A 212,087-nucleotide genomic window follows, 5' to 3' on the forward strand; every position below is an offset into this window, starting at 1 on the left:
GGGTGACAATATACAGCCTTGATGTACTCCTTTCCTGATTTGGAACCAGTCTGTTGTATTAACATGTACACACTATTATATATAAAATAGATAGCCAAGAAGGACCTACTGTATAGCACGGGGAATATACTCTTTTGTAATGACCTATAAGGGAAAAGAATCTGAGAAAGAATACATATAATAAAAATATATATTTATAAATGAGTCACTGTGCTGTACACTTGAAACATGACTCTGTAAATCAGCTATGTATGTATGCTCAGTTGCTCAGTCTTGTCCAAGTCTTTTTGCGACCCCATGGACTGTAGCCCATCAGGCTTCTTTGTCCATGGGAAAATCAAATATGCTTCATTAAAAAAACAAAAACAAATAAGACCAACACTAAAAAATGTACACACAAGTAACAATTACTTAGAAAATGTAATAAATAATCACAATGTAAATCATTATAAAGCTAAGTAAAAACTTAGAATAGATCTGAGATTAAGTCTTAGCATACAGCCTCAGAATGGTCTTAAAAAAAAAATTATGGAAGATCTATTTGAATAAAAGTTTAAGATTTTACTGAATGACATAAAAGTTCTGAATGAAAGGAAACAGATACCATAGTTCCTGATGGGTGGATTTAATGTTAAAAGTGTCTGTTCTTTCTAAAATAATCTGTAAATTCTAGGCCATTTCAATCAGAATCCCAGCATCACTTCTTGAATGGAATTTGACTAGCTCATTCTGATACTCATTTGGAAGCCAAAATGGGCCTGCAGAGCCATAAAAATTTTGGAAGATAATTATATAATGGAAGGACTTGCCCTACCAGAAGTCAGATTGTCTGCAGAACTTCACAGTGGTATTGGAACATTAACAAACATGGAAGAGAGAGGGAAAAGGTGACTCTAGTAAATGGTGTTTGGACAATTGTTTATCCATCTGAGAAAAAAATAGTCACACCTCTGCCTCGTGCTCAGTCACTTCAGTCATATCTGATTCTTTGCGATGCTATGGACCAGGCTCCACTGACCATGGGATTCTCCACGCAAGAATACTGGAGTAGGTCGCCATTTCCTTCTCCAGGGGAATCTTCCCGACTCGAGGATCAAACCCTCAAGAATCAAACCCTCCTCTCCTGCATTGGCAGGTGGATTCTTTACCACTAGCACAGGTCACTCACAACAGAGGCCTAGCCTCCAGGCCTCCAATTGGCTCATTTGTTGTTGAGAGGCCCTGCCCTACCCAGTCATTTACTGTCCGTTGGTACCTCCCACCAGGCCTCCCCTTGGCCCCTGCTGCAGACCAGACAAAACACATGTCCACAAAATCTTGCACATGAATTGTGGATATGTTTTCATTTCTCTTGAGTATATACCTAAAAGAGGAATTGCTGTTACTTCTTGAGGCATCTGTTTTCTAGGGGTGAGCAGTTTGGTTTTAGCACCTTGGAAGGCACTGAGGTGGATAAACTGGGATGTGGGTCTCGCAGTCCTTGTCACCAGAAAGGATGTGGCCTGCATTTCATCTTACATATGTGGAAGGGGCACTGTGAAGTGAAAGTGAAAGTGTTAGTCACTCGGTGGTGTCTTGACTCTTTTCAACCCTGTGGACTATAGCCTGCCAGGCTCCTCTGTCCATGGGCTTCTCTAGGCAAGAGTACTAGAGCGGGTTGCCATTTCCTTTTCCAGGGTATCTTCCTGACCCAGGGATCGAACCAGGGTCTTCTGCATTGTAGAAGGATTCTTTACTATCTGAGCGACCAGGGAAGATGTACATAAGGATAAACCTAAGGAAGTTATTGATTGATTTTGAAACTCTACCCAACAATTATAAAGGATAAAAATGTATGGATTAAAATAGAACAAAAACATATTCTAGTTAAAATCCTGTTTTCCTCAGCCTCTGGTGTGGGGCTCTGTACTGAAGAATTGCAAGGTTTTTATGCCTATTTTCTGCATAATACTATACTATAATATCATTTGGCGAACAGTCTCCTAGTGGAAGAATGGTGTTCTAGACTCAGTGGGTAGGGGTTAAATCAAGGGGCCTGATGGATCTTTGGGGAGGCCAAAAAAAAAAAAAAAAAATTCAGGAAGGCCAACATCCACTTTGAAATGAAAAATTTTAAATACCCACAAAAAGAGGAGTTTACTGAAATGAAACCAGTCGGTTGTTGTTGCCTATAAATGCAGCGTTGTGCTCAGACCTAGGTGAATTGTGGAACACTGAAATGGCTGTCACTTGAATTAAATGCAGTGTCTGCTGCCAGCCCACTCTGTAGTAATTGCTGGTTAAAAATATGCAACCTTCCCCTGGGTTCAGTTTTGCAAAAGGGCCCTTCACTGAAAGCATCTGTTTGATCTCTTGCATTAATATCTCCACTGTCCTTTCCTTCATTTTATTACTTCTGATTTATTAGCCCATTGATGAGACTGGCTGTATGCAAAATCGAGTCTCAGTGTTAACAGGGTCTTAGTACTTGGAAAATGCTGGAGGATCTCCAGTGTCAAAGAGAAGGAGCAGCCAACAGCATGAAGGGTTGGCTGTCAAGTCAGACTTGGGTGCCCAGCACAAGAATCCTGGTGCTGAGATCCACAGAACACCTTTTGTTAATGTTTATAGGCACATACCTTCCCAAAGAAAAAAGAGACGCAAGAAGGCAGAGTGGCTGTCTAAGGAGGCCTTTCAAATAGCTGAAAAAAGAAGAGAAGTGAAAGGCCACTGAATGTAGAGTTCCAGAGAATAGTGAGGAGAGATAAGAAAGCCTTCTTATATGAACAACACAAAGAAATAGAGGGAAACAATAGAATGAGAAAGACTAGAGGTCCGTTTAAGAAAATTGGAGATACCAAGGGAACATTTCAGGCAAGGATGGGCACAATAAAGGACAGAAATGGTATGGACCTAACAGAAGCAGAAAACATTAAGAAGAGGTGTCAAGGATACACAGAATAACTATACAAAAATGGTCTTAATGACTCAGGTCACCATGATTGTGTGGTCACTCACCTGGAGCCAGACATCCTGGAGTGTGAAGTATGCCTTAGGAAGCATTACTATGAACAAAGCTTGATGGAATTCCAGCTGAACTATTTAAAATCCTAAAAGCTGTTGCCATTGAAGTTCTGTACTCAACACGTCAGCAATTTTGGAAAACTTAGCAGTGGCCACAGGACTGGAAAAGGTCAGTTTTCATTTCACTCCCAAAGTAGGGCAATGCCAAAGATTGTTCAAACTACGGTAGAATTGCGCTCATTTCACATGCTAGCAAGGTAATGCTCAACATCCTCCAAGCTAGGCCTCAGCAGTACATGAACTGAGAACTTCCAGATGTACAAGCTGGGTTTAAAAAATGATTCATGTCAATGTATGGCAAAAACCACTACAATATTGTAAAGTAATCAGCCTCCAACTAATAAAAATAAATAGAAAATAAATAAATAAAAGCACAATATACAATTTAAACTAATAATAATAATAAAAAAATAAAAAAGGCAGAGGACCCAGAGACCAAATTGCCAACATTCATTGGATCATAGAGAAAGCAAGGGAATTCCAGAAAACATCTACTTCTGCTTCATTGACTATGCTTAAGCTTTTGACTGTGTGGATTACAAGAAGCTGGAAAATTCTTAAAGAGATGGGTATATCAGACCACCTTATCTGTCTCCTGAGAAACCTGTAAGCGGGTCAAGAAGCAACCATTAGAACTGGGCATGGAACAACAGACTGATTCACAGTTGGGAAAGGAGTACTGCAAGGCTGCCTGCCGTCCACGTAGTGGCAAGGAGTCCAACAGTGTCAGCGAAACCTCCCCTCCCTTGCACTTCCGTTGACTAAGAGCGCTGTCTATACTTGAAGGTACCTGCTTTCTTGCAGCCTTTGTGTTGCCTGGAAACCGTCTCCAAGCAATAATAGTTGATCGTGTTTCCCATTGGCTACCGTTCCCTGAAGCCCTCCCTCACAAGATGCCCAGAGAGCAGGGCCAATCCTGGCTGACTGCGCTAAACCTGAGTTGGAAGCTGTGGGTTATCCCGGCAAGAGGCTACTGAACGTGGGAGGAAGGAGGCTGGCGGGCAGGGGGAACCTCCTCCGGGTCCTTCTGGGAAGTCGGCTCTCACGGGGGATCTGGGGATTCTGGCTCGGAATACTATTTACCACGTAGTGGTAAATTTCGAGCTATGTCCAAGCCCTTCCCGTTTCAAACTGTACTTGGTGGGCGCCCGAGCCCTTTGGACAGATCCACGTGGTTTCCTAGCTTCCAACTCTCAGGGACTCGGGATTAAAATCATAATCGGGAGGCTTTCAGCTCACTTGAGTAAAACACGCTTTTGTTTTTCCGCAGGTGTCTTCTTTTGCCGAACGCCCTGGGAGGGGGGCGGGGGGCGGGTGGTGGCAGGGGGTTTGGGGGTGGGGTGGGGGAGTGGGAGGGTTAGCCGACGGGTTCAGGTTTTATTAAATAAAATAAATTCCTAATTAAGAGTGTGTTAATACTCTGTGTATGCAGCGCCTCAACCTTTAAACAATCCTATTCTTGCTAGTTGTATTATTTAGTGGGATATCTTCTAATAAGTGGTTTTGGGATGTTGTTAAGACAAATTTTTAGTTTTGGTTGTCCTAACAAGTTCTTAGGTTTCATAAAACCTTGCTTAATTTGAGAAGTTGCTGTGAAAGTCACAGCAAGTTACTTTGGACCTTTTTTTCTTTTAAAGGAAAATACATTTCTGATTTTGGTATCATTATTAGTAACGATTCCCAGCTTCTTTAAAATTTTATTTTTTTGGCAGATATATAGAGAATGGCTTTTGTGAAAGGTACAGTCAGATAAGGAGGTTTGAGGATTTTTGTTGTTAAAAAATGTAATCCTGTATGACAAAAACCACTACAATATTGTAAAGTAATTAGCCTCCAACTAATAAAAATAAATGAAAAAATAAGGAGAAAAAAGAAAAAATGTAATCCTGTATAAAACAAGGTCCTACTGTATAGCACAGGGAACTATATTCAATATCCTGAGATAAACCATAGTCGAAAAGAATATAAAGAATTTATATATATATATGTTGTTTTAAAAAATGTAATCCTGTAAAAAACAAGGTCCTACTGTATAGCACAGGGAGCTGTATTCAATGTCCTGAGATAAACCATAGTAGAAAAGAATATAAAGAATATATATATACATATATGTTTAGGTCCCTCCTGTTTCAAATTGAACTTACTTGGCAGGCACCCAAACCCTTTGTTTGGACAGATCCACGTGGTTTCTTAGCTTCCAACTTGCAGCGACTCAGTATTAAAAGTAAAAACAGGAGGTTTGCAGCCCACTTGTGTAAAGCACCCTTTTGTTTTTCTGCAGTGTTAGTTGTTCAGTCGCTTCTGACTCTTTGCGACCCCGTGCACTGTAGCCTGCCAGGCTCCTCTGTCCATGGTATTCTTTAGGCAAGAATACTGGAGTGGGTAGCCATTTCCTTCTCCGGGGGATCTTCCTAACCCAGGGATCGAACTCCGGTCTCCTGAATTGCAGGCAGGATTCTTTTACTGTCAGAGCCACCAGAGAAGCCTCTGTGTGTGTGTGTGTGTGTGTGTGTGTGTACAACATAATCACTTTGCTGTAGAACAGAAATCAACACAACATTGTAAATCAACTATACTGCAGTAAAAAATGCATCCCTGGTTTTGATTCTTTTAATAATGGTAATAAAGCTGTTTTAAGACATCACTTGACAGATCCCTTATTTTCATGGGATTTGGATGAGAGACCCCGTTTGAGTTTTAAGTCCCTATCTTCATAAAGTGTAAAGATTTGGGGGCTTTATAAAGTAGCCCTTATACTCTTTTTTTTTTTTTTGTTTTTTTTAGCCCTTATACTCTTCACAGGCCTTGTCCTTAATTCTCAGCATCCCTCAGTTCCTGACATTGTACCTAAAATTAAATGGAGTTTTTGTTAGTTATGTGAGAGTTGTAGAAATATCTAGCACTAAACCACTGTCTCTCCCTGGTATTTCTCTGCATACTGAATCCATTACTCAAATGGGTGTCCCTTTTCCTGGATCTCTGGAAACCGTAATTGGACAGGCTTCTGACCTCCCTGCTGAGTTATCATTCTTTTTCTCTCTTCTCTCTTTTCTTGTCCAAACTTGAGTTAGTGACCTCAGCTCCTTTATGACCAACCTTTTGATGTCTTTGGCTCTCTCTAACTCAGGAGTCCTTATTCCCAGTTCCATGAGCCAACTCTGGATTTCTACTTATCCCTAGTTCCATGAACCAAGTTTTAGAGGATCATGAGAAAACCCCATCTTAATGTTCATCTATGACAAACCTAGACAGCGTATTAAGAAACAGAGACTTTACTTAGCCAACAAAGGTCCATCTGGTCAAAGCTATGGTTTTTCCAGTAGCCATGTATGGACATGAGAGTTGGACCATAAAGAAGGCTGAGTGCAGAAGAATTGATGCTTTTGAACTGTGGTGTTGGAGAAGACTCTTGAGAGTCCCTTGGACTGTAAGGAGATCAAACCAGTTAGGAAATCAATCTTGAGTATTCATTGGAAGGACTGATGCTGAAGCTGAAGCTTGAATACTTTGGCCACCTGATGTGAAGAGCTAACTCATTTGAAAAGACCCTGATGCTGGGAAAGATTGAAGTCAGGTAGAGAAGGGGATGACAGAGGACAAAATGGTTGGATGGCATCATCGAGAAAATGGACATGAGTTTGAACAAACTCCAGGAGATGGTGATGGACAGGGAAGCCTGGCATGCTGCAGTCCATGGGGTTGCAAAGAGTCAGACACAACTGAGCGACTGAACAAAAATAACTGAAATGGAGTGTCCCTTCCATCCTGAATGTAGGCCACCTGGGTATGGGGCTTTGTTAGCAGTGGAGCCCATAGCAGTTTTCATGTCATGACACAACATCTGCACATAGGCTTGATGGTTGTCCCTGCATCCCAATGATGGTTCCCTATGACAGCCTGCCGCTCAGTGTTGTTGTTCAGTTGCTAAGTTGTGTCCAACTCTTTGTGACCCCATGGACTGCAAAATGTCAGTCTTTCCTGTCCTCCACTATCTCCCTGAGTTTGCTCAAATTCATGTCCACTGAGTTGGTGATGCCATCCAACCATCACCCTCTATCACTCCCTTCTCCTTTTTCTTTTTTTGGCTGGTCAGAACACGCCAGATATTTTCACATTTTATTAACTACGGTATAGACCCTAGAGCTGCCTCATTCCTTCCCCTCCCCCACCCCCCAGGACAGGGTCAGGCCTTCCCAGGAGCCCCTGCCTTTGCTGCCTGCGCCCACTGAAACTCCTGCTGCAGCTGAGCAAGGGTCTCCCTCTGTTGTTCTGACTGCCGCTCTAGGTCCCGGAGCTGGGATTCATATCGCTTAATCTCAGCTGTGATGTAGTCCAGCCTTTTCCCCACTGTGGCCCGAGCTTCCCCCAGCTCCTGTTTGACCAGCACCGGCCCCAGAAGTTTAAACACCACGTTGGACCCATCCAGCAGGGCCAGTTCCTCCTTCACGATATTATTCTCTGTTAGTTGTGCCTCTAGTTTCTGCCTCCCTGACATGGATTTACTCAAGTCCTTCTGCAGCTGTTGATATTTCTCCACTTCTCCCTGCAGCTTCTTCTGGATTAGCTCAGCCATGGCGGGGACGAAAGCGCTCTCTTCAGTATTGGTGAACCCGGAAGTCTCCTTTTTCTTTCAATCTTTCCCAGCAGCAGGGTCTTTTCCAATGAGTTGGCTCTTCACATCAGGTGGCCAGAGCATTGAAACTTTGGCTTCAGCATCAGTTCAGTTTAGTTGCTCAGTCACTCAGCTTCAGCATCAGTCCTTCCAGTGAATATTCAGGACTGATTTTCTTTAGGATGGACTGGCTGGATCTCCTTGCAGTCCAAGGGACTCTCAAGAGTCTTCTCCAACACCACAGTTCAAAAGCATCAATTCTTTGGTGTTCAGCCTTCTTTATGGTCTAATTCTCACATCTATACATGACTACTAGAAAAACCATAGCTTTGACTATATGGATGTTGGCAAAGTTATGTCCCTGCTTTTTAATACATTGTCTAGGTTTGTCATAGCTTTCCTTTCAAGGAACAAGCATCTCTTAATTTCATGCTGCAGTTACCATCTGCAGTGATTTTGGAGCCCAAGAAAATCTATCACTGTTTCTACTTTTCCCCCTTCTATTTGCTGTGAAGTGATGGGACCAGATGCCATGATCTTAGCTTTTTGGATGTTGAATTTTAAGTCAGCTTTTTCACTCAGTGTTGTTGCTCATGTGTTAAAGTGTTAAAGTGGCTGGTCCAGGGACTATGTTGCATAAGAAATTTCACCCAAATTTGTGCCACAAGCAAAATATTATGCTCATGGGTTTTGTAGGGTTAAAGAATTAAGACAAGACACAAGCGTGGCCAGCTTTTCTCAGTTCCACAATGTCTGTGGCCCGCTCAGCAAGGAAAATTCAACAGCTAGGGGCTGGAACATCTGGATATTCATTCCTTCATATATGGTGCCTGGGCTGGGGTATTTGGAAGCCTGGGCTCAGCTGGGACTGTCCTACTGGAGTACCTATGTGTGACTTTTCCATATGGCCTTGGCATCCCCAGAGCTTGGCAGTCTCAGGGTAGTCAGACTTATTACATGGCACAGGGCTCCAAAGGTGAGTGTTGCAGTGATTGATCAAGGTGGAAGCTGCATGGTCTTTTATGAAAGCCTTGTAAGTTACATAGAATCACTGCTGTTCTCTGTTAGTTTCAAACAACAAATCCTCCCAGGATCAAGGAGACAGGTTGTGGACCCTACCTCTTAATGGAAAAAGTGTCAAGAAATGTGCAGCCATTAAATAGAAACATTGCTAAAGTGATAAGTCTTTTAATATATCCCCCCCCAAAATTATGATAGATGCATTTCTATGTAGTTGCTTGAAATCCTATGAATTTCATGTCATGCATTTTATAGCATTATTCTGAGAAGGATTCAAGGACTTTCTCAGATGTCAAAAGGAGTGCTCAGACATAGAAGGGGCTCAGGCTTCTTCCCTGGGGTGCACAGTTTCTTCCCTGATTTGTTGGTCAGGGCAGGACTTTTTTTTTTTTTTAATATTTATTTGACTACGCTGGGTCTTAGTTGTGGCATGTGGGATCTATAACCAGGGATGGAACCCTGGTCCCCTCCATTGGGAGTGCAGAGTTTTAGCTGGTGGACCCCCAGGGAAGTCCCCAGGACTTTCTCATTCATCTTGGACTCAGCAGTGGTTTAGAAATTGGTCTGTGATTGTTTTCTTTTTTTTGGTCTGATTTCCTTCTTCTGTCTTGGATACATTTGAAGGCAAGCTTCCTTCTAAGCTAGTCTTTGGACTCATTTTTCTTGTTTTGTCAAATGGCATTTTCATCCTCATATTGTGTTATGTGTTTTCTTCTTCGACCATTCATCACTTTAAAAGTATGTTTACTTTCCTGAGTTTTCATTTTCTTATTTTTCTTCTGTCATGTCTAGCTCACAGAGCAACCATCAACCAAAAAGAACAACTTGAGAGATGTGGAGAGATACTTTCTTTGCACTTATCACCAAATGATGTTGGCTTTCACTTATTGAGCATTAGGCACAGGCTTGGGAGGTCAATGGCCTCATTTAAATCCCCAATCCAGTCTTTATTACCTGTCTGACCTTGAGCCTACCAGTGAACCTCATCGTAGGGAGAATGGCAGCATCCAGAGAGGCTGACTGCCAGATTCACAGTATTGACCCAGGAGAAGTTCCTGGCCTTCATCTGTTCCTTTGCTGCTCCAACCTTTGCCCTGTTAATTGAAGAAATGCTGTTATGAACACTTCCTGGAGGTGTGGCTGGTATTTTATTCTCCATACAGTTTACAGAAAAGCTCCTTCACATTTTTAGCTTCTTCCCCTGCTTTCTGTCATTCCTAAACCACCCCACTCAACCTGGTATAATCTTTTTTTTTTTTTTTCACTCTTTATTTATTTGACTGTTGGATCCTAGTTGTGGCATGCAAGATCTTCATTGCGTCATGAGGGATCTTTCGTTGCGGTGCACAGACTCTCCAGTAGTGGCACACAGCCTCCAGAGTGTGTGGGCTCAGTAGTTGTCACATGTGGGCCTAGCTGCTCCATGGCCTGTGGGATCTTAGTTCCCTGACCAGAGATCGAACCCATGTCCCCTGCATTGCAAAGCTGATTCTTAACCACTGGACCACCAGGAAAGTCCCTGGTGTGATCTTAATTGTGTGTATTTGCACAGATTCCATTTTGGCTTATGTGTCTCCTCCAAACCTGATGCCCACCCCTGACTTCTACCAGTGGAGTTTCTCAAGACCTACTCCACAGCCGATCCTTAGAGTCTCCTACCCACCTCCGCCCACCAACTGTAACTTTATTGCTTAAACATTTCATGGTGGGCATCTCTTCCTGACTTTGTATTAACTTATATTGGGTCATTGTTCTCTGTGTATCTGTTCTGTGCTATACTTCATGGAGGCAGGTGTCCTGGTAAGAATTTGCCTTCTGCTCCTGAAGGAGGCTCATGAGTCGCTGTTGAACAGAGGGCAGAGACTGGATGGTTGTTACTTAAAGTTTCCCCTCAGAAAGTCAAGGCTGAACCTTTTCAGGCAAGTCTTGGTTTTTTGTTCTTTCAGGTCGGAATTTTGGATACATCTTTCTAGAGGTTGAAGAGGTAAGTCTAAGCTTTCAACATTCACACTGAGAAAGCCCCAGGGAATGACTTGAGTGTGGCAAGTTTGGAGTGGCATAACTGGATAGTAGGAAAGTAAATATAAAAGAGAGGGAAAAGAGAAAAGACCCTCCAAAATCAAGGCAAAAGAGACTTCCCTGGTGGTCCAGTAGTTAAGAATCCGCCTGCCAATGCAGGGGACACTGGTTCTATTCCCCCATCTGGGAAGATTCCACATGCCCTGGAGCAGCAAAGCTCATGAGCCACAACTCCTGAGCCCTCTTGCCTAGAGCTCATACTGCATAACAAGAGAAGCCACCACAAGGAGAAGCCGGGCACCATAAGGAAGACACAGCGCAGCCAAAAATAAGTAAATGAATAAAAGAAATCAAAGCAAAAATTCCAAAGTGTCTCTTTTTCCATGTAATTGCTGGAATGTGGATTCCCTTCCCTCTTCCCCCTCCTCTCTCCCCAAAAGACAAGAGGCCACAGATTGCAATACCAGTGAGGGATAGAGGAGCTCTGGGCATGAGAATTTGATCCCTCATTCAAATGCACACCCAGATACATGTGTGTCAACTCCTGATGTTACCTCACTGGATAAGTGCTTCTCCAGACCTAGCATATTTTGGTTGAGACATCCAGTCTGTGTGGTACCTGATGGAACGGAAGGTGTTGCCTGCCACCCCTGTGGCTGCAGGTGATACAACAGAGATGTGGGTGGCTGGCTGATTGATTCCTAGTCTTGCCTCTGAACTTGAGTTCCCACATCTGTGGATTTAAGCACTGTTTTTCTGAGGAGAGGATGGTGCTCATTTTCCTCATCTCCTCTTGTGGGGCTGTTTCCTGTGTTTATTGACTCTTCATATGTGCCCTCACTTGCTAAAGTTATCCATGCTGCCCTCTGTCTATGCATAGGATGGGAAAGGCTCCACACTTGACTCCGGTTTTTCATCCAATGTTAACTCCTGAATATACCCTCCAGGGGTATATGTCGTCTTCCTTCCACAACTAGCATGATCTTCATGTATCCACCTCTCCAAGGATTGTTTCCTTAAAGTGATTTTATGCACATACTCCACATGTCCTTCCTGTCTTCTGCATCCCCATAAGCACCTCCCCCTGCCCTCATCTAGTTTCTTCCCTCTTTCATATCCTATTGTTTTGTTGATTTTCTGATCTGAAAGTTGACTGCTAGCGTCTTGGTTTTCTGCCTTAATTTCTAAGTCATAGATTACTTTCAGGCTAAAAAGTTTGCCTCTAACCACTGTTTTGGTCATCATCATTCATTGGAAATTAAATTTGTAATAATTTGACTCATCAGTGATTTATTTTTTTAAATATTTATTTGCCTGCATCAGATCTTAGTTGTGGCATGAGGGATCTTTCATTGCAGGGCAAGGACTCTAGTTGTGGCACTTGGGCTTAGTTGCTTGGGCTTAGTTGCTCCATGCCATGTGCAATCTTAGTTCCTTGACCTGGCATTACAAGGTGGATTCTTAACCAGAGGACCACCAGGGAAGTCCCTCATCTGTGATTTAGACTAGCCCTTCCTCCCCAGTTCTGGAGTTTTGTTCTTCTCTTTCGTGATCATTTTTATTCAAACTTTTGAGCTTACTGAAAGTGGAACTTAAGTTTTTGCCTTTTGTATTTGGCACTGAGGTAACCTCAGTGTTTGAAACCTCCACAGGTTTCAATCTGAAGTATTTCATTATTGTTTCTTCCAATGATTTTGTAAATTGCAGGTCAGTTTCTCATTTGACTCATCAGTAACACAGTAGTTTGTATGGCTTTTCATTTCAAAGAATATTTTTTCACTTTTTTTTCTTTTTAACTGATTTTTATCTGATGTTAATTTTAACCAGTTATGTTCCCTAAATAGGCATGACTAGATTTTTTTCCTATTGTGTTTATAATTTAAAGGAATTTTCACATCTCTGAGCCTCAGAATCCAGAGAGGAGTGTGGGAAATAGGACTCCTCAAAGCACAGAGATTAAATCTCAAAGCTCTGAGATTTATTAAGTAAACTCAGGTCCAGGGCTAAAGGGTTTTGTACCCCCAATTTCAATGTGTGGGGATTTTTTTCCCTCCACATATCTAAGCCATTCTGAGACACCAGCTAAGTGTCCTACAATTCAACTCAGTTCTGACACTGTCTACCCAGAGATAGCATCAGATTCCACAGGTTATGGGTTCAGTCCTACAAGACTGTTCCCCACTCCCCCCACCCAAGATACCAGTCATAAGTCCAGGTTTTCACCTGGGCTTCTAACCAACGGGCTATAGATTGGAGGCCCCAAAGGCCCCCTCCTTGTTTAATTTGTTGGAGTGGCTCAGAGAATATCATTTTACTTACTAGAGAACCAGTTTATCATAAAAGATTACAACTCAGTAACAGCCAGATGGAAGAGATGCATAGGCCAAAGTATGGGGAAGGGGTGCAGAGCTTTCATGTTCTCAGAACACGTGCTTCTCCTGGATCTCTACTGACTTGGAAGCTCTCGAAACCCCATCCTTTGGGGATTTTGTTGTTATTGTTTAGTCACTAAGTCGTGTCTGATTCTCTTGAAACTCATGGGCTGTAGCCCACCTGGCCCCTCTGTCCATGGGATTTCCTAGGCAAGAATACTGAAGTGGGTTGTCATTTCCTTCTCCAGGGGATCTTCCCAACCCAGGGACTGAACTGGTATCTCCTTTATTGGCAGGCGGGTTCTTTACCGCTGAGCCACTGGGGAAGAGGCTTTATTATACAGGTGTGATTGATTAAATCATTGGTCTTTGAAGATTGATTCAACCTCTAGTCCCTCTCCCCTCCCTGGAAAAAAAAAAGTTCCCAGAGCCCCATCATCACCCAACCTGCTGTTATGCTTGATTTATTATAGATAACCCATCAGCCTGGATCTCTCTTCTCTGTGTACACATCTACACATATCTTGAATCTTGAAGTTGCTCAGTCGTGTCCAACTCTTTGCAATCCCATGTAGCCTACGAGGCTCCTCCGTCCATGGAATTTTCCAGGCAAGAGTACTGGAGTGGGTTGCCATTTTCTTCTCCAGGGGATATTCCCAACCCAGGGATCGAACCCAGGTTTCCCGCATTGCAGGCAGATGCTTTACCATTTGAACCACCAGGGAAGCCCTTATAAGGATCTGGATTATCTCAGGATCCCACCTCCATGGCTCCCCTTCCCCTTCTAGCCCTTCTCCGACACTTTTCAGTCCCTCCATCTCCTTTGTGCTCCTCTCTGTGCCACGCATAACTTTGGGGTCCACTGAGTTCTTTTACAAGCATTCCACATTTATCGACATGAAATCCTTGGGGAGGGCTGTCAAGAACTGGAATAGGGTGCTGGGCTGATCCTCCATTCTGAATTCCTATGCACTGGGGGAGGCTGATATTAACATGCAAGCCTTGTTTTTTACTTCTTCAGACAAAGGGATACTGGAGAAGATTCTGGAGTGTTAAGATTTAGGAGTCATCTTTGAATATTTGCACCATGATGGTCTAGGAAGTCCCTTTAGGGTGGTACTTTGAGTGGAATGGTTATTAGGGAATTGTGGATGTTAAGGAAGTCAGGAAAGAAAAGGTCACTCACAATTCAACAATTTAGGGTAAGAAAGGCTAGAGCAGAGTGACCCTAAATTCCTAAGACTCACTGTTCTGGAGTGTGTCCTAAAGGACTGGCTACTTAATGCCCAGAAGCCAAGCCCTCACCTCTGCTCAAAACTACAGGCCAGTAGGTGCCAATGAACTTCACTGAGCGTCAGATCTATTTATGCCTTACCTTAATGTGGGAATTTTGAGTACAGAATTTAAGGAAGCACCAAAACCAGTCAGTAAACAAGACAAATATTTTACTGTTATCTTTAAAATGATGATGAGCAAAATCCACCCCCCTCACAACTATGATGAACAAAACTGTCAAACTATGCCTCCTCTTCACCCCTCTCCCCCTCACCATCACTACCACCACTACCACACCCCCCACCCCCCAACAGCTCGGGAAGTTTCCTCCGACTGGTATCTGTTCCAGGGATTTCTGGATCGAGCTCTTTGCCCAAATCCAGAGTCTCCACTTCTCAAAATCTCGGGCACACTAGACCAGAGCCACTCCCACTGCCATTCTGTGAGTTGGCCCAAACCAATCGTGCTCTCTCCAAAAACAGCCCTGTCTATAGCGGCGCACCCTCCCACCGTCTGGGCCGCAAAGCCGGTGTTGCTCCTATCTGGGAATCCCAATAGAGTATCACCCCGCAGCCCTATCCCCCAAGTACTTTACTCCGACCCGCTCCCACACCCACTCGGCTCAGGCCCAGCCCGTGACGACCCTGATTTCAGCTCCGGGAAGCGGACAGCGGCAGAGCCTTAAGTGGGGGAACTTAGATCCCCCGCACCGCTGAAGGTCAGCGCGTAGTCTGGCCACCCGGCTGCAGGACCTCCTTTGCTAGAATCCTCGGGCGTGTCCAAGCTGGTCTGTAGATCTCATTGACCCTCAGCGGTGGAACTTGTGAACCCCGCAGTCGGGCACCTTAACAATGGGCTCCTAAAGTTGGCTGTCTAAGAAGAGGTGCAAACGGTCGTGGCACCTTGCCTGGGAGAAACCTACACCTTCCTCTTCTCTATACCAAGACTACACTCCCGAGAGCCCTCCGCGGCCACTTCCGCCGTCCCTTCCGCTCGCCCCTTAGCGTGTGGCGTTGACGTAGCAGGAACAGTTCCGGTTGGTGGATTCCGCCCGTTAGGTTTGTTGGTGGCGACTGCACCTTGCCATTCGGTTATTTCCCACACCTCTGCTCTTGGTTCCCGAGCTTCATCCTGAGGATTGGCAACGTGCACCCCGAGTTCCGTGAGTGCCCTACAGTCACGGCCTGGTCCATTCAGGACGTTCCTCTGCTTGTCACTGTTTTACTCACGAGGGCACAGGCTGCGTCTGTACTTGGGAGCTCTCATGTAGGCACCTTCAGACCATCCATTTTCCTTTCATTCCAACCCACAGGGATAGAGACAAACCCTTACTCCGCTGCTGGGGGACATGGGTTTCACTCTCTGGCCAGAGCTTGGGGCTGAACTTGAGGGGTTCGGTCACCCTCGGCCCTTTCTCCAGGGCGCTGGATGGGAATGGGTTTGTGCTGGTGATTTCTGTGACACTCCCAACCCCCAGTAGTGAGCCTCTGGAGCAGACCCAGCCTGCACGTGGGAAGGGTTTTCCAACTAGACATGCTCTCATTTCTCTTTACATCCTCAGATTTGTCTTCTGAGTTTGCCCTTCTTTAGGGAGAGCACTCAGGACATCAGGAAAATGACCACGGAGCTCCTGGAAGCCAAAAAAAAAAAAAAGGTGAGAATATGTGTAAAATTCCATCTTGGCTGTCGAGAGAATGAATACATTCCCTTTTCTTGCTTTGGAGGCTGCTTTATTGGTTGTTGGGCGAAGCTCACTTTCCTGGTCCTGGAGGAGTGGCTTATTAATACATGGAGTCCCTCGACATTTCTTTCTGCCCCATCCATGCTTCAGTCGTCTTCTAATTAAGTTAATTGTGAACAGCTCACATGGGGCATAAATAAAAATACAGGGACTTCCAGGCTTAATTGTGCAGTGATAAGGATGAAAGGCAGGGACAACATAGTAGCCTGTGGCCTGAAGTGGCTAAGGAGAATTTCTAGGAGTAGGGCTGTCTGAACAACCCCTGAGAATCTGTTAAATTGAAGAGTTGGTGAAGACATACCAGTGGGAAGGGCAGGCATCGTGGTTAGTCTAACGCTGGGCCTCTAAGCACATTGCCCTTAACACAGTGTGGGAAGATTGTATTTTAGGTTGATTTTAAAATATGTACTGATGAAAATATAGACTAGCCACCTGTACTTGGAACAGAGAGGAGTTTGCTATGGTCTAACCTGAATTTAACATTTGCGAGCATTTTCAGCATCTGGCAGTAGGGAGATTTCACCAAAAGTTCTGGATTGCTTGCCTCTCTGAAAATAAACTACATTGTATTCTGGTGTCAGGGAATTTGAGCTGAATGGTGTCTGCATCATTTGGACAGGTCCTGCAGAGTCTGTTTGTACTTTCCCTAGTATCTTCCATACTGAGGTTGAAACGATTGATAGCTAACATTTTGCGTCTCTCATATTCATTATCTGCTTGGCCCCTGAAGGATTTTCATTTTCCACCTTTGAGTCTGGGTGGCCAGGTTGAGTGCCAGGCTGAGGAGTGTAGACTTTGAGTAGATGGGTTTTGAAGGATGTTGAGAAGGAATTTGATGTAGGAAATCAGAGATATAGGCATATAGCAACTTAAGGGGAAACTGTCTAACCCCAGAGAATGGTGACTGTGATGACTTAGACTTAACTGAATGTGACTAACATTGACTGTGATGACTTAGACTTAACTGAATGTGACTAACATTTATTGAGCACCAACACAGTTGCCAGACTGGTTTACTATCATTGTTGATATGCATTTACTGGGTTTTTTCAGATCTGCCTTCACTGTCTTGATTTATTCTTAACCTTGGTCTCTGTAGTAAAGATATAGTAAAGATATACAATTTCCTGGGCATTGTCAGAACAACTGTGAGAGTTCTGTGTTTCTCATTTGTTAAATAGTTTATTCATTTGAAAAGTGTCAGTACCAAGAATGCATAAAAAATCTGGGGGCATTTCCAAAGGTAACATTGAATCTTTTATGTGTACTTTCTTCACCACTCATAATGTTAATAGGGAAGCATTCTGATTTTCTGGGAAAAGCCAGAAATTTGTATGAGCTGACTTTTTCCTTTTCCTGCCCTTAAGATTAAAAAAAAAAAAAAAGCATTATGAAAACTTGATCAAAGTGCACAAGCATTTGAATGGATAAGTGGTTTAGGATGAAACCTCTGTGCCTAAAGGAGTACCTGGCACACATGATATATTTGCTGCATGACCTTAAATAAATTAACTTGAAGGAACTAAGTCACAAGGGAGTTTCTGTTGTTTGTTTTGATATGTTATTTGGGGCATATAATTAGCCACATTTCAGGGGGGTTTGGATGAATTCCAGATATTCTAACATGCATGACGTCTGAATTCCAGAAAACAACTTAAGAAAATCCACAATAGGATGTTAATTATCACCACCTGAGAGGATAAATTAGAATTTGTAACAAATGAGTTGGATTGGTAGGCAGATGATGTTACTAATTCTTAGCATTTTCTCAGTTGATTCTGTTGAACAAATTTGCTGAATGTATACTGTTTACAGAAACTAGATAGACTACATTCAGTGATGGATAAAATACAGCCTGCACTCCTATGAGTCTTCCATTTTATTTTTAGATTTTTTTATTGGTGGGATTTGGTTTAATTTTATATATACACACCCATGGGACTTCCCAGGTGGCACAGTGATAAAAGAATTCACCTACCAATGCAGAAGACTCAGGAGACATGGGTTCATTTCCTGGGTTGGGAAGATCCCCTGGAGGAGGAAATGGCAACTCACTCCAGTATTCTTGCCTGGAAAATTCCATGGACAGAAGAGCCTGGCAGGATATAGTCCATGGAGTCGCCAGGAGTTGGACGGGACTGAGTGACCGAGCATACATGCACACGTATATCCCTACAGATATACATTTTGACAAATCTTAATGACGAGATTCTATTGTTTTAAAGCTACTGGCAGTGTATCTACTCAGACCCATTTTCTTTCTTTCTTTTTTTAAGGTTTATTTATTTATTTTTGGCTGCACTGGTTCTTCGTTCCTGCGAGAACTTTTCTCTGCTTGCAGTGAGCAGAGCTGCTCTTTTTTGCGATACATGGGCTTCTCATTACAGTGGCTTCTCTTGTTGTGGAGCACAGCTTCTAGGGTGCATAGGCTTTAAGTTGTGGTGCATGGGCTTAGTTGCCACTCTGCGTGTGGGATCTTCCCGGAGCAGGAATTGAACCTGTGTCCCTTGGATTGGCAGGTGGCTCCTTAACCACTGGACCACCAGGGAAACCTGCAGACCCATTTTCTAATAGGTGAAGGAACAGCCAGAATTTATCCCACTGAAAGTGATTTCTGTAATAGTGCTTTGAATGAATGATCCTATTGACTGTTTCCCAATTGAGGGGAACATTTAACTTGTTTGCAGTGTTTAACTGTTGCAGATAATGCTTCTGTGATCAACTTTATGCATGAAATTCTTTTATAGATTGGTATTTATCCTCAAAACAAAAATATGACAAGGTGAAGAGAAATAAATGTTTTAAAGCAGTGACCACTCATGGCAGTTGGAGCTTTGGAACCCCGCCTATTCTAAAACATTTGATCTTGTCAGTTATCTCTTCTTTGTTTGAGATTTCCTTTTCCCATCATGTTTGCTTTACATGTTGCACTTTTTTTTTTTGTTACACTGTGCAGTGTTACATTCCCAGGATAGACCTGCTAGTATAGATCTTTTTCTTCTCTCATGTGAGTGTTCACAATAATGTCCTGATTTGTTTCCCCATGTTGATGTGTCCCTTTGTTACTCCTTGCATCTGTAATCCTCATTCCCCTTAAACATTAAAGTTATATCACTTTTCTGTTCAGGAGACTTTCTTTGGTGTGTCACAACAGTGTCTTAGATATTCAGTGCAGTCGTCACTTCAAATGTATTCTGTTTCTGGCATCATGTTCTAATTATTCATTCTGAAATCATGTTTATTGACACCAAAGTGGAATAATCTCATATACCTCTTTAATTTAGATAAATTCACTTTTTAGGCACTTGGCTGAAAAAAGAGAGAAAAATAACTTTCAGGTCATTCAGATGAATCTACCCTTTATCACCTATTGACTTTATGCCTGAAAGTGAGGGAGAAATGGGAAGACTGAATCTGTTGCTCTCTAAATCTGTCTCCTTGATTCAGGAAATCCTGCCTCTCTTTTAAGATCTTACTGCCCTCTCATGAAACTGTCTCTGATCTCTCTATCCTACAGTGACCTCTCTCTCTTGAGATTCTTCTGACATGGTGATTCACAACCACGACTATTCTTAGGAGCTCTTCAAAGTATAAAAGTCGCATCCCTAAAGAGTCTGATTTTATTGATTTGCAGTGGGACCATGCTTGGGGCACTGGATATTATAGTCAGTTTCAGTCACTCAGTTGTGTCTGACTCTTTACAACCCCGTGGACTGCATGCAGCGTACCAGGCTTCTCTGTCCTTCACTGCCGAGGTCCAGGCCCGGCAGGACCAGGAATACCCAAGGGATGAGTGGCGTTGGCGAGGAAGAAGACAGACACACACAGAAGGTTGCGTAGAAGAGGTAGCTTTTTTTTTTTTTTATTTTTAGGATAGCTCAGTTTTTATAGAATGAACGTTACCTCCCCCTTAAGTCACCACATATTACATCAGATAGGGGTTTGTGCTTCCGTCAATATTTTTTTCCCCATGTTTTTCCCCTATGCATTCATCTAGAATGTTTCTGATTACAGGGTTTATACTTAAAAGTCCCGTACATAGTCTTCTTGCCTCAATGGCCTAACATTCTCACTCTAACAAAAACAGTGTTCCACAAATCTCAGGTATAGTGTAAATTCTTTGGACAATAAAACAATACATGGGAAGGGTCACTGTAACATGTTTGACATTTCTGAGAATAGTACCATGAGAAAAACCTGATATTTTTCTTTACCTGAAACCACAAAATCTCAATTTACAACAATTAACTATTAAACAGCAAAAACACCTCTAAAGCAGCAAAACACCTCTTTTAATAGTAAGATAATGGCAGTGAAGCTGGTTAATATAAATCTTCTATTAAAATCCTATATACCCCATTTTCTAATTTTACAAAAATACCCATAATATCCTGTGTTCTTTAAAGAAAGGGAAACAGTGAACAAATAGCAGCAAGGAAATAGCAATGATGAAAACCCTTTCAACCAAGGAGCAAGAAAACTAAAGTAGTATATCTACTTCTAAATCTAAATACCTCTACTCTTTTCTATTCTAGAACATTATAATCTTTTAAGCAAGCAGCAAAACTATACCTGTGGCCTTTCCTTTTATGACTTGATGTTTATGGTCATGTCCTGAGCCAGAGCAATCTTGAGCATTTCCAAAAAGGCTTGGACTTTTCCAGTGAGGCCTTATTACTATATATTATCATTTCCAAAAATTAACAGAAAGCCCAACAACAGTAAGACAGAAGGAAGAAAGGGACATACCGGGCCCCCAGGACAACCTCGAGGGGAAGAGCTGCCTTGCAGGTTCCTTTCTTGTCCCGGCGGCTCTGGAGGGGACATATTGGGCCCCCAGGGCAGCCCTGTGTGAGGAAGAGCTGCCTTGCAGGTTCCTCTCTCGTCCCATGACCTTGTCACAGACTGGGTGCATCCCGGCAGCTCCTGACACTTCACTATCTCCCAGAGTTTGCTCAAACTCATGTCCATTGTGTTGATGATGCCATCCAGCCATCTCATCCTCTGTCGTCTCTTTCTCCTCCTGCCCTCAGTCTTTCCCAGCCTCAGGGTTTTTTCCAGTGAGTCAGCTCTTTGGATCAGAGGGCAAAGTATTGGTGCTTCAGCTTCAGCATCAGTCCTTCCAATGAATATTCAGGGTAGATTTCCTTTAGAATTGACTGGTTTGATATGATTGCTGCCCAAGGGACTCTCAAGAATCTTTTCTAGGACTTCCCTGGTGGTCCAGTGGCTTAAGAACCTGCCCTCCAATGCAGGGGACACAGGTTTGATCCCTAGTCTGGGAAGATTCCACATGCCCGAGCACACAGCTACAGAAGCCTGAGTGTCTAGAGCCCATGCTCTGCAGCAAGAGAAGCCACCTTAGTGAGAAACCCGTGTACTGCAAAGAATAGCCCCCACTCGCCTCAAGTAGAGAAACCCAGTGCAGCTATAAATAGATAAATAAAAATTTAACAAGAACAAAAAGTCTTCTCCAGCACCACAATTCAAAAGCATCAATTCTTTGGCGCTCAGCCTTCTTTATGGTTCATCTCTCACATCTGTACATGACTATTGGAAAAACCATAACTTCCCATAAGATGTTATAAAAAAAACTTCAACAAACTTTTTGGCCAACCCAGTACTTATTCCTCAGGCTTGGGGAGAGCAAGTGGCAGAGTGAGGGAGGGGAAGGACTGAGCCCTGCTGTGAAGTATACATAGCACTGGGTCATTCACCCTTGCCCTAGAGGCTGAGCTGCTTCAAGTAGAACATTAATGCATAGACCAAATAGTCTTTCAAATTCTTCAAAGTCAGCAAGAAGATTCTATTTTTAGTTTAATTCTTTGTGTGTGATGTCGTCCTCCTCTTCCTGCCTAGATTCAAAACTCCCAATGTGAAAGAACTTTTGTTTTGCTTTTATCCCCTGTAGCAGCAAGCCTAGCATCCTGACAGTGATAGGTGCACAACGATGCTGGCTGGATAGAGATGGGAGAATAATGGTCTCTGAATTCTTGGCACCAAGGACATGTAGGGGAGGAGAAAAATTCTTTTTTTATTGGGTATAAGTTAGACAAAAGACATTTTTATGAGAAAAACAATCAGGAGTTTATTAACATGTGCATCATGCATAGACATGGGAGTACTCAGTGATGGGTAACTCAGAAGGGGTGGTTAGGACTTGAGCTTATATAGCATCTTAACAAAATAACGATAACTTTAGAGATGTGACAAGACAAAGGAAAAGGACTTTGAATTTCCAGAGCAGCAATTGTGGGAAGGTATAATAAATATATGGGGGAACTAATGGAAGACAAGGGCCAGTTAGTAAGTGTTTGCTATGTAGATTCCTCTGGTGGGGTCTGTGGGCCGATAAGGGTCTAGAGTTGTCTCTGATGATTAATTTCTGTCCTTCGTAAAATGGGGAAAAGGGACACCTTTACAGATTAATGTTGTGCTTTTAGGCAAATGGCAAAGGGCAGAGAGCTTTTCTTGTGTCTGCTTACTAATTGCCTTCAGCTCAAAATAATTGTTTTATGCCAAAGTGGCATATTTGGGACTGGTGTATTCTGCTCATCATCCATAGTAAAATCCCATGGACAGAGGGGCCTGATGGGCTACTGTCCATAGGGTCACAAAGAGTTGGACACGACTTAAGCGACTTAGCGCAGCACATAGTAAAGTCTAGAAATCTCCTCCACCTCCTCAGAGATGCCTTTTGATCCCTCATCCTGCAGTGTGGACTGGGTGGACTCCTGGATGGACAGGGGTGTGTTTTGTATTAAAAGGCATTCATGGCATTCCGAGATGTGGCTGTTGGCTTCACCCAGGAGGAGTGGAAATTGTTGAGCCCTGCTCAGAGGACCCTGCACAAGGAGGTGATGCTGGAGATTTATAACCACTTGCTCTCACTAGGTAAGAGTGGCTTTCCCTTAGCACTTAAAATCCACCCTCAGAATATTTTCTATACATCATGAAGAAAGGCTACTCACAATGCAGCTTTGTCTTAGGGTTGAGCTTAAAGACTATTGTTTTTATTTTTTTTTTACTTTATTTTATTTTATTGTTTTTATTTACCTTTGTCCTCACAGTACATCTGGATTCAGTAGAGTTGAAAGCAGATAGATTTATTCATATTGTGTATGCCACTCTGCATTTCCAGGTCTCTTTCCCAAGTCAGGCTTTTTTTCTTTTTTTTTATTTTATCTTGCCCCAAACCTAGCAGATTTTTCATTTAGTAAGTTTTGATAGGCTCTTTCTCTGATTGGAGTCTCCTTTTAGTACTCAACCCTTTGACTGCAGAGAGTTCACTATTCATGGGCCCTTTGTCCCACCCTCTTGGTTTCCCCCCACCCATTTTGGCTAGGTTCTAGAATGGCCCCCTTAAATGCATAATCAGAAGTCTCCTTGTTTTCTTTCCTTATGAGCAGACATTCTGTTTTCCAAACCGGAACTCATTTGTAAGCTGGAACAAGGGGAAGAGCCCTGGATAGAGGAGAGGCAACGTTCACTGGGTCTGTGTCCAGGTGAGTGAGACAGGGTAGTTGGGACCGTCCGCAGCATGGCAGGTAGGGAAGAAGGAGGTACTTTCAGGTACTGGGAGGTAGAGCTTTTCTAGGCCTCTTGGCCCTGGTAAGGCTGCCTGGCATGACCTCCCTTCCAGAATATCATCTTCAGGTAAGGGAGGGGGACTTCTCTGGCTTCTTTGTCTCTTTCCTCCACCAGAAGGCCTGCCTTCCTCTCACTTAGCTTGCTTTCTGCAGGGGACACTTGGGACCAATTCAGTCTGCTGCCATTTTCAGAAGAGGGCTTCATCCTATTTCTTTTTTTCATCTTCTCTATTTGTTTTGTAGTTTAAATATTCACCTGTAGTTTATTTTGTTTTTTCTAAATAGACACCCGTCCCATCTAGGCTGCCACATAACATTGAGTAGAGTTCCATGTGCTGTCCTTGTTGGTTATCCATTTTGAAAATAGCAGTGTGTACATGACCATCCCATACTCACTAACTGTCCCTTCCCACCAGCAACCATAAGTTCATTTTCTAAGTTTGTGAGTCTCTTTCTGTTTTGTAAGTTCATTTGTATCAGGAAATTACAAAAATTCTGCAAAAATAGTACAAAAAACACCATTATATCCTCCACACACACACATATTACATATTCTCCACACAAACACATAAATATATATCGCATATATATTACTACAAAATGGCATCATAAAATCACTTACTATTTTACCCAGTTTGCTTTATCATTGGCGTATGTGTCTCTTGTGAGCGTGCTCGCCCTTCTCCCCCCACCATATGTATGTGTATATATTTATATATATCTTTATGTATATATATTTGAGTATGGAGGTTCACATGTGGGATGTGTGTTAAAAGATTTTCTAAGAATGGTGATTTTTCATATAACCATGGTATAGTTACCAATTTAAGTCTGTGGCTTGTCTTTTCATTGTTAATGGTGTGCTTTCAAGCATAACTTGATGCTTCATGATGATGATGTTCAGTTTTACATTTTGATGATGTTCAGTTTAACTATTTTTTAAATTAATTGTTCTTTTGGTGGTATAACTAAGAAGTTTGCTTAACGCAGGGCCACATACATTTTTTTCCCTTTGGTTTCTTCTAGAAGTTTTATGCTTTCAGCTTTTACATTTAAGCCTGTGATCCATCTTTAGTTTTTTTTTTTGGTCATACTGCATGGCTTGTGATATTTTAGTTAGCACTGAGAGTTCAGAGTCTACCCACTGGACCACCAGGGAATTCCCTGTCTAGTTGTTCCTGTTATTGAGAATAGAATACTGAAATTTCCAATATTATTGTTGAGTTATCTAATTCTTTTTTTTCAGTTCTGTAAGTTTTTTTTTTCATGTATTTTGGGGCTCTTTTTAATTGTGTATACCTTTATAATTGTTAAATCGTTCTGATTTATTGCCCTTTTGTCTTTATGAAGTGTCCATCTTTTTCTCTAGCAATAATCCTTGTCTTGAAACCTACTTTGTCTACTATTAATACAGTAGCCATTCCAGTTCTCTGGTGACTATTGTTTGCATGGTATATCTTTTTTCATCCTTTACTTTTAACCTACTTGTGGTTTTTGGATCCAAAATGTGTCCCATGTTAATAACATTAATGTTAATGTTATTGTAATGTTAATGTAATGTTAACAATAACGTTAATGTTAATAACACGTTGTTTGATGTTGCTTTTTTAATTTAGCGGGATAACCTCTGCCTTTTGTTTGGAGTGTTCAGTTTGCTCATATTTAATATAATGATTAATATGATTAAATCTGCCATTTTGCTATTTTTAAAAATATGTCTCATGTCTATTTTTATATCCCCTTTAATGGCATATTATTATTTTTTAAAAATTTAAGTGTACTATTTTAATTCCACTTGATTTTAAATTTGTTTTGGAGTTATTTTCCTAATGCTCTAGGAAATAAAACATACACTTTAGTTTATCCCAATCTACTTATAATTAATACTAACTTAGTTCCAATAAAATATTTATATATATATTATAAAGCCCACAATATAGTATTATATTTATTGCTTTTATAATAGTTTTATGTGTCTTAGAGAAATTAAGAGAATAATATACATGCATTGTCTTTTATATTTACCCAGAGATATTTAATAGTTTCAGTGGTCCTCATTTCTTCTTGTGGATTTGACTTAGTATTGGTGTATCTGGTGTCAATTTCTTTTCAGCTTGAAGGACTTATTAAGTATTTCTTATAAGGCATGTCTGCTTGCACCAGCTATTCTGAGTACTTGTTAATCTGAGAATATCTTTATATCAGTTTCATTTTCAAAGATAGGTTTGTGAGAGTTCTTCATTGATAGAAGTCTTTCCTTTTTTATTTCAGAACCTTAAATATGTTATTCCACTGCTGTCTGGTCCCCATTGTCTCTGATGAGTTATTGTTCACACTCTAAATCATGTCTGACTCATAGCAACCCTGTGGGCTGTAGTATGCCAGGCTTCTCTGTCCTTCACTGTCTCCCTGAGTTTGCTCAAACTCATGTCCTTTGTGTCAGTGATGCCATCCAACCATCTCATCTTCTGTTGCCCTCTTCTCCTCTTGCCCTCAATCTTTCCCAACATCAGGGTCTTTTCCAGTGAATTAGCTCTTCACATCAGGTGACCAAAGATGAGAAGTTAACACTAGTCATATTGTTTTTCCTCTTGTACATGTTGAGTCATTTTTCTTTTGCTGCTTTCAAGATTTTCCTTTTGTCTTTTTTTCCCTGATGGCCAACATTTTGGCTATGATGTATCTAGCTAGGGCTGTCTTTATGTTTATTTTGGGGTTTGTTGAGCTTCTTAGATATGTAGACTAATGTTTCTCGTTAAATTTGGAACTTTTTAAGCCATAAATTCTTCAGATATTTTTTTCTGCTCTTTTCTCTCTGTCTTCACTGTCTTGAGTTACCATTACACATAGGTTTGGTTTGCTTGATGGTGTCTTACAGGTTTCTGGGACTCTGTTTTTCTTCAGTCTTTCTTTAATTCTTCTCTTCAGTTTTTAGGTGATTTCTGTTAATTTATCTTCAGGTTCACTGGTTCTGTTTCAAAGCCAAATATGCTGTTGTATCTCTCTAGTAACTTTGTAATTTTAGTTATTTTACTTTTTTATTTCAGAATTTCCTTTTGTCTCTTGTTAATAGTTTCTATTCTTGGAACTTCCCTGGTGGTCCAGTGGTTAAGACTGAATGCTTTCAGTGTAAGGGGCATTGGGTTTGATCTCTGATCTGGGAACTAAGATCTCACCTGCTGCATGGTGCAGCCAAAAAAAAAAAAGTTCTTATTTTTTATTGAGATTCTCCATTTTAAGTTATAATACTTACCTTTAATTTTTCACATATTGTTTTCTTTAGTTCTTTGAATATATTCATAATATCAGCTTTGAAGTCTTTTTTTCTCCCTAAATCAGTTTTCTATTGGCTGTAATTTTTTTCCTTAACTATGTCACTCTTCCCTGTTTCTTTGAAAACTGGATATAATAGATATTATATGTAGCCATACAAAAAACAGATTGCAGGCTGGATTTGGTCCACTGATCAAGTTTACTGTTTCTTACAATAAAAATGTGATGCATAAAGTGAAATGCAAAGTAGATCTTGGGAAGGATGGCTGAGTGGGAGACAGCTTGTGATGTAAATATATTATAAATGACCAGTGGGCAAAGCAGAATGGCCAAGGCAGCCCTACCTATGACTGAAAACATTCTTTGTTTAGCAGGATCAAAGCTAGAAATTCAACCTTGTCTCACCTGTCCTTTGGCATTCTCTTTCCAGCAAGCCCTCGTCCAGCCTGTGTGGTTCAGCCATCTCCCTCAGTTATTCTCAAGCTTTTGTGCAGGAAATCATCTCCATTCAGGGAAACACTGTTCAGAAGATCACAGACTTCTGAACTTTCAGAAGGAACACTTCCATTTTCACTGCACAGAAGATCAAGTGCAGGAGCAACTCTCTGATCAAACCTGCTCAAGCCACCAAGCAGAAATTCAAGAGAAAGAAGATTCCAAGCTTTTGTTCAGGAGAATAAGCAGAAGCAGTGCTTCAAAGGCAATCTCCAGCCCCCTGGAAGAACAGCCAGTATCATCCAAGGAAGACAATACAGTGGTGGATATAGGGCCCAGCCTGGCCCAGAGGACAGACCTTGAGGAAACAGACAAAATATTATGTGGTTTAGAAATCTCAAGATTTGGAGCAATCAAATACGGAGAGTTTGGGCTAGGCTTTATCAAGGAGTCAAACCAGCTCAGCCTCCAGAAGACACACACAAGAGAGACCGCTTACATGTACACTGAGTGGGGACAAAACTTCAGCAGTACGTCAGTCCTCATCAAAAACCAAAGGACACATTCTGGGCAAAAGCCTTATGTGTGCACGGAATGTGGACGAGACTTTACCTGGAAGTCAGACCTCATCACACAGCAGAGGATACACTCTGGGGAGAAACCATATATGTGCAAGGAGTGTGGACGAGGCTTTACTTGGAAATCAAACCTCTTCATGTATCAGAGGACACACTCAGGGCTCAAGCCTTATGTGTGCAAGGAGTGTGGCCAGAGCTTTAGCCTGAAGTCAAATCTTGTCACACACCAGAGGGCACACTCTGGGGAGAAGCCTTACATTTGCAAGGAGTGTGGGCATGGCTTTCGCCAGCATTCACACCTCATCAGACATGAGAACATACTCAGGAGAGAAGCCTTATGTTTGCAGGGAGTGTGAGCAAGGCTTTAGCCAGAAGTCACACCTTATTAGACACTTAAGGACACACACAGGAGAGAAACCTTATGTGTGCACAGAATGTGGGCGTCATTTTAGCTGGAAATCAAAGCTCAAGACATACCAGAGGACACACTCAGGGGTTAAACTTTACATGTGCCTGGAGTGTGGGCAGCACTTTAGCCAGAAGTCAAACGTCAACAAACACCAGAGGTCACACATGGGAGAAGCCATTCTTATGCAGGGAATGTGGGAGAGCCTTTACCTGGAAGTCAACCCTCAATACACACCAGAGGACACACTCAGGGGAGAAGCCGTTTGTATGCAGGGAGTGCAGATGAGTCCTTAATAAGTCCACTCTTGTCTCACACCAGAGAACACATTCAGGGGAAAAGCCTTTCATATACAAGGAGTGTGGTAGAAGGTTTAGCCAGAAGCCAAACCTGTTTAGGCACAAGAGGGCATACTCAGGGGATAGCCCCTTTGTGTGCAGGGAGTGTGGACAGGGGTTTTATGATAAGCTAACTTTCATTACACACCAGAGGGCACACACAGGGGGGAAACCTCATGTGTGCAAGGAGTGTGGGCAAGGCTTTAGCCGGCAGTCACACCTCATTAGACATCAGAGGATACATTCAGGAGAGAAGCCTTACATTTGTAGAAAGTGTGGGTGAGGCTTTAGTTGGAAATCAAACCTCATCAGACATCAGAGGACACATTCAGGAGAGAAACCTTGTGTGTACAAGCAGTGAAACCTTTAGCCAGTAGTCACACTGCACGAGACAACAGAAATCCCATCCAGGGCTGTAGCTTCAGTAATAAGTCAGCCATTGGCTGACTCTAAAACAGAGACATCTGTGTGTGATGGGAGTGTTCACGAGACTAATGGTAAGGGTCAGAATCTCCATTCCACCTGAAGGAGAATTGTTGCTGGCCTGTTTCAGGGGCTCTGATTTTCCCTACTGGGGATGGTAGATTTTGGAAGGTCTCTCAGGTAACTTGATGGAGAGAGTACTTAAGTAGGTTGAAATTAGAGAATTGATAGAATTCCAATATCCAATATACTTCCCAAGTATACTTGAACACTACTTCCACAGTAACCTGGATGTTGTAACAGCAGTTTTAGAGCCCATCTCTTGATGTCTGTTTGACCTGAGAACAAGAGACAGAAACCATGGCTGATTTAATGCTGGTTCCACAGAGCATGACCCAGCTGAGTCCACTTCAGTGAAAGTTTGGAACATGGTCAGCTCATGGGGATAAGAGATAATGCATGGGTAGAAGGTTTTATTATACAAAGGGCTGACAGGTAAGAAAGATTGTAAGTATCCTAGCTCTAAGTTTGGGAAGAATTATCCATTTTTGAAATATCATATCCTTGCTTGCTTCCTGGGACTCTCTGGTTTCCAGGCTGAATCCATACTGTAGATACTTTTGTTGACTGAGTGTATTTAGACTAGAAATGTATTATGTTGTATTATAAAGAAAATATGCACACATATACAGAAATGTAAAATGAAATTATTTTCTATTCTTTTTTGAGTTACAACATCCCATTAGTAATTACTAGGTTTAAATTTTTCCAACTGTTGTAAAATATACTACATTTTTGGTTGAGAATAGTCTCTTTTTGGAAATGGCTTTGGAAATGGTGTCCCACAAATTTACTTAGAATCTTGTCCCAAGGCCCAGTTTTTTTTCATGAAACTTGACTAAATGTGAATTATATTTGGAAAATAAGTTTTCTAAGGATAGGCAGGAAAATACAGGAATTGTATTATAACTTATTTTTTTTAATTTGTGTACAGGTATTTAGAATAGATCTGAAAGCCATAGAAAAACAAAGTATATGGGTACTTAGAAAGTGGTGAAGCAGGATTTCAAGTGCAATACTCAGTGCTTGGCTTTCAGCTTTGTTGTTCAGTCATTCAGTTGTGTCCAACTCTTTGTGACCCCATGGACTGCAGCACGCCAAGCTTCTCTGTCCTTCATTACCTCCCAGAGTTTGTTCAGACTTATGTCCATTGAGTTGATGATGCCATCCAACCATCTCGTCCTCTGCTGTCCCCTTCTCCTCATGCCCTCAATCTTTCCCAGCATCAGAGTCTTTTCCATTGAGTCGGCTCTTCTCATCAGGTGACCAAAGTATTGGATCTTCAGCATCAGTCCTTCCAGTGAACATTCAGGGTTGATTTCCTTTAGGATTGACTAGTTTGTTCTCCTTGCTGTCCAAGGGACTCTCAAGAGACTTTCAGTTTATGGAAAAAACAAACAGTGGTCCCAAAGCTTTGATATCCAAAGGAGTTAGAGTTAGGGAATCACTGTCTCAAATAATATGAGGTGTAAAAGTCTTAATTTTTGTTCAAAATCTTAAGTTTGAGTGGAGTGAGCAGAACCTGGTGAAAAATTATGAAATACTATCTTTGATGGAGCAGTTGACCTGGCCTCCACCTCTTAGCCCTCCTCATGGTAAATCCTGACCTCATACTCTTACATTTCCTCAACAGAAAAATATCTTTTGAGTTTTAATCTCTTTAGGTCTTAGAACCTAATTACTCTTTTCCATAAAATCATGTCATGTCACAAACATAAGGACTCCAAAATTAAATATACCTTTTTGCCGGGACCAGCCGGCAAAGAGAACAAGTCCCGATCGCAACGGCACGGAAGCCTGAGAAAAGAACTGATGGTAAAGAATGGGGTCGAGAGGACTGAATGCTCTTAAGGCAAGTCAGTGATTTTATTGAGTAAAACAGCTACCTTTATACTAGTACAAGCAGAAAAACATAGTTCATAAAAATGCCGTCTGGTTTTTGTCACATCAATACAATTCTTTGTCTTAAGTGATTGCAGAAGCTTACATTCCTTTTTTAACATTCCAAGATAAACTACTAAGTGAAGGTCACTACTATGTTTTTCTCAAGGAAGAACAAAGGAGACCCGGCAAATGTTTTACTACTTTATCATGGGGTGGCGGGACAGGGAATGGCCTCTTTCAAGGCTTTCCCAGGGCCTTTTTGGGCCTTGAGCAGGCTGGCTCCCCGCACCTTGTACTAGTTTTTAACTTTCAGAAGGAACACTTCCATTTGCAGTGTAATTGATTCATAAAAATAAAAGATTTTGCCACAAACTGTTTAAAACTCTCAACAGGAAAAAACAGAGCACTGCTGGTGTATGAAGACTTAAATAAATTCAAAATAGATACAAACCTTGGGAAACATTTTTATGGAGCAGCAACCAAACAGAAAGACCTGGAAATGTTCTGAGAAAGGGGTAGAAAGAAGCCCTATACTTTGGTGCTCCCCACGCCCACCACTGATTCTTAAACCTCCATCAGGCCTTCTGCTTAGAACCTCTCATAAGAGACAAGAGAAGACAGGTAACCTGAGGTGTCTGTCTGGGCCTAGCATTAAAATCTGTGCAAATATGGAAACTGATTAGGAGATAAAACACCACATGGTATTCAGATACGGGAATCCTCAGTCTTGTTTTTGCATGTGTGTTTTTTTCTTCAGTCCGTGTCTGGACTAGCTATCCACTACTGCCTCATATTTCATAACCTGAGGTGATAGCTCTAGGTGTTTAAAACAGAAAAATTGCCCCAGAGAAACCACTACCCATCCTGCTAACCTTCTGGTAAGTAGTAGACTACATTGCAGAAAATGTTGAAGGAAAGATGATAAAGAGTATGAAACAATGAATATTGCTTCAAATCTGTAAGTCTGTTATAGTCATCATGGAAATGTTCCATTTTAAAAGGAGTAGCAGTAAATGTTAATGGAACTGTTTAATTCAATTTTGACTTATTATTATGGGTCATTGGTTCCCTAAGTGTGATCAGAGGATTTTTGGGGGGGGGAGGCTTTCAAGTGATCTGCATGGTCAAAACAAATTTCATTATAACACTAAAACATTACTTGCTTTTTTCTGTTTTGTTGAAATTTGCACTGATGGTGCAAAATCAGTCAGCAATCGTGGGTAAAACTGCTGGGCTCTTAGCATGAATCATAGCAGTGACACCAAACTGTTGTTCAGTCGCTCAGTTGTGTCAAACTGTTTGTGACCCCATGGACTGCAGCAAACTGTACTACTAGCATCATTGTATTTTTTAACCACCTCCTATTTGTGGTCAACAATGCAAGTTTCACTTAAGAATATTCTTCATAAAATAGTAGAATTTTGTTGAATCTTGACCTTTGAGTATAGCATTTTAAAAGTATAATTTAAATTCTGAGATAACTAATGCACAGTTGCAAGAAATTATATAGGGAAACCTCATGTATTCTTTACTCAGTTTACTCAAATGGTAATGTCTTACAAAATTATACTATAATATCACAGCCATGATGTTAAAATTTGTATGTATACATCTTTTAAACATTTTGTGTGATGAAAAGAGAAATACATGTGAAGTCCTTCATGCGGAAGTATGAAGCTGTTTCAAGGAGATGCACTTGTTTGATTGTTTAATTTGTGAGCTGTACCAGCTACCTTTTTATGGACACCAGTTTTATTTGAAAGCTCAGCTGACAAGTTTTGGATAAGGTGACTCAGACTTGGATGTTTGGTAGACATTTTGTCAAAAATGAAGTGATTTTTTAAAAAAATTACCAGTGAAGAAAACTGACGGCAATTTCTGTTAATTTGACTTTCAAACAGAGGATTAGAATATTGAAGAACAAGTTACCTGTCGCCATGAACTTGACAGTTTCCCAGTACTTAGCCCTTTGTGATAAGATTGGTGATGATATTAATGAGCATGATTTTATAATACCATATAATGAAATATGATGATGGAAGAGCTGCCTAACTCATTGAACCAGTATTTTGCAAACAGTACATAATGCTGCAAAATCATCTGTGGGTATATTAAAGTATAAGATTGACAAATGGATTTTAACAAGATAAAAGCTGGATTCCATGATTTTTGATGAAGTATCTAAGGATAATGTTGACAGTTACCTGAAGAGTATTAAAACACTCCATTTTCTTACTATATCTACATGAGGCCAGATTTTATTTATGTCAACACATTAAATGCAGGAGCACATATAAAATACTGACTATATTTTATTAAATTGAATATTAAAGATTTGCAAACACATAAAACAATGTTAGCCTTTTTTTTTATGATGGAAAATGTTCAAACCCAAGTGAAAGTCAAACACTTTATTTTTCACCTTCAAGTGTGTTGTTTCTAGATATTTGTGGTCTATAACCCATACTGAAAATACTGTACACACACACACCAGAAAAAAGCTATGTGTTATAGTACCAAACATTTTATTAACATCTGTGCTTTATATAATTTAAAATAGGCATAGAAGAAACAAATGCAAAAAAATGCTTAACACCCACTGACAGATGTAAACCTACAATCTGAGGTATGCTGCTCTATCTAGACAGAACACTGAAATGTGGGGCATATTCATTTCTAAAACTAAATGATATAATTACTTAATGGCTAGGCTTGTGGCTATGTCTCTAACTATTCTTGGCAACCGTTTTTTTCTGTTTTTTTTTTAGTCAAAGAAGCAGCTTTATGCTCTTAATCATTTCTTCAGTGTGTCTTTTATATTTGTTAATATTTACTAATCTCAAGCTTTCTTTTTTGTTGTATTGCTTTTTCAAGCTTGTTTAATTTGGTTTATTTATTGCCTTTTTACTGTCCTGAAAGTTCATTTCTTTTTTTTTTAAATTTTTTAATTTTATTTTATTATTTTTTTTCCATTTATTTTTACTAGTTGGAGGCTAATTACTTTACAATATTGTAGTGATTTTTGTCATACATTGACATGGATCAGCCATGGATTTACATGTATTCCCCATCCCGATCCCCCCTCCCACCTCCCTCTCTACCCAATCCCTCTGGGTCTTCCCAGTGTACCGGGCCCAAGCACTTGTCTCATGCATCCAACCTAGGCTGGTGATCTGTTTCACCCTAGATAATATACATGTTTCGAGGCTGTTCTCTCGAAACATCCCACCCTCGCCTTCTCCCACAGAGTCCAAAAGTCTGTTCTGTACATCTGTGTCTTTTTCTGTTTTGCATATAGGATCAGCAGACGAATGGATAAGGAAGCTGTGGTACATATACACCATGGAATATTTCTCAGCCATTAAAAAGAATTCATTTGAATCAGTTCTAATGAGATGGATGAAACTGGAGCCCATTATACAGAGTGAAGTAAGCCAGAAAGATAAAGACCATTACAGTATACTAACACATATATATGGAATTTAGAAAGATGGTAATGATAACCCTATATGCAAAACTGAAAGTTCATTTCTAAGTGGCATATGGTTTTCACTTTTTATTTTCTTTTATATAAGAATTACTATTTCAGAGTGCTTACAAGTAGCTAGATGGACTATTCAGTTTTACAATATCCTAGTATTCAGCTTTTTATCTTACAGCATTGTAATCAATGTATTTTGTGATTTCTTCCATTTTAGTTCATAAGGTATAGTTTTGAATGTGATTAAGCTTGTATCTTAAAGTATTTAATGTGTGAGTGTGTATATATCTATTTTAATAATATGCCATGGTTAACACAAACTGTTGTAAAATTTTATATTTTCTATATATTTTATTCTCCTTTTGTATTAATGATCTGTCTTTATTTTTATTTATTAATTCATATTATGTTTGAGGGACTTCCCAGGTGGTGCTAGTGGTAAAGAACCTGCCTGCCAGTGTAGGAGATGTAAGAGACGCGGGTTTGATCCCTGGGTTAGGAAAATCCTCTGGAGAACGGCATGGCAACCCACTCCAGTACTCAACCAGTATTCTTGCCTGGAGAATCCCATGGACAGAGGAGCCTGATGGGCTACAGTCCATGGGATCACAAAGAGTTGAACACAACTGAGTGACTAACACTTTGAACTCTTTCACTGGGGCTTCAGCTATTAAAGGACTCTTTTCTGGGGAGGGGATTGGAGAGGATCTCCAGAGATGTGTTTTTATTTCAAGAACTTCTCTTTACTTCCACATACACCGAGATCTTGACTTGGGTGCACCCTCCAGATTTTTTTTTTTTTTTAAACTTTCACTGACAAAGACTCTCCTTGACCTAATTTTAGTCAGACTCCTCAGAACCCTCTTCTCAACTAGGCTTCAACCTTTGGGCTTCAGTGTTTGTCTTCGCATCACCCAGTTTTAGCAAGAATTCCGTCAAGTCAGTTTAGCTCACATTCTTGATATCTGATCACTCTCAGTATTTAATTAAATTCTTCATCCACCCCAATGGTATGTGATCACTCTGACCTTCCCTCAGCAAGAATTCTATTAGTCAGCCTCGCAAGAATTCCCCCACCCCTTTATGTCTCCTCTTTTTAATTTTCCATAAACTGACCACCCCGCAACCCTAACTTGCTCCTTGTCTATAAATCCTCTCTTGCTATATTTGGAATTGAGCCGGTTCTATACTGAAGTCTTTCTCCTATGGCAATAGTTCCTGAATTAAAAACAAAAAAACAAGGCCCTTCAACTAGCACTCAGTTCTTGTTTTCTTTAACATCACTCACAGGTTCACATTCTTGGCCTCTTGACTGGATAGTTTTCTTAAAGCTGGGGCCTAAATAAAGTTGTTGAGATTTGTCATAGCCTTCCTTCCAAAGAGCAAAAGTCTTTTAATTTCATGGCTTCAGTTACTGTCCGCGGTGATACTGGAGCTTTGACAAACCTAGAGAGCATATTAAAAAGCAGATACATCACTTTGCCAACAAAGGTCTGTATAATCAAAGCTGTGGTTTCTCCAGTAGTCATGTTTGGATGTGAGTTGGACCATAAAGAAGGCTGAGTGCCGAAGAATTGATGCTTTCAAATTGTTGTGCTGAGGAAGGCTCTTGAGAATCTCTTGGACTGCAAGGAGATCAAACCAGTCAGTCCTAAAGGAAATCAACCCTGAATATTCATGGGACGGACTGATGCTGAAGCTGAAGCTCCAATACTTTAGCCATGTCATGCGAAGAGACAACTCATTAGAAAAGACCCTGATGCTGGGAAAGACTGAAGGCAAAAGGAGAAAAGGGCAGCAGAGGATGAGATGGTTAGATAGCGTCACCGACTTAATGTACATGAATTTGAACAAATTCTGGGAGATAGTGAAGGACAGGGAAGGCCGGCATGCTGCAGTCCATGGGGTCACAGAGAGTCGGACACGACTGAGTGACTGAACGGGTGCAGACACACAGACACACACACACAAACACACGATATAGAAATAAGGATAACACCAACCATGCCCTGGCCGGGGTGAGAGGTTGGGCAGGCATGAGAGAACAATTGGACCTGGAGACAGACAGACAGACACACACAGGACACACAAAGACTCCTCTCCCACGGACTCAACTCTAAAGACAAGCCCAGAAACAAAGTTCCACCGCCAATTATGGGAAAACCTCTGCGGATCTCTGGACTAAGAACACAGTTACAGAAACGTCATGCCCAAAGTCAGCCACAGTCACATCCACATCCCATTCCCACATCCACAATCACTCTCCCATTCTTGGCGTGACAGATCCACAATCTGTCACACAATGACCCACAATCACGGGGCATGATTTAGAATACACAGGCTCACTACACTGACAGAACACGTCCCCCCGTGGTGCGCAAGCACCAAAGTGTGCAGCGACAGCCACACACAAATCGCCACACCTGAGCACTCAGTAAGTCACGGACGCGCGCAGCTTCAGCATTCCCTCACACACAGTCGCCCAGGGTCACTTAAATGCCCATTCACGGTATCCCAGGTTATTACACAGTTCTGTGGGTACTCGGTCCTGTGGCCGTGGCCTCTTGTAGTGCAGCCATGATGTCGGGGCGTGCCTCGGGGCCCTCTGGGAAATGTAGTTCATTCAGCAAAGAGGCCAAGGCGCAAAGCGTCTGGGACTTGTGGTCCTCAGGGTCGAAATGACAAGCTGAGTCGCTAGTCTAGTTCCTTGCAGCTAGATGTTTCCCCAGCCGATCCCGGGGTCCCGTGAGCGTCAGTCCGCGTCCCGCTCCGCCCCGCGGGGGATTCTGGGAGGCGACGTCGCGGGTCTCGGGTCTCTGGGCGGGTTTCCAGAGCCAGGGACGCCGGGAGGTGAGTTGGGCCTGCCTGGCGCGAGAGCCAGAGATCAGGGCCGGGCTTGGGGTGGACCGGCAGGGATCGGGATGGGGACCAGGCAGGCGCCTCTGGGGAGACTGTGTGTCACCGTGTATGGCTGTGTGACAGTGTGTGTGTGTGTGTGTGTGTGTGTGACAGTGTGAACTTCTGTGTCACACTGTATGGTTGAACGCGGCTGTGACCATCTGTCTCTGGCATAAAACTGAGTCTGTGTTTCTGTGTGACTGTCTCTGCAGGTGTAACTGTGTTATTTGTGTATGGGTTTGTGAGAGACTGAAGGTGTGACATTGTGTGTGTGTGTGTGTCGCTGTGTGGATGTGTGTGTGACTGTTTGACCACTTGTCCCTGTGGATGTAACTGCGTTTGAAGGTGTGGTTATGTACCCATGATCCTCAGTCTGTGCAGGCATAATTTTGTATGAGTAATTGTGGTAGGATGTGTGACCTTGTGTGGTATGTCACTGTGTATGAGATTGTGTGTGACTGTCTCGCTGTTGGAGTAATTGTGTATCGTCTCTCTTTGTGTTAATGCCACTGTGTGTGTATGTGACATTATGTTTGCGATTGTGTGGCCATGTTTGTATGAGTATGATTGGGAGAGAATTTGTATGTGTAGGTCAGACCTAGTATGTGATTGTGAGACACAGAAAGATTAAAATTGCTCACCCACCTTCACACAGTTACTAAGTGACAGAACTGGGACTTTAGCCCAAGCTATTTAGCTCCAGAGTCTTTGCTTTTAATTTTTCAACTCTGTTGATCTTTTCCACATTGTGAGAGTGAAAAATGGGGGCCCTGGGTTCTGAGGGTGTTGGAAAGGATTGTCTGTGGTCTTGGCCCAGGACCTTCTGGACATGGAACTTAATTTGGATCTCTTCCTTCTGTATCCTTGTGAGTCACAGAACCTGGTCTAAAGACATTGTAGTGAGACCATCCTCACATTGGCTGCCTTTGGGGGAGGAAAGCCCAACCTTCCTGTCCTTAGGCCATCAATTTTGAGATTTTAGGTTTGTCTATGTCAAAACTCTTCCATGTTTAGTGCTGAGAGAGGCTAATCCATGGCTTTTTTTCTCACATACTAAGTGAACTCTAAGTTTGGTTCTGACTTTTTAATAAAGATGTTCTCATTTCCTTTTCAAATGTGTGTGTAAAATCTAAATGGCAACAAGGGTGGCACTTCTCTGTGCCAGGAGTTGGCTCAGGCATTTTAACAATGAGGAAAGGTTCTGGCAGTTGGATTGATTTGCCCAAGGTCACCTAGCCAGGGAGGAAAGGACCAGAGAGTCATTGTGTGCCTGGGGACTATATAAAGCCCAAATCTTTTCCATCACCTTCTTTCAGAGACTGATGGTTCTTTCAAACCTGAAAAATATTCGTGATGCACAGCTATTTGAAACAGAAATTTAAAAGATGTTTCTTTTATGCAGATGCTACTTGGAGCTCCCCGATTCTGAAAAGACTTTGTTGATTTTCTTCTCAGGTTGCAAAGGCTTTTGTGGACAATTTCAGGCTGCATTGCACTAAGGAAATAAATAATTTTCTTGGAGATTGAGTTGACTAGTGCAGAGTAGCCCAGAATTAGGGGGTTGTATATCTTAAATTCTAAGCCAAACACAACTGTCTTTGTTTTCAGAGTGAAGAAATGTTGGCTCTGAGAAGACAAGGAACTTGTTTCAGGGTGTGCAGTTTCTTATTGGTTTGGTGTTGAAATTTGGCATGTTTACCTCAGGCTGAATTTCTGTGGAGAAATTAAGGTAACATCTTCCACCTCCAAATATGCTTCTCTAAAAAACACATAGCACTGATTTCTCAGGTTATGTTGATTATTTCCCATGCAAACACTCTGGTCTCTTGAAAGAGAATCAGTTTTTTTTGTTTGTTTGTTTTTGTTTTAAATATTTATTGTTGCTGTTGTACAGTCACTAAGTAGTGTCTGATTACTTGCGACCCCATGAGCTGCAGCACACCAGGCTTCCCTGTGTCCTTGACTAACTCCTGAAGTTTGCTCAAACTCATGTCTATTGATTCAGTGATGCCATCCCACCACCTCATCCTCTGTCGCCTGTTTCTCCTGCTGCTCTCAATCTTTCCTAGCATCAGTGTCTTTTCCAGTGAGTCGGCTGTTCACATCAGGTGGCCAAAGTCTTGGAGCGTCAGCTTCGGCATCAGTCCTTTCAATGAGTATTCAGGGTTGATTTTCTTGCAATCCATTGGACTCTCAGAGTCTTAATATTTATTTTGTTTATTTATTTGGCTGGGCCAAGTTGTAGTTGTGGCATGTGGGATCTAGTTCCCTGACAGAGATCGAACCCAGGCCCCCTACATTGGAAGTCAGAGTCTTAGCCACTTGACCATCAGGGAAGTCTGGAGGACAAGTTTTTGAGTCACACTGCAGTTTGACTCTTATGAATTTGAGTAAGCTGTCTAAGTTTTTTGAACCTCAGATTCACTTGATGGTAAAATGGGGATAATAATACCTACCTTTGCAGTTTTGTGAAGATTAAATAAGATAATGACATATACAATATGTGTAACATTGCTATTTATATTACGGGAGCCACACTGAGGTTTATTTATTTGTTTATCAAATCTGTTTTGAGCACTTGCAGTGGTTCTGGCATTATTCTAGCCCTGGAGATACACAGGGACTTCCCTGGTGGCTCAGACAGTAAAGAATCTGCCTGCAATGTGGGAGACCTGGGTTCGATCTCTGGGTTGGGAAGATCTCCTGGAGGAGGGCATGGCAACCCACTCCAGCATTCTTGCCTGGAGAATCCCCATGGACAGAGGTGCCTGGCAGGCTACAGTCCATGGGGTCACAAAGAACTGAGCAACTAAGCAACTGAGCAATTAAGCACAGCACAGATATACACAGTGAACCCAATAAATCCTGGCTGTCTTAAATCTTGTACTATTATTTGGGAAGACAACAGAAGAAAAAGAAAGAAACGTGTCCAGTAATGTTAAATGCTAAGAAGAAAAAGAAATCAAGATAAGGAAAAATAGTAACTGGGAAGGAGATTCTTTTTAGTTAAAATAGGGAGTTCCCTCCAATGTGATGCACGGACTGGTTCATATAAGGAAACTAGGGACCATAAAGGGCAGAAAACCTCTCTGTGAGTCTCAGATCAGCAGCATAGGGCTGCTGTTCCATTTTTGTTGTTGTTGTTGTTCTTATAACTCCCCCTTTTCAGGACTTTTTTCTCCAGAAGAGAAAATTGAAGAAGGAAGGAAGAATGGCTGTTGGACTGTGTAAAGCCATGTCCCAGGCAAGTTGATGTTTTCACTTTGTTTTCAGAAATTCCATGTCATTTTTTAGGACTTTGGAGAGTCCCAGGTGGTCCGGTGAGCACTCTCTTCACTTCTCCCTGTCCACTGTTTGTTCAGATAATCCTTCTACAAAACATTTAGTATCTTTTTTTTTAAACTCAATGTTGTGCTGAAATGTATAGTGGAACAGAACGTTTCATCTTTAGATGGATTGTGATTTGTTGTGTTGGAATGAAAGGATGGAGTGTGATTATCAAGTGCCCTTTTAACTAGGGAGGTCAAGGATTTTTTTGTTGTGTTTTTGTTTTTGTTTTTGGAAGTGACATTTAAGCAAAGAGAAACCTCAGTGAACATAGGGAGGAAGTTTTGTTGAGATCTGGGAAAGAGCTTTAAAAGTAGAAGGTGTGATGGGGTAGGGCAGGAGGGAAGTCCCAAGAGGGAGGAGATATATGTATACAAATAGCTGATTCACTTCATTGTACAGCAGAAACTAAAAAAGTATTGTAAAGCAGTTAAATTCCAATTAAAAAAAGACAAAAAATGGTAGAAGAATTAGCAAGTACAAAGTTACTGTGGTGGGAGCATGTTTGATGTATTTCAGGGATAGCAACAAGCCAGTATCATCAGAGGAGAATATGCACTGTGAGATTAGGGAAATAGCTGGGGACCAAATTAAGCAGGCTCCTGAAAGTCATGACCAGAGCTTTGATTTTTGTTCTAAGGGTGAAGGACAACCACTAGAGTGTTGGTGATATGATCTGATTTATATTTTAAAAGGAAGGAAAATCAAAAGCAAGGAAGTAAGAGTGGAAGCCTGGATCACGGTGGTGGCATTGGAGCTTGTGAGATTCTGGGTATCTATTGGAGATAGGAAATATGGCATTTGATCAGGGTTTGGTTGTGGAGTGTGAGAGAAATAAAGAAATCATGAATGACTACAAAGATTCTTGACCTGGGCAATTGTGTATATGGTCATGCTATTTACTGAGATGTTGTACAGTCACTAAGTTGTACAGTCACTAAGATCATGGGCTGGGATGAGATAAGAATCAAGATTTGAGTTCCAGATAAATTAGAGAGACTTGTTGGATATCCAAGTGGAGTATTGGTTATATATCTAGAGTTTAGGACTGGAGATGTGAATTTGAGAGTCATTAATGTATTTAATGTATTTAAGGGCTTTCCCAGTGGCTCAGTGGTATAAAAATCCACCTGCAATGCAGAGAGACACAGGAGAAGATCCCTTGGAGGAGGGCGTGGCAACCGATTCCAGTATTCTTGCTGGGAAAATCCCATGGACAGAGGAGCCTAGCAGGCTACAGTCCATGAGGTCACGGAGTTGGACATGACTGAACTGACTGAACACAGTGTAGTTAAAGCTATGGGACAGGTTGAGATTATCTTGAGGGTAGGTTGTCGTGAATATAGGTAGGAAAGAGGTCTAGGGAGTGAGCTTAGGGCATTCAAAGACTGACAAAAGGCTGAGAAGAAGAGGAGGAACCAGCAAAAGAGACTGAGAAGGACTCATGTAGAAGGAAACCCAAAAGAGTATGTGGGTCCTGGGAGTCAAGAGGAGAAAGCATTTCAAAGAGGAGATGATCAACTGAGTTAAATTCTTCCGATAGAGATGGAGGAAGATGCTTGGACCGTTTGGAAGTACTTGGTAAACAAAAAATTTTTCCTTTTCTCTTTTTTTGTCCATAACATATAGTATGTGGGATCTTAGTTCTTTGACTAGGGATTAAGCTCACACCCCCTGCACTGGAAACATGGAGTCTTAACCACTGCACTGTTCGGAAAGTTTAAAGAATTCTTTTTTTTTTTATTTTAATTTCAGGGTTTGGTGACCTTCAGGGATGTAGCTCTGAATTTTTCCCAAGAGGAATGGGAATGGTTGGACTCATCTCAGAAGGATTTGTACAGAGATGTCATGTTGGAGAACTACAGGAACTTGGTATGGCTTGGTAAGGATGTATACCCCCATAATTCAAATCTTTCCTATGAGGTGTATTAGTTTCCTCCATTGGGAATATCTAGGGCATCTGAAATGCTTAGCTGGATTTCTACTTCTTGTTCCCAGGAAATTATTCGAAGTATTTTCAGAGTTATAAATGTAGTTCCTTTTGCTACTGAATGATGGTTTAGGATAGCAACATGAGTATGTCATGGGAATTTTTAAAATTGCAAATCATGGTGTCCTATTATAGACCTACAGTATCTGGGAATAGCCCCAATAGTCTGGTTTTAATGAGCCCTCCAAATGGTTCTGATGCTCATTAATATTTGAGAACCATTGTGATTTCTGATTCGGTAGGGTCTGGGTTGGGGCAGCCTAAGAATTTGCATTTGTTTGGTTTCAAGACAATGGTTCTTTTCTGCTCTAATACTTTGAGAATTGCTGCTATGACAGAAGCTTTGTCTTTCTCATCCTCCTTACAAGCTTCTTTTTATTCTCTGGCCCTTTCTCTAATATCCTTTCTTGCCTAGTGACCAAGGGATTGAGTCACTGGAACAGCAATAGCAAATGGATTTGTTTATCTGTCATTCTCTTGCTTGTTCTCATTTTTCTTCCCCTGTAAATAGGACTCTCCATTTCTAAGCCCAACATGATCTCCTTATTGGAACAAGGGAAGGAACCTTGGATGGTGGAGAGAGAGATGTCGGATGGTCAACATGCAGGTGAGTGACAGGGGACTGGGCAGGGAGGGCTGTTGTAAGGTGGCAGCCAGTGTGGTCATGAAAAGACTGCCCTGCTCTTGAGGAGGCTGCCCTGGGCATCAGCGGGTTGTTCCTGCTCTGTTTCTGTCAAGTTATACTCTCAAGGATGTGTGCATGTGTGGTAAGTCACTTCAGTCATGTATGATTCTTTGTGATCCTGTGGACTGTAGCCTGCCAGGCTCCTCTGTCCATGGGATTCTCCAAGCAAGAATTCTGGAGTGGGTTGACATGCTCTCCTCCAGGGGATCTTCCCCACCCAGGAATCAAACCCAGGTCTCTTGCATTTCAGGTGGATTCTTTACCACTGAGCCACTGGCAACCCCCTACCTCTACCTAAACCCTGAATCTTCTTCCTTTACACTTCTTTCCCCTTTATGGACAGAATTATATTCATTTTTAGATTTCTTTTTTTTTTCACTTCTAGATTTCTTTATAGAGTTTTTATCAAAGTTACACATGCACATTAGTTGAAGAGACAAGGATTCGCATCTAAGTATCCACTTACATGCAGATTTTTTTCAATAAATACTACACAATTTGAGATTGGTTGAATCCATGGATGCTGAACTGAAGATTTGGAGGGCTGACTGTAAAGTTATGCCCCAGCCCCTGCATTGTTCATGGGTCGGCTGTATAGGAAATCACTCCATATTAGCTCTTGGAGAGCTTCTTCATTTTTCTAATGGCTGCAGAATACCCCATTATGTGGATATTATGGTAATTTATTCAATACTATCTAGTATGTGGACATTTAGGATGTTTGCAGTAGTTTACAATTACAAACAATGCTGCAATAACTAACCTTGTACATATGTATTTTCCTGTTGTTGAAGTGTTATTTTCAGTGTTGTTTCTTAGATGTAAGATTGCTAAGTAAGTGGATATGTAGTATTAGGAATTGCCAAATTCCTCCCCAAAAAAGTTGTACCAGCTTGCTTTCTGTATTAGTTTCTTATGGCTTCTGTAACAAATTACCATAAATTTGGTGGCTGAATACAACACAGATTTATTATCTTTTAGCTCTGGAGGTCAGAAGTTGAAAATGGATCTTGCAGGGCTAAAATCAAAACATTAGCAGCCTGCTTTCCTTCTGAAGGCCCTTGGGCAGAATCTATTTCTTGCCTTTTTTATGCTTTCTTTAGGGCCTTTACCCATCTTTTTATTTTCAACTGTGTAAAATCACTTTGATTTAAACGTGGGGTTTACAGGCAGTATAGAATTGAGTTTTACTTTGGGAACCAGTCTGGATATCATTTCAATTTAATAAGTGAAAGTCCAGCTACATTTTTGATATGTTTAGGCTTAATTCTGTGTATTATTTTATATTTTCTGATTTTTACAGTTTTTAAAGTCTTTTAAAACAGTCTTTTAAAAAAGACTTTCACTTGTCTGTTTTCCTAGCCTTTTTTTGGTCATGTAATACTGTAGTTTTTATAATAATTAGATTTTTCTTTTGATCTGGTGTTTACCTTCATGTTTCTTTAAACAGTGTTTAAAGAAAAACATAAAGAGACCTTCATGTTTCTTTAAACAGTGTTTATTCCTTCTATTACTTGATTGGTCAGCTTTAAAAATTAGCCTTTGATTTTTTTTTACATTTTACAGATGAAAAAGGTAAGCTATCCTTCCTTCCTAAAAGGCTTCTTTGATAGCTCAATTGGTAAAGAAGCTGCCTGCAATGCAGGAGACCCTGGTTTGATTCCTAGGTCGGGAAGATCCACTGGAGAAGGGATGGGCTACCCGTTCTAGTATTCTTGGGCTTCCATTGTGGCTCAGCTGGTAAAGAATCTGCCTGCAATGCGGGAGACCCTGGCTTGATCCCTGGGTTGGGAAGATACCCTGGAGAAGGGAAAGGGTACTCACTCCAGTATTCTGGCCTGGAGAATTCCATGGACTATAGTCCATGGGGTCGCAAAGAGTTGGACATGACTGAGCAACTTTCACTTTACAGATGAGTCAAAAAGTAGCCTTATTATATTCCTCACCTTCTCTTCCCAAATTTTGTTAGTTGTATGCTTTTTACATTGTCCAGGCATATTATATTTACATGTTCTGGTGGCTCAGATGGTAAAGAATCTGCTGGCAGTGCAGAAGATCCAGGTTCAATCCCTGGGTCAGGAAGATTCCCCTGAAGAAGGAAATGGCAACCCACTCTAGGATTCTTGCCTGGAGAATTCCATGGGCAGAGGAGCCTGGCAATTTGCAGTCCATTGGGTCTCAAAGGGTCAAAGATGACTGAGCAACTAACACTTTCACTTTCTTTCACTTATTTTTCTGTCAGACTTATCCTAACTTTTCCTTTTGCTTTATTTCTGTAGCTGAATATATTTAGTGTTTTCCACTAGGTTCTTCTGTTGAAGTTTCTCTGGACATCTCTTGATTGACTGAAATCTGTTCTTTAGCAATTTCCTCAAAAAGAGTTCATGCAAATGATGTCCCCTGAGCTCTACCTTGTTCATAGTTGACCATTCTTTTCTTAAGTTTCTTTTAGTGTATTGGTATTGAATGTTGTTACAAAGAATCCTGATGTCAGCTTGATATTTCCCCTTTTGTATAAGTACCTTTATATTTTGTTCTGATCTATTAGAAGTTTCTTTCATTTTAAAGTCATTTTAGTGGGGCATGTTTCAGTCTTGACAATTTTGGGTCACTTTTTCCTAGTAGGATATTCTCTTTCAGGATGGAGATTTGAGTTTTTATTTCAGGAAATATTTTTTTATTTTTTATTGATGAATTAAAAAACATGAAAGTATAGAGAATAATATAATAATATAGTAAAGGGTTTCCTACTGATGAGCAATTTTTGTATTTCTCAATTGCTTACTTGGTTATGTGTATTATTCATTTAATATACTACCTGATTCAATTTTTGGTATTTAAGAATCTTGCCTTTTATCTATGAGACTGGTCTGATATAAGAACAGTGAAATAGGTCAGTGCAACAATAAAGAAATTTAAAAAATACACCCATGTATATATGAGAATTTGGTATTTGATAAAAATAGCTTTTCAAATTAGTGGTACAAGAAGATTTTTGTAAAAGTTATGGATAATATTTGCATAATATTGGATTTTGGAAAAATCTTTCTTAAAATGACTGCAAAGCCAGACTATAATGAAAAGACTGAGAGATTTGAGTTCAAACTTTATCAGAAGCATGACATGTGACATGTGACATGACATGTGACAATAAAAAGTGATGATTTGAGGGAGAAAAATACTTATAAAGCCTTACCACCTTATTTATAATGACTTATATAAACCACTTAAAAGAAGATGCCAGTATAATTATTTTTTTTATATTAAACTTTTTATTTTATTTTATTTTTCATTTATTTTTATTAGTTGGAGGCTAATTACTTTACAATATTGTAGTGGTTTTTGCCATGCATTGACATGAATCAGCCATGGATTTACATGTGTTCCCCATCCCGATCCCCCCTTCCCACCTCCCTCCCCATCCAATCCCTCTGGGTCTTCCCAGTGCACCAGCCCCGAGCACTTGTCTCATGCATCCAGTCTGGGCTGGTGATCTGTTTCACCCTTGATAGTATACTTGTTCCAATGCTATTCTCCAGTATAATTAAAATATATGCAAAAATATATAAAAGGTGCAAAAATGTATATGAAAACGCTCAATTTTCAGAGACTTGCAAATTAACACAATAATGAGGTACTCTTTACTTGTAGGGGCAAAGATTTTTAGAATGATGTTAACCAGTGTGAATCAGTTTGAAGACATGTATTTCATGTTGCTGACAGGAATGTAAATTGATTAAAAAAAAAGAACCACTACTTTCTCCCCTCTTTCCCTCAAGTAAATTCTTTAATTCCTTCTATAATGATTTTCTTTCTCCTTGCAAAGGTGAAAAGGAGACATTTGCTTTCTTGATATTTTTCAGACTGGGAGTCTTGGTATGAGATCAAGGCATTGTCTCCAAAGTGGTACACTGATGAAGAGGAAACATCACAGGGGGTGATAACAAAAAGACTTACAAGTTATAGCCTTGAATGCTCCGGTTTCAGAGAAGCCTGGAAATATGAGGCTGAATTGGAGCAGCATCAAGAAAGTCAGGAGAGGCATTTCAGGCAAGTGGCAACTCTTAAGGAAATCTCTGCTGTGAAAAGAGACAATGAATATAATCATTCTGAGAGAAACATTCTCTTGAAGTCAGTACTTTTAACACAACAGAGAGTTCCCCCAGTAGAGCAAGTACATAAATTTGGTATTTTTAACAAAATGTTTCCCCCAAATTCAGTTCTAATTGAACATAAAAGACTGCGTGCCGAGAAGGAATCTTTGATAGGCAATGAATGTGAAGAATTCAACCAGAGCACATACCTTAGTAAAGATGTAGAAATTTCTCCTGGGGAGAAATCTTATGAAAGTAATGATTTTTCAAACCTCTTAAGTTTCCACTCATTACTTAGTCAACATCAAGCAACTCATTTTGGAAAATCACCCCATGGATATGATGAGTATGGCGATGCCTTTAACTGTTACTCGTATTTTGCTCAACCTCAGAGAATTCACAGTAGAGAGAAACCATATGCATGCAATGACTATGGCAAGGGCTTCAGCCATGACTTTTTTCTCAGTGAGCATCAGAGAACTCATATTGGGGAGAAACCATATGAATGTAAGGAATGTAACAAAGCTTTCCGACAGAGTGCACACCTTGCTCAACATCAGAGAATCCACACTGGAGAGAAGCCCTTTGCGTGCAATGAATGTGGGAAGGCCTTTAGCCGTTATGCCTTCCTTGTTGAACATCAGAGAATTCACACAGGAGAGAAACCATATGAATGTAAGGAATGTAACAAAGCCTTCAGACAGAGCGCACACCTTAATCAACATCAGAGAATTCACACTGGAGAGAAACCCTATGAATGTAATCAATGTGGAAAAGCCTTCAGCAGACGCATAGCCCTTACTCTGCATCAGAGAATTCATACAGGAGAGAAACCCTTTAAATGTAACGAATGTGGGAAGACCTTTGGCTATCGCTCACACCTTAATCAACATCAGAGAATTCACACTGGTGAAAAGCCCTATGAGTGCATCAAATGTGGGAAGTTTTTTAGGACTGACTCACAGCTTAATCGACATCATAGAATTCATACTGGAGAGAGGCCTTTTGAATGCAGTAAATGTGGGAAAGCCTTCAGTGATGCTTTAGTTCTAATTCATCATAAAAGAAGTCATGCAGGAGAGAAACCCTATGAATGTAACAAATGTGGGAAGGCCTTCAGTTGTGGCTCATACCTTAATCAACATCAGAGGATTCATACTGGAGAGAAACCCTACGAATGCAATGAGTGTGGGAAGGCTTTCCATCAGGTCTTGTCCCTTAGGCTACACCAGAGAATTCATGCCGGAGAAAAACCCTATAACTGTAATGAATGTGGGAACAATTTTAGCCGTGCTTCAACCCTTAGACGACATCAGAAAATTCATAATAGAAAAACTCTCTGATTATGTGTAATAAGAAAACATGTGTCACCACTTGGTCCTTATTAAATAAATATCAATGAATTCTTCAGTTAGTAATTCTACTAATATGAATGTAGTAAATATGGAAAAGTCTCCAGTTCACAAGCATCCCTTATCTGAAATAACCTGAGTAGTAGCCATCGATTACTTTTGGATCTGTTGTATGCCGCATTTGAGACTTAACTCATCCTCAGTGCATATCATTCTGATGAAATTATTTAATCAGGGAGAGCAGTGATCTATTATTTTCCTCAACCTAACTAGAAATGAGGGGTTTTCAGATGCCCTATCTAGACCAGTAGAGCCCTAGGAAGATACTGTTATGGGTAATGAGAAAAGATCTTTTCTTTCCGTGCACCTCTCCCCCACTGGAATTGCAAATGTCAAGGATTTGATAAAAACTCACCAGTAGCCTTTCTGTTACCACAACAACATCCTCATATTTCTGTCTATTATCTTCAATCCCAAGATAAATCCAATTCAAAGGAATTGGAGATAATAGAAATATGAGGATGTTGTTTGATCTGGATCCAGTCATGTCTGAAACCTATACCATCTTTAACATTTTCATTTTTGTAATCCAATAAATTTTCTCTTTTTTTGCTTCAGTTAATTTGAGTTTTTGCCTCTTGGAATTAGAGTCCTAACGTGTATATCCCATGTTTGCTACACATGTGAAAAGGCCTTAAATCTTTTATATGGCATAATTATTTATCCTGAGGAGAAGCCTCATAACAAGTATATGAAAGTTAAATACACACCCTTTTTAAAGCTGAAAGAATTGTTATGTTTTATTTGTTGATAAAAAAACTAATCTAGTATTTGTTTGTTTCACACTAAGAATTTTTAAAAATTCACATAATAAAACTTATTACCAGGCTTTCTCCTAGGTAATTAAAATCATTTGTGGCAGGGACTTGCTATAGACCTTTAAAGGAGTATTGGGGGACTTCCCTGGTGGTCCAGTGGTTGAGAGTCCACTTTCTAATACAGAGAACGTGTGTTTGATCCCTAGTTGAGGAACTAAGATCCCACATGCCATGAGATAACTAAGTCAGCATACCTCAACTGGAGAGCCTGTATGCTGCAACTATGAAACCCATGCCTCTGGAGCCTGTGCACCACAACGAAAGATCCTGCATGTCACAATAAAAATTAAAAAAAATTTTTTTTATTTTTGGCTATATTGGGTCTTCATTGCTGTGTGAGGGCTTTCTCTAGTGAGTGGGGGCTACACTTTGTTGAGGTGCTCGGGCTTATTGTGATGGCCTCTCTTATTGCTGAGCACAGGCTCTAGTTGTGTGGGCTTCAGTAGTTGTGGCTCACAAGCTCAGTAGTTGTGGCACAGGGGCTTAGTCACTCTGAGGTGTGTAGAATCTTCTTGGAGCAGGGACGGAACTCATGTCCCCTGCGTTGGCAGGTGGATTCATTGTTGTTGTTGTTTTTGGGCAGGAGAATTTTTATCCATTGCACCAGCAAGGAACTCCAATGAAATATTTTTAAAAAATAAAGATTAGCCAGCTAAGAGAACAGTGGATCTTTCATTTTAATGAATGTCTCTTCCATCTTACAGGGATTATTTGATTTTCTACTTTCAGCCTGGATTTAAACATTATATGATAGAATATAATAAGATAGAATTGTAAATGAAGTCTTCTTTTGTAGGTGGGTTGTAAACTTGGTTTAAGAAGCTTATGGGTAACTTGTTTGAAACTGGAGATATTAGGTAAGACATTGCTGGCAGAAAGAATGAGGCATTTTCAACTAATGGTTAAAGTAAAGCAGTTGGAGCCTAAAATTTTTAGAGTGTGAATCATTTCTATTTAGAGTAACGAGGAACAGAAAGGTGTGGGGAATATATTCCTGTTTTATCTGAGTGGATATATGAAGGTAAACTTTGATATGGAGACCTTCCCACTTTGAACAGTTAGAACCAGGTAGATTCTTGGGCATTGTCTGGAGAGATCTATAAAAATAGATCAGGAAAATGAATTATGAAGAAGTGAGAGATTCACATGTGTATGTATATGCATGGAGTGAAACAACTATTAATGCAATAATTTAATAGTCAAATTATAATCAGTTCGGTTCAGTTTAGTCTCTCAGTCGTGTGAGACTCTTTGCAACCCCATGAACCACAGCACACCAGGCCTCCCTGCCATCACCAACTCCCGGAGTCCACCCAAACCCATGTCCATTGTGTCAATAATACCATCTAACCATCTCATCCTCTGTTGTCCCCTTCTCCTCCTGCCCTCAATCTTTCCCAGCATCAGGGTCTTTTCAAATGTCAACTCTCTGCATCAGGTGGCCAAAGTATTGGAGTTTCAGCTTCAACATCAGTCCCTTCAATGAACACCCAGGACTGATCTCCTTTAGGATGGACTGGTTGGATCTCCTTGCAGTCCAGGGGACTCTCAAGAGTCTTCTCCACCACCACAGTTGAAAAGCATCAATTCTTCAGCGCTCAGCTTTCTTTATGGCCCAACTCTCACATCCATACATGACTACTAGAAAAACCATAGCCTTAACTAGACAGACCTTTGCTGGCAAAGTAATGTCTCTTCTTTTTAATATGCTGTCTAGGTTGGTCATAACTTTCCTTCCAAGGAGCAAGCGTCTTTTAATTTCATGGCTGCAATCACCATCCACAGTGATTTTGGAGCCCAGAAAAATAGTCTGTCACTGTTTCCACTGTTTCCCCATCTAATTGCCATGAAGTGATGGGACTGGATGCCATGATCTTAGTTTTCTGAATGTTGAGCTTTAAGCCAACTTTTTCACTCTCCTCTTTCACTTTCATCAAGAGGCTCTTTAGTTCCTCTTCACTTTCTGCCATAGGGGTGGTGTCATCTGCATATCTGAGGTTATTGATATTTCTCCTGACAATCTTGATTCCAGCTTGTGCTTCCTCCAGCCCATCGTTTCTCATGATGTACTCTGCATGTAAGTTAAATAAGCAGGGTGACAATACACAGCCTTGACGTGTACTCCTTTTCCTATTTGGAACCAGTCTGTTGTTCCATGTCCAGTTCTAACTGTTGCTTCCTGACCTGCATACAGGTTTCTCAAGAGACAGGCGAGATGGTCTGGTATTCCCATCTCTTTCAGAATTTTCCACAGTTTATTGTGATCCACACAGTCAAAGGCTTTGGCATAGTCTATAAAGCAGAAATAGATTATAATTATATATATATTATAATCTATTTCTGCTTTATATTATATATTATAATATATATATAATTATATATGATAATACTTATATATAATAAAAATTTGAAAATTATTTTTCTTAAAGTGAAAGTGAAGTCGCTCAGTCATGTCCGACTCTTTGCGACCCTATGGACTGTAGCCCACCAGGCTCCTCCGTCCATAGGATTTTCCAGGCAAGGATACTGGAGTGGGTTGCCATTTTCTTTTCCAGGGGATCTTCCTGACCCAGGAATCGAACTCAGGTCTCCCACATTGCAGGCAGACTCTTTACCGTCTGAGCAAGACAAATTCCCTCTGAACAACTTAAGAGATTTAGTATAATTGAATACTTCAAACCTTGAACACAAACAAATGTAATGGTTTTAAAGCACTCAAACTTGCATTATATCTAATCTAAAATATAATATTGTAAGCCAAATTCACATCATCATTCCTTTATTCTCATTTTCTGGAGATATAGGAATACTTATTTTAATACTTTTTAAGGATTAAGTTATAACTTATTCCAGAAAAGCTCCCCAGGGTTACTCTACACTTACTTAGGCCTAAAGAAAAAAAAAATTACTCAGACCAGTGATGAATTCACTGATTTTTTATCTAAGTATGGTACCTGATTTCTTCCTCCAAGCTGATATCAATCCAAGCCAGTGATTCTGTTTTTACAGTTAATCTTCACTTATTGTTGTTTATAATATTTCTTTGGCTGAGCTGGGTCTTAGTTGCAGCATGCGGGATCTTCAGTCTTCATTGTGGCATAGAAATCCTTAGTTGCAGCTTGTGGGATCTAGTTCCCTGACCAGGGATTGAACCTGGTGCCCTGCATTGAGAGTGTGTCATCTTAGCCACTGGACCACCAGGGAAGTCCAGTTTAAACTTCACTTGCAATGTTGATAAAATCTTTTACACCCATGCCTGTAGCACAGGTGTTTTTACTTTACACTCTGATGTTGTTCCTCATAATGAGGTACTAAATTTTGTTTATCTGCAACTATACAACCCATTGTCTTATTGTGATATATTGGCTTGATCTTTATTAAAAACTCATGCCTTACTAGTAGTTTGTAGATGTTAGGACCATCTAGAGATTTCCTATCCTAAGAAGATGAGAGTTTGAGTCTGGCTGTTAATTCTCTTTAGGACATGAACTAATTCATTTATGGCACACTGATTAAACCTTTTCCACTTGGTTGAGTGTGATCAGTGGCAATGAACTTTTGGATTTCCTTTTTAATCTGGTTTTTGTGCTGGAAATCTCTTTGCTCTGTTATAGTTTATGCAAATTTTGTGTATCGTGTATAAGATTTTCTTTATTTGCTCTTGCAGAAGATTTGTATTTGTGTTTATGTGTGTGGGTGTGATTTAAAATTTTTGTATCAACTGCCTACTGTGTGCCAGACTTTGTTCTAATCCAGGCTTTAGAGATAACAGTTTTGTGTGTTTAACAGAATTAAACAGACAGAAATCCTTGCCTTCATAGAGCTAATTTCTAGTGAAGAAGATAGACATTTAAAAAAAAATAAGGAAGTCTTATACTATGTAAGAGAGTAAATTCTAAGGAGAAAAAGATGAAGAGCTGGGTGACCAGGTTGACATTTTATATTGTGCAACTGAAGAAGGCCTTTTTTAAAAAAAAAAAAATTGGTTGAGTTGAGTCTTAGCTGAGACATTCAGTATCGTCATTGTTTCATGCGGATCACCTGGGCTCTAGTTGAGGCATGCAGGCTTAATTGCCCCACATTATGTGGGATCTTAGTTCCCCCAGCAAGGATGGAACCCGCACCCCCAGCATTGGAAGATGTATTCTTAACCACTGGACCACCAGTGAAGCCCCTCACTTTCTTGATAATGGCTTTTGATACACAAAGTGTTTTTCAAAAGTTTTTATTTTTATGAAGTCCATTTTACCCAACCAGTGAGATGTGAGCAAAAGGGATGAGTAGTATTTCTGTGCCTGCTTTCTCTGCCCTTCCTCTACCCTATTACATGGGAGATACTGAGAATTTTAATGTTCACCTTTGCCCCAAAGACAGAAACTGCTTGTTCAGGAAGACAGAGCTATCCCACCAGTCCTGGACTGCTCACCCCTAGACTCTTATATGAGGGAGAAATAAATATATGATATTCAGATCATAGTATCTTGGGGTCTTTATCAGCTTAATCTACACCCTAACTTATACAAGTCCAGTGTACCATACATATGTTACCATTTTCTGTTCTTGCCCTGATAAAGGTTGGGAAGCACCATGATCTGCACCACTTCTTCTTTGTCCCTTTTGGTAGCCCCTTCTCCTCTGTGTTATCAAGGGGAAGAAAATCCTTTCCTTCCCATCCATCCAATTATTTAGCTTATTCTGGTCCCAAGATATACACTGAATACCCCTAATTCTAGAAAAGTTGAGCATATAATGGGTGTTGGCCAGAGGAAGCCATTGCCTTGCCTCGGGTGGCCTCTGGGGTAAAGACTGGTGAGACCTGGTGCTGAAAGTCCCCCTCCACCACCACCCCCAGGCGTCCAACACCCATGAACGACTGTAACTGTGTCATGGGTTGCCTTGGCATAGTGTTTCCTCAAGGGTTTCCTTCCTATTTGGGATGTAAACTCTGCCTCATCCAAGAAGACATTCTCATTGGTTCTGCAGCCCTGACAAGTTTTTTTCTCCTGCTCTGCTTGGCCTGAGACAAACAGTGATAACAGGGAATATGAGCCTGTCAAAGTTGATCATTCAACTCTGAGCCTCCTTATACTGCAATGCATTACCAAAATTAACATGAACCAATAGCTCCTCGGCTTGTTGGTTCCCCTTGGACGAGCATCACCTGAGCCCTCCTCTCGTAGGAAGATCCTCCCACCTCTGGAGCCTGACCCTTTTCTCCCCGTCTCACCCCCATCCTCCTCTCCCCCTCACCTTCCTCACTTCTCCAAACAGAGCTCATTCCTTTCCACTTTTTTTTCTAATTTTAATTTTTATGTATGTATTTGGCTGCACCTGGTCTTAGCTGCTGATGTGCAAACTCTTAGTTGTGGCACTCGGGATCTAGTTCCCTGACCAGGGACCGAAGGGATGTGGTGGGGGTGGGTGGGGGGGTGCTGTTCTGGAAGTGCAGAGTCTTAGGCAGTGGACCACCAGGGAAGTCCCCATATCTAATTTAGTAGTTAGCAAAGTATACATAAATCAAATATGGCACTCTGTAAACAATCATTAAACATAGGTGATGAGTATGTGCTTGTTTGTTGCTCTCCTTTGTATATTTGAAAATTTTCATAATAAAAACATTTTTTAAAGGCATAGGTAGATAATTTTCTTTTTAAAAGACTTTTAGAGAAGGTTTAGGTTTACAGGAAAATTAAGAGGAAGGTACAGAGGTTTGTCATATACCCCTTACCTCCGACACATGCATAGCCTTCCCCACTGCCAACATTACCCACCAGAGTGGTACATTTGTCACCATTGATAAACTTACATTGACACATTATAATCACCCAAAGTCAGTCGTTTACATTAGGGTTCACTCTTTGTATTGTATAATATATTTATCCATTGTTGTATAATCATACAGAATATTTTCACTACCCTAAAAATTCTCTGTGATCCATCTACTCATTCTGTCCCCATCCCTCATCCCTGGAAACCGCTGATCTTTTTAGTGTCTTCAGAGTTTTGCCTTTTCCAGAATGGCATATGATTGGAGTCATACAGATTATGGCTTTTCTTCTTTAGATTGGCTTCTTTCACTTCCCTTCATTTAAATTTTCCTCCTTGTCTTTTCATGGCACGATAGCACATTTGTTCTTAGCACTGAATAGTATTCCATTGTCTGAATATACCGCAGTTTTGTTTATCTATTCCCTTATGAAGGTCATCTTGGTTGCTTCCAAATTTTGGCAATTGTGAATAAAGCTGCTATTAACATCCATGTGTGGACATAAGTTTTCAGCTCATTTGGGTAAATACCAAGGAGTGATTGCTGAATCAATGATAAGAGCATATTTAGTTTTGTAAGAAACTGTTGAACTAGCTTCCGAAGAGGCTGTTTCATTTTGCATTTCCATCAGCAATGAATGGTGTTGCTTATCCTTGTCAGTGTTCTAGATTTTTAGCTATCCTAATAGGTGTGTAGCAGTATCTTGTTTTAATTTGCACTTCCCTGATGACATACGATATGGAGCAACTTTTCATGTGCTTATTTACCATCTGTTGTCTTTTTTGGTGAGGTGTCTATTCAGGTCTTTTTGTCTTTTTAAAAAGAGGTGGTTTTCTTATTTTGATTTTTAAGAGTTGTTTGTATATTTTGGATAACTCCCTTACCAGATATATTTTTTGCAAATATTTCTGATGTGCAGCTTGCCTTCTTATTCTCTTGATATAATTTTCCTGTTTTTGAAATAAATCACTTAAAATAAGTAGTATCACTAGGGAAATTATTAGATGATATACACAGCAATAAATCAGACTACCCCAGAAACTGTTTTTAAGTAGTATTTATGGAGAAATGTGTGTTGTTGTTGTTCAGTTGCTAAGTTGTGTCCAACTCTTTGCAACCCCATGGACTGCAGCACACCGAGCTTCCCTGTCCTTCACTCTGTCCCAGAGTTTGCTCAAACTCATGTCCATCGAGTTGGTGATGGCATCCAACCATCTTGTCCTCTGTTGCCCCCCTTCTCCTCCTGCTCTCAATCTTTCCCAGCATCAGGAGAAAAGTATAAACATTTTTAAGGATCTTATAAAGACATGTACTGTGAAACATTGTTGCCCACCTTCCGGTTCTACGAGGATTAAGTTACTGGCAATTGACTGGAAGAAATTCAGGACAAAAAACAGGGGATAAGATACACCAGCCCTGTAGTCTTTGTGGGGGGGTCTTCTCTAGTCCCCACACAGGCCACCAAAATGTTGACCTAAAACAGACTGCCAGATGTTTCCCCAGATGGCTGTATTCAGGATCATTTTCACTTCTTAGATTAAATTTATTCTTTGACTAAGCTTGTTCTACAGACAGAAGGAAGGCAGAGGACATAGGTGGAGGTCTATCCTGGGAAGGCTTTATAGGGTCTTGCTTGGTTACTTTTCTCTGTTTCTTATAGTCCAGTGGGATCAGCAAACATAAACCCTGCTGGCCACAAGAGCCAGGTGATCAGGGGGTGTACCCTGTAGCCATCAAGAATCAGGGCACCGAATGTGTGCACAAGTTCCATTCTGGGAGATTTGGGCTACCTGAAGGGAGACTAAGGGAGAGCATAAAGTTAGTGCCTGCCTCTCAGGTCTCTGGAGAGGATTACAGTCAGCCCTAAACATATATTATATGTGTTTAATTAGAAGCTGGGGTAATTCCCTGGGGGTCCAGTGGTTAGGACTTGGTGCTTTCATTGTGGTGGGACTGGGTTTGGATTTGATCCCTGGCCAGGGAGTTGGGGCTTCCCTGGTGGCTCAACGGTAAAGAATCTGCCTGTGATGCAGGAGCTACAGGAGACACAGGCTCAATCCCTGGGTCAGGAAGATCCCCTGGAGAAGGGCATGGCAACCCACTCTGGTATTCTTGCCTAGAGAATCTCATGGACAGAAGAGCCTTGTGGGCTATAGTCCATGGGTTTACAAAGAGTCAGACATGACTGAAGCGACTTAGCATGCACGCAAGGAGCTAAGATCCCACAGGGTGTGTGGTTCAGCAAAACAAAAAACAACTGGGCCCTCAGGCTGCAGCTGTGAAGATAAGCTAACAGGCCTCTTTCACAGAAAGACTGGGCATCTCAGTCTGCTACCTCTCCACTGTGCCCTGGGGTGGGTGTGTGTGTGTGTTAGTCGCTCAGTCGTGCCCGACTCTTTGCGACCCCATGGACTGTAGCCCACCAGGCTCCTCTGTCCATGAGATTTTCCAGGCAAGGATACTGGAGTGGGTTGCCATTTCCTTCTCCAGGGGATCTTCCAAACCCAGGGATCAAACTCTGGTCTCCTCCACTGCAGGCAGATTCTTTACCGATTGAGCTACAAGGGTCGGGGGGCGGGCAGCTGGTTACAAAATAAACCTCTCTGTTTATTACAGCCCTCTGGGACCTAGGAACATAAGCCCTGCTGGTCATTTGGAGAGTATTTCGGTAAGCACTGGGGACGTGTTAAATTAGGTACCTGCTCCTCAGGCTTAAGCTTTGCAGATTGGCTCCTTTCATAGAAAGTTGGATACTCATTATGTTGTAGGAGGGAAATACCACCATCTTGGGACCTGCAGGAGTCCAAGACTGCCAAGTGAGGGTCCTTGGCTTCATGCAGGAGGCTTCAAGAGTGAGCCCAGAGTAAAGGGAAAACCAGTTAATTTAGAGAGATGCACCTCCCATAGACAGAATGCAGACCATCTTAAGTGATAGTGGCCCTGGGGCATGGGGTAGTAGGTTTCCCATCCAAGTACTAACCAGGTCTGACCGTGCTTAGCTTCCAAGATCAGACAAGATTGGGTGTGTTCAGGGTGATATGGCTGTTGACAGGCTGTAGGTTTTTATAGGTTTAGGAATTTCATAGGCTAATGAGTGAGAGGAACATTGTTATTTTGATGTAAGGTGAGGATTTCCCAGGAATTGGACCACTTTCCACTTTTTTGGTCTTCTAGTTTGCGCAAGAGGGAGTAATTTTTAGTATTGTAGTGAAGGTATAATGAGGGAAAGGTCAATGACCAGACTGTTCTCAAAGTCACCTTGATTTCAGTCACTTCCAGCGAGTCTTTATTGCATCCAAACAGCTGTGCCCCTTCCTCATTATCTGGAATTTGTGTCCTGCCCTTTCACTGCTGTCTCAATTAGGCTCCCTCTGTGCTGGGCCCTGGGAGGTAGCGAGGTGGGTCTGCTGGAGCCCTTTAAGAATTGTTTCTCAGTTTAGGTCTCATGAATGCAAATCCCATTCATTGACTTTCAAAGCTGAGGGTTTGAGGGCCTCATCTTAGATGCAGGTCTTAAAAGTTTAAGATGCCGGATGTGAAGTTCAAATCCTTTGCTCCTCAGGGAGAAGCTCGGAGTTGTGAAGTTTCCTACCAGTTGTAGGTCTTTGTGCCAAGGGTGGGGTTTATGGTGAAATTGTCTCTCAGCCTCTCCTACCTGTTTTGATGTGGGTTTTTTCCTTGTTTGCCAAAAATATAGGAGTTCCTCCCTTGGTTTGGGGTTTCTTTTAGAGGAAATTGTTCTGTGTTAGCTGTAGATGCATTGTGTCTGCAGGAGGAAGTGATGAGTTCAGGATTCCTCTATGTTGCCATCTTAAACTAGATCCTCAGCCCGTCCTTTTTCTTGAGGGATTGCGCATGTCCAACTTCAGATAGGTTGATTGACCTGTCTGTCCTGTGAAATCTTAGAAGTAAAACAGACTTTATTCATTCTTCCCCATTTTCTCTGTTCCCTTTAGTTCCCAGCTGGCAGTTTTTCTGTTGTTATAATCCCATTCCTGGCCCCAACTGAGATGGCTGATTAAATCCACTGGTAAACTCTTAATAAAGTGTCCAGCTATACTCCTGGTGTTGCCTCCAGAACTCATTTTCTCTTTTTTTGCAATGTTGATAGACTGAGAATTTTTTAAATGTTCAGGATCTGGTTCTTTTCTGCTCAACAATTCCTTTATCTCCATGCCCTCTTACATTTTATAATAAACCTTAAGAAGAAACTAGGCTACACCTTCAACACTTTGTTTAAAAATCTCCTTACCTAATACAAGGTTGTCACTGATTTCCACAAAGCATGAGAGTAGTCCTGCCAAGTTCTTTGTCACTTTCTGTTAATTTCCTTTGTTTCAGTTTCCAACAACATGTTCATAGAACTCACCAGAATCACCTTTAATGATTGTATTTCTACCACATATGCACGCACCCATTTCTACCAACGGTCCCATCAATGCAAACTAGGCTTTTTCATACATGAACCTCATAACTCTTCCAGCCTTTACCTATCACCCAGTTCCAAAGCTACTTACACCATTTTTTTTCTTAATGGCATTTTACAGCAGCACTTCTACTTTATGGTGCCAGAATCTGTCCACATCAGTCACTTTCCAGCTTACATCTATTATTATTTCCCTTTATCCACTGAATAAAACCTAACCTTTTCTGTACAAAATGCTTCATCATCTGGCCTCTGATTACATAAAGTTATCTTTGGACTCCATATAATTTTCTTGCAGTCTGCATAAACTCCACTCATTCTGCCACTTCTATGCCACTTCCCTTTACCTCAAATTAAAATATCTGTTACTGTATTCCCAGTTAAAATGGGGTTTATTTAATCTATCTATTCAGAGAAGGCTTCATGCCCTCCTCAGAGCTAGGTCAGGTACTTTTGTTTGCTCTCCCAAAGCCTTCTATTGTCTTAAAAACATATATCTAACTTTTTCTATTTAAAATAATTTTTTGAAATGACATATGCTGTTTGTAGTATTAAAAATACACAAATGTAATTTTTATTATTATTTAATGTAACTTTTACATAACTTCCTTTTATCCTTATCTTGAATCCCTTCAAACTCACCATGTCTTTAAGTGTCTCCTTCTAACAAAATAAAACACAAATGTTACTGTTTTTTGTTTCTTTTAATTTACATAAGCAGTATGGCACAACAGACTTATTAAAACTTTTTTCACTCAGCAAAAACCATATCTAGTTCTTTTGTTTGTACTGCTCCATAATATTCAACTGATTTTATTTGGCCATTCCCTGAGTGAAGGATACTAGATTGCCTCTAATCCCACCAACAAACTTCACTCCTCCAACACCATAACAAACAAGACTATGATTAAAATTCTTATACATATCTCCTATGGAAATGTGAAATTTTCTCTGGGATGTATACCCCAGAGAATGAGATTACTGTATCATAGGGTTCACTTGTACTTAATTTGACCAAAAACTCTCCACTATGTATATTCCTATTAGTAGTGTATAAGAGTTCCTCTTTCTCCACACTACTACCAACACTTGGCATTATCTAGCTTTCTAATTTTCACAATCAGCTATGTATAAATTTGTATCTTATTTAAATTTGATTTATCTGACTATTGAAGTTTGAATATCATTGACTTTCACATAAAATATTTGATTTTTCCTTTCTGCAAAATGACTTCATATCTTTTTCTTGGGTATCTACTTTTTTCCTTTTGATTTGTATAGTTTAGTAGCATATTCTAGTTGATAGTGTAGATCAGCAGTCCCCAACCTTTCTGGCACCAGGGACCTGTTTCATGGAAGATAATTTTTCCATGGAGTTGGGTGGGGAGGGATGGTTTTGGGATGATTCAAGAGCATTAGATTTATTGTGCACCTTATTACTGTTATTATTACATTGTGATATATAATGAAATAGTTAAACATCTCAGCATAATGTAGAATTCGTGGGAGCCCTGAGCTTGTTTTCCTGCAACTAGGCAGTCCCATCTGGGGGTGTTCAGAGTCATTGACACCTGAAGTGTGATGCTTATGTCCAGTCTACTCTGTAATCTTGTTTTGGTTGCTGTCACTACAGAAAACTTGCTTCACAAAGAGGATGTTGGAAATGGAAGCAGGCTTTTCTTTGCTTTTGTGGCAATCTCAGAATATTTTCCCTTGACTTTAATCCAGAACATAAGGAGATTTGAAGTTGTCAGAAACATACTTTTAAGGCCACCATCATTTGCGATTGCAGGCAGTTGATCCTCTTCTAGCATGGACAGTGTTGATTGACCTGGCTTACTTGTAAGTGGGTCATGGATCCATCCCTTCACAGTTCGGGAATCTTTTTTTGGCTGGGAAGTAATGCTCAAACTCTTTCAAAAGCTGAGATAGGTGATCATGCACTGACTGGGAGAAGGAAGACGCTCTTCTCAGTCTCTCTAAATCTCTGCTAATGTTTGAAATGTCAAAAATTCCACTATTCACTAGTTGCCTCCATCATTCCAGTTTTTTTTTTTTTTTTTTTGGTTTGTTTTTTTAAAAGGATTTTTATACTATATTAAAAAAACCACAAAATAAAAAAGGGATCAGTCAACATATCTTAGAAGTCCTCACAGAGTCTCTGCACCCACAGCCAGGAAAGGCCCCCCTGATGCCTTGTTCTCCTCTGCTCACTCTGCAGCTTGCCAAAGGATCGCTGGAGATGACTCAGGCTCTAGTTTTTAAAATCAAACTTGTTCTGCCAAATCCAGGACCCTGAATTTATCCAAATTGTAGAAACATGCTTTGACCACCCGTCCACCAAAATACCTCCCGTTCAGATCAACAACAGCTTTAATTGCTGACTCAACCCTCTCGAATTCTAAAAATATTCGTACTGCTTCATCATCAGGGGCACCAGGAATTTCAAATATCACACATTTTCCAACTTTGCCATATTTTTCACACTCTTCCTTGGTTTCTACTTCCAAGTCTTCATCCACCTCTCCTGCACCAACCATGTTCCTGAGTAGGACCACTTTGGTAGGACACTTAAGTATTTCAGTTAATGGATTCGAATCCGACTTCTTGGCTGCGTCTTTCTCGGTGGCGTCGCCCATGATGATCTTGCCGCCCCGCTTGCTGGTCTTCTCCACCGACAGCGCTGTGCTCAGGCCCCGCTCATGCTTCCCGAGACCCTGGCCTTCCCGGAAGCCGTACTTCTGCATGATTTTATGTGCTACCGTGCCCCCCATGTTGGCGAGGAAGGAGTTGCCAGGGCCGGTCGGGGATCGGGGTCTGTCTTGTTCCTCGTACACTGGGGGAGGGATAGCAGCTTTGGAAGACTGTGAGCGAGGTCGTGAATCCTCTTCATAAGGGAAGTCTCGGGGTAACTCTTTGTCCTTCTCCACAAGAGACGTGGGAGGTGCAATGGCAGCTCCGCCCATACTTCTTTTCCTCCTCTCTCGCTCATAATCTTCATCTTCATCAGAATCTGGATCGGGTCGCCTGGAAAACCCACTAGCTTCATGTCTGTCTTTACGCCTCTTTTCTCTCTCTTCTATTTCCTTCTGTCTTTCCAGCTCCCGCTGCCTCTGTCGCTCCTCTCTTTGGCGCTTCACTACTTTCTCATAATCGTTAGGAAACATGGGATCATATTCATCAGCTAAGGGGATCAAAACTTCTCCTGCAGAAAACCCGCTGGGAACAGGGTCCTTGAGGCCTGCGGCCACGTGCGGCAGAGTGTCCACGATCTGCCGCTCATCTGAAGAGCCGCCTCGCTTTAGGTTGATTACTGGAGCAAGGACTGTACTTTGTTTTGTCCTCTGGCTCTTGGCCTGATTGAGAGCTGCCTTCTTCACCTGGAGCTGAGACTGCAGGAGTTTGAAGTTTTTGGACCAGCCTTCTGTTTTTGAGTCGCTGGTCTCCACTCCCAGGTCATCGTACAGGGACATCTCAGTTCAGTGCCAGCGCGCCCGGCCGACGCTCCCGGGCCGCGGCGGCGCACCGACGCCAAGGCGCCGCCGACACCGCGGGCTGGGCACTCGGCGTCAGCCCCCGACGGCAACACCGCTCCGGCGCCAACCCCTCCCTTCCAGTTTTTTAATGCAACCACTTTATCTGCCAACTTGAATGCAGTTGTCATTCTCCTCTGAAGTGACAGATTGAGTTTGTTGAATATGTTACACAAGTTTTGCCACCTATTCTGTGTCAATGAAATGTGCTGCCAGTGATGACTGTTTTTCTAAAAGAAATCTCTGGAGCAGCTCCTGTAACTCAAGAACTCTGGTCAGTGATCCATCTTTAGAAAGTCATCTCACTTCTGTGTATAAAACATATGTGTTTTGCATCCATCTCCTCAGAGAGCTGTGAGAACAGATGTGAGTTAAGGGCATGTGCTTTAATGTGGTTAATTTTGATCACATCCTGTAAAATGTTTTTAGGTTCAGGTGACATTTTTTGGCTATCCAGCATTTCTTTATGGATGACACAGTGTGTAGATTAACTTTCAGAAGTGACCTTTTTGGCCTAACTAGTGAAACCAGAAAGTTGTTCAGTCACGGCAGCAGTTCTGTCCATATGTATACCAACACAAAATAGCCAGTTCAGTTTTCCTGATATGTAATCATTCAAAGACTTGAATAGTTCTGTGGCTGGGTGTTGATTGGCAACAAAAGTGCACATAACATATCCTCATGCACTTCCTGGAACCTGGAATGTTAGGTCCATGAATCAAGGTAAATTGGAAGTGGTCAAACAGGAGATGGCAAGAGTCAACATTGACATTTTAGAAGAATCAGTGAACTAAAATGGACCAGAATAGGTGAATTTAATTCAGATAACCATTGCATCTGCTACTGTGGGCAAGACTCTCTTAGAAGAAATGGAGTAGCCCTCATAGTCAACAGAGGAGTCCTAAATGCAGTACTTGGGTGCAGTCTCAAAAACGACAGAATGATCTCTGTTCATTTCCAAGACAAAGCATTCAGTATCACAGTAATCCAAGTCTGCGCCCCAACCACTAATGCCGAGGAAGCTGAAGTTGAATGGTTCTATGAAGACCTACAAAAGACTTTCTAGAACTAATACCAAAAAAATGATGTCCTTTTCATCACAGGGGACTGGAATGCAGAAGTAGGAAGTCAAGAGATGCCTGGAGTAACAGGAAAGTTTGGCCTTGGAGTACAAAATGAAGCAGGGCAAAGGCTAACAAAGAATTTTGTCAAGAGAATGCACTGGTTATAGCAAACATCCTTTTCCAAAAACACAAGAGACAACTATATGCAGGGATATCACCAGATGGTTAATACCGAAATCAGATTGATTATATTCATGTGAAATAGTGGGCTGGATGAAGCACAAGCTGGAATCAAGATCGCCAGGAGAAATATCAATAACCTCAGATATGCAGATATGCTATCCTTATGGCAGAAAGCGAAGAGGAACTAAAGAGCTTCTTGATGAAGGTGAAAGAGGAGAGTGAAAAAGCTGGCTTAAAACTCAACATTCAAAAAATGAAAATCATGGCATCTGGTCCCATCACTTCATGGCAAATAGATGGGGAAACAGTGAGACTTTATTTTCTTGGGCTCCAAAATCACTGCAGATGGTGACCGCAGCATGAAATTAAAAGACACTTGCTCCTTGGAAGAAAAGCTATGACCAACCTAGACAGCGTATTAAAAGGCAGAGACATTACTTTGCCAACAAAGGTCCATATAGTCAAAGCTATGGTTTTTCTGGTAGTCATGTATGGATGTGAGAGTTGGACCATATAGAAGGCTGAGGGCCGAAGAATTGATGCTTTGAACTGTTGTGTTGGAGAAGACTCTTGAGAGTCCCTTGGACTGCAAGGAAATCAAACTAGTCAATCCGGAATATTCATTGGAAGGACTGATGCTGAAGCTCCAATACTTTGGCCACCTGATGCAAAGAGCCAACTCTTTAGAAAAAAACCCTGATGCTGGTAAAGACTGAAGGCAGGAGGAGAAGGGGACAACGGACGAGATGGTTGAATGGCATCACGGACTCAGTGGACATGAATTTGAGCAAGCTCTAGGAGATCGTGAAGTACAGGAAGCGTGGCATGCTGCAGTCCATGCGGTCACAAAGAGTCAGACACGACTGAGCAACTGAATAACATGACACTTCCTCCTGACAAATATATCTCACAAAGGCAAGTATTTTTGCCTGTTGTCAACATTGGTAGACTAGTCAACCTGAATTGTGTACCACAGTGACTAAGTGCATCCTAAGAGCTGCACCTCAGTATCCTCTGCTATTTCATCAATCTGTCTAGTTATGGTGTTAGCTGAAAGAAGAACATGTGCCACCTTTTGAACTGCAGTATTTAAGTTACCTGACAAATTTAAAACAGCAATCATAGAAATGCTTCAGTGAACAAATTGTGAACGCACTTGAAAGAGATGGGAAAAAAGTAGGAAATCTTAGCAAAGAAAGGGAGAGTATAAAGAACAAAATGAAATATTTTAACTGAAAAATACAGTAGCAGAAATAAAGGACTTGGTGGATATGCTCAAGAACACAGGGGAGAGGACAGAGGAAACCATCAGTGAACTTAAAGATGGAACAAGAGAAATTACCCAATATGAGCAAAAGAGAGGGAAAATATGCTGAGTCCTAGAAGGAAAGGAGAGAGTGTGAGTCTGAAGAGGAATGCAAAGAAATAATGGCAGAAAACTCCTCAAATTTGGCAATAAATGTAAGCCTCCATATTCAAAAAACTGAGCAAATCCCAAACAGGATAAACCCAAAGAAATCTATAAGACACATGATAATCCAACTTCAGAAAACTAAAAACAAAACAAAACAAAAATTGAAAGCAGTGTGAGAAATGATCTATACCTACAGAGAAACAGAGACTTAAATATTTTTTTTTTTTATCAGAACACAGGACGTTCAGAAGGAAGTAGCATATTTTTCAAGTGCTGAAGAAACTGCCAGCCCAGAACTCTGTACTGGCAAAAAATATTCATGAATGAAATGAAGGAAGACATGCTCAGATGACAGAAAACTGAGAATTTGTCAGGAGGTCTAAGAAGTTCTTCAATATCAGGAGTGAGGAAAGGACAGAAAGTATACATATGCATACATTTAATGTTGAGTTCCCAATTATGTTAGATGGTTCAATAAAAAATGGCTACACTATTTTATGTAGTTCTTAAGGCATATAGAGTTATGATAACACACAATGAAAGGGGGGAAATAAGGTTTTGAACTGGTTCAGTGTTAATGAAACTAGACTGTGATAAGTCATGTATGTATAAATTAATACCTAGAAATTCTAAACTACTAAAAAGTTAACAAAAAGAAATGTACTTAAGAACTCTGTAGACCAAAGTAGAGCGAATTATTGTACCTGCAACAAGTGGAATTGATCTAAAAAGAATTATGTTGAGTGAAAAAAGCCAACCTTAAAAGGTTTCATAGTAATTAGGTAGGTAAATATAATTATTAAAGGTAATACAGTGATTTCACTTATAGAACACTCCTGGTATAGTGAAATTATGGAGAATAGTGTTTGGCAGGGATTAGGAGTGGGGTGCAAGGGGAGGAAAGAAGGTATGACTACAAAGGGATAGAATAAGTGATATTTGTGGTGTTTCAAGTTCTATATTTTCATTGTAGTGGTCATTACAAAAATTTACACTAGATAAAATTGTATGTAACAAGAGACACACAAATGCACACAAAATCAGTGAAATCTGATAAGGTCTATGAATCAAATTAGTGTCAAATTTGATATATAACCATATATATATATATATATATATATATGGCTATAGGTCATGTAAAATGTTAACATTAGGGGAATGCAGATATAGGGTACACACTAAAAGTCCTCTAGGGCAGTGGTCCCCAACCTTTTTGATACCAGAGACTAGTTTCACAGAAGACGATTTTTCCATGGGCCAGAGGGTGGGTGGTGGGGAAAGAAGATGGTTTGGGGATGATTCAAACACATTACATTTATCATGCACTTTGTATCCTCTCCACCTTAGATCATCAGGTATTAGATCCCAAAGGTTGGGGACCCCTGCTTTAGGGTATCATTTCTTCAACTTATATAAATCTGTAATAATTTCTAAATAAAAGTATTTTTGGAAGTTCCAGGAGAAAAACACAAAATATATGAACTATTCAGAGACATTATTTTGGGCTCCAAAGTCACTGCAGATGGTGACTGGAGTCATGAAATTAAAAGCCATGAAATTTCTTCTTCTTGGGAAAAAGCTATGACCAACCTAGATGGCATATTAAAAAGCAAAGACATTACTCTGCCAACAAAGGCCCGTCTAGCCAAAGCTGTGGTTTTTCCAGTAGTCATGTATGGATGCGAGTTGGACTATAAAGAAAGCTGCGTACTGAAGAATTGATGCTTTTGAATTGTGGTGTTGGAGAAGAATCTTGAGAGTCCCTTGGACTGCAAGATCAAACCAGTCAATCCTAAAGGAAATCAGTCCTAAATATTCATTTGAAGGACTGATGCTAAAGCTACCAATACTTTGTCCACCCAATGTGAAGAACTGACTCACTGGAAAAGACCCTGACACTGGGAAAGATTGAAGGCAGGAGAAGGGGATGACAGAGGATGAGATGGTTGGATGGCATCACCAACTTGATGGACATGAGTTTGAGCAAGGTCCGGGAGTTGGTGATGGACAGGGAAGCCTGGTGTGCTGCAGTCCATGGGGTCGTAGAGTCGGACATAACTGAGTGAACTGAACTGATTCAGAGGAAAGAAGTTTCAGTACTATAAATATTTGAGTTCATTTGTGGCAGAAGCCAGCACAATATTGTAAAGCAATTATCCTCCAATAAAAAATTAGAAAAAAATTGAAAGGTATTAATATAAAACAGGTGTGGTATAGAAGAAGTGAACTTTCACATTCACTGAGCTCTTACCTGACACATAACCACCATCTGAATTCCCATTTAAAAATTCAGAAGCCAAAGAAAGATTTGTTGAAATACTTTGAAACTTCTTCTGTCCCAATATGAGTTAACTATCCTTATCTTGATATGTTATGACATTAACATTTTACATTATGCATGAGTGGTCTTTCCCCCTTAGTTTGAAACCAACCCAAATGCAGGTGATCTTTTTTCCCCAAATGTATCCCAACTACTGAATATTTGTTTCTTCACTGGTTTCAAATAGGAACTCATGTTTAAGATAAAAAATGAAAAATTTTAAAGCTCTCTTCAAACAGATGCTATATACTTCTGATTTGTATATGCTAATTAACAGGTGGTAAGCAAAATATCTTAATTCAGGTTTGGCTTATGTATTATTATTAAAGATAACTTTCTATAAATGTTATATCTGATAAAAAATAAGAATCCATATAGGTCCAGGTTTTCTCTAGCCACTTGATTCTTGTTTTAGAGAAACAGGAAAATACAGACAAGAAATAATTATTTAAAAAAACAACATAATTTTGACAACCGGATTCATTATTACTGTCATATTTGCTTTGTCTTTTATTAAAGAAATATTGCAGATAAATATAAGAACTGCCTTCACTTCCTAAAAGGCAGTCAATGTCATATATGTATCCATGATCAACACACAGTACTGTTCTTTGCATTGTTTTATTATAGAAATGTTCACGGTACATTTTGCTTTTTCTGTCAATATTATGTAGTCTATCCATGTAATTATATGTCAAATTTGTATTTTTAAATATTATGTTCTATCATAGAAAACCATATTGTATCACTCTATCCCTCTCTTAATGGAAATGTATGTATTCTATTTAGAGGAATACAAACCATGACCATTTAACATAAAGATATATGTATCTCTGTGACATATGTGGGTGCCTCTGAAGCCAATGCACCAAAAGAGAACTGAATGTTCCATATTTATGTATATTTAAAGAAATCCTGTTACTCTAAAGTAGTAAATATAGTCTATTTTATTTTCATCATATAGAATTTTGCTTTTTATGTTCTAGTCTTCAGTTTGTTTGGATTTTATTTTTGTATATGATAAAAAGTAGAGAGCTAACATTTTTTGTTAATATGAATCTTCCATTTATTGAATAGGTCATTTTCTCTCCAGTGATTTGAATAGCACTATAATACACAAAATTTCCATATCTCCTTCCTCCAATCTTCAACTTGTTTCACTGATATACTCATTAAGAACATCGTTTAAAAACAATGATACCAGCTTTAAATAAATGTGATATCTAATGGTGTATCTTCTCTCTCGTTTTTTGTTTTTTGTTTTTTACATATTTCACCTATTTGTGGCCCTTTACATTCCTATATAAAATTTAAATCAGTTTGTGAAATTCTTAAAAACGTAACTGGTAAAAAAAAAATTTTTTTGAGTGGAAGTACTTTAGAGATTTGTGAGAAATTATATATATATAACTATGTCTTTTTAGACAATGTTATTTTTCTCAAAATTTCAGGTGTTCTTTTGTAACCTTCAAAATGTTTAACTACATATATATGTGTTGTAATTCACTATTATGTTTATTCATAAATATTTTATATCAACCTATCTTCTAATTAACTATTCTAGTATAAAAAGGTTATTTTAAAAGTATTTCTTTTTTCTGCAATGGCTAGGAGCTCAACTATCATGTTGATAAGCTGATAGCAAATATCTTGTTTCAGATTTTAGTTAGAATGCTGAATAAATATCATTAGGTAAGATGTCTGCTGAAGGTTTTTGATGATCAGCTTTCTCATACATTTTGTCCCCTTGGTAAGAATTCTGTATCACAAATGTGTGGCTTCTTAAAAAGGCTTTCCCACATTCACAGTTTTCTGCTCTAGATCCCATTATATAATGTGCAAGGAAATGTGAATTCCTTCTGAAGTCTTTTTCCATATTCACAAGATTTATAAAGTTTCTATTTCTAATAAGTATGAATTCTCTGGTGTCTAACAAGGTGTGACTTTTGGCTGAAGGCCTTACCACACTCATTACAATGATAAGGCTTCTCACCTGTATGTTTTCTCATGTGAAGTGTAAGAGATGAGATTTGGGAAAAGGCTTTTCCACATTTACTACAGTCAAAGGGTTTCTCACCTGTATGACCTCGTATATGTATTGTAAGGGAGGAACTTTGGGAGAAGGCTTTTCCACATTTGTTACATTCATAAGGTTTCTCACCTGTATGACCTCTCATGTGTACAATAAGGGAAGTTCTTTGAGAGAAAGCTTTTCCACATTCATTACATACATAGGGTTTCTCACCTGTATGACTTCTCATATGTAAATTAAGTAGTGAGCACTGAGAGAAGGCTTTCCCACATTTATCACATTCATAAGGCTTTTCCCCTGTGTGACTTCTCAGATGAAGAGTAAGGGAAGCAATTTGAGAGAAGGCTTTACCACATTCATTACAGTCATAAGGTTTCTCTCCAGTGTGAACTTTTTGATGTGTAATAAAGTTTTGCTTTTGGCTGAAGGCTTTCCCACATTCATTACATTCATAGGGTTTCTCTCCAGAATGAATTTTTTCATGAGCAATGAGATTTGATTTCTGGCTAAAGGCTTTGCCACATTCCTTACATATATAGGGTTTTTCTCCAGTGTGAATTCTCTGGTGTCTAACAAGATTTGACATCTGAATGAAAGCTTTCCCACATTCATTACATTCATAAGGTTTCTCTCTAGTATGAATCTTTTGGTGTGTAATGAAGTTCTTCTTGTGGCTGAAGGCTTTTCTACATTCCTTACATTCGTAAGGTTTCTCACCAGTATGACTTCTCATATGTACAGTAAGGGCTGAGCTTTGAGAGAAAGATTTTCCACATTCATTACATTCATAGGGTTTCTCACCTGTATGAATTCTCACATGTATAATAAGCATGGAAAACTGAGAGAAGGCTTTTCCACATTTATCACATTTATAAGGTTTCTCTCCTGTATGACTTCTCATATGAAGAGCAAGAGATGCTATTCGTGGGAAGGCTTTACCACATTCATTACATGCATAAGGTTTCTCCCCAGTATGAACTTTCTGATGTGCAATGAGGCTTTGCTTCTGGCTGAATGCTTTTCCACACTCATGACATTCATAAGGCTTCTCTCCAGTATGAATTTTTTCATGATCAATTAGATTTGATTTCTGGCTGAAGGATTTCCCACACTCCTTACATGCATAGGGTTTCTCTCCAGTATGGATTCGTTGATGTCTAATGAGATTTGACATTTTAATGAAAGCTTTCCCACATTCATTACATTCATAAGACTGCTCCCTACTGTGAAGTTTATGATGTTTAATCAGTTTTTCCTTGTGACTGAAGGCTTTTCTGCATTTTTTACATTCATAGGGCTTCTCTCCGGTATGAATTCTCAAGTGTCTGATGAGGTCCAAAGTTTGATCAAAACCTTTTCCACAATGATTACACTTAAAGGGGGTTACTACAAGATGGGATAAGCTATTGCCAAATGATTTCATAGGCTCCTTATATTCACAGTCTTCTCTTCCTATAAAGATTCTCTCATAATAGTTGAAATTATTATGTTCTAAACACTTTCCAAATAAGTCATATTCATAGACACTTTGACTGGAAGGAAAAAAGTCTGAGTTCAGAGGCAATGCATTTGCAAATTTCTTATGACATTCACTGACTTTTTCTTCAGTCAGTGTTTTTGTGAATTTATCTTCAAGTTGTGTCAAAAGCCTGTCCTGAATTTTCAGCTGCTCATCCATCCCCCATATTTCTCCTAAAAGAAATTGCAAATAAATGTCACTTGTAAAATTTCCCAAAATTATACCTAATTAAAAACAAAAAAATACATGTATGGGATTCTTAGCTTATAGCCTCATTTCCTATTAAGCAAATTCTAGGTTTATATATAGCTCCTATTTCCTAAGTTTCAGTAAATCCCAAGAAAGGAAATATGAGTAGAGGCAGGTATTTATGAAATAGAAATAGCTTTGATTGCTTAAAGGGATCTGAAATAAAAAATATAAAACTGTTGGATAAATTAAGAGGGGGAATTCAGAATATACAAATGAAGAAACATCAATAGAGAAAAAGGTAAAACAGGAAGCTAAAAAACCATAAAAGTATTTTACAAGATTCTATGGAAATAAGCTTTCATAAATGGCTTGACAGAAATAATTTCTGGAAAATATAAATTACCTAAACTCACTCTATAAGATGTAGAAAAAAAAAAAGACCAATTTCCACAAATAAGGAAGAAATCCCCCCAAACAAAACAAATAGACAAGGCCCATAGATGTTTACATGGGAATTTAAACAACTATCTAAAGGACAGCTGTTAAGCATGTGCTATACAAAATATTATGAAAGAAAAATATTTCATAATGTTTGTGTATGAGACAAACATAATAGCAATACCAGATAAAGGTAACAACCCAAAAAGCAAACTATACATCAATTTCATTTTTGAATATCAGTGTGAAACTCTGTATTCAAAATGACCTAGAAGGAAAAGAAAGTGACTCAGAAGCATATTAAATATAAGACATACATATGTTGCTGTTTTCCATGAATAGAAGTATGTTTCAATATTAGAGAAATCTATAAATAAATAATAGTAATAGTAAATAGGTCAAAAGTGAAAAGTCAAGTAATCATTTCCAAAGATATTAAAAACATGTTAAAAATTCAACACCCATTTTTCCATAAAAATAACTTTATAAAATGGAAACATATTTAACTAGAGAAAAATCACAATACAACTTAAACCTTGGTACCATTCCTAATGGGAAAAAATCCCAAAGCAGTCACATTAAAGTCAGGAAAAAGAAAAAGATGAGTACTATCACAAATATTATTATAGTTCAGGGTAGAGCATTAAATAAGAGAAAGAAATGAGGTATAAAAAACTTGGAAAGGGTGACTTTCCTAGCAGTTCAGTGGTTGAGACTGCTCTCCCAGTGAAGGGGGCATGGGTTTGATCCCTGGTTGGGGAACTAGGGACCCATGTGCTGCACAGCATGGATCACCCTCCCGCACACACACAAACAACTTAGGAAAAATTCACATTATTTGTCAATATTAAAACTCTTTCTTTGCAAAATCAAGAGTTACCTGAAAAATTATAGAAAGTTCACTAAATTCACTATAGCAAATTAATACTCAGTTTTAGTAACTTTCCTATATACAAAAAGCTATTTAGAAAAGATAACAAAGGACTACATTTATAATAAAAATACAAAAAATTTGGGAATATATTTAATTAGAAAGTTCAAAAAATTGTAAAACTTTAAATGCACACACATGAACACATGAAACAGTGTTATGGATTGAATTGTGTGTCCCACCTTTAAAATATGTTTAAGTCCGGGGGAAGGGGCACCAGGCACCATGTTGGGCCGTGAAGGTGGCAAGAAGAAGCCCCTGAAGCAGCCCAAGAAGCAAGCCAGGGAGATGGACGAGGAAGATAAGGCATTCAAGCAGAAGCAGAAGGAAGAGCAGAAGAAACTTGAGGTGCTAAAAGCAAAGGCCTAGGGGAAAGGCCCCCTGGCCACTGGTGGAATTAAAAAATCTGGCAAAAAAGTAAGCTGTTCTTTGTGCCTGAGGCAATGATGACCCCTAGGTTCCATTCCTGTTTAAACAACTGGATTCCCTGCCATGATATCTGTTGCCGCCTATAGCTAGAATGAAGTGTTATCTTGGAACCTATTGTACATTTAAGAATAAACTTTTGTAAAATAAAATAAAATATGTTTAAGTCCTAATGCCCACTACCTCAGAACATGAAATTATTTGAAAATAAGGTCACTGCAGATGTAATTAGTTAAGGTGAGGTCACACTGGAGTAGGGTAAGCCCCTAATCTGATTGGTTTTCTTAAAAAAAGATTGCCACATGAAGAGACAGAAACACAGGGAAACACTATGTGACGTTAAAGACAAAGATTGGAGTTATGCTGTCACAAGCCAAGGAACATCTGGGGATAAAAGAAGCTGAAAGATGCAAGGAATCTTCTGTAGGTTTCAGTAGGAACATGAGCCCTACTTACACCCTGATTTTGTATTTCTAGCCTCTACTTTGTTACAGCAGCCCTAGGAAACTAAGACAAAAGGCATATCACATTCTTGGAAAAGAACATTCAACAGCAGAGATGATAGTTATTCACAAGTTAACCTATCAACTTAAAGTGGTTTCAATAAAAATGCTTGAAAATACAAATAAGTAATAGCTCAAAGGAAAATGATACTACAGGTTGCCAGCATAGAGGAAGACATGGGTAAGAGAAGAAAAATTTTTTTTTCAATATGTATCCTTTTGTATTTTAAAAAATCTGTATTGTAAGCATGTACTACATATTTTTAAAAAATTCACCTGAACACTACAGTAATTAATAAAATGAGAGCAAACAACAGGAAGGTTAAAATAGGATGAAAGAATCAGAATATAAAAGCAGAAAAGCCTACCTAGCATGACTGAAAAGGGAGTAAGTACTGGGCAAAAGGGGGCTTTCCCAGGTGGCTGAGTGGTAAAGAATCTGCCTGCCAGTGCAAGAGACACAGATTAGATCCCTGGGTCATGAAGATCCCCTGGAGAAGGAAATGGCAACCCACTCCAGCATTCTTGCCTGGGAAATCCTATGGACAGAGGAGCCTAGCAGGCTATAGTACATGGGGTTGCAACAGAGTCAGACATGACTTAGCAATTAAACAACTGAACAAAAGGGAAAACAAATAATGAGAAATTAAATATGGCCTAATTGATACATGAATTTGTCTCTGATCCTACCCAAAACCACATGAAAATGAGGCAAAGAATAAAAAAGGTATAAACTAACAAAGACAAAGACTACTCTTCCATCCTAGAGAATATGTGAGGTTACTCTCATGAGAAAGATAAGCAGAAGAGCTCTACATCAAAGATGTTAGGGGATGTTTAACTTTAAGGAATCCAATATGTTGCATTTTTCTTCCTTTGTGTGCCATTTCTCAAGGATTCTCTGTTCCTTATCAGTTCCTATTCCCGGAACGAGTAGAGCTGCACGCAGCTCTCAGGACTGAGATCATGAGAAACAGCATCTGCTTGGATTCCTTTCAGTAACTCCCTTCAGTGACTCTTTTCACACAGGTCCCTGTGTCTTTCTTTTTCTTTCTTTCTCTCTCTCCCCCTCCCTCTGGCTCTCTCTTTCACTTTCTTATCGACTCTGGACTAGTAGGTTCCGGTCCATTAAAGGACCCCAACACACCAGGCAGAGGAATTCAGAGATAAGGAACTGGCTCAAACAGAATAAATGAAAATCTACATACCAAAGGGTAAGATTTACAGTCCTCAGTGGCTGCTTAGCTCAAAAATAGGGAGGAAAAAATAATCTCCATTTTCCTCTCTGCCAGACTGAGAATAAAGGAAATGAAAGATTCATGTGAAAGCAGGTAGTTAAGAGACTTGGTAGAAAACAGTATACTGAGCTCAAGCTTTTGAGTCACCTCAGTTTAGGGAAACAGAAAAGCTCAATTAAACAAAAGGGGTTGAGGGAGAAGGCAAGATCAGGTCTTTAAGGTACTGTCCAAGTAGAAGTGACGAAGTCCAGGAGCAAGATCAAAATACCAAATGTGGAAAAAAAAAAAAAAACAAATGTGACAGAAAAGACTCCGTTTTAAGATGGCAGAATGAAAAACTATCTGATCATTTTTCCTGTACACAAACAAGAATTGAAACATCGATGCTTCAGTGATCCTAGGTGGTGGCTATAACCCTAATTATAATGAGTTAATGTTGACAAATACAGTGAAGGGTGGGACAGGGGAAAAAGGATTCTAAGAGAAGACAACTGTTCATGCCAATTGAGGGCAGCACAAACAGCTGACACTGTCAAAATGGACATCCCATCTTGAAGGGAAGAATTAATTAACCCATGTTTACAACATGAAAATTTGGGAGTGCAGACTGATTACAGGAGACTTGACATCCCTAACTATGTCAAGGAAGTCAGGACTGAGCAAGGAAACACTGTGAAATCCTATCTTTTTAGCAAGAAGTCTTGGAGTGAGAGTATAAGATTCAGAGTTATGAGACTTGTAGCCACAGTTCCTTTTTGGATGAGAAGAAATAAAGCCTAAACATACTTATATTCACACAACCATGCAGAATAAAAGGTTTTAGTATGAAGCACAGATATATTCCTATACATCAAGAGTTGGCAAACTTTTTCTTTTTTTTTTTTATCTTTAACCTGTGTTTTAAGAGATCATCTTGATTTTCTTATGTAATAAACTTTTACAGTCTTAACTCTCAATCCTTAATAGTATTATTCATTATATTCGAGTTTAGCTTTCTCATAGAGAAAAAAACCCAAACATAAACCTTTATACTATCCACCTCCTAGTCTAACAGCACAATTTCAATAAGAAAGTTTTATTGATAACTGAATAATTTGTGACATCAGCAGAGAGATATCAAGAGTGATTGTGCAGTGGCCATTCTTGTTAAGAACTGTGATCTTTGACCCACTGCTCAATCCATTTCAGTATCTGATTGATATTATCCTCTAGATCTTCTGGTTTATTGCTCGGCAGTTGATGCACTATTTCTTCCTCGTAGGATGCTAAGGCTTCTTCATGAAGAACTTGAAAAATTTCACACTGAACATTATCTTTTAGTTTCTTCTCATTATAACCCCTATTTTCAAGTCTTTTGTACAAAATACTGTTATCTGTTTTCAGCACAAATACTATATGAAACCAGCGTTCAGGGAAGAAATCATAGCCATGGTAATCAACAATAACTCCACCTTCACTCATCTGGTTTTCTAACTCATCAACTACTCTATCTTCATCTAAAATGGGACAGTCATACTCTTCATCATAGCCATCATATAACTGCCCTTCTCGAGCTAAATCACCCACATTAATGTATTTCAGTCCTGATCTTGATGCAAGTTCTTTGCCTAATGTAGTTTTTCCAACCCCTGGTGTACCAGTGAGCAGGATGTTTGGAAGCAACATGGTCCTCGCTGCGCTCCAAACTTTTTCTTAAATAAGGTTAGATTGCAAATATTTTAGGCTTCATGGGTCATATGGGCTTCCCTGGTAGCTCAGATGGTAGAGTCTGCCTTCAGTGTGGGAGACTGGGGTTTGATCCCTGGGTCAGGGATCAGGAAGATCCCCTAGAGAAGGAAATGGCAACCCACTTCAGTATTCTTGCCTGCAAAATCCCACAGATGTAGGAGGAGCCTGGCAGGCTACAGTCCATGGGGTTGCAAAGAGTCAGACATGACTAAGTGACTTCACTTTCTTTCTTTCTTTCACTTTCATGGGTCATATAGTCTTTGACATGACTATTCAACCTTGCTTCTGTAATAGGAAAGTATTAACAGTCAAGATATAAATGACTTGGTATGAATTTATTCCAATAAAACTTTATTTACAAAAACAAGTGGCTGGTCAACAGGTTTGTGCTCTAAATCTGAGAACTTTCTACCTCAGAAAAGAAAGTTTGCAGTTTTGTTTGCAGTTTAGTTTGCAGATTTGTGCTCTAGATCTGAGAACTGTCTTTCCTTCCCTAACATTATACTTCTTTAAAAATCAGGTCAAGAAAGAACTATTCTCACTCAAAAATAAGAAGATATTGAAATCAGATCTCTTAAAAAATGTAAGAGGAAAGAAAAAAAAGAAACATGCTATAAAGAAAGCAGACAAAAATTCAAGCTAAAGCAATTATGACATATAGAATGAAAATCTTGACTGAGTATTGCCATCAATGAAAAAACTTAGTGAAAATACCAGGTATAAATCAAGAGCTAGAAATATAGAAAGATATTTATAGAAATATAAATGCATGAGGAAGAAACAATGAGAAAACAAAAAGGGCTAAAAAAAGATTAACCAGCAGAACCAAGAAAGAAATAGAGAGAAAAATAAAACCACCCAAAACAAAAAACACCATGCAAGTCAGGGGAATAAAAGAGACAGACTACATAAGGATTTTTAACATTGAAATTACAATAAGGTAACCTCATTTGCAAAACTAGACAGTGGATAAAACTGAAATTTTGAAGCATTACTGGGCTTACAGGAAGTAGCCTAAATCTCCAAGAACACTGCAGTATTCTCCAACAACCTGAGCACTATACACACACACAAAATGAACAAAACAAAACCAAGTATTAGCCAAAACCACGATTGAGAGATAGCAGAACTGAAAGCAGCCTGAAGATGGATCTGACTTGAGTACCTATGCAAAGCCTTATTATGTAAAGTATAAGGCTCTTGGGCTATCAGTAAAGAAGAAAAGTTCAACTGAGGTTCCTACCAAAAGCCAGGACCTTCAAAGAACTGATCCTCACTTGGAGACGCCTCTTGGTGCCCACCAGAAGCACATGTAAATCATGTTCAGAAGAAAGCAACCCAATTTAGGACAAGAAGACTATCATAAATTAAGATTTTAAAAAACTCAAATTGGAATCAGCTACCATCAAGCACATGAAGAATCAAAACACACTGAGTCCTCAAAACAGGACATTTAAACCTGAGGACTTAAAATACTGGAACTGTAAGGGACAGAATACAAAAGAGCTATGTACAGTATTTTTAAAGAAGCAAAAATTAAAACACAAATCTGAAGAAGCCACAGAAATTATTAGGAAGAATCAGAAAGATGTGAGAAATTTTTGCAAAAACAAAAGAAATTTCTAAAAATACAAAATACTTATACTAAACATTTTTTTCAAAGGTGGATAAGTTAAGCTTCTCTGGTGGCTCAGTGATAAAGAATCCACCCGCCAGTGTAGGAGACATGGATTCAATCCCTGGTCCAGGAAGATCCCACATGCTGCAGAGCAAATAAAGCTGTGTGGCACAATACTAATAAGCCCAAGCTCTAGAGCACCAGAGCCACAACTACTGAGCCCGCGTGCCTCAACTACTTAAGCCTGTGCACTTAGAACCTGTGCTCTGCAACAAGAGAAGCCACTGCAATAAGAAACCTGTGCGCCACAACTAGAAAGTAGCCCCTGCTCGCTGCAAATAGAGAAAGCCCATGCATAGCAACAAAGAACCAGCAAAGCCAAAAATAAATAATTTTTTTAAAAAGGTGGATGAGTTAAAAATAAACACAATTGAAGAGAGAATTAGTAAACTGGAAGATATATTTAAAGTAATTACTGAGAAGGCAACAGAGAGCTACAAAGGAAGAAAATAGGAGATTTAAAAATATGGAGGAAAAAATAAAAAGGTCTAGGATCTATCTGAGTTTCAGTAGTAGAGTGTTAAGACAATGAATGACAGCTAATATTTGATGATGCTGAGAATGCTGCAGAATTAATGGAAGACATAAATAAGAAGATAACACAATGAGTAATTTTATACAGATTGTGAAGAATGTGAAGGAAAGCTTCTAAATCTTATGAAACCAGTGTACCACTGAACTTCAAAGCTTGACAGAGTTAGGATATTTAAGTTCAAAGCAAAAATGTGAATTTAAAAAAAAAAGTTTCAAAAATGACATCTTACATATATAAAAAATTCACACCAATCGTCAGTACGGAATTCTATGGCCTTAAAAAAAAATACCTTTGTGGAATATTTCAGAGGGATCAAGAACTTACATATTAGCTATTAAGGGGCCTTGGCCCTTCCTCACCTGTATGGTTCCCTCTCACTAACCTGGACAGTGTTTCTTTAACACTTCTTCCTCCATGACCCATGGTTCTTCTTCTTGCTCCAACTTGAAAATCACATCAGGTTTGGTGAATGGACATCCTGTCAAAGGGAAGGGATGTAAGATTTGGGCATAAATAGTAGGAAAAAAGAATCATTCAAGAAGTGAGGCTAGCTGAAGGTTTTCTGAAGGATAAGAAAAGCACTGTTTCTAGGGATGCTGCCCCCTGAAACATAATCATAGATGACATGACATTTTGCTTTGAAAGCTGCAGCATGCATGTGCATGTGAGCAAAGGCATCTAAAGACCAAACTCAGTCTAACATTTGAAGATTCCACACATTTCAGAAACACTGTGGCAGGGAAAAAAGGAACTTTACTCCCAGAATTTGAGTTTTATAGGAAAATACCCTTACCCACTGTGATTAAGTTGTTATAGTTTTCTAGCATCACATTCCGGTACAGGTTCCTTTGAGCTGGATCCAATTGCTGCCACTCTTCCTGAGTGAAATCAATAGCCACATCTTTGAATGTCACCGTGTCCTGTAACAACATACTCCCACTCAATCTGAAGTCATCCACCTTATATGTTGTGGACAAAATATATTGAAACTTGTTCAGGTAATACACAAAGGTAAGAGATTATAAAATAAATTTTATCTGTTTTTGTTACTGTCTGAAAGAAAAAAATCATTTTAGCAATATCCTGTCAGTTTATGTTCATTCATTGATTCAGCAAGCACATATCTTTAATAACTACTTTGAGTTAAAGAGATCTTGGGTACTGATTTATAGTAACTGTAAAAACTGGGGGAATATAAAACTTCACTCAAAGTTAACTGGTTTGGGAACTCACTAGATCCCTGTGATTCACTAACACATGAAAATAGGTTTTGGATAGAAGCAGAAGAGGGGAGAGAATGGTATACAAACTTTGAAGCACAGTAAGACATCCAACTGGAGATATTCATTGATTTAGCAGTTGCACATATTGTTCATTAGGTCAGAAGAAATCTAAATTGAAAACCCATATTTATTGTTCACAAGCCTACGTGTCTGCAGCCATGAAAATTGCAGAGTTCACATATACTGAAAAAAGAGTGCCACAAACAGAATCCTACAAATACCAAAAGATATAGAAAAAAAGATTTGTTAATGAAGTTTTTTAAAATGGATTTAAATTTTAGAATTTAAAAATTCTAAATCTGAATTACAACCAGAACTATGAGAAAATAGTACCAAGAAAGATTTAAAGTGTCAGAAATGAGGAATGGTGACAAATTTCTTCAAAGCAGTGTGATTTAGACATAGAAATCAAATGCACTTTTCCTAGTTAAAAACCAAAATACCCCAAAAATATAAACATAAGAAAAACAGCACTGGAACAAAGGGAGCTGTCCATATTTCCTACACTTTCAGGAATTTCTGTGGCAGAGGGGGTAAGATAAAAGGAAATCACCAGGAGCAAACTCACAAAAATGTTTCTGATTATTAATTTCTAGGTCCTAAACGGACTCTATGAACATGAACATTCACTAAGCTTTAGAGTATGCTGTGAGAATAATGGAAACTCCTGTTTTGGAGCTCTTCCTACTGAAGAGCAAGGACTTGTAAATAATCAGGCTTAAGAAACCAAAGGCAATCATGGCTAAATAAGACATCCCTCATTCAGTCCCTGCTGCAAAAACAATACTTTGGCATCCATCCATGGATGAAAGTGCCCTTGTGGGAACGGTGGGATCCAGCACCATATGCAAGGGACACAGAAGGAGTCTTGCCTACCCAAATGTTGAAAAATAAGCACAAAGACCTCAGTTCTTGCTGTAGATCCCTGAGAGGCATGTGAACTGACTCTAGCCTCTTTTGGCCTGTTCAGGAGCCCCCAGAAAATGACTGTCTGAGACAAGCACTCAACAAAAGACAGACTTTATGAAAGTGCAAGTCTCCAGCAAAGAATTTCGAGTGCACCAATGAAGCAAAAAATACAAGTCTGGACTCATCAGAAAGGGTAAGAGGAACAGTTTGACTTTTATCTACATCACTCCTCCATTAAGGCAACATAGCTTAGGGCCAAGAGAAATCCTGGCCCATGATTTCATTCACGAAGGAAAGTAAAAATGTGTGAGTACCCTGCTTTCTCAGCTATATGGGATGGTGCCAAAGAGGGTCATTTTTCTCTCATCATATCCAGCATACTGAATTTTGAGCTTTTGAAAAGTCTGAGAGAGCAGCAGATAACATTCTCAGAGGACATTACAGAGAAGCAGATAGTACTAACTGTGTTAAGGACACCATCAAGAAGAAAAAGAGGAGTCTAATAAATAAAATGAAAGAGGGGGCATGTGATATCTGAAAGATACCACAGATACAATGACCATGAGAGACTATTATGAACAGTTATATGGTAACAAAGTGGATAACCTAAAACAAATGGATAAATTCCTAGAAACATACAACCTACCAAGATTGAACCATGAAATAGATCAGAACAGATATGAGTAAGGAGCTGAATTAGTAATTAAAATCTTTCAATAAAGAAAATCCTCCTCTCCCTCCAAAAAAGAAAAGCCAAAAACTAGATGGCTTCCCTGATGAGTTTTACCAATCATTTATAGATGAATAGATGCCAATCTTTCTCAATCTTTCACACAAAAAAATAAGTTGCACTGAAGGGAACACACTCAAGCTCATTTTACAAGACCAACATTACCCTGATACCAAAGGGAGATAGGACACTGCAAAGAAAAGAAAACTATAGGCCAGTGTCTCTAATGAATGTAGATGCAGAAATTTTCAACAAAATATAGGCAAAGTAAATTCAACAGCACGTTAAAACACCATGATCAAGAAGGATTTAATCCTGGGATGCAAGGATAGTTCAACACATGCAAATCTATACATGTGATACATTAATAGAAAGACAGAAATTATGTGATCATTTCAACAGAGGCAGAAAAAGCATTTGACAAAATACAATATCCATTTGTGATACAAACTCTCAACAAATTGAGTATAGAAGGAATGTAGCTCAACATAAATCAGGCAATATATGATAAGCCAATAACTAACATCATACCCAATGGTAAAAGGTTGAAAACTTTTCCTTTAAGACCAGAACAAGACCAAGGTACTCTCATCAATCCTATTCAATGTAGTATGAGTAATCCTAACCAGAGCACTCAGGACAAGGAAAAAAAAATACATCCAAATAGGAAAGAAAGAAGAAAAGTCTTTTTAAGATGATATGATCTTATATACAGAAAATCCTAAAATCACCAACAAAAAACTGTTAGAACAACCAAAAAATTCAGTAAAGTTACAGGATACAAAATCAATAGACAGAAATCAGCTCTGTTTGTATACGCTAACAAGAAAATATCTGAATAAGAAATAAAACCATCCCATTCACAATAGTGAGCAGGAGACATAAGAGATGCGAGTTCAACCCCTGGGTCAGGAAGATCCCCTGGAGGAGGAAATGCCAACCCAGTCCAGTATTCTTGCCTGGAGAATGCCATGGACAGAGGAGCCTGATAGGCTACAGTCCATGGGGTCAGAAAGAGTCAAACATGATGCATGCATTCACAAAAGTACCAGAAACAGCAAAAATACTTAGCAATAAATTTAACCAAGGAGATGAAGGAAACTGAAGAGAATACAAATAAGTGAGATGATATTCCACGTTCGTGGATCAAAAGAATTAATATTGTTGGAGCTCCCCTGGTGGCTCCGTCGTAAAGAATCCGCCTGCCAATACAGGAGACATGGGTTCCGTCCCTGATCCAGGAAGACCCCACAGGCCATGCCTCACAGTAACTAAACCCATGTGCCACAACTATTAAGCCTGTGCTCTAGAGCCCAGGAGCTGCAACTATTGAGCCCATGTGCCACAACTAATGAAGCCTGCACACTCTAGAGCCTGTGCTCTGCAACAAGAGAAACCACTGCAATGAGAAGCCCACACACTGCAGCTAGACAGTAGCCCCCACTTGCCATAACTAGAGAAAAGTCCATGCAGCAATGAAGACCCAGCACAGCCAAAAATTAGTTTCAGAAATTATTAAAAAAAAATAAACGAATAAATACTGACCACCTTACCTGCCTCCTGAGAAACCTGTATGCAGGTCAAAAAGCAATAGTTAGAATCAGACATGGAACAATGAACTGTTTCAAAATTGGGGAAGGAGTACATCAAGGCTGCATATTGTCACCCTGCTTATTTAACTTATATGAAGAGTACATCATGTGAAATGCTGGGGTGGATGAAGCTCAAGCTGGAATCGAGATTGCCGGGAGAAATATCAATAACCTCAGATATGCAAATAACACCACCTTTATGGTAGAAAGTAAACAGGCACTAAAGAGCCTCTTGATGAAAAGTGAAAGAGGAGAGTGAAAAAGCTGGCTTAAAACTCAACATTCAAAAAATGAAGCTCATGGCATCTGATCCCATCACTACATGCCAATAGATGGGAAAACAGTGGAAACAGTGAGACTTTATTTTCTTGGGCTCCAAAATCACTGCAGACAGTGATTGGCAGCTGTGAAATTAAAAGACGCTTGCTACTTGGAAGAAAAGCTATTGACCAACCTAGAGAGTGTATTAAAAAGCAGAGACCAAAAAGCAGATTAATGCATACAGAAGAGGTAATACATACATATACAATGGAATATTACTCTGCCATGAGAAAGATGGGATCCTGCAATTGGCAACCCCATGGATAGACATGTCAGGGCATGTCAGATGAAGAAAGAAAATACTATGATATCCCTTATATATAGAATCTTGAAAAGTCAAAATTATAGAAGTAGAGAATAGAATGGTGGTTGCCAGGGGCTGAGAAGTGGGGATAATGGGAAGATGCTGGTCAACACATAGAAAAATGAAATAGAGGAATCCTGGTTCCCTGTGCCTTAGAGATACAGGACAAGTGTTTTCGTTTTGTTTTGTTTTGTTTAAGGTACCTAATTCCTACAAAGACAAAGTTCTGTCCTGTTTAAGCAACTGTTATGTAAGATTTCTGTCAGACAGCCAATAACACTAGGTAAATCTATTAAGACAGATAAATGCTCATGCCAGAAAGAGAACTTTTCAAAGTGCTATTTTTGTGGCAGCCATGAAAATATGCTCCTAGATCCCCTTCAGGAGAACCAGCTATGAGAAGCGTCATTGATAAACAATCTCCAGCTGTTCTATCTTTAGTTCTACTACTGCATTCATGCTGAGACCATCCTATTCTCAAGCCACTACTGGCTATTTTTCCAGCTTAAGATTAAGTATGAAAAAAAAAAAAAGATTAAGTATGGTTAGGGTATTAGGGCCTGAACCATAATCTTAAATTCTGTTTTTCTTGATCTAAGTTCCTTATGCTAATTTTAAAATTTCCATGTGGAAATGTTTTCTTTCTGAAGTTTTATTATTAACTTCCTATGTAATTGCATTGTGGAACATATACAGTTTGTACTTTGAAATTTATTGAATTTTATTTGGGCCTAATATATGGTCAGTCTTTTATTTTTTCCATATCTAAAAAGGGGATATTAATTGTTTCCAGGCTATAAGCTATGACAATCAATTAGCTCTATCAAATTATTATTGGAAGTTATGTTCATTTTGTTGTCTATGTGTCTATCATGAGCTAAGACAGATCAATAAAAGTTTCCTACTAATATATTTCTTATTTTTCACAGTATTCCTTATAAAAAATTTTCTGCAGTTTGATGCAAGAGTAGTCCTAACCATTTATCTTTATTATCTAATGCACTAACTGGCATTTTATTTTTTTCTAACTGGCATTTTAAAGTAACATTCTTTTTGTTTGTTTAAAGCTTACTGTCTTGGATGAATGGATAGAAGATATGGTACATAGTCAATGGAATACTACTCATCCATAAAAAATAATAAAATAATGCCACTTGCACCACCATGGATGCAACTAGAGATTATCATACTAAGGCAGAAAGAGAAAGACAAATACCATATGATTCATTTATACATGGAATCTAAAATATGGCATAAATGAACTTATCTACAAAACAGAAACAGACACACAGATAGAGAGCAGACCAGTGGTTGTCAAAGGGTAGCAGGGGAGGAAGAGGGATGGACAAAAAGTTTGGGGATAGCAGATGTAAACTATTACACTTAGAATGGATAAACAACAAGGTCCTACTATACACAGCACAGGAAACTATATCCAATCTCCTGTAATAAACCATAATGGAAAAGAATATTTAAAAAATAATGTGTATGAAGAAGGAAATGGCAACCCAATCCAGTATTCTTGCCTGGAAAATTCTGTGGACAGAGGAGTCTGGAGGGCTATAATGTCCATGGGGTCGCAGAGTCAAACACGACTGAGCATGCACACACAGTGTCTCACATATGGAGTTTTCATCCAAAGAGAACCTAGGACTTGGAGTTCCAAAAACTCATTAAGAAAATAAGAACATTTAAAAAAAGGATGTATATATATGTATAACTGAGTCTACAGCATAAATAAGCACACTAAATCAACTATACTTCAATTAAAAAAATAAACCTTATATCTTGAATGTTGTATTACCTGACATTAAAAAATAGCCTTTATCTTAAAAAAAAAAAACTGCATGATATGACTTTCCTTAAACAATATTTAAAATTTCTCTGGATCAAAAGCCTCCCATCTATAAAATGAAAATGTTGGAATAGATATTTTTTCTCTTTTAAGAGTTAATCATTCTCAACAGAAAAAGGAACAGTTAGGAAAATGATGAGATTCTTTCATGTACCCTGGATTTTATGACAGACTGTAAAAATAATCTTTTTTAACAGAAAATTTTGCTTTTCTCATTATCATGTTTATTTACTACTTAGAGTCCAGTTAGTAGTGAAATAGTTCACTATTTTAGGTAACATATACATTATTTCAGGTAACATATACCTATTCCGTATTAGGTTTGTGAGAAGTAACATAATACTCATCAGTTTTTGCCACTAACTTTCTTACCTTTCTTAATAACAACACTAACCATCTTTTTCCAAAAATGGAACTGTAGCATATGTTTTGATTCATAACTCTTCTACAACACCTAGGTACAATGTATCAACAAGTTCATTTGATTCAGTCTCTGCAATACCACTGAAATCTCAGCTCTTCTATTTCTTCTATATGTTAAAGTAGTAGAACCAGAGAATTAAATAACTGAACCTTTTTTTTTGTTTGTTTTTTGATAGCTCAGAGATGATTTGAGGGCTTCATAGTAGTTGAGGTTTTCGTTATGAATATTAACTGCCACTAAAGAGAATGAGAAAATAATTCACATTTGAGCCCTAGAGTTATAGGTTTTTATTCAGTAAGTTACTGAGTTACTAGATATGCCCAGCACTGGTTTAGAGTCCAAGGATATAGCTGGAAGATAGACATAAGTTCTCGTCCTCCTGGAACTTACATACTAGTTGAGGGAAATAAATGAAAACATAAACAAATAGGAAAGCGAGACTTTTTTTTTTTTTGGAAAGAGAGACTCTTTATGAAGACCATATAAGGTAATCCATGTAAAACTTTGATTAACAATAGATATTATTATTTACAGTTTATATTGGGCATTTGTTCTTTTCAACTGTGGATTTTTTTTCATGTCTTATATGCAATTTTCTATTGGATTTTAATTTAGTTTGTAAATATTTAAATACCAGATTTGGTCTGCCATATATATTACTAAAATTGTTGTTAGGTTTTGCACATTTACTTTATTTATGGTGATTGTATCAACAGAAGAATATAATTTTTATGTACTCAAATTTAGTTGAGCTTCTGTTTTATTACCTATGAGTTTGATATTATATCAAAAAACAAGCTAGTGACCGCAGAAAATACACTCAAGATGTTGTTGTCTTGGAGTAACTGAGAACTCTCATACACTGTTAAGAGTATAATTTTGGACAACCACTTTGGAAAACTGTTTGGCAGTATCATTAAAAGGTAATCTTACACATAACTTATGACTCAGCAATTCTACTTTGGTCGAAAGAGATATGTACATATGTGCAAAAAAATCTAATAGAAAGTTTACAGGAAGAATATTTTAATTGTTCCCAAATAAAAATTACCTAAAGCCAATCAATAATAGAATGGATATATAAAATTATGGTTTATTCATATAATTGAATAATATACAGTAATAAAGTTTAGTTAACTACAGCTTACATGCAGCAATTCAACATAAATCTGACAAAATATTAAACAAAAGAAGTCAGACACCAAGTACACAGGTTATATACAGTTTAAAAATATGCAGAAATAATCTATAGTGATATAAGCTAAACAGTAGTTACCCCTGGAGTAGGGGTAATAACTTTGAAAGATGCAGGAGTTCAATGGGTGTTAGGGTAATATTATATTTCTTGATCCAGTGCTTATGCTGGCTACACATGTGTGCTCACTTTGAAAATTAACTGAGGGAAAAACTAGACATACAGAGAAGCTGTGAGATAGGGGCACCTAGTCAAAGAAAGGTATGTTGCAGTAAAGCAAAGCTTTGAGCTGAGAGTGAAAAGGCAGTAAATTGAAATATGTTCAGTAGCTAAGAGTACAGGAAAATCTGAAAGAGAAAGATTCCAAAGGAAGTTTGAAGAAAAAGGATGAAGTTCTGAGGAAATGTCCTTGAAGAGGAAACAGACACTACTTTAAGAGTAAAATGAAGAAATAAGGAACCATGGATTCATTACAACCACATTCACAAAAACCAGGTATACCAGGCATTGTTCTAGGGACTGTAGATACAGCAGTAAACCAAGTAAAATTTATACTCTGTTCACATTCTAGTGGATTGAAAGTATAAGAATTTACCATAAATGACTACTTTAGATTGTGGCCAAATCACAGCAAACATACATGGAAAAAGATAATTATATAGGGTCATTTGAAAGGCACATCCCATCTATTTTTTCAGATAGTCTGTTTTTTATTTTTAAATGAGGTATGACATACACAGAATAATGTGGTAAAATGCACTAATCTTAAATGTACAAACTGAGACATTTTTATACATTTACATATTTGTGTACCCATCACTCAGGTCAAAATATAGAACATTTTCAGCATACTAGAAGATTCCCTCATATCCTGTCCCAGTAAATACCTGCTCAGTAACCACTATTCCCTAACACTGAGACTAGTTTTCTCAGTTTTCAAACTTCATATAAATGGTATCACACAGAATGTACTCTCATCTGGCTTCTTTCATGTCACATGTTTGTGAGATTATCCATATTGTTGTAAATTGCAGTAATCTGTTTTGGTGTGTGTGTGTGTGTACACTATCCCACTGCATGAAGAGAGAGAGAGAATGTGTGTGTGTGTGTACTATCCCACTGCATGAAATACTATCTCTTTTTCTGTTGATGTTGATTTGTGTTATTTCCAATGCTGGGATATTTTAACATATATTCTTTGCTTTATCCTTGATCAAAACAGACCACCTCCCGGGTGGTCTAGTGGTTAGGATTCAGCACTTTTACTGCTGTGGCCTGGGTTCAATCCCTGGTCAGGGAACTGAGATCCTGCAAGCCATGCAGCACAGCCAAGATTTTTTTTTCAATTATAAAGAAAACCCCGGACTATCAGAAAAGCTGTTTCACCAACTACAGAAAGTCTCCCTACATATATTATAATATATTGATTGACCTAGGTGCCAATGAAAAACTTACTTAAATATATAATGAATTTCTGCTATTTACCTATAGTAATGAAATTCAAAACTGAAGCCCAACTTTAATCTCTCTAAATGAATACAATTCTGCATAATCATATTTTAACTTTCCTGGTCTTAATCTTCCAACTCTTGTTTCTTCTGAAAATATGTTTTATCTGTATAGGATTTTCCAGTTTAGTGTATGGATTACTACAATTCCCGTAAACTGCTCTGTAAAATAAGGCAGGGAACAAATATGCTATTTAAAATTTACCTGGAATTCATTCATTTCCTCTTCTTTCTGGGAATGGACTGGGCCTGAGAAGGCAGAGCTGAAAAAGAGAATAAAAGCCATGAGACAAGGTTTGCTTTGTGGTTTGAGAAACCTGTACCCACAAGGTAGATTAAAGGTCACTCTACAGCAAAAATGATACTTGGAGCCATCAGAAAGGCCAAGAATATACATTCCCCAAAGATGCTGATAGGTATAAAGATGACTACTATATCATGGAGAGCTTAAGCATATTCGGTGAACAAAAATAGAGGGGGGTATGTAGGAGATGCCCCATGAACTTATCAATAGTGCTGTATCAGAGAAGGGGTTCCCAGGCGGCACTAGTGGTAAAGAACCTGCCTGCCAATCCAAGAGATGTAAGAGACTCAGGTTTGATCCCTGGATCAGGACAGTCCCCTGGAGGAGGGCATGGCAATGTACTCCAACGTTCTCGCCTGGAGAATCTCATGGACAGAGGAGGCTGGCGGCCTATGGTCCACAGGGTCGCAAAGAGTTGGACATGACTGAAGCAATTTAGCAGACATGCATGCATACATACACAAGCATACTTTATATCAGCTACTACAATTATTGACTTTAATATTTACACAGAAAACAACAAATTCTTATAAATGCAAACTGTATCTTAATCAGAATTGATGACAGATATTTTTCCTTAGGAAAATATTTCAGCTAGTAAATGAAGAAAGAATGATAGGATTTGAATATCAGCATTTTGTAATCCCTACTGAAATATAGCTAACAATATTCCACATTTTCTAAAACAAGTATGGTGATAAAAAGAGGGATTGTCCTATTTTGAACATTTGGCAACTAAAGGGAAAAATATCCTTGTCTTTCCACCTTACTTCCTCTCGCATTTCAACTCAACCACTTTCCACCACCATCAGGAACTTCCATTCCTTCATTACACAATTTTTCATTTTCCCTCACCTTCTTCCCACCACTTTTCTACTTACCTGGCCTTGAACCCACGGTCAATTAGTATAATTAATTCTTGCTAACTTAGACTCCCTTGCCCCTTTCTCACACATCATTCTTTCTTACTTCATGAAACCAACAACTCTGGTTAAATTTTACTCTCCCCTCCCCTATCTGTGGTGACAACCATGCATATGAACAGTGCAGGAGGAAAAAATCAACCACGTGGAATAGGCTCAATTTAAATTCATGAAAACTAACAGCAAGTGGGTCTTCAATGCTGTCTGGAAATCATATTTCTCTACTCTATTCTCTGTCCCACTCTCCTAAGTGATTATTTTATTCTTTTCCTTTATCCTCAAACCCTAACATTTGTTCTTCCATTTAAGGACATGTCTATAGCATTTCTCCCCTTTTCTCCTTTATCAAATTTCTCTCTCTGTTGAATCATTTCACTCAGTATATGAACAGGGTTATTATTTACCTCTTAACTCCACCTACCACTCCATTTCACTCCTTCCATTAAGGGAAAAAACTTAAAGTGTTGTTTACACTTGTTATCACCAATTTTTCTTGTCCAGTTTTCTCTATAGGTCCTTACTTCACTGAAACTGCTTTGCAGGGTGACCAACAGTTTTCATGTAGATAAATTCAATGTTACTTCCTCAGTCCTCTTTTGCTTGGGCTATCAGCTGCATCTGACACAATTTTTATTAAAACACATTCTTCCCTCGGTTTCCAGGATATCACCGAGATCTCTCTCAATCATTCTAGCTGGTCCCTTTCAGTCTCTTTTGCTGATTCCTCCTCATTTCCCAGACTTTGTCATGTTGAAGTGACCCAAAGATTAGTCCTTTACCTCTATCATTTTCCATCTACTCTACCAAGTGATCTCATCCAGTCTGGTTGTAAATGTCACCTAAAAGGGGCTTCCCAGGTGGTATCGTGCCTGGGAATCTGCCTGCCAATGCAGGAGCAGCAGGAGTTCTATCCCTGGGTCAGGAATAGCCCCTGAAGTAGGAAATGGCAACCCACTTCAGTATTCTTGCCTGGAAAATTCCATGAACAAAGGAGCCTGACGGGTTACAGTCCACGGGGTCACAAAGAATTGGAGATGACTGAGCACACATGCATGCACGTGTGTATCACCTACATGCTAATAACTGCCAAGTGTATGTCTCCAATTTGAGACCTTTCTTTAGAACTGTAGACTTGTATATCCCACTGCCAACTTAATATTTCCACCTAAATACCCAATGGGCACCTCATACTTCACATATAATATTCCAAACTGAAATCTCATTATTTCCCTATGCCCAGGTTTTTCCTACCCTCTTTCCTTTCTCAGGTAATAACTCCAATCTTCAAATTGCTCAAATTAAAAAATACTGTGTCATCCTGTCACACTTATACACCACATCAGTTCTATCAGCAAATTGCCATACATGACTACTTCTCACCATTTTTACTACTCTTGTCCAGGTCACCAACATCTCTTCCCTAGATTAATGCCATAGTTTCCTAATTGGTCTTTCTACTTCTTCCCTTGTCCTTGCCCTCTTCCCCTAATCCTCTCCTCAGACCAACCAAAGCAATCTTCTTAAATCATAAGCAGATAATATCACACACATGTTCAAAACTCTCCCACAGCTTCCCACCTCATTCTGAGTAAAAGTCAAGATCATTAACATGGCCCACAAGGACCAACCTGATCTGGCCTCCGGCCCTTCAATTACCTTTCTTCTCTAATCTCTCACTACTCTCCCTCTTATCTGCTCTATTTCAGCCACCCTAGCCTCTTGGTAATAGGCATATTTCCACCTGGGCTTTTCTAACTGGTGGTCCCTCTTCCCTTAATTATATGCATGTGCTGTGCATAATTAGCTCCTAATTTCCTTCATATCTTTATTATTACATTTTCAGGATGCATTTCTAGCTACCCCACCTAAAACTCCAAGTCCTATCCCTGATTCTATATATTCTCCTTCTTTACTTCTTAGAATTTTTCACTATGTAATGTATGTTATATTAAATTTACTTACCTCACTTATTATCTGACCCACAACAATTTAAGTACCATGATAGCAGAGTCTGTCTACTTTGTTCAATGCTATATCTGAAGCATCTTTTAACTCCTGTCACATGCAGCATTCAATAAATGGTGAGTAGATGAATGAATAAATCCATAATACCTGAAGAACCTGGAAAAGAAATTTGAAAATAGAACACTGCTTTAGGAAAATAACTTAGAAAACACATAATTCACACAAAAAATTATTTTTAAAATGTTTGACTTCAATAGTAGTCAAATAACTGCAAATTAAAGGAATTATTTCACATCTATGAGGTTAACAAAGATTACTAATATTAATGATAAACACTGTTATCAAGGGTGTATAAATACAGGCAATCTAATACTATGCCAATAATACTGTAGGTTAGATGGAACCTTCAGTTCAGTTCAGTTGCTCAGTCGTGTCTGACTCTTTGTGACCCCATGAATCGCAGCACGCCAGGCCTCCCTGTCCATCACAAACTCCTGGAGTCCACTCAAACTCATGCCCATCAAGTCGGTGATGCCATCCAGCCATCTCATCCTCTGTCGTCCCCTTCTCCTCCTGCCCCCAATCCCTCCCAGCATCAGGGTCTTTTCCAATGAGTCAACTCTTCGCATGAGGTGGCCAAAGTACTGGAGTTTCAGCTTCAGCATCAGTCCTTCCAATGAACACCCAGGACTGATCTCCTTTAGGATGGACTGGTTGGATCTCCTTGTAGTCCAAGGGACTCTCAAGAGTCTTCTCCAACACCACAGTTCAAAAGCATCAATTTTTCGGCGCTCAGCTTTCTTCACAGTCCAACTCTCACATCCATACATGACCATTGGAAAAACCATAGCCTTGACCAGATGGAACCTTACCAGAGAATAATTGGATAGAATTAGGGAGTCTTTGGACTTCCCAGGTGGCGCTAGTGGTAAAGAATCCACCAGCCAATGCAGGTAGAACTAAGAGACACAGGTTCGATCCCTAGGTTGGGAAGACCCACCGGAGGAGGAGGGCATGGTAACCCACTCCAGTAATTCTTGCCTGGAGAATCCATGGGCAGAGGAGCCTGGCAGGCTGCAGTCCAAAGGATTGCACAGAGTCATGAAATGACTGAAGCGACTTAGCACAAACACAGGTAGTTTTTAATAAGCACATACACTTCAACTGATCAGTTCCACTTCTAAGAGCCTGCCCCCTGCCCCCTGAAAATTAATAAAGTGCATCATAACATGTGCCAAACAGTTGCTAATAAACACATTCTTTACAATGGCAAGAAGTTGAAAAGAACCAAAGTACCCATCAACAAGAGTAAATGCATTAATATGTATACCATAAAAAACCTGTTAAATGATGACATAGATGTGTAATTGTTTAAATGTAAAAGTATTAATTGCACATTGTTAAACGCCATAGGTAGACTACACAATCGTATGTACAGTGTGATTCCAACTTTCAAGCTACTGTGCATATATATGATATATTCACGGGGAATGAAAAGATGGGAAATAAATTTTGATAGTGGCTGGCAGAAGTATGAATGATTCTTGTTTTCTTGGAGCTTTTCTTTATTTTGTGAATTGGGGCTGGGAGTGGGGGGCAAGGAGCATGAAGTTATTACTAAGCACACAAAATGTGGCGAATACACGAAAATAAAATTTGAAACAAATACTAAAACAACGTGTTGGGGCTACTGATGTCTAAGAGAAAAACATATTTACAATGACCATAACCAAAGAAACGAAGCACTGGTACAGTCTCACAAATCACAAACAGGCTTCGTAGTTCGAAGCCACATTCATATGGAAATAGAAAAGGAAAAAACACATCCACAAAATCCGCCTACACACTCGACTCCACGGCCACATGAGTCACGGACAAATGTCTGGAAAATAAAGTGCTATCGAGTCACACGCTCAGTTTTTCACCCTCCACTCCCACGGCCTCAGGGAACCCGCCGCCCCTGCCCGGCGTCCTCTTCCAACAACACAGGCACCCGGCGGGCCGCAGGCCCCTGCTCCACCCAGCACAAAGAGTCCCGGACTCTGAGCTCGTGGCTTCCCGAAGACTCACCAACGAGCCCGCAGACACAGGCCCCAGTTCCACACCTCAACACCGCCCGAAAGGCACAGCCGGTGCGGCCCGAGTGAGGGGTGCCGCTCAGGTCAGCGCCGACTGTGGCGGTGGGCAGCACCAGCCCAGGTCCGTTAGACGCAGCTAACTCTTCCCAGAGGCCCCCGCGGCTCGCCGAGGAGGGACTGGCCCTCCCGTTGTCGGGGTAACCGGAATGCCCCACCGCACCGTGGAGGGGCTCTCAGATCTGCCGAGGGACCTCAGCTGAGAGTTTTGCAGCAGCTGCCTCCCATGAGTCTGACACTCGGAGCCTGGGAGTGCTTACTTGGTGCTGAGGAGAATCTGAAAAGGTCCGCGGTTTTGCTGCCCAGAACTACATTTCCCAGAGGCCTCCTCGGTCCAAATCTATTTTCTGCAAAAATTCGCTTGCTGCGTGCAGTTGGCTGTATATTCGGGTTCTCGGCGTTATGGTGTATGGTCCGTGAAGGAAGCACCGCTGAGTCCGTTTAGTTCCGTCTGATCCCGGCCCCACCTGGGACTGGACTTCAGTGGGATGAAGGTGGGAAAAGATCTGGGCACCGTGACGAGAAGAGATGGGCCAGCCTGAGCCTGAAGCTCCTGGCGGCAGTCAGAGAAGGAAGAAGTGCCCTTGGGTGATCGACTGTGGAAGATTTCTGCGGTGGAATTTGGGGTAGGGAGTCTAGCGGGTCGAGAGACTCTGAGGTCTAGTGATTTTGGAGTAGTACCAATTTGAAAACATTCGTGTGACCATGGTCGTGTCGTCTGTTCTAGGGACCTCTTGATTCTGACCCTGCAGTTTTTGAGAGACAGTGTGCTTGTGTTCATTGTGTTTCTGTTTTTCTGACGGGCACCTGGTAAAATATTTAAACTTACGTGATTAAGTCAACACCCCACAGTCACCAAAATATTAAATGGAAAAAAATCATAGTTTTGTGAATGTGTATTGCTGGAAACTCACTTTTTTTACACCGTGTTATTCCACATCCATATGTGTTTTATGGACAAAGGTGATACAGGTAATTTAGAAAGATGCTGTTGAAGAAGGCAAAGACATTGAGACATCAAATGAAAGAGCATGTGAACAATTCAAAGTAGCCTCGACATGAGGAGTGAAAAGGGTAGGTGGAAAAGCAGAGAAGTAACCAGGTGCAAAAACCTAAGAATCTAGCAAACCAGACTTTAATGTCACTCCTGCCATAAAGAACTGATTTTTTTTTCTTCAACATTTCATTTGAGTTCCACTCTGATTTAAGAATTAAAAAACAGTTTTCAATGAAAGTTGAAGACTCACTACAATAATCTTACCATAGAGACTAAAATGGAGAAAATCTCTATGAAAACACTATGCTTTTGTGCAATAGTATGTTGGCAAAGAGAACAGAATACTGAGGACGACAGCATGCTAAATATCAGGAACTTGAAGTTGTTGAAGGTATCAGAGAGGCTTCCAGCTCATAAGCTTACGTAACGCTATACAAAGCCACAAAACTAAAGAACTATGTTAGCTCTAGGAAGCAGAAAAAAATAGTTTCCTTTCACAGCCTTCCTTTCACTAGATGATAACCGGCACTGTTTCAGAATAGTGTGAATCTCTTTCTGGAAAGGGTAAAGAGACTCCCAAACACTGCATAGAGAGAACATGTCCTCTAAATAAGTGTTACTTATTTGTCTCATGTGTGTTTACCAGCAGTACATTTCTTCTGTCACCTGTTAAGAGTTATTTTTTGCTAATTATTTTGTTAAAAGATGAGAAGAGAACAGAGTTGGTTCTATGTCCATTTAGCTTCCTGATTTCATTTTTCTTTCTGATTTCATTTTTTATACTTGTAGATTTGTCTATTTCTCCTTTTATTTCTGTAAAGCTTTGCTTTATATATTTTAAAGGTCTCTTGTTGATGATACATATTTAGAGTTGTACTAGCTTCCTGTTAAATTGACCCAATAAGAAATTATGTAATTTGTGACTTCCCTGATGGTCCTGTGGGTAGGACACTGTGCTCCCAATGCAGGGCACCTGGGTTCGATCCCTGGTCAGGGAACTAGATCCTACATGCCGCAACAAAGATTGGGCATAGCCAAATAAATATAAATACTTTTTAAAAAGAAATTATGCAGTTTACCCTTTATTTATAATATTGGTTTTTGTCTTAGTCTGTTTTGATATTACTATAGCTTCACCATGCTTCTTTTGGCTAGTGCATTATCTTTTTCTATGCTTTTACTTTTAACTGTTTTATTTTTAAAGTATGTCTCATTAAATAATATTTATTTTTAAAATAAATGATAGTCTTACTCTTTGACATATTTAGTAAATTTACATTTATAAAGCAGTTGGGTTTTGTTATATCACCTTAGAATTTGTTTTCTTTTGGCCTAACTTTCTTAAATTTTAACTTTTTGTTTGGAAGTAATTCTGGATTCTCGTGTGTGTGTGTGTGTGTGTGTTTGTGTGTGCGTGCTTGGAAGTAATTCTGGATTCTCGTGTGTGTGTGTGTGTGTGTGTGTGTGTGTGCGCACATGCGCGGCGCGCTCAGTTGTGTCCAACTCTTTTGTGACCCCATGGAGTATAGCCCGCCGGGCTCCTCTCTCCACGGGATTCTTCAGGCAAGAATATTTCCCAGGTGGCACAGTGGTAAAGAATCCACCTGCCAATGCAAGAGTTTGTTAAGAGTTAAATCCCTGGGTCAGGAAGATCCCCTGGAGGAGGATATAGCAACCCACTCCAGTATTCTGGATTCTCATGTAGTTTTAAAAAATAATTCAGGGAGATCCCATATACCTTTTATCCAATTTCCCCCAGTGGTAACATCTTGCAATACTATACACAGAATCAGAACACTGACATTGATACTCTCAACATACTTCCATCATCATAAGAATCTTTCATGTTGTCCTTCTATAGCCACACCCACTTCTCTCTTTCCCGAAACCCTCTCCTTAAGACCTGGCAACCTTAATCTGTTCTCCATTTCTGTAATTTTACCTTTCAAGAATGTTACATAAATGAAATTATAAAGTATGTATTGGAGTACTGACTTTTTCACTCAGCATGATTCCCTGGAGATTCATACATGTTGTTACATGTGTAATTCATTCCTTTTTATTGCTGAGTAGAATTCCATGTAAACATACTATAGTTTGTTTAGCCATTCACTCATGGCAGGACATATGGCTTTTTCCAACTTTTGTCTGTTACAACTAAAGCTGCTATATACATTCATATACAATTTTTTTTCATTTCAAACACCAAGAAGAGTTTTAGAAGGAATTTGTTCATTCGCTAAAAAATCTATCTGGCATTTTCACTGAGATTATATTCAATATATAGATAAATTGGGGAGAATTGACATCTTTATAGTGGTGAATCTCATAACTATGCAACACAATGTGAACATAATATATCTCTTCTTAAATTCCTGTCAGTAATGTTTTGTATTTTTAAGGTATAGGTAACAAAATCTTTTGTCAGGTCTACCCCTAAGTATTTCAGAGTTTTTGATGCATTTTAATTGGTATTTTTTAAGATTTCAATTTCCAACTGTATGTAAGAAATACAATTGATTTTTGTATCTTGTAGCTTGATACCTTGCTAAACTCACTTAGTATTTCTACTAGAGTACTTAGAGGTTCCATTGAATTTTCTACAGAGATGATTATGTCACCTGTGAAAAAAGACATTGGTGTCTATTCCTATTAAAATCGGCAAATACAGAATGGACCCCAACCCCAAATTTGGTTAGGATGTTGAGACGGATGAGGCCGCAGGCACACACCAAGAAGATATGAACATTTTCTCACTCACACAATGAAGCTTTCTAGGAAATGCAAAGCAGGCATCCCAAGAAAGTCTGCAAATGGCTTGTGAACGCAAGGAAAGGAAACTGGCGTGGAGTGTTTATGGCAGAGGCTTGTGTGGTTTAAATCTCCTGCTAGTGTCAAAGGAGAGAGCACCTGAGTTTGCCCAGCTTGGGGATGTAAGAAAAAGAAGGAGTGAAGCTCAAAGCTACGAGCAGCTTCTGCTGCTGCTCCTGTTGCCGCCTGTGTGTGTGTTTGGTGTGGATCCAGTGAAGCAGCAGCTGAGGAGACTCTCATTCTCGCCATGGCTGACAAAAAGGCCGAGTGGGGAGCCAAGGCTGAGAACAATGATCATGTTAATTTGAAGGTGGCAGGTGGTGCCCTTTAAGAAGCATAGGGACTTCCTCGGTGGTCCAGTGATTAAGAATCCACCTTGCAATGGGAAGGATGAAGGTTTGATCCCTGGTTAGGGAACTAAGATCCCACATGCTGTGGAGCAACTAAGCCCGCCAGCCACAACTAAAAAGTTCATTTGCCCACAACTAAATCTTGATGCAGCCAGATAAACAGAGAAGTATTTTTTTAAAAGGACTAAAAGGCATACAACCATTTAGTAAACTAATGAAAGTCTATAGTGAATGACTGAGTTTATCAATAAGGCAGATCAGAATATGATTTGATGGGCAGCCAATCAATGAATCACACTCACCTACACAGTTGGAAATGAAGGATGAAGATACAATTGGTATGTTCCAGCAACAGAGAGGTGTCTACTAAAACAGAATCCTGCTACTTTACTCCAAAATTCTGTTCCTACCTACCAAGAGGACATTCTCAATTAGAAAAATGCAATTTGGCTCTACTATATCCTGACTACTGCAGTACAGTTTTCTCTAGTCTTTCATTTTCCTCTTCCCCATTTCTTTATTGTATATACAGTAACTTGTATATGCATAAATATATCACTTTTAAAAAAACTAAATCATGGCCAATGGTATGTTTTGATTGACACCAAATGGAAATTGGATGGGGGATATTACATTACTTCCCATAGAATACTGTAACCTTTACAATAGTTTATTTCTATTTACTTCTCTTCTCCTGGCCTTTGTGCTATTGTTGTCATACAATTCGCTTCTATATCTGTTAATTTATGTATTAAGAATATATAAAACCGTGACTACATTGTTTTTATTTTTGCTTAAATAGTACTTTGTATTTTTGCAAGAATTAAATAATAAAATACTGGGACTTCTCTGGTAGTCCAGTGGCTAAGGCTCTGAACTCCCAATGCAGAGGCAAGGATTCAATTCCTGGTCAGGGAACTAGATCCCACATGCCACAACAAAAACATGGGGCAGCCTAAATAAATAAATAAACATTAAAAAAGAAAATAGTATTATGTGTTAACCCTGTAGTTTCCATCTTTGGTACTCTTCACTGCTTTGTGTTGATCCAGATATCTCTTTGTTATCCAAATACACATGTAATAGGTCTCTTGAATTTGCCCTTCTACTCTGATTTTTGATTTTCCATTTTTAAAGCTAATTTTTTCTTCTGGGTCTATCCCAGTACAACAAACAGCAACAGCATCTGGCACACAGTAGGTGCTTTCTAATCACATACCACCAAGCAGAATTCCTTGCACAAACCCACATCCATTAGCCTAGTCCTCACCATTTCTCTTGTACTATCATACCACACTCTTCCTCCACTCTCTACCAGTCACTTTCTATTATAGCACATTCTCACAGCATCACAAATGTCACACACAATAACACAATCACACACATGGTCACAGAAATGCACCATGTTCACCCCCCCAAAACACAGAGTTTTGCATTTTTTGTCAACAAAGATCTGTCTAGTCAAGGCTATGGTTTTTCCAGTATGTAAGGATGTGAGAGTTGGACTATAAAGAAAGATGAGCCCTGAAGAACTGATGCTTTTGAACTGTGGTGTTGGAAAAGGCTCTTGAGAGTCCCTTTGACTGCAAGGAGATCCAACCAGTCCATCCTAAAGGAGATCGGTCCTCAGTGTTCACTGGAAGGACTGATGTTGAAGCTGAAACTCCAATACTCTGGCCATCTGATGGGAAGAGCTGACTCATTTGAAAATACCCTGATGCTGGGAAAGACTGAGGGCAGGAAGAGAAGGGGACGACAGAGGATGGCATCACCGACTCAATGGACATGGGTTTGGGTAGACTCCAGCAGTTGGTGATGGACAGGGAGGCCTGGAGTGCTGTGGTTCATGGGGTCGCAAAGAGTCAGACACAACTGAGCGACTGAACTGACTGACTCTTACTATGAAACACACAGACACACACAATGACAGAAAGAAGGGTAGTGCACCCACAAAGTCACAGTCAGTTGACAGAAACTTAAAACAAAAACTTAAAATATAGGGACTTCCCTGGTGGGCCAGTGGTTAAGAATCTGCCTTCCAGTGAAGGGGCCACAGGTTGGATCATTGAAAAAGCAAGAGAGTTACAGAAAAACATCTACTTTTGCTTTGTTGACTATGCCAAAGCCTTTGACTGTGTGGATCACAACAAAATGTGGAAAATTCTTAAAGAGATGGGAATACCAGACCACCTGACCTGCCTCCTAAGAAATCTGTATGAAGGTCAAGAAGCAACAGTTAGAACTGGACACGGAACGACAGACTGGTTCCAAATCAGGAAGGGAGTATGTCAAGGCTGTATATTGTATCCTGCTTATTTAATTTATATGCAGAGTACATCATGTGAAATGCTGGGCTGGATGAAGCACAAGCTGGAATCAAGATTGTCAGGAGAAATATCAATAACCTCAGTTACACAGTTGACACCACCCTTATGGCAGAAAGGGAAGAACTAAAGAGCCTCTTGATGAAAGTGAAAGAGGAGAGTGAAAAAGTTGGCTTAAAACTCAACATTCAGAAAAACTAAGGTCATGGCATCCGGTCCCATTGCTTCATGGCAAATAGATGGGGAAACAATGGAAACAATGAGAGATTTTATTTTGGGGGGCTCCAAAATCACTGCAAATGGTGACTGCAGCCATGAAATTAAAAAACGCTTGCTCCTTGGAAGAAACGTTTTGACCAACCTAGACAGCATATTAAAAAGTAGAGACATTACTTTACCAACAAAGGTCCGTCTACTCAAAGCTATGGTTTTTCCAGTAGTCATGTATGGACGTGAGAGTTGGACTATAAAGAAAGATTAGTGCCAAAGAATTGATGCTTTTGAACTGTGGTGTTGGAGAAGACTCTTGAGAGTCCCTTGGACTTCAAGGAGATCCAGCCAGTCTATCCTAAAGGAAATCAGTCCTGAATATTCATTAGAAGGACTGATGCTGAAGCTGAAACTCCAATACTCTGGCCACCTGATGGGGAGAACCAACCCATTGGAAAAGACCCTGATGCTGGTATAGATTGAAGGCAGGAGGAGAAGGGGACGACAGAGGATGAGATAGTTGGATGGCATCACCAACGCAATAGACATGAGTTTGAGTTTGAGCTGGTGATGGACAGGGAGGCCTGGCTTGCTGCAGTCCATGGGGTCGCAAAGAGTAGGACACAACTGAACTGAACTGAACTGAACTGAAGGGAACTGGGATCCCACATCCGCAGGGCAATGGGGCCCCTGAACTGCAGCTGCTGAGCCCTTGCTGCAGCAAAGACCTAGAAGGACCAAAAAAAGTAAAAACCTTAAAATACAAATACTGTTGTTCTAAGCAGGTATAGAGTCAGTTTAAGGAGCCCTGGTGGCTCTGACTGCAATTCTGTAAGAATCTGCCTGAAATGCAGGAGACCCAGGTTCAACCCCTGGGTTGGGAAGATCCCCTGGAGAAGGGAATGGCAACCCACTCCAGTATTCTTGCCTCCAGAATTCCATGGACAGAGGAACTTGGCAGGCTACAGTCCATTGGGTCTCAAAGAGTGGGACACGGCTGAGCGACTAACACAACAACAACAACAACAACAACAAAGGAGCCATGAAGTGTCGGGGGGGGGGGGCGGTGGGTAGCGGGGGGGCAGGTATGGGGTGGGAAGAAGTGTAATCAGGTAAGTCCTCTTGAGATAACATTTGTATCTGAATGTAGGGAGTAGGGAGTAAAGAAACTTTGAAGATACCCGACAGAGGAGGCGTTTTAGGAAGAGGGGACACATTCACATCCACCATCACTAAATCACAAATTCAGGAATCATATACAAAAGATGACACTCTACCCTGACGTCTCCCCTCCTGTCTTCAAGGTAAACCATTCCCTGAGAAAGAACGCCCTGGGGAAGGAGGGACTGGGTGAAGCACAACGTACCTGCGCATTCCATTCCCAACTGCCCCATACACACTTTCTTCAGGTCCCCCAGCTCAAATAGAGGAACTCACTCCTCACGCACTTTGTGTAGGCGCGCGTGCACTAGAGCGCGCCCACTTCGCTCCCCGCGCCCCGCCCCGGCCCCTGAGGCTAACAAGCGGTTTGTAATTCTCTGACGCGTTGCTAAGGAAGGTGGACCGATTCCTTATGCCTGCGCCCTTCAATCACGACCGTTTAGGGTGACGCTCGACGCAGTCTCTGTGGAGGACCCAGCCTCAGAGCTGAGAGGAATCGATAGAGACGTCCAGGCTCCTCCTTCAAGTCCAGGGAGAGGTCCGCTTGGCAAAAGCTGGGACAGAGGAGGTGGTGGTACAAACTCCCAGGGCAGTTGAACTCCAGGGCGCCGAGGCTTCTTCTGGTCAGGACTACATTTCCCAGTGGCCCCCGCGAGCACTGGGCCCGTTGCCCCTTTGTGTCCTCCGGAGGCCGAGTCGCCTCTTTCCGGGCCCGCGGAGGCTGGGTTCCATCGATTCAGGCCGGGAGGTGGGCCCGAGGAGAGGTTACGCGAGCCTTCCGGGCTGGGACCTGGTCTTCCGGCAGTTCGGTTCTGCAGGTAGGAAGGAAGCGGGTCACCCGGACGTTGGCCCCCGGCTTTCTGTGTGACTCTTCGTGTGAGACGGTGGTTGTTACCTTACGGTGTGTGAGCCTGTCACTCGCGGTGCCTGTACACATCATATCTATGTGACTATGTGTGTGCGAGTGAGCGATGGTTGGTGCCACAGAGAGTGAGACTGAGTTGAGGAAGAAGGATAGTTTCTGCCTCTCTTTTTACTCTGCCCTCGGCTTCTTTGTGACTGGAGTGTGTGAGTGAGACCATCATAGTATTTGCGACTAGGGGCTATGGGTGAGGGTGACGGTGAAACTGCCGGTACCCATGGCTGCTGTGATCTGTGCAAGATGGTGGTTGGCGCTGTAGTTTTTAAGAATCTGTGAGTGTGTGTGTGTGTGTGTGTTTAGGAACAGGGGGACCGAATGAGACTCTTCTGCCACCAATATCTATTAAAGCTGGCCAGGTGATGCCAGTGTGCCACCAGGTTTCAGAACCCGCTGACCTAGGAATTCCCTGTCGGTCTTGTGGTTAGGACTACATGCTTTCACTGCCTTGGCCAGGGTTCAGTCCCTGGTCAGGGAACTAAGATCTCCCAAACCGCGCAGTGGTGGGGAGACAGAATCACTTACCTACTGGAGAGGAGAAGGAAAGTGGAGTTAGAAAGACCTTTATTTGATCTTGATACTGTTATTTATTAGCTGTGTCTTTATGCAAATGGTTGCATCACTTGGAGTTTTTAATTGTAAAATCTGGAACATTTCTTGTTAAAATAATGAATTAGGAAGTGATTTGGGCACAGGTTAAATTCTTTGCAAGCAGATTCCTAGGTCTCCATTATGCTTTCTAGTGGAGGGAAGGGTACAACAGAGGAATGAAAAGCAGAAAAATGCTCAGCTGCTGATTGTGGATGCTGCAAGGAAAGCCTAGTTTCTCATGTTCTCTTCCCCATCTCACTCATCTAAGGACACTGCCATTCCCCAGGAGAAGAGTCAAGGGGACTAAAGAATGGCTGTTGGACTTCTTAAAGCCATGTACCAGGTGAGTTGGTGTTTTCTCTTTCCTGAAGTATTTTCCTCCTTTTTCAAAACAGGCAGACATTAATTTTCCTTCTGCTGAAACTTCTGGGTGACCAATCATGTCACTTCTTAAAACTTTCCAGTGGATTCCCACCTCATTCTGGACAAAGGCTGAAGTCTTTGCCTTGACCTACAAGGCCCTACATAATCTGGTCCCTGGCTATCCCTGTGACCTCATATAATTTTTCTGACTCTGTCTGTATTTCACTCAGTTGCAGCCACGCTAACTTCTTTGCAGTGAACTGAGTACATTCTGAACTCATGGCCTTGCACTTACTGTTCCCTCTGCCTAAAATGCTGTTCCCCTAAAAACAGAATAATTTCTTCATTCTAGTCTCCATCCAGATGTTCATTCATTCAACAAACTTTTTACTAAGTACCTGTTAACTAAGAGGGCTTCTTTGCTGCTCTGTCTGCACTCATTCCTTTGTTGATTGCACCCTGTCTTATGGCTTTACATACCACTTTTTTGCCAACAACTACCAAACTGTATACAGCCCAGAACTCTCTCCAGAAATCCAGACTCATGTATCCAGCTCTCCACTCAGCATCTTCATCTGATTGTGGAATGGATACCTCAAATTCAGATTTCTCAAACTGAGTGAAATGAGCCATTGGAAGTTTTGGAGCATAGGAATGGCATGATCTGATTCCCATTTAATAGGATCACTCTGGCTGCTATTGAAAAAAAACTGAATGGGACAAGGATAGAAACAGGAAAACCAATTAGAAATTTCTTACACACTTCCCATCTAAGATGTTCAACCTAAAAGTCTTCCATCAGGAAATTGTTTGTCCTACCTTCAAAATATATCCAGAACCTGACCTCTTTTTACTACCACCAGTTTCCATTCTGATGTAAACTATGATTCCTCACCTGGATTATTGCTATGCTCTCTTAACTTGTCGCTCTACTTCTGCCCATACTGTCTTTAGTCTGTTCTCAACAGAGCAGCCACAGTGTTCCTGTTACACATCACATTATGTCATTCCTCTTCAGGACAGGGAGAGAAGTAATGAAAAGTATAGACAACTCTTTCACATAGTTTAGCTGTAAGGAAAGAAGAGAAATAGGTGGTAACTTGAGGAAAAACTATAGTCAAAAAGGTTTTTTAAGGACAGGTATGTGTCCGGGCTGATTTAAAGATGCAGCAGAAAGGGAAATTGAAGATGAAGAGGAAAGAGGAAGGAATTTCTGGAAGACTGCTTGAGGGGCTGAGAGGATTTGAGGTCTAGGATACAAATGGAAGGTTGACCTTTGCTAGGTAAGAGGGCTGTTCATTTACAGTAATAGGATCAAGTTAGAGTATATGGGCCAGGAACTTCCCTGGCAGTCCAGTGGTTAAGATTTTGCCTTCCAATGCCGGGGGTATGGATTGCATCCCTGATTGGGGAGCTAAGATCCCACATGCCTTGTGGCCAAAAAACCAACACATAAAACAGAAGTAGTATTGTAACAAATGCAATAAAGATTAAAAAGAGAGATTTAAAAAAGAGAGAGTATATGGCCCCCATGCAAGTAAATGTGTAGATGTTGTGGGAATTTGTGGAAATCCTCTTAAAATGGCTTTTGTTTTTTTTCCAGTGAAACAAAGCAAGATTTTTAGCTGAGAGTAAGGATGGAGGGATTGACGATGTGGAGAGGAAAGAAAGTATTAAATGGTCATTTGGGAGGGTGGGGGAAATGAATGGACTAGGGAATTGTATCATGTAGGTAGATAGAAATGTATTATTGTGGTTCACTTGAAGTTAGTGATCATGAATTTAAAATGAGACCAATTAGAATGATTTCTCTAAAAAAATTAAGGTGTGCAGGGTACAGAAACCAAGTATGCTCAGTGATGGCTGTGGCCCAGATGAGTATAGTTAAGTGAAAAGGGGGCAGAGAAGTTGAAGGTATATGCCTGAGTATGATTATAACAAATGGTTGTTCTAGGATGTGAGGGTATGTGGGAATGAAGAGCAGTGAAAATGTTAAGATTAATGATTTGTAGGTTCTAGTGGGGTCAAAGAATGATCCTAATTAGGGTATGCATGCTAAGTCACTTCAGTCCTGTCCTACTCTTTGCGACCCCATAGACTATAGCCCACCAGGCTCCTCTTGAAAGGTTGTTGCTGAACAATAAGACGCCGGGATTCTTGGCCTCCGGAGGAGACGAATTCAGTCCGGGGCCAGAGACGAGGCTGGATCACTTAGACCTTTTGTGTAATAAAGTTTTATTAAAGTATAAAGGAGATAGAGAAAGCTTCTGACATAGGCATCAGAAGGGGGCAGAAAGAATACCCCCCTGCTAGTCTTCAGCTGGATGTTATATAGTCACTACTGCTACTGCTAAGTCACTTTAGTCACGTCCGACTCTGTGTGACCCCATCCCTGTATAGTCACTAGCAGTCTGTTAATGAAAAGAAAGGAATGTCTTAAAACTCAGAATGGCACCAGATAATTCATCCCAGGCCATAAAACGATTGACTTGAATCTTGTAGAAGGGCAGATTACCACACAAATAGTTTCGTTTACATAGATTAGGGGAACAATATCTGAGTATAACATACAGGTTTGTCATGTAGGTTATGAGCCATTTGAACTTGAAGACAGAGTCTGGGGTATATTAACATAGCTTAAGACAAACATTTCCATAAGAAAAAATGTGTTGGTTAACTCAAGGTTTGAGAATAGTTAGCTTCAGGTGAAACCAGGTGTCATGGCAACACAGCATTTTAAGGGAAACCTCATTTTAAATTTGTATAGCGAAGGAAAAAAAATATCGCCAGTTTGCTTCCTCCTGCCTCTTAAGAGAGATAAAAATGGCTGGCACTTGCAGCCTATTTTCTCCATTTGGAGACCCCTGGCCTTCCTGCCTGTTACCCTCTCACTCTGTCCATGGGATTCTCCTGGCAAGAATACTGGAATGGATTACCATGCCTTCCTCCAAGGGATCTTCCCAACCCAGGGCTTGAACCTATGTCTCTTATGTCTCCTGCATTGGCAGGTGGGTTCTTTACCACTAGCGCCACTGGGAAGCCCAGTACCGGGGGGAAAAAATTGCAATATAGGAGGTAAAAGTGAGAGTAGGAGAATTGAGATTATGGGGGGTTTGGTACTAACTGATAATGACAAGGTCTAGGGCATGATCATGAAAGTGACTGTAGAAGTGTGGAAGACAAGCTTATTGGAGAAGGTGGGGTCAGAGAACTGAGAGGCCAGGTTGTTGGAAGGGTTATTTATATGAATATTGAAGTGACCAAAGATTATGTGTAATGGGAGTAGCATTGGAGAAAGTGACAATGAGATAGGATACTAAAGTGTTCAAGGAATGACAGAGAATTGGTATCTACCAGAAACTGGTAGATAATTAAAAGAAGAAGGGATCATACACAGCTACAGCCTGATTTCATGAGATGGAAAACTAGGTATATTTTAGGGAAGAGGGTGGACAGTGGTCTGAAAGCAGGTATAAGGAGCTAAGGGGTCACTTAACTCAGCTCCACGTGCTATAGTACAAGGGATGTGAGAAATAAATCAGTCAGTACATGACAAGGCCTCAGGGGAAGTGGTCTTCTCTGCTGAGAATGATGTGTCTGTAAGGCAAAAAGGTCAAGGGAACTGTTTCTTTAGACGGGTTTGATTATAATTATGAATAGATTTTGAAACCAAGTATTTGGTTAGAGGTCAAATATTTTCAGAGGTTCTTTGTTAGTGGTCAGATATTTGAAGGTTAGAATTTAAGCTCGTTGTATTGACACTAATTATTTTCATTGACTGTATAAATGAAGGACTCAGTGAAGAATATGTATATCATATATAAAAAATTTATGTGCTTATTATACATATCTATGTAAGCTAAGGAAAACATTTTTGGAAGCATGTTATATGACCAAACCAAACAGGAACATTTCTGCAATATATTAAGGATATTATTGCTAGGTCAAAGAGGGAGAAATTCACAAACTACTTCATTAAAAAAAAGTTACTGAGTGTTGAAAAACACTTTAAGAATACTTAATTTTCTTGCTCAGTCGCTAAGTTGTGTCCAACTTTTTGTGAACCCACGGGCTGCAGCACACCAAGCTTCTCTGTTCTTCACTATCTCCCAGCGTTTGTTCAAACTTTATTTTGTAGATAGTTTTTTTAACTATGACAAAATTGAATAAAATGCCCAATAAAATAATCTTCTTGGTTTGACAGATTCACCTCTTTTAATTTTGTAAAAAAAAACCCAGAAAATAATTTACATGTGTGTATGTATCCCCACACACAAACACAGTATGTATATTAGTTTTCATTAGATGGTCATATTATGGAAACCTGGAATCCAGCTGAATCATAGCATAACTCCAAGTTTTTAAGAACTTTGCTTAGCCCATGTAGGCCAAAATAGTATTATAAATGAAAGACTCATTTCTCTTCTTTTTTTTTTTTTTAAATAAAAAGTTTTATTGGAGAAAAATAGAACCACATGTCCACAGGGAAAAGAGCACAAAAATTCAACTGATACAGAACTGAAAGTCACAACTACCCAATGTTGTTTTGTGATTACTTTTCAATTTCTTAAATGGCTTCCCTCAATTTTTTAAATAGTCTTGCCAATTTTTTTCAGCTGAAATAGCATCAAGTTTTCAAAAAATTAAGAGTCTCAGCGAAGGGACCAGCTTTTAAGATAACAAAGGTGACACCAAGAGTCTCCTAATAGGACCAATTCTACCGAAAAATTCCTGAAGCACATAACTACTGAGTCTGGTAGAACAGTAGCTCAGAGACCATCAGAGATTAGTTAGAACACTGACTCAGATGGTCCAGTATGCAGAGAGGGCAAACAAAAAAACTGCATTTCCCTGTCAGATGAGTTCATGTAAGAAAACCAAGGAGATGCTAAGAAAATGCAGGCAATGGCTGCTCAAAATAATTAAGAAGGCATTCTAAATACCACATATTATTAGACAACAGTGTGTAAAGTGATGCAATTAGAAAACAGGCAACTTAAAATTTTAAGTATTCTGGATTAAAGTATTTGCATTTTAATGGAATTGATGATTTGTTTTGCTTGGTATAATACAATTTTGGGAGATACAGTAAGCACTTTATGGTCTCATTTTAAATCCTCTTATAGCTTCTTGACTTTTGCAAAACATTCATTCATATTTGAATAAGCCTCATGTGTGCCAGATACTGTTCTGTAACTGGGATATAGCAGTGACCAAAATAAAAACATACTCTGCCCTCATGGACTTTATATTTTAGTGGAGGTGGGGAGCAGACAATAAATAACAGAATAATTAAGTACCATGGTTAAAAATAAGCAGGATTAGGGGAATAGGGAACTGGGATAAGAACATTGATGTTTTTATACAGAATGATCTGAGAAATACAAAAGCCCTGGGGGGAACATTCTGCACATCTGAAGGTGTATCTGCGGGCCCCGTGTGCCTGGGACAGAATGAATGAGGTGAGTATGGGAAGAGATAAGGTTATTTCATTTCATTTCAGGAGTTGGTGACCTTCAGAGATGTGGCTGTAGACTTCTCCCAAGAGGAGTGGGATTGCCTAAATCCTTCTCAAAGGCATCTGTACAGTAATGTGATGTTGGAGAACTACAGGATCTTGGTATCACTGGGTAAGAATGTCTTTTGTAAAACTGAGCTTCTACTCATAAGGGTATCATTGTGATTTTGAGGGTTAGCATCTGTAGTGCTTGGTTGAATGTCTGCTGCCTGTGCCAAAGTAACAGGTTAATATTTGTGAGTTGGCAGTGAATGGGTCTGTTATTAATCTGTGTTGGAAGTTTCAGCTTCCCTGTCCATTGTATGCATGTCCTCATCACATTTTTCTCTGGCTTACTTTAAGCTCCCTCTTCCCCAGTGATCAAATAATTGGATGTGAGTTCTCAGTTATCTACAGCATGACCAAATTTGGTTTCTTTTCATATACACAGGACTTTGCTTTTCTAAACCAAGTGTGATATTATTGTTGGAACAAGGGAAGGAGCCCTGGATGGCAAAGAGAGAGATGACAAAAGACTTGTACTCAGGTGAGTAAAGAGGAAATAGGCAGGCAAAAACCTTTGCAGGGTACAGCGCAGCTTGACTCAAAGGTAGCACCTCTTCACTCTGTTGTTGGCATGTTCCTCTCAAATGTTCTAGGTCTTAGTAGAAACTTGAGTCCTTTGAGGTGGTTCTCCGAAAGCTGATATTCTGAACTGTCTCTCCTTGCCCACTTTACCCCCTCTTCTCTGAGTCCCATTACTTTTCTAGTTTCATAAGCATCTTCCAGCCTTTTTGTTCTGTTTTGTTTTAATTTTGGCTGAACTGGGTCCTTTTGCAGCACACATGCTTTCTCTAGTTTCGGCTCAAGAGCTTCTCTTGTTGCAGTGCACAGGCCTCTCCTTGTGGTATGTGGGTTTCTCTTGTTTCAGAGCTTGGGCCCGAGAGCTTGGGGGCCCAGTAGTGGTGGCGCATGGGCTTAGCTGCTTCGCAGCCTATGGAATCTTTGCATCCATTGAATTGGAATGCGTATTCTTAACCACTGGACCAGAAGGGAAGTCCCCTCTTCCAGTCTTTACCAAGCTCAGGTGCACAAGCCTCCCTCAGCCCTGTGTCTGGCCCTCCATCTTCTGTCTGCGTGAAATTTCAAAATAAAGCTTTCAACATCCAAAGGAAAAAAAAAAAGAATCTTTTCCTAATCTGATGACCTTTTGAGCTCTATGCACAGCTGTAACTAAAGTAACAAGTTCAAACCCTGACACCTACATAAAGTGAAAAGTTGAGCAACTGACTTAATCTCTCTGTGCTTTTGTTTTCTCATCTGTAAACTAGGATAATATTTTTAAAGTGCTTTCAGCAGTTCCTGTCTCATATTATAAGCTCAAAAGCTGTTAGCTACTAGTATTATAATAGTCATAATTTATCTCTGAATGCCTCATTTTTCTCTTAATGGTCAGTTCATTCATTCTTTTAATCAAGATCATTGAATTTGTACTTTAAACAGGGTACTTGCAAGATGCTAAGGTGTTATACAAAAATGTAAAAAATCAAATAATTGATAGGCTTGTAGAAGAAATACAATATAGCTGTAAACAGCATATATAAAAAGAAAGCTGATATAAAGGAAACTCAGAGAGAGGTGAGAGAGGAATCTGGTTAATTGAGAAGATAGTCTTTAACAAAAATAGGTTAGAAGCTAGAAAACATTTAAGAGAGAAGAGGTTAAGAGTTTAGCTTTGTGGTATAGGAAGGATTTTCATACAGACATAGAATGCATTCAGGTAAAATGGAAGACTAAAGTTCAGAAGAAAATTAGGGTCGCTGTAAACATCTCTGTCAATATTACTCCCCATCTCATTCCACACCCATCTCAACTACCTCTCCCCAAACTTTTATGTTCTTGTTCAGATTTCTAAGAAAAAATTTTGATGTGGAACTGTAGTGTCAAAGAAGACATGGGTAAATTTTATTAATTATTATTATTAAATATAAATTACACACACATAAATATATATTAGCCTAAATATGTAGTTTAAGTAATAATATAACAAAAAATGAACCTATTTCTTAACTTAAGAAATAGAAGATTATCAGTGCCATTTTAGGCCTTTGAGGGTCCCTTCTTAGTGATGTATCGCTCCCTACCTTTGGCCCATCCCCACCCCTCACTAGGGTAACCATTATCCTACAAATTTGCTTATCATTTCTTAACTTTTCTTTGTAGTTTTGCCATATATATCCCTAAGCAAAATATTTATATTTGCATATTTTCAACTTCATATGAAAATGGAAATACATTGTGCTGGTAATTCTGACTTTTTCAACTCAAAATTATTTTTCTCCGATTCATCTATATTGATTTTAGTCACTGTTTTTCATTGAGTTTTTATATTTATAAATGGCTATTTTGATTCCTCTTCTGTTAGGTGCCTGCTCAGTCCTTTGTTCAGTTTTAGAGATACATATTTTTTTATGAGGTATTGTTGATGTACATATATTTCAGGTATACGACATAGTGATTCAGTATTGTGCTGTACAATATATCCTTGTTGCTTTTATTTATTTATTTGGCCACACTGTGCAACTGGTGGGATCTTAGTTCCCCAATCAGGGTTCAAACCTGGGCCTATAGTAGTGAAAGCACAAGTCTTACACTCCCAGTATGTCATATCTTTATCCATTCATCTGTTAATGAACAGTTAGGCTGTTGTAAACAATGCTGCTATGAACACTGAGGTGCTTGTATCTTTTCGAATTAATGTTTTCATTTTCTTTGGATATATACCCAGGAATGGAATTACTAGATCATATGGTAGTTTTCTGATCACATTTAGTTTTCTGAGGAACCTCTGTACTGTTTTCCATAGCGGCTGTACCAATTTACATCCCTACCAACAGTGTAGGAGGGTTCCATTTTCTTCACATTCTTACCATCATTTGTTATTTCTGGTCTTTTTAATGATGACCATTCTGACAGGTATGAGATGATATCTCATTGTAGTTTTGATTTGTGTAGCCTATGATTTTTGATATTTTAAGAAACCTTTTGTATTCTGAAGTCATATGGGTATTCTCAAACTGTCCTCTAAAGGATCTTCTTTACATTTAGTGCCACAGTCCAAAAATTGATGTTTGAGATTGAAGTATTTAATTTCTGCTCCTTATGGAAAATCAAGTGTCCTAGACATTTACTGAAGAAGTGAGCTTTCTTTGCTTATTGTCCTGAATGTTACCTCTTAATATATCAGGTTATATTGGGTTGGCCAAAATCTTTGTTTGGATTTTTAGTAAGATGCTACAGAAAACCCAAATGAACTTTTTGGCCAACCTAATAGTATATTTATGAATCTGATTTTGACCTCTGTTGCATTCCATTGATTCTGTTTCCTTTCGCCAATAACACACTATTTTTTTTTAATTTATTTATTTTTAATTGGAGGATAATTGCTTTATAGTATTGTGTTGGTTTCTGCCATATATCAGTGTGAATCAGCCACAGGTATACGTATGTCCCCTCTCTCTTGAAAGTACCACACTATCTTAAAAAAATATTTTAATGTAAAAACTGAATATTTGTTAGAGTAAGTCCCTATACCTTCTTTATTGTTCTTCAGAATTTGCCCTTTGGACATCTAACTGAAGTTTAGGTCAGCTTGTCAGTTTCCACCAGAAAACAACAAAAAGCTATTGGCTTTTGGTTTAAATTTTATTTATTCTACATACTGCTTTTGGATTTTTTTTTCTATTTGTAAACATAGTTTATTTTTCCATTTACTTGGATTTTTAAATTCTTTCAATGTGTTTTATAATTTTCTCTATAAAGGCTACACACATCTTCTATTAGATTAATTTCTAGACATTTAAATTTTGTTTCTGTGTTAAACGTTCTCTGTGTTTTCAGTTTGTTGCTCACACACAGAAATAAAGTTAACTTTTATATTTTGACCTTATATCTAGCAACATTGGAAAACTCGCATTACTATTAGTAATTTTTAGATTTCCTTTTCTTTTTCTGTGGGTGGGTATGTCTGTGAATAATGGCAGTTTCTTCACTTTAAATTCTTAATCCTTAATTTCTTTTTTCTATTATCCTTAGATCGCCAATGCAGTATGAATCAAAGTAGTGATGGCAGGTATTTTAATCAATTTCTGGTCTCAACTGAAGTGCTTTGTATATGCTAAGTCACTTCAGTCATGTCCGACTCTTTGCGACCTTATGAATTGTAAGCCCAAGAGGCTCCTCTGTCCATGGGGATTCTCCAGGCAAGAATACTGGAGTAGGTTGCCATGCTGTCCTCCAGGGGATCTTCCCGACCCAGGGATTGAACCCACATCTCCTGCATTGGCAGGCAGGTTCTTTACCACTGCGCCACATAGGAAGTGCTGTAATATTTTGTTATTAATAATTCTGATGTTTAAAGATTTCTGGTAGATACCCTTTCATTACCATTTGTTAAGAGTTTTGATTATAGAAAGCTTTTGAATTTCAATAAATGTTTTTCTATATCTGTAGGTGATTAGATGATGTTTTCTTTTTTATGTAGTGAATTATATTTTTAATGTTGAACCCATCTTGTATTCCTGAGACAGACCTATCTTTATCTTTTCCATTCATAGCTAGTTGCTATCCGCCAATATTTTCTTTAGGTTTTTTGCATCTGTGTTTGTCAGTGAGGTTGGCCTTCAATTTTCCTTTTGTGTACTCCTTGTCAGATCTTAGAATCAAAGTTGTCCTAATATCATAAAATCTTTTTCTTCCTTAGAAGATTTTGGGTAAAATAAATGTTTGTGTTTGGATGTCTGGTAGAACTTTGTTCATGTTGGCCTGGTATTTTTAATGTATGAAAAGAATTTAATAATTCAATTTCTGTTATAAGAATCTATTTTTTATTTCTCTTATAGTTGTGGAGTTATGGTATTTTTCTAGAGATTTATACTTCTCATGTAAGTTTTCAAATTTATTAAAGTTATTATTTTCTCTTATCTAAAGTTGGTAGTATATGTAATCATCAGAGAAGGCAATGGCACCCTGCTCCAGTACTCTTGCCTGGAAAATGCCATGGATGGAGGAGCCTGGTAGGCTGCAGTCCATGGGGTCGTGGGGTCGCTGAGCTGGACACGACTGATCGACTCACTTTCACTTTCCGCTTTCATGCCTTGGAGAAGGAAATGGCAACCCATTCCAGTGCCGTCTATGGGGTTGCACAAGTCAGACAGGACTGAAGCTACTTAGCAGCAGGAGCAGCAGCGGTATATGTAATCATGACATATTTTTCCTTCTAAAAAGAGAGAAACAAATCTTTCAACTTATTAATGTTTTCAGACATTTGTGTGTGTGTGTGTGTTTTCTATGTACAGTAGATAAAAGTTTTATTAGACTGCAGAATGTTGTTTCATGGAAATTAAGAAAAACATGTTTCACACAAGACATTTTGCCATGAAGTGAAGTGAAGTTGCTCAGTCGTGTCCGACTCTTTGCGATCCCATGGACTGTAGCCTACTAGGCTCCTTGGTCCATGGGATTTTCCAGGCAAGAGTACTGGAGTGGGTTGCCATTTCCTTTTCCATGTTTTCAGACATTTTTTACCTCATTGATTATCTCTAATTTATCTTTAGATTTTTGTCAGGTAGTTCTCTGTTTTATTCCTCCTACATTTTTATGCTATTTTCTTTCTTTTAAAATATTTATAGAAACTTTGTTTATTTTATTTTTGGTTGTGCTCGGCCTTTGTTGCTGCGTGCAGCCTTTTTCTGATTGGGGTGAGTGGGGGCTTCTCTTCATTTTTGTGTATAGGCTCCTTGTTGTGGTGGCTTCTCTTGTTGCGGAGCACAGGCTCTAGGCACACAGGCTCAGTAGTCGGACTATGTGGGCTCAGTGCTGGGGCTTGTGGGCCTTAGAACGCACTGGCTTCAGTAGTTGTGGTTTGTGGGCTCGGTAGTTGCAGCTCACAGGCTCTAGAGCACTGGCTTAGTAGTTGTGGCACACAGGCTTAATTGCTCCAAGGTATGTGGAATCTTTCTGGACCAGGGATCAAACCCATGTCCTCTGTATTGGCAGGGAGATTCAAATCCACTATACTACCAGGGAAGTCTTTTTTTTTTTTTTTTTAGCTTTTAAACTTAGATAATTCAGTGTTTTTGAGGCTTTCTCTTTTCTAAGCATTTAAGACTATGTTAGGAATATAGTCCATATGTTTTGATATGTAGTATTTTTGTTTTCAGGTATATCTTAGCATTTTCTAATTTCCACTGATTTTTTTTTTCTTGACCATGAATTATTTAGAAGCTTTAAGTTCCAAATTTAAGTTTTTGTTTTAACTACATTGCAGGTGGAGGATACGGTCTGTTTAATATGCATGCTTTGAAATACTTTGAAGCCTATTTTATGTCTAGGGAGTAAATTTTGATAAACTATGTGTTCTGGAAAATGTCTGCTGCTTGTGTAGTACAGCATTTGATATATGTTCATTGGATTAAGCTTATTTAATTGTGCTGGTCAATTCTGAGTCTACTGATTTTTTTAAAGAGTCTCCTTGAGCAGTATTATGAAAGTGTTTTATAATATGTTTTGGGGATTATCTTTCTGGTAATCCCAGAAAGATTATCTTTTGGTGAATTCTTCTGTTATTACTACTCTTTAGTGATGATTCTTCCCTTAACTATTTAGCTTGATAGAACTTTATAAAAGCCTGCTTTTGTTACTATTTCTTTAGTGTAGTTTTCTTCACTCCTTTACTCTCTTACTTTCTATGTGTTTCTTTTGTGAACAGTTTATAGCTAAATATTTTGTCCAGTCTCATAATCTAATTGTGTTATTGTTGAGTTTAGCAGTTCTTTATGTATTCTGAATATTAACCTCTTTTCAGATACATAATTGGCAAATATTTTCTCCCATAATCTCTGTGGGTTTCCTTTCACACGGTTGATTGTGTCCTTTATGCACAGTAAGTCTTTAATTTTCATGAAGTTCAGTTTGTCTACTTTTTTCTTTTATTACCTATGCTTCTGGTATCATAACCAATAAATCATTGCTAAATATAATGTCATGGAGATTTTTCCCTATGTTTGCTTCTAAGAGTATTTTAGTTTTAAGTTCTAGGTTAAGTCTTTTATCCATTTTGAGTTAATTTTTATGTGTGGTGTAACAACTTCTTTGTTTTGCATGTGGATATTTAATTTTTCTAGCATCATTTATTGAAAAGCCTGTCCTTTTCCCCATGGAAAGGTCTTGGCACACTCATCAAAAATCATTTGACACTATATATAAGGATTTATTTCTGAGCTATTTGCTATGCCATTGGGGTGTGTATATATATGTACATATTATATATCTTTATGTCATATCACAGTGCTTTGTGTACTGTAGCTTTGTGATATGTTTTGAAATCAGTGTGACACCTCCAACTACCTTTTTCTTTTTCAAGATTCTTTTGACTATTCAGAGTCCATTAAGATTACATATGAATTTTAGGATTGAATTTTCTATTTCTGGAGAAATCACTGGGATTTTGATAGGTATTGCATTGAATCTGTAGATAGCTTTGGGTAGTGTGGACATCTTAACAGTGTTAACTTCTAATCCGTGAACACAGGATGTCTCCATTTATTTACAGTTATCTTTTAATTTCTTTCACCAGTGTTTTATAGTTTTCATTGTATAAGTCTTTCACCTTGATTAATTCCTCAAGTATTTTATTCTTTTTGTTGCTGTGGTAAATGGAGTTGTTTTCTTAATTTTCTTTTCAGATTGTTCATTGTTAATGTATAGAAATGCAACTGACTGGTGTGTGTTGACTTTGTATTCTGATTCTGTGCTGGGTTTGTTATAAAAAGTGTTTGTTTTTCTTTTGTGGAGTCTTAAGAATGTCTATGTGTAAGATCATGTTGACTACAAACGGAAATAATTTTATTTCCTCTTTTCTAATTTCGGTGCTTTTTATTTGCTTTTCTTGCCTAATTGCTCTGACTGGAGTAATTTCTGACTTCAGTTGAATTGCTCTTTTTAGTTAGTCAGTCTAAAGGTTCATCAGTTTTGTTGATCTTACTGAAAAACAAACTCTTGGTTTAATTGATTCTTTCTATTGGTTTTTAAATTTTCTGTTTGGTTTATCTCTGCTTGAATCTTTGTTATTTTTTCTTCTTCTACATTTGGTTTAGTTTGCTCTTTTTCTAGTTTGTTAATATTTATTTGATATTTTTCTTCTTTTGTGATGTAAAACTTCACAGCTATAACTATTTCTGATGCATCCCATAAATTTTGGTATGTTGCATTTTTATTTTCATTTGTTGTAAGATATTTTAAAATTCCTCTGTGATTTCTTCTTTGACCCACTGGTTGTATAAATGTCTGCTGTTTAATTTCCATGTATTTGTGGATTTTCCAGTTTTTATGTTGCTACTGATTTATAGTTTCAGTCCATTATGATTAAAAAAGATACTTAGTATTATTTAAATCTTTGAAAATGTATTAAGATTGTTTTATGGGCTAACATATAGTCTATCCTAGATTCATGTATATTTTTTGGTGTACTTTAGAATTAAAAAGATTTTTTTTTTTTAAGTCACAATATTTTTGTTTTGGCCATACTGTTTGGCTCACAGCATCTTAGTTCCCCGACCAGGGATTGAACCTAGGCCCATGTTAGTGAAAGTGTTAAGTGCTAACCTCTGGACCACCAGGGAATTTCCTCAAAAAAAGAAAAAAATTCTTGCAATGAGTTTGCCAAACTGTAAAATCTGAAAGAACAGCATTCCATAAGATTGTGCTTATTTCAGACACCAGCTGCAAGTTGGGGCATCCTTGGGGCCACCCTCATTTCTGACCAGCTGGCTGCACATTTGAGAATGCCTACAGTCACCCTCAGGTTTGATAATTCACTAGAATGACTCACAGAACTCAAGCATATTATGATGATTACACTTTTACTGTAACAAAGACTGCAGATTAGAATTAGCCAAAAGGAGAGGCACCAAAGGTGGAAGGCTGGGAGAGTTGCAAATGTAAGGTTTCAGTTGTCATAAGGGCCCATCAGGCATCTCAGTATTCAAAAGAATATTACCAGCCAGGGAAGCTCTCTTGAGCTTCAGTATCCAGAGTTTTTTGTGTTTTTGGGGGGGTGGGGTGGCAGGGGGAGGTTGGTTTTCTTTTGTTTCAGTATGTAGGCATGACTGAGTGAATCATTACCCAAGGTGATTCAATCTCCAAGCCTTTCTTCCTTTCCCAAAAGTCAGACTGATATGGTGGCTCAAAGCTCCAACCCTCTGATCATATGGTTGGTCTTTCCAACATGGTTTGCCTCCAGCCTGAGTTATCTCCTTAGCAAGAACTACCTAAGGAGTCATCATGAGTCACCTTATTAGTGTTAACTATCAGGTGTGGTCCAAGAGGCTCACCATGAATAACAAAGACCTTCTTCCAGGAGTTCAGATGACTTAAAGGTTACCTCTTGGGAAACAGGGACAAAGGCCTGCCACATTTTTTATTGCACAGTTCTTTTAAGAAATTACAGTAGGCTCTGACTGTAATTGAATGAACATAATAAGTAAATTTAATGAGACTTTGTAGCTTTACCATATTGGTTTCTCATATATAAAAAGCAAGGTGTGCATCTTCTCCATTTATTCAGTTTTTAGGGGGTGGTCCCTTATTAGAATTGTAAATTTTTTTCCTTATGCTTTCTTCTTTTTAAAATTGATTCTAAAATTGCAAGATAATATTCTTATTTGAAAAAAAAGTATAAATAGTATAATACTTTCCCATATAGCTTCTATATTCTATTATGTGCCTTTTATTTATCTATGTGGTGTTTTGCTTGTCCCAATGTATACTTTATATATAAAGAAAGATAATTCTTATTAATGGTTACTGTTACTAGCCATTGTTTTATTAATTATTTTCATGACATTTCTTTCTTCTTTTTATCTGCTGTGTGTGGTTTCCAAGATTGTAGTTCCCTGACCAGGGATTGAACCTGACCCTCCACAGTGAAAGCATGGAATCCTAACCCCTAGACAGCCAGAGTATTCCCTTTGTGTCATTTCTTAATAATATATTCCAAACTGTGTATGTTATTGTGAAAGTATATTTTATTCTTTTTCAGTATAAATCATTGAACAAGTTGATTTTTATTATAACCTTTAATATCATGTGGTATTAATGTTATCACCTCTGATTTTTTTCTTGCTTACATTTGCCCTTCTTAATATCTTTTGGTTTCTCCTCTTTTCCTGAATATCTTTATGTTGGAGTGCTCTGGGGTTTATTCCTTTGCTCCTTTTTCTTCTATATATGCTCATTCTCTTGATAATATAGTCTTGTTAAATACCATCTATATGCTGGCAACTCCCAATTTAAAAATCTCGAGTCGACTTCTTTTTTCTTTTTTTGAGGTATAGTTGATTTAGTGTGGGCTTCCCTGGTGGTTCCAGGATAAAGAACCTGCCTGCCAATGCAAGAGACACGGTTTTGATCCCTGGGTTGGGAAGATCCCCTGGAAAAGGAAATGGCAACCCACTCCAGTATTCTTGCCTGGGAAATCCCTTGGACACAGGAGCCTAGCAGGCTACAGTTCATGGAGCTGCAAAAAGTTGGACACAACTTTGCAACTGAGCATGCACTCATAGTTGATGATTTAGTGTATTATATTAGTTTAAGGTATACAACATAGTGGTTCAAAAGTTTTATAAGTTATACTCCATTTATAGTAATTATAAAATACTGTCTATATTCTCTGCTTTGTACAATATATCCTTGTAGCTTGTTCTATGCATAGCAGTTCGTACCTCTAAATCCTCTGCCCCTATCTTGCCTCCCGCTGTGTCCCTCTCCTTACTAGTTTGTTCTCTGTCAACAGTGTGGGAGGGTTCACTGGCCAATGTTGATGGCGGTTCCATCCTTCCACTGTTCAAAGCATAAACTTGGAAGGCATGTTTGTCTTATCTCTTTCTGTTACATTCTATATCCAATCTGTCAGGATATCTTCTTGGCCTTTCCAAGAGGAAAAATTAAATAGAATCTGACCACCTCTTTATATCTTCATTGATACCTCTCTGGTCTAAATAATTATTATTTCTCACATTGGTTGCTACAATAGTAGGTCCCTTTTCTTCTCCTCTTGCTCTCCACCTTCCAGTAATTTCATTAAACTGTAACTAGATGTCACTTCTGTACTCATACCACTTCAGTGGCTCTCCATCTCACTCAGAGTAAAAGCCAAGTTCCTTAGGAAGCCTATAAAGCTTAAATAATCTAATTATCCTTTACCTCTGACTTCATCTCAGCCCTCTCTAGCCACATTGACCTTCTTGTTATTCCTCAGAAAAACCAAACATGCCTTTGCTTTTAGGCTGTTACTTCTGTCCAGAATGTTCTTTCTCTGAATATCTAAGTGACTAACACTTTCATTTCCTTCAATTCTTTGCTTCAGTGTTAACTTATTAATGATTCCCTCCTTTGACTTCACCATCACTCCTGATCTCTCTTATCGTGCTTTTCTTTGTCCATAGCACTTAGTACCTTCTAACATACAATAAAATTTACTTATTTAGCATTTATTTCTGGTCTCCCCAAGAATGTAAGAATGTAAGATCCATGAAGGTAAGGATCTTCATTTCTTTCAAAACTTGTACCTGGCACAAGGATCAATGAATGTTCTTGAAAGAAGTAACTGTAAGAGTAGAGATTATTTCAGTTCCTGTATTATTCATACATGCATAAAATTATAACCAGCTCCAACCACCTACACAAATCCTTCTTGACCTATGATTTACTGTATTGATTTCCTTATAATTCTAATCATTCCTCCTCGAGTTTGTTGTTGTGGTTCAGCCACCCAGTCATGTCCAACTCTTTGTGACACCATGGACAACAGCACATCAGACTTCCCTGTCCTTCATCGTCTCCTGGAGTTTGCTCAAACTCATGTCCATTGAGTCAGTGATGCCATCCAACCATCTCATCCTCTGTTGCCCCCTTCTCATGCCCTCAATCTTTCCCAGTATCAGGGTCTTTTCCAGTGAGTCGGCTCTCACATCAGATGGCCAACGTATTGGAGCTTCAGTATCAGTCTTTCCAATGAATATTCAGGGTTGATTTCCTTTAGGACTGACTGGTTTGACCTCTTTGCAGTCCAAGGGACTCTCAAGAGTCTTCTCCACTCTCCTCCTCCAGTTACTCCATGACTTATTTTCAGTTATTGTTTTTGCACTCTTCAGAACTACAAAAACCAGTGTCCTTGTGGGTCTTATTTGCTGTTAAATTCACATACCTTAGGATGCACTTTTATAAATGTACTTTCTTGTACTTAACAGAGGAGAATTTTTTATTATTATTATTTTTCAGATTGGGAATCTATGTGTGAGACTGAAGAATTAACCCCAAAGCAGGACATTTATGAACCACAATCATCTCAGAAGGTAATAGAAAAACTTACAAGCTATGGCCTTGAGTACTCCAGTTTGAAAGAAGAATGGAAATGTGAGGGCCATCTTGAAGGGCAACCAATGAATCAGAAAGCATGTTTCAAGGAAGAGACGATCACTCATGAAGAAGTCCCTGTTGATGAAAGAGTACAAGAATATAACAAAACTTGGAGAAGTTTCCATTCCAACACACTACTTCATACACATCAGATAATCCCCAAAGAGGAGAAAATACATAAACATAACACACATAAAAGCTTTAAAAAAAAATTAGTTGCCATTAAGCCCAAGAGTATCTACACAGAGAAGAAACTTTTGAAATGTAATGACTGTGAAAAAGTTTTCAGCCAGAGCTCATCCCTTACTCTTCATCAAAGAATTCATACTGGAGAGAAACCCTATAAATGTGTAGAATGTGGGAAAGCATTCAGCCAGAGATCAAATCTTGTTCAACATCAGAGGATTCATACTGGAGAAAAACCGTATGAGTGTAAGGAATGTAGGAAAGCCTTCAGTCAGAATGCACACCTCGTTCAACACCTGAGAGTTCATACTGGAGAAAAACCTTATGAATGCAAAGTGTGTAGGAAAGCCTTCAGCCAGTTTGCTTACCTTGCTCAACATCAGAGAGTCCATACTGGAGAGAAACCCTATGAATGTATTGAATGTGGGAAAGCATTTAGCAATAGATCATCTATTGCTCAACACCAGAGAGTTCATACTGGTGAGAAACCTTATGAATGTAATGTCTGCGGGAAAGCATTTAGCCTTCGTGCATACCTTACTGTACATCAGAGAATACATACTGGAGAGAGACCCTATGAATGTAAGGAATGTGGGAAGGCTTTCAGCCAGAATTCACACCTTGCTCAACATCAGAGAATTCATACTGGAGAAAAACCTTATAAATGTCAGCAATGTAGGAAAGCATTCAGCCAGATTGCCTACCTTGCTCAACATCAGAGAGTTCATACTGGAGAGAAACCCTACGAATGTATTAAATGTGGAAAGGCTTTTAGCAATGATTCATCCCTTACTCAACATCAGAGAGTTCATACTGGAGAGAAGCCTTATGAATGTAATGTTTGTGGAAAGGCTTTTAGTTACTGTGGATCCCTTGCCCAACACCAGAGAATTCATACTGGAGAGAGACCCTATGAATGTAAGGAGTGCAAGAAAACTTTCAGGCAGCATGCACACCTTGCTCATCATCAGAGAATCCATCTTGGGGAGTCACTCTCACCACCCAATCCAGTCAATCACCAAGTCCTGTAGACTATTTCATAAATACTTTTGGAATTTATACTCTCTCCATCTCTAATATTGCCATCCTAGTTTAAGACTCGTCTCATATGGATCACTCTATAGCTCTCTCTTTTTTTTTTAATTTTTTAAATTATGAAAGTATGATAACACATTTACAGGAGACTTGGAAAATACAAAACAAAGTTATATTGTTCCACTATATATTACAATTATTTTTTTAAGTAGATAAATTAAGATTTTTAGTTGGAGTTTCAATATCAAACTCTCAAAAATTAATAGAGTGAATAGGCAGAAAAGTAGAAGGATATAGTAGAATAGAAAAGCACTATGAACCAATTCAACATAATTAAGATTCATATAATTTTCACACAACAGTAGGATACAAGTTCTATTGAAGTTCCCATAGACTATAAACCAAGAGACTCTGTAACATATCCAGGGATGTAAAATGAGGTGCAAAAGTTTCATGGTCTAAAAGTTTTGAAGTCATACAGAGTCTGTTCTCTTATCACTGTGGAATTATGTTAGGAATCAATATCAAAAGATATTTGAAAATAACCTACACAAAAAAGAAAAAATAACCTATACATTTTCAAGTGTAATGTGACATTTACAAAGAGAGATCTTTGACTTAGCCATCAAAAGCCTCAATGAAGTTAAAAGATTAGAAAAGCACAGAGGGTGATTGCAGAGAAGAAAGCATGTAAATGAGAAATTAATATCAAAATTAGAAATTAATATGAAGGATACTTTAAAAAACCCATGTATTTGGAAATTAAATGGTGACTTTTAAATGATGGGTGTATCTAAGAAACCATAATAAGGAATATTAGAAAATATTTGTAACAATAAAAATGAAAAGAGAATTTATCAGAATTTGTTTCATGCTCAATGCAACTAAATACAATGTGGAATCATGAGTAAGATATGAAGACTAATAATGGACTCTAGCATAAAATTTTGTGAAATTTGAACCAAATCTATAGTTACTGTATCACATGTTAATTTCTTTTTGGTTGTTTGTTTTTTTTTTAACAACATAGTATTTCTTTATATTCTTGGAGTTTCAAGCATTCAAAAAACTTTTTTAAAAATCACTAAAATAATAAGCTTTCTAGACTTTTAGCAGTAATACTAGATGCCAGAATAAATGGGACTATATCAAAATTTTGAGTGAATATAAATTAGAAATCTAGCATTCTGTTCATACTTAGTCAAACAAGTGGAGCCAAAATGTCATAAATTTTTTAGCTAAGCAAAAATTCATATTTTCTAAAATATATATTATACATATTATATATATATGTATGTATGTTTACAAAAGCTTTTCTACTACACTTGATAAAGGCTTGAGAAAGAACAACAAAAAATGAGACAAGATTGGAAAACCAAGTAAATGAAATGGGAGAACTGAATATGAAATAGAAACAGTGAAACTAGATATAAAAGATCATCATATAGTCCAGTTGTTCTTAAACATGGCTGCTCATTAGAATCACATCTGGAGTTTTGGGGAAAAAAGTAATACCTGGGCATTTGTGTTTTTTAAAAATTTCCAAGATATTTCTAATGTGCATCTGGATTTTCAAAAGTGATTACTAAATGATAGTTCAGCTATAGAATTCTATTAGTTTCTGTTGACCAATCATGAGGACCACTCTATAGCTTTCTAACAGATCTTCCTGTATTAACTTTTGGTCCCCTTAAATTCATTTCCCAACATGCACGCAAAATGATCATTTTCAAGTTTAATAATACATCACTGCCTTGCTGTTGTTCTTTAACATCTACAGTCTTTAAAACTGTCTATGAGGAGCTTCATTACCTAGTTCCTATATACCTTTCAGCCTTATTTTATTTGTTTCTCTCTCAGATCTAGGCACTTACCAGGACTAAGAGCTTAGATTCTGGAAAATCATAGCTCTCCTACTATTCTGGCTTTGTGTGAATTTGAGTAATTTGCTTGACTTATCTGCAACTCAGGGTTTTCTTTAATTCTTAAAATACGGATAATAAAGGATACTGTAGTGTAGAAATGTGAGTATTAAATGAAATTGTTGTAGATTGATGCATATTAAGTAAGAAATTTGCATGCAAAGTACTTCACCTAGTGTATCAAATATAGCAGATCTTCAATTAAATAATAATAGCTAACATTATCGAGTGCCTACTATGCACCAGGCACTATTTTACATACTGAACATATATTAACTCATTTAATCCTTACAACTAAAACAAGATTCCTTAGTAGACAAAGAAGAACATCCATGAAAAGCAGCAGGTCACAACTGGGACAACCTAAAAACTTTAGAATATATGTAGGAGTGTTTTTACTATAGGCAAGTAATAGAAGTAGAACTATATAACACAGCTGGTTTTAGGAGGTTTCTAAAGAGAAAGAATTAGATAAACTAATTAAAGAAAATGAAGGTTCACTGAGAAAAATACAGAACTTCTATTTAGATCAAGCACAGAGAGTATTGCAGTTAACTCCAAAACCTTAAGAAATTCATACTACAGCATAAAAAGATCAGTCCCAAGTAATAGTATGGGTTAATCTAGGTGATTTTATCTTAATTGTTTCATACGACAGAAAAAAATACAAAGTTTATAAATTTTCATCAGGTGATTATAAAACTGAAATCAAAAGGGGATTGAGAGAAGAAAATTACAAACTACACACACACGCACACACACACACACACACACACACACACACACATATATATATATATACACAGTTTCATTCATTCAGTGAATATTGAGTAGCTGCTGTTTGCCACACACTGATTTAGACATGAGGAGACAACATGATCGATACAAAGACCAGATCCTCAAGGAGTTAAAACAATAGATTTTCTAGGTCCAGAAAACTGAAGAAAAATAAATCAAAGGGTATTATGTAACCTAGGCTGGAGAGACTCAAGATAATAAAGATCCATTATTTCTGACTAACAAATTCACTGCAATTCCAACAAAATTCCTCAATAGGCCTTTTTGCCCTTTAATTTCACACCAAATCTCAAAGCTTTTAAACTTAATCTATGAAGTGTGAATTCTAAAGAACACCAATAAAATTATTGAATCTAATCTATTTGTGGAAAATTTGCATATGATAAAGATGATTTAAATACCAGTAGAGAAAGAATGGATTTGGGAGTAGTAAAAGAATTGACAGTATACATCACGGCAGTGAGGGAAACAAAATCACAATGAATTATTTCAAAAGCATCACAGTACTAATTACTGGAAAGATGTGGAGCAATAGAAATAATGATACAATGCAGTTGAAAATACAGTAAGTCCACTACATACAAACCAAATTGCAAGCTTTCAAAGATGTGTATGTGCATTCACATGTCTAGCCATGTAAGTTAGTTTACATGTCTGGCGTACCTTGTGACATGCGTCCACCCTCTATAAGTAGCTGTGCTTTTGTGTACTTCACAGTATAGAGCACAGTAGTACAGTATCTTTATTTCAAGTCCAGGATGTCCAGAAGCAAGCATAAAAGCAGGCAGTGATGTAGCTGATATCTTCTATTGCTGACAATCCTTCAGCTCTACCATATCCTATTTCCCTCCTCCAGTCAGTAATTCTTGCCTGTTCCCTTGATGCCAGCCCCTGTATGCCCGCTGTTTTACTGTACTACTGTACTTTTCAAGGTACTGCACTATAAGATTAAAAATGTGCTTATTTTTTGCTTTTTATGTATTATTTCTGTGAAAAGTCCACAGAATTCTTGAGGCAGGAATACTGGAGTGGGTTGCCATTCATTCCCTTCTCCAGGGAAAGCTATTACAGTAGAGTTCTATATAGCCAATTGTGTCAGTTGGGTACCCAGGCTAACTTAGTCGGACTTGGAAAAATTGGACTTACAAACATTCTCTTGGAACAGAACTCATTCCTGTGTAGGGGACTTATTGTAGTTTTTTAAAAAAAGAATTTGTCAGTATCTAGTAAAGTTGAAGATATGGATACTCTTTAACCAAGAAATTCAACTTAAACCTCTACAGAGCCTCTCGTGTTCAGGGAGATGTACATGAAGACCCATTTCAGTGTTTGTAGAAATGAAAAGTTTTAGGCAATCAAAAAAATCACTGGGGTTTAAATGTTAGACTTGAAGTTGAAATGAAGGAACTAGAGATATTTCTATCAACATGGATACATCTGAGAAACAGTACTGAAACTGAACTAGGGGGTATTTTGTAGGATATGGTTCCACTTATTTATATAAAGTTTGAAAACATGCAAATCAAAATTATGTATTTTTTCATGGCTGAATACCATATGAAAATAGTGTAATAACATTCATGGAAATAGTCATCAAGTTGTGATGACCTCTGGAGAGGGAGAAAAATGAGAAATCATTTGTTGAAAAAATAAGCAATCATGGCCAATTCTTCTAAAATAATAAAGCTGGTTGTGGGGTTTTATTCTCTGTATCTTTCTGTATATTTAAACTATTTCATAATTAAAAAAACATTTAATTTTGCTTTTGTCAGTTATTTCTTCACTGTACCTCAGACATGCCATATTCACCATTTTTTCAACTCATAGTCACCATTTTCTTCAGAAAGAAGTTTGTATACAATCGAGTTCCAAATGCAATCACTGTTAATCTGGTGACTTTTCCTCTAGGGATCGGTGTTTTGAGCATGACTGTATTTTTATGCTGAGAGTTTTATAGTCTACTTACTACACATTTTCCCCCCAGCTTTACTGAGGTATGATTGACAAATTAAAATTATATATACTTAAAATGTACAATGTAATGTTTTGCTATATTTAGAAAGAAAAAGAAGAGAAACTGAAGTCGCTCAGTTGTGTCTGACTCTTTGCGACCCCATGGACTGTAGCCTACCAGGCTTCTCTGTCCATGGGATTTTCCAGGCAAGGGTACTGGAGTGGGTTGCTATTTCCTTCTCCAGGGGATCTTTCCGACCCAGGACTCAAACCCAGGTCTCCCGCATTGCAGGCAGACGCTTTACCCTCTGAACCACCAGAGAAGCCCACTTGGTATATTTAAACACTATGAAATGATTACCTCCCAAAGGCTGCACCTTCCAGTTGTGGGTTAGGATTTCAACATATGGATACTTGGTCCCTAACAATGTGGTTCTTTTTATTGCTGAACTATCAGAGTGCTTCATGTACTCTACATACAAGTTCTGCTATGGTCTGAATGTTTGTGTCCCCCCCACCCCCACCCCCACAAATAAAAATCCACGTGTCAAAGCCTAATAACAAATGTAAAGGTATTTGGAGGCAGGGTATTCAGAGGACAATTATGTCATAAGAGCAGAGCCCTCACAAATGGGAGCAGTGCCCTTGTAAAAGAGCCCCAAGAGCTCACTTGCTCTTTCTGCCATGTTAGCACACAGTGAAAAGCTAGCCACCTATGAAACAGAAAGTAGACCCTCACCAGACATGGAATCTGCCAGCACCTTCATCTTGAACTTTCCAGCCTCAAGAACTGTGACACATTTCTGTTGTGGATAAGCCACTTAGCTATGGTATTCCTTATAGCAAAAGGACTCAAGACAAGTCACTTATCAGATATGTTATTTGTAAACATATTACTCCATTTTTGTAGGTTCTGTCTTTACTTTCTTGGCAGTGCCCTTTGAAGCAAAACAGTTTTTAATTTTGATGAATTCCAAATTGTCTATTTCTTTCCTTTGGAATAGTATCTAAAAAACCATTAATCCAAGGTCACAAATATTTACACCTATATTTTGTCCTAAGAGTTTTATAGTTCTAATTCAGACATATTTCTGCATCAGTTGATATGATTATTTAGATTTTTCTTCTTTATTTTATAAATGTATTACATTACATTGGTTTCCTATGTTGAAACACCCTCACAGGACCTGGATAAATGCCACTTGGCCACAATGTTAATCCTTTCAGTAGCTTGATGAATTCATTAGCATATTACTATTGCCAGTACTGTTTTGAGGATATTTGCATCCTATTCATTAGGGTTACTGGCTTTCAGGGTTTTTGTTTTTGTTTTTTCTAGTAGATTTTTTGGTTTTGTTTTTTTGTTGTTTTGTTTTTGGCTTTGAAATCAAGGTAATGTTGACCTCTTAGGATGAGTTTGTTAGTTTTCTATTTAATTCAATTTGTGGGAAGAGTTTAAGAAGTATTGGTGTTATTCTAAAATTCACCAGTTAAGCCATCTTGTCCTGAGCTTTTCTTTGTGATTACTGATTTAATTGCCTTTTTTGTTGTTGTTGTTACAGGCCTATTTATTGTTCTTGTTCAGTTGCTCAGTCATGTCTGACTTTTTGTGACCCTATGGATTGCAGCACACCGGTTTCTCTGTTCTTCACTATCTCCTGGAGTGCACTCAAACTCATGTCCATTGAGTCAACGATGCCATCTAACCATCTTATCCTTTGAAGGGAGCCCTCAGGAGAAGGGCTCCTTCTCCTGCCTTCAATCTTTCCCAGCATCAAGATCTATTTCTTCTTGAACTGTTTTTTTGTAGTTCATGTGTTTCTAGGAGATTGCCTATTTCATCAAGGTTATCAGTATGTTGGTCTACAACTGTTTATAGTATTCCTTTCACTTCTGATTTTAGCGATTTTTTTAGTTTTTAAATTTTTTTTTATTTTAACGATTTAAGTCTTCTTTTGTTGTTTTTCTATTTAAGTCTTCTATCTCTGTCTATATATATAGTCATAGAGAAAGATTTGCTGATTTTGCTGTTAGTTTCAAAAAACCAGCTTTTGGGTTTATTGATTATTTTTATATAGAATTCTCAGTTTCAGTTCAGTCACTCAGTCATGTCCAACTCTTTGAGACCCCATGGACTGCAGCACACCAGGCTTCCCTGTCCATTACCAACTCCTGGAGCTTGCTCAAACTCATGTCCATCAAGTCGGTGATGCCATCCAACCATCTTATCCTCTGTCGTCCCCTTCTCCTCCTGCCTTCAATCTTCCCCAGCATCAGGATCTTTTCCAATGAGTCAGTTCTTTGCATCAGGTAGCCAGAATATTGAAGCTACAGCTTCAGCATCAGTTCTTCCAATGAATATTCAAAACTGATTTCCTTTAGGATGGACTGGTTGGATCTCCTTGCAGTCCAACGGACTCTCAAGAGTCTTTTCCAACACCACAGTTCAAAAGCATCCATTCTTCGGTCCTCAGCTTTCTTTATGGTCCAACTCTCACATCCATACATGACTACTGGAAAAACCATAGCTTTGACTAGACGGACCTTTGTCGGCAAAGTACTGTCTCTGCTTTTTAATATGCTACCTAGGTTGGTCATAACTTTTCTTCCAAGGACCATGCATCTTTTAATTTCATGGCTGCAGTCACCATCTGCAGTGATTTTGGAGCCCCCAAAAATGAAGTCTGCCGCTGTTTCCACTGTTTCCCTGTCTATTTGCCATGAAGTGATGGGACTGGATGCCATGATCTTAGTTTTCTGAATGTTGAACTTTAAGCCAACTTTTTCACTCTCCTCTTTCACTTTCATCAAGAGGCTCTTTCATTCCTCTTCACTTTCTACCATAAGGGTGGTGTCATCTGCATGTCTGAGGTTATGAATATTTCTCCCAGCAATCTTGATTCTAACTTGTGCTTCATTCAGCCTGGCATTTTGCACGATGTACTCTGCATATAAGTTAAACGAGCTGGGTGACAATATACAGCCTTGACGTACTCTTTTCCCAATTTAGAACCAGTCCGTTGTTCCATGTCCAGTTCTACCTGTGGCTTCTTGACCTGCATACAGATTTCTCAGGAAGCAGGTCAGGTGGTCTGGTATTTCTATCGTTGGAAGAATTTTCCAGTTTGTTGTGATCCACACAGTCAAAGGCTTTGGCATAGTCAATAAAGCAGATATTTTTCTGGAACTCTCTTGCTTTTTCTATGATCCAACAGATGTTAGCAATTTGATCGCTGGTTCCTCTGCCTTTTCTAAATCCAGCTTGAACATCTGGAATTTCTCAGTTCACATATTGTTGAAGTCTTGCTTGAGAATTTTGAGCATTACTTTGCTAGCATGTGAAATGAATGCAATTGTGCAGTAGTTTGAACCTTCTTTGGCATTGCCTTTCTTTGGGAATGGAATGAAAACTGACCTTTTCTTTTTTTTTCCATTTATTTTTATTAGTTGGAGGCTAATTACTTTACAATATTGTAGTGGTTTTTGCCATACATTGACATGAATCAGCCATGGATATACATGTATTCTCCATTCCAATCCCCCCTCCCGCCTCCCTCTCCACCCCATCCCTCTGGGTCTTCCCAGTGCACCAGCCCTGAGCACTTGTCTCATGCATCCAACCTGGGCTGGTGATCTGTTTCACCCTTGATAATATACAGGTTTTGATGCTGTTCTCTCAAAACATCCCACCCTTGCCTTCTCCCACAGAGTCCAAAAGTCTGTTCTGTACATCTGTGTCCCTTTTTCTGTTTTGCATATAGGGTTATCGTTACCATCTTTCTAAATTCCATATATATGCATTAGTATACTGTATTGGTCTTTATCTTTCTGGCTTACTTCACTCTGTATAATGGGCTCCAGTTTCATCCATCTTATTAGAACTGATTCAAATGAACTCTTTTTAATGGCTGAGTAATATTCCATGGTGTATATGTACCACAGCTTCCTTATCCATTCGTCTGCTGATGGGCATCTAGGTTGCTTCCATGTCCTGGCTATTATAAACAGTGCTGCGATGAACACTGGGGTGCACGTGTCTCTTTCAGTTCTGGCTTCCTTGGTGTGTATGACCAGGAGTGGGATTGCTGGGTCATATGGCAGTTCTATTTCCAGTTTTTAAAGAAATCTCCACACTGTTCTCCATAGTGGCTGTACTAGTTTGCATTCCCACCAACAGTGTAATAGGGTTCCCTTTTCTCCACACCCTCTCCAGCATTTATTGCTTGTAGACTTTTGGATAGCAGCCATCCTGACTGGCAGGTAATGGTACCTCATTGTGGTTTTGATTTGCACTTCTCTGATAATGAGTGATGTTGAGAATCTTTTCATGTGTTTGTTAGCCATCTGTATGTCTTCTTTGGAGAAATGTCTGTTTAGTTCTTTGACCTATTTTTTGATTGGGTCATTTATTTTTCTGGAATTGAGCTGCAGGAGTTGCTTGTATATTTTTTAGATTAATCCCTTGTCTGTTGCTTCATTTGCTATTATTTTCTGAAAACTGACCTTTTCTAGTCCTGTGGCCACTGCTGAGTTTTCCAAATTTGCTAGCATATTGAGTGCAGCACTTTAAAAGCATCATCTTCTAGGATTTTAAATAGCTCAGCTGGAATTCCATCACCTCCACCAGCTTTGTTCATAGTAATGCTTCCTAAGGCCCACTTGACTTCACATTCCAGGATGTCTAGCTTTAGGTGAGTCACCACACCATAGTGGTTATCTGGGTCATTAAGACCTTTTTAGTACAGATCTTCTATGAATTCTTCCCACCTCTTCTTCTTATCTTCTGCTTCTGTTAGGTCCATACCATTTCTGTCCTTTATTGTGCTCATCTTTGCATGAAATGTTCCCTTGGTGTCTCTAATTTTCTTGAAGAGATTTCTAGCCTTTCCCATTCTATTATTTTCCTCTACTTCTCTGCATTGATCACTTAGGAAGGCTATCTTATCTCTCCTTGCTAGTCTTTGGAACTCTGCATTCAGATAGGTATCTTTCCTTTTCTCCTTTGCCTTTAGCTTCTTTTCTTTTCTCAGCTATTTGTAAGGCCTTGTCAGACAACCATTTTGCCTTTTTGCATTTCTTTTTCTTGGGACTGGTCTTGATCACCACCTCCAGTACAATGTCATGAACCCCTGTCCATAGTTCTTCAGGCAACTGTCTTATCAAATCTAATCCCATAAATCTATTTGTCAGTTTATATCTGCTCTAATCTTTAGTATTTCTGTTCTTCTGATAGCTTTGGGTTTAGCTTGTTCTTTTTGTTGTAAAAAGCTTGTTCCACATGTTGTAAAGTTAGGTTATTGGTTTGAGCTCTTTCTTAATATAAATGTTATAGCTATAAATTCCCCTCTGATTTGGATGCATCCCATAAGTCTTTGTGTCTTGTGTTTTTATTTCAATTTGTCTCAAGATATTTTCTAATTTCCCTTGTGACTTCTTCTCTGATATATTGGTTAAGAGTACATTCAATTTCCACATTTTTTGTGGATTTCCCTCTTTCCTACTGCTACTGTTACTTCTAAGTTTCATTCCATTTTGATTGGCAATTCTACAGCCCAACCAAAGCCAACAAACTTCCTTCCTGATGTACATAATTTGAACTGTAGTCCTTGGGCTACAGCAGCTTTAGGTGCCCACACATGAGATGTCAGTCACTTATGCCCTGGCAATTTCCCATGTCCCTTTCAATGCAGACACTGTTTTCTAAACCTTGTACTTGCACCTCAACTCGACCAGCTGCAATTCAGTTGTGTCCTAAAGGTTTGTCTCCTGCTTGCTCAATGACTATAGATCAGCTCTGGCCCTGGAAACCCACCAAAATTTTCCACCATCTAGTGGGGCTGAAACCACACCTTTTGTGAAATTTGAACTGAACCCCAGAGTTAAAAGATGGGACTCACCTTCAAATTTATCTTTCCTTTGATATTCTCCCTCGGCCTCTAGGTATTCTTCAGAGTTCTTTTGGGCTTCCCTTGCCTCAGTGGTAAAGAATCTGCCTGGTAATACAAGAGATGCTAGAGACGTGGGTTCAATTCCTGGGTTGGGAAGATACCCTGGGGAAGGAAATGGCAACCAACTCTAGTATTCTTGCCTGGGAAATCTCATGGACAGAGAAGCCTGGTGGGCTACAGTCCATGGGGTTGCAAAAGAGCTGGACACGACTTAGCAACTAAAACAACAGAGTGTTTTTATATCTTATAGTTACTTTTCTACCATAGTTTAACAATTCTTTATATTCCATCTTGGTCCAGAACCAGAAGTAAACTGTATCCACATTAAATATTTATTTTAACTGGAATTAATGATGCATTCAGATTTATTTCTATACTCATGGAAATTACTCTTTGAGCAAATGAGAGGAAAACTGTGTATCACTTCTGATGACATTTCACTTAGTCACAGGACCATAACTGGTAGGGGAGAATGGGAAAATTTGGGATAGGGCTTGGTAGCCAGGTTCCCAGGAAGAAAATGAGAATTTTGGAATTCTGCCAAAGTGCATCAACAAAATAATAATATACAGCTATAAGAATAATATACCACCATAAAAACAAACTCTTCATATCTGAGAGAATCTTCTGGACAAAATATATTTTCCAAGAATGCTACTAAAATATATCCCATCTTATATGCTTTCTTAAAACATGACACTCTCCCATTAAGATGTATCTGCCTGGTACAATCTCTGACATTGGTCTTAGCAATACTTTTTCTGATCTGTCTCCTCATGCAGGGGAAACAAAGGGCAAAATAAAACAAATGCTACTAGATTCAATTTAAAAGCTTTTGCACAGTGAAAGTAAAAACTATCAACAAAACAAAAAGGCAGACTACTGATAGAAGAAAATATTTGCAAATGATATCTCCAATAAGGGGTAAAAATCCAAAATATACAGGGAACCCATACAACATTAAAAAAAAAAAAATCAACCTAATTAAAAAATGGACAGAGGACCCAAAGAGACATGTTTCCAAAGAAGACATACAGATGGCCAACAGACACATGAAAAGATGCTCAACATCACTAAGGGAAATGCAAATCAATACTGCAATGAGATACCACCTCACACCTGTCAGAGTAGCTGTCATAAAAAAGATAACAAATGGCCAAGTTTTAGCAAAAATGTGGAGAAAAGGGGACACTTGCACATTGTTGACTCGATTGTAAATTGATGCAGCTACTATGGAAAATATTATGGAAGCTCCTCCAAAAATTAAAAATAGAACTGCCATATGACCCAGCAATTTCACTTCTGAGTATTTACCCAAAGAAAAAACCACTAATTCAAAAAGATATATGCTCCCCAATGTTCACGGCAGCATTATTTACAAGCCAAGATGTGGAAGCAACCTAAGTGTCTAGTAATAGATGAGTGGATAAAGAATATGTGGTATATATCTATATATATTTATTCAACTCAGTATATATACTCAACGGAATTACTCATTTCATAAAAATGAAATCTTGCCATTTTAATAATGTATGCATCTAGAGGGTATTGCGCTAAGTAAAATAAACACAAATACCATATGATTTCACTTATATGTAGAGTCTAAAAAACAAACAAAATGAAAACACTCATACAGAACAAATGGGTGGTTGCCAAAGGGAAGAATGGGTATTTGGGGTAGGGGATAGGTGAAGGGGATAAAGAGATACAAATCTCCAGTTATAAAATAAATAAACCATGGGAATACAATATACATAAGGAATACTGTCAATAACACTGTAATAACATTGTATGGGGACAGATGTTACTACATTTATCATGGCAATTATTTCATAATGTATGATAATACCAAATCATTATGTAATATACCTGAAACTTAACATATCAATTATATTTCAATAATAAAAAATGAGTGCTTCAGAAATTTTTTTGAGGGACTTCCCTTGGTGGTTCCGTGGGTAGGACTCCAAGCTCCCAATGCAGGGGGCCTGGGTTTGACTCCTGGTCAGGGAACGAGATCCCACATACTGCAACTAAAGATCTCATGTGCCACAACTAAGACCTGGTGCAGCCAATTTTTTTTTTAAGAAATTAAAAAAAAAAAAAAGATGTAACTGCTTAAAGCAATGGAGAATGGCAGAAGTGAGATTATGTGACTTCCAAAGTTTCGTATGGAAGCATCTTTGTGGCATATTGTATTTTCCAAATATAGCACAATATATCTTATCCTACAAGCTCTTTTTACTTTCTGATACTTGAGTTAAAACTGCCTCAACCAAAGGAGTATGATACAATGATGTTATGTGATTTCCAAGGTTAGATAATAATAATTGTTTGCACTTCCACCTTCTTTGGGATACACTCTTGGAACTCAAGTCACAGGTTAGGCAGCCACATAGAGACATCACATGTAGGTACTGTGGCCAACTATCCTGCGGTCCAGCTGACAGCCAGAATCAAATGCCAGGCATGTGAGCGAGTGAGTCTTTTGGTGATTCTAGCCTTTAGCCATCAGATGACTCCTAGCTTTCAAGTCACTCCACTTGAGATGTCACTGCCAAGTCTTGTCCACAAATTTTTGTAGATGTGTGAGTTAAATGATTGTTGTTTTCTAAGTCAAGTTTGGGGCAGTTGTTAACGCAGCAACAGAAAATTTGAATGATTGCCAAAATAGGTGAAAAAGCAAAGCACATTTTTTAAAAAAGAATATATGTAATAGTTTATATATTTTAAAAACCAAATGAAGAAAGACCATACGAGGTATAGATGTATATATTGTTTTCTTACATAGTTTCCTATGGACAATTTACATAAATGAATAATTTTCTGATGGGTTTGTATCATAGTCTAAGGACTGTTTGGGGGGTTTGAGTCAGACTGTGGCAGGCTAGGACTGGGTTTCATTAGCATAACAATTTCCTCAAAAACAGTAAGCTTTCAAACTACTTGCTACTGTTTAATGGCAATTCCAAAGATCTTGTGTAAACATAGTTTTAAGCTTTATGATTCTTTTTACTAGCCCCTTTGCCTTTTAATGTTCCTAATTATACAGTACATTAAGGATCTCATTTTAGTGACTATTTCATATCTCTCTTCTTTTAAACCCCAAACTTATCTCTCATATTTCCAGCTAACCTTGCTCACCACTTCATGAATGCACTGAAAGGCGCAGAACAACACTTCTGAAGACTTCTACATCATTTACTCACTTCCCACCAACTGCACTCCATATTCTGCCATTTTATTGCCAGGAGTTTAAGTCTCCCATGGTATCACCTAAATTAATCCTTCCATCCCCTAATCTTATTCCCTCTCACCTACACAAGGTCTTTGCTCCAGTTAAGTCTTTCTTCTTTGTCTTAAATCATCCACCCTTGCCCCTTATTGGATTATTCCAATCAGCATACAGAATTGCTATTACTTCTCCCATCCTGAAAACAAAACACTCCCATTCCCACTGCTACACTAATTATTAACTAATTATTATTTGTTTTCTTTTGCAGCACAACACCTCCAGTTATCTCTATACTCACTGTCTCCAATTTCTATTCTCTTATCAGGCTTTCATTTCACCCCAAAACAGAGACGTCAGAAATAACCCTGCTCTTTTCAAGGTCAATAGTAAGTAACATCAATACTGCTAAATCCAACAGCCAATTCTCAAGCCTCACACAATTATGTAACTTGCCAAAGGTATCTGTATCTCTGACTATCCTTTCTTTGACTCAGTTTCATTTGGCTTCTGTAATGTCAGTCTCGGTTTTCCTTCCATCTCACTGGTCTTCCTTAGCATCTTTTATTGGTCTGTGCTTTTACCCATGAACTCTTTATGTTGGAACACACTGTGGATCAGTCTTTGCTATTCTTTCATTTACATGTAGTTCCTTAATAATCTTAACCTGCCTCCTTAATTTAAATAAACATAGGCAATGACTACTAAATTAATATAATCTCTAGACTAGTGCAAGCTAGAATATCCAATTGGTTACTCAACAAAACTGATGGAACTGTAGCTTTCCGCATCTCAGCAGATGGGAACATATATTGCCAGTTGCTTGGAACCAAAACCTTTGAGGTAATGTCACCTTGGGCTTTTCTCTTCCTCTCACAACTGACATCCTTTCCCTAAACAGATTTTGCCTGCTCCATCATATTTAACATGTATCTATAATCCAATCACTTCTCACCATTGTTATCACTCTGATCTGAGCCACCATCATTTATGTGAATTAATACCATAGCCTCGTACCCACTTTTTTTTAACACAAGAGCAGCATGTCAAATTATGTCCTCTATTCAAAACTCTCCAAGGGCTGCCCATTTCCCTCAGAATAAAATCCAAAATGCTTACAATGACTTACAAGATATGGCCCTGTTATCTGACCTCCTCTATCAATCATCCCTTTACACAGACCTTTACTATAGCTTCCCCCATATTCCTCAAATATACCAGCAGAGTTCCACTGTGAGGCCTTTCCTCTAGCTTTTTCTGTCTAGTATGCTCTTCCCTTAGATAACCACAGACTTACTCCCTCACACCTTCAAACTTGACTCAGATCTTTCCTTCTCCATGGTCTACTCTGGTCATTCTGATTCATACAGCAACAAATATTATCATATTCCTCCCAACTCCTTTTGAAAGACCCCCCCAATACCATTTATGTTCTAACATACTCTACAATTTATTATTCCATCTCCTTCTGCTAGAATTCTCATTAATATATCCTAAACACCTATGATAGTAGCTGGAATGTAGTAAATATGACTAATTTTAAAATGACTGGCTTGGGTGGGGAAAACATTTTAAAGTCTTTGCAAGGAGACTCAGTGTCCTTACATGGATGGGGCAATGGTCTCATTTTTTTGTTCAGACGCTACTGAAGACCACTCTAAAGTGGCTTCAGTTAGGAGTAGAGAATCAATTTTGTTATTTTGAATCCCACAAGTTACAAAATTAAGAAGTTACCATTAACCTGGATTGAGCACCTGCAGGCCTGAGACAGCATCTCTTAATAAAGCAATATTGCTTTCAATCTCTGGTAGCAGGCTCTCTCTAGCTAATTCTACATAGGATCTCTTACACAGGATATTACTGAAAGAAAGCAGCAAGAAATACCCAACACACACACTCTGAGTCACTCCTACCATTTCCTCTAACATTAAAGCCTTAATTGGTACAAGACCTTTCTTGTAAGATTGTAAAGAGACTGCTCATTTCAGTTCTTTAGCCAGAACTGAGCATATATCCTCATTCCCCATCACCCTAAGTTAATGCCATACTTGAGATTTCTTTTACCCATAGCATTTCACTTTCAGGTAGAAACTTTTATATCCATTGTAATTTTTAGTGTCAATAACAAAATGACAACAGCATCAACAAACAAGTTTAATTTTATATAAAGAAATACAGAAGGCAGGCAGACCCAAAATGGTACGGCTGTTCCATAAAATCAACATAAGTGCAGACATGTTCTGTGTGTAATCCTGCTCCATCATCCTTAATACTCAGATACCATTCTCAAAGTTCCTACAGAATTGCCAGAGCTGCAGATTTAAATATCTACATTGTAGGCAGTGAAACAAAAAAGTGCAAAAGAGGAAATTATTTCTTAAATGTCCTATTCATACAAACACTTCTTCCAGCTTATAGATCTGCAAGGGAGGCTGAGAAAGTTTTTCAACCAAGAATTCTATTACTGAAGAAAAAAGAATGAATTTGGGTAGGGAAATAGTCTCTGATACAGACTCACATCATTTTTCATTGCAAAATAGCCTATCAGTTTTTTTAGTTTAACTCAAAAGCTGTGCATTCAAATTTTAAAAAATTTCTTAGTAGAAAGATTTACTTTGGCTATCCATTTTTTTTTTCCTTTCTAAGTAACACTCTTACTTAGTGGTCAGAGATCGCAGAAAATATGAGCTTTTGGACTTTGTTACAATTCAAATCTCTTCAACGATTTACTGATTAAATATACAGAGTTCTTTTTTACATTATGAATTTCCTCTTATAGCATATGGGACAAGATGTAAATGAAAGCATTCTTGTATTCATTACAGCATACAGTGCCCTCCTCTCAAATAATCAAGGTTCAGTGCTAATGAAAGATTTCTCAATATTCATTATACTAATAAATGTCTTCTCGTGCAAATTATCTAAAATAACACGAGTAATATAATGATAGCTAATATTTGTAAGATGCTATGTTGAAGGCACTGGTCTAAGAACCTTACATTTAATAACTTATATAATACTTCTGGGAATCTTATAAGGAAGGTATTCTTCTTAGGTCTATCTGATAACTGAGTAAACCAAAGCAGCAGTTAATTATCATGTTAAACATCACAAAGAAAAGCAACTGAAAGAGTCAAGATAATTTTGAAAAAGACATATGTCTATGGCTAAAAGTCTTCCTATATTTACATGAAGAGAATTATTGTCTATTATAATTTGTTAAAGTTGAATAGGTTTCCAGTCATGACAGGTTTTTCTACATGGATTACATTAGAATTATCTTTCCCCCATACAAATTCACTGATTCTGAATTTTATGAAGCAAATGTGTTTACATGTTCACATTTTAAGAATTCTTGATGATAATGAATTAATGACCAGAGAAGGCTCTCTATATTAATTACAAGCATCAGGTAATTCATATATAAACTTGTGAGCCATGACTGAAGTCTATCCCACATTCCTTATATTCAAAAGATTTCTCACTGATATGAATTCTTTGATGTTGAGTTAGTTGTGAACCACGAGTAAAGGCCTTCCCACATTCCCGACACTGATATGGTTTCTCACCAGTATGAACTCTCTGATGTCGAGAAAGATGTGAGCTCTGAGTAAAAGCTTTTCTACACTCTTTGCATTCATAGGGTTTCTCACCAGTATGGATTCTCTGATGTAAAGTAAGTTGAGAACCGTGACTAAAGGCCTTCCCACATTCCTTGCATCCATAGGGTTTTTCTCCAGTGTGAATTCGCTGATGTTGAGTAAGTTGTGAACCACGAATGAAGGCCTTCCCACATTCCTTGCACTGATATGGTTTCTCACCTGTATGAATTCTCTGGTGCTGTATAAGTAGTAAGCCACGAGCAAAGGCCTTCCCACATTCATTACATACATAGGGTTTCTCACCAGTATGAAGTCTCTGATGCTGGGAAAGATGTGAACTCTGTGTAAAGGCCATTCTACATTCTTTACATTCATAGGGCTTCTCGCCAGTATGAATTCTCTGATGTTGAGTAAGTTGTGAGCCACGAATAAAAGACTTCCCACATTCCTTACACTCATAGGGTTTCTCACCAGTGTGAATTCTCTCATGCTGAGTAAGTTCTGAGCCACGACTAAAGGTCTTTCCACATTCCTTACACTCATAGGGTTTTTCACCAGTGTGAATCCTTTGATGTCGGGTAAGGAGGGAGCCACGATTAAAGGCCTTTCCACATTCCTTACACTGATAGGGTTTCTCACCAGTATGAATTCTCTGATGTTGAGTAAGTTGTGAGCCATGACTAAAGGTCTTTCCACATTCCTTACATTCATATGGCTTCTCATTGGTATGAATTCTCTGGTGTTGAGTAAGTTGTGAGCCACGGATAAAGGCCTTCCCACATTCTTCACATTTATAGGGTTTTTCACCAGTATGAATCCTCTGATGTTGCATAAGCAATGAGCCACGAATAAAGGCCTTTCCACACTCCTGACATTCATATGGCTTTTCCCCATTATGTATTTTCTGATGTTGAGAAAGCTGTGAGCCACAAATAAAAGCTTTGCCACATTCCTTACATTCATAGGGTTTTTCACCAGTATGAATTCTCTTATGAAGAATAAGTTGTGAGAGTTGTGTAAAGACCTTCCTACATTCTTTACATTCATAGAGTTTCTCACCGGTATGAAGTCTCTGGTGCAGAGTAAGTTGTGAGTTCTGAGTAAAGGCCTTCCCACATTCTTTACATTCATAAGGTTTCTCCCCAGTATGGACTTTTTGATGTCGGGTGAGTTGCGAGCTTCGAATAAAGGCTTTCCCACATTCTTCACATTTATATGGTTTTTCACCAGTATGAATCCTATGATGTAAAATAAGTTGGGAGCTCTGAGTAAAGGCCTTCCCACATTCCTTGCATGCATAGGGTTTCTCACCAGTATGAAGTCTCTGATGAAGACTGAGCTGTGAATCACGACTAAAAGCCTTCCCACACTGCTTACATTCATAGGGTTTTTCACCAGTATGAATACTCTGATGTTGAGTTAGGTGTGAGGCTCGTCTAAAGGCCTTCCCACATTCCTTACATTTATAGGGTTTCTCAGTAGAATGACACCGGGAATGTTGAGATAAATAAGCATGATGGTTGAAAATAGACATTTTGTCATATATGATCATTCCTTGACTGAAATATTCTTCCTGATTTTCTTGTTGCTTTTCCAATGTGCCTTTGACTTCCAAATAATCTCTGGAACTGGAGTTCTCAAGATCACAGTTTTCAAGTCTGGCACTCATTTCCCATTGGGATAATTCTATTTCATAAATGTCTTCTTTTGGAGATAAGAGCTTGTTTGCCCCCCTTGAGGGCAAGTCTGAAAGTAAGAGAAAAATTTCTGTTGTCATTTCAAAAGAACTTCCATAGTAGCAAAGACTGTAAATGAAAATATATATATGGAAATAATATCCATAGGAAGTAACCTCAGTGTTTTTCAAATATGGTGTACTACTTACCTTTCACATCAGAACCTGATATATATTTAGTTTTATAAAACAATACCTATTCTGTTTTCTGTTCTATTCTACACTACACTATTTGTCATCTTTTTCCTCTCCACTCCACCTTCTCTCACACAGAATCAAAAACCACTAAACTGTTTTCATGCCACAGTAATGTGTTGCTGGGGCTTCCCTGCTGACTCAGTGGTAAAGAACCCACCTGCCAATGCAGGAGATGTGGGTCAGGAAGATCCCCTGGAAGTTCTATTAATTACAAATGGCCAATGAGTTCATCAATCATGCCTATTTAATGAAGCTTTCATGAAAAACCCTAACAGAAGGGATTCAGAGAGCTTCTGACTCAGTGAATACACTGAAGTGCTAAAAGAGTGGTATACCTGGAAAGGATATGGAAGCTCTGCAACTCTTCTCCATACCTTCCTAAGGTATAAGCCTTCCAGTTGGCGTTTTTTTTTTTTTTTTTTCCTGTAATGCAAGAGTATGAGTTAAACTTTGATTGTCAAGGCATTCATTTCAAGCATGTCTGGACCAATAAACATGCTGCCAGCCACACAACTAGGTAAAGAGGCAGGCTGAGTCAGGCTGCATCCCCACAGTAAGCTCCTTTGTTTTAGAGACCTTAGTTGATTTCAATAACTGACCATCTGGGCCACTTGTTTTTTATCTTCCCACGCTTTAGACTCCCAATTCCACCTTTTAAATTCACTAATGAATGGGCCTGTGAAATCCTCAACCCCAGTTAAAGCAGAACCCCAGGCTCACACGCATGCCTGTGTACTGGCTGGCTCTCTTTTTCTCTCCTGCATTCTCTCTTCCCTAACAACCTCGCTGTGTGGCCTCAGATGTGCTATGTAATTTCCAGGTCCTGTAAGTAAATAAACTTCTATTTTCTCAAAGTTTTCCTGATACATACTGCTGATACATACTTACTTGCAATCATTGTTAAGAACTACAAGGGCTGGTCTGGCCACAGTATTGATTATTGATAGGCTGATTACAACATAAACAGTAAAAACTAAGCATTTCTTTCATTTAGCTGCTCCTGAGTTGTATCCTTTATAATAAACTGCTAAGTGTCAATGTTTCTCTAAGATCTGTGAACCATTCTAGCAAATTATTGAACCTGAGATTTATAGCCACTGAGAAACCCTGATTTATAGCCAGTCAGTCAGAAGTACCTGTGACAACTTGGAACTTGGAATTGTCATCTGAAGTGGTGGTCAATCTTATTGGACTGAACCCTTAACTTGTGGTGTCTGTACTACTCTGCAGAGTTAGTGTCAGAACTGAGTTAACTGTAGAATACCCAGTTGGTGTCCACCAAGAACTAGAGGATTGCTTGGTATGGGAAAATTCACACATCTAGGATCAAAAGTGTTGTGTAAGTAGAAGGAAACAGTATCTTTCCCCCTTTTAGGACCTAATATTAACAGACAAGAAATAAAGACAGAGTAGACTGGAACATAAGATGGGTAGATGGGTAAAACCGATGACATGTTAACACATTACAATAAAATTAGAAATTACAAAAGCATGCAAAAAATATATAATGTAACTAAGATACTTCCATATGATTATCATAAAAGGAAAATGAAAGAAAACTAAAACTCACAATTTAAAACTAAATACCAAGAGCAACCTTGTGTGAAATCCCATGAGATTCAGCTAATGTACCACAGAAAACTTACAGCCTTAAATCGATTTATTAGAAAACAAGAAATAATTAAAAACAAGAGAATTAAGGTTCAACTCAAGAAGGAGAGAGGGAAATAAAACAATTAGTTATCTAAAAATCAATAAACAAGTAAACTAGAATGCAGAAAGAATAGAAATGGCTAGCAAAACAACAAGTTAATTATTTGCAAACACCAATACATGATACAAAACTTTGACGTGTAGGAAAAAAATCAGATTGGGCACAAATCCAAAACACTGGAAAAGAAAAGACCTTAACTCCCCCAAGTCCAAAGTGCTTATGACAAAAAAACCATATATAACTCAATAGTAAATTATAAAAGTAATGAAATGGATGAAAATAATTTTTAAAATGACCCATGAAGATAGAAAATCTGAATATACATCAATAACCACATTAGAATTTAAAATTTGAGTTCAATGTCTATGCTCCTAAAAGGCAGTAGATACTGATGACTGACAGTATTACTGGCAAGATTACATATAACTGTTTTTGAACGTATAAAAATAGAGAAATCCACCCAAGTCATTTTACAAAATTAAATGAACTCAGGTAACAAAACTGGGCAAAGAAAGCTCAGGAAAACCAATCCAATATCACAAACAAACACAGGTAAATTTTCAAAAGTAAAATATTAGCAACAGAGAATCTAGCTGTGTATTTAAGGACTAATACATCATTACATCATTATCAAATAAGGTTTATCCTACAAATGCAGAAATAGTTCAACATCAGAAAATGTATTTTAAGACTGTATTAGAAACTCTAAGACCAAATGGCTTTTCCTCAACCTAATTAAGGGTATTTACCAGACACCTACATAAACATATTTAATAGAAAATTTTTAAATTAAACATTAGAAGCACCCCCAATTAGTTCAAAAAACAAAAATAACTGTTTTCAAAATGTGATATACTCAAATACTCAGCTCCTTCTACTGGTTAGTTTTCTTTTAATGGTACATATAGAAAAGGATCATACATTATATGTGGAGAGCAAATTATCAACCTAGAAATCCAAAATGATCCACTGAAAAACTATTAGATATTTTTGTAAGGCTATTATCCATTTATAGAGATGAATATTTCACTCTATGTATGTGTATTTATATCTATGAATTTTTTCACAGAACAAAATATTCCTATTTATAATATGAACAAAATTTATGAAGTACTAGGGAAATTACTTACCAAGAAATGTGCAAGATCTTTTAAAAAGGCAATGAAACTTTACAGAGGACATAAAAAGAAAAGTAGATATAGTATGTTCAAAGGTAGAAGGACACAATACTGCAAGTATATGAACAGTGGTCAGATTTCACCAAAACACCAAGAAATGCTAGGTAATATATGACAAACATCCTTTTACAAGTATGCCACAGTTAAAAAAAAGTAAAGGAGATCCAAAGGGGGCAAAATGAAGAGATCATCAGAAGCCAGAGGTTAGCATGCTTTGAAGTCACAGCTACCCTCGGGACATCTGCTGACTTCACTTGCCTGTCTCTTAACGGTATGGAAAAAACCCAAGAAACAAAAAGGTCAAGGATTGGCACTGATTCTCTTCACAAAATCAGAACTGTCCAAGGCCTACAGAGAAAGGAAAGGAAAAAGATCCATCTGACCTCAAAGGAAAATGCCAAGGAACATTTTTATCTTGCCTTAGACTCTCTATGAAATGAAAAAATGCTATGGATAATTCATCATTACACAAGAGCCCCCATGCTTGCAAGAAACTGAAGAATTAGACTGGTTTCACAGGAACTGTAATTATTAAATGATACATGTAATATAAATGCTTGAAATACATGGAAATATAAAATCAAAACGAGAGGAAGAGAATATATAGAAGAAATGACAAGTAAGATCTAAAGGAGAGGGAAAATAACAAAGTTCTAGAAATAAAGAAAGAAAACAATATAATCAATTATATTAAGATCTTAAGAAAATATCTTAGAGAGAAAATACAGATTACTTACAAAAGGAACAACAATGAGACAGATGGCAGACTTCTCAAGAGCAACAACAGAAGCCAGAAGACAGTGGAATAATATCTTCAGAGTGCTGAGAAAAAAATAATTGTCAGTATAGAATTCTATACCCACTTAAATCATCAGGTAAAAATAAAGGTGAAGCAAAACTATAAATGAAGAGTATTTACTAATAATTGGTCTTGCCTAATGTATTTCATAATAAAAAAAACATATCCCAGTAGGAAGGTATGATGGAAGTGGAACAATGTGCAAATAAAAGGATAATCATGTGAATAAATCTACAACCAAATACTACCACAATAAAACAAAATTAATGCCCACTGTGGGGGGTTAAAGGAAACAACTAAAATATTCGTCAACAATAACATATCAGATAGGAAAGATTAATCAAAATGAAAGTATTCTAACATTCTTTATATTGTCCTGGGAGAAGGGAGATATTGTCACCTTTCTTAAGTATGTAATTGTTAAGTGACACAAACAATAATGGTAATGATTCAATGACCAAAATAGAAATACTCCCAAAATATTTAAACTCATGTAATCATAAGTATATGTGATTCAATTTTTTATCTACAAATTGACACATATTTTTATGTCATGATTATCCAGTGTTCATCAAAGTGTAGAAAAAGAGTACAGTCACACACTGCTGGTACAATCCTGATAAGAATTTTGTGAAAATGAAATGTGTATTTGACATAGACATGTCAATTTCACATCTTTTTATAAATTTCTACTCATTGCCACAGCAGCCATCAATGCATTTCAAGGTAGATAGCAAACACCCTCTTCCAACAACACAAGAGAAGACTCTACACATGGACATCACCAGATCGTAAACACCGAAATCAGATTGATTAAATTCTTTGCAGCCAAAGATGGAGAAGCTCTATACAGTGAGCAGAAACAAGACTGGGAGCTGACTGTGGCTCAGATCATGAACTCCTTATTGCCAAATTCAGACTTAAAGTGAAGAAAGTGGGGAAAACCACTAGACCATTCAGGTATGACCTAAATCAAATCCCTTATGATTATACAGTGGAAGTGAGAAATAGATTTAAGGGACTAGATCTGATAGACAGACTGCCTGATGAACTATGGATGGAGGTTCATGACATTGTACGGGAGACAGGGATCAAGACCATCCCCAAGAGAAAGAAATGCAAAAAAGCAAAATGGCTGTCTGAGGAGGCCTTACAAATAGCTGTGAAAAGAAGGGAAGCGAAAAGCAAAGGAGAAAAGGAAAGATATACTCATTTGAATGCAGAGTTCCAAATAGAAAGGAGAGATAAGAAAGCCTTCCTCAGCAATCAATGCAAACAAATAGAGAAAAACAACAGATTAGGAAAGACTAGAGAACTCTTCAAGAAAATTAGAGATACCAAGGGAACATTTCATGCAAAGATGGGCTCAATAAAGGACAGAAATGGTATGGACCTAACAGAAGCAGAAGATATTAAGAAGAGGTGGCAAGAATACACAGAAGGACTGTACAAAATAGATCTTCATGACCCAGACAATCACAATGGTGTGATCACTCACCTACAGCCAGATATCCTGGAATGTGAAGTCAAGTGGGCCTTGGGAAGTATCACTATGAACAAAGCTAGTGGAGGTGATGGAATTCCAGTTGAGCTATTTCAAGTCTTAAAAGATGATGCTGTGAAAGCACTGCACTCAATATGTCAGCAAATTTGGAAAAATTAGCAGTGGCCACAGGACTGGAAAAGGTCAATTTTCACTCCAATCCCAAAGAAAGGTAATGCCAAAGAATGCTCAAACTACTGCACAATTGCACTAATCTCACATGCTAGTAAAATAATGCTTAAAATTCTCCAAGCAAGGCTTCAACAATACGTGAACCGTGAACTTCCAGATGTTGAAGCTGGTTTTAGAAAAGGCAGAGGAACCAGATATCAAATTGCCAACATTTGTTGGATCATCGAAAAAGCAAGAGTTCCAGAAAAACTTCTATTTCTGCGTTATTGACTACGCCAAAGTCTTTGACTGTGTGGATCACAATAAACTGTGGAAAATTCTGAGAGATGGGAATACCAGACCACCTGAACTGTCTCTTGAGAAACCTGTATGCAGGTCAGGAAGCAACAGTTAGAACTGGACATGGAAGAACAGACTGGTTCCAAATAGGAAAAGGAGTATGTCAAGGCTGTAAATGGTCACCCTGCTTATTTAACTTATATGCAGTGTATATCACAAGAAATCCCGGGCTGGATGAAACAAGCTGGAATCAAGATTGCTGGGAGAAATATCAATAACCTCAAATATGCAGATGACACCACCTTATGGCAGAAAGTGAAGAACTAAAGAGCCTCTTGATGAACGTGAAACAGGAGAGTGAAAAAGTTGGCTTAAAGCTCAACATTCAGAAAACTAAGATCATGGCATCTGGTCCCATCACTTCATGGCAAATAGATGGGGGAACAGTGGAAACAGTGGCTGACTTTATTTTTTGGGGCTCCAAAATCACTGCAGATGGTGATTGCAGCCATGAAATTAAAAGATGCATGGTCCTTGGCAAAAGTTATGACCAACCTAGACAGCATATTCAAAGAAGGCACTGGCAACCCACTCCAGTACTCTTGCCTGGAAAATCCCATGGATGGAGGAGTCTGGTAGGCTGCAGTCCATGGGGTTGCACAGAGTCGGACATGACTGAAGCAACGCAGCAGCAGCAGCAGCAGCAGACAGCATATGAAAAAGCAGAGACATTACTTTATCAACAAAGGTCCATCTAGTCAAGGCTATGGTTTTTCCAGTAGTCATGTATGGATGTGACAGTTGGACAAGAAAGAAAGCTGAGGGCCGAAGAATGGATGCTTTTGAACTGTGGTGGTGGAAAAGACTCTTGCGAGTCCTTGGACGGCAAGGAGATCCAACCAGTCCATCCTAAAGGAAATCAGTCCTGGGTGCTCATTGGAAGGACTGATGTTGAAGCTGAGACTCCAATATTTTGGCCACCTTATGCGAAGAGCTGACTCATTTGAAAAGACCCTGATGCTGGGAAAGATTGAGGGCAGAAGGAGAAGGGGACGACAGAGGATGAGATGGTTGGATGGCATCACTGACTTGATGGACATGAGTTTTGGTAAACTCCAGGAGTTGGTGATAGACAGGGAGGCCTGGTGTGCTGAGGTTCGTGGGATTGCAGAGTCAGACACAACTGAGCAACTGAACTGAACTGAACAATCCTTTATATGTGTGATTTTTAGCTTGTTGGCCCTGAAATCCTATGTATGAGAGTGAGGCATATAGTTTATTACAAGACCTCTGCAAAGCAGTATGCAAACCAAATATTATATGTGGAAAGAATAACTATGTTTTATTATTAATTAAAACAATTAATATCTAGTAAAATATTTAACCTTCCATTAAAATGTATAATTTTTCAAATATTACAATTACTGAAAACTACAAAACTGCATCTGCATTAAAATGAATAAAGTGCATGTGATAAAAAATTAAAGATAACCAGTAAGAGCATATAAATGGTATATGTCTTCCAAACTAAAGAAGGGAAGAAATGGACTTAAAAAAATAACTCTACCCATCCCAATTAAGGAAAGATTTTAAAAGGAATCAAAGAAGATCAAGAGAGTAAGCCAAGGGAATTCCCTGGTGGTCCAGTGGTTAAGACTCTGTGCTCTCACTGTAGAAGGCACAGGTTTAATCCCTGCTGGGAAACTAAGATCTTGCATGCCACACACTCAAAAAAAAAAAGAAAGAGTAAACCAAAACCATTAAAACAGGAGAGAAATAAATCCAAACATATTCATATTGACATTAACACTTAAATATAAAAAATAAATTCTCAGATAATATCATATTACAGTAGTTACCAAACATGTCAGAACATTTATTTGAACAACCTAAGGAACCTTCAAAAAATAATATCAGTGTCCTGTACTCATTGATTTAATTGGTCTGGGGTGTGGCTTGGGACCTGAAATTTTAAAAGGACCCCTGCTATTTCCAAAGTGTATATAAGTTTGGAAATAATTTCTATATATTTTTCCAAAGTGGTTATGCCAATTGATACCAACATCAGTAAGGTATAGAACTCTTAAAAGAAACAGATCTACTAATGTATAATTCATATACCTACAGTTCATTCATTTAGCATACATGCAACTCAACAGTTTTTACTATATTCACAGAGTTGTGTGTGCAACAATCATCACAATCAAATTTTATAACATTTTTGTCACTTCAACAAGAAACCCCATATTGATTAGCAGCCATTTTCAACTTCCCCATTTTCATTTTTCTATCCACCCTCACCTCCCAGCCCCCACCCCAGTGCTGGGCAACCACTAGTACACTTTCTTTCTCTATGGATTTGTCTACTGTGGATATTTCATGTAACTGGAATCATATAAATAGTCTTTGTGTCTGGCTTCTTACATTTAGCATGTTTTCAAGGTTCATCCATGTTGTATGTATCACAACTTCATTCTTTTTTAATTGCTGACTAATATTCCATTATAAGGGTATATCAGTTTTATTCATCCATTCAGCTGACAGACATTTGGGTCACTTCCATTTTTTTGCTATTGTGAATAATGAGGTATATAATACTTCTGCCTTAAATAGTTGTAAACACTTGACACTGTCATACTTCTTAATTTTTGCCAATCTAGTGTGTGTGAAACAATTATCTCACTGGTTTTAATTTGCATTTCCAGACTGCTAATGAGGTTAAAGTTTTTCATGATTATTGGCTATATGCATTCCCTTTTCCTTGAACTGTTTATAAATGTCTTTTACCTTTTTCTTAACCATCTATAGAAGATTTTTATATTCCACATACTAATTTAATTCTTCTGAATATGCATTGCAAGTATCTTCACCAAATTCAAGGCTTATCTTTTATGTCTTTTTATAAAGAGAATAATTTCCATGCAGTCAAATTATCAATCTTAGAATGATTATTAATATTTTTTAAAAGAACTAAACAGAACCTTTAGAGTTTTCCTCCAAATCTGTTCCTTTATAAAAACCTTTTATTGCTTGTCATTTTTGTGATTCAGTTTATTTCTTCAAATATTTCACCACTAGTTTGTACTTACATTTAAAAATTCCAATATGTGAAATCATTTGCCACAGAATCTGTTGTTTCCTTAGATTATCTATCACTCACCTGTGACCTGTTTCCTTGTGAGTTTGATGATATTTGTGAGCTCATCTTTTGTTGATCTTAATTTGTGAGAATTTTAAAGCCCTCTTACTTTGCTTCAGAGACAATATGCATTTGCTTCGGCCAGGATTCAGAGGGCATCACCTTAGAGAATAAAATGTCAACTCTTTTTTTTCTATTCTTTAACTATATTTCTTATTACTCTGTCATTCACTTTTCTTTAGATAAAATGTTTTCCTATTCTTCCTACAAAGTTAATGCCCACCCCAAGCCCTTTACAGTTACTATTAATACTCCGTCTACCTGGAATACTGTTCCCCCTGACTCATGCCCTTATTTAGGTAAAGTCTTTCTTCAAATACTACTTTCTTAGAGAGATTTTTCCAAAATCTACCTAAAATAATGCACCCCTCCATTTGCCATTTAGTTATTTGCCTATTCTACTTTACCATTATTCATACTCTTTATTGCTACCTGCAATTGCTATATTTATTAAATAAATATATGTACACATACATATACACACATACTTTTGTTTCCTTATTTTCTTGTATTTCTCCCACAAGAATGTAAGTTTCAGCAGAATAGGATCCTTGTTTAGATCATTATTTCTCCAGTGCCTACTACAGTCATTGGCAGAGAATAGTCTTCCCAATAAATAAATAAATTTTGAATAAACAAACATATTTTTTAAAATGGAGACAATAAATCTAAATACAAAAAAGTCTGGAAAGTAACTGACCCTCAAATTTATATAAAAGGGTTGTTATGGGGCGGGGAAAGGGGAGGGAAGAGGCAAGAGACAATTATATGCTAGTGACTTGAACAGTCCAAGGACCAAAGTCATTATTTAGGTAGGAAAATCACTTATTAAAGTTCTCATTGAAAATAAAATAAAATAAAGTTCTCATTGATATAGGCTCTGTTCCTTATTTTGTTATGGGAAAAAAATCAACTTTCTTTGACAATCACAGGTTCTTCCTGAGCTAATTTCCAATAAAAGGCAGTTCTAGCATATTCGTTCTTTGTAAAATACACAGTTCTTAAAATATGATATTCAACTACAGAACACAAATAAGAGAATTTTTTTGTAATGGACTGTGTTCACTTGAATAATTAGTAAAATGCATTGATCCTCTGTCTCACTATATTAATTATAAGCTCTTCTGTTGTCAGAAAAACCATACATTTCTGCACCTATTTAAAAAACAGTTATTAAAAAATAGTTGCTTTGAAAGATCTAAATTGTAACAATGAATCATAGCTTGCTTTTTTCTGGCAATACTGCAAGTGTCCCAGAATTCATTTTTCTCCCCTAATCATCAAGGAAGACAGAAGGAAGATAAGCAATTGTATTTAAAGGATAGAGGAGATAAATGTGCCCAATGAAACTATGGATGGAGGTTCACAACACCATACAGGAGACAGGGATCTAGAGCACCCCAAGAAAAAGAAATGCAAAAAGGCAAAATGGCTGTCTGAGGAGGCCTTACAGATAGCCGTGAAAAGAGAAGTGAAAAGCAAAGGAGAAAAGGAAACATATACTCATTTGAATGCAGAGTTCCAAAGAACAGAAGGGAGAGATAAGAAAGTCTTCCTCAGCGATCAATGCAAAGAAATAGAGGGAAACAACAGAATGGGAAAGGCTAGAGATCTCTTCAAGAAAATTAGAGATACCAAGGGAACATTTCATGCAAAGATGGGCTCAATAAAGGACAGAAATGGTATGGACCTAACAGAAGCAGAAGATATTAAGAAGAGGTGGCAAGAATACACAGGACTATACAAAAAAGATCTTCATGACCCAGATAATCATGATGGTGTGATCACCTAGAGCCAAACATCCTGGAATATGAAGTCAAGTGGGCCTTAGGAAGCATCACTACAAACAAAGCTAGTGGAGGTGATGGAATTCCAGTTGAGCTATTTCAAATCCTGAAAGATGATACTGTGAAAGTGCTGCACTCAATATGTCAGCAAATTTGGAAAACTCAGCAATGGCCACAGGACTGGAAAAGGTCAGTTTTCATTCCAGTCCCAAAGAAAGGCAATGCCAAAGAATGATCAAACTACCACACAATTACACTCATCTCACACGCTAGTAAAGTAATGCTCAAAATTCTCCAAGCCAGGCTTCAACAATATGTGAACCATGAACTTCCCGATGTTCAAGCTGGATTTAGAAAAGGCAGAGGAACCAGAGATCAAATCGCCAACATCCACTGGATCATCAAAAAAGCAACAGGGTTCCAGAAAAATATCTATTTCTGCATTATTGACTATGCCAAAGCCTTTGACTGTGTGGATTACCACAAACTGTGGAAAATTCTGAGAGATGGGAATCCCAGGCCACCTGACCTGCCTCTTGAGAAACCTGTATGCAGGTCAGGAAGCAACAGTTAGAACTGGACATGGAAGAACAGACTGGTTCCAAATCGGGAAAGGAGTACGTCAAAGCTGTATATCGTCATCCTGCTTATTTAACTTATATGCAGAGTACATCATGAGAAATGCTGGGCTAGTTGAAGCACAAGCTGGAATCAAGATTGCCGGGAGAAATATCAATAACCTCAGATATGCAGGTAACACCACCCTTATGGTAGAAAGCAAAGAAGAACTAAAGAGCCTCTTGATGAATGTGAAACAGGAGAGTGAAAAAGTTGGCTTAAAGCTCAACATTCAGAAAACTAAGATCATGGCATCCGGTCCCATCACTTCATGGCAAATAGATAGGGGAATAGTGGAAACAGTGGCTGACTTTATTTTTGGGGGCTCCAAAACCACTGCAGATGGTGACTGCAGCCATGAAATTAAAAGACGCATGCTCCTTGGAAGAAAAGTTATGACCAACCAAAACAGCATATTAAAAAGAAGAGACATTATTTTCCAACAAAGGTCCGTCTAGTCAAGGCTATGGTTTTTCCAGTAGTCATGTATGGATGTGAGAGTTGGACAAGAAAGAAAGCTGAGGGCCGAAGAATGGATGCTTTTGAACTGCGATGGTGGAGAAGACTCTTGAGAGTCCTTGGACTGCAAGGAGGTCCAACCAGTCCATCCTAAAGGAAATCAGTCCTGAATATTCATTGGAAAGACTGATGCTGAAGCTGAAATTCCAACACTTTGGCCATCTGATGCGAAGAGCTGACTCATTTGAAAAGACTCTGATGCTGGTAAAGATTGAAGGCGGGAGGAGAAGGGGATAACAGAGGATGAGATGGTTTGATGGCATCACCGATATGATGGACATGAGTTTGAGTAAACTCCAAGAGTTGGTGATGGACAGGGAGGCCTGATGTGCTACAGTCCATGGGGTCACAAAGTGTTGGACATGACTGAGTGACTAAACTGAACTGAATGAAACTATCCAATCTACTTCTAGCAATTTAAAACTATTCCTTTGAGAATAATACAAAATGCAGTTAATTACTTAAAAACAACCTTGAAATAATGGAAACGAAAGCAGCCATTCCAAAGATAGATCCTGAAATACTAGGGCAGATATTCTTACCTAGTGACACCAAGTTACTGTAGTTCTCCAACATCACATCTCTATACAAATCCCTTTGAGCTGAGTCCAGGCAATCCCACTCTTCCTGAGAGAAGTCAATGGCAACATCCCTGAACATCACTGATCTCTGAAACAGAAACATAATAGTAGTTGTGAAAAAAAAGAAAACACTTTTTTTAATGGAAGGGGAGATGACAGAGAGCTCTCTACAAAGAAGGGAACAGAGCAATTTGGCTGGGCAGTCTTTTACATGGATGAGACACTAAACAAATTGGTGCTTCTCAAGTTTCTTTTTATGCTTGTTGCTTTAGATAAGAGTATCTATCAAAAAAAAAAAAAAGAGTATCTATCTATGTTGCTGCATATAGAATATCTCATTATACACATAAATCTGGAAATTCAAAGAAATAACACACAAAGTACCCTGTTCAACATGTATCTTATATACCATACATGCTCAATAAATGCAAGTTTCTCTTTCTTCTCCACGTAAGAAGGAAAAACATTTGGTAAATTTTTCTATAAAATCTTATAAAATCTCCATAAGATTTGTAAAGAATGAGATAATTTACTAAAACCTCAGGTTCATTATATTAATATCAGAATATTACATCATAAGCATTTGCCTATTACCAACAATTTAATAAATACTTAAAATAGGCTGTACAATAGCTCCATATAAAGAATATATCTGACTTAGTAAGTGTGCATCATTAAACACTTTAGGTTATATAAAAACCTCGTAAGCATTTCTTACTTTTGGGAGTTTATAAGTCTCAACAGCATCATCATATGAATAATGATCTTTCTTGTTAGTATTCATCACTTAAAAAACACCTTTTTCCTTATTCTAAGCAACAGAAAGGTGGTGGTACAGATAATCTCAACTTACACATTCAAGATTAGCCCAACATGCTCAATCTCAAAATGATCCATGTTATTGGTACTGGTCAATCATGGATTCCCAGTAGATGCCTGATCCCTCTGTATTCAATCCCTAATCATGCTGTTAATCTTAAAAGCTCACAAAGCATGAGGTCTTGCTAAATACAGACACTAAGCCTAGTCAAGAGCAAATCCTACCTTTTCTAACCAGGAAACTTAGGTCTAAGAATTTCAAAGTTTTCTCCTGTGTGGTGTGTAAACATCTGTGTCTCTGCCTTTGTTATATCAGTGCTCCCAGGCAAAGATGCTCATTGGATTTTTGCTTAAGTATGTGAGTATAAAGTAGACTGGAAAGGCACACTTAGGGAAAATACTATCACTTATAACAATGGAACAAACAGGAAAGCACATTCCTGAGTGGGGTGAGTCAGGAAGGACCTTTTCAGAATAAGCAATGCAAACATGCACATACTCTGTAAAAAAGTGATTATTTAAAGAGGGTACTGGTTTACCTGAGCCATGGTTTTTACAGCTGCGAGACATGGTTGATCATCTTCTAGATTCCTATTTCAGAGAAGCACAGTCTGGAAAAGGTAGTGCTGGGGAGGAAAAAACAAAACCATGAGCCCATGCTTTGTACAAAGCTCCATATGGATAAGTCAGAGTTATCTTTGTTGTTTTCCTCTTCCTGTCTCTTTCTACTATCCACAAAATACACACTAAGCAGGGGAGATACAGGTAGGTGATGGCTCTTACCCTGGTCAAACTCAACACTCTCTCAATATACAAAAGAAAATATTTACAACTTCTCTGTTTCTAAAATGAAATTTGTAGGCAATAAGACGCATTTATATACAGTATAGGAAATGGCAACCCACTCTAGTACTCTTGCCTGGAAAATCCCATGGACAGAGAAGCCTGGTAGGTTACAGTCCATGGGGTCGCAAAGACTTGGACACAAGTGAGCGACTTCACTCACCCGTACCAAAAATAGAGATAATGCCCACCTGTTACATTTTAATATGTTAATGATCATACACAACAACACAGAAGGCACAAACAGTTAAATACTTATGCTTACAACCACAGAAAACATTTTGTTGACATCGTTTATTTATAGCTGACATTTTAAAATAAAGGCCATATGTGTGTGTGTGTGTCTGGGTCTGTAGAATCAAGGAAATACATTAACTACAAATAGAGACTTCTACAAGTATGTGATAATTGGCAAGTCAAACATCACAAGCAGTGTTGCCACCAGTGCTGTAACTTTTAAAAATGGTTTTTTAAAACTCAGTAAATTTCTGAATAAAACAAAGTACAATCTTTTATCAATCAAACTATGATAGCATTCCTGGAAGATTTAGCTAATAGTAAAACTATGCAATTAATAGTAAAAGAGAAATGTTGAACAATTTGAAAAGTATGTGAGAGGTTCTAGACCCAAATAATAATAAACACATTCCACCCCGCCCTCAGCTGTGGTCCTCATTTTGCAGGTCACTGAACAATTTTTTTTGTTGTGCACTGCAGGACATCTAGATCCGAAGTTGGGCAAACTAATGCCTGCCAACTATTTCTTAAAATAAAGCTTTACTGAAACACATCTATACTCTATACTCATTCATTTATATACTGTCTTTGGTGACTTCCACACTATAATGGCAGAGTTGAGAGCTGCAAGAAACCGTATGGCCCACAAAGCCTAAAATATGTACTGTCTAGCCCCATACAGAAAAGCTGTCAAACCTATGATGTAGATTCATGGTTTGCTCCAGTCTTTCAAAAGCCAGAAGCCTTCACCCTCAGTCCAGTTATCTTAACACTGACAAGCACCCAGTTATATTTCTAAAATATCCCTGCAGAAAAGTCACTGCCTCTATGGAGAATCACTGATACAGGTGCTCAACAAATAATTAGAAACTCCACTTCTTCCAGCTGCAATAGGTAACTGTGCCCATCATAACAATAAAAGAGAATTCTGGTGAAATGAAAATCACAATTAAAAATTCATCACAGAGCTAAAGACACAAATTTAAGTGAACTAATTAAACTCCAAAAAGTGCCAAGTTTTTCTTAAAAGACATATGTGGATGCTCCCATTCCTGGCAGGTTTAAACTAAATTTTGCTTAACTTAAAGGTAAATAATCCAATTATTTCAATAAAAGGACAATATCAAAACAAGACAAAAAGCAAATTCCAACTATATGCTATCTATAAGAAACACACTTTAAATACAAAGACACAGACAGGTTAAAAGTTAAATGGAGAAATATATATCATACAAATGCTAAGCATAAGAAAGCTTGTGTACTCATATTAATATAAGGCAAAATAGATTTCAAGACAAAGAGTAATACTAGAAATAAATTTATCAAGAAAACATAGCCATCCTAAATGTGTAGAGAGTTAACAAAAAAATATCAAATACTGAAAGCAAACTTGACAGAACTAAAAGAAGGAATAGACAAATCCACAATCAGATTTGGAAATTTTAACATCTCTCAGTAACTGATACAACAAAGATTTTTAAAAATTAGTAACAATATAGAAGATTTATTCAAAACTATCAGGCACTGTGATACAATTGCTATCATACCCAACTGTCAAGAACATCACACTCAACTGTCAAAAGCTGAGATGTACTAGAGCGAGCTGAGCTGCCAGTTGTTAGAAAAGCTGAGGAAGACAACAGCCAAAATAAAGTACCAGTCAAGCCTTTAATCTTTAATCACTTATTAATCAGCTAGTATAAGCAAGAGGCTAACCAAGAGAAAGTGCTGACTCCCCTACTGTTGTATTGAGTACCAAGTCACAGTGGAGAAAAAGTATCAAGGTTTGCCTCCATATCCATGATACGGAACTCTTGGCAGAGGTGCCTGATAAAGAGGTACTGAAGGACTTCCCTGGTGGTACAGTGGATAAAAATCTGCCTGCCCATGCACAGGACAAAGGTTCAATCCCTGGTCTGGGAAGGTTCCCACATGCCACAGAGCAACTAAGCACAGCGCCACAACTAAAGCTCTCTGCAAGTAGAGAAAACCTGTGCACAGCAACAATCAAATACATAATGTAAATGTATTCTTTAAAAAGAGAGAGAGATTATAATGGAGGCACTTGGGTTAGACAGGCAGGTGTGTTTAAGAGCATGACTGGCGAGGGGGCCTGAGTCCTGGACTGCAACTCCCTTAGGATAACCACAACCAAAGTACTAAAAATATTTTAAGTTTTGAGTCATTCAGAGTATATTTTCTGGTCTTGGTTCACACACAATTAAATCAGAAACAACAATAAGAGTTCTAGTAGAAACTCCAAATATTTGCAAACTAAACACACTTTTAAATAACCCATAGAAGAAATCACAGGAAATTAGAAAATAGACTGAACTGAATGACTATGAAAACACAACTTATTGGAACTTCCCTGGAAGGCCGGTGGTTAGGAGTCCATGGTTCTCTTGCAGGGGGCATGGGTTCAATCTCAGGTCAGGGAATTAAGATTCCATAAGCTGCAACTTACCAAATTTTGTGGGCTGTAGCAAAACCAGTATTTAAAGGAAAATTTATAGCTTTAAATGATAGGTAAAAAGGGAGGTATACCATCAGTGATTTAGGTTCCCATGTTCAGGAGCTGGCCAAAGAACAAATGAAGCTCAAAGTAAGAGGAAAAGAAATAAAGAAATAAACACAAAATCCACAATGGATTTAAAATGGATCCATTAAAATCCAAAATGGATTAATAGGGAATCAACAAAGTAAAAAATGTTTTCTTTCAAAAGATTAATACAATTGATAAGCTTCTAGCAAGTCTATGGAGAAAAAGAAATTACCAATATGGAGAATACACTACAGACTTCATAGGCATTAAAAGGATAATGTACCTCTATGCCAATAAACTTGACAATATGAATAATATGGACAAATACCTTAAAAGACAAATTATTAAAAGTCACACAAGAAGAAACAAAAAATAAACTGCCTCACATATATTACAGAAATTGAATTTTCAGTAAAACAAAACAAAACACCCTGTCTACAGAGAGGACCCAGATGGCCACCAGTAAATTTTACCAACATTTAAGGCTGATATAGTACTATTCTTTCATAAACTTTTTCAGAAAGTAGGAAAAAGAGTAAACATTCTTTTTTATATTTTTAGGCAAAAAACCCATAATACCAAACCTGACAAAAATATTACAAGAAAAAAAATTATAATTCAATATCTCTCATTAACACAGACACACGATAAATTGTAAGGTAATATCAAATAGACTTCATTTGACTTTGGAACTGTGTTTCATATAAGACAAAATTAAATCAAACTGGAAAAAAAAATCCCTAAGAACCAAAAGCTAATTGAAACAAACTTATCTGTTCATAATACTAGCATGCTAAACACAGAAAGGAAGTGTTTATTTCAAGGAACTTTAAAATGTATACATTTGACATTAGATTCCAAGTGCAATATAACCTACAGATGAAATAACTATAAACTGTTTTTCAGCAGCTATACTGTTATTAATGATATTGGCATTGTTATTACTAAAACATTCACATTCTGAAATAATTATATCAGGTACACATATATTAATGAGAATGAAGCAAATATGTGATTAGCTTAATGTTATTAAGAATAAAGATTTCTAGAGTACAAAAAGAGATACAAATGTAAAAATTAAGAAAAACTATAACCTTTAAATTCATTGGAAATATCAGTATAAACTCAGGATCTATTTTTCTCCTTTTAAAAAATACATATGTAACCAGCTCTATAAAAACCTACAAGCAATAACAACCAGAAGCAAGGAAAACTATTATCCTAACTGTGGCTTATTAAAAGTTTACCACTAAAAGGAACCACAGCTCCATACAGAAGTGGCTGATTTCATACTTAACACAGGAAAATGTATTAGATGGGCCGAGAACATCTTGTTACACCAGAAAGTTTGGCATCTACCAAAGACTCCAAAAGCCATCATAAGGAATTCAAAAGGAGCCAAATCAGAAGTAGTAAAGAGGATCCCACTAATAAAAGATAATTTAAGTTTTAATAAGAATAACTGCTATAGACTGAACATACCAAACATATTTGCATCGACAAGTTCTTAATGGTAATTTAAAGGAAAAATATAGGATAAATTTTGAAAGATACTGAAAAATAATGAGATGTAAAATCAAGCTTTCATCCTACTTTTTTTCTGCCGTATTTTAGTTCTTCCACCAGGGACTAACCCTGGGCTTGGGCAGTGAGATCACCAAGTGCTAACCACTGGACCACCAGGGAATTCCCTATTCTACTTTTTTTGCATAAGCTATACTTCAGAGTAACTAAGACACTGATGACAGGATGGTTCCCTTTGTAGAAGTATCCCAGCTAATAAATGCAGAAGAAATGATAGAATTAAATAATATTCTATGACTTCTGAAAACATAATGGATTCTAAAGGAAAGATTATCAGTGGCTGCTAACATCATATAAAGGAAAACAACCAAATGTTATTCACTACTTCAGATACATACAAACACATACACTTATATATATATATCACTTGAGAGAAAAGTAGAATAAAGGTAAGTCCAGGGAGTTATCTACAGAGGGAAGAAACAAGGTGAAAGGGACAGGAACGGATGCTAGACTTCTCTAAATTCACCTTGTTCTACAGTTTTGATTTTAGAAATATGTAAATATTTTATGTGATTTTAAAACAAAATTAAATCAAAGTGGTGGGAAGATAATCCCTAAAAGTAGAAAGCAAGGTGAAACAAAGGAGCCTGTGTCTCTCAAGTTGATGGTTTACCTATAAGAAAGGTGTTATTATAGGTGACTTTAAAAACACAGAATTTGATTATAGATCCTTTAGTGGGTTATGTCCTGTTGAACTACATGAAGTCTGGGCTGTTTTCTGTATTTATAAGATTAGTGAAAATGTTGACCTTGTTATTTTGAAACTCTTCCTCTCAATCCAAAAGGAAGCAGAAAAAAATGGAAAAAGAACGAACAGATGGAACAAATATAAATGGCAAGATGACAGAGTTGACCCAAACTACCAATAACCACACTAACTACAAATAGGAAAAACACTCCAATTAAAAGATGGCTATTGTTAAACTGGATAAAAACACAAGATCCGACTAACTGCTGCCTACAAGAAATGCACTTTATCAGAACACAAATAGGTTAAAAGTACAGAAAAAGACTGGACCTTAAATAAAGTTGAGGCCAAAGAATTGATGCCTTTGGGGAACTGTGCTGGAGAAGACTCTTGAGAGTCCCTTGGACTGCAAATAGATCAAACTAGTCTATCCTAAGGAAATCAATCATGAATATTCATTGGAAGGACTGACGCTGAAGTTCCGATACTTTGGCCACCTGATGTCAAGAGCCAACTCACTGGAAAAGATCCTAATGCTGGGACAGATCGAAGGCAAAAGGAGAAGCGGGCGGCAGAGGACGAGATGGCTAGATAGCATAACCAGTTCAATGGACATGAATCTGAGCAAACTCCAGGAGATAGCGAAGGACAGGGAGGCCTAGCATGCTACAGTCCATGGGGTCACAAAGACTCAGACACAACTTAGTACCTGAACAATAATAACATAGAAAAAGATATACCATGCTAACATTAATGAAAAAAAGCTGAAGTGGCTATATTAAATATCAGATAAATTAAATGTTCAGAGCAAAGAATATTACCAGAGGAAACCATTTCAGAATGATAAAGGGGTCAATTCAACATCTGGACATACAGTCTGAAATATTTATGTAACTAATAATAGAGCTTCCAAATATATGAAGCATAAACTGATAGAAATTACAGAGAAAGAGGTAAATCCAACTCACTCAATAAGAGTACAGAAGATTTAAGGGGGCTTCCCTGGTGGCTCAGGGGTAAAGAATCTACCTGCAATGCAGGAGATGTGGGTTTGATCCCTGGGTTGGGAAGATCCCCTGGAGGAGGACATGGCAACCCACTCCAGTATTCTTGCCTGGAGAATCCCATGGACAGAGGAGCCTGACAGGCTCTAGTCCACAGGGTTGCAAAGAGTTGGACACAACTGAAGCGACAGAGTATAGCACATAGAAGATTTAAACACTACCAATCCATCTGTCTCAGCAAGTATTAATAGAACATTACGCCCAACAGTGGCAGAATACAGTTTTTTCAGTGCACACCAAACATTTATAGGAGAGCCCACACGTTCTGGGTCATAAAATAAATTTTCATAAATTTAAAACGACTCAAGTCATATGAACTATATTCTCTGAACATAATGGAATGAAATTAGAAATCAGTAGCAGAAAAACATCTGGAAGATCCTTAAAATGTTTAAAAACTAAATAAAGTGTTGTTAAATAACCTATACGACAAAGAAGAAAAAAGGCAAATTAGGAGGGATTGTGAACTGAAGGCAGAATAACTGAAATAAGATTACCAAGTGATAACTTTTAAGGTGGGCATATGATAGTTCATTACACTTTTGTGTATCTCTGAAAAATAACAAAAAAAGTTAAAAAAGAATGCTGCTATGTCAGAAATAGCACAACAGAGCTCTTCCTTTTTAAATTTATGGATCTCAAGGCCCTTCTTCCTCAATTTAACCACTTTTGGAAAGCATCCACAGAGAAGGCAATGGCGCCCCACTCCAGTACTCTTGCCTGGAAAATCCCATGGACGGAGGAGCCTAGTAGGCTGCAGTCCATGGGGTCCCAAAGAGTTGGACACAACTGAGCGACTTCACTTTCACTTTTCACTTTAATGCTTTGGAGAAGGAAATGGCAACCCACTCCAATGTTCTTGCCTGGAGAATTCCAGGGACGGGGGAGCCTGGTGGGCTGCCGTCTATGGGGTCGCACAGAGTCAGACACGACTGAAGTGACTTAGCAGCAACAGGAAGCATCCATTATAATTAACTGCACATATATTCCTTGCTCCCAGTCTACAGAAAATTGCCTGGCCTCTCCATCATTTGAGAAGGCTTAGGTGGGACATTTCAAAAAGAAAAGATTCTTACGTCCTGGAAAAACAAAATCATTTCATGAAACAAAGAGGAAACATATACACACCTTGAAGCTTGCTTCTGACTGTACAACAGTCATTCTTCCTTCCTCTGGGTGCTACTCTCAGAGGGGAAAAAAAAAGAACCATGAGATACTGGGCCTTTCTGAGGGTATACTCTAAATTAGAACCCCCACCCCATTACTACCTCTCATTTAATATAGAGGACAATCTGAAGGAGACTAGAACAGTTCTGCACTTTATGGGCCAAGATCGCAGCCATCTTGGGCTAGAATCTGTTTCTGAATTCAAAGCTGTCTGTTGGAGACAAGAGTGCTGCAGTGGAGTGTACAGTTTCCCAAGTCTCTGACTGACTCTTCTAGCACACCCTCTGGAAGTATTCCCACTCCTGGAATTCCATTACATTTCCCAGTGACCTGTCTTGAAGGTGCCATCAGTTCTAAAATTCTCATCTCAAGGCCAGATCTGTGCTTTAGAAATAACTAATATTCTTAAATCAGGAGTTCAAATTTCTGACTTATTCCTTCCTGGCATTTTTCTGCATTCAAAACCCTGAAGGTTATCAGGTGAGAGGGCATCAGCAAGCAGTAGGGAAGTTACATCTTAAATCCCACAGCAAACTAAGGATAAATATGCAAAATGAAGCGCCACAGCCAATGTGTGAAAAAGAGGGGAAATGAATCACTGTGATCAAAAGAGAAAGAAGTCATCCTCAGAGGACCACATGGGATTTTTTTTTTTTAATATTTATTTATTTGGCTGTTCCAGGTCTTAGTTGCAGCATGAAGGATCTTTAGTTGCAGCATGTGGGATCTAATCCCCCAACCAGGGATGAAACCCAGGACCCCTGGATGGGAAGCAAGGAGTCTTAGTTATTGGATCACCAGGGAGGTACCCACATGGGATTCTTGATCCATAGGCAGACTCAGCCCCAGAATGAATCCAGAAATACCAAGAAGCAATTTTACCTCTGTACCCAGCTAAACTTCCATAAGGTCACAGGCTATGAAACATACAAATGACTTACAGAGTCACACACAATCATATTTCCACAGTCTCACAGCCAGTCACAATCACCAAGTTAACGCTACATTGTCTGACCATCTAGTCTGAAAATCCAATCCTACACCGAACATACACATCACTCAAGCACATACAAGCACCCTGCTGGGGACACACACAGCCCAAAACAACCTTTCACAACAGCACTTACTCTTTTCACTGTCATTCAATCAGATAGTCAAAAAACACAAGCAAGTACCAGTTCGAGGAAATAAGCAATCACAAACGTCGTGTTACAGAAACACTATCATAACACCTCAAAGTCACAGGCAAACCCCAGTAACACACACACAACCTCAAAGTAACACAAGCACTTCCAAACAGCCTGTCACAACAACACTGTCGCACACCGCAGTCTTGAACAAACGGTCCACACACAATTATACTGTCACATAAGCACATTTCCACTCAGGTAAGCACGCGGTCAGGAACACAGTCAAAGCAGAACTACCACATCCTCAGAGTCACAAACAGCTCACACTCACACAAACCCTTACACACAAAACCACAGTAGTACACGCCCATTCGCCGATACGGTAACCAATACCAGGTTGCCTGTCGCGGGTGCGCGCGCGCGCGTACACACACACACACACACACACACACACACACACACCAGCAGGAGACACGGCCACACACATTAATTCCAGTGACGCTTCCTCGGAGCGTTTCCGCCCTGGCGTTCCGGACATACCTCGACAGAGGGTGCAGTTCAGGGCCCAGGATCTGGTGCCCGGAATCCCTGCCCGGTTTCGGGTTCGCCCGCCCTGCGGGAGCCAGGCCAAACTCTTCCAGGGACGCAGCCCTCTCCCCATGCAACGTCCCCAAATCGCGCGAAAAAACGGAAATGAAGCCGCGTTCGGGACGCGGTGGCTCTGGGAAATGTAGTCCAACTCCGGGCAGGCTGTGGCTGGCCGGCCAGGACGCTAGGAGACCTAGTTCATTAACTCCCGGCGGGGTTCGTGGACCCCACTGCTGCTAGAACCAGTTCGCTCCAACTGCCGCGCCCCGGAGATTTCTGGGAGAGCCCGCCTGCGCTCATTGCGCAGGCGTGGAACGCGCTCGGCTCTAGCCTTCGGGGCAAAGACTGCGGCCGCTGTTGAGTGGTCTCGCGGGTCTTGGCCGGTCAGGAGAAAGTGGGACAGGCAGATAGGGGAGGTGCAGGGAATCAGCTTGAGCGTCAGATTGACACGAGACCCTGTGTGTCTGTCCTTTTGGTGGAGGTGAATATGTGTGAGACATTGAGAGATATTTTCGGGTGGACTAGGAGTCCCTCAGTGACCGGTGTAGGGTTGTGTTTCTGCCTGTGTGTGATTCTCTTTGCTGCTGGGTGTCAGGTGATTCGTACTAGAAGCTGCCTAGTAATAGCATTTTATAACTGTGTGGGATTGTCTGAGAGATTAAGGGGCCTCTTCCTTTGTAGTTTGTGTCCATAATTGAGAGTGGTTGTGTGACTGGTGATGATTTGTCTTATATAAATGTACTTTTATCATGCCTATAGCTGAACGTCTGTAGGAGTGTGATTAGCAAAAGAACGTATATGTGATTGTGAAAAAACGATGGATGGTCAAATTATTTCTTCCTTGAACACCAATTTGATAATCTGGAAAAGGTCATCAGTTCATTTAACAAATAATTTAGGCCTGATTTTTCAACTGGATCAAATACATGTAATTATGGGGAAGAATGCAAAATCAACTTAGTCGGCTGTGTTTTTTTTTTTTTTAAGAAGCATATTTTCAAAGGCAACCTTAGGGTAACTGCTTTTTCCTCCGCCACAGCCCTTCAAAGTAGGCATTCATTCTCTTCTACTATTAAGGGGACTTTGTTGGGTAAGGTTGAGAGGCCATCCAGTTAATAAAACAATAAAATAACTTTATATACAAGAAAAATAAATTTCAGTAGAGTCCAGCATTAGTCAGATTTCCTGAATTCTAGGTCAAACCCTGTTCCCCTTTTCTATGAACATGTGTGTGTTAGTTGCTTGGTCATGTCCAACTCTTTGCAACCCCATAGACCGCAGCCCACCAGGCCCCTCCGTCCATGGGATTCTCCAGGCAAAAACACTGGAGTGGGTCGCCATTTACCTCTCCAAAAGAAACTATAGAAAGAAAGAGAAGTCGCTCAGTCGTGTCTGACTCTTTGTGACCCCATGGACTGTTGCCTACCAGGCTCCTCCATGCATGGAATTTTTCAGGCAAGAGTACTGGAGTGGGCTGCCATCTCCTTCTCCATTCTATGAGCATACCTTGACTCAAAGAGAAAAAAAAACTGATATAGGTCTGTTGATAAGCCTGGGCTTGTTTTCACTTACTTCATGACCTCCTGTTCTTAAAAAAAAAAAAAAAATCATAAACTTGTGAACGTCCAGCCCAAAAGAGATGGAGCTGTCGTTTCATCACTCCTTGGTGAACAGAAGAGCAAGAACTAATAAAGCTTATCTGATTTTTAGGACCATTTACCAAATACTTTGATTTCTTCCCAATTTTGTGGAGTAGCAAGTTTGGTGACCAAGATTGTTGAGTGAATGAACCTGTGTGCTTGATCCAATATAGCTATGTGAAATAGAGATGGTCAAATTGCTCTGACTTAGAGTGGGTCAGAATGTCAGAGTGGACCAAAATTTTGTCAAGAGGATACATAGGAAACATGGTTTGTTTGTTTTTTTTAAAGAGGTGACACATTCTGGTTTCAAATTGGACAGACATGCATAGGTTTCAAGCCACATCTTGATTGTCTGTTGTCTCTTTTGGCTTTTGAGTAGTTGTGATGATTGCTTGTAAGAGAAAAGAGGTTATTGTTTAAAAAAATAGGAATTACTAACCTGAGATGAATAGATTCCATGTAGATGGATTTCTTATTGTATATTAAACTTAGGACATTTTGTATGTGTATAGATGTGATTTTTCTTTTCCAGAGAAAGTAGAGGCACCTTTATCAGATTCACAGAGGTACTTTGACGCCCCCAAAACTAAAGACCTTTAGAAATAAAGGTCACAGGAGCTGAGGAGGACCTTTTTTCAGCATACTATATGATATATTTAATATAAAAAATGTATATATTTTTGGAAGGATATGCCCCTCTGTCAATGGTAACCTTTGAGGCAAGAAGCGAGGACTTACAGTCAAGGGGGAGAGTGTCAGAGAGGACTTTAGGTATTACTGATAATCTCTCTTTTTTCCTTACAAGGAAAACATATTACTCATGTATGTAAATTTTAATCTTAAAATTCAAAAGAAAATGGAGATGAAGAATTTGGAGCAAGAAATGAGTCAAGGAACCTAAATTTGTGGAAGAAGATAAAATCCAGAAAAACCATGACGGAAACTGCAGAGGGGAAAGAACACACAGGCAATAATTTTTCATAAGCCCCAGGTGCCCTGTTTATTAGCTGACAGTTTCAGATTTACGTTATGGCCCAGACCCTCAAGGATTAGTTATCGCTTGAGCCCAGCAACTAAAGCCTGTGGTAGTGGTTGCCCATGAACATTACTGATAAGTATATTCTTTTTCCTGGCATTGGGTCATTTTCTTTAAGACTCTTTATCAATGCTGGCAATAGATTAGGTTTATACCAGTACATATGAGTCAGGCATTTATTCAGTGATCTCAGGTTCTCAAGTATTTTTATAATTATTTTTCACTGTTTTTATTTTTAAAAATTTAAGCTATAGGAAAAGCAAAAGAATATTATGATGTACACTCTATATCCTTTACATAGATTCACCAGTTTTTAACATTTTGCACCATTCTCTTAATCTGTCTGTGCTTATTTACATATTTTTGTTTGTTTTTTGCTCTATTTGTAAGTGCAATATTATGAGTATTCAACACCATGAATATACATAAGAAATTTAATATTGATTCATAATATCGTCTAATATATAATCTGCTTTTACATTGTCCCAGTTGTTCCCCGATACCCTATATGTGCATTTAAAAAACTGATACATACTCCAAATCAAAATCACACATTGCAGTGGACCAGCTTTTATGTCTCACACTTCTGGAGGCTGGGAAGTCCAAGACCACGATACAGGCAGATTTTGTTCCTTCTGAGAGCCCTTCCTGGTTTACAGATGGCCACCATCTTGCTGTTTTCTCACATGGTGAAAAAAGGGCCTATCTTTTTAACGTAGAGCAGTATTCCCTTCCAGAGAAGGCAATGGCAACCCACTCCAGTACTCTTGCCTGGAGAATATCAGCGACAGCGGAGCCTGGTGGGCTGCCGTCTATGGGGTCGCACAGAGTCGGACACGACTGAAGTGACTTAACAGCAGCAGCAGCAGCATTCCCTTCATTTGTTTTGTGTTTCACAATGACATTTTAAAGAACTTAAGAGGCTAGAACGTCGAGCCTAACATTCTGGATTTCCTTGTTTTGTCATGATTAGGTTACATTTAAATATATTTGACAAGAATACTAGAGGCAGTGCTGTATGCATCCTATTATATCACGTCAGTTCAGTTCAGTTGCTCAGTCATGTCCTGCTCTTTGTGACCCCATGGACTGCAGCACACCAGGCTTCCCTGTCCATCACCAACTCCAGGAGTTTACTCAAACTAATGTTCATTGAGTTGGGGATGCCATCCAACCATCTCATCCTTTGTCATCCCCTTCTTCTCCGGCCTTCAATCTTGCCCAGCATGAGGGTCTTTTCAAATGAGTCAGTTCTTCGCATCAGGTGGACAAAGTATTGGGAGTTTCAGCTTAAGCATCAGTCCTTCCAATGTATTCCTGAGTATTCTCAGGACTGATTTCCTTTAGGATTGACTGGTTTGATCTTGCAGTCCAAAGGTCTCTCAAGAGTCTTCTCCAACAGAACAGTTCAAATCATCACTTCTTTGGCGCTCAGCTTTCTTTATAGTCCAACTCTCACATCTATACATGACTACTGGAAAAACCGTAGCTTTGACTAAATGGACCTTTGTTGGCAAAGTAATGTCTCTGCTTTTCAATATGCTGTCTAGGTTGGTCATAGCTTTTCTTCCAAGAAACAAGCATCTTTTAATTTCATGGCTGCAGTCATCATATGCAGTGATTTTGGAGACCAAAACAATAAAGTCTGTCACAGTTTCCACTGTTTCCCCATCTGTTTGCCATGAAGTGATGGAACCAGATGCCATGATCTTAGTTTTCTGAATGTTGAGCTTTAAGCCAACTTTTTTACTCTCCTCTTTCACCTTCATCAAGAGGCTCTTTAGTTCTTCGCTTTCTGCCATAAGGGTCATCTGCATATCTGAGGTTGTTGATATTTCTCCCAGCAATCTCGATTCCAGCTTGTGCTTCATCCAGCCTGGCATTTTGCATGATGTACTCTGCATATAAGTTAAATAAGCAGGGTGACAATATACAGCCTTGACGTACTCCTTTCCTGATTTGGAACCAGTCTGTTGTTCCATGTCCAGTTCTAACTGTTGTTTCCTGACCTGCATACAGATTTCTCAGGAGGCAGGTCAGGTGGTCTGGTATTCCCATCGTTGGAAGAATTTTCCAGTTTGTTGTGATCCACACAGTCAAAGGCTTTGGCATAGTCAATAAAGCAGAAGTAGATGTTTTTCTGGAACTCTTGCTTTTTTGATGATCCAATGGATATTGACAATTTGATCTCTCTCTGGTTCCTCTGCTTTTTCTAAATCCAGATTGAACATCTGGAAGTTCTTGGTTCACGTGCTGTTGAAGCCTGGCTTGGAGAATTTTGAGCATTACTTTACTAGCATGTGAGATGAGTGCAGTTGTGTGGTAGACTCCAAGGCAAATTTGGCCTTGGAGTATGGAATGAAGCAGGGCAAAGGCTAATACAGTTTTGCCAAGAGAATACACTGGTCATACCAAACACCCTCTTCCAACAACACAAGAGAAGACTCTACACATGGACATCACCGGATGGTCAATACCAAAATCAGATTGATTATATTCTTTGCAGCCAAAAATGGAGAAGTTCTATATAGTCAGCAAAAACAAGACAAGGAGCTGACTGTGGCACAGACCATGAACTCCTTATTGCCAAATTCAGACTTAAATTGAAGAAAGTAGGGAAAACCACTAGACCATTCAGGTATGACCTAAATCAAATCCCTTACGATTATACAGTGGAAGTGACAAATAGATTCAAGGGATTAGATCTGATAGACAGAGTGCCTGAAGAACTAAGGACAGAGGTTCATGACATTGTACAGGAGGTAGTGATCGAGACCATCCCCAAGAAAAAGAAATGCAAAAAGGCAAAATGGTTGTCTGAGGAGAGCTTACAAATAGCTGAGAAAAGAAGAGAAGCTAAAGGCAAAGGAGAAAAGGAAAGATATACGCATTTGAATGCAGAGTTCCAAAGAATAGCAAGGAGAAATAAGTAAGCCTACCTCAGTGATCAATGAAAAGAAATACAGGAAAATGATAGAATGGGAAAGACTAGAGATCTCTTCAAGAAAATTAGAGATACCAAGGGAATATTTCATGCAAAGATGGGCACAATAAAGGACAACTACCGAGTCCATGTGCAGCAATGAAGACCGTGCACCCTAGAGTCTGTGCTCCACGAGAGAAGCCACTCCATGAGAAGCTTGTGCACCGCAGCTAGAGAGCAGCCCCTGCTCACCACAACTAGGGAAAAGCCTGCACAGCAATGAAGACCCAGCACATCCAAAAATAAATAAAAATTATATGTATAAAAATCAATGGGAGAAGGAAATGGCAACCCACTCCAGTATTCTTGCCTGGAAAAGTCCATGGACAGAAGAGTCTGGCGGGCTGAAGTCCATGGGATTACATGACTGAGCATGTGTGCACAAGGGTGGAGGGAGATGGATTGGTAGCAATAAAGTGGTAGAACTAAAAAAAAAAAAAAAAAAGAGTGTAACTGTGTTCCAGTAAAACTTTATTTACAGAAACAGGCAGTGGCAGGATTTAGCTGCGGGGGCATGGCTATAGTTTGCCAGCCTTTGTTCTAGGATGTATATTATGAATGTTGTATCACTGAACATAGGGTATTTGGAACATGCAAATGTTATCACCTTTACTAGACAGTGCAGTATTTTCCAAAGGAGATTTTTCAACTTTTATTCCTTACTAACATTTGAAATTGTCAGAATTTTAAATTTAGGTCAATCTGGTAGATGGATATGAGATGAAATTTCATTTTGGTTCTACTTTGCATTTCTCTAATTAAGGTTAAGGTTTTATCTGGAAATATTTAATGGCCATTTGTCTAATATGAAATGCATATTAAAGTTATGTGCTCTTTTTTTCCTTAAATTGTCTTATAGAATTTTATTAAAAATATTCTGGATGTTTATCTTGTGTTAGTCATATGTATTGAAAGCTTGTCTTTTCATTCTCTAGGGAATCTTTTAATAAGTGAAAGTTCTCTAATGTCAGACTTATTTAAAATTTTTTTAAGACTTGTTCTTTCTTGTGTGTTTTAAGAAATCAATATCTTACACCAAGGTCTTAAATTTAGTCTCCTACATTATCTTCTTAAAGGTTTATAGTTTTGCCTTCCACACTTTTGGTTGTTATAAAATCTTTTGGAATCAATCTGTTTCTGAAAGATAAAAGTATAATTTATGTGTGTGTGTGTGTACACCAATTGTTCCAGAACATGGAAAGGTCATCATTTCCCTTCTTATTGACAGTCATAAATTATATTAACATATATGTATGGAACTGATGGGGGACGGTCTTTATTCAATCTGTTGATTAATTTATTATTTCCTGTAATATGTGCATGATCTTGATTGTTGTTGTTCAGTCGCTCAGTCATGTCCAACTCTTTGTGACCCCATGGACTGCAGTCCTCCAGGCTTCCCTGTCCTTCAGCATCTCCTGGAGTTTGCTCAAACTCATGTCCATTGAGTCAGTGATGCCATCCAAACATCTCATCCTCTGTCGTCCCCTTCTCCTCCTGCCTTCAATCTTTCCCAGCATCAGGGTCTTTTCTAATGATTCAGCTCTTCACATCAGGTGGCCAAAGTATTGGAGCTTCAGCTTCAGCATCAGTCCTTCTAATGAATATTCAGGATTGATTTCTTGATTAACATAGTTTTTGGTATATGATAACACAAAGACCTATTTGGGACCTTGTTAATCTCCAGTATATAGGTTTACTTTTTATTCTTATCTTTATTAGTCCCTTGTTTGTACTTTCTTTTGGTTTATTGCCATTTCTTCCCCACATTTTAAGTTGGATAATTAGGCAATTAATTTTTATGATTTTTTATAAAAGTTTTAAGTATTTAAAATGTTTTAAGGATTTAAAATGTTGTGTTGATTTCTGCTGTACAATAGTGATTCAGTTATATGTATCTTCTTTCTCTCTTGTTAGTTGCTCAATCGTGCCCAACTCTGTGTGACCCCATGGACTATAGCCTGCTAGGTTCCTCTATCCATGGGATTTCCCAGACAAGAATACTGGAGTGGGTTGCCATTCCCTTCTCCAGGGAATACGCCTGACCCAGGGATCAAACCCAGGTCTCCTGCATCGCAGGCAGATTCTTTACCATCTGAACCACCAGGGAAGTCCTAATTATATGTCTACATATATTCTTTCTCATATTCTTTTCCATTATGGCTTATTACTGGATATTGTTATTTTTTGACTGCACCGTGCGGCTTTCCAGATCTTAGTTCCATGACCAGGACTCAAACCTGTGCCCCTGCAGCAGAAGCATGGAATCCTAACCACTGGAGTGCCGGATAATTCCCTATTACAGGATATTGAATATAGTTCCCTTTGCTATACAGAAGGACCATTTTGTTTATCCACTCTATATGTAATAGTTTGCATCTGCTAATCCCAAACTCCCACTCCATCCCTCCTCTATCCCCTTCCCCTTGGTAACCACAAATCTATTCTCTCTGAGTCTGTTTGGTTTGTATTATCATTTGTGTCATATTTTAGATTCCACGTATAAGAGATATCACATAGTATTTGTCTTTCTCTTTCTGACCTACTTATTATGATAATTTTTGGGTCCATCAGTGTTGCTGCAAATGGCATTGTCATCTCTTTTTATGACTGAGTTGTATTCCGTTGTATACATGTACCACATCTTCTTTATGTATTCATCTGTCAGTGAACATTTAGGTTGCTTCCATGTCTTGGTTATTGTAAACATTTCTGCTCTGAACATTGACGTGCATGTATCTTTTTGAATTAGAGCTTTCTTGGGATATATGCCCAGGAATGGGATTGCTGGATCATATGGTAGCTCTATTTTTAGTTCTTTTTAACAAACCACCATACTGCTCTCTCTAGTGGCTGCACCAATTTACATCCTACCAATAGTATAGGAGGGTTCCCTTTTCCCACAGTTTCTCCATCTAGTGACAGACGTTAACTAGACTTATTTTGGTGATCATTTTGAAATATATGCAAGTATTGAATAAACATGTTATATACCTGAAACTAAAATAGCACTTATGTCAATTATATCTAAAAAGAAAATAACGAGTTCCTACCTCAAGGTTTTTCCAGTGGTCATGTATGGATGTGAGAGTTGGACTATGAAGAAAGCTGAGTGCCAAAGAATTGATGCTTCTGAACTGTGGTGTTGGAGAAGACTCTTGAGAGTCCCTTGGACTGCAAGGAGATCCAACCAGTCCATCCTATAGGAGATCAGTCCTGGGTATACATTGGAAGGACTGATGCTGAAGCTGAAACTCCAATACTTTGGCCACCTCATGTGAAGAGTTGACTCATTGGAAAAGATCCTGACACTGGGAGGGATTGGGGGCAGGAGGAGAAGGGGACGACAGAGGATGAGATGACTGGATGGCATCACCGACTTGATGGACATGAGTTTGGGTAAACTCCGGGAGTTGGTGATGGACAGGGAGGCCTGGTGTGCTGCAATTCATGGGGCGACAAAGAGTCGGACACGACTGAGCAACTGAACTGAACTTCAAGGAAAAAAACCCCCAAATTTCATGACGAAAAAACCCTGAAATAATTTAACAAAATCTATCAAAAAAAAAAGAAAAAATTTCTCAGATTATTTTTTGTATACCAGAATTGTTTTTAATTGTGTGCATCTGTCTTAAGCCAAGTATTAAGCATTCAATCAAATGTGGTTTCAATGAACTTCTCCAAGAAACAGTATTATTTGAAATATTAATTTAAATTTTTTTTCAAACTGGAAATAACATGTAAAATGTATTTCTTTATTTGGGTCACCCTCAAAGAAGCTTGAAAAACATATCATATTCCAAAACCACACATTAAGATATTGAAAATGACTTGAGGCTGTGTCAAGTCATTTTTCCATCATAAACATTTCTTGGAAAGATAATTCCTAAACTCTGGAATTAATCTAGAAAAGATAAATCTTAGACATTCTGGCAAGTGGTATTCCTCTGTATTCTTTTAATTGTATGTTAGATGTTATTTATATTTTACCTAGAGTATTTATTATCATTTACAGCAAAAATCTATTATTATCTGCTCCTGTTTGACTTTGAAACTAGGGCTATGCTACCAGCCTCACAGAATGATCTTCAAAAATTTTATTAGGGGAGTGGTGTTGAAAAATTTCAAGTGTAGAACTAATTGTACTAAATTTCTCAAAACACACAAATAGGAAAAGGTCTACTGGCTAGGATTTGGTGCCTTCACTGCCATGGCCTAGATTCAATTGCTGGTTAGGAAACAGATCCTGCAAGCCACGTGGCAGGAAAAAACCAAAACACAAACAAAAACACCCCAAAACAAAGACAAAACCCCACAGACTACTAAATCTCAACTAAAATGAAAGCTATCCCAAATAACCATTAAAGAAATTGAATTTGTATCATAAAGCTCCCCCAAAAGAAATCCCTGGGCCCAGGTGCCTCCACTGAAATGTTTTTCAAAAACATTTGAAGAATGGACACAAATTGTACACAACTTCTTCCAGAAAATATAAGGAACACTTCCCAACTCATTTTATGAGGCCATTATTACACTGATTCCCAAATGAGACAAAGACCAGGGGGAAAAACTCATAATTTTTGACACAAAAATCATCAACAAAATGTTAGCAAATCAAATACAGCAAGGAAGTTATACAACATGACTGGGTGGGATTTATTACAGGTATACAAGACAGGTTTGGCATTTTAAAAAATCATATTAACAGGTTGAAGAGGAAAAATACTATGATTAACTGCCTCAGAAAAAGTTCAATGGCTGCAGAAAAAGCATTTGATAATATCCAACATCCATTCATGATTAAAAAAACATAGTACCTCAGGAAGTTAGGAACAGAGGGGAATTCCTTCTATTTAAAAAAGATCACTTACACAAAACCTATAGCTAACATAATACTTAATGGTGAAAGATTGAATGTTTCCTCCTATGCTTGCACCACTTTTTACTCAACACAGCACTGAACGTAACAGCCACCAAAATAAGGCAAGAAAAGAAAAAAGGCATATAGACTAAAAGAAAAAAAACTGTCCCCGCTTATAGCCAACATGATTTGTCTATGTAGAAATTTCCAAGGAATGTACTAAAAAAACAAGCTTTTAAGGATTAATTAATTAGTTCTGCAGCAAGATCATAGATTACAAGATCAATATACAAATTATTTGTAATCCATATACAAATTATATTGATATTATAATCTGTGACTTTGCTGTAGAACTAATCAATAATTTGCATATTGATTTGTATATACGTATATGTACACACACAATTTGTATGTACTAGTGATGAATAGGTAAAAACAAAAACACCGTTTATAACTTATCCAAAGAATATGAAACACTTATACACTTACATATATGAGATGTGTATGTCCAAACTTGCAAATCCTAATAAGAGAAATCAATGACTATGTTAGTTTTCTAGGGCTCCATAACAAACTACCACAAATTTAGTTTAAAACAACTAAACTTTATTTTCACACAGTCTAAAATCAAGGTATTAGCAGGGCCATGCTTTCTCTAAAGACCCTGGGAGATGATTCTTTTTTGCCCCTTCCAACTTCTGATAGGTATTAGTAATCCAAGGTGTTCCTTGGCTTATAGATGCATCATTCCAACCTTGCCTTTCATTCCACATGGCTTTCCCTATGTGTTTGTAGTCATACTTGCCTTTTATAAGGATACTGGTCATTAGAGTTGTGCCTACTCTAATCCAGTACAATCGCACCTTAATTTGATTGTATTTGCAAAGTCTCTATTTCCAAATAAGGTTGTGTTCACTGGTACTGAGAGTTAAGATTTGAATATTTTGGGGAACACAATTAAACCCACAATAAAGACCTAAAAATGGAGAGACATGTTCATGGATTGGAAGACTCAGATAGTAAAGACATCAATTATCCCCAAATTGAAATTCTATTAAAACTCAGCAAGCTTTTTTTTTTTGGTAGATATAGGTTAGTTTATTCTAGAATTTATATGAAAAGATCTAGAATAGTTAAGTCAATTTTAAAAAGGTAAAGTGGGATGAGGATGAGTCACTCTACCCAATATTGACATCCTATAGAATGACAATAAACAAGACAGGGTGGCATTGGCAGAGGGATGGGCACACAGATCAAGAGAAAGGAATAGACAATCCAGAAGTAGACATAAAACAAATATAAAGGCACAAAATCAATTCAATAAAGATAGCCTGTATATAACAAATAGTACTAGAACAACTGTGTAGTCCTAATGGTCCGGGAGCAAGCGATGAGAATGAAGACAGAACACGAAATCTGGTGCAATGGGTCAGGGAACCTGCAGCCTCTATTGGACTGAGGGGCAGAGTCCACTCTTGAGTCCAGCTTTTATTCCTAATTGCAGACTATAAGACTTTCTCAGATCTTATCTTTCTCAAGACACACACTGTCTTAATCACGTACTCCTAAATGTCATGGACTACACTGACATAGTCCAGATCTCCTTGTGTTTACCCCAGGCCGTTCCCTTCTGGGCTAGTCTTAGGAACAATTAGCAAGTGCATAGGCAGCGTTATGCCTGACGCCGAGCTGGTGTTCCAAGGTCCATGCTTTCATGAACCCAGTCATACTCCCATCTGGGTCTGGCCTTGGGGTTTATAACAAAGCAATTATTCTTAAAAATGAAAGATAATCATTAACACAGTTTCTAACATGCTGTGTTTCCAGGTGCTGTTTCTGTGAAATTTCTCAAGGCTGTGAAAGTACATTATTAGGAATTCCCACTACATCTCCCCCTTTTTGTTTTTGCAGGAGTAGATATGCCATCCAAGCAACTTCTTTCTTCATCAATTCTCAGATAGTTTCTCTCATGCATCTGAGGACTAGACACAAAACAGTTAAAAATATACATCCTGATATTATAGTACCAGCAATCTTCCTCCTAAAATTTTAATCCACATCATGGGGTTAAGTACATGTAAGCTTTCCTCAATTTCTTCAAATAAGTCAGTTTCTGGGAGCAATTATAAGTGAGCATTTTGCATATTAGAAATAGTAGCCTGTAATTGGGAAATATATAAGGATAGATTATTACGAATGGGTCCTCTCAAATGTTTAGATAATTGATACCAAGTATATGAACTTTGATTATATTTATGAGGTATGACACAAAACGAAGAGATATTCCTATCACACTTAGGATGAATTTGTAATTTTAAATTTTGTACTTCATCCCCTAGTAGGAGAACTGCATTTTCTAAATCAGTCAATCGTTCATTAATTTCTTGGTCTATGTGGGTTTGATTTCCCCAGGCAGAACTTGCATTTTGGCGCCCCTGCTGTACAAATGTAGTCGTTTGTATAGTTTCATGCAGTGCCATCCCAGCTACTGCTGTGGTCGTGGCTATAGCAATAATTCCCACAATAGCTGCTATAAAGAGTCCAATAAACCTTTTGGAACACTGTAGTACTTTCTTTATTACCTTTAAAAGAGCATGTGTTTCAGGGGAGTCTTCCCAAGGTCTGAATTGACTTACTGGAAGCCATATTCCCAAGCTCCTTCTTAATATAACAAATGAGTGATTAGAATTATAAAGTGAAGAACTTAAGCAAGTATATAATTTGCAATCCTGGCAAGAAAGTTCTTGTACACTTTCATTGATAGAAATTGTTCCTTTCAAGGGTACATAAGGATCTCTCATGCAAACCTGAATATAAAATGTCCAGTCTGTACTGGTATTAAATGTCAATGAATAGTTTTATTGGAATAATGTCCGTCCCAAATTTGGAATTTTTTAAGACTTAAAGCCAATTTCCAAATCTCTCCTTGCCCTCTTCCTTGATACAATTGTGGGAAGGGAGGTGATGTGCCATTACCATGTCATATAATTGGATGATCTGAATTAGTGGTAATATTAGTATGGTCAAAGACTCTATACACCTGCCAACGCAGCCTTTTGTGAGGATTGCAGAACTGATTTTGATGAGAGCAATTAGAGACTGCATACCCCTTAGGGGTATTAAAAAGCAGAGACATTAGTTTGCCAACAAAGGTCTGTCTAGTCAAGGCTATGGTTTTTCCAGTAGTTATGTACGGATGTGAGAGTTGGACTATAAAGAAAGTGGAGTGCAGAAGAATTGATGCTTTTGAACTGTGCTGTTGGAAAAGACTCTTGAGAGACCCTTGGACTGCAAGAAGATCCAACCAGTCCATCCTAAAGGAGATCGGTCCTGAGTGTTCATTGGAAGGACTGATGTTGAAGCTGAAACTCCAATACTTTGGCCACCTGATGCAAAGAACTGACTCGTTTGAAAAGACCCTGATGCTGGGAAAGACTGAAGGCAGGAGAAGGGGACGACAGAGGATGAGATGGTTGGATGGCATCACCGACTCAATGGACATGAGTTTGAGTAAACTCTGGGAGTTGGTGATGGACAGGGAGGCCTGGCGTGCTGCAGTCTATGGGATCGCAAAGAGTTGGACATGACTGAGTGACTGAACCAACTGACTCATTGATTCCTTAGAGGACCAGTCCCATACAATTTCATAGTAACCCTTAATCAAAATTACTCCCTCAGTCCTATGGCAATTATCCCACTTAATACAATCTTGTTTTTCAGTCCACAGCTTGTGATGCTTGCATAAAGGCCTGTCTGATTTGGGGTCATTATTGGGTTCTGAGTTGTTATGAGCAAAACTCAGACCAGAGAGAAGATGTAACTGAACCTTAGTATAGTTGCTATTTAAAGAATTAGTGGACAGCCAGGCATGCATAGATAATTTAAGACATCCTGTAGCTGGTCCTACACAAATTGGCCAAGATTCATACCTATAAGTAACACTGAAGGGAGTCCCTTCCTCTTGTTTAGAAAGAGGAAGGTGTGTATCTTCAGGTCCTGGTATCCAGGAAGAATCATTAATGTAAGTGGGGATCATAGAATTCCCCCAGTCAACGGGTTTTAGTAATGGAGGGTTAGGTATGTATGCCCAATAAGTATAATTTTTAGATTCAGCTGTTGCTAAGTGTATACTCACTGTGGTGGTAATAGGAGCAAACATGGCAACAGCCAGATTGTTAGGAGCGACAGCTTTCCCTTTGTTTTCTAAGATCTCTGATTTCTGTGTTAATCTTTTAGCTTGTCCCCAAGTGGGGATCTTGTTCCAATTTGTCGGCGGGAGGGGAATCGTTACGTTTGTTTCAGACTCAGACCCTTAAAACTCATTACCAGGGGACTCTACGTGCTATGCGAAGCATCTCTTCTATGGGAGTTCACTCATGATATGGTTTCAGATGACGCGAGGGAATCCAAACAGGTGTTTCTGAATCACCTGGCGAAACACAAGTGAAACCCCTTCCCCAGGTTATCAGATTCCCCTATGCCATGAGTGCATTACTGGATCATACCACCAAACAGCTAGTTTGGGGAAATTTTCTTTTTGTTCCTTTGTAAAATGTCATTCTGCTGCAGTGAAATCATTATCTTAAAGCAAAAAATTTAGAGTGAATAATGCTTTATATAACTTTTGCTGTGGGAGAAGTGACATTCCATCTCCCCCTTTTTGTTTTTGTAACACTTCTTTAAGAGATATTATAACTCATTCTACAATAGCTTGTCCTTGGGGATTATAGGGGATTCCTGTATGATATTTTATAGACCAAGCCTTTAAAAAATCCCTAAAAGCAGAACTAGTGTAAGCCAGGCCATTGTTTGTTTTTATATTTTGTGCAAGGCCCATAGTAGCAAAGTAGCTACGCAAATGTGAAATAACATGCCTTGTAGATTCTCCAGAGCAAGCAGTTGCCCAGATAAATTTTGAGTTAGTATCAACCATGACATGCACATAAGCAAGCTTTCCAGAGGATGGAATCTGAGTTATGTTCTTCTGCCAGATCTGATTTGGCTTCAGGCCACAGGGATTAACTCCCCCAGCTTCTGTTGGAGAGGTGGTTATCACAACCATCTGACATGTAGGACAAGTCTGCACAATGTTAAGCTTGAGCCAGAGTGACATGAAACTTGGTTTTTAAACATTTTGAATTACAATGTGTCAGGTCATAAAAGGCTGATGCCTCTGTAAAGACTGCACATAAAAGGGCATCGGCTTGAGCATTTTTTTCTGTTAAAGGCCCTGGTAAATTAGTACTAGCCCAAATATGAGAAATGTAGAATGGAAACTGTCAGTGTCTAACCACCTGTTGTAAATTTGTAAAAAGTGTATACAATGTGGATGGGATAGTATCCTTAATAGTTGCTGTTTCTATATGTTTAGTGACAAGTACAGAATATTGAGAATCAGATAAGATATTAACTGCTAGGGGAATATTTTGTAATGCATGCGTAACAGTCAGAATTTCTGCTTATTGTGCAGAATATTCAGGTGTTTCAATAACTAGCATAAATGCACCTGTATATCCTGCTTTTCCTTGGCTAGTGTGCCATCTGTAAAAATGAGAGGAGCATATGGAACAGGGTTGACACTAGTAATTCTAGGCAAAATCCATCTTGTTTGTTTTAAAAACTGCAAGATAGGCAAGTCAGGATAGTGGTTGTCAATTTGTCCAACATAGTCAGCTAAAGCTAGTTGCCAAGATAATGAATTTTGAAGAGAAATGTTTTAATTCTTTGGAGGTTAGTGTAGTGCAAATAAGGCAGGGATCATGTCCAGTAAGCTGCTGAGTACACTCTCTTCCTTTTAGAATTATATAATGGCTATCATATCTAAATAAGGGGTAACATTTTGTTTGTGAGTTAGCTAAGAATATCCATTCAAGTATTAAAGGAGTTTGCATAATCAACCCAGTAGGGGAATAAGGGGTAGGAAAGACAAACAACTGGAAGGCTCTAAAGGGTCTATTCTGTCTATTTGGCAGTTTTGTACAGCTTGTTCTATAATTGTTAGTTCTTTCTCAGCCTCAGGAGTTAGCTGTCAAGAGCTATTAAGCTCTGGATTTCCTCTTAATGGAGAGAATAAATGGGATAAAGAATAAGTTGGAATCCCTAAATTAGGTCGAATCCAGTTAATATCTCCTAGTAATTTTTGTAAGTCATTTAGAGTTTTAATTGAGTCTCTGCATACTTGTAGCTTTTGTGGTTTGATTGTAGTACAGGTGACTATATTTCCTAAGTACTAAAAAGGTTCAGTGTATTGTAATTTATCAGGAGCTATATACAAGCCAGCACATTTCATGCATTCCTTTAGCTTTAAAAACAATTCCTGCAGGTTACCAATTTAAGGTAAGGCACATAGTATATCATCCATATAATGAATGATATATACATGAGGGAATTGCTGTGGCACTGGGTGTAAAGCCTTGGCTACAAAATTTTGACAAATAGTGGGACTATTAAGCATACCTTGAGGTAATACAATCCATTGAAATCTTTTATGTGGCTCTTTTAAATTAATGGAAGGAATTGAAAAGGCAAATCTAGATTGATCATCAGGGTATAAAGGAATAGTGAAAAAACAATCTTTGGGGTCAATAACAAACAAACACCAATTTTTTGGAATCATACTAGGATTAGGTAGGCCAGGCTGTAAAGCACCCATTGGAATAATAACAGCATTAACAGTTCTCAGATCAGTCAGCATTCTCCATTTACCAGATTTCTTTTGTATAATGAACACTGGAGAATTCCAAAGGATAAAGGACTCAATAATATGTTCCTTGTTAAGTTGTTCATTAACTAATTCATGTAAAGCCTCCAATTTTTCTTGTTTTAGGGGCCACTGCTCTATCAGTTTTCCAATTAAGAGGTATGGGTGTAGGTGGAGAAAAATTAACATGAGCAGTGGCCACTACTGAAAAGGGGGCAGCTTAAAATCTTGAGCAGCCAAAGGATAAATTCTTCCTTGTTGATTTTTGCCCAGTCCCAATCCTGGTATATAACCTTGATTGAACGTAATTTGGCGACTGACCTCACTATATTGATTTGGAGCAATATGTATCTCAGCATGCCGCTGTTCCAAGAGATCATGACCCCATAGATTGATAGGTATATCAGCAATATAAGGTTAGATAGTAGCTGGTTGTTTATCAGGCCCTGAATAAGACAATATCATTGCACTTTTAGTCCTTGTGCCTGTCCCAGACCTACAATAGATACCGGAGCAGGCCTAGTTGGCCATGCTTTAGGCCAATGTTGAGAGCAGATGATAGAAACATTGGCTCCAGTATCTATTAAACCTTGAAAGTTTTTGTCACTTATATTGACTTAACAAGTGGGTCTGGATTCCAAAATCTTTTCAGTGAGAAAAATAACAGCTTGGCCTGTGCTTCCAAATCCCCTGGAGCCCCACTTTTTGTTTGAATGTCCTATACCCACATAAGGTAGAATTAAAAGCTGAGCAATTCTACTCCCTTTAGAAACCTTACAGGTAAGAGTGCTAGAGACCATAACCTTCAATTCTCCTTCATAATCATTGTCTATAACTCCGGTATGAATTTGAACTCCCTGGGAAATCAGTCTCCAATATTCCTAATAATAATCCAACTGTCCCCTGTGGAAGCGGTCCAAATATTCCTGTTGAAATAATAGCTGATGTCTCTCCAGGAGTAACAATAAAATCCTGACTACTACTTATATCAAGGGCTGTGTTTCCTTGGGTTGCTGGGGATAATTCCCTGACATGGCATGGTAATTCTGACTGTTGTTGCTGACGGGAGTAGTTGGGAGACATTTGTGGAGTCTGAACAGGATAGGCTCCCTTGTTTGTCAGGGTTGGGAGCTTGTCCTAGAGGCCATTTCCCGAAAGTGGGGAGCCATCCTTATGAAATTTAGAATGCCATTGATTTGCCCAATGATTTCCTTTTTTACATTCTGGGCAGAGGCCAGGGACATTCCCCTTTTGTGAATTACCTTTTTGAAAGTTCTTTTTGAACTTACTTTCAACTCTTGTATGTCTAGGTTTCCCACAATTAAAACAAGTGCTGGGGGAATTTAGAAACTCGTAATCCAGTCATAGCCTGAGCTAACAAATCAGCTTTAAAGGATTTGGTTCCCACTCCCTGGCATAGCTCAACATAATCATTCGAACTAGCATTTCCTTTAAAAGGGTTCATTACTTTCTTGTAATCAGTGTTAGCATTATCATAAGCCAACAATTGTAATATGACATCTGCCACCTCGGCATTTGTAACTTGCCCTTGGATTGCTTCTTGTAATGAGGCAATAAATTCAGTATTTATTGGAGAATTTTTTGAAAGGAAACAGAAGTCTGGCTTTTTGACTCTATTTTTTCCCAGGCCCTAAAGCAACACCTTCGCAATTGTTCTATAGCTTGATCATTCATACGTATTTGATCTTGCACTCTCCCCTGTGGACCTATTCCCATAAGTTATTCCAACAAAATAGGGATACTATGAGTCTGATTATGTGTAGCCAGAGTCTCAGCATGATCCTGCCACCAAGTACTAAATTGAAGAAATTCCCCTGGGTCTAACACTGTTTTGGCTAATATCGACCAATCTGCTGGAATGAGGCAATTGCCCTCTGCCACACCCTGAATTATTCCCACCTTGAATGGAGAATTTACACCATAATTTTGTACCGTTTCTTTTAATTCCTTTAGGATTTTAAAAGGAAAAGATTCATGAATAACCTTGTAGATTCCATTAGGGTTGTTAGGATTGACACCAGGAGCTCTCATGAATAGTCACGGGAAAGGCAGTATGAAAAGCCTTCAAATCTCCTTCCCGTTGTGCTGGGAAAATTCCTTTCTGTATGGATGAAAGATGAGGAGTGGGCATAGACTCTGGACTGAAGATGTTCCCTGCAAAGGCAGGTGGGTGGTGGAGGAAAGGGGAAGGAGGCGGAGGAAAAAAATCCCTCATCATCTTTTTCAAGAGTCATCATCACCTTCATCAAAAGAATCAGAAGTCTGCAAAGGTTCCAGTACTGACTTAATTAACAGCCACATACTCCAAATAGAAACAGGGAGCGGAGTTCCTTTTGCATGTTCTTTAACTCGGCTCCAACCTTTTCCCAGACTTCCAAATCTAAGGTCCCTATTGATGGGAACCAGCAGCAATATTTATCCACTACTTGCAACAATTCTAATAATCACCCTTCACTAACAGAAGCTCCTCCTGCTTTCAAGAGCTGTCTTAATAAACAAATATACGGGCGACAGTGTTCCACACTCTCAACATTTCCCATTTTAACCCCGATTAAATGCCTGAATGACTTACCAGCGGGTATTTTCAGAGGCCTCTCAACCGTCCCAGGTCCTGCATCACTGTAGTTTCTTTCTCTGGTAGCAGTCTTTCACTCTAGCCCCACGTTGGGTGCCAACTGTTGCCCTAATGGTCCGGGAGCAAGTGATGAGAATGAAGACAGAACACGAAATCTGGTGCAATGGGTCAGGGGACCTGCAGCCTCTATTGGACTGAGGTGCAGAGTCCACTCTGAGTCCAGCTTTTATTCCTAATTGCAGACTATAAGACTTTCTCAGATCTTATCTTTCTCAAGACACACACTGTCTTAATCAGGTACTCCTAAATGTCATGGACTACATTGACATAGTCCAGATCTCTTTGTTTTTACCCCAGGCCATTCCCCTCTGGGCTCCTCTTGGGAACAATTAGCAAGTAATTAGGCAGCAATCATGCCTGGTGCCAATCCAATGTTCCAAGGTTCATACTTTCATGATCCCAGTCTTACTCCCTTCTGGGTCTGACTTTGGGGTTTGTAACAAGGCGATTATTCTTAAGAAAAACACGAGAGATAATCATTAACACAGTTTCTTAATATATACTGTGTTTCCAGGTGGCTGTGATTTCTCAAGGCTGTGAAAGTACATTATTAGGAATTCCCACTACACAACTGGACACCCATAAGCCAAAACAAACAAGAACATGAAGCTAAAGCTTATAATATATGCAAATATTAACTTAAAATGGATCACTTAACTGCAAAACATAAAACCATGAAAACTTTAGGAAAACATAAAAGAAGATCTCTGAGATCTGGAGCTAGACAAGCAGTCCTTAGATTTGACACCAAAACCAAGATCCCTAAAAGTAAAAAGTAATAAGCCAGACCTTATCAAAAGGTCTGCTTATCAAAAGGTCTTTTGCTCATCAAAAGACCTTGCTAAAAGTATGAAAAGATAAGGTATGCACTGGGAAAATTTTTTGCAAACTACATAGCCAACAAATGACTAGTATCATCTAGAATAAAGAAAGCATGCTCATAATCCAAACAGTTTTTTAAAAAAATATACAACTAAAAAATGAAGGAGTATAAGACAAAGTCATATCACCACAATGGGTAGAGATGGCAAAAAAGCACATCATAATGAGCCACTAGGGAAATGGAAATTACAACCACAAAGGGATTATCACTACACACCTATCAGAATAACTAAGATAAAAAGTGGTGAAAAAGTCAAATGCTGGTAGAGCTACAGAGAAAACTGGGTCACTCATGTTCCTGGTGGAAATATAAAATGAAAAAGCCACTTTGGAAAATGATTTGTCCATTTCTTGTAAGAGAAGCATTCATTTAAAACAACTCTCTTAAATGTTTATACCAGAGAAATGGAAATTTATGTTCATGTAAAAACTTATACAAAAATGTTCGAAAGCAGCTTCATTTTTAAGAGCAAAAGACTTTTCTCCCCTTAGGGTTCCCTTTTAGTAAGAATTTTGATTCAGAACAAAGTATAATTGCACATTAATTATATTAGAATGTTTTGTTCCAAAATGATTTATCTGACACTTAGTAAAAGTGATGAAAGATTTACCTTGTGTACTGTATTTGTCTCTGGTGGCCCTGATGGTAAAGAATCTGCCTGCAATGTGGAAGATCTGGGTTTGATCCCTGGGTTGGGAAGATCCCCCAGAGAAGGGAATGGCAACCCAGTCCAGTATTCATGCCTGGAGAATTCCATGGACAGAGGAGCCTGGAAAGCTATCATCCATGGGGTTGCAAAGAGTCAGACACGACTGAATAACTAACACTTCACTCTCACTGTATTTGTAAAGTCTCCTTCTCTTTTGAATTCTGTAGTATGATTAAAACACAAACTAAAAGTAATCTTTACAATAAAAGGTAACATTTACTAAGCATTAACTATGTAGTACATATTTCTATAGGCTTTATATGTATTTACTCCTTTAAACTGCAGAAAACTATGATGACATATGTGATATCAATGTATTATTAAGGAGGAAACTAAAACAAACTGGGGTTAAGTAACTTTCCCAAAGAAACACCCAGACAGTAAATGGTGGAGCTCAAATGATACTGAACAAGATAATGATGCTGAACAAGAGAACCCTACCTTTTAGGGTTGAGCTTTCATATGAATCACTGTCTAGCAAAGATTGAAATATGATGGAAAGTAATTCTGCACTTATATTAATCTAGCCTTTTTAAACTATGAATTCTCTGAAGGTGAGTTACTCATGAGTTTAAATAAAAAAGGATACTCATATTCATAATTTGAATTTTCTGATATTCCAAAGTCGAATGTTATAGATAAACATGGAAAGGATTTACTAAATTAATTTTTCACACAGTCTTTTTCCATTATGAGGTTTCTGATGTTGAGTAAGGTGTGAATGACATCTAAAGTCCTTACCATATGCATTACATTTATAAGGCTTCCCACCAGAATTAATTCTCTGATGTTAAGTTGTGATCCACAATTAAAGGCCTTCCCATATTAGTTACATTTGTATGTTTCTCACCAGTATGAACTCTCTGATAGTAAGTTAGCTGTGAGCTACAAATAAAAGTCTTACCACATTCCTTACATTCATATGGTTCCCAGTATGAAAAATCTGATGTAGATTAAGTTGTGAGGCACAAAATAAAGATCTTCCCACATTGCTTACATTCCTAGAGATTCTCACCTGTATGAATCTTCTAATGTTGAGACAGTTGTGATCCATAAGCAAAGGCCTTTCCACATTCTTTACATTCAAAGGGTTTTTTTTTTTTTTTTATCAGTATGAATTCTCTGATGCTGAGTAAGATATGAGCCACGAATAAACGCTTTCCCACATTCCTTACATTCAAAGGGTTTTTCACCAGTATGAGTTCTTTGATGTTCAGCAAGGTGTGAACCACAAATAAATGATTTCTCACATTCTTCACATTCATACGGTTTCTCACCAGTATGAGTCCTCTGATGTGAACAAGCTGTGAGCCATAGTTAAAGAATTTTCCACACTGCTTACATTCATGTGGTTTCTTACCTGTATGGATCCTTTGATGTTCAGTAAGTTGTGAGCCAAGGATGAAGAAAATCTCACAATCTTTACATTTATAAGGCTTTTAACCAGTATGAAATCTATGATGTGGAGAAAGCTGTGAACCATAACAAAAGGCTTTCCCACAGTCATTACATACATAGGGTTTCTCACCGGTATGAATTCTCTGATGTCCCATAAGTTGAAAGCCACGAATAAAGGACTTTCCACATTCATTACATATGTAGGGTTTCTCACCAGTATGAAGTCTCTGATGTTGAGAAAGATGTGAACTCTGCATAAAGGCCATTCTAAATTCTTTACATACATACGGCTTTTTGCCAGTATGAATTCTCTGATGCTGAGTAAGATGTGAGCCACGAATAAAGGACTTCCCACATGCCTTATACTCATAGGGTTTCTTACCAGTGTGAATTCTCACATGCTGAGTAAGTTCTGAGTCACAAATAAAAGTCTTTCCACATTCTTTACATTCAAAGGGTTTTTCACCAATGTGAATCTTTTGATGTCAAGTAAGGAGAGAGCCACGATTAAAGGCTTTTCCACATTCCTTACACTGATAGGGTTTCTCACCAGTATGAACTCTTTGATGGTAAGTAAGGTGCAAGCCACAAAAGAAGGCCTTCCCACATTCATTACATTCATAGGGTCTTTCACCAGTGTGAATTCTTTGATGATAAATAAGTTGTGAGGCACGAATAAAGGCTTTTCCACACTCTTTACATTCATAAAGTTTCTCTCCAGTATGAATTCTTTGATGATAAATAAGTTGTGAAGCACAAATGAAGGCTTTTCCACATTCCTTACATTCATAGAGTTTCTTAGGAACATGAACTCTCTGATGGTGAGTAAGTTGTGAGTCCTTAATAAAGGCCATTTCACATTCTTTACATTCATAGAATTTTTCATCAGAATGATTTTTCTGATGTTCAGTCTGTTGAAAGCCAAGGATAAAATACTTTCTTCATGCTTTACATTCATAGAATTTTTTCAGATGAATGAATTTTCTGTTGTAATGTAAGGGATGTAGTCTGACGAAAATTAGGCATTTCTTCATAGATTACTAGTTGTCTAGAAACCTCTTTATTTCCTAGTTGGCTTTCAAACTTGTCTTTGCATTCCCTATCATTTTTAAAACTTTTGCAGTCACACTTTTGGCTTGTAAGTTGTTCTATTATTTCCAATTGAGATGCTTCTAGTTCATAAATTTCTCTTTTTGATGGTAGCTTCTTGGTTTTGTTCCAGGAAGGGGGACCCCTTCCAGGGCCCGAAACTGGGCTCTTGTCTAACACTCGGAAATGAATTGTCCGAGGAGACACATGCTGACAAAGCAAGAGATTTTATTGGGAAAGGGCACCCGGGTGGAGAGCAGTAGGTAAGGGAACCCAGGAGAACTGCTCTGCCGCGTGGCTCTCAGTCTTGGGTTTTATGGCGATAGGATTCGTTTCCGGGTAGTCTTTGGCCAATCATTCTAATTCAGAGTCTTTCCTGGTGGCGCACGCATCGCTCAGCCAAGATGGATGCTAGCAAGAGGGATTCTGGGAAGTGGATAGACACGCGGTGTTTCCTTTTGACCTTTCCCGAACTCTTCCGGTTGGTGGTGGCTTATTAGTTCCGTATTCCTTATCAGGATCTCCTGTCACAAAACAACTCACGCAAATGGTTACTATGGTGCCTGGCCAGGGTGGGTGGTTTCAATCAGTGTGCTTCCCCTAACAGTTTCACACCTGGACTCCCAGTCTATAAGATAACAAGTAAACAAATGTTATTTTCAGATTCCTGGAAAAATGAAATTTCTATGGTTATAAATAGCCGTCTCAAACTGACTATCATAAAATGTCAATGGAACCAATGGAACAGAAAAGAAAAATCCAGAAATAGACACAATTATAATTGTAAATTTAGCCTACAATAAAGGTAGCAGCTAAAATCAGTTGGGAAGAGATGGACTCTTTCTTAATAAATGAAAGCAATAAACATAAGGATAAACATAGGAGACACTGATCTGAGAAAGATCCCCAGGGTTCTCCTTGTGCATGCTCAATCATTTCTGACTCTTTACAGCCCCATAGACTGTAGGCCACCAAGCTCCTCTGTCCATGGAATTTTCCAGGCAAGAACACGGGAGTGGGCTGCCATTTCCTACTCCAAGGAATCTTCCCAATCCAGAGATTGAACCCTTTGTCTCTTGCATCTCCTGCACTGGCAGGCAGATTCCTGACCAATGTGCTACCTGGGAAGCCCAGGGTTCTTACTTGCTGCAAAGAATTAAACTTTCCTTCTCCCTTAAAACAAAAACAACAAAAAAGCCCACAACACAGTGTTAAGGATAAACATTAAAAAAAAAAAAAAGATGAAATTGCATCAGTACCTTAGACATTACATAGGATATATTCCAAATGGAACAGATGTCCTTACAAAAATGAAAACATACAAATAACTAGAATAAAATTTAGGAGACTTTGCTATAACTGAAGAATGGGGAAATTTTTCCAAACCATAACTTGATAAAAAAAAAAAAAAAAAAAGACCATATTAGAGTTAAAAAAAAAAAAAGCATGTCAAAAACACATTAAGGAAAGTAAAATGACAAGCTGGGAAAAAATAGATAAGTAAAGCTATTTATACTTATGCTAAATCTATCTCAAAATTGTACTAGCAGGACTTCCTTGGCAGTCCAGTAATTATGATTGCACTTTCGCTGCAGGGGGCACAGGTTCAAACCCTGGTCAGGGAAGCAAGATTTTGCATGCTGCATAGCATGGCCAAAAAAAACAAACAAAAAAATAATTTTAAAAAAATTTTAATTGCACTAACAAAAGAACTCTGATGCATAAAGTCTTTACTGAAGCATAATTTGTTACAGAAAAAGAGTAAAAATAGCCCAACTGTCCATCACTAGCACTAGGTGGTTGGTTGAAATTATTCATGGTTTAGCCACATCATGGAATACTATGAAGCAGTTAAAAAGGAATATCTCTTCATATTAATATGGAGTGCCGATTGAAATACACTATTAATTTTAAAAGAAATGTCAACAAAAGTATGTATAATTATGCTCTTTGTTTTTTTTTTTTAGGTATGGTCTTTTTATCTTTTTTTTTTTTTTTTAATATATTGTAGTGGTTTTTGCCATACATTGACATGAATCAGTCGTGGATTTACATGTGTTCCCCTTCCTGATCCCCCCTCCCACCTCCCTCTCCATCCCATCCCTCTGGGTCTTCCCAGTGCACCAGCCCTGAGCACTTGTCTCATGCATCCAACCTGGGCTGCTGATCTGTTTCACCCTTAATAGTACACTTGTTTCAATGCTATTCTCTCAGAACATCCCACCCTTGCCTTCTCCCACAGAGTCTAAAAGTCTGTTCTGTATATCTGTGTCTCTTTTTCTGTTTTGCATATAGGGTTGTCAAAAATATGGAACGCTTCACAAATTTGCATGTCATCCTTGCACAAGGGCCATGCTAATCTTCTCTGTATCGTTCCAATTTTAGTATACGTGCTGCCGAAGCGAGCACTCTTTTTATCTTAGGAAGGAGAGAAAGTGGAAGTATAAATGTAAAATACACATTTGCTTTTATTTTTAAAAGGGGGGAGGAGTAAACCCCATGGGAAATGTGAAGAAGCCAGGGATAGAAATCAGATTTCTTTGAATATAATCTGTTTTGGACATTTGACTTTGGTAGTACATAATTATATTGCATAATTATAAAAAAATTTAAATTACAAGAAGCATAGCTTAAAAATTGAAAACAGCAACAAAAAATAAACTCATATTTAAAATTGGTAGCATAACCATACAAGGAAACTACCTCAAACACAGCAATTTGACTGTGAGATATACCCTATGAAGGGAATAGAAAATGGGCAAAATAATTATCTCAAATTGTTTTGAGTAATCATATTATTACTGGTAGTGTAGATCTTATTTTAGAGGCTTCCTGTATAATGTGGGATAGAGTAGGTAATCATGTGATACTCTAATCCCACTATTCTTAGTGTCCATGATAACTGGGACTCTTGGCATGAAAGAAAACAGATGCAGCTATAAGATTTTTTAAAGGGTTAAATAAAAAGCCTATAATTTAGATTAGAATTGAATTGGTATGAACTCATGCTATAGTTTATCTTTAGGCTTTTTTTTTATCTTTAGTTTTTAAATTAAGACTCTATTTCTTAGAGTAGTTTTAGGCTTACAGAAAAGCTGAACAAAGCTCAGAGAGTTCCCACATACCCCCTTCTTTGCCCCTCCAGGTTTCCTTACTAGTAATAACTTAATATTTTGTGTTGGTGCAGTACATTAGTTAAAACTGATGAATCTACATTGATACATTACTTTATTTCTGTTCTCCCTAACTCACCTTAGCCACACTTGTTTATCTGTTGATCCTCAAAAGCATCAAACTCATTCCTACCTCTAACTTCCCCTACTATCTCTGCCTTAAACTAGTCTTCTTGGGAATTCCATGGCAGTCCAGGGGTTAGGACTCTTCGCTTTCACTGCCAAGGGCCTGTGTTCAGACTCTGGGGAACCAAGATCCCACAAGTCTCAAGGTATGGCCAGAAAACAAACAAAACCCAGAAAACTAAACAAAACAAAAAACTGTTGTTAACCTAGAATTTGGATGGCTTACTTTACTCATATCGCCCCTCAAACGTGAGCACCTCAGAGAGTCATCCTTAACCACTCTCTCTAAAAGAACACCCACGCTTTCTGTTTTTCTTCATAAAAATCATCATTCTTTGTATGTTTTTATTTGTTACTATTGTATTTCTTCTGCTATATCAATTGGGATAGAGAATTTTTATTGTTTACTGCTATATTCTCAATACTTAGAATACAGAGGGTATTTAAAAATATTTGTTGGATAGACTCTCATACAGGTATCACCAGATCAGAAATATAGAATAGTAAAATGATTACCATTGGAAAAGGAAGGCAATCCCCTGTTTGAAAATACAGGAGAAAATGAAAGAAAATCAGGAAAGTAGTAAATGGAGCAAAACTGGAAAGAGGGCATGTGGGAACTCTCTGTGCTTTGTTCAGTTTTTCTGTAAGCCTAAAATTACCTTAGGGTATTCCTTAGGTAAACAGTTTTGTCCTCCAGGGCTCAGGATTCTTACTCCACAGGTCTAGGAGAAAAAGGCATTGGTTGGGTCTTTGAGAACTTCCAAGCTAATAACTCAAAGATGTGGCCAATTAAGCAACTGACAAAAAAAAGTTAAAATTAAGCAATTTTAACAATGGCCTCCCTTTGCCTGATCATCAACTACTCACCTGGGCTCAGATCTCTTGTCACATCCTGTACAACCTTCCAAGGCTCTTTCCCTTGCTTCAATAAGGAGAGCATGTCTGGCTTAGAAATGGAAACTCCTGTTTATAAATGAAAATGGATATGGTTACACTCTGCTTAAAATGGAGCACATTGTTCAGAAAGTAACAAGGTCAGTTATAGAAAGAGTAAGACGAAGGATCTATGAAGAATACAGAAGATACAGGTGCCCAATGGAGCTGTCCATTTCTAAGTCTATAAAGCACAAAAAATTTATTTGGGACTAGAGGTTTGAAATTCAGCTAGGCACTTGGAAACTTTTCTAAATTTCACAAAGACAGGTTGAATTATTAGGAGCAGACAAGCTTACCCAGTGAGACCAGGTTCCTGTAGTTCTCCAGCATCCCATCTCTGTGTAGATCCTTCTGTTCCAAGTCCAGGTATCCCCATTCCTCCTGAGAGAAGTCTATGGCCACATCCTTGAACAACACTAACCTCTGAGATGACAAACCCAGTGTTAGTGGTAAAACAAAAAAATATTTTCTAGAAGTAATGAGAGAAGAAAAGTATCACATAAAGTGGCCAAAAGAGAAAAAAGTTTGCAATAAGGTTAAGTAATGGAAAGGAAATTATGTGATAAATGCAGAGCACCTACATAGCTTCTAAACATTCCTATTACTCTATTACAGCTTCTCATGAACAGTTATAGGAATGAACAAAAGCCAGGTGAGTAGAGTTTTCTGATTAAATGAAATACTGTGTGCAAGCCCATGCATGAGTGCTCAGTTGCTTCAGTCATATCCGACTCACTACAACCCTATGGACTGTAGCCCACTGGGCTCCTCTGTCCATGGGATTCTCCAGGCAAGAATACTGGAGTGGGTTGCCATGCTCTCCTCCAGGGGATCTTCCCAACCCAGGGCTCGAACCTGCATCTCTTACGTCTCCTGCATTTGTTAGGCAGGTTCTTTACCACAAGCGCTACCTAAAAAGTCTGTGCAAGCACATAACACATGCAAATTCCCAAATAAGTTGCAAGTTCCTTCCTACCCTCTTCCCTTTAAAGAACTGAAAATAAGTAAGAGAAAGGATGGAAGGGAGGGAAGAAGGAGAGAATAGAAAAAAGAAGGGAGAAAAAAGAAAAACAAACCTGATGGGCCCATTCTAAATATCCTTTTAAATATTTATCTTAGAAAATAATATTTCTATGTAATTTAAGGGTTTATTTCCAACTTAAGTCTCAGAATAACAGCAATAATTTTCTCCCTTGTCCTGGCAAATCCTTTCATAGACATAATTTTTACAAGGTGTATATATATATATTATATTATGATTGTAATCATTTTCTTTCCTTTTTAAAAAACATTTTATTTATTTTTGGCTACACTGGACTTTCATTGCTGCCCTCAGGCTTTCTCTAGTTGTGGAGAATGGGAGCTATTCTCCGTTGTGGTGTGTGGGCTTCTCATTGTGGTGGCTTCTCTTGTTACGGAGTACAGGCTCTAGTCAGATGGGCTTCAGTAGTTCCCAAACATGGGCTCAGTAGTTGTGGCTCACGGGTTCCAGAGCTCAGGCTCAGAAGTTGTGGTGCATGGGCTTAATTGCCCCGTGGTATATGGGATCTTCCCAGACCAGGGCTTGAACCAGTGTTCCCTGTATTGCAAGGTGGCTTCCAAACCACTGGACCACGATGGAAGCCCTGTAATCATTTTCTTTTCCTTCCTTTCCCTCCTCCCACCTCATGCAATGTACAGCTAATGGGATCTTAGTGCCCTACCAGAGACTGAACCCCAGCCCTCAGCTGTGAAAGTGCAGAGTTCTAACCACTGGACCACCAGGGAATTCCCTGCAATCATTTTCTTATTTTTTTGGTATTTAGTTTGTATTCCTTCTCTAATGTCAGCTCCGTTTCTAAAATTGTCAACTACCTAATTCTCTGGCTCTGTTACCACTCATCATTGCTCACTGTACACATCGCTTATTCTGAGCAACAGAAAGCCAATGAAAGATGACCTAAACTCACATAGACATGGCCCTTGACTTACACATGTTATTCAGATTCAAAATGGACCTTGTCACTGGTATTCACCTCTGAGATATTCACCGACATGATACTCTCTTTGTTCTCAGTCCTGCATTTGATCACATTTCAATCTTAAAGCCTCACAGACCAAAGATCTCACCACATTCTGAGATAAACAGCAATTTCTATCCTAATCATCTAGAAAATAGAGTCAATGACAAAGACTGAATTTTGCATATGTAGTCCCATCTCATCAAACCACACTGACAGGAGAGGTTCTACTCTTTCCTTAATACATTTCCTGATTTGCAGAATGGATCCCAAATATGGCTAGAGAAGAGAGGGCTGGGGCTTAGTAAGGCAGAAAATCTGGAGGTAATAATATTGAGCATTCATATCCTAGAAAACAAGACTATTTGATGAAGGGAAGGAAAAACATCAACTCACATGGGGCATGGCTTGGAATGGCAAATTATTAGTCCTCCTCTGGCTTCTTCTTGCAGAAAAGTGCAGAGTCCTGAGAAGAGAGTCAAGGAAGTAAAATGAACCATGAGAATATGCTTGGTTCTAAATAACTAAGTTAAAATAAATATTTCCTTCCCTTTTCATGGCACCTGGTCCCTTCCATGCCCCAATACACATACTGAGATTTGCAGAAATCTAAAAAATCAAATGTCTTCCTCAATACCAAAAAACACAGATATAGAATTAACTTATGCTAAAGCAGTACCCAATTCCTGTGATGTTCTTAGGGTTCTCTGACCTGTCCTGAGTAGTTCACCTTTTCAGACTAGGGGGCCCTGATCCAAAATGTACCCAAGTCATGCCTGCTTCAAGGATACTGATGGGGCCCCCAGGCCTAGAAGTGCACTATATCCATGTAGGCCAAATCCTGAAACAAACACTTCACATAACTAAGATCTGCGTTTTTTCCCCAGGTCCAACACACTACATACCACAGAGTGCTGCCCTGACTTATTCTCATGTTCCAGGGGCAAGAAATATTTTGAGTCCAAAGTTTCATCCAGGCCACATGAAGTCACACTAGACTCATCCAGTAACCAAGGAACAAATCCAAAGCAACCTTTTATTTTTTCTTTTTAAATTAATTTTTAATTGGAGAATAATTGCTTTACAATGTTGTGTTGGTTTCTCCCGTACAACAATGTAAGTCAACCATAAGTATACGTATATCCCCTCCATCTTGATCTTTATTTTTAATTGTATTTATTTATTTTGGTCATGCGGCTTGTAGGATCTTAGGTCCCCAACCAGGGACTGAAACCCGGGCCCTTGGGAGTAGAAGTGAGGAACATCCTTTAAGAGCAAACTGCCTGGGGACTTCCCTAGTGATGCAGTGGTTAAGACTTTGTGCTTCCACCATAGGAGGAACAGATTCAATATCTGGTGGGGGAGCCAAGAAAGGCATGCCACATGACACGGCCAAAGAAAAATAACAAACTGGATATTTGTCTTTTTATTGTTGAGTTGTAATAATTCCTCACACACTCTAAAAAATCCAATTCCTTCTTGAACATGTAATTTTCAAATTTTGGATCCTACTTTGTAGGCTATACACCTGGGGCTTCGCAGGTGGCACTACTGGTAAAGAACCTGCCTGCCAATAAGAGACGTGGGTTGGATCCCTGGGTCAGGAAGATCTCCTGGAGAAGGGAATAGCAACCCACTTTACTATTCTTGCCTGGAGAATCCCATGAACAGAGCAGCCTGACAGGGTTGCAAAGAGTCAGATACGACTGTAGTGACCTAGTGTACATGCATTGTGGGCTATATTTTCACTTTGTTTACTTTGAAGCTGGTAAGTTTTTAATTTTGAGGAAGTCCAATTTATGTATTTTTTTTTTCAATTTATGTATTTTTTTTCCCTTTGGCTGCCTATACTCTTACATTTAGGTTGATGGTACATTTTGAATAAATTTTTGTGTGTGGCATGAGGTACGATGAGCCTGTGATAAATATTTCACAAGTGCTATCTTGACTCAACACTGATGTTATGGCTAAAAACTCAATTCCTCTTCACAGGAAGTTGGCTAAACTCCCTCCTTATATTCTTCTCTTATCAAAGTCTAACACAATATAGCTTTGCTGGGCTACCCACGGATACCTCAGTAGCCTTGCCATTGTAATGTTAACTACATCCACCTTCTTCCACAAGCACAGGTATGACTTTATATGGATGACCTCCTCCTCCATAAATGGAGATTATTTAACATGCTCATTAAGGACATAAAAATACTCACAAAAGAGCTTACAAAAAAAGTCAAAAGCCATTGCCTCATGTGGAATTCCTGAAAAGTATTGGTAAATCTGGACAGCTCTATCCCAAACACTGTCCATAAACTGCTGTGATATCTCTCAGGACCCATAAAGTCTTTTAGTCTTATTTGGGTCTGGAAGCAACATATCTCCTTACTGACAAATTTTAGTTAATCTCATTGATGCTGTTACTTACAAACCATCCCACCGTGAAAAGGAACTCATCCAACAAAAGGCTCCACAATCTCTTCAAATTAAAATCAGCAGTCACTTCCTGTTAGTGGCCTCAGAGATTGCGTCTTTGTAGAGGCCACAGCAACCTCTCAAGCCTCTGGACCAACTATGATGTCCACCTACACGTTAATGATGCAATAAACTGCCCCCTTTGGCCCTATGCTGTACATCATTAGAGTGACAACTGCTGGCTAGATGCTAAGATCTCTTGGAAATAAACGCTTTCAAATACCCTAAGCCTGGGAATCTCTGAACCCATATGCCCATTATGCCTTGGATCATGGAAGCAGCACTCTCACAAGCTCAGCACAAGTACTGATGCCTCCCTGATACATCCTGTAGGTGTAGCCAAATTCTAGCCCTCTAGAATATTCCGTCTACAGGAGGGACTGGTCTTCCCTATCCTTAGTCCCTTGCTGGATGTGATGGTGCTAGAGGAAGTCACCACTCCCCCAGAGTCCTTGACTAGGAATCCACCTGGGATTAACTGAGTAGACAACAATGGGAGTTCACAGACTTTCGGGACAGCACCGCCACCATCACAAGTGATGGAGGTCAGTGGAATGCTGCTGCTTTCCATCCCTTAACTAGGATGTTCCCCATAAAGGACAGGACCCAAGGGGCAGAACAAGTGGTCAAACTTTAGGAAGTCATCTTTGCACAAATGTCCTGACCAACAAATGGTTCTATCTGCATATTTTTACAAACTCTTGGGGCACTGCTTAAGAGTTTCCCCCCTTTAAGTGTAAAGAAATCTGGGAATCTCTTGTCTTACAGATACTGAAACATAAATCAAAGTCACATATCTTTGCATATACAAGGTCCTTCCAGGACAATCCTGATTCCCTTCAGAGTTCCAGACATTACCGACAGTGACCAGTGCACACATTTCACTTCTCAAAATACACAGTGCTGGGCCGCTGGGAGAGGCATTCAATGGAACTTCCATTTCCCAATAGGTCCCAGGCAGCTGGTTTAATTAAGAGACATAAAGGTCTCTTTAAACAGCTCCCTTTTAAATAGCAGTGTGTAAAAGGACCCCCACATGTGTCTCTCACTTACCCCAAGCCTTAATCTCTCCTAATATAAGGCCCATTGGCTGACTCACATCTAAAAGAAACTTTAGGAAATTTCCTTCACTATTTTCTATATTTAGAGGGGAATATGTCTCATCCTCCACACACATGAAGACATCACATATGAGCTCTTTTAATAATAATGTCTCCCTCTATTTTTATGGATTTTTCAATACTGCTGTCATTTCATCAGGGCTGGAAGTCAGATAGAGGGCACATACTCTCTTCAGACTCGTTAACTGTCCCATGGGAGAAGCATCTGTCCACCTAGTATGTGATCCATTTGAGCCTAACTTTCCCTCCCCAGAAAACCTTCCCCACTATTTGGATTATAAAGGGTTGAAAATTAATCTGAGCTCGCTTTCTGATCCGTTCCAGGAAATTCAAATTAGTGCTCCTAGGTTAAGTCTCTTAATCTACAGGAAATATGGAAAAACATGTTAATGATACAGTGGGAAACCATATGGAACAAATTACCTAGTTTCTTCAACAAATACATTGCAAGTAGAGAGAGACAAAGAAGGAGAATAAGAAATCATGGTTTCTAAAAAAGACTTTATTAGGAGAGTTATAAATGAATCACAAAACATGGGTCTTATCTGAACCCAGATTCAAAGAAATCTCAAAATTTTAAAAAGTTATTTGCACTGTTCAGTTCAGTTCAGTTCAGTTGCTCAGTGTCCAACTCTTTGCAACCCCATGGACTGCAGCATGCCAGGCTTCCCTGTCCATCACCAACTCCTGGAGTCCTCCCAAACCCATGTCCATTGAGTCGGTGATGCCATCCAACCATCTCATCCTCTGTCGTCCCCTTCTCCTCCTGCCATCAGTCTTTCCCAGCATCAGGGTCTTTGCAAATGAGTTAACTCTTTGCATCAGGTGGCCAAAGTATTGGAGTTTCAGCTTCAACATCAGTCCTTCCAATAAATATTCAGGGCTGATTTCCTTTAGGATGGACTGGTTGGACATCCTTGCTGTCCAAGGGACTCTCAAAAGTCTTCTCCAACACCACAGTTCAAAAGCATCCATTCTTTGGCACTCAGCTGTCTTTATAGTCCAACTCTCACACCCATACACGACTACTGGAAAAACCACAGCCTAGACGGACCTCTGTTGGCAAAGTAATGTCTCTGCTTTTTTTATATGCTGACTAGGTTGGTCAAAACTTTCCTTCCAAGAAGTGAGTGTCTTTTAATTTCAAGGCTGCAGTCACCATCTGCAGTGATTTTGGAGCCCTCAAAAATTAAGTCTGCCACTGTTTCCTCATCTATTTGCCATGAAGTGATGGGACCGAATGCCATGATCTTAGTTTTCTGAATGTTGAGCTTTAAGCCAACTTTTTCACTCTCCTCTTTCACTTTCATCAAGAGGCTCTTTAGTTCTTGTTCGCTTTCTGCCAAAGGGTGGTGTCATCTGCATATCTGAGGTTGTTTATATTTCTCCCGGCAATCTTGATTCCAACTTGTGCTTCATCCAGCCTGGCATTTTGTATGATGTACTCTGCTGCTGCTGCTGCTAAGTCACTTCAGTCGTGTCCAACTCTGTGCGACCCCATAGACAGCAGCCCACCAGGCTCCCCTCTCCCTGGGATTCTCCAGGCAAGAACACTGGAGTGGGTTGTCATTTCCTTCTCCAATGCATGAAAGTGAAAAATGAAAGTGAGGTCGCTCAGTCGTGTCTGACTTGTAGTGACCCCATGGACTGCAGCCTACCAGGCTCCTCCTAACATGGGATTTTCCAGGCAAGAGTACTGGAGTGGGGTGCCATTGCCTTCTCCGGATGTACTCTGCATATAAGTTAAATAAGCAGGGTGACAACATACAGCCTTGACGTACTCCTTTTCCTATTTGGAACCAGTCCATTGTTCCATGTCCAGTTCTAACTGTTGCTTCCTGACCTGCATACGGATTTCTCACGGGACAGGTCAGGTGGCCTGGTATTCCTGCCTCTCTCAGAATTTTCCACAGTTTATTGTGATCCACACACTCAAAGGCTTTGGTGTAGTCAATAAAGCAGAGATAGATGTTTTTCTGGAACTCTCTTGCTTTTTTGATGATCCAATGGATGTTGGCAATTTGATCTCTGGTTCCTCTGCCTTTTCTAAAACCAGCTTGAGTATCTGGAAGATCATGGTTCATGTATTGTTGAAGCCTGGCTTGGAGAATTTTGAGCATTACTTTACTAGCGTGTGAGATGAGTGCAATACTGCGGTAGTTTGAGCATTCTTTGGCATTTCTTTTCTTTGGGACTGGAATGAAAACTGACCTTTTCCAGTCCTGTGGACACTGCTGAGTTTTCCAAATTCGCTGGCATATTGAGTGTAGCACTTTCATATTTGCCCTGAGAGGAAGTCTAAACATTAACTAGACATCTGATTATTAAAGTATTGTTTACTTTAAGGGAAAATAATGGTATTGCGATTAAGTTTTTTAAAAGACTCATCATTCACATACATACTGAAATATTTATGCCTGAAATCATACATATTTGAAAAATGAAGGCATTTGCTTCAAAATAACACTGGGGTGGACAGCCTGTGTGCATGCTAAGTTGCTTTAGTCGGGTCCGACTCTTTGTGACCCTATGGACTATAGCCCGGCAGGCTCCCCATCCAAGGGATTCTCCAGGCCAGAATACTGGAGTGGGTCCCTCCTCCAGGGATCTTCCCGACTCAGAGATTGAACCCTTGTCTCTGACATCTCCTGCACTGGCAGGCAGGTTGTTTACCATGAACACCACCTGGGAAGCCCCTGGGGTAGGCAGAGGTATAGATTAAACAAGAGTGGCTGTGAGTCAGTCATTACCGGAGATGAGCAAAGGATGGTACATAGAGGTTCACTAATATTTTGTCTATTTTTGTATAGTTTGAATTTTTCAAAATAAAAAGTTAAAGAAAATGCTGATCATGGATCAGTGAATTGATTTTACCACACACACACAAATACGGTAACAACCCCATGGTTTGAAAGGCTCTACAATAGCACATTAATAACTTTCTAAAGTTTTCTAACAACTAGCAAAGTACCTTGAATAAACATAAAATCAGAAAAAATTAATTAGTAAATTGATGACAGCCTCTCTGAGGGAAAATATAGCAAGAACTTTTATTTATTTTTTTCATTTATTTTTATTAGTTGGAGGCTAATTACTTTACAATATTGTAGTGGTTTTTGTCATACATTGACATGAATCAGCCATGGAAGCAAGAACTTTTAAATTTAAAGTTCACACATAAATAGGCCCAGAAAGTGGCGTTCATCCTACTAACAAACTTATCAAATGAGCATTTACACAAGGATATTTATCCTATCACTGTTTACAATAGCAAAAGACTGACAAACACTTGAAAGTTAATAAGGGTCAGTTTTTTTAAATTATAGAAGTATGAAATACAGTTCAGCTATAAAAAAAGAGTAACCCTTCATATAGTAATGTATGTAGAGGATCCCCCTAGAAGTACTCAAGAAACTGGTCACACTGTTTGCCTTTGAAGTGGGAAAACTACGCGACAAAGGGCAGAGCTGGGAGGGAGAATTCGCTGAACTCTCTTCTGAACGTTTTAAATACTTAAAGTATCATCTCTTAACAAATCTGAGAAGAAAATACTAAAAGAAAGGCTTCAAGTTTCACTCTGTGGGATTTATTGTATTTCTTCAGAATTCATAGAAGAGGACTAAGCATACAGACGGTATTAAAATATTTGGCACATGAATATGGTTACCTCAGGTTAAAAGGAGAGATGTGGAGTGGAACAGCTTCTCTGGGTCCATTCCTCTAGCCCTCCCCCAACCCTGATTACTCTTTGGAATAGCAAGGCCCAAGAACCAGATCACTGAAAGGATCCTTGCTGTGGATTTTCAAGACATTGAAAGATAAATCCTGAAAATCCAGAAAGCAATACAGAGACAAAAAAGACAAAAACAACTTACTTTGGATAAAATGCTTGATTGTCCAACAACTGCTCTTCCCTTTGTCTCTGGTCACCCGTGTAAGAGAAGTCGGTAAGAATTAAAGAATCTTCAGACACCAAGCCTTTCTTTCAGCCCAGACTGACTTATTAGAAACGACATCTTCTACTCCCCTTGCCACACCCCCATGCTCCTGTTTTGCTCAAAGTTTTAATTTCCATTTCAGGGTCAAAGGATTTGTTAACAAAAGAAACCACTCAAACAATTTCAATATTTAATAGAGAATTATCTAACTTACTTTCAATATACAATCCTTAAAAGAAAAAAAAAGAAACAGAAACAGTAAAACTGTAACAGCATATACATCATCTATGTGGAGTTCACTAGCATCCAGAACCAAACAGCACGGGGAAATCCCCTGTAACAGTTATCTGGAGTCGCAGTTTCGAAACAGTCCCCGGCGGTGCGTTCAACCCACGGGTGAGAATTCAAAATTGCAGTTCCTGCTTATAATTTCCGCGGAAAACTGATACATCATCAATTTGCTAGCAAGTTGCAGCTCTGAAACTCAATTAATCTTTTTTACAATGCTGTTTATCTATCTAGCAAGTCAAAGGATTTCGTTAACCCGGGGTGTGGTTGGTTAGATCCCCTCCAAGGGCTCAAAATTCCCAAGACCCGCTCCCTATCTTATTTATAGTGCCCCTCGGCTTCTTTGGAACAATCGGCGCACTGCGGAACAGGCACGTAGTAAGTGCAGTGTGCAGGCAGGTCCGAAGCAGGGTCAGAAACCCGCTGTGCTTTTTTGTCTCTTTAGTCTGAACAAGACTACTTCCATTTAATTTCCCTGACATCACCCCATTCCTGAGTTAAAATAGACACTCAGCAGAAAGTTGGTGAGTGACTTGAGCAATGACGCCCTCCCTTTCCGGGAACCAGAGTGGAAGTGGAGAATCCCTACAGTTTCACCCGGTGAATTACCGAGGGGCGAGACTTGAATCTCACTACCTCCGTTTCTGTTTCTGGCTCTAAAATTCTCATTCTGCGATCAGGTCTCTGACTTAAAGACAAGTTTCTTTACCTGGTCATTCGCTGAAGACACAATTACCACTCTCGCAAGTGTTCACACAGAAAATCATGCAGTCTCATAGGCACATCACGTTACACACACACAGGCGCACACAGGTCGCTGAAGACACAATTACCACTCCCGCAAGTGTTCACACAGAAAATCATGCAGTCTCATAGGCACATCACGTTACACACACACAGGCGCACACAGGTCGCTGAAGACACAATTACCACTCCCGCAAGTGTTCACACAGAAAATCATGCAGTCTCATAGGCACATCACGTTACACACACACAGGCGCACACAGGTCGCTGAAGACACAATTACCACTCTCGCAAGTGTTAACACACAAAATCATGCAGTCTCATAGGCACATCACGTTACACACACACACACACACACACACACACACACACACACACACACAGGCGCGCTAACGCCTGAGGCTCTAGGCACGGCCGGTCTCTGCACCGCGGCTCAGACAGCTCCTCATCTTCAGCTTCCCCTGCGTCCTGCAGGATCCCAGCGGACCAGGTAGTTTCACACTCTGCCCTCCCCACGCCGCGGACCGCTCAACTGGTTTAAATACAGCCCCGCTGAAACCTTGGTAGGAAGTGACGTAACACCCGCGGGTTTCTGGAAAATGTAGTCCAACACCGAAAGACCCGAGAGAGCCTGCGATCCAGAGCCCTCTTCGAGCCCTCCTCGGTACCGTAATCCTGCAAGGGTATCAGGCACGACCTGTGGGTCCTCCGCTGACTCCCGAGGGTGGAGGAGGGTGGGGGAGAATCACTCCGCTCGGCTGCAGTTCAGACTGTGAAGAGGACCCTCCATGGTCATTCTGGAGGGAAGCTTATTTCCGCCATGCGGACTTCTGGGACTTGTAGTGTGTTTAAGAGCCCCAGCTCCACGAGTTGGTGATGGACCGGGAAGCCTGGCGTGCCACAGTCCATGGGGTCGCAAAAAGTCGGACTCGACTGAGAGATTGAGCCCTAGAACTAAGAGCTCCAGAGGGCAGAGTGGCATCGTCCTGTTCTTACAGTCCCAGGTTGGGCGGGGCTGCGATGGGTGCCGCCAAAGAATACTAGAGTCTGAAGGTCCTGGCAGGTGGAGGGGAAGATAGGGCAGATTCTGAGGAAACTGCAGAGGGATCCCCAGGCACTAAGCGCAGCCTGGGCTGTTTTAGGAGGGCATGAGACGAGTGACCCTTCATTGCTGGTGTGAGCGCATTTGCTTCAGTTTGTGACCTTGTTGGGGGGAGGGGCGGTTGGTGGTTGTGTAGCTGTTCCTGAGTTGTTGTTTTTTTCCATTGGACGATAATTGCTTTATAATATGGTGTTGGTTTCTTCCATACATCAACACAAATCAGTCATAAGTATATATATGTCCCCTTCCTCTTAACTCTCTCTACCCAACCCCTTCCCCTTCCCACCTATTTGGGTTGTCACAGAGCACCAGGTTGAGGTCCCTGCCATCGTAAGCAAATTTTCACTGGTTATCTAATTTTACATATGGGTAATGTGTATGTTTCAATGCTACTCTCTCAATTCATCCCACCTTCTCCTTCCCCTGCCTGAGAAAGTTTTTTATGATTTAAAAAAAAAAAAAGTGTTTAAATACTCTTTGAACATAACATGAAAAAAAAGTGCCCAAATCGTTAGAGTAGAGCTGGGTGAATTTTCTTGCATTTCTTTTCGTTTTTGGATGGTTTTGTTCACTGCCTCCTGTAGAGTGTTACGAACCTCTGTCCATAGTTCTTCAGGCACTCTGACTACCAGATCTAATCGCTTGAATCTATTTGTCACCTCCACTGTATAATCATAAGGAATTTTATTTAGGTCATAGCTGAATGGCCTAGTGATTTTCCCCACTTACTTTAGTTTAAGACTGAATTTTGCTATAAGAAACTGATGATCTGAGCCACAGTCAGCTCCAGGTCTTGTTTTTGCTTAAATCAAATCCCTTACAATTATACAGTGGAAATGACAAATAGATTCAAGGGATTAGATCTGATAGACAGAGTGCCTGAGGAACTATGGATGGAGGTTCATGAGAGTGTACAGAAGACAGTGATCAAGACCATCCACAAGAAAAAGAAGTGCAAAAAGGCAAAATGGTTGTCTGATGAGGCCTTAAAAATAGTTGAGAAAAGAAGAGAAGCTAAAGGCAAAGGAGAAAAGGAAACATATACCCACTTGAATGCAGAGTTCCAAAGACTAGCAAGGAGAGCTAAGAAAGCCTTCCTCAGAGATCAATGCAAAGAAATAGAGAACGACAACAGAATGGGAAAGACTAGAGATCTCTTCAAGAAAATTAAAGATACCAAGGGAACATTTCACGCAAAGATGAGCACAAAAAAGGACAGAAATGCTATGGACCTAACAGAAGCAGATGATATTAAGAAGAGGTGGCAAGAATACGTGGAAGAACGATACAAAAAAGATCTTCTTGACCTAGATAACTGTGATGGTGTGATCACTCACCTAGAGCCAAACATCCTGGAATGCAAAGTCAAGTGGGCCTTAGGAAGCATCACTACAAACAAAGTTAATGGAGGTGATGGAATTCCAGTTGAGCTATTTCAAATCCTAAAAGATGATGCTGTGAAAGTGCTGCACTCAATATGCCAGCAAATCTGGAAAATTCAGCAGTGACCACAGGACTAGAAAAGGTCAGTTTTCATTTCAATTCTAAAGAAAGGCAGTGCCAAAGAACGTTCAAACTACTGCACAATTGCACTCATCTCACATGGTCGCAAAGTAATGCTCAAAATTCTCCAAGCCAGGCTTCAACAGTACATGAACCATGAACTTCCAGATGTTCAAGCTGGTTTTAGAAAGGGCAGAGGAACCAGAGATCAAATTGCCAACATCCACTGTACCATTGAAAAAGCAAGAGAGTTCCAGAAAAACATCTATTTCTTCTTTATTGACAATGCCAAAGCCTTTGACTGCGTGGATCACAACAAACTGGAAAATTCTGAAAGAGATGGGAATACCAGACCACCTGACTTGCCTCTTGAGAAATCTGTATGCAGGTCAAGAAGCCACAGGTAGAACTGGACATGGAACAACAGACTGGTTCCAAATCAGGAAAGGATTATGTCAAGGCTGTTTATTGTCACCCTGCTTATTTAACTTACATGCAGAGTACATGATGCAAAGTGCTGGGCTGGATGAAGCACAAGCTGGAATCAAGATTGCTGGGAGAAATATCAACAACCTCAGATATGCAGATGACCCTTATGGCAGAAAGTGAAGGAGAACTAAAGAGCCTCTTGATGAAAGTGAAAGAGGAGAGTTTAAAAGTTGGCTTAAAGCTCAACATTCAGAAAACTAAGATCATGACATTCGGTCCCATCACTTCATGGCAAATAGATGGGGAAACAGTGGCAGACTTAATTTTGGGGGCTCCAAAATCACTGCAGGTGGTGACTGCAGCCATGAAATTAAAAGACACTTACTTCTTGGAAGGAAAGTTATGACCAACCTAGACGGCATAGTAAAAAGCAGAGACATTACTTTGCCAACAAAAGTCCGTCTAGTCAAGGCTGTGGTTTTTCCAGTAGTCATGTATGGATGTGACAGTTGGACTATAAAGACAGCTGAGTGCCAAAGAATGGATGCTTTTGAACTGTGGTGTTGGAGAAGGCTCTTGACAGTCTCTTGGACAGCAAGGATGTCCAACCAGTCCATCCTAAAGGAAATCAGCCCTGAATATTTATTGGAAGGACTAATGTTGAAGCTGAAACTCCAATACTTTGGCCACCTGATGGGAAGAGCTAACTCATTTGTAAAGACCCTGATGCTGGGAAAGACTGATGGCAGGAAGAGAAGGGGACGACAGAGGATGAGATGGTTGGATGGCATCACTGACTCAATGGACATGAGTTTGAGTAAACTCTGGGAGTCGGTGATGGACAGGGAGGCCTGGCGTGCTGCAGTCCATGGGGTTGTAAAGAGTCGGACATGACTGAGCGACTGAACTGAACTGATATGATAGAGCCTCTCCATCTTCAGATGCAAAGAATGTAATCAATCTGATTTTGGTATTGACCATTTGGTGACATGAATGTGTAGGGTGTTCTCTTGTATTGTTGGAAAAGGGTGTTTGCACTGGTTTGTATGATTATTGCATTCTCTTGGCAAAACTCTGTTAGCCTTTGCCCTGCTTCGGTTTTTACTCCAAGGCCAAACTTGCCTGTTACTCCGGGTATCTTTGGACACCCTACTTGGACAAGCCCCCAAGATGAAAGGTTGTTGCTGAGCCATGAAAGACATCGAGATTCTTGGCCTCCAGAGGACAGGAATTTAATCTGGGGCCAGTCATGAGGCTTGATGGGTCAGAGTTTTTGAGTGACAAAGTTTTATTAAAGCATAAAAGAAATAGAGAAAGCTTCTGACATTGACATCAGAAGGGGACAGAAAGAGTGACCCCCTGGTAGAGTGCCCCCACTAACAGGCTGGTAATTAGAGAAAGGAAATGTCTCAAAACTCAGAGAGTGGCACCAGGTCCCTCACCCACAACATACATTTGAGATAACATTGGCACAAGATGAGTCATCCCAGGCCATAAAATGATTGACATGAATCTTGAAGAAAGGCAGGTTTCCAAGCAAAGATATAGTCTCATTAATATAGCTTAAGAGAACATTTCCTTGAGTAAAACATACTGGTTTGTCAAGTACGTTCTGAGACTTAGACGAACTGACTTGAAGAAAGACAGAGTCTAGGGTAAATACATAGTTCATTAACAAAGCTTAAGAAAAACATTTCCATAGAACTGCCATATGACCCAGCAATCCAACTTCTGGGCATACATACCGAGGAAACCAGATCTGAAAGAGACACGTGCACCCCAATGTTCATTGCAGCACTGTTTATAATAGCCAAGACATGGAAGCAACCTAGATGCCCATCAGCAGATGAATGGATAAGGAAGCTGTGGTACATATACACTATGGAATATTACTCAGCCATTAAAAAGAATTCATTTGAATCAGTTCTAATGAGATGGATGAAACTGGAGCCCATTATACAGAGTGAAGTAAGCCAGAAAGATAAAGACCAATACAGTATACTAACACATATATATGGAATTTAGAAAGATGGCAACGATAACCCTACATGCAAAACAGAAAAAGAGACACAGATGTACAGAACAGACTTTTGGACTCTGTGGCAGAAGGGGAGGGTGGGATGTTTCGAGAGAACAGCATCAAAACATGTATATTATCTAGGGTGAAACAGTTCACCAGCCCAGGCTGGATGCATGAGACAAGTGCTCGGGCCTGGTGCACTGGGAAGACCCAGAGGGATGGGGTGGAGAGGGAGGTGGGAGAGGGGATCGGGATGGGGAATACATGTAGATCCATGGCTGATTCATGTCAATGTATGACAGAAACCACTACAATATTGTAAAGTAATTAGCCTCCAACTAATAAAAATAAATGGAAAAAAACAAAAAACAAAAAAAAGAAGAAAAGAAAAACATTTCCATGAGAAAAACACATTGGTTAGGTCAAGGTTTGAGAAAAGTTAAGTTCAGGTGGAACCAGTTGTCATCATGGCAACAAAGAATTTTAAAAGAAACGTCCTTTTAAATTTGTATAGAGAAGGGGAAAAAATCTTACACTTGTAGTTTGTTTCCTCCTGCTGCTTAAGAGAGAGAGAAAAAATGTCTGACACTTGTAGCCTATTTCCTCCAGTTGGAGACCCCTACCCTTCCTGCCTGTAACTCTCTCATGGTGTTAGGGAGTGGTCTCATGTCATTCTTTTACATGTAGCTGTCCAGTTTTCCCAGCACAACTTATAGAAGAGACTGTCTGATGCTCAGAAGGATTGAAGGCAAAAGGAGAAGGGGGTGTCAGAAGATGAGATGGTTAGATAGCATCTCTGACTCAATGGACATGAATTTGAGCAAACTCTAGGAGATAGTGGAGAACAGAGGAGCCTGGAGTGCCACAGTCCATGGGGTCTCAAAGAGATGCACACAACTTAGTGACTGAACAACAACTTTCCTCCATTATATATTCTTGCCTTCATTGTCATAGAGTAGGTGGCCACAGATGTGTAGGTTTATCTCTGGGCTTGCTATCCAGTTCCATTGATCTATATTTCTGTTTTTGTGCCAGTACCATACTGTTTGATCACTGTAACTTTGTAGTATAGTCTGAAGCCAAGGAGCCTGATTCCTCCAGCTCTGTTACTCTTAAGACTGCTTTCACTATTTGGGGTCTTTTGTGTTTCCATGTAAAATGTTAAAATCTTTTTAATTCTGTGAAAAATGCCTTTGGTAATTTGTTGGGGACTGCATTGAATCTGTAGATTGCTTTGGATAGCAGAGTCATTTTCATAATAGTCATTCTTTCAATACAAGAACGTGGTATATCTCTCCATCTATTCTTGTCATCTTTGAGTTCTTTCGTCAATATCCTAGTTTTCTGAGTATAGGTCTTTTGCCTCCTTAGGTAGGTTTCCGCCTACATTATTTTATTCTTTTCAATGTGACGGTAAATGGGACTGTTCCCTTAATCTCTCTGATCTTTTGTTGTTAGTGTATAGGAATGCATCTCTTGCTTTTTCAATTGAAATCAGTCCCTCTGACTTTTCATTTTGCTTAACTTTCTCTGCCTCTATAAATTTAGATGAAAGTTACCTATTGCAGTCTTGAAGGGATGTTCTTATGTGAGAGTATCCCTAGAGACTCTGCAGGTTCCCAGTGCCTTTGTTTGGAGAGCTGGATTTGTCATGGACACAAGTAATATCTTTCTTTAGGGTGTGCTGACAGCTGTCACTTTGGTAGGAGGTGGGGTTGGAGATGGAGGGGCTAGAGCTGGGGCTGGGAGTGAGGTGTCCTCTGCTCAAGAGCTGTCACTGCCC

At 39.0% G+C, this 212,087-nt stretch overlaps 6 protein-coding genes, 2 non-coding genes and 4 pseudogenes across 19 annotated transcripts; 6 read left to right on the forward strand and 6 right to left on the reverse strand.

Moving 5' to 3' along the window:
• Nucleotides 1-7,231: 7,231 nt before the first annotated feature.
• On the reverse strand, nt 7,232-7,674 carry LOC133054297 (prefoldin subunit 6-like). The gene has a single exon (XM_061139176.1). It carries the CDS (start codon nt 7,634-7,636, stop codon nt 7,247-7,249), a length of 390 nt encoding a protein of 129 aa, XP_060995159.1. The 5' UTR covers nt 7,637-7,674; the 3' UTR covers nt 7,232-7,246.
• Nucleotides 7,675-15,894: 8,220 nt separating this feature from the next.
• On the forward strand, nt 15,895-34,520 carry LOC133055075 (zinc finger protein 875-like; annotated as a pseudogene).
• Nucleotides 34,521-37,281: 2,761 nt separating this feature from the next.
• On the forward strand, nt 37,282-49,530 carry ZNF527 (zinc finger protein 527). 3 transcript variants are annotated; one of them, XM_061139136.1, is made up of 6 exons: nt 37,282-37,419; nt 39,076-39,196; nt 40,637-40,711; nt 42,550-42,676; nt 43,296-43,391; nt 47,333-49,530. In XM_061139136.1, exons 3-6 carry the CDS (start codon nt 40,679-40,681, stop codon nt 48,904-48,906), a joined length of 1,830 nt encoding a protein of 609 aa, XP_060995119.1. In that variant the 5' UTR covers nt 37,282-37,419; nt 39,076-39,196; nt 40,637-40,678; the 3' UTR covers nt 48,907-49,530. The 3 variants fall into 3 exon arrangements, with proteins under 3 accessions (XP_060995119.1, XP_060995121.1, XP_060995120.1); XM_061139138.1 differs by having other exon boundaries at nt 42,550-42,666; XM_061139137.1 differs by lacking the exon at nt 37,282-37,419 and adding an exon at nt 37,494-38,333.
• Nucleotides 49,531-61,355: 11,825 nt separating this feature from the next.
• Nucleotides 61,356-63,459, reverse strand: LOC133054291 (splicing factor 45-like). Its single transcript, XM_061139170.1, has one exon. It carries the CDS (start codon nt 63,457-63,459, stop codon nt 62,254-62,256), a length of 1,206 nt encoding a protein of 401 aa, XP_060995153.1. The 3' UTR covers nt 61,356-62,253.
• Nucleotides 63,460-68,979: 5,520 nt separating this feature from the next.
• LOC133054275 (zinc finger protein 420) lies at nt 68,980-166,755 on the reverse strand. Of its 8 annotated transcripts, none has more exons than XM_061139118.1 (6): nt 166,447-166,755; nt 164,738-164,788; nt 157,185-157,271; nt 155,788-155,914; nt 141,434-143,290; nt 68,980-71,687 (listed from the first exon to the last, which is right to left on the reverse strand). In XM_061139118.1, exons 3-6 carry the CDS (start codon nt 157,191-157,193, stop codon nt 70,405-70,407), a joined length of 3,276 nt encoding a protein of 1,091 aa, XP_060995101.1. In that variant the 5' UTR covers nt 157,194-157,271; nt 164,738-164,788; nt 166,447-166,755; the 3' UTR covers nt 68,980-70,404. The 8 variants fall into 8 exon arrangements, with proteins under 8 accessions (XP_060995101.1, XP_060995096.1, XP_060995095.1 ...); XM_061139113.1 differs by lacking the exons at nt 141,434-143,290; nt 155,788-155,914; nt 157,185-157,271; nt 164,738-164,788; nt 166,447-166,755 and adding exons at nt 80,103-80,198; nt 80,514-80,598; nt 90,047-90,104; nt 93,031-93,189; nt 95,104-95,438 and having other exon boundaries at nt 68,980-72,224; XM_061139112.1 differs by lacking the exons at nt 141,434-143,290; nt 155,788-155,914; nt 157,185-157,271; nt 164,738-164,788; nt 166,447-166,755 and adding exons at nt 80,103-80,198; nt 80,514-80,640; nt 90,047-90,104; nt 93,031-93,189; nt 95,104-95,437 and having other exon boundaries at nt 68,980-72,224.
• On the forward strand, nt 72,253-75,945 carry LOC133054299 (translation machinery-associated protein 7-like; annotated as a pseudogene).
• On the reverse strand, nt 76,096-77,628 carry LOC133054294 (adenylate kinase isoenzyme 6-like). The gene has a single exon (XM_061139175.1). The coding sequence runs from the start codon at nt 77,442-77,444 to the stop codon at nt 76,926-76,928; it is 519 nt and encodes a 172-aa protein (XP_060995158.1). The 5' UTR covers nt 77,445-77,628; the 3' UTR covers nt 76,096-76,925.
• On the forward strand, nt 89,562-89,633 carry TRNAK-UUU (transfer RNA lysine (anticodon UUU)). The gene has a single exon. It is a non-coding gene; the product is annotated as a tRNA-Lys (tRNA).
• LOC133054298 (small ubiquitin-related modifier 2-like) lies at nt 99,224-99,696 on the forward strand (annotated as a pseudogene).
• Nucleotides 103,719-127,166, forward strand: ZNF570 (zinc finger protein 570). Of its 3 annotated transcripts, none has more exons than XM_061139151.1 (5): nt 103,719-103,839; nt 104,800-104,874; nt 110,398-110,524; nt 110,843-110,938; nt 122,731-127,166. In XM_061139151.1, the coding sequence occupies exons 2-5, from the start codon at nt 104,842-104,844 to the stop codon at nt 124,083-124,085; spliced, it is 1,611 nt and encodes a 536-aa protein (XP_060995134.1). In that variant the 5' UTR covers nt 103,719-103,839; nt 104,800-104,841; the 3' UTR covers nt 124,086-127,166. The 3 variants fall into 3 exon arrangements, with proteins under 3 accessions (XP_060995134.1, XP_060995135.1, XP_060995136.1); XM_061139152.1 differs by having other exon boundaries at nt 103,833-103,922; XM_061139153.1 differs by lacking the exons at nt 103,719-103,839; nt 104,800-104,874 and adding an exon at nt 112,299-112,349 and having other exon boundaries at nt 110,508-110,524.
• A 10,798-nt stretch (nt 166,756-177,553) lies between the features above and the next one.
• Nucleotides 177,554-191,873, reverse strand: LOC133054292 (zinc finger protein 420-like; annotated as a pseudogene).
• Nucleotides 191,874-192,754: 881 nt separating this feature from the next.
• Nucleotides 192,755-192,861, reverse strand: LOC133055268 (U6 spliceosomal RNA). The gene has a single exon (XR_009692568.1). It is a non-coding gene; the product is annotated as a U6 spliceosomal RNA (small nuclear RNA).
• Between the last annotated feature and the right edge of the window lie 19,226 nt (nt 192,862-212,087).

This window comes from Dama dama, chromosome 4, assembly GCF_033118175.1.
Source record: "Dama dama isolate Ldn47 chromosome 4, ASM3311817v1, whole genome shotgun sequence".
In the NCBI taxonomy this organism is placed as follows: Eukaryota; Metazoa; Chordata; class Mammalia; order Artiodactyla; family Cervidae; genus Dama; species Dama dama.

Excerpts from the sequence above, each read along its gene's own strand:
- ZNF570 (XM_061139151.1), top strand. The coding sequence starts at position 104,842 with ATGGCTGTTGGACTTCTTAAAGCCATGTACCAG. Across the intron at positions 104,875-110,397 it reads TTCTTAAAGCCATGTACCAG|GAGTTGGTGACCTTCAGAGA; the intron begins GTGAGTTGGTGT and ends ATTTCATTTCAG. Across the intron at positions 110,525-110,842 it reads CAGGATCTTGGTATCACTGG|GACTTTGCTTTTCTAAACCA; the intron begins GTAAGAATGTCT and ends TCATATACACAG.
- LOC133054297 (XM_061139176.1), bottom strand. The coding sequence starts at position 7,636 with ATGGCTGAGCTAATCCAGAAGAAGCTGCAGGGAGAAGTGGAGAAATAT.
- ZNF527 (XM_061139136.1), top strand. The coding sequence starts at position 40,679 with ATGGCTGTTGGACTGTGTAAAGCCATGTCCCAG. Across the intron at positions 42,677-43,295 it reads CAGGAACTTGGTATGGCTTG|GACTCTCCATTTCTAAGCCC; the intron begins GTAAGGATGTAT and ends CCCTGTAAATAG. Across the intron at positions 43,392-47,332 it reads GTCGGATGGTCAACATGCAG|ACTGGGAGTCTTGGTATGAG; the intron begins GTGAGTGACAGG and ends GATATTTTTCAG.
- LOC133054275 (XM_061139118.1), bottom strand. Across the intron at positions 143,291-155,787 it reads CAGTAACTTGGTGTCACTAG|ACTTGCCCTCAAGGGGGGCA; the intron begins GTAAGAATATCT and ends TCTTACTTTCAG. Across the intron at positions 71,688-141,433 it reads AACTCAACATCAAAGAATTC|ATCAACGAATCCATACTGGA; the intron begins ATATCAGTGAGA and ends ATCTCATTAGAC.
- LOC133054294 (XM_061139175.1), bottom strand. The coding sequence starts at position 77,444 with ATGTTGCTTCCAAACATCCTGCTCACTGGTACACCAGGGGTTGGAAAA.
- LOC133054291 (XM_061139170.1), bottom strand. The coding sequence starts at position 63,459 with ATGTCCCTGTACGATGACCTGGGAGTGGAGACCAGCGACTCAAAAACA.